This window comes from Strix aluco, chromosome W (genome assembly GCF_031877795.1).
Source record: "Strix aluco isolate bStrAlu1 chromosome W, bStrAlu1.hap1, whole genome shotgun sequence".
NCBI classification, from domain to species: domain Eukaryota; kingdom Metazoa; phylum Chordata; class Aves; order Strigiformes; family Strigidae; genus Strix; species Strix aluco.
Window position 1 is genome coordinate 17410026 of NC_133970.1, and position 286013 is coordinate 17696038.

The following is a 286013-nucleotide window of genomic DNA, read 5'->3' on the forward strand; positions in this document are numbered from 1 at the left end:
CCTGACTCTGACTGGGATTTAGCAAATCTCTCATGTGGGGAGCAAACAGCGTTAGTCGTCCAAGATAACAAGGACCACCGACAGGTCATATAGGAATATCAGGCCATGCTCTATCCCCACAAATCAGAAACACTCCAGGTGGAAGTTTAAAGCCCCCTGTGGTTTCTACGGAGAATCCTCCTGTTTTCAAATTATTCCAAGAAGAATGCCCTGTCACATTTTGATAACCTACAAACAAATCTTGGCGACCATTCTGAGCTAACCAAATATGCCATGGGTCTCCGAACCAAACCACTCCTGTGCCATTCACTGGCTGCAGCTGAGGAATCACATTATGGCAGTTCGGCATCCCAGTAACATCAACATACTTAATAGGTGTAACACTGGCCAACAAATCCAATTCTTGCAAGGGTAAAGAAGTTAACTGATTTAGATTCTCAATGACTGTCTTTTGCCAAGCTGCGTTACGCATGGAAGGCCAATTTAAAATGAAACAACTATCATCGTCTGGTCTGCCCATCAGGTTCACTCTCTGTTGTTTCCAATATCCTTCAAAATCAGTTTCATTTTCCCGCAACGGAATGCCAATTAAACAGGTTCTAAAAGGATCATCTGCTTGTTGCAGACTCAAACAGAAATCCTTTATCCCAGATGCATTTGCCCAGGTTACCCAAATGTTTGCTCTGGGTTCGATGTCAAAAATCCCTTCACTGCCTAATATGAGCCAAGTCAAAACAAACGTGATCCACGTTTGACGTGTAGCCATCATTTCACCTCCCTTTCTCAGGTGTCCTGGTACACCTGCCAGTTTCGAGAACAGTTCTTTCCCAACACCACAACTCTTATCTACTATCTTATTGTTCTAATTAACACACTGCAAAGCCAAGCGTCTACAAAGCTTCAAAACCAATTTCTGCTAAAATCCTTTATCCAAGGTTTTCAATTAAGCCTATAACTTTAACAAACTACTGCTGTTTTCTAAAAAACTAAGCCTGCCTTTCTGTATTAAAAGCAGATTGCTGATATGTTGGCTTGTTTGCAAAGTCAGACAACCAACTTGCTTCAGTATAAACTTCTGAACTGTGATAAGCGGCTGTATTCGAACAGCCGTGCAAAACGACTGCAAGCCCAGGAAAAGACAAAAGGCTTCTCTGTTTGCTGGATGTAGTGCTGTCAGCAACGAGGTCAGAACCAGGTGCAGTCAATGTTCATGTCTCTGAAGTGCCTCAAAACACAGGGTCCTCCGTCCAGTTTGCAGAGGCCTACGTAGATGAATTATTACCTGTAAAAACACAAGCATAAACCCCTGCCTAGGACCTGTGAGTGAGCCTAGTGCTCTGCGTCGTTCTTCCTGACTTCCCCTTTCCAGGGCCGCACCCATCGACTCGGTACCCATCTGACGCCGGTATCTGTAACAACACAAGCATATCCCCGACCGGTCATTCTTAGTTCTGCAGGTCCTCTCCATTCTCCTGTAACGACATCCCTGTATTGAACAAAAACATTACTGTCACATTGGTTTGTACCAGATTTCAAACCCAAACTATGTATTATTACTGGTGGTTCATTTCTACCACCTGTGAACCGCAAAAAATTTAACACATACACCGCTTTTGCAAGTCGCTCTGCAGCAGCCAAGACTTCTCCCCCTTTTTGTTTTTGCAAAAGCGCTTTCAAGGTTTGATGCGCTCTCTCCACGATGGCTTGTCCCGTGGGGGAATGCGGTATTCCTGTGATGTGACGTATACCCCAGAGTTGGCAAAAATGAGTAAATTTCCGGGAAGTGTAGGCCGGACCATTGTCAGTTTTGATCTGTGCAGGCACACCCAGTGCCATAATTGCAGCATGCATATGTTTGATGACATGCCGTGCTGTTTCTCCTGTTTGTGCTGTTGCCCAGAGTGCTAGAGAAAAGGTATCAATAGAGACATGTACATATTTAAGCCTGCCAAATTCTGGGATATGGGTCACATCCATTTGCCAGAGTTGTAAAGGTTGGAGTCCTCGGGGGTTTACTCCCAAACCGAGGCCTACTCCCACCTTCTGGCAGTCGGGACAGGATTGCACAATTCCTCTAGCATCAGCCACAGGAATGTGAAATTGTCTGGCTAACATTTTTGCCGACTGGTGAAAAAACTGGTGTGACAGCCTGGCCTGTTCAAAGGTGTTAACGGCAGGGCCCGTCCAGGCTGGAGCAACAAGCTGATCGGCTCGAGCGTTTCCCAACGCAAGGCCTCCACATTGTTGATGACTGCGAATGTGCATAATGAAATATTCATCCTGACGTTGGTTCAAAAGTGTTAGCAATTGTAACAACAAAGTATGTAATACAGGATTTCGCACCGGTTTCACCATGCTGTTTTCCAGACGTTGCACTGTACCTACAACATACAGTGAGTCTGAGACTATATTGAGAGGTTCTTGAGACCAGCGTTGAAATGTCCAGATAACAGCTCGAAGTTCTAAAGTCTGTAAAGAGTCACCAGGTACTCCAGGGAGTATTTGATGTTCCCAGGTGTCCCCTTCCTTCCAGGTGACTGCAGCCCTTCGAGATTTCCGTCCAGCATCAGTGAAGACAGTTATCCCTTCTACTGGAACCTCTGATCGCAGGGGTAAATGTACAAACCGCTGACGGCATAATAGTGACAAAAGCTTATCCGATGGATAACTATTGGTGATAGTACCTAAGAAATCAGCAATTGCTATTTGAAAGACAGTTGAAGCAGATAATAACCAATCTAAATAGAACTGAGATACAGGTATGTAGATGACTTCTGGTTCAATGCCTGAGATGTCTAAAATTCGCTGCCTCCCTTTTATGACAAGCTGTGAAAATAATTCAGGACATGTAACAACTGTGTTTCTGGGCTGAAAAGGGAGAAAAATCCATTCCAAAATTCGTAAATTTGGTTTTGTTTCACTCAACTGAATAATAAGCCCCAATGGGTGTTCACGTTTACCCCCAGAGTTAACTAACATAAAAGAAAGAGCTTTATCATCCAGTCGCCTGTGAGTATGAGTTGTCATGATTTTGTTGCTAATTACTTGTAAGGCTTGCTGTTGATCCTCATCCAGCTGACAGCGCTCCTGAGCTTGTACAGACGTGCCCAGGAGTGGCATCAAAGGTTTCAGATCATCGTTCGTAATTCCACAGATATTACGAACCCACTGGATATCCCCAATTAATCTCTGCACATCAGACAATGTTTCTATTTTTGTGTTGATTTTAACCTTTTGAGGACGAATCATTGCATTGGTAATAATCCAGCCCAGATACAGCCATGGTCCCTGTTTCTGAATTTTCTCTGGTGCTATCTCTAATCCCCTCTCCCTGAGACTGCATGTTAGCTGGCCCAATATTGTCTCCCAGTCCAGTTGTTTTCCTGCCACTAAGATCTCATCCATGTAATGATAAATGAGTAAATGAGGATACTGTTTCCGAATGGGTTCCAGAGCCCACGCGACGAAAGACTGACAAATCGTGGGTGAATTTTTCATCCCTTGTGGTAGCACCACCCAGTGATACCTCTTTGCTGGTTCGGCCTTATTAATCGATGGCACTGTAAAGGCAAACCTTTCAGCATCCTCTGGATGTAAGGGGATTGTAAAGAAGCAGTCTTTTAGATCGATAACCACCAGATCCCAGCCTTCAGGTAACATTACTGGGGAAGGCAAACCAGGTTGTAAGGTGCCCATGTCACAGATAACCGCATTAATCGCTCTCAAATCATGTAACAGACGCCATTTCCCAGACCTTTTCTGAATTGTAAAAATCGGAGTGTTCCATGGGCTAGTTGAAGGCAGGATATGTCCGGCATCTAGCTGTTCCTGTACCAAATCATTAATAATTTGCAGCCGGTCCAGTTTCAGCAGCCACTGGTTGATCCGTATGGGATCATCAGTTTTTCAGGTTAATTTTAGGATTGGCTGCTCTACCGTGGCCGCGCCTAAAAAGGCGAAGTAATCAATCGAGCTCCCATTTGACTGAGCAGATCTTTCCCCACCAGTGCCACAGGTGAGTGCATCACATAGGGACGTGTGGTTACTAGCTTACCATCCGGAAACATAAATGCTATTGTATCTCTGCTGATGGATGTGACTTGAGATCCTCTGATCCCTAGAACTTCTGTATTCGCTGGCACTAAAGGCCACTATCTAGGCCACAGATAAAGTGGTACAATTGTGACATCTGCTCCAGTGTCAATGAGCATTCGTAATTTACTCGTCTGTCCATTAGGGTGTCTCATCTCCATCTACTCCTCTGGCTTCCCCCAACTAATGTCCAGGGCTAACAAAACATCTGGTTGTCCGGTGGACCCAAAGCCTTTTTCACCTCTCTTCTTTTGTTCTGCATTAGGCACTTTTGATTCAAATGGAATTAGCTGAGCAATTTTCGATCCCTCCATGATAGTCAAGGGAGGAGTAAGTGTATATACCATGATTTTAATTGTTCCCTCAAAGTCAGCATCAATAAGGCCTGGGATGACAAAAATACCTTTTGTAGATGCTGAGGAACGTCCAATTAATAAGGCACTTAAACCATGTCCCAGAGGTCCCACCAGATTAGAATCAACCAGATGTATTGTAGTGTCTGTAAGTGTAATAGCTACTGCTGTTGCCAAGTCCACTCCTGCGCTTCCGGAGGTGGCAGCGGAGCAGCGGTCCAAGCACCCTGGACTTGTGTCGTCGCGCGAGGGCGGGGCGCGCTCTGCCTCCCGTTTCCCCTCTTACGAGACACGTGAGCACGACATTCTGATTTAAAATGACCCAGTTGCCCACAGTTAAAGCACTTCTTATCTCGCTTGCCTTTGATGTGTTTGCCTCTGACAAGTGGTGTTACTGCAGCTCCTACCGCAGCAGCCATAAAGGCAGCTTTCTCCTGATCAAGCATTCGCTCTGCTGCCTCCAGCAGCTGACCTGCAGTAGACTGTCGTGGGAGAAGGCTTAAAGCTTTCTTAGTTTTGTCGTTAGCATTGTCATAAGCAAGCATATCAAGGAATTTAACTTTCATTTCATCACTTAGATCAGGATTGCTGTTAATAGCGGCATGTAATCTGTCGATGAATTTTGGGTAGGGCTCCGTGGGCCCCTGTCTCACTCCTGTAAACGCTGGCGCCGCTTTTTCATCATGTACGGCTAGAATGATTTTGAGAGCCAATTCCTGGGTTAACCGTAACACTTCTGGTTGAAATCCCACTTGCCAGTCTGGGCTAGCAAAAGGACCTGCCCCCATCAGCATCTGAGCTTGCACCCCATATAGAGGGTCTCCTTGCTGACGGGGTGTGGCTGCCGCAGCCTCGCAGGCCACTTGCCAAGGTTGGAGAAATTGCAATTGTTGGGAAGCTGTTAGTAAGGTTTGTACAATCATGCGCACATCATATGGAGTCAATAAATGTGCTGTAAAGATATGCTGAATTACCGAATTTGTATATGGTGATTTCAACCCATATTGTGTTACGGCTAATTTTGCCTCCTTAATCACTTTCCAATCTAAGGCTTCCCACTCATTGCCCTGTGGGGTCACTATTACCGGGAACGTCATTGGCCCAAGTTCGTTAAACTGCCCCTCAATTATCGCATCCCGAATAACTCCCCGCCATCGATATGCTGGATTACCATTACCCCTCACGCGTCCCAGTGCCCCCCCTCCCCTTTGAGCCAGTGCCCCCCCTCCCATTTGAACCGACGATGGCAGCGCGTTTCCCTCCGACCCCCCACCCCCCCCCCCGTGTCGCGGAAGAAGGGGTTAAAAGGAAGAGGGGGAGGCGGCGGTGCCGTAGGGGTGGGCTGAGCCGCTTGCTGCATTCGGATTTCAAGTTGCTCTAATTTTCTCGTTAGTTCTTGCAAGTGCTGATCTTGTAAACCATAACGAGATTGTTCCTGCACCGACCGGGGTGTCGGGGGCGAGGACGGGGGCAGGGCTGGGTCGGCGCCTTCCTCTGGCGAGGCGGCGGGAGCGGGGCGGTGCCGTGCGCTCCGGTGATTGATCTTTTGGGCTTGAGCGGGGGGAGTCGAGCTGTAGTAAACCTGTTGATTTTTGCTCTTGACTTTCCTGCCGCACGGGTGCTGCGCGTGCAGCGTCCCCGTCCCTCCTTTTAGGAGCCGCCTTGGGGAACAGGGATCCCGCGAACGTCCCAGCAGTGGCGGAATCCTGAGCGCCAGCGCGTTCGGCCTCTGCTGACCAGGCAGCGAAAGCGGAGGCGGGGGTCTGCCGTTCCGCTTTCAGTTCTGTCAGAGTGTCTAGGACCAATCTCCACACAGTGGAGAGTTTCCTACTGTCTTTAGAACCTGAACTAATGTCGTCCCACAGTGCCGCGCCGATCAAGTAGCTGCTTCAAAGGCTGCGCTCACTGAGGGGATTAGTCCGTGCTGCCGAGCCCACAACAGCACCCTCCTCAGGTTCCCCTCATCATAAGAAACTCCTCTCTTAGAGAGTATGTGTTGGAGAAGCTTAACCACTGCCGCTTCTTCTTTACCCAGCGCGGACCCCATCTCCTCCCCAGCCGCTCACCTGATCAGGGCGAGATTCCCGACGATTGCGCGTGCATCTTCCCAGGCGCCGGGGCAGCGCCTGCTACGGCTGATACTGCCCCCTCTGGGCCGTCTTCTCTTGCTCGGGAGGGCACCGACGGGAGGGTCCCGATTCCCCAGGGCTTGAGTCCCGCGTATCTTCGATGAGGCTCCCTCGGGTCCCTGGTCGGGCGCCAGTTGCCGACGCGGAAGTCTCGGACCCAATTTAGACGACCAACGTGATCAAGTTGATGCCACTTTATTAAAGGCTACACAGCAATTTATACTCTATCACAAGCTTCACGCGCCACTATCTTATTGCTAATAGGCTAAAGCTACTTGTTCACGCGCCCTTCTGCCCTCTATGATTGGTCCCGGTGTGGTGTCCACACGCTGCTCTCCCCCCAGGTAGACCCCCTGTTTTCGACATTCCAACATCTTTATCTCTTGGGCAGGAATGTAGTTTCTCAGGCCGTCTCGGCCTTGTTTATGTCCTTGAACACAGCTGCAGCTTGCTGTTACAGTGAGGCCCCTCGGTTTGGATTGCTCATAATATGTCCGTTATTTTCCAGCCATTCCAGAGTCTGTACCCTAAATGGCTTGAGTGGTGCATGACAGTGAGAGTCTGAACCCGAAGAATGAGAGTTTGGTGCATAAATAAGAGGCTTTCCAGCCTGGACTCAGTGCTCTGGACTCTACAAATGAAGCCGTGGGACCTAAAATTAATGCTTTGGGCCCTACACCATGTGCTTGGAGCATGAAAATGAGGGTTTGACCCTACAAATGAGCATGTACAGCATGAAAATGGTAATTCGAGCATGAAAATGAGAGTTTGAACCATAAAAATGAGCCTTTGGGTACTCTCAATAAAGTTTTAGGCGTTCAAAATCAGACTTTGGGCATTCAAGATCCTGCCCTGTGCCTTTCAGATGATTCTTTGGAGCTTTAAAGCAAGGCTTGGCGTTTACAAATGAGCAGTAGCACCCAAAAACTGAGGCTTTGGACCCAAACAAGGAGGCATCCAACCCTAGGATGAAAGCCTTGGACTGTATAAATGAAGCTTTGGGCCCTGTCAATGATGGTTTGTGCCCTAAAATTGTAGCCTTAGAGCACAAAAAGGAGGCTTTCCACCCTAGAATCAAAGCTTTGGACTCTAAAACTGAAGATTTGGGCCTCAAATGAGGATATGTACGTCAAGAATGAGCTTTTGAAGCATAAATTTTGTATTTAGACACGAAAAATGAGTGTCTAGGGCATGAAAAGGAATCTTTCAACCCAAGAAGCAAAACTTTGGATGCTTAAAAAGAGAGTATGGAGACTCATAATGAGGGTTTGTTTGCTAAAACTGCAAGTCTGTAACCTACATCTGAGGTTTTGAACCCTAAAAGTGAGGCTTTGGGTCCTGTCAATAAAGCTTTACACGTTGAAAATCAGACTTTGGGCGTTCCAGATGCTGCCCTGTGCCTTTCAGATGAGTCTTTGAACCTTTGAAGCGAGCCTTGGAATTTACAAATGAGAATTTGTACCCTAAAACTGAGGCTTTGGCCCCAAGCAAGGAGGCATCCAACCCTAGGATGAAAGCTTTGAACTGTATAATGAAGCTTTGGGCCCTGTCAATGACTGTTTGTACCCTAAAACTGTGGCCTAGGAGCACAAAAAGGAGGCTTTCCACCCTAGAATCAAAGCTTTGGACTCTAAAAATGAAGGTTTGGGCCTCAAATGAGGATATGTACCCCAAGAATGAGCTTTTGGAGTATGAAAGTGAGCGTTTGAACTCTAAAAATGACTGTCTGGAGCATGAAAAGGAAGCTTTCAACCCAAGAATCAAAGCTTTGGATGCTTAAAATAAGGGTATGGAGACTCACAATGAGGGTTTGTTTGCTAAAACTGCAAGTCTGTACCCTACATCTCAGGTTTTGAGCCCTAAAAATGAGCCTTTGGGTACTCTCAATAAGGCTTTAGGCGTTCAAAATCAAACTTTGGGTGTTCCAGATGCTGCCCTGTGCCTTTCAGATGATTCTTTGGACCTTTAAAGCAAGCCTTGGAATTTACAGTTGGGCATGTGTACTCTAAAACTGAGGCTTTGGACCCAAACAAGGAGGCATCCAACCCTAGGATGAAAGCATTGGACTGTATAAATGAAGCTTTGGGTCCTGTCAATGACAGTTTGCACCCTAAAACTGTGGCCTTGGAGCACAAAAAGGAGGCTTTCCACCCTAGAATCAAAGCTTTGGACTCTAAAAATGAAGGTTTGGGCCTCAAATGAGGATATGTACGCCAAGAATGAGCTTTTGGAGCATAAGTTGAGCGTTTGGACTCAAAAAATGAGTGTCTGGAGCATGAAAAGGAAATTTCAACCCAAGAATCAAAGCTTTGGATGCTTAAAGAGAGTATGGAGACTCACAATGAGGGTTTGTTTGCTAAAACTGCAAGTCTGTACCCTACATCTCAGGTTTTGAGCCCTAAAAAATGAGCCTTTGGGTACTCTCAATAAGGCTTTAGGCATTCAAAATCAGACTTTGGGCGTTCCAGATGCTGCCCTGTGCCTTTCAGATGACTCTTTGGACCTTTGAAGCGAGCCTTGGAATTTACAAATGAGAATTTGTACCCTAAAACTGAGGCTTTGGCCCCAAGCAAGGAGGCATCCAACCCTAGGATGAAAGCTTTGAACTGTATAATGAAGCTTTGGGCCCTGTCAATGACTGTTTGTACCCTAAAACTGTGGCCTAGGAGCACAAAAAGGAGGCTTTCCACCCTAGAATCAAAGATTTGTACTCTAAAAATGAAGGTTTGGGCCTCAAATGAGGATATGTACCCCAAAATGAGCTTTTGGAGCATAAAAGTGAGCGTTTGAACTCTAAAAATGACTGTCTGGAGCATGAAAAGGAAGCTTTCAACCGAAGAATCAAAGTTTTGGATGCTTAAAATGAGGATATGGAGACTCACAATGAGGGTTTGTTTGCTAAAACTGCAAATCTGTACCCTACATCTGAGGTTTTGAACCCTAAAAATGAGCCTTTGGGTCCTCTCAATAAGGCTTTACAGAATCACAGAATCACAGAATCGTCTAGGTTGGAAAAGACCTTGAAGATCATCCAGTCCAACCATTAACCTAACATTGACATTTCCCAACTACACCATATCCCTCAGCACTATGTCAACCCTACTCTTAAACACCTCCAGGGATGGGGACTCCACCACCTCCCTGGGCAGCCCATTCCTACGCCTAACAGCCCGTTCTGTAAAGAAATACTTCCTAATATCTAGTCTGAACCTTCCCTGGCGCAATTTGAGGCTATTACCTCTTGTCCTATCGCTTACTACTTGCTTAAAGAGACTCATCCCCCCTCTCTGCACCCTCCTTTCAGGGAGTTGTAGAGGGCGATGAGGTCTCCCCTCAGCCTCCTCTTCTCCAGACTAAACAACCCCAGTTCCCTCAGCCGCTCCTCGTACGACATGTGCTCCAGACCCTTCACCAGCTTCGTTGCCCTTCTCTGGACACGCTCGAGTAATTCAATGTCCTTTTTGTAGTGAGGGGCCCAAAACTGAACACAGTAAACGAGGGGCGGCCTCACCAGTGCCAAGTTCAGGGGTAAGATCCCTTCCCTGTCCCTGCTGGCCACGCTATTGCTGATATAAGCCAGGATACCACTGGCCTTCTTGGCCACTTGGGCACACTGCTAGCTCATGTTTAGCTGGCTGTCAATCAACACCCCCAGGTCCCTCTCTGACTGGCAGCTCTCCAGCCACTCCTCCCCAAGCCTGTAGCGCTGCTGGGGGTTGTTGTGGCCGAAGTGCAGCACCCGGCATTTGGCCTTATTGAAACTCCTCCAGTTGGCCTTAGCCCATCGCTCCAGCCTGTCCAGGTCTCTCTGCAGAGCCTCCCTACCCTCGAGCAGATCAACACTCCCACCCAACTTGGTGTCATCTGCAAACTTACTGAGGGTGCACTCGATCCCCTCGTCTAGATCATCAATAAAGATGTTAAACAGGAGTGGCCCCAAAACCGAGCCCTGGGGGACACCACTCGTGACCGGCTGCCAACTGGATTTAACTCCATTCACCACCACTCTCTGGGCCCGGCCATCCAGCCAGTTTTTTACCCAGCAAAGTGTGCGATCATCCAAGCCTCGAGCAGCCAGTTTCGCCAGGAGAATGCTGTGGGAAACGGTGTCAAAGGCCTTACTGAAGACAAGGTAGACAACATCCACAGCCTTTCCCTCATCCAATAAGCAGGTCACCCTGTCATAGAAGGAGATCAGGTTTGTCAAGCAGGACCTGCCTTTCATAAACCCATGCTGACTGGGCCTGATCATCTGGTTGTCCCGCATGTGCTGTGTGATGGTACTCTGGATGAGCTGCTCCATGACCTTCCCGGGCACTGACGTCAAGCTGACAGGCCTGTAATTTCCTGGATCATCCTTCCGACCCTTGTTATAGATGGGCATCACATTGGCCAGTTTCCAATCTGTCGGGACCTCCCCGGTCAGCCAGGACTGCTGGTAAATCATGGAAAGCGGCTTGGCGAGCACATCTGCCAACTCTCGGGTGTATCCCGTCTGGTCCCATAGACTTGTGTGTGTCTATGAGATGCAGTAGGTCACTGACTGTCTCCTGGATTGCAGGGGGGTCGTTCTCCCAGTCTCTGTCTTCTGGCTGAGGAGGCTGGATTCCCTCAATACAACTAGTCTTGTTATTAAAGACTGAGGCAAAGAAGGCATTAAGGACCTCAGCCTTCTCCTCATCACTTGTTACCATGTTTCCTCCTGCATCTAGCAGGGGATGGATACTCTCCCTGGTCCTTCTTTTGCTACTGACATACTTATAGAAACATTTCTTGTTGTCCTTGATTGCTGAAGCCAGGGTAATTTCCAGCTGGGCTTTAGACCTCCTGATTTCCACCCTGCATAGCCTCACAGCCTCTTTGTAATCACTGTGAGTGGCTAGCCCCTTCTTCCAAAGGCTGTAACCTTTCCTTTTCTCCCTGAGTTCCAGCCAAAGCTCCCTGTTCAGCCAGGGTGGTCTTCTCTGTCACCGGCTTCTCTTACAACACCTGGGGACCGCCTGTTCCTGAGCCATTAACACTTCCTTCTTAAAGAGCACCCAGCCTTCCTGGACCCCTATACCCTTCAGGATCGTCTCCCAAGGGATCCTTTCAAGCAGGTGCCTAAACAAGACAAAGTCAGCCCTTTTGAAGTCCAGGATGGCAGTCCTGCTTAGCCCTCTCCTGGCCTCTCTAAGAATAGAGAACTCTATTATTTCATGATCGCTGTGCCCTAGTCGTCCTCCAACCACCACATCATCCACCAGTCCTTCTCTGTTCACAAAGAGGAGATCCACCAGGGCACCTTCTCTGGTCGGTTCTCTCACCAGTTGCATCAGGAAGTTGTCTCCCACACATTCCAGGAATCTCCGGGACTGGTCCCGCTCTGCTGTGTTGTATTTCCAGCAGATGTCTGGGAAGTTGAAGTCTCACACAAGAACAAGGGCAAGCGATCGTGAGATTTCTCCTAAATGCCTATAGAATATTTCATCCACCTCTCTGTCCTGGGTGGGTGGCCTATAGTGGACTCCTACTACAACATCTGCCCTGTTGGCCTTCCCCCTGATTCTAACGCAAAGACACTCTACCCTGTCTTCACTGCACTTGTACTCAAAGCAATCATAACAGTCCCTAACATACAGCGCCACCCGCCCACCTCTCCTTCCTTGTCTGTCCCTCCTAAAGAGCTTGTAGCCATCAATTGGCGCACTCCAGTCATGGGAGACATCCCACCATGTTTCTGTGATAGCCACAACATCATAATTTTCCTGTTTCATCATGGCTTCAAGCTCCTCCTGTTTGTTACCCATGCTGTGTGTGTATACATGCACTTCAGATGGGCTGGTGTTTTGCCCCCTTCCCCCTTCAGATCTAGTTTAAAGCTCTGTCAATGAGCCCAGCTAACTCCTGCCCCAAGATCCTCTTCCCCCTCTGGGACAGGTGCATTCCATCTGATGCCAAAAGGTCTGGTGCCCTGTATACCAACCCATGAGTGAAAAATCCAAAGCCCTGACGGTAACACCAGTCTTGGATCCACAAGTTCATCTGTTGAGTTCTCCTGTATTCTTCTTCATCCATCCCCCCAACTGAAGGGATGGAGGAGAACACAATTCGTGCCCCTGACCCCTTAATCGCTTTCCCCAAGGACCTGAAATCTCTCTTCATTGTTTTAGGACTTCTCCTAGTAATGTCGTCACTACCTACCTGAAAAACCAGGAGAGGGTAGTAGTCCTTGGGTCTCACTAGAGCGGGGAGTTTTGCCTTGAGGTCCTTGACGCGGGCCCCAAGGAGGCAGCAGACTTCCCTTTGAAGCGGGTCTGGTCTGTATATTGGGCCTTCGGTACCCCTCAGAATGGAGTCACCCACTACAATGACTCTTCTGGGGTTCTTTTTAGAACTGGTTTTAATACCTGGTCTAGAGCGACCCAGCCTTGGTGGACCTTGGTCTTCCTCCTTGTTTGTCTCATTTCCTTCCTCCTTCTCTTCTTCACTCAAAAGTTCCAGGGCCCCGAATCTATTGTGAAGGGACACCATGGAGGGTGAGGGAGGTCGGGAGAGGATTTTCCTGCCTTCCTGAGTGGGGACCTGTTTCCAGCCTCCCACATCTCTTAGGTCCCCTCCTTTTGCCTGGTAGCAAGAGGATGAGGGATTACCTACCTCGTTTGGAGCCTCCATTTGCTCCTGTTGCTTCATGGGTGCCAAGGTGTTACTCCACCAATCAATTTCCCTTTCACACTCCCTAATACTTATTAATCTTTCAATCTCTTCTTTGAGTTCCGCCACGGGGCTGAGCAGGTCATCCAGTTGATTGCAGCGCACACAGGTGTTATCACTGGTGCCTTCTGACAGGACTGACAGGCTCAGGCACTCCCTGCAGCCTGGGACCTGGGCCGCTGCATGTTTGCGTGGCAGCTCCATCTGGGTCGCCACGTTCTTTCTGGTGGTGGTTTTGACGCGAGTGGAGACCATAGTTCAGTCTACTCGTGGAGGACGATAAGATGAAACTAGTTCAGATAAGATCTAGACCCCGGAGATGGACTGCGCCCTGTCCACTTGCCCTGCCTGCACGAACTGCCGTGCAAACTGACACGCCTCACCCTTCTGACGTGCCACGCCCTGTTTGCCCGCCCTATTCGTCACGCTCCTGGTGGCTCGTGCTCCCTGGGGGCTGCTCTTGTACCGGAGGGTTGTGGGGTGTTGTCACTCCCGTCTCCACCCACTCTGAGTCACCGCCGTCCTCGTTAGCGGCAGCTCACTCTTCCCGCTAAGGGGGGAGGCGACTTGAGGCTCTCCCTCTTTCCTGGGGTTCTGCCTTCACGGCTTGCGGTTTTGCCGTGGGTGTTAAGCGGCAGAGGCTCAGCCCTGCTGTACAAGCTGCCTCAGTGCGTTGAAAATCAGACCTTTAAAGCGAGGCTTGGAATTTACATATGAGCAGTTGCACTGTAAAACTGAGGCTTTGGACCCAAACAAGGAGGCATCCAACCCTAGGATGAAAGCTTTGGACTGTATAAATGAAGCTTTGGGCCCTGTCAATGACAGTTTGTGCCCTAAAACTGTGGCCTTGGAGCACAAAAAGGAGGCTTTCCACCCTAGAATCAAAGCTTTGGACTCTAAAAATGAAGGTTTGGGCCTCAAATGAGGATATGTACCCCAAGAATGAGCTTTTGGAGTATGAAAGTGAGCGTTTGAACTCTAAAAATGACTGTCTGGAGCATGAAAAGGAAGCTTTCAACCCAAGAATCAAAGCTTTGGATGCTTAAAATAAGGGTATGGAGACTCACAATGAGGGTTTGTTTGCTAAAACTGCAAGTTTGTACCCTGCATTATGAAGTAAGATCTTTAACCAGAACATAAGTATGTACTATTGTAAGACTAAACACCCCTGCCCTGCAGAAAGAAAAAAGAACACTCTCACTACTTATTTTGGCCACTACATGGACATTAGGAAAAAAATTTTCCCAGAAAGAGTGGTCAGACAGTGGAATAGGCTGCCCAGGGAGGGGGTGGAGTCACCACCCCTGGATGTGTTTAAGGGTCGTTTGGATGAGATGCTGGGGGATGTGGTGTAGGGGAGAACTTTGTAGAGTAGGGCTGATGGTTGGACTCGATGATCCCAAGGGTCTTTTCCAACCTGAATGATTCTATGATATTCTATGATAATTACCCCATTGTGGGAATATGACAGAAGATTGGTGAGGAGGATTGTAAACATGCTCAAGTGACTTGCAGCTGGGGTGTCAAAAACTGCATATATTTCACTAATTGTAGTTTAGCTTTATGTGCTTGACAGGTAGAATGTCTGCGTTTAGATAACACAGGCCTGTGATAGATTCAGAGGCACCTTATTGAATAACCTTGAGGTTCCTGCTCTGCTGTGAGAAAGATCGAAGCACAATGGAAAACTACGCCTGCAAAAATCCCTGATACATACAGGTGAAAGCAGCAGGTTTGAGATCTTTTCTTTCTTCTCCTCTTTCTGGCTAGCAAGGGCCGAGCTCCGTGGTGCCTGCGTCCCTGCTTGTGTGCCTCTGCCTGGGTGCTGCTGCAGAGCTCCCCCGGGTTGTGCGGTAATGAGAATAAATTTACTCTTTGCATTTCATCCATGGTTTTGTGGTTGTTCCTGCATCCTGCCTGTGTCGGCTCACACACCCATCCATAGTGGCATCCCCTGCCAGGGCTCTTAACTAATGCCCTTTGCCCCCTGTTAGTTTCACCGCTCTGGCTTTGCTGTCTCAGCACCACTATGATGATGGGATCACTCCTTCATATTTGCCACCTGTGGTCCCCTGCCCAGATTGCACAATTCTGTCAGGGTGTAGGGATAAGTGGTATTATGTTGCTGGGGCTACCTGAGCTCTGCAGCAGCAGCCAGATTGCCTTGTCCCACCCTGCCCAGCTGCAAACCTTGTTCAACCACTGGTGTGGACCCATCTGACCCCTCTTTCTTTTGTTCTTCCTTAATAACTGCAATGAAGAAGCTCGTGGGTTGAGATAAGGACAGGGAAATTACTTACCAATTACCATCACAGACAAAACAGACTCAACTTGGGGAAATTAATTTTACCAATTAATAAGAGTAGGATAGTGAGAAGAACAAATCTAAAAACACCTTCCCCCCACCCCTCCCTTCTTCCCAGGTTCAGCTTCACTCCCAACTCTTCTACATCCTTCCCCCAAGCGGCACAGGGGGATGGGGAATGGGGGTTGCATTCGGGTCCTAATGCTTCATCTCTGCCACTACTTCCTCCTCACACTCTTCCCCTGCTCCAGCGTGGTGTCCCTCCCATGGGATACAGTCCTCCATGAACTTCTTCAACATGGGTCCTTCCCACAGGCCGCTCTTCACAAACTGCTCCAGCATGGGTCCTTTCTTCAGGAACAGATTGCTTCAGCATGGGTCCCCCACGGGGTCACAGGTCCTACCAGGAGCCTTCTCCAGTGTGGGCTCTCCACAAGCTGCAGCTTTCTTCAGGCACATCCACCTGTTCCAGCATGGGGTCCTCCATGGGCTGCAGGGTGGATATTTGCTCCACTGTGGTCTTCCATGGACTGCAAGGGGACAACCTGTGTCACCAATGTGTTCACCACAGGCTGCAGGGCAATCTCTGCTCTGGCGCCTGGAGCACCTCCTCCCCCTCCTTCACTCACCTTGGTGTCTGCATGGTTGCTTCTCTCACATTTTCTCACTCCTCTTTTCCAGCTGCTGCGCAGTGTTTTTTACCCTTTCTTAAATATGTTATCGCAGCTCCCAACATTGCTGATTGGCTGAGCTTTGGCCAGAGGTGGGTCTGTCTTGGAGCTGGCTGGAACTGGATCTGTTGGAAATGGGTGCGGCTTCTGGTGTCTTCTCACTGAAGCCACCCCTGCAGCTCACCTTGCTACCAAAACCTTGCACATAAACCCAATACAGAGATACACAGAAATATATATTCATATTTCATATTTATACACACTAAATACTGAGACTACAGATTAATAACCACTTGGGGGGAAAGGGGGGGTCAAAGCAAGTGTAATCGTCTGAATTTTATTAAATAGAGAGCTTGCTGCAGAGGACTGCACATTTTCACATAACAGTAACTCCTTAGATCATAGCCCAGTCATTTAAGACCTTTTAAATCAGTCAGGTAGAAACATTAATCTGGGGATTTTAAACATATATCTTACTTGTGCATAAGAGAGCCTTATCAATTTGATGTCTTTTAAGGGCAATCTGTTTATATGGAGTGTAATAAATCCATTTTATCAGGAGTATTAGCTAGTACAGACCCCCTCATTGCAGTTAGGCTGAGAGCATACTTTTGAGAAACCTAATTTCCATCACTTACACAGAAAAAATCCCACCAATATTTGCATTTCAGTTATGCTTAGAGCAATAAGCAGCCATTTGGATAAATAGGAGCTATGTCATACATTTTATCTGCCTGTTCTATACGTTTTATATCCTTCAGCTGGAAAAATGGGCAAAGCTTTGAAGGAAGAACACACACCCACGAACACCAGCTTTGGGGATGATACAGACACTCCAGCCTCCCCTCAGCAGCTGGCACTAGACACATGGACTTATGACAGGCGTTGCACAGGAAAGAACAGGACTCTGGATGGCCTAGCCCATCAAGAAGGAACTACCTTTGGGGTGCTCTCAAAGGGGTATAAGAAAGGAATAAAGAAAAAAAGCTACATATGCTCTGTGTGGACTCGGACTTACTGTCAGCTGGCCTGCGGACTGACAACCCATCAGCAGGGACGCCCCTGATGCCAACTGCCAGGGAAGATGCAATTCAGCCTGGCACAGATCCCATTCTGGGGGATACTAATATCAGAGGGGTGGCTCATAGGACATGAGCAAGAGTGATAATTCATGTACCCATGTTACTTGAAATAAGGCCTTAAAGTAGTGATCAGTTGTAAATATATATCTAGCTGCAATAGAGAAGAACTAAATAAACTATTTGCTTTTTTTTACTTTTTCACTTGGCATATGTTTCTTCTGAGTGATTGCTTGGTTAGTCCTGGAATCGGAAAGAAATCCTGGACGCTCCTCTGTTGGGGCACCACAGCTTGTGACCCACGGCCCCACTCCAGCTGCTGGTGCCAAGACCCTCACTTGCTTCACTCACCTTGGCCCCCCAAGAGCTGTGCCTTGGACACACTGGTCTTATTCCAGTGGCTGGAGTCAAGACTCTCACCTGCTCTAGTTGTCAGCACCATCACTCCCAGTCTGAATTCAATTGCTGGCACTGAATGCACTCACACCAGTCCCCCCCGCTCCAGCAGCTGGCATCCCAGACACACATCTAAGACCAATGGCCCCTCAAATTACTGATGCTGAGATCCTCATCTGCTCCAGTTGCTGGCCCCAAGACTCATGCTCACTTCAGATGCTGACACCACAGGCCATGGGGTGCCTACACCTCCACTCTGACTCCAGTTGCTGGCACCAAATCCACTCACACCTATCTCACCAGTAGCTGGCACTTAGTCCTTGCAGCACATGGGGTAGAGAGAGAGATAGCTAAGAAAGGACTTAATAAGAAAATAGTACAGACTCTGGTGATCAGGCACAGGGCTCATCAGAAAAGTGCACTGACCAGCCATAGTTTACATGGGACTGGCCCTTTTATATCCCCTCCTCTATATTTCCCCCTACCCCCTTCCCCTAAAAATTCCTTAATAAGTTTTGCATAGTCCCACAGGACCCCCCCCAAATATCCCATCAATCAGTAATTGAAGACTTCTTTTGGTCTTTGGCATTGTCTCTGTTATCCCTTGTCTGTCAGGTTTGTGTCTCTGTGTGATCTTTATCGCTTCCCCCTTTACTTATTATCTGCCTTTGCATTGAAAAGGTCCTTGTCTGGATAACCTTAATAAAACAGATGCTCTCATGTTCCACATACCTTTATACCCTCCACCCCATTTGAAAAAGTAAACATGATCTAATGATGGATAAGCAGGATCTTACTAAGAGAAAGTTAATGTCCTTTCTCAGATGAGGAAAAAAAAAAAATCTCCTTTTAAAGGCTACTCCTTCCACATGTCAAACTATATTGCGTACTAGTAAGTGATTTTTTTTTGGGTGCAGTATCCTCACAAAATCACATTATTGAAGTTGGAGATTACTGGAAATTAGGTTACAGCACAGATTCCCTCCTAACCCTATGAGCAAGCTGTCAGAGACCCACTAAATCAGTTCCTACTTATGCATTCAGACTGTAGGACTACAGCAAGGGAGAGATATAAGGCAAGTTAACTCAACCTGTGGAGGACTTCCATCAGAGGACTTCTAGTCCTCTTAAGGGACTTTTTAATCAACAAAAATTGCCATTGCAAACTCTATAAAAGAAAAAGTAACCATCACATCATCTTTTCTAAGGCATGTGCTCCAATATCAGTTAAATATCACTAGTGACCTCCTAAGGTCTCTTATGCAGAATATATACATGCAATAAGTTTCTCAGCTGAAATGTGCATACAGACACAAGCAGCGTACCTTTTGCACTTGTCAACACAGGGGTGCCCAGGGCATCCTGGCACAGAATCATTCAGGTTGGAAAAGACCCTTGGGATCATCGAGTCCAACCATCAGCCCTACTCTACAAAGTTCTCCCCTACACCACATCCCCCAACATCTCATCCAAACGACCCTTAAACACATCCAGGGGTGGTGACTCCACTCCCTCCCTGGGCAGCCTATTCCACTGTCTGACCACTCTTGCTGTCAAAATTTTTTTCCTAATGTCCAGTCTAAACCTGTTGGAGTTTGAAGCCACTCCCTCTCATTCTGTCACTAATCACCTGTGAGAAGAGACCAGCACCAACCTCTCTACAACGTCCTTTCAGGGAGCTGTAGAGAGTGATGAGGTCTCCCCTCAGCCTTCTCCTCCTCAAACTAAACAGTCCCAGCTCCTTCAATGGCTCCTCACAGGATTTATTCTCCAGGCCTTTCACCAGCTTCGTTGCCCTCCTCTGCACTCGCTCCAGCACCTCGATATGTCTCTCGTATTGAGGTGCCCAAAACTGGACACAGTATGGTGAGTGCTCTGTGAGATTCACCTTTAGAGGCCTCCCTGAAGAGCCTAGACCCCTTTCATTTCCCCGCAGAGCTGAAGTCCACCAGCGCTCAGAGACTGCCTGGGGACAGGATGTTGGTGCTCCGGGACACCAATCCTATAAGGGCCCCCTCAGAGGATGCGAGTGTCCCCACAGTAGCAGGGCTTGCCCGGAACGGCAGATGAACCTACCCCCGAAACCGGAAAAAAAAAGAAACGGCGCATGCCCAAGGAAAAGGCTTCCCAGTAAACGGAGAAAAAGACAGATTCACCCTCCAAACGAACGAGCGGACAATACCACATCCCGAGCCACCAACTCCCCTTTCCCTAAGTACCAAAAGGAGAGCGATAAGTAACACTGTCTCTGTAGTACTGCAGTAACTGAATTGCTAGTTTTAGCCCCGCCTCGTTAGCGTGACGTGGTAGCAGTGACGGAGGCGGAACTAGTGGGCAGATTTTGGTAGGTCGTAGTGACGTATCTGCACTGCAGCCTGGCTTGAGACGGGGTGAAAAGGCGACGAGTACCACTGGCTACTGCTCCTGCCTATAATAGTTACCTTGGTGGTTGCAGGATCACTGTGCTCCACTATGTTCAACGTGGAAAGCCTACAACGGGCCGAGCTTGGGGAGAGCCTTCTTACATGGGTGAGTGTCTGGGCCCAGTAGGCCGCCTCGCCTGGAGCAAGGTAGCCTGGCTGGAGGCATCCGTTGCGGTGCGCATCTGTCTGCCCTCTCCGGTCTTCCTCTCTGCGGCTCTACGGGTGGCTCCGGGGTCTGTTCGTCACTGCAGTCCCTGCGTCCCAGGACACGCCCTCGCTCTCGGATGGGTTTGAGTCCTTCTGGGGTCGGCGGAGCCCCGGTGGACCTGCCTCGCCTGACTAAAGTCCTGGGGCGGGATGGGGAGTTGTAACCTCCGTAGGTAGGGGTCTCCGTAGCCTTAACTCTGCTTTTGCCGGGAAAAACAAAGGAGCTCGTTCCCCGTGTGTTCCTGCACAGGAGTAAGCAGTTTTCAGTGTGTTGGAGAGTCTGGTGTGTATTTTCTTCCTGTTGCTTGCCTGGACTTGGGCAAGTTGTTATCCATTGCTTTGATTGTGTCCTTGGCCTCTCATGTCTTGTGCCTGTCCTGTTTGTTCGTGGCTGCGAAGTTCTTGTACTGTGTTTCCTAACCGTTGTATGCACCAGTAGCTTTTACTCACAGAACAACCAGAATTTATCGGACATTGAACCTGTGTTTGCAGCTACTCTGCATTTTGAGATATGGAACATGCCTGTGTAACTAACATAATTGTGAAACTGCCATTTCATTAGCAGTTGACTTGCTGGTTTAGCTGTCTAGAATCATTGGCTTCCCAAACACACATTAAGAAAATTGCCAAGTAAATATCTACTATATGAAATTGTGGCACACTTCTGTTTATTCTCAACAATAACTCATTTGGTGTCTAGAAACTTAGCCTGTAAAAGGTGGGAGCTGGAGTGAAAATTATTTGGTGTATGAAAATGATGATTTAGGTTTCTCTGTGAAAATCAAAGTGAATAAGGAAGGGACATCCAATACCTGTTAAAAGGGAGTTGGGTATCTTGGAACATACACAAGACTGAATTTTATGGGAAGAGATGTTTGTATTATGCCCTAGCTGCACCAGGGTCTCTCTCTTTCCTTTGCATTCGTGCTAATTCTTGTGTCTTAACCAAGGTTGTTATTTGTCCTCCTTTTTGCTCTCTGATTTCCCCCCCCCCCCCCCCCCCCCGCAGATGTCAGAGAAGACATGAGAGTACTGCTGAGCTTCATAAGCAAGCATATGTATGTATGAACCCTGGGAAAGAAAAGCCAAGTGAGAGGCTTGTTTTAAGACTGGTACAAGGAAGGAAGGAAGGTTTATATGGGGGTGATAGAAAGAGACCTGTTGCTATGTGTTGCTAGCATCCATGTGCTCCTGCTTTAGTTGTTTTAAGTATGCTTCCTGCTTCCCCTGCCCGCCCCCCCCCCAAATTGCTTCTTGGCTCTTTAACTTTTCAAATAACCTATAAATTAACTCTTGCTGTGCTTCCCATCATCTGCATGCAAACTGTATCCTTGTGAGCTACTGTAATTATTTTTCTCTTGTATCGTAGTGGTCTGTTAAGAGTGATCTGATCTGTTGATCCTACTTCTTATCCAATTTTAGGTTTGATTAAAGCTGCTATATGAAAGTATGTGTCAATAATTCTTAAAGAGATTTTAGGACTAGAAATAGTCTGACAGTTATTTAAAATATGCTGTTCAAATTTGGTTTTAAACTAATATAAAATTTCAGAAATGGTAAAAAATATTTCATAACATTAAAGTATTTGCTAACTAGCTAGAGGACTAACAAAATGCATAGTTAGAGGCAAAGGCTTCTTTGGGGGAGGGGAGGCTTCTCTGTACAGCTAAATATTATATGAAACAATGCTCTATATATGTATTCTAAAGGACTGTCGTATTGCTCAACTTCTGTGTGTGCTCAGGTCCAGTAGAAGTTGGGATAGTGCTGATAAAAAATGAAGTAAAATAAAATAACAGTTCTTGTTTGTGGAGGGGATGAGGACCAATATATCTAGATGAAATCTGCTTGTGAACTGTTAGGGAAAACATTTATTTTTTTTTTTTTTTCCCCTTGCATGTCACTGAAAAGTATTGGAACCTGCCATGTTTCAGATTTGAAGATGAGGCAATCAGTGTGTTCAGTGGTAAACTTTATTGTATTGTTACTTTTGAACTTTTTTTACAAATCTGAACCATTAAAAAAAATCACCTTGTGACAAGGAACAGGAAAGAACGGGAAAGTTTGAAATGTTAATTCTGCTCTATGGCATTGTCCATCTGTAGGTATTATGTACTTGGACATGTGATCATTCTTAAGCAATAGTAAGTATTTACGCTCCTTGATCATGAAATTTCATCTGTGCAGATGGATCCTTGTCCACCTCTGTAGGAGTGGTCCACAGAGATGGACCAAGCAGTATCCCTGAAGTCTAGCATCCCATAGACCATTTATTTAAATATTTCAACTAGTCTATGCCCTTTACATTTTTCCCCCATTCTTTGCATGCTACCCTAGCTTCTTCTGCTTTTGGTTAGCAGAAATATTAGTAAGTAATTCTTAAATGGCATTAGAATTAGTCAAGAGAGCTGTGGTTTTTAGGTGAACGTGTGTGGGTTTTTTTGCCATTTTAGCTATTTCAATATTTTTTTGTGTGAATGTGGCTTTGAAAATGGCTCAGTTAAATTTAAAAATAAATTTTAGAAAAAGGTGATTCAGAACTAGCTTTTGTTCTGGCCCTACCTGGGTTTAAAAACTGTTTTGGCTGAGCTGGTTTTTGCACTTGATCGGCTGGGATGCATCTCCCCTTAAATTGCAAGACACGAAACTTGCAAAAGAGGCCTTGAGGTTTTTTTAGTCTCAAGTGAAATGGATAATATAAATAAATAAAACTTTTCTTTGTCTGGCTCTTACCTCAAGTCCCATAATGATTCTTGGGAAACTGCTCATTTAGGTTACAACAAGAGCTGTTACAATTTAGAAAAGACTGGTCATCTGAGATCTGTTGTGCTGGAAAACTTGTTTGTTCTTAAGAACTGGTTTAACCTTCTGGATTGCTTGTAAAAGCAATTCACATCCATAGTGAAGTACTTCAAGCGGTTTGTCTGTTTGTCGGTGTTTTGAGGAGATATAGCTTTGCAAAGAAGTCTGAGAAACTGTTCAACCTAAACTGTTGATGGCGTTGATGTAGGCCACCTGAAACTGCTTCTCTGACAACCTGTGCTTTTGCTGGATGAGAATATCCCTTAAGTCTCATATATTTCATGCCTGAGATTACTATATTTGATATCTTTAAACCAGAGCAAGCCACTTTACCTATAAGTGTTTTGGTTTTATTTTTTAATACTCCCCTCACCATTTTGGGTTATGTTAAAATTTATTATTTAGGTTCTCTTATAGTCTCAACCATTCTATGATTCTATTAACATCTTCATTAATGAGCTGGATGATGGGCCACAGTGCACCCTCAGCAAGTTTGCTGGTGATGCAAAACTGGGAGGAGTGGCTGATACGCCAGAGGGTCGTGCTGCCATCCAGAGGGACCTGGACAGGCTGGAGAAATGGGCTGACAGGAACCTCATACAGTTCAACAAGGGGAAGGGCAAAGTCCTGCACATGGGGAAGAAAAACCCCAGGCACCAGTACAGGTGCTGGGGGCCACCCAGCTGGAAAGCAGCTTGGCAGAAAAGGGCCTGGGGGTCCTGGTAGATACCAAGTTGAACATGAGCCAGCAATGTGCCCTTGCTGCAAAGAGGGCAAACGGTATCCTGGGCTGCATTAGGAGGAGTGTTGCCGGCAGGTTGAGGGAGGTGATCCTTCCCCTCCTCTCAGCACTGGGGAGGCCACACCTGGAGTCCTATGTCCAGTGGGCTGTCCAGTACTGTTGTCCCTCAAACAGGGTTCGTTACCTGGTGTGCAAAAGCCAATCTCACATGCAGAGCTGAGATATCAGTTTATTCTATAGTTGTGCAAAGATGGGTGCTAGGTGGTAATTTCACAAAGCTGGCACGCTACATGAAGGAACTGCAGCCTATTCATCCTATTACATGATTAGTAAAAACCTATCTAAGTTTACACTCTTTGGTCCATAATTACCATTCCATCTGCTATTGGTTAGTTAGATTTAAATTAGCCTCACTTGCTGTGTAAATTAGCACACATGCTCCTTGCAGGTGTGGGAGGGCAAGTTTTTTCAGTCTTGAATTGAGTCACAATCTCCCCCTGCTGCCTTTACTTCTCCCCCAGTTTCCATAGATTTTTTTTTTTTTTTTTTCTGACTTCATGCTTCTTGAGTGATCATCCAGCTTCTGATGCCTTCTGGGGCAGGATGCTCACCTCTTAGCAATCTTTTATCTCCTTTTCAATGGTGAAGTCATTAGCAAGGCCTGGATTATATCAGGTTTACACAGTAGAGCCACAAAGGATCCAGTTTACACAGTGGAGCCAGTGATTAGCAAGGCTTGGATTGTATCAAATTTACACAATGGAGCCAATGATTAGTGGTCCTTGTGCTTGATGAGAAACATTTGTATGGGCTACAAGGCTACAGTATGAGAGAGACATGGACATGCTGGAGAGAGTCCAATGAAGGGCCAGGAAGATGATTAAGGGACTGGAGCATCTCTCTGTGAGGAAAGGCTGAGATTGCTGGGACTGTTTATTCTAGAGAAGAGAAGGCTTGGGGGGTGTTATAAGTAGATTTCTCAAATTGATGTGAGTCAGAGCCAATCAAAATTTCAATTGTTTACTTAGCAAGCGGCAACAAGCAAAACAGCGCTGGGCGGCCGGGGAGTCCTTGCTCCACCAACGGCGCGCACTCACTTCCCGAGGGTCCGTCTTTTTTATATCCTCCGCCTTTCGGTATCGGGTCTCTCTGAGGGGCGTACTCTGCGTCTGCGCACTTTGCAGTTAGGGGGTCGCTCCATCCGGGTCTTCCTCGCGTCACCAGCTCCTCGTATTTCCTGCTTTCCTGAGAGTGGCTCACAAAGCTTTTGTTTATATCTTACAGAATATAGACACTACCCCCTTTTTTTTCTTTTTCTTCTCCCCTTTGTCTTTCTCCCCTTTGTCCTTCTTCCCTTTCTCCCTCTTTTCAGTCTTTTGCCTAGTAGGAGTCCTTGCTTCAGCATTTCAACTTAGATAAGCACTTGCAGTCAGTTAGTCGTTACACAGTGTAATAGTTAAGATTAAGCTTAGGCTTACATAGTTTATGGAATAACATGTCACGAGCTCCCAGTATCTTTAATGGAATTTGATGAACAAACAGTTTACTGTCTATCACAGGGGGGATCTTATTGATGTATATAAATACCTGAAGGGAGGGTGCAAAAAGGACAGAGCCAGGCTCTTCTTAGTGGTGCCTGGTGACAAGACAAGAGGCAATGGGCACAAGCTGGAACACAGGAGGTTCTGAGAATCAAGAAACACTTTTTCACTGTGAGGGTGACTGAGCACTGGCACAGGTTGCCCAAAGAGATTGTGGAGTCTCCATCCTTGGAGATATTCAAAAGCTGTCTGGAGATGGTCTTGGGCAACTGGCTCTAGGTGGCCCTGCTTGAGCGGGGGGGTTGGACAAGCTGACCTCCAGAGGTCCCTTCAAACTTCGACCATTCTATGATTCTGTTATGGCATTACTCAATTTAATTTATCTCTTGGATTTAGAGCATTGTTGTATATGTTCCTGAATATTTTTTTTCAGGGTTTTAAACACCTGAGAGAGCTTTTGTTTCCTGCTTTTTCAGCAGATTGCCATGATGGTTCTTGAGGCAGCCAGGGTAGCAGCAACTGGAGTGAAACTGAGCAAGGGACTGGAGCCCAACTACTAACATATCAGAATTGATTGTTCTAAGCCTTAGCAGTGTTTGCAGCCCACTGTCATTGTAGAATTAGTATCCTACCAAACAAAATTTCCCAAAAACCCCTCTGAGACTACTCAGTATAGGTACCAAAACAGCATTGCAACCAAAGCAGTCTAAAACAGTGTGACTGTGGAGTAAACCTGCTGTGTTTTTAAAATTCTTTCAGCATATCTAATAGAGGTACACAGCATCTTTTCTGTTTCTGTTTAAAACTTATGACTGATCAAGGTACAGACACTGAAGTTCTTTGCTGTGGGTGTTGCATCAGGGGTGTTTTGAACTCAATTATATCTTCTGGCCATGTCTGAAGATCTCGGAGAGTTTTCATACGTGCGTGTGTCAGTTGCACTGTAATATGTCCATATCTGAAATAAGGATGACTGCAGGCTTTTCAGTGTGTTGTTTTTAGCATGTGTTGTTTTTTAGTATTTTTATGAAACATAGAGCTAAGGTCTAATACTGGGGAAGGTTGCTCAGTGCTTGCTATTTAAACAGCAGGATTCCTCAGAGGTCAGTGATGGCTGGTCTTCTGTAGCAGATTGCAATGGAGATATCAGCAACTGTCCCTTCCCTGTCATGGTAACTGTTGTATGTCATTCTGTTGTATGTTGCCTCCACTGAGTTGTACCTTACCTACTTTCCTTTTCTTCTTGTCTTGAAGGCCAAATAAAAATATTTTCTGCAGGTAGAGGAATTTAGATGCTCGTTTCCTTGGTAGAGTTGTTAAAACTCTGAAGTGGGCATTTTGTAAATACTGTTCAAAGGCCTCTCTTGGCTACTTCAATTTTCAAAGTATTTCTAGCACTTCATGTGGTATCAATCCTTACTATTCTATTTGACTTTTCCCCTTTTGTCTGAAAGACTTCCTCAGTGTGGTATTTGTGTCTTCTGTGCAATTCCCATTCCAAACTGGAAGGACCTGCCTGCATTCATATGAGTTCTAGAGGCTATCTGAGCAACTCCTGACAGAGACTTTGATCCTTCAAGAAGGGTACTTGTGAATATTTTTTTTGTAAGGCCCCTTTGTGAAGTAAGTCAAAGTTACTGGAATTCACTAGTTAAGCTATGTCTTTCCTTTCCTCTTCAGCTACTTCCTTACTTTGTATGTGTTATAAGTAGATTTCTCAAACTGATGTGAGTCAGAGCCAATCAAAATTTCAATTGTTTACTTAGCAAGCGGCAACAAGCAAAACAGCGCTGGGCGGCCGGGGAGTCCCTGCTCCACCAAGGGCGCGCACTCACTTCCCGAGGGTCCGTCTTTTTTATATCCTCCGCCTTCCGGTATCGGGTCTCTCTGAGAGGTGTACCCTGCGTCTGCGCACTTTGCATCTAGGGGGTCGCTCCATCCGGGTCTTCCTCACGTCACCAACTCCTCGTATTTCCTGCTTTCCTGAGAGTGGCTCACAAAGCTTTTGTTTATATCTTACAGAGTACAGACACTTCCCCTTTGTCCTTCTTCCCTTTGTCTTTCTCCCCTTTGTCCTTCTTCCCTTCTCCCTCTTTTCAGTCTTTTGCCTAGTAGGAGTCCTTGCTTCAGCATTTCAACTTAGATAAGCACTTGCAGTCAGTTAGTCGTTACACAATGTAATAGTTAAGGTTAAGTTTAGGCTTACATAGTTTATGGAATAACATGTCACAAGCTCCCAGTATCTTTAATGGAATTTGATGAACAAACAGTTTACTGTCTATCACAGTATGCTATAGTACTTTTGGTCTTTGTGTGTCTCCTGTGTAGCCTATACTTTAAGTGCTTGTTTTGGTTTCTTGTGAATAACAAGATTGCAGGAGACTAGCTGAGCCTCTTTTAGTCATTGATCACCAACCGAAGTTGTAGGCTTTAATTTTTTCTTCTGAGGGTGATATCATATCTTCACCAAGGAGCTCATGGGTATTATTTGTGCCATCTAACTAAGCTTCTGACTAGTATTGTATATTCTTTGTGGAGGTCTCATTGACTGTTGGGAGCTAAGACTGTCTGGGAACTGAATTTAGATATCTAAGTTGGACAGCAAGTGTGTTTCACACTGTTTATGTTTCTGGTGTATTAGAAGATCTGGGAAATGAAAGTCTGTATTTTGCATATTTCAGAGTTGCAGAGCATTTAATGGGGCATAGCCTTTCCTCGGTTCTAGGGTTACATAAAATAAAGCTTTGAGGGAGATAGTTTGCCACAGGCAAGAAGGTATTCTTAGCTTTATGAGGAAAAGTGTGAAAGGGAAGGAGCAGCAGAGAGAAACTGTTATGTGCTCTGCTGCTTGGGGAGGGAGGAGGAGTCTAGAGTGAAGAAGTAAAGCTGGGCATGAGAAAGGGAGGAGGAAAGGTGTTTTAATGTTTGTCTTTGTTTCTTATGACCTGAATCTATTTTAATTGGCAATAAATTAAATTAATTTTCCCCAATTTGAGTCTGTTTTGCCTGTGACTGTAATTGGTAAGCAATCTCCCTGTCTTTAGCTCAACCCATGAGCTTTCTCATCCTAGTTTCTTCCTGTGTCCTCCTGAGGAGGGGGAGGGAGTGAGTGGCTGTGTGAGCATTTGGCCCTTAGCCTAGGTTAACCCCCCACAATACCTTTGGGGGAAGAGTTATTTATTCTATCTGACAATAAAGATGGTGCTTTTCATCTAAGCTATACCTGCAAGAAGGTGGGGTTCTGGGCTTCAAATGACTTCTTTATTCTGCAGGGGCACAACTGTTATCTGTGTTCATCTATGCTTTTTAACATAATGTTTGAAATGTGTTTAAATCTGAACTACTAGTCTTTTAAACTTTCTTCTTCAAACCTTATCCAGGAAGTTAAAGGACTTTATTTTGCCTTATGCTGTCAAATAAAAACTATACACCTTTGCATGTCAAACATTGTTTAAATAGGGATTAAATGGGGTGTGCTTTTCTGGTGCTGTTCAGTTTTCCAGTAATCTGGCAGTCTTCATCTGTGATAACAACGGTTTTCTTCATGGGTTTGAATGCTATTCTGCCACATAAACCAATATCTGCTTTTGGAAAATAGTCGCATTATTTTTGATAGATTAAACTTTGTGGATTGTTGCAGGGAAAAACTTTTCAACTCACGATTTAAATGAAATTAGGATCGAAGTGTTTTATTATTTTATTAACAATACATGATTAAACAGCAATGATTGAACTATACAGTCAGAATTCATATCAATAATACAATAGATAAACCACAATACTAAACACCTACAAAATGTTAATAAACACACCTACATATTTCTAAATATGCTTCTGTTGCTACTTCTAAACTAATCACACATATGCACACAGAGTTAAAACCCCACACCCCAAGAGAGTGTAGGGTAACAAGCACACCTCCCCTTCTGGTAGTGTGGGTTACCCTACTTGTACACCCCTCATGTGGAACATGTAGGTGCTGCAGCTTTAGGTGTGCCCATGCTGCTCCCTACAATCTGCTAATGCACATGCCAGTGAGAAAACCTCCCGAGAGGTCACCTTTGCACCCTCGAGGGGTGGACCCCTACTTGGTGCACCCTGTACTCCCAGCCCAGTAGCTGGATGCAGGCTACTCATAAGGGAGGAGGCTGCTTTGCTAGGCCTAGGTGGAGGTTGCAATGCCAGCAGGGCCACTTCTGTCAGTATCAAACCCAGTTTTACCGTTTCTCTATTGCCATTTCTTTTTCCACATTTGCAAAATTTTACTGCTTCTTTGCTATGTATTTTTTTAAGCTGACTTCCCCCATTCCCCTCCCCCCCCGCCCTGCTTCCTGACAAGTCTATTTTTTAATTCCCTGGTTACTGTTTAATCCAGATCGTGGTCATCATGCTCTTAATTGTTATCAGTTTGGGGCAAATGCCCTCTCAGACAGTTATGGGTGTCCCATTCACACCCACTGTTACACTCACATCCCTATCTTATCAGTGGTTGTTATCCAGGCCTTGTTGCCAGGAAGAGGCCTTACACACTGCCCCACAGTGGTATCATTCTTTGGGTTATGTTGTTATCTAGATTTCCTCAAGAGCCTGTAGAAGACTAACACTGGTTGTGGGGTTTTTTTTGAGAATATGTTTATACGATTATATTATTTGACGTATGTATAATATTAATACTGGGCAAGCAGAGATATAGGGTTTTAGAAATTGATGCTCCAAAGGGTAAACTAGTAGTTCACCTCTTGTAAACTATGTTCTCAATATTTTGTTCTATGATATGTTTCTAGTTTTAAATAACAGTTTTTTTCTGTGGTGTTTCTGAAATTCATCACTGCTTGGTGAGGCGTGTATGTATGTGTCCTAAAAAACATGAATGTGCATAAACAAAGTTGTAGTATATTTGCAATTGACAATATTGCCAGTGATCTTTTTTAAAGAGAATAAGAAAAGGAATTTGGACAAATTATTTCAAAGTATGATTAAGTAGATGAAAGCTCCAAAGGAAGTGTTGATTTAGGCTCAGGCTATTCACAAATTACCTACTGTATACTGATCACAATTGCTCTATTGTTTGTTTGTTATATAAATACCCTGAAGCCATGCTGACTACTCTTGATGATTTTTATGTCTTTAATGTGCCTAGAAATGGTTTCCAGGATTAGCTGTTCCATCACCTTCCCAGAGATGGAGGTGTGGCTGACCAGTCTATAGTTTCCTGGGTCCTCCTTCCTGCCTTTCTTGAAGATAGGAGGGACATTTGCTTTTCTCCAGTCCTCAGGCACCTCTCCCAATCACCGTGATCAATCAAAGATTTTTGAGAGTGGCCTTGCAATGATATCTGCCAGCTCCCTTAGCACTTGTGAGTGCATCCCATCAGGCCCCAGGTCATCATATATTTATATATATGATCCTTGACATTCTCTTTCCATGCTTCTGAATTAGCAGTGCTTGCATCTTGTATCTTAACCTCCATCTACAGACCAGAAACTCTTCTGTATACAGCTGTTAATGTCTGTTACTGTAATAACAGTGCTTCAAAATACTTGGAAAACTAGCAGTGTAAAGACCTGCCTAGCACTCAAAGAATTATGCTCTTTTCCATCTCATATTATAGAGGAGTTAGGTTTAGAGTACGTCTCTCTGGAATGTGTAGGAGCTCTGAGTGATCAGTGTTGTGTTGTTTTGTTTTTAACCAGTTCTCTTATGTACATTATGTTGAGAAAGTGGGATTTCCAGAACGCTTAAATGGGAGAACTCAAGTCTCATTGACTTCCAACTTTTTTCAGTGTGTTAAAAAATGCCTTCAGAAATCCTTTTGTTAGAAATATGCTATAGTTGACTGTAGTTGAGTTTGCAATGGTTTTGGTTGCAAAACTGAAGCTATTAAGCAATGTCTCCAGTTTGTTTACTGATTGCCATTCAATCTAAAACTTTCTACCTCTCTACTCACAGAATAAATGTGTACTTTTTTTATTCTAAGTAACAACAGCAAATAAAATAAGCACCAAAAGGTTTTCAAAAGTAGAAGAAAAAAACAACTTCTTTTTTTCCTCTTCAGATCCAGACATTTAACATAGAAACACCATGCCAGACTGTGGAAGACCTAACGAATGGGGTTGTGATGGCTCACGTGCTCCAAAAGATGTAAGAACAAATTTGTGTTGTAATTTTTGGTGCACAAGTTTATCACTTGTACGTTTGTCTGAATTTGTGTATAGTTTCTTATTTCAAATTTGGCCAGTATTCAGTAAGTACTTAACTAAACTATGTTTAGCCAATGCTTTTAATCTGGAATATGGGTACTACTTTTTTCAGATAGTTATTTTAACAGCAGTTAATATAAGCCTAAAAAATAGTACTTGGACAAGGTGTTTATCTAGTGCTAATTTTATTGAAAAGTAAAATTTTATTGAAAAGTAAATTGGGCTAAAACTGAGTTTGTATGTTCACAAAACTTACATTTCATTTTAAACATTTGAAGCCAGTGCAAGGTAAGTTATTAGCTTGGGGCAGTGTTTGAAGTTATAGTACACTGTATCATGTTAGAATTGCAGTAGATCAGAAAGATGAAGCTTTTAAAATTGTCTGTGTTACTGCTCACACTTTTTCTATCATTTTTGAGTGTTAGAGGGGAGTGCAAATACTGAACAGGCATCAAAAATAACTCTAAAACTGGAGTTAGTCTTTCCAGGTCATGTCTTAGTTGTATTAGCAGGGCAGCAAGGGGAATCTGAATCAAACAATAAAACTTCTGTGAGAAGGGAGCAAGGGAAAAAAGCAGGATCACAGCCCTGGACTTCGGGAGAGCAGATTCTGACCTCCTCAGGGATCTGCTTGGAAGAATTCCATGGAATAAGACCCTGGAGAGAAGAGGGGTCTAGGAGAGCTTGTTGATTTTTTTTTTTTTTTTTTTTTTTTTTCCTTTCAAGAATCACCTCCTCCATGGTCCATCCCAATGAGCAGGAAATCAAGGAAAGGTGGCAGGAGGCCTGCATGGATGAACAAGGAGCTCCTGACTGAACTCAAACATAAGAAGTAGTAGTAGGGAAAAGAGATCCAGGAGGGATACAGAGTCACTGTTTGAGTGTTCAGGGATGGGGTTAGGAAAGCTAAAGCCCACCTGGAGTTGAATCTGTCAAGGCACATGAAGGCTAACAGGAAAGGATTCTACAAGTACATGAACAGCAAAAGGGAGTATAGGGAAAACATGGTCCCACTGCTGAATGGCGTAGGGGACTTGATGACGAAAGGCATGGAAAAGGCTGAGGTACTCAATGCCGCCTTCACCTCATTCTTTACTGGCAAGACCAGCCTTCAGGAATCACAGCTACTGAAACCGGAGGGAAAGTCTGGAACAAAGAATACTTGTTCTCGGTGGAGGCCAATTAGGTTAGAGAACATTTAAACAAGGTGAACACACATAAGTCCATGGGACCTGATGGGATGCACCCATGAGTGCCGAGGGAGCTGGCCAATGTCGTTGCGAGGCCACTCTCGATTGGTCTTTGAAAGGTTGTGGTGACTGGGAGAAGTTCCTGAGGATTGGAGGAAAGCAAATGTCACCCCTGCCTTCAAGAAGGGAGACCCAGGGAACTACAGGCCAGACAGCCTCATCTTGATCCCTGGGAAGGTGCTGGAGCAGCTAATCCTGGAAACCATTTCTGGACACAGAAAATAAGGAGTGAAGAAGAGGGAGACAGACTCTTCTCGGTGATGCCCACTGACAGGAGAGGAGGCAATGGGCACAGATTGAAATACAGAAATTGGAATACAGGAAATTCCATTTAAAGATTAGAAAATACCTTTTTACTGTGAGGGTGAATTGAACATTGGAACTGGTTGCCTAGAGAGCATCCCTTGCTGTAGCTGCCCCTGCTTTGAGCATGATATTGAGGGGCCTCTTCCAATCTTAACTATTCTATGATTCTGTAAGCTGAATGGCTTTGTTTTGATGATGTAATTTTGGTGGTATGCAAGGACATTACATTCTTAGATTAAAGGAAAGGGAAAATCACTATTATGCTGGATAATAATACATTTTGATTAAAAACAGCATGCCAGTATATAGTCTAGGATGTTTCTGTATACTATCTGAATTTGAGAATGAAATGTTTTGAAATGCTTATGTTCAAGTGTATTAACTGTCTAACCTTGACACCGTACACAGTGTTTTGGCTTCTGGGGGACTATAGATAAGCATAGTAGTTAATATATATCTAGAACTGCCTGTTTTCAGAGAGAAGTTTTTTAACCTTTCATTAGAAGAAGTTTCAGGTAAGAGAGAAACATATCTGTTGTGGGAAACCCAAATAAGTCCAATAGCTTAGTAATGGAAAAAAGATAGATTTTATTTTTTTAAATGGAAGTTCTGAAGAAACAGTTACTGAAAGAACAAATACAGTTGTCTGGAGATTTCTCACATAACTTCTCCTGTGAAGAAAGTGAAGCATCAATTATTTATAAAAATAATAAATGCTGTCCTCCATATACTTTGCTTTAAGGGAATCTTTGCAATTGCAAATAATGTCAACAGTCCTGGCTGCTTTAGAATAAGTGAAAAAACTTTAAGTATTTTGTGTTGACATAAAAGAAGACAAAAGATAGAAATGGTAGTTATAATCCAACATTTAAAATAGCATATTCTTAAGTTTTCTGAAATATGACTATCAGTGTTATGAGTCTAATAAGAAATTGGATGCTGTTCCTTTCTTCAAGATTGTAAAATTCTTCCTCTCTTACCTGGTAAAGTAGAAGAGAAGTATATCACATAGATGGTAAGCGAGCTTAGTAAATTCCGTAAGAAGTCAAGATTTTTATCAAAATTATCTGTAAATTCTTTGTTGGAACACTTGGTAGAGAAAAACATGATTGTGACATATTGAGTTTGGATGTTCATCAGTCATCAACTTGTGCAGTTTTCCTCACAGAGTGCAATTCCCATTTACTTCATGACATGTCAGGAATTGATAAGTGTCATTGTTCTTTTGTTAGCTTTTTTTAAACCGACTAGTTTGAGGACTGGTCAGAATTGGGATCTAAAAAAAAATACTATGCCTTGATTGTATACCAAAATAAAGCTTGAATAACAGACCTGTACTGATAGTATTTTTAACCTTTTAACCTATTACTGGTGACTTGGGATGCTGTGCGCGACACACACACACACACACACACCCCCCCCAAGTAAGCAAGGAAATCTACTCTGAGATACTGTTTTCAACTGATTTATTAAAAAGAAAAGTATGTACCATGTGAATATTGTGCTTCTGTAGCAGCACTTGAATTTTATTTTTTCCCTTAGCAATTGTCGCATTGATACTGAATGTTAGCTTGACTTTGTCAGTGTATCCAGAGAAGTTTAAGTAAAGATCAGCTAAGCAATTGCAAGTCTTCTGCTGTCTCATGCAATAATTTGAGTGTAACAAAATTACTCTTTGGCAATCTTAGCTCATGTCAACTCTAATTCAGATTTACCACTTTGCATGCTTGTGTAATGAAGATATTGATTCTCATACATGGATTTAACGATTTAACAATAACCTGGACTGTATTTCTATTGAGAAAAGCTTTGGAGCAAAGGAATTGCAGCAACGAGTTGATCTTAGAATTCTAAACCAATTATAAGGTATGCATGATTTCTAAGGAAAAATATGATTGCTTCTCTTTTTGTAGTAGTAGTGAATACCTCCAGTGGATCCTTGATGTAGCTATTAAGGGTAGCAAACACAATAGACAGCTGTGTCTCTGAATGTGAAAGGTGGGCATATAGATGTGGTCAATATGTTTGGTCTAAATAGTTAGTTTAAAAAACTGGTAGGGAGCCAATAGACAAAGCCATTGTAGAGAATACAAATACAGCATTCATTGCTGTTAACAATTTGAAAAACAAATTTGAAACTAGTCAAGTTCTTAATTTTGCTACTTCAATTCAAACGGGTACTACAGAAAGGATACTTATTTAAGTAAGGTGGGAGTGTTCAGACAAATAAAAGGAGTTAAATAGAACAGAGGGGTCAGTCTTTTCTTTTGTATCAGCAGCACTGGTTCCCTTCCTGTCCCAAGAAGGGGCACTAAGTAGAAGAAAGTTGACACACAAGTAGAGATGCATAACAGCAAGGCAGGTGGGTGCTAGACATTATTCAGAAGTCATGCATTCAAGTTTAATAGTGAAGAATAAATTAGGACTAAAAGCAATAGATTACTGTAAGTAAGGGAATGGAGCCTGGACCATAGGCATCTAGTCTGTGACTTAAAGGTGTCATCCTCAATGAAGAACTCATTTTTTTCACCTTTTTTTCAGCAAGTATGTCTTAAAGACAAATATAGAATGGACGCTGGAGTCAAAATCCACTTAAAAATGTTTCTCTTATACCACTGAGAAAGGCAGACTGCTGCTTCTGTAAATGATGTTTCCTGAAGAATTTTTTTTTTAGGGGGTGGGGTGTCACTCAGTACAGCTGCCTCCAATTTAAGGTCCTCCACCAATGTGTGTTCATTGAGGCTGATAACATTAATTGCATTGGGGAGAGGAAGAGATTTCTGATGACTCTTCAGTGCATCAGGAATTTAATCATAATTGTACTGGGTCTGGCTTGGATCGAGTTAACTTTCTTCATAGCAGCCCATATGGTGCTGTGCTTTGGATTTGTGACTAAAACACTGTTGATAACATACCAATGTTTTGGATATTGCTGAACAGTGTTTGCACAGTGTCAAGGCTTTCCCTTTTGCTAACTCTGCCCCAGGCCAGGGAGTAGGCTGGGGGTGAGCAAGAGGTGGGGAGGGGACACAGCTGGGACAGCTGACCTGAATTGACCAAAGAGATATTCCATGCCATACAACGTTATGCTCAGCAAGAAAAAATGGGGGTTTGGTCTTTCCAAAGTAGCTGTTGCTCAGAGACTGGCTGGGCATCGAGTAGGAGGTGTGGTCCGAACAGTAATGAAATCTTACAACACGTTATAAAACAAAGCTTTATTGAGGCAGTGAGAAAGAGGAGCAGTGACATGCCCATATGGCAACTCACCCAATCACTGATGGCGAACACAGGATCATAAGTGATCCCATGGCTCCAGTGGACTGCCAGGGACACTTGCTGTCCGGGTCATCTGGCAGCAACAGCCAATTGTGCAAATGCCTTTTGAATGTGATTAAGAGTCATTCCACCCCTTGGCTCCACCAATGGCAGCGTGATTTCAGAGAATCATACCTTACATGGAATGTGGGCGGCATCCTGCCTACACTGATTATGTTGGTCAAGGGGCAGGGAGTCAGGAGGTGTCAGGTGACTCCTTTTGCATTGTTATTTCATTTTTTTTTTTATCCCCTCTTTCCATCTCCTATTATACTGTGATTATCTTGACCCATGAGATTTCTCATTTTTGTTCTTCCTTTACTCTTCTCTGTCCTGCTGGAAGAGGGAGGAGTGAGCAACTGGCTGTGTGGGTGCTTGGCTGACTGGAGTCAGCCTACTACAATAATAAATCCATTTTTATAAAAGTCAGAAAAGCAGATTAATCTCTCCAGTGAGAATTCCAAAAAAGGGATGAGATTAGTTATTAACGAACGTGAATCAGGCAAAGCATTGGATAGAAGTCTGAGGGTGTTGGGCTTGTTAACTTCTTACACTGATCCAGTGATCTGGGCATATTTCTGTAGAACACCGCTAGTATTACCAGAAAATTGTCAGCTGAGAAGTCCAAACTTCCTATTCTTTCCATTTCTTTACTTCCACCGTTATGGAAAGGGTCTACTAGGTGCTTATCAAGGCAGGTTACTGTAGAAACAAAGACAAAGCTAGGACAGTAGTTTATGGTGAGGGGCAGTTTCAGAGAGATTCTTAGTTCAGAGAAAGAACCATAAGATTTATTGGCAATGAAAGAACAAGTGGAAGAAAATCACTTGCTCATCAGATGATAGAACAGCCATCCCTTGTGTTAACTGGCTAGGAAGGATCAGGATCTCCTTTGATCTTGAAAGTATGTTGGTTTTGCCTTTTTGTTTTTCTTTCTAGGATAAGATGTTATCCCAAGTGTATGAGGACTATCTGCATGAAACCATGTAGCAGAACTTCTCTGTAATAAAGCTACTGAAAGAGACTGTGGAAAAGGGTACTTAGAGGGAATTACTGACACCTTCAGAAGCTTTTCACCAATGTAGAACATGATAAAATATGGTATAAACATGATGCAATCAAGAAAGAGCATTTTTACCTACAGATACAGGTGTCACTAAAAAATCCTGAAGGACACTTTTTTCTTTTTATCTTAAAATCATCATCTTTGAAATTCAGGTTAAAGTACTAATGAATTGGATTCTCCAGTGTGTCACGTCTTGCTCAAATGAGGGAGATGAGTGACTTAGATTCGTAAATCCCCAACGGACTGGACAACGGTGGGACAAGTCTCAAAGTCCAGACACTTATTAATTTCCCACAATGTACTAATTGGATACACGATAATTGACTTAAGTATATAACAAATTATGGCAAGTGATATAGTATGCTTTGCATTACCTAATGATAATAGGGAAAAAAGAAAAGAAGAGAGAGAGGTAGAAATAGAGATCACTGGTCCAGGTTCCTGTGTTGGTCCCACCAATGAGGGTTCAAGGATGCATCCGTCCTCTTTCACTTTGCTCCTTTTTACTCTTCACTCCTCACCCCCCCTCAATTTATACACACTTTCCTTGGGTCCCTCCCCCAGGTCGACCTACCTATCTACGTATCCTGTGTATGAGGAGGGGTAAGGTGCTTCATGGGATGATGTAATTAGCATGATCTTCTTAATCTTCATTAGCATATGCAGGGGTGTCAACTTTAATATGCATTTTGTGGATAATCAAGCAAAGATCATTCACCAGATGGATGGCCCTTGAAACTTTACAAGATGCCCCAGAGTGGAACCGTCCTGTTTCCATGGGGCTCCCTCCTCCAGCTGCATCCTGTACTATCCAGGCAGCCTTGTCAGCTCCAAACTCCACATCATCTACCCCGTGACTATCGTTTCGTTACTTGCGAGTGTTTGAGACATTCCTCGGCTCAGAGGGCCTCTGCTCTCCCCCATCCCTTATCTTTACTAAGTCTCTTGCTCTTGTTTTTCTCAGACTGTTTTTCTCAGTCCTTGTTTCAGGGAGCTACAAGTTGGCTCTCACGCAGTGCTAAGTTTGTTTTTTTTTTTTATCTGAAAATATCAGCCTTCATTTTGGAGCTTGTCCTGGTTTGGGCCAGTATAGAGTTAACTTTCCTTGGGCTGAGAGGGAGCACAGCTGGAGGGCCAGACCCGGATTGGCCATTGGAGTATTCCATATCATGTGACATTATGCTCAGTATATAAATGAGGTGTGTGCTCTCGCATTTCTGCTTCAGATTGGTGTGGCGGGATCTTTGGTGCAGTTGGGATCGCTGTTGGGGGTGGGCTGCGTACCGGTCGCTGGGTGGTGAGCAATTGTGTATTACCCATTTGGACTTCCTATTGTTACTGTTGTTTTGTTACTATCACTAAACTGTTTGTTTTATTCAACCTACAAATTCTCCCTTTTTTTGTCCTTCCCCTATTTCACCCGGGGGGGGGGGGGGGGAGTAAGCAACCGGCTGCATGGTGATTAGCTACCAGCCAAGTTCAAACCACGACAGAGTTGAAATATTTTTTTATTCCTGATGATGTAGACTTCACTTGAACCTTCAAATGTGAAGGCTACCATTCCCTCTGATTAAAACATGGCAGAAATGCAGTAAAATTAATATGCCTGTATACCATCAAAACTGTTGATTCTTCTAGGGAATGCAATACTTTAAAAGTAAAGAGTAAAAATTGGAGACAAAGCAAAACGCTTATGGATTGGATACAAGTGGGCTGTCTGACTAAAAACATGCAGCTTGTGATGTTTCTAGCAGATAGAAGTGCCATAGATTATTACCTGGATAAATTATCTTTTTCTTCATGGTGTGGTGGTTGTTTTTTTTTCTTTGCTGTAGTGTTATTCATCAGTGTCAGTATTTCTTACCCATCTATTGGTATCAGTGAAAAAGAATAATTCTCTGTTATAGAGTACTAACTTTTCTTTTATATCTCTGGTGACTGTTTAGTATCTAGATATTTTTGGGTACTTTCTTTCTTTATCAACTTCACTGGACTTGGTAGATATACAAGATGGCATATATTTTCTTTTGTGTCATCTACTTATCATGACACACTCAATTAATGACTGTTATCCGGTGTAGCATAGCTTATGTGTGTTAATATGTGCAGAATATAAAAGCAGGACTCTTATATCCTCAGTGAAGGGATATATTTGGGGGGTTTGGGGGGGATTGGTTGGGTAACTTCACTTTTTTTTGCCACACATTATACTCAGTCCCTCCCAATCCCTTCTGTGAGCAACAGGCAGCACAGGAAGTTGAGGTCAGTGCATACTGGTTTGTTTTTGCTGCTCACTTCTTACTTACTCATTTCCTCTGCTCCAGCGTGAGTATTCTACAGGCCACAGTCCCTTTTGGGGTGTCCCTGCTCTGGGGTGACTTATCCATGGGCTTCAATCCTCTCAGAGGTACCTCCTTTGGCATGGAACACCTCCTTCTGAGTGCATCTCCAGCTATATCCTCAACAATGTCCCCTTCCATGTGTCTCCTGTTTCATTTCTCCAAATGTGTCTCTTCATGTTTCTCCTCAGGTGTCCCCTTATGTGCATCCTCCTTTTAGTATGTCCTCACGTCTACATCTTTCCTTTTGTGTCTCCTTTAGTGCATCCTCACGTGCCATCTCCTGCCTCTAATAGCTGCTGCTTTCTTAAATATGTTTGAGCAGAGATACCATGTGCTCCTCTGACTGGTTGAAGTTTTGGCACAAGGTAGGTTGTTCACATCCGTTTCAGAACTGGCTGGAACTAGCTGTGATTAGCACAAGGCAGTTCGTGGCTTCTTCTCACACAGAGCACCCCTGCAGTCCCCTGCTACCCAAACCCTACCAATTATGCACAATTCACCATTTTTTAATGCTTCTATGCTAAGTTTTTGATTGTTGATTTGGTCCCTTGGTGTGATTATAAAGAAAAAGTATTGTTATTGATGTTAATTCTCATGATTTTTTTCCACAGGGCTCCCTCCTCCAGCTGCATCCTGTACTATCCAGGCAGCCTTATCAGCTCCAAACTCCACACCATCCACCCCGTGACTATAGTTTCATTACTTGCGAGTGTTTGAGACATTCCTCAGCTCAGAGGGCCTCCGCTCTCCCCCCATCCCTTATCTCTCTCAGGCTGTTTTTTCTTGCAGGCCTGTTTCTCTCAGGCCCTGTTTCAGGGAGTTACAAGTCGTCTCTCATAGTGAACTATAAATTGTTGACCCTTATGTTGCCAGTCCAGATCTACTTGGGCCACGTTAATCTTAGCACCTTGATCCACCTGTTGGCTGTTCTGATGTTCTTCAGTGGCCTGACTCAGATACATGAGCATCTATGTGACGTACTTTCACAACCAGATTCTCTACTCGAGCAGCAATATCTTGCCATAATTCAGCAGTCCAGATGGGTTTGCCTCTGCACTGCCAGTTGCTCCGTTTCCACTGCTGTAACCACCCCCACAGCGCATTTGCCACCATCCATGATTTGCTGTAGAGGTAGAGCACTGGCCACCTTTCTCGCTCAGTGATATCCAAGGCCAGCTGGATGGCTTTCACCTCTGCGAACTGACTCATTTCACCTTCTCCTTCAGCAGCTTCAGCAACTCATCATGTGGGACTCCACACAGCAGCCTTCTACCTTCAATGTTTTTCTATAATATGACAGGGCCCATCGGTAAACAGGGCATATCGCTTCTAATTATCTGATAGTTTATTATACGGTGGGGCCTCTTCAGCACATGTCACTTCTTCCTCTGGAGACATCCCCAAATCTTTGTCTTCTGGACAATTTGTGATCACTTCCAGTATTCCCGGGCAACTGGGGTTTCCTATTTGAGCCCATTGTGTGATCAGTGCAACCCATTTACTTCACGTGACATCGGTTGCATGGTGTGTAGAGGGGACACTCCCTTTGAACATCCAGCCCAGCACTGGCAGTTGGGGTGCCAGGAGGAGCTGTGCTTCAGTACCAACCACTTCCAAAGCACCTCGAACTCCTTCATATGCTGCCAATATCTCTTTTTCAGTTGGAGTATAGCGGGCCCCAGATCCTCTGTCTCCCTGTGTGAACCGACACAGGCAGGATGCAGGAACAACCACAAAATCACAGATGAAATGCAAAGAGTAAATTTATTCTTATTACCTCATGACCCAGGGGATCTCTGCAGCATCGCCTGGGCAGAGGCATGCAATCTTGGTCCTTGCTAGCCAGAAAGAGAAGAAGAAAGAAATGATCTTGAACCTGCTGCTTTCGCCTGTAGATATCAGGGATTTTTGCAGGCGTAGTTTTCCACTGTACTTTGATCTTTCCCACAGCAGGGCAGGAACCTCAAAGTTGTTTGATAAGATGCCTCTGAGTCTCTCACAGGCCTATGTTATCTAAACACAGTCAAGCACACAAAGGTAAACAACAATTAGTGAGATATATGTGTTTTTCACCACCCCAGCTGCAAGTCACTTGAGCGTGTTTACAATCCTCCTCACCAATCTTCCGTTGTATTCCCACAATCCCCTACACCAAAACCCCAGGGGTCGACCTTGGGTCCCCCCTGGTGCTTTTTGCCAAAGACTCCAGGTAGGGCCGTTCTCCCCATCTGCCATGTAGAGCACATTTCTAACATCTTGTTCTGCCTGGACTGGACCGAGGGCTACTGCCTGAACAATTTCCTATTTAATTTGCTCAAATGCTTGTTGTTGCTCAGGGCCCCATTTAAAATCATTTTTCTTCTGGGTCACTTGATAGAGAGGGCTTACAGTCAAACTATAATTTGGGATATGCATCCTCCAGAAACCCACAACTCCTAAGAAAGCTTTTGTTTCCTTTTTACTAGTTGGTGGAGACATAGCTGCTGTTTTGTTGATCACATCCATTGGAATCTGACCACATCCACCTTGCCATTTTATTCCTAAAAACTGGATCTCCTGTACAGGTCCCTTGACCTTACTTTGTTTTATGGCAAAATCAGCTCTCAGAAGGATTTGGATTATTCTCTTCCCTTTCTCAAAAACTACTTCTGCTGTGTTGCCCCATATGATGATGTCATCAATGTATTGCAGGAGCTTCCCCCTGTTCCAGTGCAGTCTGGATCAGTCCATGGCAAATGGTGGGGCTGTGTTTCCACCCCTGGGGCAGTGGATTCCAGGTGTACTAGACGCCCCTCCAAGTAAAAGCAAACTGTGGCCTGCATTCGGCTGCCAAAGGGATTGAGAAAAATGCATTAGTGATATCAGTCGTGGCGTACCACTTGGCTGCCTTCGACTCCAATTTATATTGAAGCTCTAGCATGTCCAGTATGGCAGCGCTCAGCAGCAGTGTGACTTCATTCAGGCCATGATAGTCTAATGTTTGTCTCTACTCTTCATTAGACTTTTGCACTGATTCTGTGATTCTGTCATTCTGGATCTGTGGGTAAATGCACATCATCTGGGTCATAATAAACCATCTCATGGTCTGAACTTTAGAACTTTTGAGAAGAGAACAGAAACTTTGACAGTTGCATTAGGAACAATACTGAGGTGACTTCCCAACAGTGGAAGAAAGTATGATTGTTTTAGACTTGCTTGGTGATTACCCTCTTACAGCTCTCTTTCATAGATTTGGTGGCATTGTACGTTCTCTAGACATTTCTAGCTATTATTTAATCTGGCATCCAGGTGCTGTAAAGAAAACTGTTGGTACTTTTCTGACAATTGTTATGTGTGAATTACTTTGAATGGATGGTTTATCAGTTGTTAGTCCCTCTATCCTTCATGAAGACCAGATGGGACACTCACATTTAACTTAATTGCATTTCAAAGAGCCTTCCAAAAATGAATGTCCAGAGAGCTAAATAAAAGTGTAGGCAATCCATGACTTCTGTCAAGAAGAAAGTGAAGGTAGACTGATGATCTCTGTATCAGTCATTGTTGCTGTAGCTAAGAAAAGCTTTTTAATCACTGTTGAAATACAGGACTCCCAAGGGTGAACTGAATTGGTGCTGACCCCTAAATTTTGCATTTTTTCCTCAGTTGATGCCTTCCTTGTTGAATATTGCATATGCAGTGTTAGCCATCCAGTTCCTCCAAGTAAATGTCTCCTTGTGGGCATTTTCATGTTGTTTGCCATCTTGCTTTTCAGACTAGTTTGTTTTACACTGAAAATATAAGGCCAAGAATTGACATAATCATAGCATTGGAGCCTTGAAGCAGCTGAAAATGTTTATGACCTACCATGACCTTTAAGGATGATGGGGCTGCTAAGAAAGTCCTCTTGATCTTCTTTGCTAGTGAAACACAGACAATTACATCCACTTGGTGGATGGAGAATACAGCAGTAAATTTAATAGTGTTTGGCAGCAACAGGTGATAATTTAAATCCAGAAATTAGGATTAATTTTTGTGAAACTGAAGTCTGGACATTGACTCTCAAGAGCCTTACCCTTTCAAAAAATGCCATTCTTTTTTGGATTGTAGTGACTATTTTTTATCTGAAATATGAGTCTTTCCTTATGTTGGGATATTGCTTTAATACCACTTATTTTTAATGCCTTATCTCTCTTTATTTCTGATCATAACACTGTCCTAAATCTCTGTTGTAGAATGGAAAATTACTTCAGTGAGCGTTAGGAAATGTTACCCATTTAAGTAATCTTGTCTCTGAATTAGGGGGTAAGAGGGAGGGAGTGTTATGAATAAGTAGCTCAGAAGAGGTGCAAGAGAGGAAGGAGGTTTATAGAAATAGCAGCATGCTATACAAGCAATAGGTGTTCTCTTTTTCTGTGTTTATCTTGATTGCTTCATCAGAGTGCAGAAGATAGAAAATCCTTTAAAGAAAGGTAATGGCAAATCTTTTTGTGAAGAATTGCCATGAAGAAATATTTGGAAAAACTGTGATGTTTGATGGAAAGTATAACAGATAAGTATGTTCTCAGTAGCAAATACTTAATTCCAGTGCTGCTTTTAACATTTTTGAGTGTATGAAGGTAGAATATTTTGTTCACTCTCAAGCTTTCCTGTTTGAGTGTTGCAGCCAGCATCTAGCAATGGTAATTCTTGATGTGTGGAAAAAAACCCTTAATTTTACTAATGTTTTCAAGTGTTGCAAACCTGGTAGTTTCCCCTGAGAGTTTAAGCCCCAGCATTAAGCCCCCTGTAACATTAAGAAAAGAACACTTTCAATTTGGAGACATGGAAGAAATTTACAAGATGCTTTGAAGGGTTGCTGTTTCCTCAAAAGTATTAACTACCCATAGCATACAGATAAAGCTGGGATATGAGCAGGGTATAAATATTTAGATAAATGAATAATAGCAGGATTCTGAACTTCTGTATACTGACCATATCTGTATAGCTGGTCACTTAAATTTGCCTAAAATAGATGTTGAGTCACTAAGGTATCAGTACTTGAAATTTGTGTTCTTAACAAATGTTCTAACTTTTTATGTATTTTCAGAGATCCAACTTACTTTGATGAAAACTGGTTAAACAGAATCAAAACAGAAGTAGGAGATAATTGGAGGCTAAAGGTATTTGGGTTGTTTTGCTTACCTGCAAATCTCTTTTATCAGTTCTTAGTACAATATTGTTTGTGCTTAAATAGTAATGTATTTTTAAATTACCACTTTGCTTCATAATAGAGTATGTTGAACGTAAGATGTTTTTAGTTTTGTTACATTATTATTATTATTATCCTGTACTTTAATGAAGAAAAAACAAAAAGTTGAGTTTGTAAATAAGTTTCAATAACTTAAGATGACAAATCTTAAGATAAATTGTATCTTTAACATTTGAGCAACTGAGAAGTGCGAATAGAGATTTACTCTTTTTATTGCAAAGTGTGAAAATAATTACTCTTTCATAAAAAGTTTGTGCTCTGAGAAATGACTGCATAAAAATAGCAAAGTAATAAGTAATTTATTTGCATAAAAAAGCAAAATTATGTTTCTTTTTACTTTGACAGCTCTGCAAAATTATTGAGCTGTAGAGGAGAAAGTGGTGCTCTTCTGTTTTGTGTGTAATCAGCATGTATATTAACAACATTGTATTTGCTAGATCATTTCTGCCACCTGGTATGCTAGGTTTTTTTTTTTTGATTCTCTCTTATGTAAACCTTCAAAGCAACAGAAGTTTTGCTGATGTAATTCAAGAGCATTTGGGCTTAGAACCTGAAATAACAGAGTCAGCCATTTATATGTCAGTGTAGCTTTAGGTAAAAAGTAAATTCAAATGTACACTGACCACATTTGATGGGGAAAATCAGGATATATGTGACTTCCTATAATGCCATTTCCAACCTAGTTTCTTGGGGAAACAATACTGACATGGTTTGTCTGTCAGTTCATGTGTCCTGTAAATTGTTCTGTCATGCAAAAGTCTTTCTGAACCAGTTTCATTTGTGTTTGGCAAAGGGCTTAGAATTCTGTGATGGCTTAGTTCTTACAGGCTTATGAACATCAGTGGTTTAATAGAGAAGATGCACAAATAAGTGCCTTATGATGAAAAGGTAGGGAGGACTGCTGTTGTACATGTTCTGGTTTGGCCAACAGACTTGTCAGTACTGTGTGTGCTGCCTGGTCAGTCACATGTAACTCTGGCCTTAGGCATGTACTGTTTCTTGACTAATGGGGTTGCCAGCAGAAGTTTGGGAAACTGATGAGGCAGTATGGGTGGGCTGGGGGACAAGGGACATTCATCCCAAAACCAGCTCTGTTGGTTCTGCTGCTTGTAGAGCAGTTTATTTCAAGTAACTGATAGCTTGTTGAGGCATATTCTTGTTGCTAGACAGAGTCACTCTCTGTATCCAACACCATATGGTCTAATAGTCAACCACTTGTATGAGCTGTCAGTATTACAAACCAAATAAAGGATCCAGCAATCCAGCCTAGAATGGAAAATGGATGACAAGACAGAATGTGCAGGGGTGGTTGTCCCACTTCTCTGATACCTTCCCTTTGACCAGTAATCTTGGCACCATTGACACAACTATTTAGAAAAATACCCAATTGTAAACTTTGGTTGAATGTTCTTGCGTATGGGGAATTATGGAAGAATACATGGATACATGGCTTACTCCTCCTCTACCCACCTCACATTGTAAGTTATCTTTCTATTCAGTTAGTTACTTGTTTTACTTGCTGATAACTTCAAGGACACTGTCTTATTAAAAGTATTGTTCAGTTACTGTACTGTATTGGCTTTACATGGCAAGGTTTTGGTAGCAAGGGGGGCTGTAGGGGTGGCTTCTGTGCGAAGACACCAGAAGCAGCACCCATGTCAGACAGAGCCAGTGCCAGCTGGCTCCGAGATGGACCCACCACTGGCCAAAGCTGAACCAATCAGCAATGGTGGTAGCACCTCTGTGATAACATATTTAAGAAAGGGTAAAAAACACTGCACAACAGCAGCTGGAAGAGAGGAATGAGAATATGTGAGATAAACAACCCTGCAGATACCAAGGTCAGTGAAGAGGGAGGGGGAGAAAGTGTTCCAGGCACCAGAGCAGAGGTTTCCCCTGCAGCCCATGGAGGACCACGCCAGAGCAGGTAGATGTGCCCTGAAGGAAAATACAGCCTGTGGAGAGCCCTTGCAGGAGCAGGCTTCTGGCAGGACCTGTGGCCAGTGGAGAGGAGCCCACGCAGGAACAGGTTTTCTGGCAGGACCTGTGACCCCATGGGGGACCCACACTGGAGCAGTCTGTTCCTGAAGGACTGCACCCTGTGGAACGGATCCACAGTGGAGCAGTTTGTGAAGAACTGCAGCCTGTGGGAAGGACTCATGTCGGAGAAGTTTGTGAAGGACTGTATCCCTTCGATGGGACCCCATGCTGGAGCAGAGGAGGAGTGTGAGGAGGAAGTAGTGACAGAGATGAAGTGTTATGACCTGACTGCATCCCCCTATTCCCCATCCCCCTGCACTGTTTGGGCAGAGGAGGAGGTAGAGAAGTCATGAGTGAAGTTTGAGCTTGGGAAGAAGGGAGGAGTGGGGGGAAGGTGTGTTTAGATTTATTCTTATTTCTTTCTCATTATCCTACTCTGTTACAATTAATTGGCAATAAATTAAATTAATTTTTCCCAAGTCGAGTCTGTTTTGCCCATCATGGTAATTGCTGAGTGATCTCCCTGTCCTTATCTTGACCCATGAGCTTTTCCATTGTATTTTCTCCCCCTGTCCTGTCGAGGAGAGGGAGTGATAGAGCAGATTGGTGGGTACCTGGTGGCCAGCTAGTTTCAAATAAATCTGTACAGTCACAGGTCATTATAATCTTGGTTTCGGAGTAGACTTTGGCTTCAGAGATTTGAGTAATGGATAGGATAGAATAAGGGAAATGTTAGAACTCTAGGGACTGGCAGAGTAGAAAGCATCCAGCCAGTTAGTATACTATATATTAAAACCGACCCATTCTATTTAAATATTGTGTTGTAATACAGATACAGTTTGCTTCCTGGAAGATAGAATTTCAGGGGCAAAACTTACATAATCACTAAGCTTAGCAGTTTTTGGGTTTTTTTCCCCATTTGGGAATGAAAACCCTACTTTTCATTACTGGCTTAAATATAATTTTATGCTGTGGCTAACAAAAAGAAATCTATGAACATGGAGAGAACTCCTTCCTGATTAAGAACTAAATACTTCCTATAATCACTTTTTAACTGTATGCAAACCAATATTTTTTACTGACACATTTTGAAATCAAAACAAAACAGCCTTCACTGAAACTAGGAAATAGCACCAAAAGTAACTTAATTTTCTTGCTAAAATTTCACAAGAATGAATTTCCTTAAACAAAAATAGTTCAGTGGTCAAGGGATGCTCATATGTTAGAACAGAAATTTTAAACAATTAATGACTTGTGATAGGCACAAATGTCAATCTGCTTAATTTTATCATGCTATGTTAGAGAGCAGCAGAAGCGGGTGCTCTGCTGGTGAGCAGGTGAGCTTGGAGCCAAGGATGACAGCAAGGCAGGTAGGAGCAGTGCCCTCACTGACAGGGCACAGTCTCACAGCAAGGAGAGCAGGGCAGGTCTGGTGACAGCAGCCAGGTTCAGCCAATAGTTCAGTGATGGTCAGTCAAGTCCATAGTGACAAGGCAGGTCTGAGGTCAAGCCAGAGGGTCAAATCTGGATTAGCGAGGGAGATGGCTGGCCACAGCATATCTACAGTGTAGCTCAGGCTCAAGGGCGAGGCATCTGCTGCACCTGAGCAAAGAGGGGAGGCCTCTGATGAGTCTTCTCCCAGCTCTTTCTCACCTGACTGTTTCCCAGCAGTCTGATCCCAGGTTGCATAATTACACCATATCAGAGCTGGCCTTGAACACAGGAAGCCAAACCCCTAGAAAAGGAAGGGAAGGGAGAAGAGGTTGCAGAGACTGTTTGTGTGCTGCTCCAGCATGGGTCCTCCATGGACTGCAGTAAATATCTGCTCTGGCACCATGGAGCACCTCCTTCTCCATTTCTGACTTTTAGGTTCCCTCTGTTGCTTATCACTCTTTGTATCCTTCTCCCTCTGCCTAGAGTTTTCTGCCCTTTCTTAAATATGTTTTCACAAATGTGCCACCATCTTTGTTGACTGACTCAGCTTTGGCCTGCAGTGGGTCTGTTGTGGAGCCAGCTGTGTCCAGCACAGGGCATCCCCTGATGTCCTTTCACAGAGGCCACCCCTGCAGCTTCCCCTGCTACCAAAGCCTTGCCACATGCACCCAGTATAGACACTCTGTCTGGGCCCCTCTCAGGGCTGTCCCAGGATAATATCAGCCCTGTGCTCCAAGCATGGAATCCATCAAGATAAGTCAATGCTGGAGCACCTTTTGGACTGAGGGGAAGTTGCTGCCTAGGGGTATAGCGCACATTATGGGATGCAGGGGAAGACCATTTTGGAATTGCACAGGACTTATTATGGGATGTTTAGGGGAGGAACCAAAGGCAGGAAAAGGGAGGGGTTTAAGTGATTTGGGGAGGAACAAGTGTGGGGAAAAAAGAGGGGTAAGGGGATAAAAAGGGCCAGTTGCATGTAAATGAGTGCCTGGTCAGTAAACTTGTCTGGCCATGCCCTGTACCTGATCAGTGCAGTCTGTCCTATCTTCTTATTCGATTCCTTTCTAACTCTCCCTGGGTGAGGGGATCTCTGGTCTGTGCGCATGTGTGTGTGTAAGGGTGTCTGAGTGTCAGCAACTGGAGTCACTCCACAGGCTTGTGTGCCTTGGTACCAGCGACTGGAGAAAGCTGAGTGAGGAAAAATCAAGTGCCAGCCACTGGAGTGGGACATGGGGCCAGAGCACCTATATGTCTGTAGTGCCAGCAACTGGACTGAATGCTGCCAGGGTATGAGTGAGTGTATGATTACTAGTGAATATCAAGACAGACTAGCCAGTGACTAGTTGAAGTGACCTGGGAGTTGGGGGTGTGTGTGTGTCTGTGAGGGTGAGCCTATGGTAGGAGCTGGCTATCAGAGGGACCAGGGGAGTTCCAGCCAGCTCCCGGAGAGACCATAGAGTCCAGGGGTCTCTAAGGGTGAAACCCACTTGTGTATGTGTGTGTCTGTAAGGATGAGACTATGGGGGGTTGGCTACTAGGTAACCAAGAGAGTTCCAGACAGCTCTGTGCATGTGTGTATGCATGTGTGTGTGAGACAGTCTCTACCAGTAACTCAAGTGGGGCTGCAGCCTCAGGGACTCATATGTCCAGGTGTCAGCAACTGGGGAGACTGGCATCCAGGGGCAGCTACTGGGAAGACTGAATATCTGAGCCCTTCTGCTGGAGGGATCCACATTATACATATGTACATACATTCCCACTAATGGACCTCCATCCTGCTCAGTTAGAGAGGCCATTGGTGCTCTTCGTCTTTGTGTGAGCGCTGAGTGTGTCTATCTGTGTATATATGTATATATGTAGCATATATGTGTGCTTTGTGTGTCGTGCCTACTGAGAACACATCTTCAGCCTCGCTACTGATTGGACCTGGGGACATGGAGCTGGGGCAGCCTCATGTCTCTTGGGCTGTTGAATCTGGCTTGATATTCACCTAACATCAAGAAGATAATTAGTAACTAACATAGTTAATTCTGTTTCTGTGTCTTTAACTTCTACAGCACTCTATGTCCCAACATAAGTATAATCTGGAAATGTGTTCAGAGCTACCTCCTTTAAAAATATATCTTGGTTTCCAATTAAACTCAAGTGCCCGTACCTGCCTATGCCAAGCAAAGATACAGGCATGTTTTTAGGACTTCTTTTCATGGAAGACAGTTGTGTGTGTGATCAGAGTGGGCTGGGCCCCAAAACTAATAGGTTGGAGTCTTTCTTGGGCCCCTATATTTTAAGTGGAGAGACAAAGATTCCTGCAGTTCAGAGCAAAAACCCTAATGTAGGCCATTCGAATTGTGGAGACAGGTGTTTTGGAACAGTCAGGAGCCAGTTGGGAGCTTATGAGTCAGGATTAGAGGGCAGAACAACATGGGTGATGTTGTGATGAGTGTCTGCTACAGACTACCTAATCATGAAGAAGAAATAGATGAAGCTTTCTTCAGACAACTGGAAGAAGCCTCATGTTCACAAGTCCTGGTCCTCATGGGGGACTTTAACCACCCTGGTATCTGTTGTAAGGGCAACTCAGCAGGGCACAAGAAATCTAGGACATGTCTAGAGTGCATTGGTGACAACTTCATGACACAGGTGATTGAGGAGCCAACAAAGAGAAGTGCTCTGCTGGACTTCATACTTACAGGCAAAGTAGAATAGTTGGGGTTGTAAAAGTTGGAAGTAGCCTTGATTGCAGTGACCATGAGATGTTGGAATGAACTCCTAAGAGGGGAGGGAGCAGAGTAAAAAGCGGGACCACAAACCTGGACTTTAGGACAGCAGACTGGCTTCTTCAGGTATTTACTTGGAAGAATACCATGGGATATGAGTTGTACACGAGTGCTGAGGGAGCTGATTAATATCAATGCGAGGACGCTCTCAATTGTCTTTTAAAGGTTGTGGTGACTGGGAGACGTTCCTGAGGACTGGAAGAGAGCGAATATCACCCCTATATTCAAGAAGAGCAAGAAAGAGGACCCAGGGAATGACAGGCTGGTCAGCCTTGCATTGATCCCTGGGAAGGTGATGGAGCAGTTAATCCTGGACACCATTTACAGGCACATGAAGGGCAAGAAGGTGATTGGGAGTAGTCAGCATGGATTTATGAAGGAGAAATCATGCCTGACCAACCTGACAGCCTTCTACAGTGAGGTGACTAGCTTGGTGAATGAGGGGAGAGCAGTAAATGATGTTTTCCTTTACTTTACTAAAGCTTTTGACATCCTCATAGAGAAGTTGACAAAGTACAGGTTAGATAAATGGACAATGAGGTGGACTGAGAATTGACTGAATGACCAGGTCCAGAGGGTTGTGATCAGTGGCATAAAGTGCAGTTGGAGTGGACGTATACCCCAGGGGTCAATACTGGGGCAAATAGTGTTTAACCTCCTCATTAATGATCTGGATGATGGGCCACGGTGCACCCTCAGCAACTTTGCTGATGACACAAAACTGGGAGGAGTGGCTGATACACCAGAGGGTCGTGCTGCCATCCAGAGGGACCTGGACAGGCTGGAGAAATGGGCTGACAGGAACCTCATACAGTTCAACAAGGGGAAGGGCAAAGTCCTGCACATGGGAGGAACAACCCCACACACCAGTACATGCTGGGGGCCACCCAGCTGGAAAGCAGCTTGGCAGAAAAGGGCCTGGGGGTCCTGGTGGACACCAGGTTGAACATGAGCTAGCAATGTGCCCTTACAGCATCCTGGGCTTCATTAGGAGGAGTGTTGCTAGCAGGTTGAGGGAGGTGAACCTTCCTCTCTACTCAGCACTGGTGGGTCTGCATCTGGATTATTGTGTCTAGTTTGGGGTTCCCCAGTACAAGAAGGATATGGAGCTACTGGAGTGAGTCCAGCACAGGGCCACAAAGATTATCAAGGGACTGGAGCATCTCTCCTATGAGGAGAGGCTGAGAGAGCTGGGACTGTTCAGCCTGGAGAAGAGAAGGCTCAAGGGCAGGAACATGACTTATAAATGTATATAAATACCTGATGGGAAGGAGTGAAGAAGAGGGAGCCAGACTCTTCTTGTGATGCCCACTGACAGGACACGAGGCAATGGGCACAAATTAAAACACAGAGATATAGAGAGGGAGAGAAAGGAAGTGAAAACTCCCCCCAGCGACCAGCCAGGAAGAGAAGTGGCACAGGTCCACATGTGAGCATCCTTTAGAGTGCAGCAAGGGGGTCACAGTTTCATTGCAGAGGACGGGGGATGGGACAACCACCCCCAACCATTTCTCCCCAGTACAATTATATATTTCATCGATGCCCGTTCAAGTTTTCCATTGGTGGTCTTTGTTTGATACTATTGGCATTGATTGGAATATGCTTAATTAGGTGCAGATTTTACACACTAATTGGGTACTAAGCCTTGTACACATCTGTTACTGGGTAATATTTATCAGATATTAAAATTACTGTTATTTGATTATCATCTATCATGTTTGTTCTAATATGGAGTTAACAGTCTAGAAGCTACCAGGTGGATGTGGGGGAGGGAATGGCAAACCAAACAGAGCAGGAAACTAAAACTGCAAAGCAGTGCAGTGAGAAGATAGAGGAGAAACATGGCCCATTGTTTTCTGTGGTGCTTTCTGCAGCAGCCTGAAGCAAATTACAAATTGGAAGGTTTTTAATGAATCAAGTTTGAAACTGATATTCCAATCAGTACAGTATTCTTTGCAATGATATGAAAATCAATTGATATAATTCTTAAATTTGCTGTAGACTTTGACTATGACAGTGCATGATTACTGAGAGAGGTCACGGGGCCTGAATTATTTGGCAATCATCTAGGAATTTTTTGAAGTTCTCAGACCAAAAATGGGGGGTTTGATGGCAGGAGAGGGGTGTTAAACCTGGAGATAATCTAATGATATGTGTACATCCAACTAAGAGAGATGCAGGAACAGCTGTTGTGTGCAGATTGTCATGTAGCATCTCTATTTCTTACCTTACATTGCCAGAGTGTTTGGTGTGTCTTTTAGATGTTTAGGTGAATGTTTCAGTATAACTTTAGGTTCAATGATTATGAAGACAATGATGAACATTTCCCAGGAGTGTTTTATATATGCTTGTAGTTGGTCAGGTTTTGACTCCTGCTTCTGTAAGGGGTGGGTTTAGTAGGACTGAAATGGTCAGACCATCACCATTAAGTTCAGGGCTCTCCTTTATCTTTTGGGATGAATACCCTGTTGCATTCTTGAACTTTTCTTTGGAGAGAAACTGAGTTTAGCTTTCAGCAGCTCTCATTTTGGCTATGCTAGAGTTCACAATTTGTCCTTGAATATCAGTATAGTGCTTCCTAATTTATTTTCTGCTGTGCGTTCTCATATCTTTTTGGAAGATAGATAACTTAAAGAGGCTGTCCAATATCAAAAGTCTATTATATATATTAATAACTTTTGTTTTAAAGAAAGTAAAAATGTGGGCGTTCTGTTTCATTTCCCCTTCCTCCTCCCTCTGTTATAGTTTTGCATTTCATGTCACAACTTGTATGATGTCAGTAGTACGCATCTTGTGAAGTATAATCACCTGTGGTGTAAAACTTTGTCATAGGACAGTATGCTATTTAGGTCTGAGATAAGATGAATTGAACTGGGACATGATTACTCAGGAAAATTCAACTTTCTAGCCATTCTCTCCATCCCTCTTCAGAAAGTCTTTACAGAAGTTATTTATTTAACCTTCCTATCAAATGAGATAACACATTGCTTCCATTGTTTAAATTCTTTGTAAATACTTTATGACACTAATAGGCTGAGAATCTGTAGAAGTTATTTTCAACCAGAAGATTTGTTTATTCTAAATATGACCTATGAGATCCATACAGTATCTTCACAATTTTTAATACATGCTCTATTTGATACTTGTTCTAAATGAATTTTCAGCAGAAAGTGAGCTGAAACCCTTCAGTACTAGAGAAATCTGGCATAAATACAAGCTTCCTGCTTATATGGATTTTAACTTCGGCATTGATTGTGCAAGTGTTACAGTAGTTATCTTTGCATGGGATTGAAGATGCTGCTAAGAAATGTGGAATTTTGTCTTGATTATTGTAAGGAAGGCATTTAATTGTAAAGAAGTCATAGATTGGCAATGAAAAAATGTAGGAACTGGGAGAAATAATTAATGAGAACATGAAAAAATAAATTTCTGTAGGTTATAGAGGAAGGAGTATGATTGAGCAGTGAAATATGTGCTTATTAGGGGTTTTGGCTTGGAGGTGTATGTTTCTAGAGAGTAAGAAAATTCACCAGGATATTTGAAGAAAAACAGAGAGGAAAAGAAAATTTTATTTTTTAGGTATAAAAACATCTGAAGATAAACAAGTACTCTAGAGAAGACTTCTTTTATAAAATCATAGTGTCTAATCTAAAACCCATCCAAGACAATGTGGTGTGTAATTTTCAGGGGTGGTGGTGATCTTTTCATAGACTTAATTGGATCCCGTTGTTTCATGTGGACTTGTGATAACATCTAGAAATTTGATCACAAGGGACCACTGCATAACTTTATGCTAATTTAAACTGTTTATACAGAAATTCTCATGGGAACTTAAATAGATATATATTGCGTGATTCTTGATGGTGGGGTGTAGGAGGGGGTTTTTTTTTGTGTGATTGTCTACTCTCCGACCATATAGTATTTGTGTAACTTATCGTCTATTTAGGCATTCCCTGCATTTTAAACATATTTCCTTCCTCTTCCTGTCATAGGTAAGCAACTTGAAGAAAATTTTAAAAGGGATACTGGATTATAACCATGAGGTAAGAGCAGTCTTAAGTAATCTACATTCACTTTTCTTTTGTCATTCTCTTCAATGTACAATATAGTCTGATTTATTAGATCTGAACATTTTCAGTGTTGGGCACTCAAGGAATCTTGTAGCCTGTTCTCATGTATTAGCCCTCACAAAATTGATTGTCCACATTACCATACAGTCATGTATGTTGGAAGGTACCTCCAGAGGTCATGTAATCCAACCTTCTGCTCGAAGCAGGGCCAACAAGAGCTGGTTGTGCAGGGCCTTGTCCAGTTGAGGTTTGAATACCTCCAAGGATGGAGATTCCACAGCCTCTCTGGGCTGGAGTTCCAGCATTTAACCACCCTCATGGGAAAAAAGGTTTTTCTTTATATCAAATCAGAATTTCCTCTGTTGCAACTTGTGTCTGTTGCCTCTCATCCTATCACTGTGCATCCTTGAGAAGAGGCTGGCTTCATCTTCTCTACACCCTCCCATTAGGTAGTTTTAGACAGCAATAAAAATCTCACCTGAGCCTTCTCTTCTCAAGGCTGAAAAAACTCAGATCTCTCAACTTTTCCTTGTACATCACATACTCCAGCCCCCCTGATCATCTTGGTGGCCCCCACTGGACTTATTACAGTATGTCCATATCTGTCTTTTACTGAGGAGCCCAAAACTAGACACAGGACTTCAGGTGTGGTCTCACAAATGCTGATTAGAGGGAAAGAATCACTTCCCATGATGTGTTGGCTACGCTTTTGCTAATAGTTGGCCGCCTTGGCTGCAAGGGCACACTGCTGCTTCCTGTTCAACTTGTTGTACACCAGGACCCCCAGGTTATTTTCTGCAACGTTGCTTTCTAGCCAGTTGGCCCCAGCCTGTACTGGTGCAGTGTTATTCCTCCCCAGGTGCAGGACTTGGCATTTGTCTTTATATTTCATGAAGTTCCTGCTAGCCCATTTCTCCAGCCTGTCAAGGTCCCTCTGAATGGAAGCCCTGCTTTACAGCATATTGATCATTTCCCCCAATTTGGTATTGTCTGTGAACTTACTGAGAGTATACTCCATCCCATCGTCCAGGTTGTTAGTAAAGATATTAAACAGTACTGGCCCCAGTATCCATCCCTTAGGGATGCTGCTAGTAACCATGTCAGTTGGTCTTTGTACCACTGATCACAGCCCTCTTAGCCCAACAGTCCAGCCAATTTTCCATCCACCCTGTTGTCCACTTATCCAGTCCATATCTCACCAGTCTGGTGATACCACAAGAGACTGTGTCAAAGGCCTTGTTACAATCAAGGTAAATGACATCCACTGCTTTCCCCTTAGTCACAAGTTCCCTGTTCATCCATAGTGGCCTTCCATGCTTGCTCAACTTCTTGCATGTTGGAACGGACATTTGCTGTGCTTTGAGAAGGTTGTCCTTGAAGACCAACCAGCTGTCCTGGGCCCCTTTGCCTTCTAGGGCAATCTCCCTGGAAGCAGATACCTGAACAAGCTGAAATCTGATCCCCTGAAGTCCAGGGCTGTGATTCTTCTATTTCTCTTTTTCATTTCTGGTCAGGATTTTTAGCTCCACCATTTTTTGGTCACTGAAGCCAAGTCTGTCCTTGACTTTCACATCCCTTAACAGTTTTTCCTTGTTTGTAAGTAACAGGTCCAGGAGAACATCTCCCCCAGTTAGTTCATCAGTCATCTGCATTAAGAAAATTGTTTTCACTACACTCTAAAAATCTCCTGAATTGCTTGCATATAGACATGTTGCCCTTTCAGCAGATATATGTGTGTTTTAAGTCTCACAGTACCAGGGCCTGTGATTATGAGGCTGCTTTTTGCTTTCTAAAGAGGCTTCATATACTTCCTCTTCTCAATCAGGCTGTCTGTAGCAGACACCTACCACAGTGTCACCTGTGTTGGTCTGTCTGCTCATCTTGACCAACAGGTGCCTGACTGGTTCATCATTCATTCCATTGCAAAGTTCCGTGCGTTCAAGCTGCTCCTTTGCATAGAGCATCCATGGCAGCACTTCAGTCGTATGAGCTAGTCCCCCACTTCTCTGTGCCTTTCCTGTCATACTGTGCCCCACGCCGTGACTTCAGGTTATGGTAATCCTTCCCTGACATACCTAGCTTAAAGTCCTCTTCACTATCTTAGTGAACCTATTGGCAGACTCTTTTGCCCTGCTTTGTCAGATGGATCCTGTACCTGCTCAGCAGTCATCATTCCTCAAAGTGGGTCTCTTGGTCATAAAAATGAAAGCCCTGCCTGCAACACCAGGTTTTGACCTTCCGTGTGCATCCATACTCATACCTGAGTCTTCTTCCCTCACTGGAGTGATTGAGGAGAACACCTCTGTTCCCCTCAGAGACCTGAGTCTCTGGCAAGCAGCAAACCTGCCAAGACATCAAGTCAGGTCTGCAGATGGACACCTCCATCCCCTGCAGAAGAGAGCCTACGGTAACTATCACCCTTCTTATCTTCTTTGTGTGGACAGCTGGTTGAGGCTCAGCTGGTTCTGATGCCTTCCCTGAAGGGAGGTCATCTTCCTCACTTGTTCCTGGTACAAATATTCTGTCAGAGCTTTCACATTAGTCTGATATTTAAATTTTGGAATACAAACAGGGGACATTTTTGATGCTGACTCTGTTTTGGTGATGGCTTTAAACAGTGCCTCTGATTCTTCTCCTCTGTTCCAACCAAAGACTGCTTCTTTCTCCCCCCCTTTCCTGGGAAGAGGAGGAGGAAAGAGCACTTTTACCATCTCCCCATTGTAATTTTTAATTAAAATGTTTTAATTCTTGAGTGTTAGAGACTGCCCACTCTGTTATATAGGAGGGTGTTATACAAATTTAAAGATGAATTACTCCAAACAACAAAGTATTTTTCATTGGTGATTCTTCAGCTCTAAAATTTGCATCTAGTTTGAGTGATGTTTTGTAGTAAATTGTTTAGCACAGTATGATGCATAGTCTGTTCATTCATGTTCACTGCATGGGGATATTACTTGTCCCAAGAAACAATATTCACTTCTTATAAATACTATGAAGAAGATGACTGCAAGTACAGAGAAGTACTTTAGAACAGATTTTTCTAAAAAACTGAGTACCTGAGGTTAGATTCATAAGTCCATATTCAGTAAATGGTCACCACTCCAAGTGCTGAATATCCATGCTGAAGCTACCATTTTGAGAATCGATGTTTGAGCAAATGTTTTATGTCCTGACTTATCTGATCTTAGCTGACCTTATTAGAAGGCCATAAGTACATTTTAGAATTAGATTTTTGTGTTTTTTTGACATAAATTTTTCAGTATGTGTCCTTATACTTGCACCAGTGCCCGAAGTCTGTAACTACTTTGACTTTTCATTTAAATTTTAAAAGGATCTTCATTATAGTCTTTTGGCAGATATTTTTTCTTTGAAGAATACTAAAGAAAAGTTTCTTTATAGTTTCTGAATTAATGAGTACTGACACATTATAATAAAATCATTCTGTCATAGAATGTTAGTATGGCTATGACAAAATGATAGCAGCTCCTTTTCAGCTAGTTGGTATATATGATTGTTGGGAGTCTGATATGATAACTTTATTACCTTACTAAGTCACCAAGCGACAGGCAATAATGATTGATGTACTAAATTGTACAAATATAAGTTACATCTATAAATGTGCTAGGTGTGACACATGCACACGCGCCCCCTGCTGTAGTGATGATTTTAGCAACAGCAGAGGTGTACTTGATTCTGCTACTAGACCTATTTATACTTTTGTTACCAGGGTCTTCCCCCCTGCCTCTGGCAAAGCCCTTTTACACAGTGTAGGTAAGAAAAATGCTTGGATTTTACCCGGTGCAGCTAAAAATCTTTGAAAAGTTTTTTATGACAATTTATTTCATTTTAGAGGAACATCATAATTTGTTGCTTTCAAGAGAACAGTCTCTCAGTAGCTGTCCTACACTAGTTGTCTTGTCTGTTATAATATGGAAGAACAACAAGCTAAAGGAGGCCCCTGGAATCTTTCTGCTTTGGAATCCAAACTTTCATTCTTTTTGTAAAATGTTCTACTATTTATTTTCCTCAAATAAATGAAAGGTGTCTGCTTTCATCACAAGACATTTATTCTGGAGCCTGACCTTCCTTTTGTTGTATAACTCATTGAGTTTTGTTGCAGTATTAAAATTGTCTGTTACATTTATTTCATAATCCTAAATTTTCTTCTTCACTTTCCCCACTTCTTTATGGTACAAACTAATATAACTCTTCAGCTTCTCCCAACAACTTTTACAAAGCAACTGTATTATCATTAATAGAAAAACCAACATTGAATTAAAAATACAGGCAATACAAGTTGAAATGTAAATGTTAATCAAACTTACACCATTCAAAAAATGCTGTTTGATTTCATTGTTTCATTTTATATAATAGTAACATTTTCTGTTATACTTAATGCTTCCATAGAATTCTTATTTCCTTTTCAGTGACCAAACAGGAGTAATTTTAATAGAAAAGTGGACCTGAAATCTTTAATATAGTCAGATTTTTAGTAGTGTCTGTGTTCATTCTTTGAGCAAGTCCTTAAAAAACAAATGAATCCAAACAAACAAGCAAAAAAACCCCCAACCACCTCATGATTCCTCCAAAGCCCAGTCCTGGAAATTTTTCAACAACTTGATTTCTACATCTGTTCAACAATTTTCATATTAATACCTTGACCTGCTCTGCATATTAAGCAAAAACAACATTCAGAAAATAAATGAGTGATTCCTTATGTAGTCATTGTTTCTCTATTAAACCTTCTTTAGAATTGGCAGTTTCTTTTTGTCTACAATTAAAGTTTCAGAATTGTGTTTAATTGCACATTATGTATTCATATTTTCAGCTCCCTGAAAGCTTGCAGAACAGTCTAGCAGAAATGTTTAATTACTTCTACACATAATCATTAATGTCAATTCTTCCTAATTGCAAAGCATTTTCCAATAATTCTCATATGTTTTTCTTTTTCTTAGAGACAACTTATATTCTTGTTTGCTTTCTTGTTCATGAGCTTTCTTGCACTTGTTTGCACTAATGTTATCTGGCTCACACTTTTGATCATTTTCTCTTGCACTCTCATGTGCTCTCTCTTGCTCATGCACATCCTTCCACCCCCGCTTTCACTATCTCTCCCTCCCTTCCCTCCACCTCTTGCTTCCCCTCCTCTTCACTCATTTCCCCTCCTATAGCTTCACCTCCTCTCTCACTTCCCACACCTCATTTCCCCCTCTTGCCTCTCCCGTTGCACTCTCTCCTGTGTTCCATGCCCCTGCTCACATCCCCCCTCCTTTTCCCCTCTCCCCCTCTCCCTCTCTCTTCGCCCCCTCCCTTCCCCATCTCTCTCCTCCCCTTTTTCTCTTTCCCCCCTCTCTTGCTTCCCCTTCTCTTGCCGTACATTTCTCTTGCTCACCCTCTACATCTCTCATCTTCTCTCTTCCTCTCTCACCATCTCACACCTTCTTGACTGCTCACCTCCTGTCTCTCACCTTCTGACTCACTCACCTTCTCAATTGCTTTCATTCTGCCACTCGAACACTTGCTCACTCCCTCTCTCTCACCTTCTCTCTCCCACCTATCCACCCCCTCTGTCGCTCACCCTCTCTCTCACTTCCACATGCCCCCCCCTTTTCCTCTCACTCCCCTGTGCTCTCTAGTCCACCTTCTTTCTTGCCCACCTTCTCTTCTGAGCTCTCCCTCCCCATCTCTCTTCCTCACTCCCTTTCTCTCTCTTGCCTTCTCTCTTGTCTTCCCTCTCTCACTCCTTCTTGCCTTCTCTTAGTCTCCTTCTCACCCTCTCCCTCACCTTTTTGCCCTCTCTCTTGCCTTCTCGCCCGCACCACCTCTCTCACTCTCACAGTCCCCCCCCCTTGCACAGGCACCTTCTTTCTCACCCTCTCATGTTTTCTTTCTCTTCATTCTTTTTGTATTTACATTTGCTCTCTTTAAATGCATGTTGTACCACTAGGTCAGGTCCTTTTCTCATAGATGAGAAATTAGTTGTTTTGGCTATGGACATACTAAGTATCCTTATATTAGACCTACAAAACTTTTAGACCAAGTGTTTTACAAACTGAGTTTTGTTATCCATTCATGCTAGATGTTTTGCTATTGAAGTAAAACATTTAATTTCTGACTTTACAATTGTATGATTTAGAATTTCAGACTTACTTCATTCCAGATGGAAAGCTTTTAGGCATTATATTTTTGAAATGAAAAAAATTAATAAAAGTAATTAATTGATCGATTGCCATTGATCAGCTTTTTTAGGCCTACCTATGTTGCCTTTCCTTACCTGGAAGAACAAATCTTGTTCTTGATAAGTTTGAAATGAGTACTTTGTTATTAATTGAGACAGCTTTCCAAAATGTCAGTTGTGTAAAGTGATATGGATGGTTTTATATTTTGAAATATTTATATGTTCTGGTTCAATTTTTTTAGTTTGTTTTAAAGATGGATTTGAAAACTATGCCAAATTAGAGTGTTTCCTATTGTCTCTGAATCATCTTTGTATTTTGTAATGTATGTGTATGTATATATGGTGATGTACATATGTATGCAGATTCTAGGGCAACAGATTAACGACTTCACTCTTCCTGATGTTAACCTGATTGGAGAGCACTCTGATGCTGCAGAGCTTGGGAGAATGCTTCAGCTTATTTTGGGATGTGCTGTGAATTGTGAACAGAAGCAAGGTATTACATTTTGAAAGTGTGTTTTGCTTCTAGGGCAGTTAATGAAAATCTAACTTGCTTTTTAAATCACTAAGAGAAAATGATAGGTTGCTATGAGAGACAAATTTACTTTTTCTAAATCATAACACTTTTACAGACAATAAGTGCTGTTATATTATGAGCTTTACTAAGTTTGCAGGCTGGAAATGTGAAATTGGTTTTGCTTTCACAGAATCATCAAGGCCGGAAAAGACCTTGATCATCTAGTCCAACCATTAACCTCACACTGACAGTTCCCAACTACACCCTATCCCTCAGCGCTGGGTCAACCCCCATTTCAACATGTTTCAACGTGCATATTTTTAGTTTGGGTTCCCTGAGCTGAAAAGAGACTTCACAAATGAAAAGTCTTGTCCCCAACCTTTAACTATTCATGTGTGAGGTAGCTCTGCGAAGTGAAGAATCAATAAATGTGATTTACACGCCCTTCACTGTGACCCTTGGGTTCCAAAATGTATTCCAATATCTTACTGCATGTCAGAAAGCCTTTGTTGTCTCCAGGTGCCATCTACTGACAACTGAGACACTAGGATTTCTGAGACTTCTGCACAGGGTTAGAACTGGAGTATGGGAGACTGTGCCCTTCTGCACCAGTAGCTGGAGGCCAGGCAGGGTATCCCAAGGACATCTCAAGTGTCACTAGAGGCCTATATTTAAGCTACTGAATCCAACCTCAGCAGTTATTGGAAAACATTTCTATCTCCTCTGTGGTGCCAGTTCTTTATCTGACCTACACAAGTAAAATGGGGACCCATTCTGTTTCTCTCCATCTATGCCAGAGGATTTTCTGGATGGTTAAAGCATTTCTTAAAGGTGTTCCAGGGCCCTTGTTGCATACTTGAGTGTGTGATGCCTTATTGTTATCCAGTTCCCTTAAATTATGTTTAACTCAAGTTAGATTAAGGAAAAATGCAAACAGATATTCATAACACTTAAAACCACAGAATCACATAATGGTTGAGGTTAGAAGGGACTTCTGGAGGTCATCTGGTCCAATCCCCCTGCTCAAGTAGGGCCACCTAGAGCCAGTTGCCCAGGATCATGTCCATATGGCTTTTTAACATCTCCAAGTATGGAGATTACACAACCTCTCCGGGCAACCTATTCCAGTGCTCAGTCAACCGCACAGTAAAAAAGTGTTTCCTGATGTTCAGATGGAACCTCCTGTGTTTCATTTTGTGCCCATTGCCTCTGGTCCCGTCACTGGACACCACTGAAAAGAGCCTGGCTCCATCTTGGTTTCACCTTCCCTTTAGGTATTTGTACACATTGATGAGATCACCCCCGAGCCTTCTCTTCTCTAGAATAAACAGCCCCAGCGCTCTCAGCCTCTCCTCATAGGAGAGATGCTCCAGCCCCTTAATCATCTTTTTGGCCCTTTGTTAGACTATCCAGTAGCTCCATATCTCTCATATACTGAGGAGCCTGAAACTGGACACAGGACTCCAGGTGTGGCCTCGCCAGTGCTGAATAAAGAGGAAGGATCACCTCCCTCGACCTGCTGGCAACACTCCTCTTAATGCAGCTCAGGATACCATTTACCCTTTTTGCTGCTGCCAGGTGCCCACCAAGCCACTCTATCGCTCCCCTCCTCAGCGAGACAGGGGGGAGAAAATAAGATTAAAAACTCATGGGTTAAGATAAAGGCAGTTAAATAAGAAAATCAAAGGCTGCATACGGAACCAAAGGAAACAAACAAAAAATTATTCTCTACTTCGCATAAGCAGGCAATGTCCAGCCGCTTCCTGGGAAGTAGGGCCTCAGTACGCATAGTGGTTGTTTCAGAAGGCAAACGCCTCAATAATGACTACCCCCTCCTCCTCCTTTCCCTTAGCTTTTATTCCTAAACACAACATCATATGGTGTGGAGGTTTGAACTCAGCCGGCAGCCAGATGCCACGTGGCTGGCTGTTCACCTCCCTCTCCACCCTCTGGTGAAATAGGGGAGGGACAAAAAGAAGAGAATTTGTAGGTTGAATAAAAAGAAAGAGTTTACTAAATATAACAAGAGAACAACAGTAACAATAGTGAGTCCAAAAAGAAAACGGGTAAAATGCAGCAGTGGCTTACCGAGTGCAGCAACCGCCCCCCCCAGTAACAACAAGACCCAACAAGCACATGGCGCGCGTACCAGCCCTCAAGTGAAAAGCTGCGAGAGCGAGAGAGCCCGCCCACCTAAATCCCTGGGCATGACATCACATGGTATGAAATACTCCAATGAAAATTAACTCCATCCTGGTCGAAACCAGGACAGTCTCCACCCCTTATTCCATACCATTGACGTTATGCTCAGGTTTCCAAATACATCTTAAGGAATCACCACCCCCTTTTTTTTCGAGGTCTCACAGATATCATTCCCTTAGTCTATGGGCCATCCTTCCACAATGTCTACTGAGTTCATTTAGTTCATACCTTTGGGTTCCATCTGTCATGACAGTCTTTAAGGCTGGAGGAATGAGGTGGAGTCGGCTCAGTCAGTGGAGCAGGAGGCTTTGGATGTGGCAGGAGGATGCTGTGAGGCACCAATTGCAATAACAGGGTTATTTGACAGTCCGGTTCATTGGCTATTCTCACCTAAAATCAAATCTCCCTGAGGCACACATCGGATCTCTCCATCCTTCTGCATTACCCACCAAGTGCACCCAGGTCCTTGGGCAAAAGTAATCCCATGCATGGGTTTACCTTTACCCAATGCAGGAGTAACCCAGACGGCCTTCCCCGAAATATTCCTAATGGGCACTACGGGGGCTTTATCCCATCTACAGTATGTAGGAGGTTTGACTGAGCAGGGCCAGCCTGGTTGGCAGATCCTCTGGTATTGACTAACCAGGTGGCTTTTGCTAAATGCATGTCCCAGTGTTTGAAAGTTCCACCTCCCATTGCTCTCAGTGTAGTTTTTAGCAACCCATTGTATTGCTCAATTTTCCCAGAGGCTGGTGCATGGTAGGGAATGTGATATATCCACTCAATGCCATGTTCTTTGGCCCAGGCGTCTATGAGGTTATGTCAGAAATGTGTCCCATTATCTGACTCAATCCTTTCTGGCGTGCACGGGTTTCAGCCTCATCTTGATCACTCACTTCTTGTGAATACAAGTCAGAAGTTCTTCTCATAGGATCATGAGCAAAGTCGACTTTTCGGATCCATTTGGTCACTTGATTACTGGAAACCGGAGCAGCATTTCTCCTGAAAGGACCACGTTCTGTACTTGTTCTTCCTTCCAGCTCACATACCCGCTTTTCTAGGAGGTAGGTAGGTTTTCCATCCCATTTCTTCATGTTTTCTCCATGGTCACGCAGGTGATGCCACAGCTTCCCCCGTGGTGTGTACCGGTTCTCTCGAGTAGAGAAACGACTGCTCCTAATAGCCGAGATTCTAGTCTGTGCAGGTGGGGAGTAGGACATGTCCTCTTTAAATTGATGGAAATCTTGAGATAAGTTGTTCACAGCCACGATGATGGGGGAAGAGACATTTTCTTCATATTGTCGCAGTCGGCGAGCCACTTCATTCATTATTGGTCCCTCTTCGTCTCTCCAGTCCATTACTGCTAATGCACTGGCATATGATGAGGGTGTGCTCCGTACAAACTTCCGCCACATGGGCCGGGTGCATCGGACTTCATCTGGATCTGTGGGTAGCTGTGCATTATCTGGGTCATAGTAAACTGCCTCCCGCACAGCCAGCTCCCTCAAGTACTGAATGCCTCTCTCCATAGTGGTCCACTTACTTGGTCGACATATAAAGTCGTCCTTGAAGGGATCCCTCTCCCTCACACTTGACAGAAGTCGCTTCCAGAGACTGAGATTTTGTGTCTCCTTTCCAATGGCTTTGCCAATGCCCCCTTCCCTAGACAGGGATCCCAGCTGCCTCGCCTCCCTGCCCTCTAGTTCCATGCCACTGGCCCCACTATCCCAGCGCTGCAGCAGCCAGGTAAAGAGTTGCTCATCTGGATGGCAGCTGAAATCTTTTCTTATGTCTCACAACTCACTCAGGGATAAGGATTGGGTGACTATCACTGGCTCTGCCTCCTCCTCCTGTTCTCGTGATGGGCCTGGTTCATCATCACCCTGTACACTGTGAGGGGATTTTCTTGTGTATTTCTTCTTCTGTATGGGAGCAACTGACACCGTCATGGGTTGGTTCTCTGGTTCAGCTGCAGCACCTGTCCTTGGGGTTGTAGTGGCTGCAGTTTCTGTTACTTGGTTACCAGGTGCAGAGACCTTCTCTTCCTCTTGAGGGTGCTGAACAGTGTTTAATAGCACTCGGTAGGTGTGGGCTATGCCCCAGCATGTTGCAGTGAGCTCTGCCTCTCTGGAATTACCCGGGTGACAACATACTTTTTCCAAATATTCCACTAGTTCTTCAGGATTCTGCACCTGTGCAGCAGTGAAGTTCCAATACACTGGAGGTGCCCACTGTTCTAGGTACTTGCCCATGCTACTCCACACCCCCAGCCACTCATAATTCTCCAAACCTTGGGGTGGGTTTCCAAGTGATATTCTTAAATAGTTGCTTAACCATGAACAAAACCAGAACCACATGCAGGAACACACTAGCTCCTAACAGCTCCTAACTCCATACTGGTCGAATCCAGGACATATGGTATGGAATACCTCTTTGCTCAGACTGGGTCAGCTGTCCTGTCTATGTCCCCTCCCAACCTCTTGCCCACCCCCAGCCTACTGGCCTTTGTGGGGAGAGTTTTGAGAGACAGCCTTGATGCTGTGGGAGCACTGCTCAGCAGTAGCCAAAACATTGGTGTGTTATCAACACTGTTCTAGCTACAAATACAAAGCACAGCACTATCAGGCCTGCTATGGAGAAAGTTAACTCTATCCCAGACAGACCCAATACAGGCACATTGCTGGCTCATATTCAACCTGGTGTCCACCAGGATCCCCAGGCCCTTTTCTGCCAAGCTGCTTTCCAGCTGGGTGGCCCCCAGCATGTACTGGTGTGTGGGGTTGTTTCTCCCAGGTGCAGGACTTTGCCCTTCCCCTTGTTGAACTGTATGAGGTTCCTGTCAGCCCATTTCTCCAGCCTGTCCAGGTCCCTCTGGATGGCAGCACGACCCTCTGGTGTATCAGCCACTCCTCCCAGTTTTGTGTCATCACCAGCAAAGTTGCTGAGGGTGCACTGTGGCCCATCATCCAGATCATTAATGAAGAGGTTAAACGCTATTTGCCCCAGTATTGACCCCTGGGGTACAGTGCTAGTCACTGGTGTCCAACTAGACTTCGTGCCACTTATCACAACCCTCTGGGCCCAGCCATTCAACCAGTTTTCAATCTACTTCACTGTCTGCTCATCCAGCCTGTACAGCTTATCTAAGAGGATCTTATGGGAGACAGTGTCAAAGGCCTTACTCAGGTCAAGGTAGTCAATATCCACTCATCCATGAGGCCAGTCAGTTCATCACAGCTTATCAAGTTGGTCAAGCATGAGTTCCCCTTGGTGAAGCCATGCTGACTAATCCTGATGATTTTTTTGTCCTTCATGTGCCTGGAAATGGTTTCCAGGATTAGCTTCTCCATCACCTTCACAGCCTGTAGTTCCCTGGGCCTTTCTTGAAGATAGGAAGGGCATTTGCTTTCCTCCAGTCCTCAGTCACTTCTCCCAGTTGCCATGATTGATCAAAGATTATCAAGAGTGGTCTTGTAATGATATCAGCCAGGTCCCTCAGGCCTCGTGGGTAGATCCCATCGGTGCCCATGGACTTATGTATGTCCAGTTTGCGTAAGTAGTCCCTGACCTGATCCTTTTCCACCAAGCGTACGTCTTCCTTGCTCCAGATTTTCCCCCTGGTCTCTGGAAAATGGGATTCCTGAAATCTGATCTTGCTGTTAAAGACTGAGGGAAAGAAGGCATTCAGTATCTCCACCTTTCCCATGTCCTTTGTCACTAGGTCCCCTGCCTCATTCAGCAGTGAGCCCACATTTTCCCTAGTCTTCCTTTTGCCACTGAAGTTCTTCGAGAAGCTCTTCTTGTTGCTTTTGACATCCCTTGCCAGATTCAACTCCATTTGGACTTTGGCTTTCCTAACCTCATCCCTGGATGCTCAGACAATGTCTCTGTATTCCTCCGAAGGTACCTGTCTCTGCTTCCACCTTCTGTATATTTTGCTTTTGTGTTTGAGTTTTGTCAGGAGCTACTTGTTCATCCATACAGGCCTCCTGGAATTTTTGCCTGACTTCATATTCATTGGGATGGAGCTCTTTTGAGCTTGTAGGAAGCAATCCTTCAGTATCAACCAGCTTTCTTGGCCCCTGTTTCCCTTCAGATCCCGGGATAATGCCATGGGACTCTACCAAGCAGATCCCTGAAGAGGCCAAAGTCTGCTCTCCTGATGTCCAGTTTGTGATCTTGTTTTTTACCTTCCTCTCAGTGTCCTGAACTCCACCATCTCATGGTCACTGCAGCTAAGGCTGCCTCTGACCTTCACATCCCCCATGAGTCCCTCCTTGGTTTTGAGTATGAGGTATGAGCACCTCTCCTTGTTGTTTCCTCTATCATTGGAGTCAGGAAGTTGTCATTGATGCACTCCAGGAACCTCCTGGATTGCTTATGCCCTGTTGTGTTGTCCCTCCAGCAGATATCAGGGTAAGTTGCAAGAGTTTTCATAAAAGATGTAGGTGGGTAAGTGAAAGAAAAAGCTATGCTTACTGTATTTACGCTAAGGTTCTATCAAAGGCTGTCTCTCCCTAATACACCTCACTTCTGTTTCCTTTCTGGAAAAATGGCAGCTTGGTTTTCAAGACTGTTGTCTTTCTTGTATACTGTGTATCTTAGCTTTTAAGCTAATTTCCCTTTTCCAGTTTCTTCAGGGTTCTAAATTGCTTTAATCTCTCATCCTGAAAGTACTTTTATTCTTCCCTTAAGCAGGAGAAAGTCTGGCCATCCTCTTATTTAGAATACAAGTGTTTTCCCTTCCGTAAGTACATAAATAACAATTAATTTAAGCCACCTCTCTTCCACTTGACTGTTTAGTTAGCATCTCTGAAGTTGTCAAACTCTCTGACCAAGTTCTTTTAGATATTCCACACAAGGAGGGTTTAATGTTTAATATAAAATTTACTTATTTGAAGATATTTGATGTTACATGGGATTTTGATTTAGTAGAGTGATACAGCAACATACTGAAATCACAATACAAGCATAATATAGCAATTGCAACATACAGTTGAATCACAATACAAATGTGATTCTCATTACCGATCTCTCTATGCTCACCATCACAACACTGGGTGTCCCCAGCTGCCTGGAAGGAATATGTGTGTTGAATTTATCTCAAGCCCATTGCTCTCCTCAAAGTTCATTTTATTAGTTGTCTAGTTTTTCTACTTTATGTTGGGCTGAGGCACATATATACTTTCCCCCATGCTAGTCTGGCTAGCTCAGGAAGCTCTCTACTAATTATCTCAGGGAAGGCTGTTTATACAACCTGATGACCCACTGGTACAGCCCCATAGCTAAAACAAAGGCTACCCTCCAGTTCCCCTCATGTTGAGATAAGTTCAGCTTTCTTTACAGTAATTGATGATCATTTCTTGCATTCTTCCCTGAGCTCAGCATTGTTGCAGTGTTAGATTTACAGTTGGACTCAATGATCTTAAAGGTCTTTTCCAACCTAAATGTTTCTATGATTCTATGATTCCTCTGATCCTTCTTCCACTGTGGGGGTGTGTTGGTCAGTTACAGAAGTGTAAATTTCTCCTTCTTTATTTTGATAGCTGCTTGGCATTTATTAGTGAGGAATGTATCTTTCCCTGAACTTTACATATTCTGTCAGTCTAAACATTAAAAACATATGAGATACAGACATCTAAAGAGTCTAGTTATATGTAGTTTGGTTATTTACTCTTGTGCCTCTTCTAAATTACTTTGAGGTGGCTGATTCCCAACATCTTCCTCTTAGACAAATCATAACAATGATATGCATGGCATTTGGGAAAAAAAAAAAAAGTCATGATACTTGACTGGGATGCATATGATATTGGACAAGTCACAAACTGTGACTCAGTCTAAATATCAGAATTTGACATTCTAACCACTCAATCCTCTTACAGCATGCTTCCAATACAGGTCACATCTATATATAGAAAAGTATCCTGGTTTCATCTGGGATGGAGTTAATTTTTCTTCTTAGTAGCTAGAATAGTGCTGTGTTTTGGATTCAATATGGGATTTGGTATGAGAAGAATGTTAATAATACACTGATGTGTTCAGTTGTCAATAAGAAATCAAGAACTTTCCAACTCCCCACGTCCTGCTAGCACACAAGTACACAAGAAGCTGGGAGGGAGCACTGCCAGAGCATGGGACCCAAATTAGCCAATGGAATATTCCAGATCATGTAACGTCATGCTCAGGATATAGAGGAGAGGTGGCCAGGAAGTGGGGGCTCTCTCACTTCCAGGATTGCAGTTTCGGGATCTTGGCTTCTCTGGGATCGCTAGCCAGGAATGGGCTGGGTATCGGTTGGCAGGTGGTGAGCAATCGCACTGTGCATTACCCATTTGTATTTATTTATTTATTATTATTAATGTTAGTATTATATTATATTTCAGTTATTAAGCTGGTTTTATCTCAACCTATGAGTCTCCTTACTTTAACCCCCAATTTTCTCCCCCAACCCCTGGGCGGGGGAGGGTGAGTGAGCAGCTGCGTGGTGCTTGGCTGCTGGCTGGGTATAAACCACGACAAAAAAAGAAGAGAAAATGTGGAGAGCATTTATTGTATTCTTAGTTCTGTGCTTTTTCAAGACCTCATATGGAAATCCTGTGAAATTAGGGTGCTCTATAAAGTCAGGACAAGGAGTCAAAGTCATGGAAAAAGACAACCCATCCTTAGATCCTGTTCTTCCATTCCCTGAATAATTCAGGAACAAAGGGAGAAAAGCACTTGGAGTGTAGACAGTACTTTTAGGAGGTAATGGGGAAGAAAAAGATGACCATCATAGGCAAAAAACCCCAAACATGTTGCAGTGTTCCAGTGAGTCTTGATTTATGTCTGAATAGACTTTTTTTTTCTATATGTTCTTGAGTCTGCTGGCCTGAAACTTGAAAGGTAATTACAAATTTCAGTTTCATCTGTAGCGCCTGCTCAGCTTGTAGGAAAGATACGACTACTGATCTCATGTTCTGTATGACTTTCTCAAGCTTAAATAGTAACACACCTGAATGCTCTTATTTTCAGAGTACATACAGACCATAATGATGATGGAAGAATCAGTTCAACATGTTGTCATGGCAGCCATTCAAGAGGTATGTTAGTGTCCATAGTGTGTAGAAATTAAGCCTTTCAATATTGCAAAAAGCCAGAATTTTTTCCGCTGTGATGAAAGGGGCACAGTTTGCAACTTTAGAAGAAACATTTTCCTCTTTTGAGTTAGTAAAACAAATCAAGCAAGCCTTCTTCATGTCAAAGAATTTTGTTTGCATGCTCCACTTCTCTAGAAGTTTAAATCTTCTCAACTGTGGTGGGTTGACCTTGGCTAGCCTCCAGATGCCCACCAAGCCGCTCTATCACTCCCCCTCCTCAATAGGACAGGTGGAGAAAATACAATGGAAAAGCTCATGGGTCAAGGTAAGGACAGGGAGATCACTCAGCAATTACTGTCATGGGCAAAACAGACTCGACTTGGGAAAAATTAATTTAATTTATTGCCAATTAAAAAGAGAGTAGGGTAATGAGAAATAAGAACAAATATAAACACACCTTCCCCCCACCCTTCCCTTCTTCCTAGGCTCAACTTCACTCCTGACTTCTCTAACTCCTCCCCCCTGAGCAGCACAGGGGGATGGCCAATAGGGGGATGGCCAATAGGGGGATGCAGTCAGGTCATAACACTTGATCTCTGACACTCCTTCCTCCTCACACTCTTCCCCTGCTCTAGCATTGGATCCTATCCATAGGATGCAGTTCTTTAAGAACTGCTCCACTGTGGGTCCATTCCACAGGGTGCAGTCCTTCAGGAACAGACTGCTCCAGTGTGGGTCCCCCGCTGGGTCATGGGTCCTGCCTGGAAACCTGCTCCAGCGTGGGCTCCTCTCCACAGGCCACAGGTTCTGCCAGGAGCCTGCTTCAGTTTGGGCTCTCCACAGGGTCACAGCTTCATTCAGGGGACATCTACCTGCTCCAGCGTGCGATCCTTCACAGGCTGCAGGGTGGATACCTGCTCCACTGTGGACCTCCATGGACTGCAGGGGGATAACCTGCATCACCATGGTCTTCACCACAGGCTGCAGGAGAACCCCTGCTCTGGTGCCATGAGCGCTTCCTTCCCCTCCTTCTTCACTGACCTTGGTGACTGCATAGTTGTTTCTCTCACATATTCTCACTCTTCTCCCTCAGCTGCTGTTATGTATCATTTTTTACCCTTTCTTAAATGTGTTATGGTGGGTCTGTCTTGGAGCTGGCTGGAACTGGCTCTGTCTGACAGGGGGACAGCTTTCTATGGTTTTTCATAAAATCATAGAATATCTTGACCTGGAAGGAACCCATAAGGATCATTGAGTCCAACTCTCTGCTCCTTGCAGGACTACCTAAAACTAAACCATATGACTAAGAGTGTCGTCCAGACGGCTTGGTGCCGTGACAACTTCCCTGGGGAGCCTGTTCCAGTGACTGACCACCCTCTCAGTGAAGAACCTTTTCATAATGTCCAGTCTGAACTTCCCCTGATGCAGCTTCATGCCATTCCCTCATGTTCTATCACTGGTCACCAGAGAGAGATCAGCACCCCCCCTTCCGCTGCCCCCCTTGAGGAAGTTGTAGACTGCCATGAGGTCACCCCTCAGCCTTCTCTTCTCCAAGCTGAACAAACCAAGTGACCTCAGCTGCTCCTCATAAGTCTTGCCCTCGAGGCCTTTCACCATCTTGGTCGCCCTCCTCTGGACACACTCTAATAGCTTGATGTCCTTCTTATATTGAGGCATCCAAAACTGCACACAGTACTTGAGGTGGGGCTGCAGCAATGCTGAGTATAGTAGGACAATCCCCTCCCTCGATCGGCTAGCTATGCTGTGCTTAATACACCCCAGAATACAGTTGGCCCTTACGGCCACCAAGGCACACTGTTGACTCATATTGAGCTTGCCATCAACCCAAACCCCCAGATCCCTTTCTGCAGGGCTGCACCCCAGCCTCTTGTTCTCCAATCTATACGTACAGCCAGGATTACACCGTCCCAGGTGTAGAATCTGGCATTTGTCTTTGTTAAATTTCATATGGTTGGTGATTGCCCAGCGCTCTAGTCTATCCAGATCTCTCTGTAAGGCCTTTCTACCCTCGAGGCAATCAATGGCTCCTCCTAATTTAGTATCATGGGCAAACTTATGTAATGTACATTCAACTCCTGCAACCAGAACATTTATAAAACCATTAAAGAGCACTGGCCCTAAAATTGAGCCCTGGGGAACCCCACTAGTGACTGGTCACTAGCCTGATGTAACCCCATTTACTATAACTCTTTGAGCCCAACCTGTCAGCCAGTTGTTCACCCACTGTGTTGTGTATATGTCTAGCTGTATGCTGGACATTTTGTCCAGAAGGGTACTGTGAGGGACAGTATCAAAAGCTTTTAAAAATTTCCATCTAATAATTGGAAAAAAAAATATCTGAAGAACTAAATGTTGTAACTGGACAAATGAAAAGAAATAGAGAAACATGCAGCAAAATATTCTTTTGTCAGTTATTAGCAAGATTAATAGACTATTTAAGGTATTCCTGATAATACTTTGTAGCATATTAATAAATGTGCTGCAATGCATTTTGTAAAAATGTTCTTTTAAGGATAGTAATAGGAAACCTTATTTACTTTTAAGACTGTGGTGATGGGAAAGACCATTCTGCTGTGCTTAGCAGTCATTTGCCTGAAGAGTTACTGTATTCAGTAAAGGTTTTCTTGGTCTTTTAAACTGATGAATTACACTAACAATGCAGATGGAAGCATAAAAGAAGAAAACTACAGAATAATTTTAGTGACCACTCTGTTGCCATGAGTAACTTCTCATGTGCTCAGTCAGGCTTCATGATGGAGATTTACTCCAGGGGAATATTTAAAAGGAATAGTTTCCTGTACTTTCTGACAAGAAAGTGTGGCAAGTGTCCAGAAGAAAATAAGTTTTTAACCCTTTGTCAATATGCCTTCACTGGTAATCAAATTGCTTCTGAATGTGAGCAAGAAATTATGAATTCCATGTTGAACACTAGAGCAATTTCACTATTCCTCTTACATCTCTAAAAGATGTCACTAAAGAAATGTCACTTGAGTCTGAGGGCTTTGCTACCTGTTATCTCTTTGACTTATGCTGCATAGCTCAGCCTCATTGAGCTATTGCTTGCTAGAACCTTCAGATCTTATGTCTTTGTCTCTTGTTTTGAGCCTGCCCTGGCAATTTGTTTGCTGGGGGTGGAGTGTTCTTCAGTCTTAAAATATTTGTAATATTTAAATTTATTTCTAGCCATTTATCTGTTGTAGTTGATCAGTGGGTGAGTTTCCTAAAAGAAAACTTTTTTTCCCCCAATAAGCATGTCAGTCAGTCTGAGGCTTTCTAAGAAAGTAATGACAATTGTTTTTTCCTTACTAAAACCATTATAAACCATTCTTCTAGTCAGATAGATTAGTCAGATTACAAAGAATTGTAATGCTTTCCTAAAGGTTAAGATGAATCTAATTTTTCATTGAAACTTACCTTTAATATGCAAATAGATCTTATGTTTTTTCTAATCTAATGTAATCTAATTGCAGTTGATGAGTAAAGAGTCTCCAGTCTCTTTTGGAAATGATGCTTACATTGACCTTGAACGTCAGGTATCTAAGATGAGATGTTTCTTTTCCTTTAATCACAAGATACCAGTGCCTAATCATTATAGTTTATTGCTAAGCAGTCTACCTTTTCTATTGTGGGAGAGTTTTGTGGAAAATTTGAATAATAGATACAAAATAAAACTTGACTGTTTTTTACAGTTATCTGTGTAGAAGTACATAAATTCTGGTAGATAGAATTAATTTTTATGTCAGCTGTACCTTGTAAATTTAAAAAATGAAAGATTATGATTCTGTCTGTGAAAAGTAGAAGGCCCATCTAAACTTTATTAAGTGTAATAAAATATATACGTATGTATTAACTATGTGCATATTTTATCAGACCAATTTTCTTGTAGGTATTTCTTTATTTCTCTGACTACATGAAAAACTGAAATGTTTCCACACTGCTTGTAAGATTCAGTGTCTTTTTTCAGATGGGTAGGTTTCTCTATCACAATGTTGATTGTTTCCGCTGTTGTACAGTAAGAGTAGTTCCCAGTGACTAGACAGGTTTTACCTTAACTGTTTATTCCTTGTATTCTACCTCCCAATCTTCTGTGTATTTGAAAAGTGGATTAAAAACTGAAATTATGTATTCTTTTCATCCATAAAGAAAAGTGGTATTGATGCTTTTTTTTTTTCTGTGTACAGAGGCAATAGATACATCAGAATTAAGCTGTTTGGTTTGGGGGGGGAGCTCAGTTACAGAATAAATGTGATAACCTCAATGTTTTGTTTCAAGACCAAATATCACCTTCAGCAATATTTACCTTTGTTAGACAAATTAAACAATGATTACAGTTGCTGCTTTGTTTCATTGTAGAAGCAGAATTGCTTTTCTTTTTTCCCCAAACTTCAATATTACATAAATGCAAAAAAAGACTTTGCAATCATATAATTCATAATTTTGCTATATCATTTATAGAGATGTATGATTATGAAACTAAAAATGATTGTTGTTTATCATAGTTGAAGAAAACTACAGAAGAATTAAATGAAGCCCTAGCAACAAAAGAAGAAATTGCCCAGAGATGTCATGAGTTAGATATGCAGGTGGGTCATCTTCAAATCGAGAAAAAAGTATATTAATTCTTGGACATCTGAAGGAAAGGATTATTGTGGAAATCTACCTTTTATATTTAAAAAAAAAAATGAATTCCTCAATTGCTCTATTTCTTTATCCATGTTAGCAGAGCAAAAAGTGCATGCCCACTTGTATTGATTCAGTTATGTCAGCATTAAGGTGATTGGTACTGACAAAGCTTTTTTTCATTCAAGCAAGAAATGAGCTGCATTGCTCAACTCATGAGTTACAGAAATCCTAGGAGGAGTTTTGCTGGTATAATGATTTCATTAAAAAGTTACAACCAAATCAAAGTTACTCTAGACTATCACCTATGCATAAACTGAGTTTTAATGTAAACTGAGCATATCTGATCTGAAAGGCATCTAAACCTCAAACCCAGAAGATCCATTTCAAGCAATTCCTATTTTGATGTATAATTTGGCTTTTAGCCAAGTAGTAATGCCTGGACTTAATGAAGCCTTGTGCCTTATTAATTTGTGTTTCACAGTTGCTTGATTTTGTTGTGTCGGATGCAAGTTCTGATCAAAACTTTCCTTTCTCTTGGGATATTTATATTCTTTCTTTTCCCCTCCTACCTGCATTTTAATTGTACAGTGTCCTGGTTTCAGCCAGGATAGAGTTAACTTTCCTTGAGCTGAGAGGAAGCACAGCTAGAGGGCTGGGCCTGGATTGGTCATTGGAGTATTCCATATCATGTGACGTCAAGCTCAGCATATAGGCGAACACATGCTCTCTCACGGCCCATTTCGGTTTCGATTTCTGGGTTGGCGTGATGGGATTCCTGCTGTGGTCGGGATCGCTGCTGGGGGTGGGCTGCATACCGGTCACCGGTCGGTGAGCCACTGCTGTATTTTACCCATTTGGACTTAGTATTGTTACTGTTGTTTTGTTACTATTACTAATTTTTTTTTTTTATTCAACCTACGAATTTCTTTTTTTTTTGTCCCTCCCCTATTTCACCGGGGGGGGGGGGGGGGTAGTAAACAACTAGCCACGTGGCAATTTCCAACCACTGAGTTCAAACCACAACAGTCTTTTGGCACCCAACGTGGGGCCTGAGGTTTGAGATAATGGCAGAATGGGTAATAATGTGATTGGTTGGCTCCTTAAGATTTTATCACCTCATTTGCAATATGTATTTCCCATGCTGCTGCTCACAGTCCCTGAGAGTTGGGTTAAGATCTTGTTTTTTCTGTACTATGTACTATGCTGATCTATGACAGGGTGCTGTCATCAGCCCTGGGGCTATTTACAATTGTGTTTGTGAAATTCAGGAATTTCAAATATCCTTGGAATGTTGACATTAACATGGTCATCTAACTGCTGGGAGCCAGTGTGTTCCTGAATGTGGTTCAGGTTTGTTCATGGTTAAGCAACTATTTAAGAGTATCACTTGGAAACCTACCCCAAGGTTTGGAGAATTATGAGTGGCTGGGGGTGTGGAGTAGCATGGGCAAGTACCTAGAATGGTGGGCACCTCCAGTGTATTGGAACTTCACTGCTGCACAGGTGCAGAATCCTGAAGAACTAGTGGAATATTTGGAAAAAGTATGTTGTCACCCGGGTAATTCCAGAGAGGCACAGCTCACTGCAAAATGCTGGGGCCTGGCCCACGCTTACCAGGTGCTATTAAACACTGTTCAGCACCCTCAAGAGGAAGAGAAGGGCTCTGCACCTGGTAACCAAGTAACAGACAGTACAACCACTCCAAAGTCCACAACAGAAACTGCAGCCAGTACAAGCCCGAGGACAGGCGCTGCAGTTGAACCAGAGAACCAACCCATGACGGTGTCAGTTGCTCCCATACAGAAGAAGAAATACACAAGAAAATCCCCTCACAGTGTACAGGGTGATAATGAACCAGGCCCATCACGAGAACAGGAGGAGGAGGCAGAGCCAGTGATAGTCACCCAATCCTTTGACATGCGGAAACAAACTCTACAACTCGGAGAGAGTTATAAAGCAGGTATGTTTATTCCAGCCAGGGTGCAAGGGGATTTCTCCACAAAGCTTGCACACCGTCTCTGGCAAGTAGCCAAATATTTATTACAACAAAGCATACATATTCATTAGGAAAGGCCGGGTTATTACAATTAGTTCGGGGAATAGGCGTGATTATTATAATTATTTCTCGGAACTCACTTGCATAGTCTGAGCATGCTTAGTAGAAATAGGGTGAGGGTCTTTGGTGGTCAAGGGGAGAAGTACGTGGGCATGCGCTGTGAAGCAAAGTCCAGGTGTCTTCTTCCTAAATCGGCAAGATCATCCTCCCTAGATAACATCTCTGAGTCCTTTTGTTCAAGTTTAAGTTTGCCTAAGTGCCCATTTGAGTCTGCTATCAGTGAGTTATCTTTTTAATTCATACCCCAGGGCTACCTGCTACTTTCTTATCATAGCCAATCCCCAAACTATCTGGTAAGCTACACTGAATCCACAAAACAGTCTGGGCAAGACGGATTCTTAGGCAACGTTCAGAAATCATCATATGTTGTTATAAGTAAATAATTTGCAAGGAAAGTGGTCATTTCTCTGTATCACCTTATCCCTGAGTGAGTTGCAAGACATGAGAATAGATTTCAGCTACCATCCAGGTGAGCAACTCATTACCTGGCTGCTCAGATGCTGGGATAGCGGGGCCAGTAGCATGGAATTAGAGGGTAGGGAGGCGAGGCAGCTGGGATCCCTGTCTAGTGAAGGGGGCATTGACAAAGCCATTGTGTCCTGGTTTCGACCAGGATGGAGTTAAATTTCAATGGAGTATTTCATACCATGTGATGTCATGCCCAGGGATACAGGTGGGCAGGCTCTCTTGGGCGCGCGCCATTTTCAGGTTCCGGTCCGGTTGCGTGTTGCTGGGGGGGGGCGGTTGCTGCGCTCGGTAAGTCACTGCTGCATTTTACCCGTTTTCTTTTTGGACTCACTACTGTTACTGTTGTTCTCTTGTTATATATAGTAAATTATTTCTTTTTATTCAACCTACGAATTCTCTTCTTTTTTTTTGTCCCCTATTTCACCGGGGAGGGGGGAGGTGAACGGCCAGCCACGTGGCGTCTGGCTGCCATCTGAGTTCAAACCTCCACAGTTTTTGGCGCCCAATGTGGGGCCCCGAGGTTTTTCTTTTTGTTTGAGATAACAACAAAAGGGGTAAAATGTGGATTGCTTGGCTCCTTAAGATCTTATCACCTCATTTGCAATACGTGTTTCCCATGCTGTTGCTCACCTTCCGTGAGAGTTGGGTTAAGATTTTGTTTCTGTTGTACTATGTGATGCTCATCTATGATAGCGTGCAGTCATCGGTCCTGGGGCTATTTACAATTGTGTTTGAGATATTTGGGGAGTTCAAATATCTTTGGAATGTTGACATAAACATGGTTGCCATGCTGTTAGGAGCTAGTGTGTTCCTGCATGTGGTTCTGGTTTTGTTCATGGTTAAGCAACTATTTAAGAATATCACTTGGAAACCTACCCCAAGGTTGGAGAATTATGAGTGGCTGGGGGTGTGGAGTAGCATGGGCAAGTACCTAGAACAGTGGGCACCTCCAGTGTATTGGAACTTCACTGCTGCACAGGTGCAGAATCCTGAAGAACTAGTGGAATATTTGGAAAAAGTATGTTGTCACCCGGGTAATTCCAGAGAGGCAGAGCTCACTGCAACATGCTGGGGCATAGCCCACACCTACCGAGTGCTATTAAACACTGTTCAGCACCCTCAAGAGGAAGAGAAGGTCTCTGCACCTGGTAACCAAGTAACAGAAACTGCAGCCACTACAACCCCAAGGACAGGTGCTGCAGCTGAACCAGAGAACCAACCCATGACGGTGTCAGTTGCTCCCATACAGAAGAAGAAATACACAAGAAAATCCCCTCACAGTGTACAGGGTGATGATGAACCAGGCCCATCACGAGAACAGGAGGAGGAGGCAGAGCCAGTGATAGTCACCCAATCCTTATCCCTGAGTGAGTTGTGAGACATAAGAAAAGATTTCAGCTGCCATCCAGATGAGCAACTCTTTACCTGGCTGCTGCAGCGCTGGGATAGTGGGGCCAGTGGCATGGAACTAGAGGGCAGGGAGGCGAGGCAGCTGGGATCCCTGTCTAGGGAAGGGGGCATTGGCAAAGCCATTGGAAAGGAGACACAAAATCTCAGTCTCTGGAAGCGACTTCTGTCAAGTGTGAGGGAGAGGGATCCCTTCAAGGACGACTTTATATGTCGACCAAGTAAGTGGACCACTATGGAGAGAGGCATTCAGTACTTGAGGGAGCTGGCTGTGCGGGAGGCAGTTTACTATGACCCAGATAATGCACAGCTACCCACAGATCCAGATGAAGTCCGATGCACCCGGCCCATGTGGCGGAAGTTTGTACGGAGCACACCCTCATCATATGCCAGTGCATTAGCAGTAATGGACTGGAGAGACGAAGAGGGACCAATAATGAATGAAGTGGCTCGCCGACTGCGACAATATGAAGAAAATGTCTCTTCCCCCATCATCGTGGCTGTGAACAACTTATCTCAAGATTTCCATCAATTTAAAGAGGACATGTCCTACTCCCCACCTGCACAGACTAGAATCTCGGCTATTAGGAGCAGTCGTTTCTCTACTCGAGAGAACCGGTACACACCACGGGGGAAGCTGTGGCATCACCTGCGTGACCATGGAGAAAACATGAAGAAATGGGATGGAAAACCTACCTACCTCCTAGAAAAGCGGGTATGTGAGCTGGAAGGAAGAACAAGTACAGAACGTGGTCCTTTCAGGAGAAATGCTGCTCCGGTTTCCAGTAATCAAGTGACCAAATGGATCCGAAAAGTCGACTTTGCTCATGATCCTATGAGAAGAACTTCTGACTTGTATTCACAAGAAGTGAGTGATCAAGATGAGGCTGAAACCCGTGCACGCCACACTAACCCATTTGCTGTTAGCAGGTATCATGACCAACATTAGAGGGGCCCTGCCTCCAGCCAGGCAGAGGACAGGGACAGTGGAGTTTATTGGCCCGTGTGGAGTCCATGGCCTGGCACGTCTGACCCCCAGCAGTATAAGGCTTTAGTGGACACTGGTGCTCAATGCACCCTAATGCCATCAAATTTTAAAGGAGCAGAATCCATTTGTATTTCAGGAGTGACAGGGGGGTCTCAACAGTTGTGGTGGTTTGACCTTGGCTAAATGCCAGGTACCCACCAAGTCGCTCTATCACTTCCCCCCCTTTCCCCTTTTTTTCTCAACAGGGCAAAGAGGGGAAAGAAAATAAGATAGGAAAACAAAACAACCCTTGTGGGTAAAACAGCAGCAGTTTTAATATAACAAAGCGAAGCAAAGGTCCGCGCGTGGAAGCAAAAAAAAAGAAAACAGATTTATTCTCTACTTCCCATGAACAGGCGATGTCGGGCCTTCTCAGGAAGCAGGGCTCCAATACGCGTAGTGGTTGCCTCGGAGGACCAAGGGTGACCCCACCCCCTTACTCCTTTCTCCCAGCTTTATACTGAGCAGACGTCATATGGTCTGGAATATCCCTTTGGTCAGTTCGGGTCAGCTGTCCTGGTTGTGTCCCCTCCCAAGATCTTGCCCACCCCGTCCCACTGTGGGGGGGGAAATGTCAGAAAGAGCCTTGGTGCTGTGTAAGCACTACTCAGCAGTAGCCACAACACCAGTGTGCTATCAACACCCTGCCAGCTCCCAACATAAAACACAGCACCATGAGGGCTGCTACAGGGGAAAACCAATTCTGGCTCAGCCAGACCCGGTACAGTCTCCACCCCTTATTCCATACCATTTACGTCATGCCCAGGTCCACATAACACTCATTTATTCATTCCGTAAGCTTTCTTCACTCCTCCAGATGTTACAGTGACTTGGCTGCCATCTGTCAAGATGGATGTTCAGGACAGGAGCAGTATGTTTGACTGTTGGACTCCAGCACCGGCTAGGTTTGGGTCATCATCACACGTATCTGGTTCACTCCTCGTCGTTCCTACTTCCTCCATCACTTCCTGCAACATACAACTCAGCCCACAGATTATTTTCCCCCCAAGGTTAAATCTCCTTGAGGCACACACTGAGTAGCCCCATCCTCCCGCATTACCCACCAAGTACATCCAGGTCCCTGAGCAAAAACAATCCCACGAGTGGGCTTGCCTTTTCCCAAGGGACGAGCAATCCACACTGCCTTCCCCAGCCATTTCCCTGTGTGTACTACAGGGACCTTATCTCCTCCCCCAGTATGAAGGGGTTTTGTTTGGGCAGGACCAGGACGGTTAACAGATCCTCTGGTGTTAATTAGCCAAGTGGCTTCTGCTAAATTTATATCCCAGTGCTTCCATCCCCCATTGTCCAATGCTCTCAACATAGTCTTCAACAGTCCATTGTATCTTTCAATCTTTCCAGACGCTTGTGGGTAATAAGGGATGTGATACACCCACTCAATGCCGTGTTTCTTTGCCCAGGAGTTTATGAGATTATTTCGAAAATGGGTCCCATTGTCTGATTCGATTCTTTCAGGAGTACCATGTCGCCATAAAATTTGCCTTTCAAGACCTAAGATGGTATTTCGGGCAGTGGCATGATTTACAGGGTACGTCTCAAGCCAACCAGTAGTTGCTTCCACCATGGTGAGTATGTAGCGTTTGCCTTGGTGTGTTCGTGGCAATGGTCCAATATAGTCAATTTGCCAGGCCTCACCATATCGAAAACTCAGCCATCGCCCTCTGTTCCAGGGAGACTTTACTCGTGTGGCTCGCTTGATTGCAGCACATGTTTCGCATTCATGAGTGACCTGTGAGATGGCCTCCATGGTCAGGTCCACCCCTCGATCACGAGCCCATCTGTACGTTGCATCTCTCCCGAGATGCCTGGATGTTTCATGGGCCCATCGAGCTACAAATAGCTCACCCTTGCGCTCCCAGTCCAGGTCTAGCTGAGCTACTTCAATTTTAGCAGCCTTGTCTACTTGCTCATTGTTTTGATGTTCCTCGGTGGCACGGCTTTTGGGCACGTGGGCATCTACATGATGTACTTTTAGAGCCATGTTTTCCACTCGGGCAGCGATGTCCTGCCACAGTGCAGCAGCCCAGATGGGTTTACCTCTGCGCTGCCAATTGGTCTTCTTCCACTCCTGTAGCCACCCCCACAGGGCGTTAGCCACCATCCAGGAGTCAATGTAGAGATACAGTACTGGCCACTTTTCTCATTCAGCAATCTTTAGGGCTAGTTGGATCGCTTTTACTTCTGCAAACTGACTTGACTCGCCCTCTCCTTCAGTGGCCTCAATGACTTGTCTTGTGGGGCTCCACACAGCAGCTTTCCACTTCCGATGATTTCCTACCACACGACAGGATCCATCAGTAAACAGAGCATACCGCCTTTCATCTTCTGGTAACTCGTTATATGGTGGTGCTTCTTGGGCATGAGCCACCTCCTCAGGCAGTGCTCCAAAATCTCTACCTTCTGGCCAGTCCATGATCTCTTCCAGGATTCCTGGACGGTTGGGTTTTCCCAGTCGAGCTCGTTGCGTGAGTAACGCTACCCATTTACTCCAGGTAGCACTGGTTGCATGGTGTGTAGAAGGGATGTTTCCTTTGAACATCCAATGTAGTACAGGCAATCGCGGTGCCAAGAGGAGCTGTGCTTCTGTACCAACAACTTCTGAAGCGGCTCAAATCCCCTCATATGCTGCCAGTATCTCCTTTTCAGTTGGAGTGTAGTGGGCTTCTGATCCTCGATATCCCCGGCTCCAAAATCCTAATGGTCGACCCCGAGTTTCACCTGGTATCTTCTGCCAGAGGCTCCATGTGAGGCCATGCTCCCCAGTTGATGTGTAAAGTACATTTTGCACATCTGGTCCTGTTCGAACAGGCCCAAGAGCTACCGCCCGAACTATCTCCTCTTTGATGTGCTCAAAGGCTTGTTGTTGCTCAAGACCCCACTCAAAATGGTTCTTCTTTCGGGTTACTTGATAGAGAGGGCTCACCAGCTGACTGTAACCTGGAATGTGCATCCTCCAAAATCCCACAAGTCCTAAGAAAGCTTGTGCTTCCTTCTTGTTGGTCGGTGGAGACATAGCTGCTATCTTGTTGACAACCTCCATAGGCACATGGCGGCGTCCATCTTGCCATTTTATTCCCAAGAACTGAATCTCCTGTGCTGGTCCCTTGACCTTGCTTTTCTTTATGGCAAACCCAGCTCTCAGAAGAATCTCAATTACTTTTTGTCCTTTCTTGAACACTTCTTCTGCCTTGTTGCCCCACACAATGATGTCATCGATGTACTGTAGATGTTCAGGGGCATCACCCTTTTCCAGTGCAGTTTGAATTAGTCCATGACAAATAGTGGGGCTGTGCTTCCACCCCTGGGGCAGTCGATTCCAGGTATACTGGACACCCCTCCACGTGAAAGCAAACTGTGGCCTGCACTCTTCTGCCAAAGGAATTGAAAAGAATGCATTGGCGATGTCGATTGTGGCGTACCACTTGGCTGCCTTTGACTCCAGTTCATATTGGAGCTCTAACATATCCGGTACAGCAGCACTCAGTGGTGGCGTCACTTCGTTCAGGCCACGATAGTCTACTGTCAACCTCCACCCTCCGTCAGACTTTCGCACTGGCCATATTGGGCTATTAAAAGGCAAATGTGTCTTACTGATGACACCTTGGGTCTCCAGTTGACAGATCAGTTCTTGGATGGGAGCCAGAGAGTCTCGGTTCGTGCGATACTGCCGTCGGTGCACGGTCCTCATAGCAATTGGCACCTGTTGTTCTTCAACTCTCAACAGTCCTACAACAAAAGGATCTTCTGAGAGGCCAGGCAGATTAGACAACTGTTTGACCTTCTCTGTGTTCACACTGGCCACACCAAAAGCCCATCGGTATCCTTTTGGGTCTTTGAAATACCCCCTCTTGAGGTAGTCAATGCCCAAGATACAAGGGGCTTCTGGGCCAGTTACAATGGGATGTTTTTCCCCCTTGTCCCCGGTCAAGCTAACCTCGGCCTCCAGTACTGACAGTTCTTGACATCCTCCTGTCACTCCTGAGATCCAGATAGGTTCTGCCCCTCTATAACTTGATGGCATTAATGTACACTGTGCCCCGGTGTCGATTAAAGCCTGGTACTTCTGTGGATTTGATGTGCCAGGCCATCGAATCCACACTGTCCAATACACCCGATCATCCCTTTCCTCCTCCTGGCTGGAGGCAGGGGCCCTCTATTCCTGTTCTTGGTCAGAGTATTCACTGTCTGACCCTTGCTGTGCCAGGCCGGAGACTCCTTCATCAGGGCCAAGGGAGGTGATCTCATTCTTCCTGTATCTGGGAGATTGCTGATTACTTTCTTGCGGTTTCACACCAGCTACATTAACAACCTTCTTGGATGTCTTCTTCTTGGCAGGGGTCTTTCCTCGCAATTCATGTACACGAGCTTCCAACTTGAAGGTGGGTTGACCATCCCACTTCCTCATGTCCTCCCCCTGGTCACGCAGGAAGAACCAAAGTTCGCCACGTCGTGCGCCTGGGTTTCCCTTTCCCTCTGACTGGGATGGAAGAGAACTGATTTCTTGGGGTGCTTCTGACATCTAAGGCACTCGCCCGTAGAGATGAGGAGTTACCAAGACTCTCTTCAAAGTTCTGAAGCCAGGAAGAGACTGCCTCCACAGTTGGTGTACATCTTAGTCCTTCTCCCACATCCATTTCTGGATAGTACATCGCAGCCAAGCCGGCAGAATACGAGGATGGCGCACCTTTAATCACCTTCCTCCACATGGCCCGTGTGCACAGGACATCCTCTGGATTTTTAGGGGCTTCATCATTATCTGGATCACCATAGATGACTTCCAGCACTGCTAATTCTCTCAGGTACTGGACACCTTCATCCGCAGTAGCCCACTTCCCTGGGGAGTTGTCCGTAAGATCTTCCTTGAAAGGATATCTTGCTTTAACACTTGAAAGGAGCCGTCTCCACAGACTGCAAATTCCTGTTTCTTTTCCAATTCCCCTTTCAATTCCTCGATCTCTAGCAAGGGAACCCAGCTGTTGGGCTTCCTTACCTTCCAGCTGCTGAGCATCAGCCCTATTATCCCAGCATCGAAGCAGCCAGGCAGCAATCCGCTCACCTGGCTGGCGGCTATAGTCTTTCCGCAGGTCTCGCAGTTCTGATGACGTCAGGGACCGGGTAGTTTCTGCCTCCTGTTTGAGTTCTGTTATTCCCTCTTCTGACCCCTTTGCTGAAGGACTCGCTTCTTCCTCCTCTTTTTCGTCCCTTATTAATCGAGGGTATGGACCTGTTGTTCTCCTTGTCCACTGTTTCTTTTTTACTACTGGGGCAATCTCTGCTGTTGTTGTTATTGTTTGAGTTCCCATCTCCACCACAGTCCTTTGAGAGCACTGAACTGCAGCTCGATAAGCACAGGCCAGGCCCCAGTACAGCGCTGGGAGTTGCTGATTTTCACTGGGATAGGCAAGGCACCCTTCTATCAGGTGTTGTGTCAGTTTTGCGGGGTTGCTTGCCTGTTCAGGGGTAAGATCCCAGGCTACAGGAGGTGATAACCGTCCTAGGAATCTGCCCAAATCCTTCCACTCCCCCTGCCACCCAGGGACAGGCCGCCTCAGGGCACATTTTGGTATTCTCTCACCCAAAATTTGCTTTCTCTTACACCAAAAACCTAACGAGCTCCACACAACCCACAATAGGCGAACAGCATTAATGAACAGTATCAAAGAGCTAACATAAGGATTAATAAGTACTTCGGGAGCCTGCAGAATAAAACTACTCATGATGTTCCCAATTTCTTCCAGCATGTTCCCAAGCTTAGCAAAATAAAGATAAGCAGAGCAATAAACAAACCCGTGACCAGCACAAGAGCTTGTCACTTACTAACTGCTATAGCTATAGCACAATTAATATAAAATTGCTGTTGTCCCGCCCCACGTTGGGCGCCAAAAAAAGACTGTGGTGGTTTGACTTTGGCTAAATGCCAGGTACCCACCAAGTCACCCTATCACTTCCCCCCCTTTCCCCTTTTTTTCTCAACAGGGCAAAGAGGGGAAAGAAAATAAGATAGGAAAACAAAACAACCCTTGTGGGTAAAACAAAAGCAGTTTTAATATAAGCAAAGCGAAGCAAAGGTCCGCGTGCAGAAGCAAAAAAAAAAGAAAACAGATTTATTCTCTACTTCCCATGAACAGGCGATGTCGGGCCTTCTCAGGAAGCAGGGCTCCAATACGCGTAGTGGTTGCCTCGGAGGACCAAGGGTGACCCCACCCCCTTCCTCCTTTCTCCCAGCTTTATACTGAGCAGACGTCATATGGTCTGGAATATCCCTTTGGTCAGTTCGGGTCAGCTGTCCTGGTTGTGTCCCCTCCCAAGATCTTGCCCACCCCGTCCCACTGTGGGGGGGAAAATGTCAGAAAGAGCCTTGGTGCTGTGTAAGCACTACTCAGCAGTAGCCACAACACCAGTGTGCTATCAACACCCTGCCAGCTCCCAGCATAAAACACAGCACCATGAGGGCTGCTACAGGGGAAAACCAATTCTGGCTCAGCCAGACCCGGTACAACAGTTGACTGTATTGGAGGCCGAGTGGAGTCTAAGTGGAATAGAGTGGGAAAAACACCCCATTGTGACTGGCCCAGACGCTCCATGTATTCTTGGCATAGATTATATCAGGAGAGGGTATTTTAAGGACCCAAAAGTTTATCAGTGGGCTTTTGGTATAGGTGCCTTGGAAACAGAAGGTTTTAAACAGCTGTCTGTGTTACCTGGTCTCTCAGAGGATCCTTCTGTTGTGGGATTGCTGAGGGTTGAAGAACAATGGGTGCCAACTGCCACTACAGCTGTGCACCGACGGCAATACTGCACCAACCGAGACTCTGTAATCCCTGTCCATGAACTGATTCATCAACTACAGAGCCAAGGAGTCATTAGCAAGACACGCTCCCCCTTTAACAGCCCCATATATCCAGTGGAAAGTCTAATGGAGAGTGGAGATTGCCAGGAGATTATCGTGGCCTGAATGAAGTCACGCCACCGCTGAGTGCTGCCGTGCCAGACATGCTAGAACTTCAGTAAGAGCTAGAGTCGAAGGCAGCCAAGTGGTATGCCACGATTGATATTGCTAATGCATTTTTCTGCATCCCTCTGGCAGCCAAGTGCAGGGCACAGTTTGCTTTTACCTGGAGGGGTGTCCAATACACCTGGAATCAACTGCCCCAGGGGTGGAAACTCAGCCCCGCCATCTGCCATGGACTGATCCAGACTGCCCTGGAACAGGGGGAAGCCCCCGAACATTTACAGTACATTGATGACATCGTTACATGGGGTAATACAGCGGAAGAAGTTTTTGAGAAAGGGGGAAAAAATAATCCAAATCCTTCTGAGAGCCAGATTTGCCATAAAGCACGGTAAGGTCAAGGGACCTGCACAAGAGATCCAGTTTTTAGGAGTAAAATGGCAAGATGGACGTCGTCACATTCCAGTGGAGGTGATTAATAAAATAACAGCTATGTCCCCACCGACTAACAGAAAGGAAACACAAGCTTTCTTGGGTGTTGTGGGTTTCTGGAGACTGCACATTCCAAATTACAGCCAGATTGTCAGCCCTCTCTATCAAGTGACCCAGAAAAAGAATGATTTTATATGGGGCCTGGAACAGCAACAAGCTTTTGAACAAATTAAACGTAAGATAGTCCATGCAGTAGCCCTTGGGCCAGTTCGGACAGGACAAGATGTTAAAAATGTGCTCTACACTGCAGCTGGGAAGAATGGCTCTACCTGGAGTTCTGGCAGAGAGCACAAGGGGAGACTCGGGGTCGACCCCTGGGGTTTTGGAGTCGGGGATACAGAGGATCCGAGGACTGCTATACTCCAATCGAAAAGGAGATACTGGCAGCATATGAAGGGGTCTGAGCTGCCTCAGAGGTGATTGGGACTGAAGCACAGCTCCTCCTGGCACCCCGACTGCCAGTGCTGGGCTGGATGTTCAAAGGGAGTGTCCCCTCTACACACCATGCAACCGATGCCATGTGGAGTAAGTGGGTTGCATTAATCACACAACAGGCTCAAATAGGGAGCCCCAGCCATCTGGGAATATTGGAAGTGATCACAAATTGGCCAGAAGGCAAAGATTTTGGAATGGTGCCAGAGGAAGAGGTAGCACGTGCTGAAGAGGCCCCACCATATAATAAACTACTGGATAACGAGAAGCGATATGCCCTGTTTGCTGACAGGTCCTGTCGCATTGTGAGGAAACATCGAAGGTGGAAGGCAGCTGTGTGGAGCCCCACACAAGTGGTCGCTGAAGCTGCTGAAGGAGAAGGTGAATTGAGTCAGTTTGCAGAGGTGAAAGCCATCCAGCTGGCCTTGGATATCGCTGAGTGAGAAAGGTGGCCAGTGCTCCACCTCTATACTGACTCATGGATGGTGGCAAATGCGCTGTGGGGGTGGTTACAGCAGTGGAAACGGAGCAACTGGCAGCACAGAGGCAAACCCATCTGGGCTGCTGAATTATGGCAAGATATTGCTGCTCGGGTAGAGAATCTGGTTGTGAAAGTACACCATGTAGACGCTCATGTACCCAAGAGCCAGGCCACTGAAGAACATCAGAACAACCAACAGGCGGATCAGGCTGCCAAGATTAAGGTGTCTCAAGTAGATCTGGACTGGCAACATAAGGGTGAACAATTTATGGCTCGCTAGGCCCATGACTCCTCAGGCCATCAGGGAAGAGATGGAACATATAGATGGGCTCGTGACCGAGGGGTGGACTTAACCATGGATGCTATTGCACAGGTAATCCATGAATGTGAGACATGTGCTACAATCAAGCAAGCAAACGGTTAAAGCCCATTTGGTATGGAGGACGATGGTCAAAGTATAAATATGGGGAGGTCTGGCAGATTGGTTATATCACGCTCCCACAAACTCGGCATGGCATACACTATATGCTTACAACGGTGGAAGCAGCCACTGGATGGTTGGAAACTTAGGCCGTGCCCATGCCACTGCCCAGAACACCATTTTAGGCCTTGAGGAGAAAGTCTTATGGCGGCATGGCACGCCAGAAAGAACTGAATCAGATGATGGGACACATTTCCAACACAACCTCATAGACGCCTGGGCCAAAGAACATGGCATTGAGTGGATATATCACATTCCCTACCATGCACCAGCCTCTGGGAAAATTGAGCGATACAATGGGTTGCTAAAAACTACACTGAGAGCAATGGGAGGTGGAACTTTCAAACACTGGGACGTGCATTTAGCAAAAGCCACCTGGTTAGTCAATACCAGAGGATCTGCCAACCAGGGTGGCCCTGCTCAGTCAAACCTCCTACATACTGTAGATGGGGATAAAGCCCCCGTAGTGCCCATTAAAAATATGCTGGGGAAGACAGTCTGGGTCCTGCAGCGGGTAAAGGTAAACCCATGTGTGGGATTGCTTTTGCCCAAGGACCTGGGTGCACTTGGTGGGTAATGCAGGAGGATGGAGAGATCCGATGTGTGCCTCAGGGAGATTTGATTTTAGGTGAGAATATCCAATGAATCGAACTGTCAAATAACCCTGTTATTGCAATTGGTGCCTCACAGCATCCTCCTGCCACATCCAAAGCCTCCTGCTCCACCGACTGAGTCGACTCCACCTCATTCCTCCAGCCTTAAAGACTGTCATGACAGATGGAACCCAAAGTTATGGACTAAATCAACTCAGTAGACATTTTGGAAGGATGGCCCATAGACTAAGGGAATGATATCTGTGAGACCCAGGAAAAGGGGTGGTGATTCCTTAGGATGTATTTGGAACCTGAGCATGACGTCAGTGGTATGGAATAAGGGGTGGAGACTGTCCTGGTTTTGGCCAGGACAGAGTTAACTTTCCTTGGGCTGAGAGGGAGCACAGCTGAAGGGCTGGGTCCACATCGGTCATTGGAGCATTTTATACCATGTGACATCACACTCAGTATATGGACGCTGCTCTCTCACAGCCTGTTTCAGTTTCGGTTTCCCAGTCAGTCGGTGGCAGGATTTCTAGTGCGGTCGGGATCGCTGCTGGGGGTGGGCTGCATACCGGTTGCCGGTTGGTGAGCCACTGCTGTATTTTACTCGTTTGGACTTACTATTGTTACTATTGTTACTGTTGTTTTGTTACTATTACTAATTTTTTTTTTTTAATTCAATCTACAAATTTCTTTTTTTTGTCCCTCCCCTATTTCACCGGGGTGGGGTGGGGGGGTAAAGTAAACAACTGGCCATGTGGTGATTGGCTACAGGCTGAGTTCAATCCACGACATTCAGTGTCTAACAATATGAGCTTATGCTTCAGACGTTCTTTGAGTCACAGCACTTTGGCTTCTCTGCCCCACTGCCTGTTTTCACAAAGCATCTCTTCCTGTTTCGAGTCCATTTTCAATTGGCCATTGGATTAAAGAAATTCTTGGAGAGGCATGGCCATGAGAGACTTGAATATTCTGTGTGATTGTATAAACATTGTTTCCTTTGGAGAACATGTTAGAAAACCTTACTATGGGGTGTTAGGGTGTGCGCGTGGGGTGGTGGTGCTTGAAAAGTAGGCAGACTTTAATACAGTGACATAATCTTCTTTGATAACTAAGATATTTTTCTTTAGATATTTCTGAGAAATAAAGGTAAGAATGCTGTTTTCTTTATGGTATATCCTGTCCCTAATGCTGTAGTACATTGGTTACATCCACATATCAAATGAAAAAGTATTAAAATTACAATGTGTTCCTGTGAAATACAGTTTTATGAACTTTGATGTTTCCAGTTATGAGTTGTGTTAATGTTTTGCTGCGTGCACCAAAAAGTTGCTCTTTATAGCTGACAGCTCCATTATTCCAGTCTGTTCTGTTCTTACAACAGGTTGCAGCACTTCAAGAGGAGAAGAGCATTTTACTTGCTGAGAACCAGATTCTGATAGAACGTTTGAACCAATCTGATTCTATAGAAGATCCCAACAGCCCTGCAGGTCGTAGGCACTTGCAGCTACAGACTCAATTAGAGCACCTCCAAGAAGAAACATTCAGGTAAAAAAAGTCATAAGTGGATAAACTGTAGTTGACAGCCAGTATGACTTGTATGCTTTTGGTTCTACTGGCATTTATGCTAAATTATTATAATGGATCACACAATAACCATAGTAGTGAAGTTTCTGTTATGATCTACCTGTTTATAAGCTCAGACTTTGAAAAATGTGCATTTTTTAAAGAAAATACTGAAATGCTGCATCCACTCCCCTTCCCTTCCCCTGGAAGTTGTAGCAGTTCCTAGCTGAAAGTTTGATATGGAGTGTACTACAGACGGTATTTTTAATAGCAAAGTATTTCCATTTATAAATTTGAAAAGAAATTATTTGCTATCCGAAAGTTGAAAACAGTCCTTAATGTAAAGGTACGTGGAAGAAGAGTGTCTGCTCCTTTAAGGTTATCTGGTCAAGGACCTTTTCACTGCAAAAAAGGGATAATAAGAAAAGGAGGAAACCATAAACAAGAACATACAGGGACACAAACCTAACCAAGAAATGATAAGAGAGGCAGTGAAACCAAACATACAGTGACACGGACCTTGCAAAACAAACATGGAGACAACAAGAAGCAAAGCATGCCAGTCATACTAATTGATGGGCTATCAAGAAACTACAGGTGCCACTTCCAGGAAGACCAACCAGGACTTTGCAATTGATAAGACTGTAAACCAGGGGAGATCCTGGACACTGGACTGGGAGGGGTGAAGGAATCGATAGAACTATACAGATTGATGAAGGAATGTGCAGGGGGAAGGAACAAAGAGGGGTTTAGGTAGAAAGGGGTATAAAATGGGGCTGGTCAGTATGCCCTGTGCCTGATCACTGCAGTCTGTTCTATCTTAGTTAATATTTTCTTAACTATCTCCTGGTGTAATCCCACTCTTTATCCCGTGTGTATGTGTGCTGCGAGGACTAACTGCCAGCTATTGGTGAGACTGGTGTGAGTGGGTTTAGGGCCAGCAGACCAGGGCTGTAGGCACCCCACAACCTGTGGTGTCAGCTACTGGAGCGAGTGAGGGTCCTAGAGTCAGTAGTTGGAGGGGCCATAGCTCTCTGGATTTAGGGAGGGTTCTACAGACTCTGTGCTTGGAGTGTGAACTACTGGGGGAACCAGCATGAGTGGATTTGGTGCCAGCTACTCGAGTCAGACTGAGGGTGTAGGCATCCCCAGTCAATGGTGTCAGCAACTGGATTGAGTGGGAGTCTCAGTGCCACCTACTGTAGCAGGTGAGGGTCTCACCCATCAGCCACTGGGGTGGGAACAATGTGTGTCCCAAAAGACAGCTACTGGAAGGGACCAGTGCAATTGTGGGTATGTGTGTGCATGTGTGTGAGGACTGCAAGGACTAGGTGTCAGCTACTGGGGAGACAAGCATGGGTGGATTTGTGGTCAGCTACTGGAGTCAGACTGGGGGTGTAGGTGCCCTGGGCCTGTGGTGTCAGCTACTGGAGCAAGTGGAAGTCTCAGTGCCAGCTACTGGAGCAGGTGGGGGTCTCTGCCACCAGCTACTGGGGCTGGAATGATGTGTGTCCCAAAAAACAGGTACTGGGAGGGACTGGCATGAGTGAGGTGAGGTGTTTGGTGATGGTGGCTGGAATGGGACTGTGGGTCATAGACCATGTGCCTGGTGCCAGCTGCTGGGGGGGGGGGGCTGAGTGCTTGTATCTTCCCCAAATTTGGTGTGTGGGAGTGTGCGTGTGTATTCACTAGCAAACTTCAAGGTGGCCTAGCTAGTGAATAGGAGACCCTGGGTCTTGGCAAGGATATCAGGCAGGTGGAGGGTCCATGAATGTGCATGTGCTTGTGAATCTAGAGAGTGGTGTGTGTGTGTCTTCACTAGTGACCTTCTATCTCCACCAGCCAAAGAGGAAGAAGGGGACTTGGCTGCCTGTAGTTATGTTTTATGAGAGTCCTATATGTAGGTGCTGTTGAAGGTAATGCCTTGTCTGTGGCAGTCTGTATATCTGGCTGTGTCAGTGTTCTGTGTGTTGGTGTGTGTCGGTGTGTGTCTCTGGGATATGTGCTCAGCTTCACTACTGGTTAAACCTGCAAATGGGAAAGTGGCAGCTGCATCCCTCAGCCTGAACAGAGGCCCCAGGTCCCCCAGTGCACCTGACTGGGCTACAGTGTCCAGGCAGGAAGAAATCCTGGGCTGGAGCTGCTGGAGGTGGTGGCCGCTCTTTACATCACTTAATACTCAAGTGACCTCTACTCCCCCTCTGTATTTCCTCTAACACATGGAAATATTTTTCCATGTTTAACTCTAAGCACTCCCTATTCACTATCACTTTCAGTCTGCAAAAGTCATAGCTGATGCTGAGAGAAGTGGGTCACTTTCACTCTCACATTCTCATTCTTGTTCCTCTATTTTCCCTCTGATTTCCCTTTTGATTGAAACTAGAGTGTCTCCTGTGGTAGGTTAACCTTAGTTGGCTGCCAGATGCCCACCCAGCTGCTTTCTCACTCCCTCTCTTCAACAGGACAGGTGGAGAACTTAAGATGAAAAAGCTCGTGGATCGAGATAAAGACAGGGAGATCACTTATCACTTACCATCATGAGCAAAATAGATTTGAGTTGGGGAAAATTAATTTAATGTTGCCAATTAAAATAGATTTGGATGGTGAGAAACAAAACAAAAACTTAAAATACCTTCCCCCCACACCCACTTTTTCCCAGGCTCAACTTCACTCCTTCATTCCCTACTCCTTTTATCTCCCCCCACACCCTGAGTGGTGCAAGGGGGACGGGGAATGGGGGGTTGCAGTCAGTCCATAACAGTTCCTATATGTTGCTCCTTCCTCCTCACACTCTTCCCCTGCTCCAGCGTGGGTCCTTCCTATGGGCTGCAGTCCTTCATGAACTGCTCCAGCAGGGGTTCTCCACAGGCCACAGTTCTTGTCAGGAGAAACTACTCCAGTATGGACTCTCCACAGGCTGCAGTTCCTTCAGGAAATACCCACCTGCTTCCAGCATGGGGTCCTCCACAGGCTGCAGTGTGGATATCTGCTCCACCATGGTCTCTCCCACAGGCTACAGGGGAATATCTGCTCCAGTGCTTGGAGCATCTTCTCCCTCTCCTTCTTCTCTTACCTTAGTGTTCACACTGTTGTTTCTCACACTTTCCTCCTCACTCCTCTCTGCCTCTGTGGCGTTTTGCCCTTTCTTAAATATGTTTTCACAAAGGCATCACCAGCTTCTCTAATTGGCTCAGCTTTGGCCTGTGGTGGGTCTGTTTATGGAGCGATCTGGAACCGGCTTTGTCTGGCACAGGGCAGCCCCTTACCTCTTCTCACAAAGGCCACCCCTGATCCTCCCCCAATGCTACCAAAACCTCACCATGTACACCCAATACATCTGTCTACACTTTTGTTTTTTCTTCTTTCTGCCCTCTTTTCCTACACCCTTCCATAATTCTGTTGTCAGCTTTCCTGTAACCTTTTATGACCTTCTGTGCATGTGTTTTCCCATCCTTCTACTTTCTCTTGCCAAGCTTCCTTCCTCTCTCAGTTCTTCTCACTTTGTGTTCACATATGATTCCCTCCCTTTAGTTTCTTGAAAATCAGTCTGTGCTTCTCCGTCTTTCACTCCAACTAATGCATGTTTTCCTTGTCTCTATATAGCTACACTGTAAAGAAATAGTATATTCATGTTTCTCTAAATTGCCCTTATAATTCATCTTAGGATACTTTTCTTAATTATCTGTAACCATTCCTACCACAATCTGATTGTCACTTCCTGTTTATACTGAACAGGTTTTCTCTCTCTTCTCTCCCCCACGCCCCTGCTTTAATTTCTACACTGCCTGTAACGGTGGTTATTCCACCTTCTTCTATGCTCTTTACATCAAGATTCTGGAGACATTTTGAAACCTTTCTCATCTGTCCACTGGATCTCTGTCTTTCAGTGCTCCTTCATCTCCTTTCTTTGCATTCTCCCTGCGTGATTTCTAATGACAACATGTCTTTTTATTCTTACAGCTCTAGTAGACCAAACAGGTCTACTAGGTACAGCTTTGTTGATATGCAGTGTGGTGCAGCAGCTGTTTTCTCAACTTTCTGTGTCCTTTGACTGTTCTAGTCTATCATTGAAACCTTTGTAATTTTTGGCTTAGGACTCCCATTGACCATCTCATCTCCATTCTCCTTGAATTAACTGCTGCTATACCTCTTTATTGACCACATCCCCTTTTATGGGTATCTTTATTAATTTTTTATTTTAATTTTGGGTCAAATTCACAATGGCACTTCGCACTCTGTGCTACAAAGTTGTCTTCTCCATTCATTCACCATGTTTTGTCAAAGTTTCTCTTGATTATTCCTTTTACTCACTGCCAACTTGATGCAATTTTTCCTACATAAATTGATGAGAGTTTGTCATATTAGAGACCGTGTTCTGTGCTCTTCACATGCTAGCCAAAATACTTGGTTCTTCAGAGGCACTGAACAGGCATAACATCTAAAAATAAAAATTGATAGCTACAGCATTCAGTACATCTGAAGATCAGGTCTGGCTGCCAACATTATTGACAGTATAAGGAAGTTGGACAGCTGGACAAAATACTGGGATAAGCCCTAGGATAAAGTTTTCATGTTCAGACTTTCTGTGCCCCAAAAGGTGTGGGGGGGAAGTGAATACTTCTGCAAGAACTTCCAATGTTATCATAGAGAAATCTCAGATTTTTTTTCTTTTCAGCACAATTGACACGCACATTTCCTTGTGATATTTCAATGTAGAAACATTGTAATTGAATTAGAAGCATCATAAAAGTGATCTGCTTCTATGTTTTTGAATAAGCGAGGCTTTTGATAGTAAAATTCCATACTGTGTGGTGTTGTGCATTGGACTGTTGTTTCCTTTTCACTGTGCATCAGAAGGCTTTGTTTTTGGTGTTTCTAGAGAGGATGATGATCATGAAGAAAGGTAATAATGGCTCAAGCTGAGAATCATAGAATATCCTGAGTTAGAAGGGACCCATGAGGATCATTGAGTCCAACTCCTGACTCCACCCAAGGCAATCTAAACGTTAAACCATATATCTAACAGTGATGTCCAAACACTTCTTGAACACCAGCAGGCTTGGGGCCGTGACCACTTTCCTGGGGAGCTTGTTTCAGTGCTTGACCACCATCTCAGTGAAGAACTTTTTCTTAATATCTAATCTGAAATTCCCCTCATGCAGCTTTAAGCCATTCCCTCATGTCCTATCACTGGACACAAGAGAGAAGAGATCAGCACCTCCCTCTCCACTCCCCCTCACAAGGAAGTTGTAGACAGCAATGAGATCACACCTCAGTCTCTTCTTCTCTAAGTGGAGCAAACCCGAAATCCTCAGCTACTCCTCAAAAGTCATGCCCTCTATTCCTTTCACCATCTTGGTCGCCCTCCTTTGGACACACTCTAATAGCTTGATGTCCTTCTTATATTGAGGCATCCAAAACTGCACACAGTACTTGAGGTGGGGCTGCAGCAATGCTGAGTATAGTAGGACAATCCCCTCCCTCGATCGGCTAGCTATGCTGTGCTTAATACACCCCAGAATACAGTTGGCCCTTACGGCCACCAAGGCACACTGTTGACTCATATTGAGCTTGCCATCAACCCAAACCCCCAGATCCCTTTCTGCAGGGCTGCACCCCAGCCTCTTGTTCTCCAATCTATACGTACAGCCAGGATTACACCGTCCCAGGTGTAGAATCTGGCATTTGTCTTTGTTAAATTTCATATGGTTGGTGATTGCCCAGCGCTCTAGTCTATCCAGATCTCTCTGTAAGGCCTTTCTACCCTCGAGGCAATCAACGGCTCCTCCTAATTTAGTATCATGGGCAAACTTATGTAATGTACATTCAACTCCTGCAACCAGAACATTTATAAAACCATTAAAGAGCACTGGCCCTAAAATTGAGCCCTGGGGAACCCCACTAGTGACTGGTCACTAGCCTGATGTAACCCCATTTACTATAACTCTTTGAGCCCAACCTGTCAGCCAGTTGTTCACCCACTGTGTTGTGTATATGTCTAGCTGTATGCTGGACATTTTGTCCAGAAGGGTACTGTGAGGGACAGTATCAAAGGCTTTACTAAAATAAGTAAAAAGAACCCCACATCCACTGCCTTTCCTTCGTCCACTAGGCAGGTAACCTTGTCATAAAAGGATATTAAGTTAGTAAGGCATGACTTTCCCTTCATGAACCCATGTTGGCTTTGACCAATGACTGCACTGTCTTTTCAAGTGTTTTTCAGTAACTCGCAGAATAATCTTCTCCATAATTTTACCAGGCACGGAAGTGAAACTGACAGGCCTGTAATTACCAGGGTCTTCTTTCTTGCCCTTCTTGAAAATTGGAATAACATTTGTTAGCTTCCAGTTGACTGGAACCTCTCCAGATTCCCAAGACCATTGGTAAATAACTGAGAGAGGTCTCACAATAACATTGGCCAACTCTTTCAGTACCCTGGGATGAATCCCATCAGGCTTATGTGCATTCAGTTGCACCTGCAAATCCCATACAAGTTCAAAGTCAACTGGAGCTTCACTCCCCAAGTTGCGGTCCTCCAACCCAGGGGTCTGGTGTCCCAGGACCCATCATCGGTGTTAAAGACAGAGGTGAAGAAGGCATTAAATGTCTCTGCTTTGTCTACGTCCCTATTTGTGAGGTGACCAACTTCATCAAGTAACGGACCAATATTTTCTTCAGTTTTGCTGTTAGCATACTTTAAAAAGCCTTTTTTGTTATCTGCCACAGTACTGGCCAGCTTCAACTCCAATTGAGCTTTGGTTGTATGAATTTTCTCCCCACAGTGGCAACTCTGTAGTCCTTCTGTGCAGCCTGACCTTGCTTCCGAAGTCCATACACTTTGTTTTTCCCCCTAAGTTCCAGAAGGAGATCCCTCCTCATCCAAGCCGGCCTTCTGCCTCACTTGCTTGACTTCCAACACTTTGGAATTGTCTGCTCCTACGCTCTTAAGAGATGGCTCTTAAAAAGTGACCAGCATTTACTGACCCCAGTACCCTCAAAAGCAGACTCCCAGGGGACCTTACTAACTAGTTCCTTTAGCAGCCCAAAGTCTGCTCTCCCAAAATCCAGGGTAGTAGCTCTGCTGACAGTTTTTCTCATATCACCAAAGATTTTAAACTCAACCATTTCATGATCACTGTGGCCAAGACGGCCACCAATCATCGCATCACCCATGAGACCATCTCTATTTACAAACAACAGGTCTAGGAGGGCACCTTTCCTAGTCGGCTCTCTTAGTATCTGTATCAAAAAGTTATCTTCAACATGCTTCAGGAATTTCCTGGACCTGTTTGTGTCTGCTGTTTGATAGTCCCAGTTAAGTTGAAGTCACCCATAAGAACAAGGGCAACTGATCTAGAGATTTCCCTTAATTCCTTATAGAATAATACATCAGCGTCATCAGCCTGGCTGGGTGATCTATAGTAGACTCCCACAACAACATCTGCTTTATCAGCTTTTTCCCCTAATCCTGTTGCAGAGGCTCTCAACCATGTTGTCCTGTTTTACTTCAATTGTACAGGTTAGAAGCTGCCAAAGATGACTATCGCATACGTTCTGAAGAACTAGAAAAGGAAATTGCAGAACTGAGACAACAGACTGAAGAGCTTAGTACATTAGCAGAAGAGGCTCAGTCTTTGAAGGATGAAATAGATGTACTCAGGTAAAGTATGTTCCATTAGCTTTGGGTTGTTTTTTCTTTTTTAGAATATATAAATATTTTTAATTCACAGTAAAATTCATATAATTAAATTTAGTCTTCATTAGATTTTGGTGTAATAGTTTTAAGGATGGATATGTATTAAAACACTTCTTAAGCAATTAAGTAAAAGCCATTCTGTGGCCATCAAAATGATGGTTCTAACTTGTGTGTCAAGCAGTCTGACATCAGATTACTAAGTACCAAAAAGTTCAGTTCAGCTGAATTCATTCTAGTTTCATACTGTTGAGTATGGCTGTGGGGATTAATTTGTTATTGTTAGCTTACAGGTTTTGGGTGTTTGAAATGTTTGTGAAAATTTTCAAATTAGAGGATATTTTCCTAATTTTTGTTTTCAATCAAGCTGTGAATTATTTAGGAGTTGGTTACAATTTAAAGTAATGATCCAATATTGAGAAAACTCTGTTTGAATGTATTATAAACTGAGCCCTATCTTGCATTTTTAAAAAGGATTCAGACTCCAAAGCTATTATGGCAATCCTGTATGACTGCTTGGGAAATGGATATAATAGCTGTTAGCATAAATTTGCCATTTCCTTTTTCAGAACATGTTTATCCCTGGTTGTCTTAAAAAAAAGTAAAGGGCAGTAAATATTATCTTTACTTTGGTAAAGCAGTGGCTTCTGAGGATAAATTTAGAGTTGGAAGGAAATAGGTTGGAATTGTAGGAGTGTTAACAATTTATTTTTTAATTAATATTGGAAGCAGATAAGGAAATTATAGGAAGAATTATGCCATTTGAAAGCACTTCTGATAACAGCACTTTGTGTCAACTAATGGGGGGGGAGCAGACAACTTGAAAACCAAGACATTTAGTAGTGTGTGAGGATGTTCTTGTGCTCCCTTGATGTTTGGGAATGTCTTTCAAGTACAGATTTGATACTAATGTTCTATCTCTTGTCTTCCCAGGCATTCTTCTGATAAAGTGGCTAAGTTAGAAAGCCAGGTAGAGTCATACAAAAAGAAACTGGAAGACCTGGGTGATTTGCGGCGGCAAGTGAAACTATTAGAAGAGAAGAATACGGTGTACATGCAAAACACTGTGAGCCTGGAGGAAGAACTAAGGAAAGCCAATGTAGCACGTAGCCAGCTGGAGACATACAAGAGACAGGTGAGAACATCATCAATGCAATAATTCTATGCATTTCTCAACATTTTTTCTTTGCAACATAGCTTATACCTCAAAGTAAAAAACAAACAAAAGCAGCTCCTTGTGTTTGCTTCTTTTGTAAATACTTATTTCTTCTTCCCTCCCTACATTGCTTATTGGTCATTATGTCAAGTTTGTGTTACTTTTGTCAATGAACAGTCTTACCTCTCAAAAAGTCATAGGTTTATCAAATTATTGCTAATTCAGGTTCAGTAGTGGGGCTAGAATTAGAGCTTCTTTCTCAGAAAAAGCATTCACTCTTTACTTGAAAATTTCCAGCAGTGGGGAATCCACCATAGTCTTGGTAAGTTATTCTAGTGGTTAAGTAAGATTTTTTTCTTTAAGTTTCTAACCTGAATTTGTCCATCTGTGGCTAGAAAGTATACATCCTTCTTCCTCTATATCATCCTTGTTGCATATATGCATCAAGAAAAGTACCTTGTGTATCACCAGAGCCCTCGGGAGTGGAGAACATCTGTTTATTTTCCTGTTCCACTGAGAGGGATGTGATTATTTCTATAAAGGTGGAGGACATGTGCATATCTCCTTTTCACATCTGCAGTACATTGACCTGCCATCATTCTGAGATCCTTTTTGCAGAGCCAGCTTGAGCTTGATTTATGTGAACAGTGCCTTGTCTTTATTCTTCCCTTAACCTTGAATAGTCACACTACAGGTGTCCCTACATGTCAATCCACAGCAGAATTAAGAAAGATACAAAAATAGGCACCAAGAGCATTTCAAGCCCTGGAGCGATGTGCATCCCTCAAACTTGAAAGCTATTTCCCTGCATTTGGCCATCTTGATAAGTAGGGCAATCAGCTTGCACCTCCCTGAGCTGATTGTTATTATAGTTAAATTGATTCCACCAGAAAAAAACCAGAACTTGGATAAGAAAAAGGCTGAAGTAACATACAATCAAAGGGAAAAGGAAATATGGAAGGAGGCACTCTTTCACACACCATTAATATCTCATTTGCTCATAAAAGGAATAATTCCTCTGAATAACAGAGCACCCATTACAGTTGTGTTATCCCTGATATTTGCATCTGATCATGCTTATTTCAATGATGATACAGATTTTGAAAGGGGAAACTTTGTTCTTTATGTCTAAGCTGTGCATCTGCAAAAATATCTCTTCTTCTCCCTCATTCCCAACATTTTATGGATGAGATTTTACAACTGAGGAGCTGATGTGTTGTATGGAACTACTGCTGGCTGAGATGGAATAAAGCCCAGGCCTCTAATCTGGCAGACCTGAGTTTCTTTCACTTTAACCACACTGTCTCAGAACAAACACACAGTCTGTTCTCCTTCAATGTCTGTAAAGTTGGGCTCTTCTTGAATACACCTTTGAGACCAAAACATGAATGAAGAAAGTATAAATATGAAATGTCACAAACAAATTAGTTTCCAGGAGCCCTAACTCTGTGTCCTGCTATAAGAATTAATTATATATCTTCAGCTGAGTCTTCATTCAGCTTATGTGTTTGCCAGTCAGTCTTTACTCTGTTTACTGCTTTCACACTCTGTGTGATGTTATTAACATTCTGGGATTGAGTCTACACTAGTAAAGGCTGAGAACTTCGCTGAGTTGTCTTGTGCTCACTGATCTCTTCTGCTAAGCTTTTATACTTCTCTTTTTTTAGTTTTAAAAGCTCTTTGCTAACTTACAGCTTGAAAAATATCTACGAGATTTTGTTAGGAACATATTGCCCCTTGAAATAAAGAAAACTGATAATGAGCCTGCAGCTGGATTTTCATGTTTGTGTATTAATAAACAATAACAAATGTCTAAGCACAAGAAAATGTACCTAACTGCATGAAATGGTGCCTGACTTCTGAGTGAGGTTTGTAGAAAAAGAGATGACAAAAGGTTTATTGAGAGTTTTTTCTTTTCCTTGGCTTCTCTGAAAGTAGGAGGATTATTCTACTATTCCTATATTCTTATATTTGTGCTAAGGCCTAGTATTTGAATTCTTTTGGTTATACTGAAACATATATCAATTGATGAAAAAGAATTTTACACTGTCCTGTAGGTAAATATTTATTTGCCTCATGGCACATGGTCATTAATTACTTTCTTTCATATGTTTCCTTTTAATGTTAATAATTGCAGACTGCTTCTTGCTCTCACAGGCAGTGGAATTGCAAAACAGATTATCTGAAGAATCCAAGAAAGCTGATAAACTAGATTATGAATGCAAACGGTTGAAAGAAAAAGTAGACAGCCTCCAAAAAGAAAAAGATGTAAGTTTCATTATATTATTTTTCTAGTAGTAGTGAAAGCAACCATTTTTCCTTTATTACACAGAGCTATGGTTATCAAAAAAAGCTTTTACGGTGAGCTTTTTGAATTCATAAGTTTTATTTTCCACTTAAAATTTTCTAATGTTTGTGTACAAACACATTTTTAAACTTAATGTTTATATTGCATGGGATAAAGTGACTGTATTAAAATATATGCAACAGATTTTCAAGAGGAAAAGCCCTCACATATAGTGTCTGAAGTTGTTTCGTGACCATTCACCATGGAAAGGATAATAAATACCAAAGATAATTGTAATGTATTCTGAGAAACTAAAGTAGGTTTTTTGCAGTATCTCCCTAGAACTAAACTCATAAGTGGGTTTTTTTCCAAAGTAATGTTCCTTGAGGTAGCATTTGCATGTTTCTCTCTGTGAAATCAAGACCTCTGTAGCAAGAGGTTTAGGAATCTTGTAGAAGGATGTGTCCTCTATTGTGATTTCCCCTTTCTCTTGTGATCACTAATCACTGATTTACTTTCTGGTGTCATTATGGATATGCAGTATAGATGCCAGTTTATTATCTTCCTCTCAAAGCCACCAATAGACTGAGGTTGATTGCTCTTGCCCTCTCTTGCCAAGAATGATTCTCCATGTTTCTTTGGCATACTCTAGTTTGTTTGCCAGTTGGTTTCTGTTTGGTTTCTGTTTGTGGACATTTTTGGGGGAGTCTATATATGGGAACTTTAAAGTACCACATGAAACATGGCCAACACTTTCAGTTAGCAATTACACAGGCTTATTTGAAGTGTAAGTCTGTTTTTTCCTTCAAGTAGAATCTTTATAGACACTTTCCTGAAGATATCCTATTTCATGTCTAATCTTTTAATAAATTTCCAGGTCTTGCACTTGAGCTGAAAACTCCCAGTTATATTCTGCTCATAGGTCTTAGATTTCTGTACATTCCCAAATTTGCTAAATACTATGGATACCTGTCCTTGTCATCACTTTCTTCTGCTCCTCATTCTCAAATTGGAATGGTTCACAGTAGTCTTGTTCATTTCTTGCTTTGATTTTCTTTCCTGTTTTTTACCAGGTCATGTTGTGTTTTCTCCCCTCCCACCCCCATCACAGATTTCAGGGGAAGTTTGTATTTTTGGCTTACCTGTTGTTTGGTGGAAACCCTTTCATCTCGTATGAAAGACCTGCATTTCAAGTCATTGCAGATATGGTTTTCTGTTTTGCCACCTGGCAAGAAGCGTTGCTTTTTAATACATTCCTTTGAGTGAATAGGTGCCTGTAAAAACTATATCATAGCTAAAGTAGTCTCTCAGTGTTTTGGTTAGTGATTCTTAACCTATTATTCTTTCTCAGTCCCATTATTCTTTCTGTTTCTTCATTGTCGCATCTTAATGTGGCATCAATGACATAGACAGTGGGACTGAGTGCACCCTCAGCAAGTTTGCAGACAACACCAAGCTGAGTGGTGCAGTTGATTCCCTAGAGGGAAGGGATGTGCCATCCAGAGGGACCTTGACAGGCTTGAGGAGTGGGTTCATGTGAACCTCATGAAGTTCAACAAGGCCAAGTGCAAGGTCCTGCACCTGGATTGAGGCAATCCCCAATATCAGTACAGACTGGGGATGAATGGATTGAGAGCAGCCCTGCAGAGAAGGACTTGGGGATACTGGTGGATGAACAATTGGACATGAGCCATCAATGTGCACTTGCAGCCCAGAAAGCCAATAGTATCCTGGGCTGCATGAAAAGAAGCATGGCCAGCAGGTCGAGGGAGGTGAATCTCCCCCTCTACTCTGCTCTCATGAGACCCCACCTGGAGTACTGCATCCAGCTCTGGGGTCCCCAGCACAAAAAAGACATGGACCTGTTGGAGCAGGTCCAGAGGAGGGCCACAAAAATGATCAACACCTCTCCTATGAGAAAGGCTGAGGCTTCAGGGAGAACTTATTTTGGCCTTTCAATATATAAAGGGGGCTTATAAGAAAGACGGAGAGAGACTTTTTACCAGGGCCTGTAGTGACAGGACCAGGGGCAATGGTTTTAAACTGAAAGAGGGTAGGTTTAGAATGGATATAAGGAAGAAATTTTTTTATGATGAGTGTGGTGAGACACTGGAACAGGTTGCCCAGACAAGTTGCAGTTGCTCCATCATTGGAAGTGTTCAAGGTCAGGTTGGAGGACTCTTTGAGCAACCTGATCTAGTGAGAGGTGTCCCTGCCCACGGCAGGAGAGTTGAACCCTTTCAACCCAAACCATTCTATGCTTCTATGACTAAAATTGCCCATCACAGATAACAAGTTACATTGGGATATCTTGTCAATTATACTTTAGTTAGCTATTGAACTCATTTTTGTCCTTGTGTCTGTTCTGTCAGAATATGTGCATTGGGTTTGTGTGTGGCAGGGTTTTGGTAGCGGGGGAGGGGGCTACAGAGGTGGCTCCTGTGAGAAGCTTCTAGAAGCTCCCCCAGCTCCAAGTCAGACCCGCCAAGGCTGAGCCAATCAGCAATGTTGGCTCCACCTCTGTGATAACATTTAAGAAGGGGAACCTGGAGAGGGGGAGGAGTAGTGAGGGAAATACCTATGTAAACACCAGGTCAGTTGAAGAAAGAAAGGAGGAGGAGGGGGAGGTGCGCTGGAGCAGAGACTCCTCTGCAGCCCATGGTGAGAGGGCAGGCTGTCCCCGTGAAGCCCATGGAGGTCCATGGTGGAGCAGGTGCCCACCTGCAGCCTGTGGAGGACCCCACACCAGAGCAGGTGGCTGCACCCGAAGAAGGCCGGGACTCTGACGGAAGCCCGCACTGGAGCAGTCTGTTGTTGGGAGGACTGCAGCCTGCGGCAGGGACCCACGCTGGAGCAGTTAGTGAAGAGCTGCAGCCTGTGGGAAGGACTCACGTTGGAGAAAGTTCGTGGAGGACTGTCTGCTGTGAGAGGGACCCCACGCAGGAGCAGGGGAAGAGTGTGAAGAATCGTCCCCCTGAGGAGGAAGGAGCGGCAGAGACAACGGGTGATGGATTGACCACAACCCCCATCCCCTGCCCCCCTGCGCCGCTTGGAGGGAGGAGGTAGAGAAATTGGGAACAAAGCTGAGCCCGGGAAGAAGGGCGGAGTGGGGGGAAAGTGTTTTTAAGATGTGGTTGTATTTCTCACTGTCCTACTCTGATTTGATTGGTAAATTAGTGGTGGTGTTCAAATTAAATTGATGTGGGTTTTTTTCTTCCCCTAACGAGTCTGTCTTTTGCCCATAACCATAATTGGTGAGTCACCCCTCCCTGTTCTTGTCTCGATTCCCCAGCCTTTTGTTGTATTTTCTCCTTCCCATCCCTGACGGGGAAGGAATGAGCGAGTGGCTGCGTGGTGCTCAGTTGCACTCTGGGCTTAAACCATGACAGTGTAGGGGAGAACTTTGTAGAATAGGGCTGATGGTTGGACTCGATGATCCCAAGGGTCTTTTCCAACCTGAATGATTCTATGATTCTATGATAGTATGTGATTGACATCTTTAATAATAATCTGTCTTGGAATTTTCTATATATGTTGCGTTGTCTGATAGATACCCATGCAATTTGATGAGTTAACTTTTTCTTCATTATCTGCCACAAGCACTTCTACCACTGATTGCAGCCCTAGTGCTTTTTCTGTTCCTCAAAGTAGTTTTCTGTACCTGTAACTCTTCTCTTTCTGCTACCTGACATTTCAGGTTCTCAGCTGCCTGTTTCTCTTGTGATCTTTCAGGTTTAAAATATTCTTGCTTTTCAGTAATCAACTTCAAGGTATTTTCTGGCTGCCAGTATCAAACTCTGCAGTGTTCCCTGCTGAGTGGCTCTTTTTACTGCAATGGTAAAACCAATCCAAGCTTTATAATCTTAAGGGTTTTGTGAAATGTCTGTTCATACAGTCAGCATGCCCACTATATTCAGGTTGAACCAACAGTTAAACCAGAGTTAGCCATGCAATGTTCAGACAACACAAGCCCCTGATGCATCTCACCAAAGTGCTGTTTGCTAAATGGATCACAAGTCCTGAATCCATTTGGGTTAACTTGTGTCTGGTTTGAGCAGCTACCAGCCAACACAACTCTGTACCTACACAGAGCTAAGGGCTGTCCTAGAACTCTTAGTGACATGGGACACATCGTAGTTCTAGAGCAGACTACTGCCTTGATTTTTACATAAATTGTCACCTTCTGCTCTTATGTTGGAGTCTTAAGATTCTTTTGGGCTACTAACCTGGTGCTACGTGTAGCTTCCTTTCCTTTCCCTTACTGGCAATGGGAGCATACAGGCCTGAGTCAACGTATCTACACTCTAGGATGGTCCACTACAGTTCTTCAGTTGTCTTTGGATTGAGCCTGAAACAACTAGTTTCCTTCCATGTCTGAAATGCTCAGATGATGGCAAAGCCAGTGAAGCAGATCAGGAGGAGGAAGGGGAATGGCTGTCTAACCACTGTTAGAAAAGTGACAGTATTGTCACCAAAACGGGATAAAAGAACTTAGCAACACCAATGTGATGTCCAACCCTGCAATAGCTTTCGCTTATGTCTTATGGGCAGACGCCTCGGCTCCCAATCCAAATGGGTACCCTTTGTCCAACCCTGTGCAGCTTTTGCTGCGTCTGACAGGCAGACTTCCCAAACCAAACCAAATAGAAGAAGTGTCTTACCAATTCCAGGGGACGTCGCAAAGAGCCTTATGGATCAGGGATCGATGGGTATCCCCGAGAATTCTTTGGTGCCAGCTGGAACCGATCAGGTCCCCGACTCCTCCGGTCTCTTTCAGCGAGGTCCCATCTGGGTCGCCAGAAACTTTCACCAAAATGGGATAAAATAACTTGTCGACACCAATGGGATGTAGATAAGCAGACACTCCTTTATTAACGGCTGGGTGCGCAGGGGGAGTCGTCTCACCAACAACACACACCTAACTCGTGTAACATGCTGATTATATAGGATACAGTCATACATATCAATCAAGTTCTCATATATAAACATGCTTATTCCCATAAGTCATTTTCTTATTCCCACCTCTTTCTGGTCATGCGCACTTGAGTCCTGAAATGAGTCGGGGGGCTGCTTGTGTGACCACCACGGACCACTGACTCAAAAGAAAGACCCTCCAATGTCCTTGACTCAAGGACTTTGGCTCACATTGCAATTTTAACATACTTTGAGACCCTTTCACAATACAGCTTTTAGAACATCCTGGTCTATAGGGCAATAAATCATCCTTACCAAACAGTCTAACAATGGTACCTCATCCAGCAGCGTAACTGGTTGTATGGTTACTTTAAACTAAACACAACATCTCTATGACTACTTAAAACATTACACCACTATCTTCTATAAAAAACCCTGATATTTCGGTGAGATTCCATTTAATTGATTAGTCCTAATCATTCCTTATCAAAATCACCAAAAATCATCAACTCAAATTAATAACAAATCAGTAACAATCAGTAACAGTATCAAGTTAGTGTAGATCATCTGTTGTGTTGACTCTGTATATCCCCCAGCTACCTTACATTTCCCTCCTCTTGTCTAATGAATCTTGCTTTCCTTGGTAAGGGAAAAGTAGCCTATGGTATTTTAGCTCACTTGCTTTTCCCTTGGAGCCAACTATGTGTGAGGGGAAAAGGAAGACAGGTAAGTGGTCCCAATGGATGTACTGAGGCCCTACTTCCCAGGAAGTGGCTGGACATTGCCTGCTTATGCGAAGTAGAGAATAATTTTTTGTTTGTTTCCTTTGGTTCCGTATGCAGCCTTTGATTTTTCTTATTCAACTGCCTTTATCTTAACCCATGAGTTTTTAATCTTATTTTCTCCCCCCTGTCTCGCTGAGGAGGGGAGCGATAGAGTGGCTTGGTGGGCACCTGGCAGCAGCAAAAAGGGTAAATGGTATCCTGAGCTGCATTAAGAGGAGTGTTACCAGCAGGTCGAGGGAGGTGATCCTTCCTCTTTATTCAGCACTGGTGAGGCCACACCTGGAGTCCAGTTTCAGGCTCCTCAGTATATGAGAGATATGGAGCTACTGGAGGGTGCAAAGAGGATGGAACCAGGCTCTTTTCAGTGGTGCCCAGTGACAAGAAAAGAGGCAACAGGCACAAACGGAAACAAATGAGGTTCTGTCTGAACATCATAAACACTTTTTTTCTGTGAGAGTGACTGAGCACTGGAACAGGTTGCCCAGAGAGGTTGTGTAATCTCCATACTTGGAGATATTTAAAAGCTGTCTGGAGATGGTCTGGACATGAGTAACCGTCTCTAGGTGGCCCTGCTTGATCAGGGGCATTGGACCAGATGACCTCCAGAGGTCCCTTCCAACCACAACCATTCTGTGATTCTGTGATTTTGCAAGCTTACATTCTGATATCTTTAGCCCAACAAGTATAATATGCAGCAGCAAACCTTCTTAAAGATTTGCTGTTTTCCAGGAAGTAGTTGGTCTTTATTCTATACTGAAATAAGTTGAAATGCCTTGACATGAAAATCATCTCTTGAGTTACATATAAATTCTTTTTTAAGTGTTGATGCTATGCCATGTGGCAATCTGCTTAGTGTTAAGGATGCATCTGTAGTGCCAAGACTAATATTATTGTTCCTATTATTCAGAGATTAAGAGCAGAAAGAGATTCTTTAAAAGAAACTATTGAAGAGCTCCGATGTGTACAAGCACAGGAGGGTCAACTCACCACTACAGGTAAGACAAAAAAAGGAGATTAAATATATATTTTCTAAAGTGCACAGAGGTCTTCCAGAGAGTATTGGATATGTCTGTCTTTAGCAGATAATAAACCTAAAATTCAGCTAATCTCAAAAACCACTTTTGGTATTACTTTGTTTTCAAATGCTTATGAACTCACTAAACTTTCAGTTGGACTGAAATTTTTCATGTTTAGTCTCTTCCCAAATATGGTGGTTTTAGGAAATGTTTCTCCCTGTCCTGGTTTAGCCAGGATAGGGTTAAGTTTCCCCAGCAGTGGGGGGAAGCTCTAGCCGGGTTATTCATATACCATGCTGACATCACATCCGGGCGCGAGCGCGGGAAGAATCGGTGATCGCGTGGGTTGGCACAGCCGGTTCTCTCACTGCTGTATCGGTATATACTTTGCTCTGTTCATTGTTATCACTGTTATTCTTATTGTTATTGTTTGTTGTGTTGCTGTTGCTCTGTTGTATTAAACCTCTCCTTATCTCAGTCTCGGGGCTTTGTATTTCACTCCCTTTGTGGGGGAGGGGCAGCGGCCGCATGGTCTCAGACCCCGGCAGGGGCTAAACCACCACAACTTTGGATCCCAACGTAGGGCTGGAGAAGACTGAGATAAGGACAAAAGGAGAAGGTGTGTTAGAGCAATCTGTTAGGTGTAATTTTTCTGTTTTTATTTGCATTTGTTTGATAAGAAACGTTTGCAATGCTGACCAACTTGCTTGTGTGGTGGGGCTGGATTAATCCTCATATCCATTGTGCATTCCCAGTGCTGGTGTTTGTTCTTGGTGGAAAATGTGTCAAGGGTCTTGTTTTGCTGTATTGGCTGCAAACTGCTTATAATGGGCTCGTATCGCTGTTTGTGGGGGTGAACCGGTACCTGTTTGCTGCCTGGGCTTTTGTTAAGGGTCTCAAACCCTCTATGGGTGAGCCAGGGGAAGAGATTCTCTCGGTTTTTGAGAGTTTCAGCTATCCCTGGAGCCTCCTGGCCACTGTGTTCACAGTACAATGCTTTCTTAATGTCTGCCAGATCTTGTTTTGGGCCATGGGGTATTTCTCCAATAATGGCACCACCCGGAAACCTGCCCCGAGGGCAGATAGTTATAAATGACAAGGTGTGTGGGAAAAGATGGGCAAGTGCCTGAGTCAGTGGTCACCCCCAATGCTTTGGGATTTCACTCCCAAACAAGTGCAGAGTCCTGATAAACTGGTGGAGTGTTTGGAAAAGGTGTGCCGCCAATCTGACAAATCCCGGGAGACACAAATCCTTGCGATGTGCTGGGGGCTTGCCCATGCTTACCGTGTCATTTTTAACACTGTTCACTGCCCTCAAGGGGGACAAGGGGCTGCAGGGTCTGAAAGTGAACATGCTGGTACAGCAGCTGGGCCAGAGGGACAAGCAGTACCAATATCAGTCGCCCTGATACGGAAAACCAAATATACCAAAAAATCCCCTCGCAATGTACAGGGTGATAATGAACCAGGCCCATCACGAGAGCAGGAGGAAGAGCCGGAGGTAACCATCCGATCTCTATCCCTGAGTGAGTTGCGAGATATGCGGAAGGATTTCAGCCGCATTGCAGGCGAGCAAATTTGCACCTGGCTACTCCGATGCTGGGATAGTGGAGCTGCTGGTTTGGAATTGGAGGGGAGAGAGGCCAAGCAGGTGGGACCTTTAGCCAAGCAGGCTGGTATTGACAAGGCAATAGGGAAACAGGCTCAAACCCTCAGCCTTTGGAAGCGACTCCTGCTCGCTGTGAGGGAGAGGTACCCCTACAAGGATGATGCTCTATGTCGGTTAGGCAAGTGGACCGACATGGAGAAAGGCATTCAAAACCTCAGGGAATTGGCTGTGTTTGACATGGTCTATGGTGATCTGAATGATGAGCAGTCACCAATGGATCCAGATCAGGCCCCTTGCACACAGCTGATGTGGCGGAAGTTCCTGCAAAGTGGACCAGAGGGACATTCCAAAGCATTAGCAGTAGCGTCCTGATGGCGAGACACCCAGACTCAGACAGTGGACGAAGTGATTATCCAGCTCCGGCACTACGAGGGAAGTCTCCCTTCCTTCCAACATGCTTTGGTTTCAGCTGTAGAGGAACTGTCTCAGAGGCTCCAGAAAGTGGAACAGGACATGTCCTACGTTCCACCTGCACGGGCTGATGTCTCAGCTATTAGAAGCAGGAGCTTCCCCACCCAAGAGAAGGGCAGTGGAAGACACACACCACGGGGCACCCTGTGGTTCTTCCTCCGCGACCATGGGGAAAACATGAGGAGGTGGCATGGACAGCCCACTCCCGCCCTAGCTGCACGAGTACAGCAACTGAAAGGGAAGACCACCATGAAAGGGGAGTCTTCCGAGAGAGATGCAGCTCCAGTGTCTAGTCGGAAATCCCCCAGACAGAATAGAATGGCCAACAGTATGCTTGACCCTCTTGAGGGGACTAGGAAGTCATTCTTGCAAGAGTCACTCTTAGATCAAGTGAGTGATGGTGAGCAGGATTAGAGGGGCCCTGCCTCCAGCCAGGTGGAGGAAAGGGATAATCGGATTTACTGGAAGGTGTGGATCCGATGGCCTGGCTCATCAGACCCACAAGAATATAAGGCCTTGGTAGACACTGGCGCACAGTGCACCCTGATGCCATTAAGCCACAGTGGGGTCGAATCCATCTGCATCTCCGGAGTGACAGGGGGGTCCCAACAGCTGACCCTATTAGAGGCTGAAGTAAGCTTAACTGGGAAGGACTGACATAAGCACCCCATTGTGACTGGCCCAGATGCCCCGTGCATCCTAGGTATAGACTACCTCAGGAGAGGGTACTTTAAAGACCCAAAAGGGTACTGGTGGGCCTTTGGTATAGCTGCCCTGGAGGGGGTTGAGCAATTGTCCACCTTACCCGGCCTCTCAGAGGACCCCTCTGTGGTGGGGTTGCTTAAGGTTGAAGAGCAGCGAGTGCCAATTGCCACCAAGACGGTGCACCGCCGGCAGTACCGCACTAACCGAGATTCCCTGGTCCCCATCCACCAGCTGATCCGTTGACTAGAAAGCCAGAAGGTGATCAGCAAGACTCATTCACCTTTCAACAGCCCTATGTGGCCAGTGAGAAAACCTAATGGCGAATGGAGACTGACCGTGGACTACCGTGGCCTGAATGAAGTTACGCCAGCGATGAGTGCTGCAGTGCCGGACATGCTAGAGCTCCAGTATGAGCTGGAGTCGAAGGCAGCCAAGTGGTACGCCACGATTGACATCGCTAACGCGTTTTTCTCCATTCCAATAGCACCAGAGTGCAGGCCACAGTTTGCATTCACTTGGAGGGGTATCCAGTACACCTGGAATTGATTGCCCCAGGGGTGGAAACAGCTCCACCATTTGCCATAGACTGGTCCATACTGCACTGGAGAAAGGTGGGGCTCCAGAACACCTGCAGTTCATTGATGATATCATTGTATGGGGGGACACAGCTGAGGAAGTCTTTGAGAAAGGAAAGAAGGTAATTGAAATCCTCCTGAAGGCTGGTTTTGCCATCAAGCAACAGAAAGTTAAGGGGCCTGGAAGGGAGATTCAGTTCCTAGGAATAAAATGGCAAGATGGGCATCACCACATCCCAATGGAGGTGATAAACAAGATAACAGCCATGGCCCCACCAACCACTAAAAAGGAGACTCAGTCTTTCCTGGGCGCTGTGGGGTTCTGGAGGATGCACATCCCAAACTACAGCCTGATTGTGAGCCCTCTCTACCACGTAACCCGCAAGAAGAACGATTTTAAATGGGGCCCAGAGCAACAACAAGCCTTTGAACAAATTAAGCAGGAGATTACCCAGGCAGTGGCCCTCGGGCCAGTCCGGACAGGGCAGGAGATTAAGAACGTGCTCTACACCGCAGCCGGGGAGAATGGCCCTTCCTGGAGCCTTTGGCAGAGAGCACCTGGGGAATCCCGAGGCCGACCTCTAGGCTTTTGGAGCCGGGGATACAAAGGCTCTGAAGCTAACTATACCCTGACTGAGAAGGAGATACTGGCAGCGTACGAAGGAATTCGAGCTGCCTCAGAAGTGGTCGGCACTGAGACACAGCTCCTCCTGGCACCCCGACTGCCGGTGCTGGGATGGATGTTCAAAGGAAAGGCTCCCTCCACACATCATGCAACAGATGCCACGTGGAGTAAATGGGTTGCGTTGATAACACAACGGGCTCGAATAGGGAACCTCGACCCCCCAGGATTAGTAGAAATGATCATAAACTGGCCAGAGAGCAAAGATGCTGGGATGTCACCAGAACAAGAGGTGAAATGTGCTGAGGAGGCCCCACCATATAACGAGCTGCCAGAGGAGGAGAAACGATATGCCCTGTTCACTGATGGGTCTTGCCGTATTGTGGGAAAACATCAACGATGGAAGGCCGCGGTGTGGCATCCCACACGAGAAACCACTGAAGCTGTTGAGGGACAAGGTGAATCAAGCCAGTTCGCAGAGGTGAAAGCCATCCAATTGGCTTTGGAGATTGCTGAGCGAGAAAAGTGGCCGAGGCTCTATATCTACACTGACTCGTGGGTGATGGCAAGTGCCCTGTGGATGTGGTTGCAGCAATGGAAACAGAGCAACTGGCAACGCAAGGGCAGACCCATCTGGGCCGCTGAAGTATGGCAGGACATTGCAGCCCGGGTGGAGAACCTCGTTGTGAAGGTGCGCCATGTGGACGCCCATATACCCAAGAGTCGAGCCACTGATGAACATCAACACAACCAGCAGGCGGACCAGGCTGCTAAGATCGAAGTGGCTCAGGTGGACTTGGACTGGCAGCGTAAAGGTGACCTGTTCATAGCCCAGTGGGCCCGTGAGACCTCGGGCCACCAAGGCAGAGATGCAACATATAGGTGGGCTCGAGATCGAGGGGTGGACCTCACCATTGACACCATTGCAGAGATCATCCATGGATGTGAGATGTGTGCTGCAATCAAACAAGCCAAACGGGTGAAGCCCCAGTGGAATGAAGATCGATGGATGAAATATAAATATGGAGAGGCCTGGCAGATCGACTACATCACACTGCCACAGACCCGCCGAGGCAAGCGTCACGTGCTCACAATGATGGAAGCAACCACTGGGTGGCTCGAAACTTATCCAGTGTCCCACGCCACTGCTCAGAACACCATCCTGGGCCTTGAAGAGCGAGTCCTGTGGCAACACGGCACCCCAGAGAGGATTGAGTCGGACAATGGGACTCACTTCCGAAATAACCTCATAGATGCCTGGGCAGAAGAACACGGCATCGAGTGCGTCTACCACATCCCCTACCACGCACCAGCCTCTGGGAAGATCGAGCGCTACAATGGACTGTTAAAAACTCCATTGAGAGCAATGGGGGGTGGAACCTTCAAACACTGGGACACACATCTGACAAAGGCCACTTGGTTAGTCAACACAAGAGGATCTGCCAATCGAGCTGGCCCGGCTCAGTCAAAACTTCCACGTGTTGTAGATGGGGATAAAGTCCCTGTGGTGCGCATGAGGGACCTGCTGGGAAAAATGGTCTGGGTTAGTCCTGCGCCGGGCAAAGGCAAACCCATCCACGGGATTGTTTTTGCTCGAGGACCTGGGTGCACCTGGTGGGTGATGCAGAAGGATGGAGAGGTCCGATGCGTGCCACAAGGGGACTTGATTGTGGGTGAAAACACACCGTGAATTATACTGTGCTTTTGTTAATTTTTCTTTGTCAATGCTAATTGCTAAGTGGCAGCTGGACGTGACGCAGATGGTATAGAATAAAGGGGTGGATTATGTCCTGGTTTAGCCAGGATAGGGTTAAGTTTCCCCAGCAGAGGGGGGGAAGCTCTAGCCGGGTTATTCATAAGCCATGCTGATGTCACATCCTGGCGCGAGCGCGGGAAGAATCGGTGATCGCGTGGGTTGGTGCAGCCGGTTCTCTCACTGCTGTATCAGTATATACTTTGCTCTGTTCATTGTTATTACTGTTATTGTTATTGTTGTTGTTTGTTGTGTCGCTGTTGCTCTGTTGTATTAAACCTCTCCTTATCTCAGCCCCGGGGCTTTGTATTTCACTCCCTTTGTGGGGGAGGGGTAGCAGCCGTGTGGTCTCAGACCCCGGCAGGGGCTAAACCACCACACTCCCTACCCCAGGAATTTGATTTCTGAATAGTCATGCTCAACACCTCTCTCATCTCCAAAGAATACTATGTAACAATTTCCTGATGCCTACATAATTGTTCATATGCTGCAATTTATTTCCATGTGTTATGTTGCACAGATTTTTAATTCTTATATAAACCCATCAGTAAACCATTCACCATAAAATCACTTCTCCAGAATGGGTGAACATAGGAACAGTGATTATTCTCCAAATTGTTTTGTGTTATGTTGTGTTGTGTTGTGTTGTGTTACTAGAGGCCTGAAATTTGTATTACTCAAGAGCATTACTCTAAATCTATCAACTTGTAGAACAAAGTTTATTCCTGATCTTTTAAAAGAAATTTACTGTTCTTTCTGGTAAACTTTATATCTCTTTCTTTTCCTGACACAGCACTGATGCCCCTGGGAAGCCATGAACCTTCAGACAGTCTAGCAGTGGAAATTGTTACTCCTGAAATCAAGTAAGTTAACTCATATTTTTATTCTGTCTAAGCCTTAGAATGTGCACATAAATGACCATTCCCATCTGGTTTTCAGTGTCTGAAAAATTCTAAGATTCATGTTTGTTCTTCTCCTTCCCTTTGGATTTCCATAGAACAGCACCCTTTATGCTTATAGACAATATTCACTTGACATCTCTCAAGTTTTTCTTGTTTCAAAAGGAGAAACTTCTTATGTGCATTAATGGACAAAAATATTTGTAACAATGGCATATATTGTTATTATATGGGGAAAAACATTAAAATTGCCAAAATTAAGAATAGATTTTAAAATGCATTTGCGTTATGGCATTAGGACAGCCATGCACTATTAGAAAGAAAGAGAAGAGACAGGACTGAAAATCACTGTGGTTTAAGATAATGCAGTCTGTGTTTAGCCTTGCCAGGGTGCCTGGTATCACTGTAACTTGAAGTCATTAAGGGCCACTCACATCTCAGAAGTCTGCAAGCTCTTTAGGAGCTCATTTTTTCCTCTGCAAATGTTGGTACAACTATTTCAACATTTGGAAAGCTGCATATGGGTTCCAGAAACTTTTTAGAGTAGTTAAAGGATATTTTGCTAGTTAAGTAATAACAGAAAAAAGTTGTTTCTCTTCCAGCTGCATTGCTGTGCATTGCTACAAGAGTAGTTCCTTTCAGTTTTGTTCTCTAGCAGCAGAGGAGAGTAATGCTTTGAGGCAGTATTACAAAAGTAGGGGGTTATTGCATGAACATTCAAATGATTTGCATAGGAGAGAGCAGGATCCTAAATGCTGTAAATACCCAGGCACAGCCATGTAGAGTTCACTGCCTCTTTACCTTCAGCAGCTCCAGAATCTGGGTTTCAGATTAACATACATCTATTCTGGCCTCCTTGCTTACTTCAGAAAGATGGACAGTAGCAGTGGCTGAGCTGGGAAGACTGCTTCTTCCTGATCTACAGAGCTGGGCTGCTGCCACTGCTTCTAATGAAGTGTGAAGGTTGAAGGAGGCCTCTGTTGCTGGTGGGAGGGTTTCCCACCCATAGGAACAGCTACTGCTGCTTTCCTATCTTCTCCATGACAACAGAGTTTGGGTCTTTCCACTGTAAGCTAGCAAAAAGAGTATCTGGCCATTCAGACAAGATTTTCTGTTCAACCATCTTTTCTCATCCCATAGAGAAAAATTGTAGACTAGGTGAAAGTGTTTCTTTCACAAGGTGAATTTAGTCTATGAGCTGTTGGTTGGACTTGTTCTAAATAATAAACAAGTGAAGTGACTGTTGTGGGTTGACCCTGGGCAGCAGCTAAGCACCCATACAGCTACTTGCTCACTCTCCCCTGCCCTACCCCAAAGGGACAGGGGAGAGTACAGGAAGAACAAAAGCAAGAAAACTCATGGGTCAAGATAAAGGCAGTTTAATAGGTGAAGGAAAGAGGGAAAAAAAGCCCCAAGTGGTGCAAAGGCAATTACTCATCACCTCCCACAAGCAGACCAATGCCCAGTGTCATGGTTTGAACCCGGCCAGCAGCCAAACACCACGCAGTCACTCTCTCACCCTGCTTCTGCCCAGGGGATGGGTGAGAACAATTGGAGAGGGAAAGGGAGACTTATAGGTTGAGATTAAAACAGTTTAATAATTGTAATAAAATAAAATAATAACAATAAACGAAAGTACAAAGGGGTAATGCACACTGCGATTGCTCACCACCTGCCGACTGACACCCATCTCCTTCCCGGCCAGCAATCCCAAAAAGCCAAGATCCTTCAATCACAGTCCCAGAAGTGAGAGAGAACCCCCTCCTTCCTGGCTGACCCTCCTTTATATCCTGAGCATGACATTACATGATATGGAATATTTCATTGGCTAATTTTGGTCTGGTGCTCTGGCCGTGCTCCCTCCCAGCTTCTTGTACACCTGCACACGGGCAGGACATAGGGAGTTGGAGAGTCCTTGATCTCTTAGCAACAGCTGAACACATCAGTGTATTATCAGCATTCTTCTCATACCAAATCCCATGCTGAATCCAAAACACAGCACTACTAGCTACTAAGAAGGAAAATTAACTCTGTCCCAGCCGAAACCAGGACACCGAGCCAGTCTCCAAACAAAATACAACAACCCACCCCCTTCTTCCTCTACCCTAGTTTTTATTGCTGATCATGACGTTATATGGTATGGAATATCCCTTTGTACAATTCAGGTCAACTGTCTATCTGTGTCCTCTCCCAACCTCTTGCCCACCCCCAGCTTACTGGCTGGGCTGGAGCTGAGTGGGAAAAAAAGAAAACCTTGACTCTGTGCAAGCACCGTCCTGCAATAGCCGAAATATTAGCATGTTATCAACACTGTTTTAGCCACAAATCCAAAACACAGCACCATATGGGCTTGTATGAAGAAAGTTAATTCCATCCCTGCCAGACTCAATACAGTGACATTCGTGGGGGCTGCAGGGGGGAAGACCAAGAGGAGGGAAGTGACTTGCCCAGGTTCATGCAGTAGTTTATTGATAGCTAAGTTTACAACCTGTATCCTTTGATACCCAGATACCCAACTCTGCTTACTACCCATCAGTCTGTTGGACCTTGTTCTCAGATCTAATCTGGGCCCTCAGGCAATGTTCCTCTTCTATGTTTTGTACAATTGCAGCTTCTTTAATCAAGTTTGAATTTAGAGATTAAGAGTCAGTTGTAGTTTCATCTATTTCTAAAACTGGTAAAGATCTTTATGTTATCTTAACACATCCTGTGGTAAACTGTTTTATTCTTTATAGAGAATGGCAAGCTTCTTCTAGTAGATTTTATTTGTTTAGGGAGAAACTCATTCGCCTTCAGCATGAGAACAAGATGTTAAAGCTGAACCAAGAAGGTTCTGACAATGAAAAGATCACCTTGTTGCAGAGCTTGCTTGATGGTACAAATTTACGGAAGAATGAATTGGAGACAGAGAACAGGTAAGGAAGTATTGTTCTCTGTTCCAGTGACTTTCCTAACAATGCCATGCGCTTCTGTTTTAGCAGACTGTTGTCAGGGCCAAGTTCCTTTTGTAAAAAAGTGTCGTTAGCCCTATCAAAAAGTATCTCAACCAGCCTGCGAGTCTACTCAGTCATTCAATTTTGTTTCAGTATCTAGAGCCTGCAGTGTGGGATGAAGAATTCTGTAATAGATTGCAATTGGAATGATGCAAAGGCTCACAGAAGGAACCATATATTACTTCAGCTTCTCCTTCTGTAAAGCAAGTGTAACAAAAAGAATCCCTTATCTTCCCTACTACCCATTCCCTGTACATTTTCCATTTTCCCTTCTGTTTCCTATTTTGTTCTTTAAAAGTATGTTCACAGGTGTTAGAGCTGCTGTCAAGATGATCTAGATTTTGTAATACTGAATATTTTATGGAAGTTTAGGGTGATAAAAAATTTTCCATGATTTTATGTACTGAATTTTCTCTTACTGTAGTATGCAATAGGTTTTAGCTGTCTTGCTTCATCCACAGAATACTGTGATCAACGAGTGTCCTGGTTTAACCAGGATAGGGTTAAGTTTCCCCAGCAGTGGGGGGGAGCTCTAGCCGGGTTATTCAGATACCATGGGACTCACATCCTGGCAGGTCACATTTTTCCTGGCGCAGGAGCGCGGTGCACTCGTGGTTTTGTACATCGTGCTTCAAACTGCTGTATTTGGTAGCTATTTTGCTCTGTTCATTGCTATCACTATTACTGTTATTGTTATTGTTGTTGTTTGTTGTGTTGCTATTGCACTGTTGTATTAAACCTTTCCTTATTTCAGTCTTGGGGCTTTGTATTTCACTCCCTTTGTGGGGGAGGGGCAGCGGCCGCGTGGTCTCAGACCCCGGCAGGGGCTAAACCATCACAACGAGGACAAAGTCACCAGAAAGAATCTTAGACCAGTCACAGCCAGTTCCAGCTGGCTCTGCATCAGGCCAAAGCTGAGCCAATCGGTAAAGTTGGTGATACCTCTGTGAAAACATATTTAAGAAAGGGCAAAAATGCTGGACATGCAGAGGAAGAGAGAAAAAAAGAGAGTGAGAAACAGCAGCATGAACACTAAGGTCAGAGAAGGAGGAGGTGTTCCAGGCATCGGAGTAGAGATTTTCCTGCAGGCCATGGAGGACCTCATGCTGGAGAAGTTGGATATTTCCTGAAGGAATTGCAGCCCATGGAGAACCCACGCTGGAGCAGATTTTTCCTGAAAGACTGCAGCCTGTGGAAGGACTCATGCTGGAGCAGGGAAAAAGCATCAGGAAGAAGGAGTGGCAGAGAGGAACCTTTATGGACTGACTGCAACCCTTCATTCCCCATGTCTCCTGTGCCCCAGGTCCTTCGGGGAATATCCACCTGTTCTGGCATGTGGTCCTCCATGGGCTGCAGTGTGGATATCTGCTCTGGCATGGTCCTCTCCACAGGCTGCAGGGAATACCTGGTCCACTGTGGTCCTTTCCACAAGCTGCAGGGGAATATCTGCTCCGACACCTGGAGCACCTCCTCTCCCTCCTTCTTCTCTGACCTTGGTGTCTGCAGGATTTTTTCTCATGCTTTTTTCCTCATTCCTCATTCCCAGGCAGTGTTTTGCTCTTTCTTAAATATGTTTTCTCAGAAGTGCCACCAGCTTCTCTGATTGGCTCAGCTTTGACCAGTGGTAGGTCTGTTGCAGAGCCAGCTGGAACCAGCTGTGTCCAGCATAGGACAGCCCCTGGCTTCTTCTCACAGATGCTACCCCTGCAGCCCCCCTCCCCCCACTACCAAAACCTTGTCACATAAACCCAATGCAATTTTGAATAAAGAAATAGTGTTGTATCTCTTGCATAGATGTCCTGATAATGCTGGACACTAAACATCTTGGATTTCATCATGTTGTAATTAGTTGTTTCTGAAAAGTAAAGTTTTATCTATTTCCTAGGCTGGTAAATCAGAGACTGCTAGAAGTACAGTCCCAGGTTGAAGAACTACAGAAGTCTTTGCAGGAGCAAGGTTCAAAAGCTGAAGATGTAAGTAGAAACGTATGTAAAACTTATGTTCAAGTAATTGCTATTATCCTACCTTTCAGCTTTACATAATATCTCCTGCTTGTTACATGATGAAGAAATAATGCAGATGGAGATTTCTGGTAGCTTTCCATATGTGCTGTTATGGCCTTACATTTAAACTGTATTTTTCTCAATGAGAAATGTAAAATGAAATGTTTGTCTAGAATAAATAAAAACTTTCTTTGTTGAAAAGGAATTAAGTAAATTTTTTTCCCATCAATGTGTCCATTCCAGTAGTAAACTCAGTATCATTTTAAAATCTGTAATTAGAACAGAGACATTTATAAGAAATTAAGGATACATTGATTTTCCATTTCTTAGTAAAATATCCCAAGGTATATTTGTTTAACTGTTCTTCATTGTAGTAAATACCTTTCTTGCCAGTGGAAACCCAGTAATTGCTGATATAAATGTGTATTTCTAATGCAAGATGTCATGCAAGCCAAAACAAAAAAAGTCAGATGAGCAGTCCTTTAACACAGTGCAATATTTTCTATTTCTTTATACCTAGATACTGTACATTTTAATATTTAAAATAAAGACATTGACACAGAGTTAGTGTGGGAATACAAATTCTAATCTTCCACTGAAAATTTTATTTGCCACCTCCCTTATTTGAGAGTAGAAGCTATAGAACTATCCTGAAAGCAGTGATTTCCTATTTAGAAAAATGCTCTTAAGAAACAACTTATAATTTGTTTTAAAATGGGTCTATACTATTATGTCATTCCATGATATTCTTTGCTGTCTTGGTTACATGTTTTGTGGTAAACAGACTCAACAGAACCTTTGGTCTTTAGCATCCTTAACAGGAGCACCATTTTATAGTGTCCAGTTGAGTGGAACCCTTATTACTAACACTATCACTATCATTTTGATGTAGGAAGTCTCAAAAAGCCCAACCCAATTGATATTGATTCTGTTATGCGTGTACGAAAGGCTGAGAAATCTTAGGGCTTCCTCAGCAGTGCAACAGCCTAAGTAATGCAGCCAGCTAAGTCTCCACCTTTCTCATGCTCTCATAAACATTCCTGCCTTGTTAGCTCAGTGAGATCAGAGCACTGATATTTTGGTATTGGCATGAAGACTAATACAGCTTTACTGACATGCTGTTAGTCTCTCGGAAAAAGGATCTTTGTTGCTCTCAGCTCCACTCTGGCAAGAAAAGTTGTGGGAGCTGAAGGCAAATCATGGTCCTACTGAAAATCAAGAGGAAAACCTCTGTTTACTTCAGTAGAGTCAAGATTTCACCCGGTCTTGTCAAGGAATGCATTTAAATATTCTTGAAATTCAGGATTAGTGAATACAGACAGAGGAGTTTTTAGCAGTTCCATTTGACAAGTTTGATTGTAATATTGCTAAATTTAACATTCTCCTGAAAACTTCTAATGATATTTCTTAAAACGCACCTAGCCTATTATATGTATGTACCAGAAAATGAAACTTCACTTTTATGGTTTAGGAACACAGAGAAAGCATTTATTGATAAGACAGGTCTTTTTTTTTTTCTCATGAGTTTTGTTATTTTCAGCAGTTGACATATAAAGCTTTGGTTTGTGATTTACTTTTTGAGCAATGTGTTTATGAAAGCTATTCTCAGATGTGGAGAGTATTGTAAATAATCTCAGTCTAATCTAATATACCTTTATTTATTGTAATTTTAAATCTGGCCCTGTTTGAGGCCTTGATTTAGACAGTGATTTAAGATATGTCTACAGTGCACTTAAAGGATTGACTACAGCCCATGTAGGTATATTCTGAACTGGTTTGGGTTCAGCTAGTAGCAAAACCATGCTAGCACAGGTTTTCATATGGAACTGTACAGCCTGATGCAGGTACCAGGCAGAGTTGAAGCTCATGATGCACCAGCTGCATTCCTAGCTTCAGTATAAATTTGACCACACCAGTGGTGATATATAGGCACTACCCCCATGGACCTATCTTGTTGGGTTCTGAATATTTGCCTACACGTACTCTTAAACGAGCAGAAAAGGAAATGTAGAATCACAAAATACTTTAAGTTGGAAGGTACCTTTAGGGGTCTGGATGTCTGGTCCACCTTCCTACTCAAAGCAGGGGCCAACCTGTTAAATCTGTTAGGGGAAATCAGGCCAGATCCATCAGCCCGAGAGAGATGAGGCTGCCACAGCTCCATGTCTCTGGGTCCAACCAATAGCGAGGCTGAAGATATATTCCCAGTAAACATATGCATACAGAGCACATATACCACATATATACATGGCTGGCCACACAGATCACAGACAGACACACAGAGCACTCACATAAACACAGACAGCACCAATCGCCTCATCCTGCTCCTCTCTCTGGCTGAGCAGGATAGAGGTCCACTAGTGCAAATATATGTATATATGTATAATGTGGATGCCTTCAGCAGCAGGGCTCAGACACTCTGCTCAGTAGCTGGCCCCTGAATCCCAGTCTCCCCAGTTTCTGGCACCTAGATATAAGAGCCTTTGAGGCTGCAGGCCCACTCCAGTTGCTGGTGCAGTGGCTAGGACACCTCTGGTCCCCCAATAGCCAGTCTCGCCCTTAGAGACACACACACATTCCTGGCTCCTGGGTCACTTCACCTACATGCTGGCTAGTCCAGCTTGATATTTGGTAGCAATCACACACTCACTCACACAACCACCATACTCGCTCCAGTTGCTTGACACTATGGGCACCCAGATGCTCTGGCCCCTGGTCCCACTCCAGTGGCTGGCACTTGATTTCACTCACTGTGGTCTCTCTAGTTGCTGGCACACAGGCACATGAACCCCTGTGACCCGTGGTCTGACTCCAGTCACTGGCACTCAGGTCCCCATACACACACATGCACACAGAATAGAGTTCCTCACACAGGGAAAGAATTAGAAATGGAATTTGATAAGATAACACAGACTGCACTGATCAGGTACAGGGCATGGCCAGACAAGTTTACTGACCAGGCACTCATTTACGTGCGACTGGCCCTTTATTATCCCCTTACCCCTCTTTTTTCCCCACACTTGTTCCTCCCCAAATTACCTAAACCCCTTCCTTTTCCTGCCTTTGGTTCCTCCCCTAAACATCCCATAATAAGTCCTGCACAATCCCAAAATGTTTTTCCCCATAATGTGTCCCATACCCCTAGGCAGCAACCCTCCTCAGTCCAAAAGGTGCTCCAGCATTGACTCATCTTGATTGATTCTATGCCTGGACCTTGGGGCTGATGCTCTCTTGGGACAGCCCTGGGAAAGGCCAACAGGGTGTCCCTTCCTTTGAGTGTGTAATTTGTTATTATATTTCTTAGAAAAACTGGAAAAGGAAAAAAGCAAACGGCCAAAACCCACAGGTCCATAGCTACTGTAAAGTTCTCTAGCTCTGTTTGAACTCAATGGAGTCACTGAGTTATGTTACCTTCTTGGTCACTTGGTGTTAAAGGATTTCACCAGACTGCGGGTATCTCTAGGCTGGCTTTATTAACAACTCAGAGTTGGGCCATCACCTCAGTGAGTGGCCACAGCTAACAAAAAGCACCCTCTATATATATGATATAACATACAGTACAAAGAGTCTTTGGGGATTTTCCAGGAACTTTCAGCTCTCAATTCATCATCAGTTTCAGCAGTCCATTGTATTCCACAGTTTTGACTAGTTCTTATCATTCCGTTCCAATTCCTCTTCGGACACCACTGTTCACTGATGCAGTCTTCGGTCGTCATAGTTACTTATCTTCTGAACAATCTTCATCATAATTCACTTTTAGACTTCTGAGAAAAGACTCAAAATGTTCTATTTGACATATACTTAATCTATGTCTAGCTTTTCATTACCTAGCCTTTCTAAGTTGCTTAAACTGTCAGTATTGTTCCTAGAGCACCTGTGTCCTATTAATTAAACCTATAAAACAATATCTATTTATTAATTATTCCTGCTATTAATAATATCCTAAGAGAAAAGAGTTTTCTAAAGCTTGTTCCTTTTACACTTGGGTTATTTTACCTCCTATTCTCTTTATTCATAGTGTAAAAGACAATCCAGCTTTGAACTAACCAAACAGCACAACACAGGAATGTGATTAAAAATGATATTTTGAAGTGTTTAAACTCCAGCTAAAAATTTTTCTTGGATTACATACAAATTATCTGTATTGGCTTTGTGTTTAAACTTTTCTTGAAAGAACATAGAAAGGAAGAGCAATGAAGTAATTTTATTGATGATTTTATTTTATACTGTAATAGCATTTTATTTTATATTGTGATAGTATCAGTCACAGACTAGGACTCCACTATAACAGGTACTGGACAAATGCAAACAAGAAAGGCAGTCTTTGAGTTAAATATCCAATATTTAATGTCTTGTATTTAAACCATGTGAAAATAACACCAATTCAGAATCTCTTCACCAAAATACATGTATCTCTACATGTTGATTGCAGCCCAACAGACTACATATTGTCTGCTGCTTTGCTACTGCTGTGGTTTAACCCAGGTTGGCAGCTAAGCACCACACAGTTGCTCGCTCACTCCCCCCACAGTGGGATGGGAGAGAAAATTGGAAGGGTAAAAGTGAAAAAAACTCATGGGTTGAGATAAAGTTTGATAGGTAAAGCAAAACCGTGCATGCAAGCAAAGCAAAACAAGGAGTTCATTCTCTACTTCCCATCAGCAGGCAGGTGTTCAGTCATCTCCAGGAAAGCAGGGCTCCATCACACATAACAGTTCCTTGAAAAGACAGATGCCATCACTCCGAATGTCCCCCCTTTCCTTCTTCTTCCAGCTGTGTTCCTTCCCAACTTTTGTGCACCCCCAGCCTACTTCCTGGCAGGGCAGTGTGAGGAGCAGAAAAGGCCTTGACACTGTTTTCAGCACAATTCAGCACTGTTTTCAGCGTAATTTTCTATGAAGAAAATTATCTCTATCCCAGCCAAAACCAGTACAGCTACTACTGTGACCTCAATGTTAAAATTACTTTTCATAACAGTAGCTGCTTTCCTTTGAAATTTTGGTTTGAGTATGATGTTTGCATATGTGTGAAAGTAGAAAAGCATTCACATACTTGAACACAGTATGGATAATTTTTACTAGTTTTCCTAAACTCTCCAGAAAATGTTACAGGATGAAACTGTTAATGAGAAAGTAAGAAAAATGTGCATGTCTGGAAAAAATGCATAGTTTTAAGCTTTTCTGTTCATGAGTTACTAAATAGTTTCTTCTGTTGGTTGCTGTTTTTGCTTTATGCTAATATGTCATCTCTGTTTCCTGGCATGGGTTTCTGCTCAAGGCTATTGTGAGTATGGCTTTCTGTTTACTTAACACTACTTTTACTTTATAGGCATTTATGGTTTTGATCTTAAAAGATTCTCACTTGTATATAAAGTGAGTTTATGATTAAACTAAAATTTGCTTTGAAGCTCACCACCACCACCCCTGCCAAGAGCTTATTCAAATGTGACTTAGCCACAAATCAGAACACCATAAGGTGCATTATATTTACATATTTTTAGGCAAAGAAAGATGTGAAAACGGAGGAAAGCAGATCAATTGAGGATAAAATTTCTGCTGTGCTCTGGTCAGTGGCATTCTACTCCATCTAATTTTTGTGGGGACAGAATTTTACCTCAAGTCTTTATGTGAAATTGCTTTGATGCATTGGACAGCTCTTCAAGCAAATTTTTCACTATCTAATTTTAAATAAATTTGTTGAGTCTAATCTACAAAAGTACTGAATCACCAGTCAATGAAAACAACTGAAATACAATTTTGTCATTAATGGATGTCTCCTATACTGATCCAATTCCAAGAAAATATTTGTGAAGTTATAAGGCATTCTGATTTTGGGAAAGTCCAGAGATATCAAGGAAAGGACAACTACTACAGAAAACTGCTATGCAATTATGACCTAAAAATTGGTGAAATTAAATGGCTGTGTTCTGTTTATAATTGTGAATTTATATATTTTAATGTAACTGAAATGATACTAAGCACCATAATGTATTAAAATAACTGACACATTTAACTTTCTATTTAGTCACTGCTTCTGCAAAAGAAACTTGAAGAGCATCTGTAAGTAATAAAGCTTTCCGTATTTTGCTTGTCGTATGAAATGATCTGCTTTCTATATGCTTAGCAGGTGCTTAGCCATTAACAGCAGTGGGAAGGCAGTAGTGCATTTGAAAGATATATAAAGAAGAAAAATGCAGATAGCTCAGGAATATGTAGAGAATCTGTTATTGAGGCATTATTTTCATTTCTTATGGAAAGCCTTTGACAAATTAAAAGGAGTTATGAAAGAGCCACCATTTTCTGGTGGTTAGAAAACTTTATTTAAAATTGTATAAAGCTTAAGTTAAGAGGAATAATTAATTTCACCCTGAGGAAAATATTTTAATATAAACAATATTTACATTTTTACATTTTAGTATACATTATGGACTGAAAGATAACATTTTAGTGAGTTGGATCTTTCTGTTATACTATTTCTGCACTGTTCTTAATTTTAGACTTTTTTTAAACAGCAAATTTTACTTAAAGAATTGTTCACTTGTTAACCTGCTTACTAGAAAGTATAGTCTCTCTATAACTTTGGGGAGGGGTGAGCCATTCTTCCCAAATCTTATCACAGCTATTGATGTTATACACTTCAAACATGCTTTGTACAATTTATTGTAAATTCTAAAGTAAGTATAGAATTCTGGACTGAGAATGGAGCTGTCTGGTTTTATAATGCTGAATATATGGTAATGCTTTTTAGTATATTTTATAAACATTCCCATAGACATTGACCCACTTGTCATTTGTCCTCATGCCTCACAGCCAAGTCAACTATACTCCCAGAAATATACCATACTCTGAGGGTTTGGGGTTTTTTTTATCACTTAATGTTCATTCAAGAGGATAAGAGTATTGGAAAAATAATATGTGCTTTTATGGTTTGTAACAGTGAGAAGCTCCATGAAGCCAACAATGAGCTACAGAAGAAACGAGCTATTATTGAGGATTTGGAACCAAGATGTAATAACAGTTGTGAGTTTTCTGATATGCACTTCATTTCTTTTAACTGTAAAATGTTTTGCATGCAGGGAATGATCTTTAATATTTCATTTAATATCTATAAAAGCTGTAAGAAAAACAAAACATGTTTCAAGTGGTAGTGGTATGTGTGGTGTTAATTACTCTGAAAGCTATAATGACAAAAAACACGCTACTAATTCTTGAGATGTAGCAGATCACATTTTAGAGCCCACTGTGGCAAAGAATGATAGAATCATAGAATCATTTAGGTTGGAAAAGACCTTTAAGATCATCAAGTCCAACCATTAACCTAACACTGCCAAGTCCACCACTAAACCATGTCCCTAAGTGCCACATCTACACCTCTTTTAAATACCTCCAGGGATGGTGACTCAACAACCTCCCTGGGCAGCCTGTTCCAATGCTTGACAACCCTGTCGGTGAAGAAATTTTTCCTAATATCCAATCTAAACCTCCCCTGGTGCAACTTGAGGCCGTTTCCTCTTGTCCTATCTCTTGTTACATGGGAAAAGAGACCAACACCCACCTTACTACAACCTACTTTGAAGTAGTGGTAGAGATCAATAAGATCTCCCCTGAGCCTCCTTTTCTCCAGACTAAACAACCCCAGTTCCCTCAGCTGCTCCTCACAAGACTTGTGCTCCAGACCCTTCAACAGCTTCGTTGCTCTTCTTTGGATGCGCTCCAGCACCTCAATGTCTTTCTTGTAGTAAGGGGCCCAAAGCTGAACACAGTATTCAAGGTGTAGCCTCACCAGTACCAAGTACAGGGAGACAATCACTTCCCTAGTCCTGCTGGCCACACTATTTCTGACACAAGCCAGGATGCTGTTGGCCTTCTTGGCCACCTGGGCACACTGCTGGCTCATATTCAGATGACTGTTGACCAACATCCCAGGTCCTTTTCTGCTGGGCAGCTTTCCAGCTATCTAATGATTATGTAATCATTAAGTAAATTTTAGGTCCAAGAAATTTTCATTAGTTTCCAGTTAAAACCACAGAACAATATTACATGTTACAAAATTCCACATTTAGAAAATGATAAGACAACTGCAGATGAAGTTCAGGGGCTGAGTAGTTGATGAGTATGTAGTCCTTCCATACTTAACATGCCTCAGTTGTGGGGGGCAAGGCAGAAAGGGGCCTGGTTTTCTGAGTCCCTAACCTCTAAAATTGAGAGCATATTCAGACTTCTCTGATTGGCTTGCTTGAATTGCAAGTTGTTTGTGAAAAACCTTGGACTGAGCTTCTATCTTGGTATCACAAAGACAGTTAAAGTAATTATACTTCTTCCTTTCTTCACATGAATAGGATAAATTGTGTGTGGGTTGTTTCTTTGGATTCTTTTAACTAGACTGAATTATGTCCAAGAAGTTTGTGCCAGAATTATACAAAATTTCAAAAAACAGATTCTATAGTCTTGATGAATACCTACAATTGGTTCTGTAACAGATCAGTGGAAGAAATCTTACCCAGTCATCATTTTAGTGTTTTCATTATGCTTACAGAGAAAATTGTAAATAAGACAAACATAAATGAAAATTGAAAAATAAGGTTACAAAACAGATTAAGAGTCATCAAATATTTATCATTGTCTGAGAACCAGGCACCAATGTTATATACTATTTGATAGATGGTGACAAATTTGATCTTTCTCTGAGATGCAAGTAGGATGTATAGCTTGCACAAGTAGTAATGGCTTGGCACATTCTTAAATCAACACAGGAAATTGGCTGTATGGTGAAACTGTCCTATTGGTCTGCATCACTTCTTGAGAATGATGTGAAGAAAACAATTGGAGTGTTTTCATGACACAATTTTATATAATTTTGTTCATTGCTACCTTTGGGCAGATATGAGCAAGAATCTTGCTTGTCACTTAGGACTGTTAAACTTCTGTTCATTTGACCTACAATATACCATTTTTCATATGTATTTCTGAAGTCCTAGCCGTGGGTTTAATGTCTGTTTAAATGCATGTAAATAAATTTAATGTCATTATTTTATCCTCTAATCCTGACATAAAGCACTCAAAATTGAAGAATTACAAGAAGCTTTACGGAAAAAAGATGAAGAAATGAAGCAAATGGAAGAACGATACAAAAAGTATTTGGAAAAGGCCAAAAGTGTAAGTGTCCGGGTTCCAAGTTAACAATCCTTCCCTAACAGGCTGTGCCACATTTTCACTCTGTAGGAATAAAACTAAATTAAGTATCTATACTTGTGACTACTATCTAACCAAAACCCTTTGTACTACTTCTGTACACATATGTACCCCACTGATACAGATTTATATTAGAGTTACCCTGAAAAATCTCCTTAAGAGTCACAAGTGCCAGTGGATAACACAGAGATGGTGTTAACCCCTTCCTGATGTTATGATAACCTGTTTCTTGGTGGAAGTTCTCCCAGGCTCATTGTTGAGTGATGCAGTTTGGCTGAAGTCTTGTCCATGCTAGGGCTCACATGTTTTTAAAAAGTTTTTCATCTATTTTCTAGAACAAACTTAAAAACCTCGGCCTTTACTGGAATCATTCTTGAGTATTTGTTAGCACTCAAATGCTGCCTCTGATGGGTGCCACATAAGAATGTAGTTAGTTGTTCCCCTCATCTTATTTAGTGGCAGAAACTTCATCACACATGCACTGCTATGGATTCTTCTTGGCTGTAGCAGAACTTTATAAAATTTACATTACTGGTACTGCAGATCCCTGAATCACAGCCTCTTTCCAGATAGAAGTAGTCTTTGAGTTCACAGTGAGGAGTGAGTTGAGGGGTAACAGATAGGTAATCCTTAGCTATAAAGAGAAAAAGGCTTCAAGGAAAGGTTTCACATGCTCTGGCCACATGGCAGTACAGAATGGGGGTAGGAACTGCTTCCTTGTGTCCAAGATATTGAACCTCCAAGGTCTTGCTTCCTCCTATCAACAGATTTGCTTGACAGTCCTGTTAGAGCACGTTTCAGATGATGTGTGATATTTCATGATTGTTGTTTAGAGATAGTCTCCATCATCCTGGTTGACAAGTTAGAGCCTCTGTCTTATTAGGGGAGAGATGTATTTGTACTGTATGTCTGCATTTTAAAATTCTTTTGACATTTTTAAATGTCATTTTACTTTATTATATTGACATGTTTTAAGTCACTTCTATGTCTCTTAATCTGCCTTATGTGGTTATAATGCCTTGATGCCTTTTCCAACATGGAATTAAAAACAAACTGTGGTTTTCCTCTCACAGGTTATCCGCACCTTAGATCCTAAACAAAACCAAGGTGCAGCTCCTGAGATTCAGGCACTGAAAAATCAGTTGCAGGAACATGACAGAATGTTCCATTCATTAGAGGTAACAATCTCCATGTTTCACAGTAGATCTTTTAAGTTTCCTCATTTTTGGGTATAGACTGTGCTTCTCTAATATTTACTGTTCTCTGCAGTTAAACAATTTTAAAAACATATGGGGTTTGTTTTGTTTTAGAAAGAATATGAAAAAACAAAGAGTCAAAGAGAAATGGAAGAGAAGTTTATTGTTAGTGCCTGGTATAATATGGTAAGACTTTCTAAACTTAAAAATTATTAAAAGGTTAATCTTAGTTGTTTCTGTGGTGCTTATCAGGGTCTTTATTTATAATATTTTTGTGTGTAAAGTATTTTCAAATATATATGAGGAAGAAAGCATTCTCTTTTAGTTATCATTATATAACAGTTAATCCCTAGTGGAAAACAATAAACTTGTAAAAGGCTTGACAGAGTTCTTACTGAAAAACTGCAAAGTAAGTCTCAGTTCAGAATATAGAAACCAAGGTGGTTGTTATTTTCAAGTTTCAAAAACTGAAGCATCACTTTGTGGGGAGAAAGGAAGCCTCAGTTTTCTTTTTGTAATTTCAGACCTTTAGTTATACTGTCTTCTAATACTCAAATTCTCTTCTTTGCCCCTTCCCCAGTCTTCTGGTTGTTTCTATTTCATTAGAGTGACAATGCAGGTAGTTTTGTGCACACCTGATACTCTTGTGGCTTTTACCAAGCTATACATATTTGGTTCTTTCATTCTGTTTACTACATATGAAAATGGGTGAAGCACAGGGTCAAGCCTCACTTACAATATTCAAGGCATAAGGGAATTGTATATCAATCAGTGTTGGACCTTTTTGCAGGGAATTCATCTTCAACAAATGTGTTCAACTATTACCTTTGATAGGGTGTGACTGCTTTTAAAACTGCTCTCCTGATAGGTCCCTGAGCCCCCTGTAACATGCATCTCTTTCATCATAGAGGTTAAATCATTTCATTCTGGATTCCGTTGGAAGAGTTTCCTTCTTGCTATTTTATGTTTCTTTCTATGTTCATGAGTAGGAGAGTAAAATGGTGTTTAAACAGAGCATTTGAATCTTTTCAGTATTGTGGTGGTTTAGTCCCTGATGGGGTCTGAGACCACGTGGCCGCTGCCCCTCCCCCACAAAGGGAGTGAAATACAAAGCCCCGAGACTGAGATAAGGAGAGGTTTAATACAACAGTGCAACAGCGACATAACAAACAACAACAATAACAATAATGATAATAGTGATAGCAATGAACAGAGCAAGGTATATACCGATACAGCAGTGAGAGAACCGGCTGCACCAACCCACGCGATCACCGATTCTTCCCACGCTCTGGCACCTGGACGTGACGTCCGCATGGTATTGAATAACCTGGCTAGAGCTTCTCCCCACTGCTGGGGAAACTTAACCCTATCCTGGCTAAACCAGGACATAATCCACCCCTTTATTCTATACCATCTGCGTCACGTCCAGCTGCCACTTAGCAATTAGCATTGACAAAGAAAAATTAACAAAAGCACAGTATAATTCACAGTGTGTTTTCACCCACAATCAAGTCCCCTTGTGGCACGCATCGGACCTCTCCATCCTTCTGCATCACCCACCAGGTGCACCCAGGTCCTCGAGCAAAAGCAATCCCGTGGATGGGTTTGCCTTTGCCCGGCGCAGGACTAACCCAGACCATTTTTCCCAGCAGGTCCCTCATGCGCACCACAGGGACTTTATCCCCGTCTACAACACGTGGAAGTTTTGACTGAGCCGGGCCAGCTCGATTGGCAGATCCTCTTGTGTTGACTAACCAAATGGCCTTTGTCAGATGTGTGTCCCATTGTTTGAAGGTTCCACCCCCCATTGCTCTCAATGGAGTTTTTAACAGTCCATTGTAGCGCTCGATCTTCCCAGAGGCTGGTGCGTGGTAGGGGATGTGGTAGACGCACTCGATGCCGTGTTCTTCTGCCCAGGCATCTATGAGGTTATTTCGGAAGTGAGTCCCATTGTCCGACTCAATCCTCTCTGGGGTGCCGTGTCGCCACAGGACTCGCTCTTCAAGGCCCAGGATGGTGTTCTGAGCAGTGGCGTGGGACACTGGATAAGTTTCGAGCCACCCAGTGGTTGCTTCCATCATTGTGAGCACGTGACGCTTGCCTCGGCGGGTCTGTGGCAGTGTGATGTAGTCGATCTGCCAGGCCTCTCCATATTTATATTTCATCCATTGATCTTCATTCCGCTGGGGCTTCACCCGTTTGGCTTGTTTGATTGCAGCACACATCTCACATCCATGGATGATCTCTGCGATGGTGTCAATGGTGAGGTCCACCCCTCGATCTCGAGCCCACCTGTATGTTGCATCTCTGCCTTGGTGGCCCGAGGTCTCACGGGTCCACTGGGCTATGAACAGTTCACCTTTACGCTGCCAGTCCAAGTCCACCTGAGCCACTTCAATCTTAGCAGCCTGGTCCGCCTACTGGTTGTGTTGATGTTCATCAGTGGCTCGACTCTTGGGTATATGGGCGTCCACATGGCACACCTTCACAACGAGGTTCTCCAGCCGGGCTGCAATGTCCTGCCATACTTCAGCGGCCCAGACGGGTCTGCCCTTGCGTTGCCAGTTGTTCTGTTTCCATTGCTGCAACCACATCCACAGGGCACTTGCCATCACCCACGAGTCAGTGTAGATATAGAGCCTCGGCCACTTTTCTCGCTCAGCAATCTCCAAAGCCAATTGGATGGCTTTCACCTCTGCGAACTGGCTTGATTCACCTTGTCCCTCAACAGCTTCAGTGGTTTCTCGTGTGGGATGCCACACCGCGGCCTTCCATCGTTGATGTTTTCCCACAATACGGCAAGACCCATCAGTGAACAGGGCATATCGTTTCTCCTCCTCTGGCAGCTCGTTATATGGTGGGGCCTCCTCAGCACATTTCACCTCTTGTTCTGGTGACATCCCAGCATCTTTGCTCTCTGGCCAGTTTATGATCATTTCTACTAATCCTGGGGGGTCGAGGTTCCCTATTCGAGCCCGTTGTGTTATCAACGCAACCCATTTACTCCACGTGGCATCTGTTGCATGATGTGTGGAGGGAGCCTTTCCTTTGAACATCCATCCCAGCACCGGCAGTCGGGGTGCCAGGAGGAGCTGTGTCTCAGTGCCGACCACTTCTGAGGCAGCTCGAATTCCTTCGTACGCTGCCAGTATCTCCTTCTCAGTCAGGGTATAGTTAGCTTCAGAGCCTTTGTATCCCCGGCTCCAAAAGCCTAGAGGTCGGCCTCGGGATTCCCCAGGTGCTCTCTGCCAAAGGCTCCAGGAAGGGCCATTCTCCCCGGCTGCGGTGTAGAGCACGTTCTTAATCTCCTGCCCTGTCCGGACTGGCCCGAGGGCCACTGCCTGGGTAATCTCCTGCTTAATTTGTTCAAAGGCTTGTTGTTGCTCTGGGCCCCATTTAAAATCGTTCTTCTTGCGGGTTACGTGGTAGAGAGGGCTCACAATCAGGCTGTAGTTTGGGATGTGCATCCTCCAGAACCCCACAGCGCCCAGGAAAGACTGAGTCTCCTTTTTAGTGGTTGGTGGGGCCATGGCTGTTATCTTGTTTATCACCTCCATTGGGATGTGGTGATGCCCATCTTGCCATTTTATTCCTAGGAACTGAATCTCCCTTCCAGGCCCCTTAACTTTCTGTTGCTTGATGGCAAAACCAGCCTTCAGGAGGATTTCAATTACCTTCTTTCCTTTCTCAAAGACTTCCTCAGCTGTGTCCCCCCATACAATGATATCATCAATGAACTGCAGGTGTTCTGGAGCCCCACCTTTCTCCAGTGCAGTATGGACCAGTCTATGGCAAATGGTGGAGCTGTTTCCACCCCTGGGGCAATTGATTCCAGGTGTACTGGATACCCCTCCAAGTGAACGCAAACTGTGGCCTGCACTCTGGTGCTATTGGAATGGAGAAAAACGCGTTAGCGATGTCAATCGTGGCGTACCACTTGGCTGCCTTTGACTCCAGCTCATACTGGAGCTCTAGCATGTCCGGCACTGCAGCACTCATTGCTGGCGTAACTTCATTCAGGCCACGGTAGTCCACGGTCAGTCTCCACTCGCCATTAGGTTTTCTCACTGGCCACATAGGGCTGTTGAAAGGTGAATGAGTCTTGCTGATCACCTTCTGGCTTTCTAGTCAACGGATCAGCTGGTGGATGGGGACCAGGGAATCTCGGTTAGTGCGGTACTGCCGGCGGTGCACCGTCTTGGTGGCAATTGGCACTCGCTGCTCTTCAACCTTAAGCAACCCCACCACAGAGGGGTCCTCTGAGAGGCCGGGTAAGGTGGACAATTGCTCAACCCCCTCCAGGGCAGCTATACCAAAGGCCCACCAGTACCCTTTTGGGTCTTTAAAGTACCCTCTCCTGAGGTAGTCTATACCTAGGATGCACGGGGCATCTGGGCCAGTCACAATGGGGTGCTTATGCCAGTCCTTCCCAGTTAAGCTTACTTCAGCCTCTAATAGGGTCAGCTGTTGGGATCCCCCTGTCACTCCGGAGATGCAGATGGATTCGACCCCACTGTGGCTTGATGGCATCAGGGTGCACTGTGCGCCAGTGTCTACCAAGGCCTTATATTCTTGTGGGTCTGATGAGCCAGGCCATCGGATCCACACCTTCCAGTAAATCCGATTATCCCTTTCCTCCACCTGGCTGGAGGCAGGGCCCCTCTAATCCTGCTCACCATCACTCACTTGATCTAAGAGTGACTCCTGCAAGAATGACTTCCTAGTCCCCTCAAGAGGGTCAAGCATACTGTTGGCCATTCTATTCTGTCTGGGGGATTTCCGACTAGACACTGGAGCTGCATCTCTCTCGGAAGACTCCCCTTTCATGGTGGTCTTCCCTTTCAGTTGCTGTACTCGTGCAGCTAGGGCGGGAGTGGGCTGTCCATGCCACCTCCTCATGTTTTCCCCATGGTCGCGGAGGAAGAACCACAGGGTGCCCCGTGGTGTGTGTCTTCCACTGCCCTTCTCTTGGGTGGGGAAGCTCCTGCTTCTAATAGCTGAGACATCAGCCCGTGCAGGTGGAACGTAGGACATGTCCTGTTCCACTTTCTGGAGCCTCTGAGACAGTTCCTCTACAGCTGAAACCAAAGCATGTTGGAAGGAAGGGAGACTTCCCTCGTAGTGCCGGAGCTGGATAATCACTTCGTCCACTGTCTGAGTCTGGGTGTCTCGCCATCAGGACGCTACTGCTAATGCTTTGGAATGTCCCTCTGGTCCACTTTGCAGGAACTTCCGCCACATCAGCTGTGTGCAAGGGGCCTGATCTGGATCCATTGGTGACTGCTCATCATTCAGATCACCATAGACCATGTCAAACACAGCCAATTCCCTGAGGTTTTGAATGCCTTTCTCCATGTCGGTCCACTTGCCTAACCGACATAGAGCATCATCCTTGTAGGGGTACCTCTCCCTCACAGCGAGCAGGAGTCGCTTCCAAAGGCTGAGGGTTTGAGCCTGTTTCCCTATTGCCTTGTCAATACCAGCCTGCTTGGCTAAAGGTCCCACCTGCTTGGCCTCTCTCCCCTCCAATTCCAAACCAGCAGCTCCACTATCCCAGCATCGGAGTAGCCAGGTGCAAATTTGCTCGCCTGCAATGCGGCTGAAATCCTTCCGCATATCTCGCAACTCACTCAGGGATAGAGATCGGATGGTTACCTCCGGCTCTTCCTCCTGCTCTCGTGATGGGCCTGGTTCATTATCACCCTGTACATTGCGAGGGGATTTTTTGGTATATTTGGTTTTCCGTATCAGGGCGACTGATATTGGTACTGCTTGTCCCTCTGGCTCAGCTGCTGTGCTGGTGGAGGCGACTGGTACTGGCCCTGCCTGTCCCCCTGGCCCAGCTGCTGCACCAGTAGCTTCACTTTCAGACCCTGCAGCCCTTTCTCCCCCTTTAGGGCAGTGATCAGTGTTAAGGGCGATGCGGTAAGCATAGGCAAGCCCCCAGCACATCGCAAGGATTTGTCAGATTGGCAGCACACCTTTTCCAAACACTCCACCAGTTTATCAGGACTCTGCACTTGTTCGGGAGTGAGATCCCAAAGCATTGGGGGTGACCACTGACTCAGGCACTTGCCCATCTTTTCCCACACACCTTGCCATTTATAACTATCTGCCCCCGGGGCAGGTTTCCGGGTGGTGCTATTGTTGGAGAAGTACCCCATGGCCCAAAACAAGATCTGGCAGACATTTAGAAAGCACAGTGCCACAAGCACACTGGCCAGGAGGCTCCAGGGATAGCTGAAACTCTCAAAAACCGAGAGAATCTCTTCCCCTGGCTCACCCATAGAGGGGGTGAGACCCCAAACATAAGCCCAGGCAGCAAACAGGTACCGGTTCACCCCCACAAGCAGCGAAACGAGCCCATTATAAGCAGACAGTAACCAGTAGAGCAGAACAAGACCCTTGATACATTTTCCACCGAGAACAAACACCAGCACTGGGAATGCACAATGGATATAAGGGTTAATCCAGCCCCACCACACAAGCAAGTTGGTCAGCATTGCAAACATTTCTTATCAAACAAATGCAAATAAAAACAGAAAAAATTACACCTAACAGATTGCTCTAACACACCTTCTCCTTTTGTCCTTATCTCAGCCCTCTCGTGCCCCACGTTGGGCGCCAAAGTTGTGGTGGTTTAGCCCCTGCCGGGGTCTGAGACCACGCGGCCGCTGCCCCTCCCCCACAAAGGGAGTGAAATACAAAGCCCCAAGACTGAAATAAGGAAAGGTTTAATACAACAGTGCAACAGCAACACAACAAACAACAACAATAACAATAACGATAACAGTAATAACAATGAACAGAGCAAGGTATATACCGATACAGCAGTGAGAGAACCGGCTGCACCAACCCACGCGATCACCGATTCTTCCCGCGCTCTGGCACCCAGACGTGACATCAGCACGGTATATGAATAACCCGGCTAGAGCTTCCCCCCCACTGCTGGGGAAACTTAACCCTAGCCTGGCTAAACCAGGACAAGTATTGAAGGCACTTTCAGGTGACCTGGTGCCCTTGTCCCACTACATAATGTTGGTCCCACTGGTAAGCAGAAGACAAGGCTGTGCTGAGAGATATAGTTCAGTAGCCTGACTCTCATGTGGGTGAAGATGATTAGTGATAGCTTTACCTGCTTCCTCCTTTTAGTTAGTCTCAGATTTTATCCACAGCCCAACATAGCTTCTATCATCTCATACTGTTCAGGGTCTTCCAGTCAGCCTGCGATTTCCTTCTTTTCCCTGCCATTCAACAGTGGAAATATTTCATAGCTCCTAACTTCTGCTAAAGACATGTATTCTCGCAAAAACAGAGAATCGCAGAATAGCTAAGGTTGGAAAAGCCTTTGGAGATGATCTTGTCCAACCCCCCTGCTCAAGCAGGGCCACCTAGGGTTGCCCAGGACCATCTCCAGACAGGTTTTGAGTAGCTCCAAGGAGGAAGATTCCACAACCTCTCTGGGCAACCTGTTCCAGTCTTCAGCCACCCTCACAGTCAGGAAGAGTTTTCTTATGTTCAGAGGGAATCTCCTGTGTTTCTGTTTGTGCTCGTTGCCTCTTGTCCTCTCACTGGGCACCACTGAAAAGAGCCTGGCTCTGTTTTCTTTGCACTCTCTCTTCAAATATTTGTACACATTGATGAGATCCCCCTGAGCCTTCTCTTCTCTAGGCTAAACAGTCCCAGCTCTCTCAGCCTTTCCTCATAGGTGAGATGCTCTAGTCCCTTAATCATCTTTGTGGCCCTTTGTTGGACTCTCTACAGTAGCAACATGTCTCTCTTGTACTGAGAAGCCTGCAACTGGACACAGGACTCCAGGTGTAGCCTCACTAGTGCTGAGTAGAGGGGAAGGATCACCTCCCTCAACCTGCTGGCAACACTTCTCCTAATGCAGCCCAGGATGCTGTTGGCGTTCTTTAGCACAAGGATGCATTGCTGCCTCATGTTCAACTTGGTGTCCACCAGCACAAAAATATGCTCCCACCACTTCTATTAAGTTTGTATTTTCACAGAGGGTGAATATAATTGAGAAGTACTCTTCTAGCTCAATTTTGGGGAGGGAGGTGGTGGCAGCTTTCCAAAAGGTTTGTTATAGCATCATGTGTTCATGTGCGGAAATACATGTTCAAGACCTAGCACATTGAGAGTCTTTTTTCTCAAGAATTACTTCAAACTTGCATGATGATAAAAAGTGAACTCATTGAAAAGGCTCAGGAAGAATGTCTTAACCCCATTCTTGAAAATATAATGCTTGAAATTCAAACCAGGTTAGCTTGTATTTGTGAAGAAGAAATAATAAATTGTAAATGAGTTGTTCATTGTTATTTATTGGTATTCACTAATAAGTTTTTTTTTTATAGGGAATGACTCTGCATAAAAAAGCAGCAGAAGACAGACTGGCTAGTACAGGCTCAGGACAGTCTTTCCTAGCTAGACAAAGGCAAGCCACAAGCACAAGGAGATCTTACCCTGGTTATGTCCAGCCAGCAACAGCAAGGTAAAGAAGTCTTGCCTTTAGAAAGAAAATTTCCCTGTGATCCAGGCCACTTCCGTTGCACATGACATTTCTGGAAACTCCACCAGTATCCTATCTCTTTGTCTCTTGCAACCACTGTTATTTCTCAGTTCAAAAAGGGGTTTTATCATGGTTTCTCATTGTTCTAATGTATTTTGTTCATGTTTTTTCGAGTCTCTGTCACTTATTCTCCCTTTTTGATTGTGCAAAAGTTTTCAAAAAAATCTAGAAAAATGTTGTATAATAATGGAGTCTTTAAAATTTCTATGAAGCCTTATCTCATATGAAAAGTGTGACATAGGCTGTATAGCAGACAAATTTCTCACAGTCGATATATTTGTGTCTATGTATTATTATCCTATAATATTATTGTGAAATGTATTTGCAGCCAAAAAACTTAACCCTAACCCCCCAGCTGTCTTCTCCTACATAGGAGAATAGGTTGCTTCTATTCTTGATGCTTGGCATTTAGTAGGGAAGTGGAATTTTTGCAGGCTTTCTTTTATTCTTCCCTAAAAGTGGTTCCTATCTGCTTTTGTTTATCAGCTGCTGTTATGTTTGCTGATAGGTGAATGTTTTCAAATGGTTTGTTCCACTCATGTTGAAGTTTGTGTGTGTGTGTATGCACATATAAATAAATAAATATAAAAGAAAGCTTTAAAATATTCAAAATGCTTTAATATGCTACAGCATCATTCATTTAAAAGAAGGCATTTATTTTAAACTTTTGTAATTATGGACTAACAGTACATAATGGATCAATCCATCAAGGTCCAAATGTGTAGTGTGGAGGTTAATATAGTCAAATTGTTATCCCCTACTAAAAGATCTATTTTTAACATATTAATTCAGAGGATGATTATATCAGCTGCCTTACTAATGGTACTAGCTTCTTGAGGCAAGTTTCTTTGTTGCTAACTGTTGAAAATTGACTGTTGTTCATTGTACTAACTTTTAAACATGTAACTGTCTATTAATGTCTCACCTTTGTAGCCCTGGTCCTACAAAGTTCTAAACATCCCCTGAGTAATTCTTAACCCTCCCTATCATTTATTTCAAGTAATTGATGGTGCTGGACACAAAGCACATCTGATCATTGGTTGAAATACATTTGCTCAGGGGAGAGTTTCATACACGTGCATTTTGTGGCAATTTCATCTTAAAGAACTTTTTATTTAATCTGTTTTGCTCCTAATATGCATAGTGTAGTTTATAAATTTATCTTTTTTGCATTATTTTAATACCTTCTCCAGTGAAAGCTTTTACTTTTGATATATCCCTTCAGATAAAACACACAATAGATTTTACTTTAACCATCCCAAGATATATTTTAATCTACACATACCATGGAAAAGGCAAAGGATCATTTAAAACCAGCATACTTGAATTAAAGGATAAGTATAGATGAGTGGCATTTATAGAAACTGTTTTAAAGCATCAGCTGTTCATATCAAATCCAGGCTAAAAACCTGCATTCAATATGTGTTTGAAGAACTTTTACCCTTTTTCATTTGCATTTTTTTTCCAGCAATGCAAACAATGTCTTCTGAAGTCTTGTCACTGATTTATACATTTGACTACAATTGCTCTTTGTGCAAAGGAGCAAATATAATAGTTTTTCTGAATTAATTTAACATTCTTGATTGACAACACAGGATTTATATATCATACAAAGGGATAAAAAAAAAACCAAGAATATTTAAAATTATATTTTTACTTTTAGCTGTCTGGCTCTTCTTGTCTGTTACCAAACTGCCAAAATCGATTTGTGAAAGAAAGGGATGCCAAGACTTTAATAGGAGGTTTTATCTCCTTGATTTGTTCACTAATTCAGTTTACTATTGCCATTAATTTGATGTGTATCTAAAAGAAACTCAAATACAGTCTCCACACTAGAATAAAACCACTTGCTCTTATTTTATCATTTGTGTTACCATTTTGCTAAGGCTTCAGTCACAAAGGCTCTTACAGGTTATACACTGAACAAACATTCATTAGAAACCTTCCTTCTGGCTTTTACTTTTCCATCTCTTGGGTCTCTATTCTTTTGTCTTGTTCTGAGGAGTTTTCCCCTCCTCCTTTTCCCACGAGATTAGATACTATAATGTTTTCCTGTGTTCTCTTCAAGAAAAAAAATCCTATTCAGCTTTGTGATACTGTATATGTAGGAGCAAAAAAGAGTATTACTGAATCTATGCTTCACTGCTGCTCATAAAAGTTGTCAGGTAAGACCAAATAAATATTTTATTCTCTGAGAACTTCCAAATTTGTGGAAATGCTGTATTCCCCAGAACTTGTGTTACATTTAAACCTCTAAAATATGCTAGCATCTTTTAGAAAATTCTCTACAGTCTGGTTAGTTCCAGGAGGTCATTTTTCCTATGTTTTGATGGTAACCTATAGGATTTCATTCTTTGTTCTTAGGCATTCACTCTTAACATTTGTTGCACACATCAGTTACTGTGTGTGGATGGTTCTCTTCAGTGCAGGTGGTGAGCATCAGTGAACCTTCCCTGTAACATTTCTTTATTGGAAGGATTCAACTTCATTACTTTTATGTTAAGGAATCTTGCTAGTTGTAGCTTTGGAAATAATTTTAGTATTAGAGTTCAGAGTGTGACTTCAAGGAGTAAGCAGATGTATGGATGAACTACCAGTGAGTACTCTCTCCTTTTCCTATCTTCAGTAATAAAAGAATATAAGCAAAAAAGCTGAAAAACAGATTTTCCCAATACAATAGCTACTTATAAATTTTCAGGAGGGTTTCTTATGGGGCACCAAAGACTAATTACATCAAAACTGTAATGATTAGTTATTAACTCAACATTATGTGCTGTCCTGATAAACTTAGAAAAAGAAGAGAGAAGAAAGAAAGAAAGAAAGAAAGAAAGAAAGAAAGAAAGAAAGAAAGAAAGAAAGAAAGAAAGAGGGAGGGAGGGAGGGAGGGAGGAAAAAAATCCTGCAGGGAGATGTTAGAGAGAAATGGTGAATAGTTCATAAGAGCACATACTGCCATTTCTAAGAACTGTTCCTGGGATCTAGCTGGCTGAATTTTTCCCAGAGATTTTAATTAAATACCAATTAAGGCTAACATTTAAACACGCAAATATGTTTACTGTCCAGCAGCTGGAGCTTAGTTTCTGATCTTCAAGAATGCATGCAGTCCAGTTTGTATACTTCCATGAGGAGTTGAGGTACTACTGTATATATAATTAGGCATCATAAAAAAGAATATTCATGATCCTCATTTTCCTGATAGCAACACTTACCACCTGTATCATGCCATATATTTTCCAAGTGCTCTATAAACTATAATAGTATGTAATATGTATCCCACTTACAGTGCAAAGGAAAATATCAGAGCACACAGCTATAAATATTTTAAAATTAAATAAGTACATATCAGCTGTCAGGTACTTTTATCTCCTTGGAGCGAAGCAATTGGGAATCCTTTGCAATTCTGTTGTCACCTGGAGATGGTAATAATACTTGTTCTGAAAGTTGTCTGGAGCTTTCTATTCAAGTAAGGAACACTAGCAATTTTATATTCATTAGAGTATGAAAGAATTAATGTTGACTTTTTCTGTTGCTGTTTTATGAATATCTTAGCTTGCACATACCACATCATTGTCAAGAATATTCAAGAGGTTTTTGACAATTGTAATGGTCCCTGTATTTTGATGTGTGCCAATAGCTTTTGTATTTTCTCAGTCCTCTTGTATATGATACTGTCCACTTAGCAACTTCCTGGAAGATTTTTTACGAGTTTGATTAACTCGATGTTTTCTTTGTAGATATGGTAATTTTATTTTTCCACTTGATTTTCCTTTAGTTAGTCATTCTGAAGAAGAATATCCTGAATGTGTCTTTCAAATTTTTTCGTACAAAGCAAACAATACCTTAATTTCACTCCTCTTATGGAGATTTTTTCCCCAAACTTAACTCTCCTCTCCTCTCCTCTCCTCTCCTCTCCTCTCCTCTCCTCTCCTCTCCTCTCCTCTCCTCTCCTCTCCTCTCCTCTCCTCTCCTCTCCTCTCCTCTCCTCTCCTCTCCTCTCCTCCCTTTCCCTTTCCCTTTCCCACGGATTGAGGGGGAGGGTTTTTTGCGCTCAGTCAGCTATTTAACTCTGACTTCTAGGGATTGTGCACATGTGTCTTAGGTAGCATGCAGACCCTGTATTTAGCAATAATTTTGTATTGACACATTTTGACACCTCCAAACCAAGCTTAGGTAATTCTGCAAGCTATTCCCTCACCTGTACTGTGTAATAAAGAGTAGAAAGAGGTTCCTCCATCACAACATACTTGTATAACCATGTATTTTTCTGCAAGTCTTAGGCATTCATACTGCAGGAATGTCACCTGCAGAGAAGTTTTGAGAGAAGAATTCTGACTGAAGTGTGATCTCAGGAAATCAAGTGCTTAAGAACTTTTTCAGAAACGGTTCCTTAGAATGATTGTATTAGCTGAAGCTGGAAATGTGACACACAGGTATTTTTTTCTGTTAAAAAGTTAATCCCTTCTGGACTAAAAATGATATTGCTTTCCAACTTTGAGGCTTTTGTGAGAAAGCAGAAGTGAAATTTTGCTTGTTCTTGTAAGGTGGAGTTAGGAGCCCTTCTTATAGCGAGGGACAAATCTCCCTTGCACTCAGAACATCTCCATAAGCTACATTCATGTCATCTGGGGAGGTAGGGTGAAGAGAGAGGTGTCAGATTATACATAGGATCCAGCAATATCTGGTTGCCGCTCTCAAGGAATTTAAGAGCTTTCCAGCACAGTTGATTGTGTTGCCTTGCACCTATGACATGTCTTCCCTCTCTGGAAGTCCATAAAAGCAACAGGAGCTTGTGAGTGACCTCTGCATGCAGTAAGTAAAAATAAGTGATGATTTCCTCAGTTTGGAGGGAAAGGAGGCAGAAGATGAAAGAACCTGTTCCAGGAAGTAGTATGTCGACATGCATGCTGCTTTTTCGCTGTAGTTTGAAAAAGAATCATGAGCTATTCGAATGAATCTCTTTTTTTTTCTTTTTTTTAAATTAACTTTGAGTTGCAGTTGACTATTTGGCATTTCACCCTATATGAATAAGACGGAAGTTGTTTTATCAGCCATGTCAGCCTCAGACTTCCTGCACCTGGTACAGTGAATTCCTGGAGATCTTGTCTTTGCTGCCAGCTTCACTGCAGTGTTTGGACAATTTGTGGACTTCTTTGGTTTTGCCCGGTTTTTTTTCTTGTTTTTTTTCCCCCCCTTTACTTTCATGTGTTTACTGAAAAATGAGACATGAAGGTCCTCTTAAAAATGTATCAACTGATACAGAATTAGAAGACTGTTGACCCTCAGCAAGTCTGTAGATGACACAAAACTGGGAGGAGTGGCTGATACGCCAGAGGGTCGTGCTGCCATCCAGAGGGACCTGGACAGGCTGGAGAAATGGGCTGACAGGAACCTCATGAAGTTCAGCAAGGGGAAGTACAAGGTCCTGCACACGGGGAAGAACAACCCCAGGCACCAGTACATGCGGGGTACTGTCCAGATGAAAAGCAGCTTGGCAGAAAAGAGCCTGGGGGTCCTGGTGGACACCAAGTTGAACATGAGGCAGCAATGCATCCTTGTGCTAAAGAACACCAACAGCATCCTGGGCTGCATTAGGAGAAGTGTTGCCAGCAGGTTGAGGGAGGTGATCCTTCCCCTCTACTCAGCACTAGTGAGGCTACACCTGGAGTCCTGTGTCCAGTTGCAGGCTTCTCAGTACAAGAGAGACATGTTGCTACTGTAGAGAGTCCAACAAAGGGCCACAAAGATGATTAAGGGACTAGAGCATCTCACCTATGAGGAAAGGCTGAGAGAGCTGGGACTGTTTAGCCTAGAGAAGAGAAGGCTCAGGGGGATCTCATCAATGTGTACAAATATTTGAAGAGAGAGTGCAAAGAAAACAGAGCCAGGCTCTTTTCAGTGGTCCCCAGTGAGAGGACAAGAGGCAATGAGCACAAACAGAAACACAGGAGATTCCCTCTGAACATAAGAAAACTCTTCCTGACTGTGAGGGTGGCTGAAGACTGGAACAGGTTGCCCAGAGAGGTTGTGGAATCTTCCTCCTTGGAGCTACTCAAAACCTGTCTGGAGATGGTCCTGGGCAACCCTAGGTGGCCCTGCTTGAGCAGGGGGGTTGGACAAGATGAACCCCAGAGATCACTTCCAACCTCAACCGTTCTATGATTCTGTGCAGCCCTAGAAAACTTGCCAAAGCACACAGTCCCACAGGACATCAAAGGAACACATGGCAGTAGAATCAAGGCAGCTTCCCAAACAAATTGTTTTGGTATGAAACCACAGCTGATAACTTGGCAGGAACTCTTCATAAATTCTGCAGTGAAACACTTATCTGTGGAGGCCAATGGATGCTTTTCTTCTTAGGGCCCAGATTTCACACTCTATTTGTAGGGCCTTGTTAATGCAATGGGATTCACAGAATCATAGAATAGCCCAGGTTGGAAGTGACCTCAAAAGATCATCTCATCCAACCTTTCATGGGAAAGGGAGCCTAGATGAGGTTACCTAGCTCCCTGTCCAGGCGCGTCTTGAAAACCTCCAGTGATGGGGACTCTACCATGTCCCTGGGGAGGTTGTTCCAGTGATTGATTGTTCTCACTGTAAAAAATTTCTTTCTTATATTGAAATGAAACCTCTCCCATTACAACTAGTACTCATTGTCCCTTGTCTTCTCCATGTGACTCTTTGTGAAGAGAGAGCCTTCGTCCTCTTTCTAGCTACCCTTTAAGTACTGGAATATTGTGATGAGGTCCTCCCCAAGCCTCATCTTTGTGGTCCTCCTTTGGACCCTCTCCAGTCTGTCCACATCTTTCTTGAATTGTGGGGACCAGAACTGGACACAGTACTCCAGGTGCGGCCTGACAAGTGCTAAGTAGAGTGGAATGATCACATCTCTATCTCTGATAGTAATGCCCCTGTGGATGCAGCCCAGGATCTGATTTGCCTTTGTTGCTGCAGCAGCACACTGCTGATTCATGTTCAGCTTGTTGTCCACCAGGACCCCCAGGTCCCTTTCAGCAAGGCTGGTCCCCAGCCACACAGATCCTTGCCTGTTATTTGTTTTATTTTGGTTATTCCGACCCAGGTGCAAGACTTTGTACTTGTCTTTGTTAAACTTCATACTGTTTTTGCTAACCCACTCTTCCAGCCTGTCCAGGTCTCTGTAAGATGGCTCTCTCTTCTGGAGTGTCCACCTCACCACCCAGTTTAGTGTCATCAGCAAACTTGGTGAGGGTACTTTCGATCCCATCATCCAGGTCATTTATGAAGATGTTGAACAACATGGGGTCCAGTATCGACCCCTGGGGAACCCCACTTGTGACAGGCTGACAGCCTAAGTAAAAACCATTGATCACCACCCTCTGAGTGTGGCCCATTAGCCAATTTCCTACCCATCTTGCAGACCACCCATCCAATCTGTATCTTGCCAGTTTGTCCAGGAGAAGGCTGTGGGAAAGTGTCAAACACATTGCTGAAGTCCAGGTAAACAACATCCACTGCTCTCCCCATGTCAACAGAAAATCTTATTTTGCTGTAGTAGGTGATCAGGCTAGTCAGGAATGATTTGCCCTTGGTAAATCTGTGCTGGCTTTTCCCAATCACCTGCTTCATTTGGCTTGTGATAGTTTCTAGGAGGACTTGTTCCATTACTTTCCCAGGGATTTAAGTAAGACTAATGGGCCTGTAGTTTCCTGGGTCCTCTTTTGGGCCTTTTTTGTAGATGGGTATGACATTTGCCCTCTTCCAGTCATCAGGGATATCCCTTGATCTCCCCAACTTCTCAAAGATTATAGACAGTGGCCTTGCAACAATGTCAGCCACTTCTCTTAACACCCTAGGATGGATTTCATCCTGGCCCATAGATTTGTACAAGTTGAGCCCTTGCAAGAGGCTGCAGACCAGCCCTTCCTCCACTACTGGTGGGTCAACACATGTGTTTCTGTAGCTACTTGATCCTGTGATCTGGGGTCCAGCTACGCTGGTAAAGACAGAGGCAAAGGCTGCACTGAGAACCTCTGCCCTGTCAGCAGTAGTAGTGACTAGCTTCCCTGCCCTGTTTAGTGATGGGCCTATGTCTTCCCTGTGCTTCTGCTTACAGCTCACGTACCTGAAGAACCCTTTCTCATTGTACTTGACATCTCTGGCCAATTTCAGTTCTAGCTGAGCTTTAGCCTTCTTGACTGCATCTCTGCATGCCCTAGCAAGGTTCTTGTAGTCCTCAATGGCTATTTGGCTGCCTTTCCATAGCCGGTATGCTGTTTTTTCGCTTTTAAGCACACCCAAAAGCTCTTTTAATCCAGGGTGGTATCTTATTATACCTTCTTCCTTTCCCTTTGTAGGGGATGGACTGTTCTTGTGCTTTCAGGTGGCTGTTCTTGAATAACTCTCAGCACTCACAAGCTCCTTTGCCCTCCATGGATGCTGCCCATGGAATCCCTCACAGCTTGACTCTGAGCATCTTGAAGGTGTGTCGTGGTTTAACCTCAGCCAGCAACTAAGGACCACACAGCTGCTTGCTCACTCCCCCCCCCGGTGGGATGGGGAAGTGAATCAGAAGAGTAAAAGTGAGAAAACTTGTGGGTTGAGATAAAGACAGTTTAATAGGCAAAGCAAAAGATGTGCATGCAAGCAAAGCAAAACAAGGAATTCATTCACTACTTCCCATTGGCAGGCAGGTGCTCAGCCATCTCCAGGAAAGCAGGACTCCATCACACGTAACGGTTACTTGGAAAGACAAACACTATCACTCCGAATGTCCCCCTGCTTCCTTCTTCTTCTTCCCCCAGCTTTATCTGCTGAGCATGATGCCATATGGTATGGAATATCCCTTTGGTCAGTTGGGGTCAGCTGTTCCCAGCTGTGTCCCCTCCCAACTTCTTGTGCACCCCCAGCCTACTCATTGGTGGGGTGGTGTGAGAAGCAGAAAAGGCCTTGACTCTGTGTAAGCACCGCTCAGCAGTAACTAAAACATCCCTGTGTTATCAGCGCTGTTTCCAGCACAAATCCAAAACATAGCCCCATACTAGCTACTGTGAAGAAAATTAACTCTATCCCAGCCAAAACCAGCACAAGGTTGCTCTTCTAAAATCCAGGGTCTTTGTCCTACTACTGGCCTTCAGCATGCTCGGCAGGATCTTAAACTCCACAGCGTTGTGGTCGCTATATCCAAGGCTACCATTGGTAGTTATGTTGTCAAGTAAATCTTGGTTTGTGAGCAGTAAATCTAGCAATACGCCATTCCTAGTCAGCATATCTAGCATCTATAGCAGGAAGCAGTCCTCAATGCATTCCAGGAACCTGATGGATTACTTGTGTTGTTTTCCCAACAAATGTCTGGATAATTTAAGTCACCCATGAGGACCAGGATCTGTTGGCCTGAGACTTCCTTGAGCAGCCTGAGTAAGGTTTCATCAGCCTCATGATCCTCATTGGGAGATCGGTAACAGATACCTAACATAAGATCCCCCTTGGTGATGATCCCTCTAATCTTGATCCAGAGGCATTCATGAACTCCACAGTTCACCTCCATGCACTCAATTTTTTCTTTTATATAAAGGGCAACTCCACCTCCTCTTCTTCCCTTCCTATCTTTCTGAAAGAGTTTGTAGCCATCCATTGTGGTCTTCCAGTCATGTGAGTTTTCCCACCAAGTTTCTGTGATTCCTGTGACATCATAACTCTCAGACTGGGCATTGAGCTCCAGTTCCTCCTCTTTGTTGCCCAGACTACGTGCATTGGTATACATGCACTTGAAGTGGTTGGACTTAGGGTTCTCGCCTTTGGAGAGGGTCAGGGAGCATTCCTCACTACTCTGGTAGTAGTGGCTCATCCACCCTGTTGCTTATGAATATGCAGGTGTCACAGCTGTGGACCCTACCCCCCCAAGTTTGTTAGTTTAAAGCATGATTCACTGTCAGTCAATCTGCTATCAAAGATTCTCCTGCCTCTTCGAGATAGGTGGATTCCATCTCCTCCCAATAGGCTGTATTCATCAAAAAATGTCCTGTGACCATAGAAACCAAAGCCCTGATGGTGACACAAGCCATGAAGCCAGGTGTTGATCTGCATGATGCGTCAACTTCTGCCTGCACCCCTATCCCTGACTGGCAAGACAGAGGAGAAGATCACTTGGGTACCTGTCCCTTTTACTTGGGCCCCCAGTGCTCTGAAGTTGTGCTTGATATTGCCCAGGTTTTGCTTTACCGTGTCATTGGTGCCCACATGAAAGAGAAATAGTGGATAGTACTCTGTACTTTTTACCAGTTGTGGCAGTCTCTCTGTGACATCCCGGATCTTGGCTCCTGGCAAGCAGCAAACTTCCCTTGACTGTATATCAGTGTGGTCGTTTAGGCCCTGCTGGGACTCAAGACCACGCTGCTGCTGCCCCTCCCCCCACCCTCAGACCGGCCGGGGCAGGGAGTGAAATACAAACCCCGGGGTTGAGATAAGGAAAAATTTAATACAACAGTGTAACAACAACAAACCGAACAACAACAATAACAATAACAGTAATAACAATGAACAGAACAAGAGATATACCGTACAGATACAGCAGTGATGGTACCGACCCAGACCAAAACCGTCCCTGCTCTTCCTTGCTTGGGCGCCCGGACGTGACGTCAGCATGGTATTGAATAACCCGGCTAGAGCTCCCTCCCCACTGCTGGGGAAACTTAACCCCATCCTAGCTGAACCAGGACAATCAGGCCGACAGATGGGTGCCTCAGTGCCTCTCAGCAGAGTCACCCACTACTAGCACTTGCCACTTCCTTTTGCAGCTTTGAGTATGTGCTGCTGGTGCAGTTTGTCCCTGTGAATCTTGTTCATTAGTTTTGTCCACTGCCAAGGCTTCATATCTGTTGCTGGTTGGCACATATGAGGAAGAGGAGTGAAGTGATATCCTGTTCCCATGGATCACTAAAGACCATGGCACCTCCTTCTCCAACGTGCTGTCTGTTCACTGTGGACACTCTTTGTCTGGTAATCCTTGGAGAATAGTGTCACGGAGACCTAGTATTTCTTCTTGCAATGCCTCAAATAATACTCTGTTTCTTGTTCCCTCCCCCTAATATAGCATAACCTGCTGACTTCCTCCTGCAGTTCCTCTACCTGCTGCTTGAGTGACTCCACCATAGCACACCTTGCACAGGTGGAGTTTCCACCCTCCTCCACCTAGGAGTGTGGAGTGCAGTCTTTGCAGCCCTCCATCTGGACGGCAGCTTCCCTGATAGGAAACTCTGTCTGGATGGCTGCCTCCACTCATCCCAGGCTAGCCTGGCTAGTTAGCAGATCCCTGTCTGCTGTAGAGTGCAGCCCTTGCCTGGTCTCTACCACCATGCTTCTGACAACCTCAAAGCACTGCCTAATAAGCCCTTCTAATTCCCTGGAGAGCTCAAGCTGCTGGGTGGGCTTGTACAGCCACCAGTTAGTTGGGGTGACCATTGGGACTGCAGCCTAAGCCTGTGAGTGAGCAGAGCAGGCAGCAGTCTGACAGCTGGTAGTGCATTACCTTTCTCATGCAAATTCCAAACTACCACACTGCTCCCTGTTTGCATGCTGGTTATATGCGGCTTCCAGTGGTTTGAACTAGCTGCAGGGACAGCTGGCATTGCTCAGCTCTCGCCTGCCCTTCTTGCAAGACCTGTCACCTGCCAGACGGTCCCTTCCCTACACAGCCCAAGGGTGCCAGGGTCCAAGAACCCCCCTCACAGTCTTCTCACAACCCTACCTCACAAGCGTCTCAGTCTTCTCAGCATGCAGGAACAACTGCTGCCACCACTGCTGGCATTGGCTTCCCATGGCTTGAACATTGTTTCTCTGAAATAGTCAGCCACAATAGCAAATCAAGAAATTCCTCTGCTGGCATTTACTGTGTATATACAAAATTATTTGGGAAACTGATAGCATAGCCTTCAGTCTCCTTAGCACTATTGTGTTGGTCCCAGACTGAAAGTGGATTCTATCTGACAGTCATAGAAAAACCTCTTGGTGCTGTTCTGTTGCCTCTGATCTCAGAGCATGATCCAGACAAAGTGAAAAGTGTGGCTAATAGAGGGGAAATGTGGGGCAGTCAGGAAACCTTTCCTGTTTGGTGGCAGCATTATTAATTGTTTGGCCTTGGAGGGGTTCTTGACTGTCAGATAAAGGTAGACTATTACATTTCAGAGAGCACAACATGGTTACTTTAATCTTTACAGAAGTGGAATTTCCAACTTCTGGTTCCAGCTGTGAGCTCTCCCGTTGTGTCCAGGTCTGGTTTTGTTGTGTCATTTCTATGTTTGTTCTTGAAAACTTTCTTATACATTGCATCTGTTTCAAAATTTATAACACAACTTTTCTAGGTGAGAAAATGTGCTGCCCCCAGTTCAGAAACAACATTGGCTACCTGTTACTCAAACACTGTGCACACTCAGCACATCATGCTAATTTATTGTCACTGTGAAGAGCTGTTAACTATTGTAGCATGGAACAAATTTGAACTATTGCAACAGCAGATATTTCCACAGCTATGATATTTCCACATTAATGTATGAGATAGACAAACTAGAAATAGCTTTCCTGTTACAAAAAGAAAGAGCTTTACTGGTAGTGGTTATTCTGCAAGTAGAAATTGAATCCTTAATAATGAAGTCAACTTTTTAAAGAGAAAATTAACATGAAGACTGATTGTTAGTATGGTCATTAAATGTGCAGAATTTTCATTATCAATGCCATTCAAAATATTGAAATGGTAATGAACATGTCATAGGAAAGTCAATTCTTTTTCATTTATAATTTGTGCTCTCAGATTGAAGGAGCTATAAAAATGCAAGGTGGTGTTAATACAGCTATAGAGGATATTATGTTGCTAGGTTCTTTTTAAAAATCAAAATAAATTACCATGGTAGATGGAGGGGACGGAGGACTTAACAGTAGAAGCCAGGAAGTAATGAAGTTAGGAAATCTGCAAGCAAATAAATCTGAAGACAGTTAATTCAGAGCGGAGACTTGGTAGAAATACTTGGGAAATGAATGCATATAGTGCTGGACTTAAAAGTAAACAGACTACATTGCTCTGATTGCTTTAGTGATTGTGTGTCAGTGGCACTTAGGGACAGTAAATGATTGGCTACACAAATCCTGGTCCATCTTAGGACCAAAGCTACATTAAATTGACAGAGGTTAAAAACCCAAGCAAACAGGAAGTTCAGTGTTCTTTGCATTTGATTTGGTTTGAAAGACTACTATAAACATGTTTTATAGTGCACATGTGGATAGGTACCTCCAGATCTGGTGAGGGTGGTGAAAAGGAGAAGTTGCCATCTTTTCTGCAGCTGAGACAGCCTGGAGATGTCTATATCACTTCTGTGCATTCAAAAACCACAAGATCAGAGAGAAGTTGAGTTTTTTAAAGGAATGACGGCCACATGTGATGAAGTAAAGCTAATGAGGTTTGACACTGACTATCAAAGGGAGATTCCTTACTAAGGAATAATCACCCCAGCTAGCAACGATAGCAGCATTACGTCAGTTATTTACAGTCAGAATATTCTGTGCTGGCAAGGGAAGCAAATAAGAGAAAAATCTCTCTTTTCTATAGACAGAGTCTCTGCTGAAGAATTGTCATATTCTGATGAAACCACAGAAGTAATGACATGCTATGCCAGCTGTGGATCTACCCTCACATCTTGCATTTCTCTTCTCTGAAATATTGCTGCTGCAACAGGTTCCTTTTGAAGTTAATGATTGATTTCAGGTGTTTCCTGAAAGGAAAAAAATGAAACTGTTCTCATTTCTAAATGAAAGAAAATTTCTTGTCAGAAAAGAAGTACTATCTTCTTGGATGAATCAGGGTATTTTGTAATATCCTTCAAAGAGAATATACTGTCCAGTGTTTACAAGATATTAACTTTTATTTTCTCAGAAGAGCTAACATCTGAAAGACAAAATTTTAATATCAGCTCTGTTAATGTGCAACAGGGCTAATGAAATTCTACCACACAGCACAACTGAACTGGGTTGTATCCAAGTGAGACTAGAGGACAGGTTGTGATTATTTATATGTAGTAGAATAGATGCACTCATATAAAATCATAGAATATCTTGAGCTGGAAGGGACCCATAAGGATCATTGAGTGCAATCCCCTGCTCCTCGCAGGATTACCTAAAACTAAATCACATTACTAAGAGCATCGTCCAGATGCTCCTTGAACTCTGACAGGCCTGGGGCTGTGACAACTTCCCTGGGAAGCCTGTTCCAGTGACTGACCACCCTCTTCAGTGAAGAACCTTTTTCTAATGTCCATCCTGAACTTCCCCTGATGCAGCTTCATTCCATTTCCATGTGTCCTATCACTGGTCACCAGAGAGAGGAGATCAGCATCTCCCCCTTCATTGGCCCTCTTGAGGAGGTTGTAGACTGCCATGAGGTCACCCCTCAGCCTTCTCTTCTCCAAGCTGAACAAATCAAGTGACCTCAGCCACTCCTTGTAAGTCTTGCCCTCAAGACCTTTCACCATCTTGATCACTCTCCTCTGGACACACTCTAATAGCTTGATGTCCTTCTTATATTGAGGCATCCAAAACTGCACACAGTACTTGAGGTGGGGCCACACCAGTTCAGTGTAGAGTGGGACAATCATCTCCCTCAACTGGCTAGTGATGCTGTGATATAGCTTGAACATTTAATTTTTAATGGACTTTACAATAAAATTTGTCCTGAACACTGTGACTTTATGCTTACTTAGCAGTGTTTATGTGCATAACAACACACTTCGAATAGACATTATGCAAAATATACTCTCAAGTTCTGCTTTGAATGTGTTCATTTTATGCATTCTTTATTTTTATTTTATTTTATCTGTTATGCCTAGGCTTCCTGTGTGCTTTCTGACTACTGTTAGCCTTCTAGGTTGGAGGACAAGGAGGAAAAGGGAGGGATACACAAGCTTAGAATAGTTTCCTGATCAGTGCAATAGTTAGGGGGGACAATAACCATAATTCACAGAATAAGAGTTCAGTCCAATTAAACCATTTTATTCTTTGCAGCACAGTGGGACAAGAGAAAATCAGGATTAGCAGATAATGCTGTGCTGTGTAGAGAGATTTGTATTTGTGGGGGGAGCTGAAAGCACCATAGCTGTGGTAGTAAAGCATTTAATCTGGCCAATTTCATGTGCTGAGAAAGAGGGTATAATAGCCAAGATGAAGTAGTATGCTAACATCTTCTATGCTGTTCTTTACCCAGACTGGCTTAAATATTGCTATATAGCGCCATGATGTGATGTGCAGACTATTCAGTGGCTCCTATCCTGCATATTTTATTAGGAATACCTATAAATTGCATGTGCTGAAAGAAAATAAATTTGTATGAAACTAATAGAGCTTGCCAGTGTAATATGACACTGCATTTTTAACATCAAACATGGGGTTGGCTTTGGTCAAAGATGATAAGCACTTAAAGATTAAGAGCTTTCTCTTGTGCTCAGAGCTTGAAGTCTCATATAGGGGAGTTACAATCCCTATTGTCTTTCTGTAGATAGCTATACATTGTATTAGAGCTTTCGCTTCATAGTGTGTCTTGGTTTTGATTTTTGTTTTTTAACTGATTGCACTCAGCAAGAAAGCATGAGGTGTTTTCATAGCTGTGTGGACTAATTTCATAACTGTGTTAGTTGAGAGTGATGCCCTTTAGGCTCTTAGCAGAAAAATATTAAAATTTATCTCAGTTTAGCCATTGTTAAAGGCTCACTTTTGTTGCTTCCATTTTTGGCATATAACCTTCCTGTGAATCGGAAGAATTACCCTAACAAAGAAGTTTTCCCTGTGAATTTGCACAACTCTAACTAGCAACAGCATTACTAAACAGCTTTGAAAATATCTGTTCTGACAGTAATATGTTTGTTGATTTTTTACTTTCTTGATTTTTTATTATATTAAGTGCAGTGATGTGGTTGCATGACCTGCAGCATTATTATAACAGGGACTGTTCAGTGCATGGCTTGCTTTTCTGTCCAGACTGCATAACCAAAACATAACCAGTTCTACAATTAAGACTCATGGGCATATGATTTCAAAGAGGTCAACTTGCAGAGAAGCTTACCATCTTGGGGAGTTGCTTTCCCATTTCCTTCTTCCAGTTTTTTGCCATCACAAAAAGTATCCTATGAGGCTAGAGAGGAAACCCACTATTCAGAAGTTCAGAGAAGGCATTCTGCAAACTGACAGCACTGTCAGATCTCCATTTCATTTCCTTCTGTCAATTGCTAATTAACAGCATTAACACAGAGATTTCCTGCAAGATTTTACAAAAAAATAGTCTTAATGGGTTCATAAAAAAGCACCTTTGGTTACTGTTACAATTTTTGAAGCAGCTGCACCCTTAAAGGATTCACTTGGCGTCTTTAAATAATTAAAAGTAAAGCCAGGAAGGTGTGTTCTTCCAGGAGAAATGAGTTGGGTTCATCTAATAAGCTCTGAGCCAGGCAAAATATCATGCCTTATTTTGTTTACAGTCATTGCCTGCTTCCTTATTATGTATATACCCTGTAGTTTGTGGCTGTTGTGAGTTTCTTTCCTATGGGAATTAAGAACTGGTGGTTAACAAAAATGTAAACTGACCTTGAGGTTAGAAGAATGATTGTAGATAAATGAGGCAACATTACGGAACACCGTGTTGCTAGTGTGAGAAGCAGCAGGTTGGAACACCATCTGCAGAGAGCGTGTGATGAGTGTGTGAGCAGTAAACAGACAAAATCTGAAGGTCAGTGTCGCTGTAGAGACAGACAAAGCAACACACACACACACATTCACATGGGTGAATAAGCGGATAGGTTTTTTTTATTACTAAAAGCATGTATTTTTATATATTTCAGGTGCCAGAGTGTCACAATATAATTGGTCAAAAAGTTGTTTTTAACATTCTCATTGGATAACCTTTATCAGTTTTCTCCCTGCTTACTTCATCCTGCTGTGTAGTCAGCAGCTCCTTGAAAGTTATTTGCTTTAAGCATAGCTTCCTTATCTCAGGGGTACACCGGAATCTTGTCAAGGTCAAACTCTTCTTCAATCAGGTTGTCGGCAGACCAGCTGCCTTCCCCAACAAGTCAGTAGGATGTAGAAGTGGAAATGAAACTATGTAAACATTTGGTAATAAATTGGGAGCTTGCACACAGTGCAGCAGCATTTGCTCTTGGCAATGCCCCCCCTTCAACAAACTTGAGTGAGTTTGTCATGATTCAGTGCGTTGCCCCAATCCCGGCTGGTCCGAGACCGGCACTTTCCAACACTTTTTTAAAAAATCTGTGTACAATTGTTAAACAGTCTGCGGAAAGAACATGAATAGTGATAATGAGAATGAAAGCAGTCTACTTTTTGTATTATGCAGTGTCCTTGCTAGTTTATAATTTGGCTTATCTTTTACCTGTACTATTTTTCTCTCTTCTCCCCTTATTTTAGCTATTTAATTTCCAATTGCACTAACATGGCTGTTTCTTAGTATTATGAATTTTTGCTATAAGATTTTGCTGTATTTAAGGGGTATAACTCAAAGTTTTGTGTTGCCTGTAATAATTAAAAAAACCCCAAGCCTACTTATTTAATATTCTTAAATATCTGCACATTTGTACTACTATATATTCATTTTGTACTACTATATATTCATTTTGTACTTGGTCAACCTGTTTAACTGATTTGATATCCTTCTACAGTAAGGTCACCCACCTAATGGATGAAGGGAAGGTGGTGGATGTATTTTTTCTGGATTTCAGTAAGGCTTTTGGTACTGTCCCTCACAGCATCCTTCTGGACAAGTCGTCCAAACTGTGGGATGAGCAGGTTCACAGTGTGCTGGGAGAAGAACTGGCTGAATGGCAGGGCTCAAAGGGTTGTAGTGAATGGGGCTACATCTGGCTGGCAGCTAGTCACCAGCAGTGTTCCTCAGGGCTCAATCCTAGGGCCAGTCCTGTTCAATGTTTTTATCAGTGATCTGGATGCAGGAGTTGAATGCACCATTAGCAAGTTTGCTGATGATACTAAACTGGGAGGTGCTGTTGACTTGCTCAAGAGACAAGAGGCCTTGCAGAAGGTTCTAGATAAATTGGAGCATTGGGCAATCATCAATGGCATGAAATTTAACAAGAACAAATGCTGGATTCTGCACCTGGGACGGAATAACGCCAGACACAAGTATAGATTGGGAGAGGAGTGGCTGGAGAGCAGCCCTGCAGGAAGGGATCTGGGGGTGCTGGTCGACAGCAGGCTCAATACGAGTCAGCAGTGTGCCCTGGCAGCCAAGAGGGCAAACCGCAGCCTGGGGTACATCAAACACAGCATAACCAGCCGGTCAAAAGGGGTGATTATCCTGCTGTATTCAGCGTTGGTGCGGCCTCACCCTGAGTACTGTGTGCAGTTCTGGGCCCCACAATTTAAGAAGGCTGTTAAGGTACTCGAATGCGTCCAGGGGAGGGCAACAAAGCTGGTGAAAGAGCTGGAAGACATGTCCTATGAGGAGCGGCTGGGGACTCTGGGTCTGTCTAGTTTAGAGAAAAGGAGGCTGAGGGGTGATCTCATTGCTCTCTACAGCTTCCTGAGGAGGGGAAGTGGAGGGGGAGGTGCTGAGCTCTTCTCCCTGGTATCCAGTGACAGGACCATGAGAATGGCTCAAAGCTGCATCAGGGAAGGTTCAGACTTGACATCAGGAAGCATTTCTTTACCAAGAGGGTGATCAAACACTGGAACAGACTTCCTAGAGAGGTGGTCGATGCCCCATGCCTGTCAGTGTTTAAGAAGATGTCCTGGTTTTGCCTGGGATAGAGTTATTTTTTTTCCTTCTTAGTATCTAGAATAGTGCTGTGTTTTGGATTCAGTATGGGATTTGATATGAGAAGAATGTTGATAATACACTGATGTTTTCAGTTGTTGCTAGGAGATCAAGGACTTTTCAACTTCCCATGTCCTGCTAGTGCACAGGTACACAAGAAGCTGGGGGTAGCATAGCCAAAACAATGGACCCAAATTGGCCAATGGAATATTCCATATCATATAATGTCGTGCTCAGTATATAGAGGAGGGTTGATCAGGAAGCTCACTCTCCCTTCCGGGATTGTGGTTTCAGGATTCTCTCTTCTCTGGGATCACTAGCTGGGAACAGGCTGGGCATCAGTCAGCGGGTGGTGAGCAATCACATTGTGTGTTACTTGTTTGTATTTTCTATTATTATTATTATTATTATTATTTTTATTTTATTTTATTTTAATTATTAAATTGTTTTTATCTCAGTCTACAAGTCTCCTTACCCTTACTCCTCCAATTATGTCCTCCATTCCCTGGGGGGGGAAGGGGGCAAGCAAGCAGCTGCCTGGTGTTTGGCTGCCAGATGGGTTTAAATCACGACAGAGACATTTGGACAATACCCTTAATAATATGCTTTAACTTTTGGTCAGGCCTGAAGTGGTCAAGCAGTTGGACTAGATGATCGTTTGTAGGTCACTGCCAACTGAAAATATTCTAGTCTAGTCTAGTCTAGTCTATTCAGTATTGATAAGTGTCCACTAGTCACTGCAGTCACTTCCAATCACAACACACAGCATGAGCCTAGTCCCTGGCCCATCAAATGAGGCTCCAGGCAACCTCATGCTGAGATACCTGCATTTGTTTAGTCCTCAGGGACCTTAAGATCTGTGTAGGTAGTGATATGCAGAGTGATTTGGAGGTACAGCTTGTTGTTACCTCCTTTTGCACAGGAAGGTCTGCCATACTATGAGGGGAAGTACAAGTAAGGACTGAGCTCCAGGCAGACTGTTGGAGAAGAGAAGGCTCAGGATAAGTTACGAGACCATTCCCTCTCTCTACCCCCGTCTTGGAAGAAAGAGAAGTATACAGTCTGGGCCTGTATTCTCTCTTCTGATTTTGGGAGATTTGAGAGTTCCATGGATGCCAGATGCTCTCTGGCTGACAGCAGTCTGGGATGGCTCCTCATTGTTTAGGAGACAGAGACACATCCTTCCTGATCCCCCAGCATCCAGGGGCAGTGCAGTATGACTTGGCCTCCAAAGAGTAATTGAGTTCTGGACAGTAACATGTAATTTATTCACCCAGCAGAGATAGGGGATGTTCTGATCAGCCTGAATCCTGAGGCGAGTGGGTCTCTAAAACTGTATGCTAAGCCTGGGATTTGGTTCAAGTCCTAGATCTCTAGTTAAGTATCAGAGCAAGCTGTATGAAAATATCTTCTCTTCCTTCTTGAGAATTTATTGTGTGATGCATTTCCCGTTTGTAAACACTGCTGCCATTAGAACCTCACCCCTTCCCAAGCCACATTGGATGTGGGAATCCCATTGCTTATAGTTCTGTGTTGGGTGGCAGGGGTTGGCTGTGCTTTGTTTGTAGCCATCTTGATGGGTGTTCCAAGACACAGTAGAGCTGTACTTCATTTTTCCAAGTGGTCTTTGGCATTAGTGACTAATGTTTTTGAGCCTGAAGGCATTTATATGGAAGTGAGTTTAGCTTGACAAAAGCTGTTTGAGTACACTTAATGCAGCAGATAAACATCGTGTGGCACTAGTAACTTCCAGCAACTGTGCTGGTAATTTAATTAGATTAGCATTTCTGTCATTAAGTGACTGCAAATTTCAGTCACAGCTCAGCAGTGATCTCCACCATGTCTATGATATGCTAACTTCATTTGTGCTGCATAGAAAACTGTTTTAATTTCTTAATAACAAATTGTTTGATAGTCCTGAATTAGGTTTTGACCAGTTACCAAAATACCTGTTTATGAAATTGCCAGTGATATATTTTCTGTAAGAGACTGAATTCTTACAGTGTCAAATAATTAATTTTCCATTTCAGTTCACCTATGACTTCTGTAACTACTAAGTTGTCATGGTAGTGGTAGCAATATCCAAATTTGTATATAGGCAAAAAATACTTGGTAATGGTCATTAGAATTAAAACATTTAATATTTTTCCCAAATAAACTAATGATTCCAAGGCAACAGAAAAGTGTACAGTTGTTGTTATAGACTATCCTGCCAAAATGATGCAAGTTAGGACAAATTAAATTTCAATTATTTATTTTAGCAAGCGGCAATAAGCAAAACAGCGCTGGGCGGCCGGGGAGTCCCTGCTCCACCAAGGGCGCGCACTCACTTCCCGAGGGTCCGTCTTTTTTATATCCTCCGCCTTCCGGTATCGGGTCTCTCTGAGAGGTGTACCCTGCGTCTGCGCACTTTGCAGCTAGGGGGTCGCTCCATCCGGGTCTTCCTCACGTCACCAGCTTCTCGTATTTCCTACTTTCCTGAGAGTGGCTCACAAAGTCTTTGTTTATATCTTACAGAATATAGACACTACCCCCTTTTTTTTTTTTCTTCTTCTTCTCCCCTTTGTCTTTCTCCCCTTTGTCCTTCTTCCCTTTCTCCCTCTTTTCAGTCTTTTGCCTAGTAGGAGTCCTTGCTTCAGCATTTCAACTTAGATAAGCACTTACAGTCAGTTAGTCGTTACACAGTGTAATAGTTAAGATTAAGCTTAGGTCTACATAGTTTATGGAATAACATGTCACGAGCTCCCAGTATCTTTAATGGAATTTGATGAACAAACAGTTTACTGTCTATCACAATCCCCCCTTTTTCTTTTTATCATTTTGTTCATCAAATCGTTGCAATTCTTGTTGACTTAACAGGAGAGTTTTTTTCAATTTAAAGTCATCATCTAATTGATTGTTTTTTGGCTTTAATGAGTATTGGACGGGTGACAGATATCAGATATGTTACCCGTTGCATCATTCTCCAAGTTATGACATATAATATTATTGACAAAGTCAAACTGATTAAGATTAATATCAAGAGAACCACAATGGGGTGACATAACTTGTTCAAGATGCCTGTAGCAGTAGGTGACCATCCAAAAAGGGTGTCCCACCAATTATGTTCTGCATTCTTTTTTGTTCTTTCCAAGACTCGGTGTATTTCTTCCACATTGTGATGAACAGTTATTAGAGTTTTCTGTCCGTTTTCTCTAACTTTCTCTAAAATTCTAACTAAGTCTTTGTGTTGAAGTAACTGCTTAACCAAAGTGAGATTCATTTCAATGGGTGTAGGTTGTAGATTATGTATTAATGTATAATTGGATTGCAGGAGTTGGTAAGACGTGACCGGGGCTAAATAGGAAAAGTCACATCCGATTACCTTTGTGAAATTGCAAACACAGAGATTTGAATAATTTTTTGTCTCTATTATGATCTTGTCTACGGTTAAGAATTCACAAACCGTCCTCAAACATACACAACCTTCGCCAATATATATAAGTACTGTTTTAGGATTTTCATTGGGATGGACCTCAAAGTGACAAATATTTTGTTCGGTATCTAAACAAATATCTTGTGCCTCAATTGCATTGCCTTCACAAATGAATCCTTGTTGTTCCCGTACAATGCAGGACTCTAGATTGACAGTTTGCCATTTTTCGTTTACCTTTCGGGCCCATACTCTATGCTCAGAAGGATAGAGTATGGTCCCGTTGTGATTCAGCCCTAATGAAATGATAGGATAAATTTGGTATATGGTGGCATTGTAAATAGTGAGTATAAAGGTAGTAGCTGTGTTTGTGATGGGGTCATAGGTAAAGTTTACCAGGTTCCACCAGGATTGGAGTTTCTTTTCAAAATTAGTAGCACTGTCCCAAATTATTCTCCGAATTTCAGTAGGAAGAATACCTTCTTCACCTTCTCTTATAATTGAGGCAGCTATCGACTGCATCCATATTTGAGCCTGGATGCAGCTGAGAGCTAAAGAGAGGTTATTTTGGAGCACACTGAGTGCATCTGTAATCAATTCATGATCCTTTATATTTACCTTTTCCCCTTTTGGTAATATATTCGACAACAGCCACTGGTTAGCCCCCAAAGCCAATAAGGAAGATCGCAAAGGCCTTTGTATATTAGTTAAATCACTAATTGAGGTAGCCAACTTGTTCATTATCACCTCCGAATCAATACTATTTAAAACTCCCAATCCTGTTCCCAAAGCACCGGTTAAGTCTCTCTGCGTTCTTTTTGTGTGAGGAGTTTGTTTTTGCAGCCAGGTTGTCCATCCCTCGTAAGAAGTCTTTAGGAAAGGTGAACATGCTGGCTGAATATTTGAAACATTATTTTGCATTAACAATTCAACTTGTTTGAGAGACCACGCCGGGTTAAACAGCATTTGTTGTAGTTTCCTCCTGTATATTCAATGGAAATCGGAAAGATATAGCTTGATCTCCTGACCTGGTCCCTCCCAAACAAACTATGGACACCGGTTGGGTTGCAGTAAATGCATACCAACAGGCTTCCGACTCACAACGGGTTTGAGCTATTTTAGATTCCGTTTTGTCTCTGATAACGATTTGAGTAAAAGGGGGCTGACGGACGGTTTGAATTAAAGGGTGCCGACTTATTATCACATTTACATTGAATACTCTGCAGCCTATCTGTATCTCATTTCCTTTTTTAGCTGTCCAGGTATGGGATGAATTCTCCCATTTATATGTTTGGAGTGTTAGGTTATTGCTTAGTATGGCAGTTGCTAACTCTGTCCCATACAAATCTGCATCCATACTTCCTGTATGTCCATAATAAGCATCTGTCCAAGGCCATATAATTTGATTAGTTAGGGTATGTTCAAAAGGTTGGTGGGATTGGTTAGTCGTTCTAGCCCATCCTGGTAGTGTATTCATTGTAGCTAATACACCTAGCCAGACTATCCAATAGCTCCAATAGAAGGCTGACGGGATTCTATAGATTTGCATATTTTTTCTTAGTCTCTTTTGTATCGGGGTGTCTGACACTCTCGTCTGGCCCTTCTTCCTCAGAGGTCCTTTTTTCTTCAGAGTAGGGCAGTAAAGTTTTCCCCACTTTGATACGTCTCTGCCTCCTCTGCCTACTCTGTTGCTTAGAGCAGCAGGGTGTTCCATCTTCTCGGCAGCAGCCGTATTCTTCAGGGGTACGTTTGCCTCTACTCCGGGACACATAGGTCTCCCAGTTTTTATCTTTGACCTCGGGTTCACGACAGGGGACCCAGGGGATCTGCTTTCTACAGATCACCCTTAGGATCTGAGAGTGTTATTGAGTAGGTCAATTAGAGTGAGTGCACTCTCTTTCAGGATTTATCCCTTTAGTAAATATTTTCTACCAAGTTTTAGAATCTTCAATTATTTTCCTGTTTTTACTCCAGTTTTAGGGCCTGATTAGTTAATCTCCGTTCTCGTTAATAACACTGATTACAGCTAGACCGAAGATTTATTCCATGTGCATTATGAAACCCCCAGCCTTCTTTACATACATTACACTTTACACTTTATGCATATAAAAGGAAAACAAATATAAGTTTCAATTGGACAAAAATATCAGGGTCTCACTCATCGAGTCCTTTGTAGGTTCTTATCTCACAATGTGTAGAGAGTTCTTTCAGGTTTTCCGAAGGGTGACTCGTAGATCCCCAGGAGGGCTGGTCACTTTCCAGGCTGGATCCTGTATAGGTCCCTTTACTCGGCTTGCGTGTGTCCACCCCTTCTCAGCAGTCCGAACAGCAGTTTCTGTAGTGATAAGAGCAACATAGGGTCCTTCCCAACGGGGGGTCAAAGAAGATTCTTTCCATGATTTGATTAGTACTTTATCTCCTGGTTGGATTTGATGCATGGCCACATCCAATGGAGGCCTTTGTACTACCATCCCCCGAGCCTGTAGTTGTTTTCTCCTTGTCATTAGCTGTATCAGGTAGGACTTTATCTTTAATTCTTCAAGTTGGGGGTGATCCGGTGGCATTTCTAAATCATAGGGCATCCCATATAGCATTTCAAAGGGAGAAATGCCTACATCAGTTCGGGGCTGAGTTCTGATATTTAACAAAGCTAAAGGGAGACACTTTACCCATGACATTTTAGTTTCTAGCATTAGTTTGGTAAGTTGTTTTTTTATTTCTCCGTTCATACGTTCAACTTTCCCTGAGCTCTGCGGGTGCCACGGAGTGTGGTATTGCCACTGTGTACCCAGGGCAGCCAAAGTCTCTTTGGCTACTCTGGATACAAAGTGTGGACCCCTATCTGAGTCTATTGCTTCTATTGCTCCATACCGAGGTATAATTTCTTCAAGTAATATCCTTGTTACCGTGTGAGCTGTGGCTCGAGCTGTGGGAAAGGCTTCTACGAATTGAGTTAAATGATCTATAATTACTAATAGGTATTTATACCTCCCCACCTTTGGTAATTCAGTAAAGTCTATTTGTATTCTTGCAAAAGGTCTATGAGCCAATTCTCGCCCCCCATATACTCGTTTTCTTATTTGATGTTTATTTACTTTTTGACAAACGAGACATTCTCCTATCACTCGTTTGGCTATATCATATATCCCAATGCACATGTATTTAGTTGCAAATTGATCCACTAATGCCTGAGTTCCCCAATGAGTGTTTTTATGGAATTGCTGCATTATCTTGGTAGCTATGGGTTTTGGGAGAACTTCTCGGCCATCCGGGAGTTCCCATTTTCCATTAGCTTTCTGTTTAATCCCCATTTGATTTAATTTTGCTTGTTCTTGAACAGTAAAACTTAAAAGTTCATAGGATTTTCCATGAAAAAAGCACCACTTAAACCCTGGTCTTTCACATACACATTCTATGCCGTCTACTCCGAAATCTTTCCAGCAAGCATAACAGGGGAGGTAATTATCTCCACAATTAACACACCGCTTTCTGTCCTCTATCGGATCATCCAAGTGCAGTGCTAATAGCGCTGCTCTCTTTGCCTCTTGATCAGCAAGGTTATTCCCCCGTACTAAAGGATTTAGCCCCCTCTGGTGTCCCTTTAAGTGTACTACCGCAATTTCGCTGGGCCCCCGTATAGCTTGTAAAATTTGTGATATTAACTCCTGATGTACTAGGCTCTTCCCCCGAGAATTGATTAAACCTCTTTCTTCCCATATTTTCCCAAAGGTATGTACTACTCCGAAGGCATATCTGGAATCGGTGTATATAGTTCCCACTTTTCCTTTTAGTAATTGCAAAGCCTTTAATACTGCATATAATTCGCATGCCTGTGCTGACCAGCTGGGACTCAAGGGTCCTGATTCTATCACCTTAAAAGTTTTTCCATCAATTATGGCATACCCTGATTTTCTTTTCCCTTCTACCACCCGAGAGGATCCATCTACAAATAATTTTTCTCCTTTCCCTAATTCCTCTTCTTCCAAATCTGGTCTTATCTTAGTCTGCTCCTCGATGTTACGGAGGCAATCATGAAAAAGATCTTGACTAGGTTCTCCATACAAAAATTGGGCTGGATTTTGTAACGATGTTGTTTCAAGGGTCAGGTGGGGGGACGTAATGAGGATTGCCTCATATTTTACTAGTCTAGCATCGGTTATCCATTTTTCTGCTTTTTGCTGTAACACACCTCTAATATTATGGGGTGATAGTACCCTTAATTCACTACCAAAAGTTATTTTATGCGCTTCCTCAATTAACAAAGCGGCTGCCACCACAACTTGTAGGCACGTAGGCCATCCCCGACTTACGGGGTCCAGTAATTTTGAAATATATGCTACTGGTTTCTTCTTTCCTGCCCATTCCTGGGCTAATACTCCAAATGCAGTTCCTTCCTCTGTGTTGACAAATAAGAAAAATGGTCTTTTTAGGTCAGGCAAGCTCAGAACGGGAGCATTTACTAATTCAGTTTTTAGTTCTTTTAACCGTTGATCATCTTCCTGAGTCCATTTTAATAATCCTTTTTTAGTTATTTTGGTGTATAAAAACTTTACCTTTCCACTATACCCTTCGATCCACTGCCTACAATATCCAAATAGCCCTAATAGCTGCCGGACTTGTTTTTTAGTGTTTGGACTTGGTAGGGAAAGTATCCCTTTCACCCTTTCTGGATCCAATTTCTTAGTTCCTTGACTTAATCGATGCCCTAGGTATTTAACTTCCTTTTCAACAAATTGCAATTTGGATTTTGACACCTTCAGTCCCTTTAAGCTCAGGAAATTTAACAACTTGATGCTTTCTTCCCGAACCCTTTCCTCATCCTCCCCTGCTATTAAAAGATCATCTACATACTGGACTAGGGTAAGGGTATCTCCTATCTGGTAATCCTGCAAAATTTGTTCTAAAGCTTGCCCGAACAGATTTGGGGATTCAGTGAAACCTTGGGGTAGGACTGTCCACCGGAGTTGAGTTTTCCTGTGGGTGTCTGGGTCCTCCCACTCAAAAGCAAAATAGTTTCTACACTCCTCTTTTAAGGGACATGTCTAGAAAGCGTCCTTCAAGTCTATTACACTGTACCACCGGTCGTTCGGGCCTAACTGACTTAAGAGAGTGTGTGGGTTAGCTACTACAGGGAATCTAGTTACAGTCCTTTTGTTAATTTCCCTTAGGTCATGGACTAATCTGTACCCCCCATCCGCCTTCTTGACAGGTAAAATGGGAGTATTGAAAGGGGACATGCAGGGTTCCAATAATCCCTGCTTTATTAATCTCTGAATTTCTGGTTTTAATCCTTGCCTTCCCTCCAGAGGTATGGGATATTGCTTAATCCTCACCGGTACCTCAGGATCCCGGACGGTTACCATAAAAGGTTCAACATTCAATTTTCCCACCGTATCCGGAGTGTACCATACTTCAGGGTTGATTTTAGTCTCATCTTCAACCCGTAGGGGGCATAGTTTGATTTCAAGTTTGTGTTCTGTTACTTCCAAACTAATTCCTAATTCAATCATTAGATCTCTCCCCAGTAGGTTATAATCTGCCTCAGGTACTAACAATAAGGATCCCACCCCCACTTTAGAATCTGTTTCAAGGAGTACATCTTTAATTACCGGTACTCCGAATGGTTCTCCTTTCGCCCCAACTACTTGTACTTTTTCTGATGAAATCTTACATCCTTGGGGCAATGATTGAACAGTAGATCTCTCCGCTCCTGAATCTACTAAAAATTCTACCTCCTGTTGCTGAGGACCTACTTTTAACTTTATCAAGGGCTCAGTTCGTTCTTGGGTCCCCAGCAAATAGAGCCCCTGACACCCCTAATCTTCTTTAAACATTCTCTCATCCATCATTCTCCTTCTGCAGCTCTTCTTTGTGTGACCTTTTCTTCCGCAATAAAAGCAGACAATACTCCCTTTTTCTCTCTCTCTCTCCGGTTCCTTTGATCTATAGCCTGTTCTTTGACCTTCCTGTTTTCTCCCAGCACTGTTCACTCTCTGTCCTTCCCTTATCGCAGCTACCATCATTCTGGTATGTTTCTTTTGAGTCTCATCCTCCCTTCGGACATAGACTTTCTGTGCTTCCCTCAGTAATTCATCCAATCCCCGATCCTGCCAATCTTCTATTTTTTCTAGCTTCTTTCTAATATCTATCCATGCTTTTGCCACAAATTGTGTCTTTAACAATGCCTGTCCCACTGGGGTATTAGGGTCTAGTCCTGAGTAAAGCTGAAGATTTTTCCTCAGTCTCTCTAACCACTCAGTAGGGGTTTCATCCTTTTTCTGATGTTCACTAAAGGCTTTGTTTATATTTTGTCCTCTAGGGACTGATTCTCTTATACCCTGGATTACAATCGTCCTCAGGTCTTGCATATGACCTCTATCGATTTCATTTTGATTATTCCAATTAGGTCGATTTAGAGGCCATTTTACATCTGCTGCCGGACCTTGCTGATGCTGTTGATCCCAAATTCTCATTCCTGCTCTCCTGATCATATCCCTTTCTTCAACAGTGAATAGTATAGCCATTATGGCTTGTATTTCATCCCAGGTATAGATGTTTGGTCCTAAAAACTGATCCACCCGCTCCGCCACACCTAAGGGATCCTCCAATAGATTCCCCATCTCTTTTTTAAATTCTCTGACGTCCCCTGAATTAAGAGGGACAGTCACATATCCCATGCCAGGCTGGGGTCCTCCCATCGCAACCTCCCTTAGGGGGTACAAGCCACTATCACCCCACCCCATTCTAGTTTGACTACGGGTTATTCGTCTCGGTTCTTTCGGGGATTCAGGTGGGGAGTCTGAATTCTCTGGGTCCTCCGGCGCAGTCGGAGGAGGTGAAGGCGCCGGAGGTGGGGGTGGAGGTATGTAAGGAGGAGGAGAGGTGGGAGGTTCATCCTCATCACGTACCTTCTTTTTCTTAACTTTTTCTTTTAGAGGATATAGATTTATTCGGGTATCTGATGCTATCCATACCTGTGCATATTCACTCTCCTCTAAATTAAAGGGTTCCCTTGAGTTGACATAAATGTTTAGGGCTTGGCAGACCCATTCTTCAAAGGACCCAAAAACAGGCCAATAGAGATGATCGCCTCTGATTTGTTTCCCTCCCCAAACTTCCATACAATAATAAATCATTTTTGCTTTGTCCTTACCCCGCCTAGAGGGGTAATCTTCCCAATGGTTTAACATCAAGCCTAAAGGGCTATCTGGTGGTATTTGGGGGTACCTCACCTCGGGTCCCAAATCACCCATGGGATCAGAAGGCTTGCTTTTCTTCTGTCCCATCTTCCGGAGCGCCTTCACACACTCACACAATTCGCTTCCCCCTTTTCGTGACCCAGTCCCTCGCGGGATATGGGAAATGCACTACCGAGGGGTCCGCACTCGCTTCGCCCTGCTGGGCGTCTCACACACCACGCTCCGGGAAACCCAACCCCAACCGAACGGTAACCGGCCTATACTCACGCAACCCTGCGTCTTCGTCCGGGGCTTCGTGCACAAAGATTACGGGGTTACCGGTATTTTTTTTTTGCTTGTTGCCGAGTTTTGGAGTTCGTCGGTAGAGGGTGTGATGTGATAGCACTCAGCCGGGGCCGCTGAACTCAGCGGGGCGCCTCCCCGTATGGGGCTTCCCACCAGATTGCCTCTATCCGAGTCATGGCACCAATTTTGTTATAGACTATCCTGCCAAAATGATGCAAGTTAGGACAAATTAAATTTCAATTATTTATTTTAGCAAGCGGCAATAAGTAAAACAGCGCTGGGCGGCCGGGGAGTCCCTGCTCCACCAAGGGCGCGCACTCACTTCCCGAGGGTCCGTCTTTTTTATATCCTCCGCCTTCCGGTATCGGGTCTCTCTGAGAGGTGTACCCTGCGTCTGTGCACTTTGCAGCTAGGGGGTCGCTCCATCCGGGTCTTCCTCACGTCACCAGCTTCTCGTATTTCCTACTTTCCTGAGAGTGGCTCACAAAGTCTTTGTTTATATCTTACAGAATATAGACACTACCCCCTTTTTTTTTTTTCTTCTTCTTCTCCCCTTTGTCTTTCTCCCCTTTGTCCTTCTTCCCTTTCTCCCTCTTTTCAGTCTTTTGCCTAGTAGGAGTCCTTGCTTCAGCATTTCAACTTAGATAAGCACTTGCAGTCAGTTAGTCGTTACACAATGTAATAGTTAAGATTAAGCTTAGGCCAACATAGTTTATAGAATAACATGTCACGAGCTCCCAGTATCTTCAATGGAATTTGATGAACAAACAGTTTACTGTCTATCACAGTTGTTAAACAAGTTGTAAATAAAGGCTTCTATAAAAATTTTAATGCTTGTTTTCTCTCTGTTTCTCACTCTGTTATAAGGAGCAGTTAAAACGCAGTTCATGTTAAAAATATAGTTTTGAATGTGAAGTGCTCTTTGCTGTATAAGATGTTAGTAGGTGATACCTTCTGCATCCAGCAGGTGATTATCCAGGATCACACAGATAATGCAAAGCAGATGTAAACTATGTAATAAGAAATTTGGTCAATCTGCAATGGGAAAGAGAACAATCATTGATGCTGTTGCCTATAGTGCATGGAGATCTGTAGGTTACCACTGACTTGAGCCATAAGGACAGGTGACTGTGCTGTTTCCAGACTTGAAAAGAGTCAGCTCAGGGGTCTCTGCACTGACATCTGGGGATATTAATCATGCCATGAGCTTATTCTGCTGTGCTTTTAAGTTTAGGATTGATGTTGCATGCAGTCCAATTAAATCTTAAAAGCAAGTATGCTTGCTTGCTGCATTTCAGATGGACCAAGGGAGGAAGCAGGACAAGGTCTATTGAGAGAGCGGGGGCGGGGGGGGGGGGAGTCAGAGACAGACATAGAGAGGCAGACAGAATAAGAGGGAGAGAGACAGAGGGAGAGGGGAATGGACAGAGGGAAAGGCCCAGAGAACAAATCAGAGAGGCAAAGAGTGTGAATGAGAGAGCTGAAGAGACAGAGAGGGAGAATGTCAGGAAAGGGGAGCAAGAAAGACAAAGACAGAGATAGAAAACAAGGAAAAGAATGAGGGGAGCAGGGAGAGAGAGACAGGGAGGGACAGGGAGAGGGAGAACAAGAGAGAGATGGTGAGATAAATAAAAGGAGGCACAGCTAGAATGAGACACAGAGAGAGACTGTAAGACTCCTCGATGTACAGTGGTCTTCTGGTCAGGATTACTACAGAGACCAAGAGAGAGACACAGAGCAAGAGAGAGACAAAGACAGAAAGAGACCAGGGGAGAGACCAAGAGAGAGCATGCCACAGGGAGGAGGGGGGGGTAGATACACTGAAAGGGAGTGAGCCCAAAGTAGGGAGAGGGGCACACTGAGGTAGAGTGTGGGACCAAAAGAGAGACTTACAGGGAGAGAAAGGCAGGGGAGGGGGCCTGATACTGAGAGAAAAAGAAAGGGGCACACACCAAGAGATTCGGGGGGGGGGGGGGGGGGGCATGCTGAGAGTGAGAGAGGGCCTGCATGACTGAGAAGGGGAGGCTGAGGCTGAGAGAGAGACAGAGATCAAGGTAGAGAGACAGACCAAAAGAGAGGCCAAGGCTGAGGGAGATCGGGAGAGGCTGAAACCAAGATAGGTGGAGGAGAGGCCAAAACCAAGTAGAGGGTCGGGGTTGTGGTGGTGCAGTTCTTACCCCTCCCTGCCCCTCCTTTTGGGCTGCTTGGTGCTAAGTGTGATTCCACCCACATCCCCCAAGCTATACACCAATCTGTGGAGATAAGGACTGATAATGTTAAGGAGCCTGGCTCCTGCCCCTCCTGCTTGCTCGGAAATGGTTAAAATGGCCCATCAACTCCTAAGGGCCTGGCACACCTGTGCCTGGGATGTGGTCAAATGGGAACAATAACAGAGTTGCACATTAATCAAATTCTTTTGTAACTGCTGGAAGGCACCAGATGGTATCTGACAAAAGTCAATTATCTTGGACCCTATAAATGGCGACCACCAGGGAGACCCTTTGAGCTCTCCTGGATCGCAGCGGGCCTGTGACCAGCACCTCCCCTGAGCTGGGACGCCTCTCAGGTACCAAACCCTTAAGGTGTTGTCTGCTCCAGACAGAAGGCCAGGGCGAAGTCCCCCGCTCGAGTCTCAATTATCGCCCGTTGAGGAATGCCAAGGCATTGGGAGTATTTGCTCTAAACTCGAGAGGGACATTTTCTTTGAGCTAGCTTCTCTTTACTCTGTGTGTGTGTGTGTGTGTGTGGGTACGTACCCTTGTTTCTGTGTGTGTATGTCCGTTCCGTGTTCATTCTACTGAATCGAAACACCTTTGTTTCTGTATTTTTGTCCGTTTTGTTATGTGCATGCACGTGTATATATATAGGTACCGTTAAGTAAGTTAGTGTGAATCGCAATCTGCAAGAACTTAGGGTTAAAGGATTAGTAGCACAAAGTACCCCTCTTGAATTCTCAATACATAAAATACAACCAGGCGACTGGGTATTAATTAAAAGTTGGAAAGAAGATAGCTTATCCCCTCGATAGGAGGGACCATTTCTTGTTCTTCTAACTACAGAGACTGCGGTACGGACAGCTGAAAAGGGTTGGACTCACACCACTCGAGTTAAAGGACCAGTGAAGCAGCCTTCAACGGAATGGACTGTGGTATCTAAACCGGGAAGTCTCCAAATGACTATAAGGAAAGACCAGAAGATGACTGAATGACCCACTCTAGAAGGGAAGTAAGAAATAGTCTATACCAGTGGCTCCAGATAGCCCCTGGGGATACTTTACAAAAAGTATATTTTGCACCTTGGAGGAGAGAAAGGATACCTTACCAAACTGGGGGAGCGGGGTTATATAAGTTAATGGGAACTCCACAGGTCCATCCTTTCTGTTGCGAAACAGAAACTGATGTACCTGAACTGTCCGCAACAGAAAATATATTGGAAATTCCATGCATAAAACATCCTACTTCTGGACACTCATGTTGGGTTACTTGTCAATGTTCAAATTGTAATAGAAAATGGTCTTGTATTTCATTTAAAAGGCAACTTTATTGTATGCAATGCCGAGATAATATAATAGTTAGTAGAGAACAATTTGCTCAAGTAGAGATCTGTACTTTGTTTTGTGGATGGGAGTTGTTGATACCTACAACTTGGGAAGTATATGAAGCAGATTGGCACAAAGTCTTAAGACAGTGTGCCACAAGATTTGCTTGGAAGCGGGCACAACAACAAAACAGGTGGAAATATCAACAAATTTAGATTCTGAAATTTGATTGGTAATTATGAACCTAGAATAAAACTCAAAATAGGCTGTGTGTCTTCAGGTAATTAGGTTTATGGCTGAAAAGAATAGCTCCTGAAGAATACCACTGCTGTCAAGAAGAATTTCATACCTCGTTGCTCCAAGCAAAGGAGTAGACGAAGGAGACAGAGGGGTATAATGGTGGAGATAAAAGCTGGATAAAATACATCCACTAGTAGCCTACAACTGAAGACAATGCACAAAAATATGAGTGGTATTCTAGTGTTGTTATACCTAATCTATATTAAAAGTGTAACAAATGATTGGATACACCAACCTTTCGAATGGCTTTTAGCCCGCTTTGAGGATTCATCAATAATTCGAAAAGTGATTACCTCCAGAGCTTCCACATTCAATGTCACTAATTGTGACGTATTGAGCCCTACTTTGGGGTCTCATTGTAACTTGGAACATCAATGGAGCTGGGGGGCGACTAACCTAAAGGCCACTTATTGGTGTCCCAGTTCGAATCCCGGAAGAAGTTATTTCAACTCACCAGGTTATTTTTATTGTGCCTATTGGGGTTGTGAAACTATAGCTACTGCCTGGGATGTATCAGAGAAGGACAAATATCTAAAAGTCGGGTGGAGTCCTGAACATTGTGAAACTCCAACCTACGACTATTCTGGGGGTGTACTCAATGCTGGAAACTGTAAAAATTTGACCCTGACAATACAGAAACCTGAAGAACCAGGGTGGGTTGTAGGAAGAACTTGGGGCGTAATGCTGAGGGAACCTGGAACTGATAGGGGAGGATTAATCCTGATCCAGAAAAGACCTGTTCTACTGACACCTAAACCTAAACCCGTAGGCCCGAATAAGGTAATAACAAATGAAATTGGCCAGAATAAGACAGTAGCAGATAAAATTGGAACTAACATCACGAATACCCAGGAAAATATTACTGCTTTGAGACGCACAAGAAATATCCAAGAAAATATTACTGCTTTGAGACGCATAGAATCTAACCCCTTATGGCGATTGGTACAAACTGCGTACCAAGCCCTTAACAGAACCAATCCCAACACTACTCTTGGATGTTGGTTGTGTTATGATGTAAGACCACCTTTATACGAAGGGATAGGACTTAATGTTACATACAGCCTAAGCAATGAAGCTAGCCCAGAACAATGTAAATGGAATAAAAAGAAAATCGGGCTTACTATGCAACAAGTTAGAGGGCAAGGGACATGCATAGGAAAAGTGCCTAGAAACCAAAAGAATTTGTGTGGAAATAAGATACAACGATTAAACAAAGCTGGAAATAAATGGGCTATACCAAGAGAAGGGGGATGGTGGATTTGCTCAAAGACAGGACTAACTCCCTGTTTGTCCCTAACTATGTTTAATGAGAACAAAGAATTTTGTATACAAATAACAGTCATGCCTTGGATTTTATATCATCCAAAAGAGACTGTCTTTAAATATTGGAATAATAATAACCTCAGGATAAGGAAAAGACAACCACTCACTGCCCTGACAATTGCAACCCTCATAGGTCTAGGAACTGCAGGGGCAGCGACTGGAATTACTTCTCTAGTTCAACAACATAAAGGGTTATCATCCCTAAGGGCTGCAGTTGATGAAGATTTAGAAAGAATTGAAAAATCAATATCATTATTAGAAAAGTCCCCTACTTCCCTTTCGGAGGTCGTTTTGCAGAATAGAAGGGGGTTGGACTTATTATTTTTACAGCAAGGAGGGCTCTCTGTAGCTCTAGGAGAAGAGTGCTGCTTTTATGCAGACCACTCTGGGGTGGTTCGGGAATCCATGACCAAGCTGCGTGAGGGCATTATACAAAGAAAGAAGGAAAGGGAAGCTCAGCAAAACTGGTTTGAATCATGGTTTAATCAATCCCCTTGGATGACCACTCTAATAGGAACCTTAATGGGACCCCTGATTATTTTGTTATTAATTCTCACTTTTGGACCTTGTATCTTAAACAAATTAATTAACCTTGTTAAGAACAGGATTGAAACTGTCCAACTCATGATATTAAGGCAACAATATACTGACTTAACCCAACAAGAAGAACACCGATTAGAGACTGAACTAGAAGATGACACCTTTTTATGGGCTGCTAAAGAAGCTATTTTTAAGCTTAACCAGCAAATTGAGGTATAAAAAGAAAAAGGGGGGACTGTAATAAACCATTGTAACTAATTTGCTAAGTTAAGCAAGGCGGGTTTGTTACGCTTGAATGATTTGTAAATGTCAAACCATAATATCTTGCTGTCTGAAATATTATAAAAGTAGAATATGGTACCCTGTATGGATCTGAAATGATTTGTGATCACTATAACCTATATTATAATTATGATGAATGTTTGAATATATACGGATAAAATATAAAGTGTGCTATTCGCTTGGAACAATGTAATCATTTCTCAGAAACCCCACCTAGAGCTGATATGTAACCGCTTCTTAGAAACCCCACCTAGAGCTGATATAACTGCTGCTTGAAAAAGCCCGCTGAAAGATGGAATCATGAGGCTTTCAAAAGATCCAATAGGAGAAAAGTGCACCAAGAGACCAAGGCTTCGAGACTTTCAAAAGACTCAATAGGAGGAGGACACGTACCCCAGCAACTCAAATGACCCAATGGAAGAAGAGCAGGACAACTATCTGACGAAAAGGGATTGGTTAAGACGGTGGTACAAGAGTATAAAAGACGCCGCTTTTTAGAACTCGGTGTGCGTATTGGCGGAGCGGAGACTCCCTACGCACCCAGCGCTGCTTTGCTTATTGCCTTTTATAATAAATTAACTATTTTTGTGGATCGGAATCTTGGTCGTTTATAACAGGCTTATAATAATTTGCACAACTGGGAAGAGGTAGAAAAACGGTTAAGTAATGCTAGAGGTACAACTAAATTTGGAAAAAATAAAGGTATGATTTGTAAAATGTTGGGAGTGTGCCTGGAAGCTGCCTGTCATGAACGAGAGAAGGTTAATCGTAAAATACAAAATTTACAAGATGAAATTGCTGGGCACAAATCCACCAATCTGCTGTTATCGATTAAATTAGAGCAGCTGCAAGAACAACTTAAGGAATCCCAACTAAAACAACAAAAACTGGGGGAACGCATTGAAATGATGCTAATGCAGTCTCGGAACCCCCTGATATAGTTGAAACCAGAAAATTAATTGTGTCCTCTGAAGACTGGGATGGTAACATTTGGAGCGATACACACAATAATGACTCAGACGAAAAAAAAATTATTTTCAACCACCTGAGTCTCCCCCACTTGCAAACAGACCAATTATTAAAACAGAAGAAACAACAGAACCTCGGGGTGGTGTGAGAAGTCGCATCAGCAAAACAACCCCTTTTGATCCAATTCAAATAGCCAATTTACAAGATCGTTACGGCCGTAAGCCTGGAGAAACTGAAACTGAATACCTATGGAGAGTGTCTCTAAACGGGGGAGATAGAATTTTACTAGATGGTGATGAAGCCAGTGGTTATTGGGGTCCTGGTGTCTTTTTGGATGCTGGTCCCAACCCCCCGAATGACCCCCACTCACTAACAAGCAGAGTGGCATATTGGGCTGGTGGCATTGATGCCTTAGAGAGAGGAGAACCTCTGTTAATACCTATCAAATCTCTAAATGACCTCTCCGTAAGCCTACTGATGTTCCTCTTTCGGCAACTGTAGCTCCTGCTATACTTAAAGTACTGATAAAAGGAGCCCCTGCCATGCTCAAACCTTTTCTCATTGCAAAATGGGATGAGATCCAGAGAGACTTAAATTATAATGAATTGGTAAATCTAACACAAACTGTTGGAAATAGTGGGGAAGAAGAACTAGAACCAAGAGTATTACCCACTTGGGCAACTTTAGTGCATGAAACTGTAAATCATGCCCGAGAAATGGGATGGGATGAAATTCCCAATGAAACAAAAAAAATATAGGTTGCACTGTTAGGCAAATTAAACAATTGCATCAAAATAATTCTCAGGAACAAAAACCCTCTGACCGACAATCTAGGGGTCAGGAGTGGAGAAATGAACTGTGGGACCAAGCATTGTCACTGGAAATTCCTAGAGCCACAATTCAGAGACAGCCTACCGGTGTTATTCTGAGTTTGATTCAGGTATTTTAAAAATATAACGCTTCAAATGTGCCAACTCCCAGAGAAAGAGATGACTCTTTCCTCCCTCACGGGGATCAGTTGCAAAACACAAGATCAAAAAAAAAAAAAAAAAACCCAAACTGGTAAAGCCTGGACGGCAATTGGGCCTGCCAGTACGGCAAGTAAAAGCTTATCAGTGGTTAAATGAGAACGGCCCTTACATTTTAATTTCATTTGGTCCTTGTTATAAATTGGGGAAAATAACTTTCAGAAGCCAAATCAAGTGACTTATAAAATTTATTAATTCAGCAAGCGGTTGAGCAAGTAAAGCAGCGCTGGGCGGCCGGGGAGTCACTGCTCCGCCAACGGCGCGCGCCCCTCCTCTTTGGCAGTCTCTTTTTATAATCTTCAGGTTCTGGGCTGACGTGGCCTTTTTGGTTTCATCTGCGGCTGCGCCTTTTGTTGCTAGGGGGGTCGTAGTCTTCCTCTGCGTTATCTTCTGCTGACCCTCTCGGGTTTTTCCCTTACATGGCATAGCTCATCTCTGTGCCTACTTTACAGGATATCGCTAATTGCAGACTTGGCGTAAATCACATCAGACAGACATGCCCACACTCAGGCCTTCACCCTTTGTAAACTATCTGACCACCAAATGCCATTTGCCTCTTATCGCAATTGTAAATCCCATCAAACAGACATGCACATACCCAGGCTCCCACCCTTTATCTGATTGACAAATACCATATGTCTCTTATCACCTCACCCTTTATCTGATCAACAAATACCATATGTCTCTTATCACAATCCCCCCTTTTTCTTTCTATCATTTTGTTGATCAAATTTTCTTACAGCTTCTCTTGCTGACTTTAATACGGGGGCGTTCTCTTGATTCTCGACTGGTTGATATTGTTGCCTGACTAACAGTAGGTGCGCTGCCTCTAACTTCCCTTTTACAATAGCAATTACCTTGTTCATGATACAAGGACCAAAGGTTAAACCAATTATAAGTAATATCAGGGGTCCTGCAATTGTGGATAACAGAATATTTAGCCATGGGGAATGAGTAAACCAGGATTCATACCAGCTTTGTTGTTGTTCCCTTTCTCTTCGGCGTTTTTCTAATCCTTCTCGAAGTTTTGTCATGGTGTCTCTCACTACTCCTGTATGATCAGCATATACACAACATTCTTCTCCTAAAGCCACACATAACCCACCTTGTTGGAAAAACAGTAAGTCCATTCCCCTTCGGTTTTGCAGGACTACTTCTGATAATGATGTGAGGGATTTTTCTAAAGCTGATATTGATTTTTCAATTCTCTCTAGGTCTTCATCTACTGCTACCCTTAGACTGTGTAGTCCTTGTTGTTGTTGTACTAATGATGCAATTCCTGTTCCAGCTCCCGCTGCTCCTATCCCCAAAAGAGTGGCAATCGTTATGGCTGATAAAGGTTCTCTTTTGACAATTCTATGGCCTATTTTTTCGACTTGTTCAAACACATCATTTTCCCGATGATATAATACCCTGGAAAGCACTATCACTTGCACACAGTATTCAGAGGAGCTATCAAACACGTCTAGGGTTATACAAGGGGTTAGACCAGTCTTAGAGCAAATCCATCTCACCCCTGGAGAAGGTATTAGCCATTTTCCCTGAATCGAGTTGGGGGCTACAAGGGTATTTTTACATAGTTTCCGTTTTCTTTTAGGTACCGTCCCAATGCAAGTCCCAGTCCCTTTTACATGTTGCATAGTGATTCCCTTTTTCCTATCCCCCCAATTACATTGTGGTGGGCTGGCTTCATTGCTTCGATTAAATGGGGTTCGAGTTCCTATTGCCTCATAGTATGGAGGTTGCACATCGTAACATAACCAACAATGAGTGGTTAACTCTGGGTGGGTAAGATTTAAGGAGGTATAGCTGGCCTGCACTATTTTCCACAAAGGGTCTAGTAAGGGGTTGGTTTCTGGTGTTAAGATAGGTTCTACCTGAATTAGGGAGGGAAGGGTGGTAGTCCCGCTTTTTGAGCCTTTTTTTGTTTTTTCTTTATTCCTATTTGTTTCTTTCATCACCTTATTTGGTCCAATAGCCTGTGGTGTTACTGGAGGTACCGGCTCCTTTTTAACTGAAAATAACCCTCCCTGATCAGTACCTCGTTCCCAAGATCGGATGCCCCAAGTTCTCCCAACGATCCAGCTAGGGTCCTGAGGCTTGGATACATTAAGGTATATATAAGAACACCAGCCTTCTATGTTGCACGAGGACCACGGTACACCATCCTCGTCACCACATCCATAGTGGTGAGGTTGTGGCTTTTTACACCCAGGAGGTCCCCACCCTACAACTAAATATGCTTCGCCCGATCTTGTCCAATCAGAAGCCCATGTTTCACATCCCCAATATGCACAGTAATAATGCCCTGGATAATTACAGTATCCTTTCCCGGGGTTGGAGGCGGGACATATATAAAAGGCCTTATATTGTGCTTGCCACTTCCAGGTATCTCCTTCTCCTGCTCGAATCAAGGAGCTCAAGCGTACCTTAAAGGAAGGGCTTCCTGCGATGATTGTGGAGTTTACGAGTTGCGAGGCTTCCATCTGAATTAATGACCACTTGTGAGGTTGATGCACATTACTGGCAGCGGTGTGCACAGGATAACAAAACCAAAATACAATTACATATCTTAGGAGAGTTGGAGGGCTCAAAGTTATTCCTTGATGGTGGGTTTTTAAAAGGGTGTGATGCTTTTCATTGGTCACATTCCGAGTGGGTGTCGGAATTACTCGCAACCCGGGGTTATGGGGCCTTTTACCGGAGGGCTTGGGGTTTCTAATTCCCCACCGTCTCCTCGCGCCTCTGCCTCCTTTGCCTACTCCTTCGCTTGGAGCAGCAAGGTTTTTCATCTTCTCGGCAGCAGTCGCAGTCTTCAGGGGTTCCCCGTTCCCTTTCCCGGACCTTATAGGCTCCCCAACTATGGTTCTTTACCTCCGGGGCTAAGCAACTCAAGTATGATACCTGCTTTCGACAAACCACTGTTATGATTTCTGGATTATTTTCTTTGGTTTCGTTGGCGTGCACACACCCTTTCTCAGGATTAATTCCTTTAGCAAATATAAACAATTTGTCCTATGTTCACAGCACAATTAAGATATAGCTGAGTTAATTTTCATTTTGCCCAATAACATTCACTGCAAATATCTTTAGAAGGGTAACCGGATTTACAATGAGCCCACCAGCTGTCCTTACACCCTTTATACTTGAAACACACAAAAAGATAGCATATACAACCGGGATTCGAGCAAAATACAGTCTCACTCATGGGGCTTGTAAGATTTCCTCCTTATCCAGAGTCGCAGTCCTTCTGGGAGGGGAGTAGATTCCCAGGTGTCCGCAGCAAGCGGTCCTTTAACTCGGCTGGCGTGAGTCCATCCCCGTTCAGCAGTTCTTATAGCAGAGTCTGTGGTAAGTAAAATGAGAAACGGACCTTCCCATTTAGGAGTTAGTGAAGTCTCTTTCCATGTTTTTACAAGTACCGAGTCCCCAGGTTTAATGTTATGTATTGCCATGTGCAACGGAGGTCGTTGGGTGATTAATCCTCTTTCTCAGAGCTCCATTCGCCTTCTCATTAGCTGACTAACATACTCAGAAAGGTATTGATTTTCTACTACTGGGTGATTGGTGGGAATTTCCAAATCATAGGGCATCCCAAACAGCATCTCAAAGGGCGAAATTCCCGGGTCGCTCCGAGGCTGAGTTCGAATATTTAACAGAGCCAGTGGGAAACATTTCACCCAGGATAGATTAGTCTCCAACATCAGTTTAGTTAATTGTTTCTTTATTTCCCCATTCATTCTTTCCACCTTACCCGAACTCTGAGGGTGATAGGGAGTATGATATTCCCATTTTGTTCCCATGGGTGCTAATGCTTCTTTAACAGCTCTTGATATAAAGTGTGGACCCCTATCAGAATCGATTATTTCTATGACCCCATACCTAGGAACAATATGCTCTAGTATTGCCTTTATCACCACTTGCGCTGTAGCTCTGGCAGTTGGAATTGCCTCCACATAATGAGTAAGGTGATCTACCAACACTAGTAAATAGCGATACCTCCCTACTCTGGGCAATTCTGTAAAGTCAGCTTGAATTTTGGCAAAAGGTCTGATCGCCAGTTCTCGTCCCCCAGGTATCTTTTCTCGTAATTGCTGTTTGTTTACTTTCTGACAAATTAAACAGGCATCTACCAGTCGCTTAGCAAGGTTATAAGCCCCTATGCACATATATTTATTAGAAAAATGATCTACTAATGCTTTTACCAACCAGTGAGAGTGCGTCTTGGTGTGCAGATCCTGTAAGATTTTCCAGGCTAGAGTTTTAGGGAGAACCTCTCGCCCATCTGGTAGGATCCATCTATTTCCTTCCTTGATAACCCCTTCTTGTTTTAATCTTTCTTCCTCCTGCTGTGTGAAAGAGGGAGCTATCCCTGCCTCTGGATCTTTTATATCCTGGGGATTCTTTTGGCATAAAGGTAAAAGCGCGGCCCTTTTAGCCTCCTCATCTGCTAAATTATTTCCTCTTATCTGTTCGGAGGTTCCCCACTGATGTCCTTTGACATGTACTACAGCAATTTGGAGGGGTTCTCTCAGAGCTTCAAGGGTTTGTTTTATTAGGGATTCATGTACTAACCCTTTTCCTTGTGAATTGACTAACCCTCTTTCCTCCCATATCTTTCCAAAGGTGTGGACCACCCCAAAAGCATATTTTGAGTCAGTGTAGATTGTTCCTTGTTTTCCTTTTAATAGCTTCAGTGCTCTGAGTACAGCATATAATTCACACGCTTGTGCCGACCAGGACCGGCTAAGGGGGCCAGATTCAATTACCTTCAAAGTTTTTCCATTAATTAGTGCATACCCCGACCTCCGGCTTCCATTAAGTACCCTGGAGGATCCATCCACATAAATCTTTTCTCCCTCTTCAAGTTCCTGGTCTTCTAAATCTTCCCTAATTTTAGTTTGTTGCTCTATACATCGTATACAGTCATGGGTTAAGTTCTCTTCGGGCTCTCCATGTAGAAACTGAGCTGGGTTCTGAAGGGAGGTTGTTTCAATCTCCAACTTAGGAGAGTGGATCAGGATGCTCTCATATTTTAAGTCGGGCATCAGTGATCCATTTTTCTGCTTTTTGTTGCAGTATTCCCCTGATATTATGAGGGGTTAATACTTTCAATTCCCCCCCAAAGGTTATTTTATTTGCTTCTTCCACTAACAGAGCTACTGCCACTATAGATTGTAAGCAAGAGGGCCATCCTCTACTTACTGGGTCTAGGAGTTTGGAAATATATCCTACAGGTTTCTTTTTTCCTGCCCACTCTTGGGTCAGTACCCCATAAGCCGTTCCCTCATGGCTATTGACAAAGAGGTAAAAGGGTTTTCTTACATCTGGCAAACTTAATACAGGGGCATTAATCAGGTCTTTCTTAAGTTCTTCCAGTTTTTGTTCATCTTCCTGACTCCATTTTACTAATCCATCAATAACCAATTTTTGGTATAAAAATTTTACCTTATTACTAAAATCCTCAATCCACTGCCGACAATATCCTAACAACCCTAAAATCTGCCTAACTTGTCTCTTGCTTTTTGGTGCTCCCAAAGACAAAATACCTTTCACTCTTTCAGGATCTAACTTCTTGCATCCTTTAGTAATCCAGTGTCCCAAGTACCTTACTTCTTCTTCTGTAAACTGCAGTTTTGATTTTGATACTTTGAGTCCTTGCATGCTAAGGAAATTCAGCAGCTTAATACTTTCATTTCTGACATCATCTTGGTTCTGCCCAGCCAGTAACAAGTCATCCACATACTGTATCAAGGTCACTCCTTTCCCTAACTGATAGTTCCTTAAAATTTGTTCCAGTGCTTGCCCAAATAAATTGGGGGATTCTCTAAATCCCTGGGGGAGTACTGTCCATCTTAGTTGTTGTTTTCTATGGGTATCTGGATCCTCCCATTCAAAGGCAAAGTAATCTCTACATTGCTCCTTAAGGAGACAAGCCCAAAAGGCATCCTTGAGGTCTATCACCGAGTACCACTGACATTCAGGGTTTAGTTGACTTAATAACGTATGGGGGTTTGCCACTACCGGAAATCTGGTAACAGTTCTTTTGTTTATCTCCCGGAGGTCATGTACCAATCGATAACTCCCATCAGGTTTCTTAACAGGGAGTATAGGGGTATTAAATGGAGACATGCAGGGTTCCATCAATCCTTTTCTTAGAAGCCTCTCAATTTCAGGTTTTAACCCTGCTCTCCCTTCTTGGGAAAGAGGATATTGTTTGATCCTTATGGGTACTTTGGGATTTTGAATTGTTACTTCAAATGGTTCAATTTCTAGTTTACCCACCGTATCAGGGGTATACCAAACCTCTGGGTTAATCTTCTCTTCATCCTGTACCCTCAAGGGGCATAACTTAACTACCAAATCTTTGTTTTTAATTTCCAAATTAATTCCTAATTCAATCATCAGATCCCTCCCCAATAAGTTATATTCAGCTTCTGGTACTACCAAGAGGGATCCAACCCCAAATTTACATTTAGATTCCAATTCTACACTTTCTATTACCGGGGCCGAGAAGGGTTCCCCCTTCGCTCCAACCACCTGCACAAATTTTGAGGAGGGTTTACACCCTTTAGGTATCCGTTGAACAGTGGATCGTTCGGCGCCCAAGTCCACAAGGAACTTGACCACCTCATGCTGGGGACCCACTTTTAACTTTATCAAGGGCTCTGAATTCCTTGGGATCCCCAGCACAAAGAGCCCCTGACCCCTCTAATCTTCACTAAACATTTTTTCGTCCTGAATCCGTTTTCTACACTCTTTCTTCATGTGCTCTCTCTTCTTACAATAGAAACATTCCAATCCACTGACGTCCCTTTTGTCCACCATCGAGGGTGGCCTTCTAGGTCCCTTAGAATCCCGTCCAGGGGGTCCAGGTCATCCGGATCCCCTCTGCCCTTCTCTCACAGCAGCAACTAGCAATCTCGTCTGTTTCTTCTGGGCTTCCTCTTCCCTTCTAACAAACACTTTCTGAGCCTCTCTAAGTAATTCATCCAGTTGTCTCTCCTGCCAATCCTCCAATTTCTCCAATTTCTTCCTAATATCCACCCAGGACTTGGCCACAAATTGGGTTTTAAGGAGGGCCTGCCCAACGGGGGTAGTGGGGACTACCCCCAAATACAACTGTAGACACCTACGCAGTCTCTCGAGCCACTCAGTGGGAGTCTCATCCTTTTTCTGTTCTTCCTTAAAGGCTTTATTAATGTTTTGACCCCTAGGCACACACTCCCTGATTCCTTGGATTACTATGGCTCGTAAGTCAGACATATCATTTCGGCCCCTTTCCTCCTGATTATTCCAATTCAGTCACTGAAGGGGCCACTTGGTGTCAGCGGCCGGTCCAGCCTGATGTTGTTGGTCCCATAGCCTCATTCCTGCTCTCTTGATCATATCTCTCTCTTCTACAGTAAAAAGTATACCTAGGATGGCTTGTAATTCATCCCAGGTGTAAATGCTGGGTCCCGGAAACTGGTCCAGCCTCTCAGCAACTCCCAGGGGGTCTTCCAGTAAGTTCCCCATTTCTTTTTTAAAATCTCAAACGTCCCCTGTGTTAAGGGGGACCGAGACGTACCTAATCGCCGGGCCCTGCCCACCAGCTACGGGAACTTCCCTAAGGGGGTATAAATTTCCCGGAGTTTCCTTTGTTTGACTCCGGGTTACCCGCCGAGAGGGCTCGGGTTGAGGGTCGGCTTCCCCTACAGGGGGTGCTTGTACTTGTGCCTCCTCGGGTTCCTCGGGGGCACCAGGGGCATAGGGAGGAGGTAAGATTAATTCCTCTTCCCTAGGTTTCGGTGTCTTCTTCCTTTCATTCAGGGGATATAGTAATGATCGGGGTTTGGGGAGCCACAATCTAGCGTATTCCCTTTCTTCAGGGTTCACAGGTTCCTTACTATCAACCCAAATATTGAGGGCTTGCCGTACCCAATTTTCAAATGATCCAAATTGGGGCCAGATCACTGCCGGACCCTTAATTGCCTGCCCTCCCCAAACCTCAATACAATAATGATCCATTTTTACTTTACTTTTTCCTTTTCTTCGGGGGATATCATTCCAATACTTTAACATAAGTCCCAGCGGACTGCCCGGAGGAATATCGGGAAATTTCTTCCCTTCTCCTCCCATGGGATCAGAAGGCTTGCTTTTCCTCTGTCCCATCTTCCGGAGCCCCTTGTTTCACACACGCACTCGTTCCCCTTATTCGTGGCCTATGCCCTCGCGGACAATGGGAACCGCACTACTAAAGGGTCCGCACTCACTTGGCCTCAACGAGACCTCACACACTCGAGCTCCAGGATTCCCAACCCCAACCAAACGGATTCCCTTTTTCACTTATACTTACTCCATCCGGAGTCTTCGCTTGGTCTTCGTGCACAAATATTATGGGGTTCCGCGGTTTTCCTTTACTTGCTCACCAAATTTGGAGGGGGTTCGGATTTCCAGGTCCGGGTGCAGCAATCGTCCACACCAGGGCTATCCGGAGATAGGGCGCCTCCCCAGTATAGGGATTCTGAACCACAGTTACCTGGATCCGATTCACGGCACCATGATTGTTATAAATTGGGGAAAATAACTTTCAGAAGCCAAATCAAGTGACTTATAAAATTTATTAATTCAGCAAGCGGTTGAGCAAGTAAAGCAGCGCTGGGCGGCCGGGGAGTCACTGCTCCGCCAACGGCGCGCGCCCCTCCTCTTTGGCAGTCTCTTTTTATAATCTTCAGGTTCTGGGCTGACGTGGCCTTTTTGGTTTCATCTGCGGCTGCGCCTTTTGTTGCTAGGGGGGTCGTAGTCTTCCTCTGCGTTATCTTCTGCTGACCCTCTCGGGTTTTTCCCTTACATGGCATAGCTCATCTCTGTGCCTACTTTACAGGATATCGCTAATTGCAGACTTGGCGTAAATCACATCAGACAGACATGCCCACACTCAGGCCTTCACCCTTTGTAAACTATCTGACCACCAAATGCCATTTGCCTCTTATCGCAATTGTAAATCCCATCAAACAGACATGCACATACCCAGGCTCCCACCCTTTATCTGATTGACAAATACCATATGTCTCTTATCACCTCACCCTTTATCTGATCAACAAATACCATATGTCTCTTATCACAGTCCTCAACAACAATTAACAAAATTTATGATTGATACTGGTGCACAAATTTCAGTAATTACACAGCAAGGTGCCGCTAAGCTAGGCATATGACCTGGACGGCAAAAGGTTAAAATTACCAGAGTTACAGGAACCAGCGCTGTGTGCCAGACAGCAAAAGTTAATTTAAGGCTCCCTGAAAAAAAACCCGAATAACATCGCTTTGCGATCAAGGAGCACTGTGAAAATATCCTGGGTGTTGATGGCATTGAATGGCTGGACCTGGAATTTGCCAGACAGCAGTCTGTGGACTTTTGGTTCAATTGGCAACACTAACCCTAATAAAAATCAACAAACTGCGACAGTGCGTGTACTCCGTGCAGCTCCAGCACTTACGGAATCAAAAATTACTAACGTCCCACAGAATCCAGTTTCTGCTACAGCATGAATTGGAATTTCTGAAGTAATTGCAGATTTAGAAAAATGACAGATTATTTCCAGAACTCACCCCCCATACAATTTTCCTGTTTGGCCAGTCCAAACCAGACGGGGAGGTGGTATTTAACAGGCGATTATCGGCATTTAAATGCTAATACAGCCCCATTGACAGCGGCAGTCCCCAACAATGCAACTTTAAGGGCTACACTGCAAGTCCCTGCACATCCTTGGCTGGCAGTGCTACATGTGAAAGACATGTTCTTCCCTTATGGGAAGATGATAAAGAAAAATTTGCTTTTACATGGGAGGGCATCCAATATACCATTAACAGACTCCCAGAGGGGTATAAACACTCACCCACAATTGCTCATGCTGCACTTGTTGAACTTTTACCGACAGTTTCACTCCCTGCAGAGGTAAAACTATATCAGTATATAGATGATATTCTAATTGGAGGACCCTCTCCTAACAAGGTGGGAGAAGTGGCAGCAACAGTTTGGCAAACATTGCATGAAGCAAAAATTGAAATTCCACCTGAAAATGTCAGAGACCAAGTAAAGAAGTGAAATTTCTGGGCACTTAGTGGATTGCTGGAAGTGCAGCAATTCCACCAGATACTCTAAATAAAATAGAACAATCAGAAATGCCCCTGTGGCACGGAATCAAACTCTACAACTCAGTAAGAGTTATAAAGTAGTATGTTTATTACGACGTTGGGTACACGGGGGATCGCTCCACCACAAACGTGCGCGCCCGGAGCCAAAAAACCAGCTCCTTTTATTGTTTGAAATGTTACATATGCATTAGGTTTCTTAAGATAAGGAGAGAATATTACAATTAGTTCCGAGAAATTCCCCTCTTGCCCCCCCCCCCCCAAGTCCTTCTTCTTTGCACCTGTGCAGTGCCTCCTGGTGAGGGTGGGCCGGGGTCTTCAAGGGTCTTCAGGATGAAGTAAGACTCCTTCCTTTTCATGAATTTTTTGACTTTGCTTCCTGCTCATGCTCTCTGGACCTTTGGCTCCTCTTCAGGTTGTAGAGTTAGTTTTACCTGTTTGTTTTGTTAATTGGAACTTTTGTGTCTATCAAGATGTTCCAGGAAGTAAATCCTTAGTGTTATCAGGAATTGGTCATCCTTTAGCTGGTACGGCTCCTCCTTTATCTCAAAGACAGGGATTAGTTTACTATCTATCCTGTTTTCTGTAAGAATGTTATCTAGCTAACATTGCCTAAGGGCTAGCATTGTTTAAGGGGCCTCACAACTTTGTCCATATTTCTTTGCTTCCTTTTTTTCCTTTTTTGCTTTCCTCAGATCACCCCAATCTAGAAAAAAAATTACAACACCTAATGGGTACTTTAGGATATTGGAGAAAACAGGTACCTGGATTCTCCATTGCCTGTCCACTGTATTCGCTTTTATAAAAAGGAAAACTGTGGAGTTGGGTTTCAGAACATGAAGAAGCGATAAAAACTCTGATACTAGAATTAAAAACATATCAATCCCTAGGACCTGTCCATCCTCGTGACCCTATTATAGCAAAACTGGGTTTTGCAGAACATGGCACTTATTGTAGTTTATTTCAAAATGGTTCTGAGGGACCAAGAAGACCTTTACTGTTTAGCTCAACTGCATTTAAAAAGACAGAACAGAAATATTCATAGTGGGAAAAGGAGCTTTTGTCTTTAGTCTGTGCAATTACACAAGTTAAGAAAACACATCAAGAACAAGCTGTCCAGACTAGAGGTGCCTTTAAAGGGGACTGCTCCCTGAAGTGCTAAAGCTTGGACAACAGGCCCATACCAGAGTTGACCTATAGATGGATCCTGTATATTTTATAACTAATAACCATTGTGCTAGTAGCTATTATACTAAGTTATAACAAACCACCTATTCTGATGTAAAAAGTGGAAGTATTGAAGCCTGAACAACAGGCCCTGAACTGAAGCTGCTAACTCAGTAAGTAATCATTAGTGAAATATGTACAGAAGATGTAGCTGTTTTAAATGTATCTTTATCTTTCTTTGTGTGTGGATAAAATAACAGGGCCACAGAGACAGTTGTCTGGCACTGTGACCTGATGTGTGATCCTGCTCATAATCCAACTAGATAAGCAGGGAAACTCCCTTAGCTTCTCTCTTGAGCCCTGGCCAGGCTCTGGGGGAATCTAATGTGAGATGGAAACCAGATATTTCCACTTAAAACAAAGGTGCCAGCTATTCTGGCTTACTGATTTTTGGGTATAAAAGGCTGGACCCGCTCACAGCGACTTTGGAAGCCTCACCTACGGGTGGACGCACCGCGTAGGATTTCCCACTTGCCGGGAAAGGCTCAACAAATCCTCGCTGTAACCAGGGCTGCTCAGCGACTGCGGGTCTGGATGATGGTAAAATATGAAAGTGGTGATGTAACTTTTTTTTTTTTAAGCACTTTTTTTTCTCTCATGTAGTAATGATTTGATGCATTACCCTGTATTTTCCTATATGTTTGCTTTAAGTGCAATATTCTGTCTTATTGTATGTTTTCTGTATTATTCTGTTACATTATTTAGTTATCCCCAGTGAAATACACCTACTCTTTTTACTCTGGTGTCCGAATGTAATTGGTACCCTTAATCAGAAACACACCACCCCCCCCCCGAGGGAATTGTACAAAACCCTACAATTATCCTGCATCCTAAGGGGTAATCTGTTCAGCCTCCCCCCCCCCCCCAAGACCATTCTCTTTTCTTTCCTTTTCAGAAATAACCAACTCCATCAACAACATCGTGGAAACAAACACCACATCCAGCAAGCCCACCAGTAGCACTGTGAAAACAATCCTCGTCTTTAATATGAGAGTCTCTGCAGAACTGTGCCTACCCTTTAAAACCTGGACAAAAGACTCTTATCATGGTCCAACATGATATAAAAGAAATACATCAAGTGCTAACGAGAGTCAAAGGGCTGAAGAACATCGATGGTGGGAAAGCTTATTTGGATGGTCACCAACCGCAACAGGACTGTTTAATTCCATGTTCCATCCGGTCGTGATTTTCTTAATTCTAATTTTAATATGTTTACTGCTCATAATCGTATTGTATATTAAGGTTTGGAGGATGGTTAAACAGATTACTCAGTTACAGAAGTATCCCCGTGTGTATATTCTATCCCAAAATAGGTTTGGGTTTTTTTCTGAACCTAATCAAACACAAAATTTCCTTCAACTGTAATTGGATTATGGCATCCTCTGTTTATAGGCATAGAGGCAAGAGGCAACCACACTGCCACCCTATGGACAAGATAAATTGACTTTAGTCACGGGGTGGATTGTGGTGGTGCAATTCTTACCCCTCCCTGCCCCTCCTTTTGGGCTGCTTGGTGCTAAGTGTGATTCCACCCACATCCCCGAGCTATACACCAATCTGTGGAGATAAGGACTGATAACGTTAAGGAGCCTGGCTCCTGCCCCTGCCGATTGCTCGGAAATGGTTAAAATGGCCCATCAACTCCTAAGGGCCTGGCACACCTGTGCCTGGGATGTGGTCAAATGGGAACAATAACAGAGTTGCACATTCATGAAGTTCTTGTGCAACTGCTGGAAGGCACCAGATGGTATCTGACAAAAGTCAATTATCTTGGACCCTATAAATGGCGACCACCAGGGAGACCCTTTGAGCTCTCCTGGATCGCAGCGGGCCTGTGACCAGCATCTCCCCTGAGCTGAGACGCCTCTCAGGTACCAAACCCTTAAGGTGTTGTCTGCTCCAGACAGAAGGCCAGGGCGAAGTCCCCCGCTCGAGTCTCAATTATCGCCCGTTGAGGAATGCCAAGGCATTGGGAGTATTTGCTCTAAACTCGAGAGGGAAATTTTCTTTGAGCTAGCTTCTCTTCACTGGTGTGTGTGTGGGTACGTACCCTTGTTTCTGTGTGTGTATGTCCGTTCCGTGTTCATTCTACTGAATCGAAACACCTTTGTTTCTGTATTTTTGTCCGTTTTGTTATGTGCATGCATGTGTATATATATAGGTACCGTTAAGTAAGTTAGTGTGAATCTTGTCACTTTAGAATCTGAATAAGTCGCTTTTCTTTCTTTTAGTATTTCTGAATTATTTTATAATAATAAATTGCTGTTAGTTATTAATAAACCTTGATTTCTTACTAAGTATTACCGTGTCAATACTTTCATCCGTGACAGGGGTGGGGTGATAGAGTTTGCTACATGCAAAGATATAGGGTGAGACAGAGGGTGAGACAGGCAGAGGGATAGGCAGAAGGACAGAGAGGGGTGGAGATCAAGCAAGATAGACTTCCAAGGCTGAGTGGAAGAGGGAGAGAACATGGCTGGAGCAGGGGCAGAAAGGGGGGGGAGCATATATGTATATATATCTATGAGACCTTTGGGAGGTGAGAGAGGGCAAGAGATAGTGGATGATGTGATAGACAGTAAACTGTTTGTTCATCAAATTCCATTAAAGATACTGGGAGCTTGTGACATGTTTTTCCATAAACTATGTAAGCCTAAGCTTAATCTTAACTATTACATTGTGTAACGACTAACTGACTGCAAGTGCTTATCTAAGTTGAAATGCTGAAGCAAGGACTCCTATTGTACAAAAGATTGAAAAGAGGGAGAAGGGAAGAAGGACAAAGGGGAGAAAGACAAAGGGAAGAAGGACAAAGGGGAAGTGTCTGTACTCTGTAAGATATAAACAAAAGCTTTGTGAGCCACTCTCAGGAAAGCAGGAAATACGAGGAGTTGGTGACGTGAGGAAGACCCGGATGGAGCGACCCCCTAGATGCAAAGTGCGCAGATGCAGGGTACACCTCTCAGAGAGACCCGATACCGGAAGGCGGAGGATATAAAAAAGACGGACCCTCGGGAAGTGAGTGCGCGCCGTTGGTGGAGCAGGGACTCCCCGGCCGCCCAGCGCTGTTTTGCTTGTTGCCGCTTGCTAAGTAAACAATTGAAATTTTGATTGGCTCTGACTCACATCAGTTTGAGAAATCTACTTATAACAAAATTGGTGCCGTGACTCGGATAGAGGCAATCTGGTGGGAAGCCCCATACAGGGAGGCGCCCCGCTGAGTTCAGCGGCCCCGGCTGAGTGCTATCCTATCACGCCTCTACCGACGAACTCCAAAACTCGGCAACAAGCAAAAGAACACCGGTAACCCCGTAATCTTTGTGCACGAAGCCCCGGACGAAGACGCAAGGTTGTGTGAGTATAGGCCGGTTATCCGTTCGGTTGGGGTTGGGTTTCCCGGAGCGTGGTGTGTGAGACGCCCAGCAGGGCGAAGCGAGTGTGGACCCCTCGGTAGTGCAGTTCCCATATCCCGCGAGGGACTGGGTCATGAAAAGGGGGAAAAACGAATTGTGTGAGTGTGTGAAGGCGCTCCGGAAGATGGGACAGAAGAAGAGCAAGCCTTCTGATCCCATGGGTGGTGTGGGACCCAAGGTGAGGTACCCCCAAATACCACCAGATAGCCCTTTAGGCTTAATGTTAAACCATTGGGAAAATTACCCCTCTAGGCGGGGTAAGGACAAAGTAAAAATGATTTATTATTGTATGGAGGTTTGGGGAGGGAAACAAATCAGGGGGGACCATCTCTATTGGCCTGTTTTTTTTGGGTCCTTTGAAGAGTGGGTCTGTCAAGCCTTAAACATTTATGTCAATTCAAAGGAACCCTTTAGTTTGGAGGAAAGTGAATATGCACAGGCATGCAAATTATATGCAGTAGTAAAGGCTTTACAATTACTAAAAGAAAAAGTGGGAACTATATATACCGATTCTAGATATGCCTTCGGAGTAGTACATACCTTTGGGAAAATATGGGAAGAGAGAGGCCTAATCAATTCTCGGGGGAAGGGCCTAGTACATCAGGAGTTAATATCACAAATTTTACAAGCTATACGGGGGCCCAGCGAAATTGCGGTAGTACACTTAAAGGGACACCAGAGGGGGCTAAATCCTTTAGTACGGGGGAATAACCTTGCTGATCAAGAGGCAAAGAGAGCAGCGCTATTAGCACTGCACTTGGATGATCAGATAGAGGACAGAAAGCGGTGTGTTAATTGTGGAGATAATTACCTCCCCTGTTATGCTTGCTGGGACGATTTCGGGGTAGACGGCATAGAATGTGTATGTGAAAGACCAGGGTTTAAGTAGTGCTTTTTCCATGGAAAATCCTATGAAATTTTAAGCTTTACTGTTCAAGAACAAGCAAAATTAAATCAAATGGGGATTAAACAGAAAGCTAATGGAAAATGGGAACTCCTGGATGGCCGAGAAGTTCTCCCAAAACCCATAGCTACTAAGGTAATACAGCAATTCCACAAGAACACTCATTGGGGAACTCAGGCATTAGTGGATCAATTTGCAACTAAATACATGTGCATTGGGATATATGATATAGCCAAACGAGTGATAGGAGAATGTCTCGTTTGTCAAAAAGGGGGGCGAGAATTGGCTCATAGACCTTTTGCAAGAATACAAATAGACTTCACCGAATTACCAAAGGTGGGGAGGTATAAATACTTATTGGTAATTATAGATCATTTAACCCAATTCGTAGAAGCCTTTCCCACAGCTCGAGCCACAGCTCACACAGTAACAAGTATACTACTTGAAGAAATTATACCTCGGTATGGAACAATAGAAACAATAGACTCAGATAGGGGTCCACATTTTGTATCTAGAGTAGCTAAAGAGACTTTGGCTGCCCTAGGTACACAGTGGCAATACCATACCCCGTGGCACTAGCAGAGCTCAGGAAAAGTTGAACGTATGAATGGAGAAAATAAATAAATAAAATAAATAAAAAAAAACAAAACCAAAAAAACCCCTTACCAAATTGATGTTAGAAACCAAAATGTCATGGGTAAAGCGTCTCCCTTTAGCATTGTTAAATATCAAAACTCAACCCCGAACCGATGTAAGTATTTCTCCCTTCGAAATGTTATATGGGATGCCCTATAATTTAGAAATACCACCAGATCACCCCCAACTTGAAGAATTAAAGATAAAATCCTATCTGATACAGCTAATGGCAAGGGGAAAACAACTGCAGGCTCGGGGGATGGTAGTACAAAGGCCTCCATTGGATGTGGCCATGCATCAAATCCAACCAGGAGATAAAGTACTAATCAAATCATGGAAAGAATCTTCTTTGACCCCCCCGTTGGGAAGGACCCTATGTTGCTCTTATCACTACAGAAACTGCTGTTCGGACTGCTGAGAAGGGGTGGACACACGCAAGTCGCATAAAGGGACTTATACAGGATCCGACCTGGAAAGTGACCAGCCCCCCTGGGGATCTACGAGTCACCCTTCAGAAAACTTGAAAGAACCTACGAAGGACTCGATGAGTGAGACCCTGATATTTTATCCAATTGAAACTTGTATTTGTTTTCCCTTTATCTGCATAAAGTGTAATGTATGTAAAGAAGACTGGTGGGTTCATAATGCACATGGAATAAATCTTCGGTCTAGTTGCGAACAGTGTTATCAACGAGAACGGAGATTAACTAATCAGGCCCTAAAAATTGGAGTAAAAACGGGAAAAATAATTGAGGATTCGAAAACTTGGTGGGAAATATTTACCAAAGGGATAAATCCCGAAATAGAGTGCACTCACCCTAATTGGCCTACTGAATATCACCCTCAGATCCTAAGGGTGATCTGTAGAAAGCAGATCCCCTGGGTCCCCTGCCGTGGACCCAAAGTCAAAATTAAAAACTAGGAGGCCTACGTGTCCCGGAGCAGAGGTAAGCGTACCCCTGAAGAATACGGCTGCTGCCGAGAAGATGGAACACCCTGCTGCTCTAAGCAACAGAGTAGGCAGAGGAGGCAGAGACGTACTGAAGTGGGGAAAACTTTGCTACCCTACTCTGAGGAGAAAAAGACCTCTGAGAGGGGAGGGCCAGATAGGAGTGCCAAACAACCTGATTAAAAAAAAAAATATATATATATATAAGAGAAACTACATAAATCTATAGAATCCCACCAGCCTTTTGAACATACCCTAACTAACCTAATACCATGACCCTGGTCAGACACTTATTATGGACATACGGGAAGTATGGGTACAAATTTGTATGGGATGAGGTTGACAACCACCATATTAAATAATAACCGAACACTCCAAACATATAAATAGGAAAATTCATCCCATACCTGGACAACTAAAAAAGGAGATGAGATACAAGTAGACTGCAGAACATTCAATGTAAGTGTGATAACTCATCAGCCCCCTTTGACTCAAATCGTTATAAGAGACAAGACGGGATCTAAAATAACTCAAACCCGTTGTGAGACTGAGATCTGTTGGTATGCGTTTACTGCAACCCAACCGGTGTCCATAGTTTGTTTGGGGGGAACCAGGTCAGGAGACCAGGTTGTATCTTTCCGATTCCCACTGAACATACAGGAGGAAACTATAACTACTCCTACTCATACTGTTCCAACACAACCAACTGCCGTGTTTAACCCAAGAATCTTTAGAATCGGCCCATATGCAATTAGAAATACAGGTCAACAACAAATGTTATTTAACCTGGCGTGGTCTCTCAAATAAGTTGAATTGCTGATACAAAATAATGTTTCAAATATTCAACCAACCTGTTCACCTTTCCTAAAAACCTCTTATAAAGGTTGGACAACCTGGCTACAAAAACGAACTCCTCCTATGAAAAGAATACAGAGAAACTTAACCGGCGTTTTGGAAACAGGATTAGGAGTTTTAAATAATATCGACTCGGAGGTAATAATGAACAAATTGACAACCTCAGTTAATAATTTAAATGATTTACAACAACCTTTGTAATCTTCCTTATTGGCTTTGGGGACAAATCAGTAGCTGTTGTCAAATATATTACCAAAAGGGGAAAAGGTAAATATAAAAGATCACGAATTGATTACAGGTACACTCGGTATGCTCCAAAATAACCTATCTTTGGCTCTCAGCTGCATCCAGGCCCAAATATGGATGCAGTTGGTAGCTACTTCAATTATAAAAGAAGATGAAGAAGGAACCCTCCCTACTGAAATTCGGAGAATAATTTGGGACAGTACCACTGATTTTGAAAGGAAACTCCAATCCTGGTGGAATCTGGTAAACTTTACCTATGACCCCATCACAAATACAGCTACTGCCTTTGTACTCACTGTTCATAATACCACCATATACCAAATTTACCCTGTCATTTCATTAAAACTAAATCACAACGGGACCATACTCTATCCTTCTGAGCATAGAGTATGGGCCCGAAAAGTAAACGAAAAATGACAAACCGTCAATTTAGAACCTTGCATTGTACGAGGACAACAAGGAATTATTTGTGAAGGCAATGCAATTGAGGCACAAGATATTTGTTTAGATATCGAACAAAATATTTACCACTTTGAGGTCCATCCCAATGAAAGTCCTAAAACAGTACTCATATATATCGGCAAAGGTTGTGTATGTTTGAGGACGGTTTGTGAATTCTTAACCGTAGACAAGGTCATAGTAGAGACTAAAAATTATTCAAATCTCTTGTGGTGGTTTGACCTTGGCTAAATGCCAGGTACCCACCAAGTCGCTCTATCACTTCCCCCCCTTTCCCCTTTTTTTCTCAATAGGGCAAAGAAGGGAAAGAAAATAAGATAGGAAAACAAAACAACCCTTGTGGGTAAAACAACAGCAGTTTTAATATAAGCAAAGCGAAGCAAAGGTCCGCGCGTGGAAGCAAAAAAAAGAAAACAGATTTATTCTGTACTTCCCATGAACGGGCGATGTCGAGCCTTCTCAGGAAGCAGGGCTCCGATACGCGTAGTGGTTGCCTCGGAGGACCAAGGGTGACCCCACCCCCTTCCTCCTTTCTCCCAGCTTTATACTGAGCAGACGTCATATGGTCTGGAATATCCCTTTGGTCAGTTCGGGTCAGCTGTCCTGGTTGTGTCCCCTCCCAAGATATTGCCCACCCCGTCCCACTGTGGGGGGGGAAAATGTTGGAAAGAGTCTTGGTGCTGTGTAAGCACTGCTCAGCAGTAGCCACAACACCAGTGTGCTATCAACACCCTGCCAGCTCCCAACATAAAACACAGCACCATGAGGGCTGCTACAGGGGAAAACCAATTCTGGCTCAGCCAGACCCGATACATCTCTGTATTTACAATTTCACAAAGATAATCGAATGTGACTTTTCCTATTTAGCCCCGGTCATGTCTCACCAACTCCTGCAATCCAATTATACGTTAATACATAATCTACAACCCACACCCATTGGAATGAATCTCACTTTGGTTAAGCAGTTACTTCAACACAAAGACTTAGTTAAAATTTTAGAGAAAGTTTGAGAAAATGGACAAAAAAAACCCCAAAAACTAATAACTGTTCATCACAATGTGGAGGAAATACACCGAGTCTTGGAAAGAGCAAAAAGAATGCAGAACATAAATGGTGGGACACCCTTTTTGGATGGTCACCTACTGCTACAGACATCTTGAATAATTTGTGTCACCCCATTGTGGTTCTCTTGATATTAATTTTGATCAGTTTAACTTTGTCAATAATATTATATGTTGTAACTTGGAAAATGATGCAGCGGGTAACATATCTGATGTCTGTCACCCGTCCAATACTCATTAAAACCAAAAACGACCAATTAGATGACGACTTTAAAACAAACAAACAAACAAACAAAAACCAACAAAAAAACAACTCTCCTGTTAACTCAACAAAAATTGCAACAATTTGATGAACAAAATGATAAAAAGAAAAAGGGGGGATTGTGATAGACAGTAAACTGTTTGTTCATCAAATTCCATTAAAGATACTGGGAGCTTGTGACATGTTTTTCCATAAACTATGTAAGCCTAAACTTAACCTTAACTATTACACTGTGTAATGACTAACTGACTGCAAGTGCTTATCTAAGTTGAAATGCTGAAGCAAGGACTCCTATTGTACAAAAGATTGAAAAGAGGGAGAAGGGAAGAAGGACAAAGGGGAGAAAGACAAAGGGAAGAAGGACAAAGGGGAAGTGTCTGTACTCTGTAAGATATAAACAAAAGCTTTGTGAGCCACTCTCAGGAAAGCAGGAAATACGAGGAGTTGGTGACGTGAGGAAGACCCGGATGGAGCGACCCCCTAGCTGCAAAGTGCGCAGACGCAGGGTACACCTCTCAGAGAGACCCGATACCAGAAGGCGGAGGATATAAAAAAGACGGACCCTCGGGAAGTGAGTGCGCGCCGTTGGTGGAGCAGGGACTCCCCGGCCGCCCAGCGCTGTTTTGCTTGTTGCCGCTTGCTAAGTAAACAATTGAAATTTTGATTGGCTCTGACTCACATCAGTTTGAGAAATCTACTTATAACAGATGAGACTAAGGGGAGGAAGTAGGGGAGGAATAGAGGGGGGCAGGAATCTAGATGCTGAGAAAGAGAGGATGAGAGAGCATGGGGTGGGGGATCAAAATGCAGGTGTGCAAGAGCGAGACTGAGAAACAGAGAGGCTGAAGCGGGGGGGGGGGGGAGGGGCAGAGACAGGGTGAGGGCAAAAGAGACCTTGAGAGAGGCAGAGACTGAGAGAGAGACTCAGATCAAGAGAAAGAGAGAAGTCCAACGACAGTGAGACAGAGACTGGGAAGGGGGGGGGAGGGGAAGGACGAACAGGGGACAAGAGAGTGAGACAGAGAGGGGGGTACAGGGAGGAAGAGATCCAGATAACGTGAGACTGTGAGAGAGGCCAAGACCAAAAGAGAGTAGTAAAGAGGCAGAGAGTGGGAGAGGTGCACAGCAAGACAGAGACACAGAGAGGCTGAGACCTGCCGAGACAGTCTGAGAGAGAGAAAGTAAGAGGGGATGAGAGTGGGTGGGTGAGGCGGGAGGGGGGGGGGGGGGCAGAGGTGAGATGGGGAGGTAGAGAGAGGGAAAGAGAGGGGACAAGGCAGAGAGTGGGAAGGAAAGAGATCGATCCAATGACAGAGAAGGGGTTGAGACTGAGACAAGAGAGTGAGACAGAGACTGTGAGAAACTGTGGACTAAGGTATTGTTTATTAAGATTTATGTTAAGCTCAATGTAAAATTAGACGACAGAAACCACTCATGCAAACAACCACTGGACGCCGCCTGTGTGAGATAAGATAACTGTAATCACTCACACAAACTTAACCAGATACTGCTCATGCAAGATAACTACCAGATTTCCAGGAAGCGACAAGAAACAGGACAAGACGGCCCATATAAGGATATATGAGTAAAAGATCAACTATGAGACAAAGAGGGAAGACTTCTTACTTCAGCCTCAACAAATACCAGGAGGCAGGAAACGACCCCCCTAACAACAACTGAAGCATGCGCGGAGTACCTCCACTACCTCATGAGCAGGGAAGTAAAGATGTATAAAAAGGGGACTATTTGAACTACTCAGCACGGCAGTTGGCGGAGCGCAGACTCCCCTGCCGTCCAGCGCTGTCTTTGCTCATATTCTACTTGCTATAATTAATAAAGATTGAATTATAGTCCATTGTGGTCTCAATTTATAACAATTCCTGGTGCCGTGACTCGGATAAGGAACGGTGGGCTTCTGTCCTCCGGGGAGGCGCCCCGCGGCAATCCGCGGCCCCGCGACTGACAGCCTACCTCAACCTTACCGACGAACCTAAATTCTAGAATAGTGAGCAAAGGAGAAAACCGGTAAGATCCCATAAAAATTCTGTGCACGGGAGTCCGGACGAAGACGCAGGACGCGTAAGTATATTGCGAATTTGCTCGCAGGTTTGCCGTTCGGGCGGGACTGGGTTTCCTGGAATATAACGAATGAGAGGTTCGATATACTGAACCAAGCGAGTGTGGACTCTTAAGTACTGCGTTTCCCATCTCCCGCGAGGGATTGGGCCAGGAACAAGGGGAGTGAGTGAGTGTATGTTTGTGGATATTCCAGAAGATGGGGGCGAAGGGCAGCAAGCCTTCGACTCCCATGGGAAGGGTACACACTGTACCTAAGAATACCCCTTTGGCATATGTCTTAGACAATTGGAGGTATTTCCCTGGAACCCTAGGGAAAGATAAGCAGAAAATGATAGAATACTGTACTAAGATATGGGGAGGGAAGAAGATTTCTAAAAATACCTTTTGGCCAGTCTATGGGTCAGAAGAAGATTGGGTAAGACAGCAATTAAACCTCTGGGTCAATAATAAAAAAAAAAAAAACCCTTAACCCAGAGGAGAGTCAGTATGCGGAAGTATGGATAAAAAGACCGGGAGCTAAACTTTACCCACTGAATGAAGTAAAAACTAAACAAAAGAAAAAGCAGGAAGAGTTAGACGAAACCCTTCTAACCCCCCCCTCCTTACATTCCTCCTCCTGCTCCCGTAGCCCCTCCCGAGGTCCCCAGAGCTCCCACTCCCCCACCGGAGTCGGAACAAGGGTCTTCCCCTCCTCCTAGACGCATGACTAGAAGTCAAAAAGGGGCAGCTCAGATGTATCCTCTAAGGGAAATGCCCATGGGGGGACCTCAGCCTATGATTGGATATATTTCTGTACCCCTAAACTCGGCTGACCTACGAGATTTTAAAAGAACCGAGATGGGAAAACTTGATTGAGGACCCACTTGGAGTGGCAGAAAGATTAGATCAATTTTTGGGACCAAACCTTTATACTTGGGATGAGATGCAATCTATCCTTGGTCAATTATTTACTACCGAGGAAAGAGATATGATTAGACGAGCAGGAATGAGACTGTGGGATGTTCAGAATGCCCAGGGACCCCAAGCAGATATCAAATGGCCACTCCAAAGACCTAACTGGGATAATCAGGATCCAGTGCATAGAACTCATATGCAAGATCTGAGAACTATAGTAATTCAGGGGATTAGAGAAGCAGTACCCCGTGGCCAGAATATCAATAAAGCATTTAATGAAATGCAAAAGAAAGATGAGAGCCCTACTGAGTGGCTGGAACGACTGAGGAAAGTCCTTCAACTGTACTCTGGGGTAAATCCAGACGACCCTTTAGGGCAAGCGCTCCTAAAAACTCAGTTTGTAGCAAAATCATGGGAAGTTATCAGGAAAAAAAAAAAAAAAAAAAAAAAAAAAAAAAAAAAAAGATTGAAAAGCTAGAAGACTGGCAAAATAGAGGGTTGGATGAATTATTGAGGGAAGCTCAGAAAGTCTACGTAAGGCGGGAAGAAGAGAGCAGCAAGCGACAAGTAAAAATGATGGTAGCAGCTGTCAGAGAGGATCGCAACGGGCGGACTGGTGAACACAGATCTGCTGGAATAAAACAAGAGAACGCAGTAGTAAAGAAGGAACAGAGATGTTGTTTTTACTGTGGAAAGAAGGGACACATAAAGAAGAATTGCAGAGAAAGGATCAGAGATGAGGAAATATTGAAAGCAGAATAGGAGAGTCAGGGGCTCTATATTTTAGGGGACCGGAGTCAACATGAGCCCTTGATAAAGTTAAAAATAGGTCCCCATAAACAAGAGTTCACCTTTTTAGTAGACACAGGGGCTGAGAAATCGACTATTAGGCAAATACCTGAGGGATGTAAAACTTCCTCTGAAAAAGTACAAGTAATAGGGGCAAAAGGAGAACCCTTTAAAGTAAGCAAAATCAAAAATGTGATATTCGAAACTGAAAATAAATTTGGAATGGGTGAACTCTTGCTCGTCCCTGAAGCAGAATTTAATCTGTTGGGACGGGATTTAATTGTTGAACTACAATGTGGAGAAGTATTATTTATAGATGGGTCATCACGAATAGTGGAAGGTAAACGATTGTCCGGATATGCCATCGTTAAGTTGGAAAAAGGAGAATTTAAGACAATAGAATCAGGCCCCCTGAGTGCCAGCTGGTCAGCTCAAGCCTGTGAGCTGTATGCATTGTGGAAAGCATTAGTGTCACTGAAGGGAAAGGATGGAACTATATATACAGACTCACGCTATGCGTTTGGAGTGGTACATACCTTTGGAAAAATATGGGAGGAAAGCGGATTTATTAACTCACAAGGAAAAGAATTGATACACCCGGAATTAATTCGGCAAGTTCTGGGGGCATTGAAAGTGCCGAATAAAATAGCAGTTGTACATATAAAGGGACACCAGCGAGGTACAAATTATCAAGTCAGGGGAAATAACGCAGCTGATATAGAAGCAAAACGAGTGGCAGGCAATTATAATACGATTTTGACTATACAACCAGTACCTGTTAGTAAAAATTTGAGTTTTGAGTCTGAAGAAAAGGAAAAACTAGAACAAATGGGAGCTAAGGAACGGGATAGTAAGTACATATTACCAGATGGGAGAGAAGTCTTGCCGAAGGGCATAGCACTCGAAATATTTTCAAAAATACACAGTAAAACCCACTGGGGAACCCAGGCATTAGTTGATCATTTCAATCAACAGTTTGCCTGTATAGGCGTATATAATATAGCAAAGACAGTCACAGCAGCCTGCGAGACCTGTCAAAAGGTTAATCGAAACAACACGAGACAAAAACCTCTTGGAGGACGTTCCCCAGCATACAGACCTTTCTCACACATACAAGTGGATTTTACTGAACTACCCAGAGTAGGGCGTTACAAACATTTATTAGTAATGGTGGATCATTTAACACATTATGTTGAGGCTTTTCCTACCTCCAAGGCAACTGCTAACCAGGTTACTAAGGTATTACTTGAACACATTATACCTAGATATGGAGTACCTGATGTAATCGACTCAGACAGAGGAACACATTTTGTGTCAAAAATTGTTAGAGATCTAGCAGAAAACTTGGGAATTAAGTGGGAATACCATACGCCATGGCATCCACAAAGTTCGGGAAAAGTTGAAAGGATGAATGGAGAAATCAAAACTATTTTGACTAAATTAATGATAGAAACCAAACTATCATGGATCAAGTGCCTACCCATGGCACTATTAATACTCAGAACCAGACCCCGAGCAGATATAGGAATATCAGCGTTTGAGATGGTATATGGAATGTCCTATAGAATTGAAAGTCCACAAACAAATGTTTTAATTCGAGATCGTGTAATTAATGAATATGTTTCACAATTAGCAGAGCATCGTAACAAACTTTGGGAACATGGGCTGATTGTGCAACGACCTCCATTGGACTTAAAAATTCACACTTTCAAACCGGGGGACTGGATATTAGTTAAAACATGGAAAGAAGAAACCCTAAAACCCAATTGGGAGGGACCTTATCTTGTTTTGCTTACAACAGAAACAGCTGTCCGGACTGCTGAGCGTGGATGGACTCATGCCAGTCGCGTTAAAGGCCCAGTGACAAGACCCCACTGGAAAGTAATCAGTACTCCAGGTGACACCAAGATAACCCTGAAAAGATAAAGTAATGATAAAAACTTTGCTTGATCATTTTGTCGCATTACCTTTTGGTATAAAGTGTGTATTGTTGTTTATATTCGCAATAATTATTTCTCTCTTCGTATATTATATATGGAAGCATACAAAATGTACTAAAGGAAATTGTTAAACTCATGCAACCACACAATATTGAATATAGAAAATATGTTGATATAAACACTCTAGATATACGAATTAAGTGTAATAATTTGAACCGCAATTGTTATCTGTTTGCTTGTTCCAAGTGTATGGTATGCCAGGACAAATGGTGGACTCACTGTGAATGTGGATACCCTTCAATAGGGGTTTGCACACAGTGTTGGAAAATCCAAAGAACTCTCACTGAGTGAAAATCAAAGCAATTAGAGTCTAAACAAGAAATTATTTAAGAATCCCATGAGTGGTGGGAAATTTTTACCAAAGGAATAAACCCTCAATATTATTGTTACTATTCCAATGAACCAATCCCCTTTGTAACTGAAATCTTGGCTATAAAGTGTAAGAAGGGAAGTACCAACTGTGCCTTGCCTCATCCCATTAGTTAAAGCTGTAAAGTGGGAAGCCTATATATAAACAGGCAGAAAGCCCAAAACAGCTGTTCTCCTGAAGAATTCCCTTGCTGCCGAGAAGATGGTACACCCCGTGGCTCGAAGCAACCGAGTCGACGGGCGAGGCAGAGGAGGAACAAACTGTGGAGAAAAGAATCAGAACAATGGGACACAAAAGCAACAATGGCCAAACTTCCCCAGGGATGATAAAAATATACTTAAATTGGCAAAATTGACAGACACCTTTTTTTTTCTGGTGTACCGCTAGTTTTGTTATTGATAATAACCCAAGCAAATGGAAACCCCCATGAACCAATGCTCTGGAAACTATATAACTTACAGGAATCTAGACTAATACAAAACCAGACCTCTCCGGGAAATTGGAATTTTACTGTCCAATTAGTCTCAATGATTCCGGTCGATATCCAAGAGAGGCTGGGAGGCGACGGAAGCCAACTCCAAAGCCTTCTATGTGTGTCCAGCTTCCAATCCTGGAAAGAGTTATTGCAACTATCCAGGCCATTTTTATTGCGGTTATTGGGGTTGCGAGACAATAGCCTCAGACTGGCCAACAAAAGGAGACAAATATATAAGTATCACTTGGGGACCTCCAGGTTGCATTCCACCACAACATGGATCTGACGGCTCCGGGGTCTGGGGATCCGTAAGGGGGGTGAAATCATCTCCATCAGAATGCGACAGAATAGAAATTGAAGTTAAACAACCAGAAGATGACACATGGTTAATTGGCCGTACCTGGGGAATTAGATATTGGGAACCTGGAGCAGATAGAGGAAGCTTTTTCAAAATAATAAAAGAAAGGATACCCCACGATCCTTTACCAGTAGGACCAAATCCGGTCCTGAATCCACCCACTTTCTCTAAAAAAAAAAAACAAAAAAAAAAAAAAAAGGTTGTCCCCGTGAACATCGCAACCCCTTCCCCAGACTCCTTTTTGAAAACAGCTAATGGTACCATGACTGAATTCTCCTTATCTAGGGATTTAAAGTTGTTAGAATCCAAAGACCCTTTATGGAATCTAATGCAAGCCTCTCTAGTACAAGGTCAGGAATTACAAGGTTTGCAAATGGCTGTAGATGAGGATTTAGCGAAAATAGAACAATCTATCCAAAATTTAGCCACTTCAGTAAAGTTTTTATCAGAAGTAGTACTACAAAATAGAAGAGGATTAGACCTATTATTTTTGAAGGAAGGAGGGTTATGTGTAGCTCTCAGTGAAGAATGTGGTTCTTTTGCTGACCATACGGGAGTCGTCCAAGACTCCATGTCCGAACTTCGGAAAAGGTTAGACCAACGTAGAAAGGATCGTGAAGCGGGCAGGTCATGGTATGAAAACTGGTTTAATGTTTCACCTTGGCTAACCACTTTGTTGTCGGCTTTAGCAGGACCGCTTATTATGTTGATCCTGGGACTTATATTTGGGCCTTGTATATTACGCTATATTTTTCATTTTATTAAAGAACGGTTTGACACAGCTAAATTGCTTATTTTAACCTCGAGAGTAGAATATGAAAGTGTATCTAATAATGAAGATGAAAATTATTGTGAATGTATTATGCCACGCAAAAATCATTATTGTGAGTGCTATAATAAATGTCGAAATTGTGAAAAAGAAATTGTTTACAAGAATGAAGATGAAAGTAGCACCTAATAAACAATAGGATAAAAAGAAAAAGGGGGGATTGTGAGAAACTGTGGACTAAGGTATTGTTTATTAAGATTTATGTTAAGCTCAATGTAAAATTAGACGACAGAAACCACTCATGCAAACAACCACTGGATGCCGCCTGTGTGAGATAAGATAACTGTAATCACTCACACAAACTTAACCAGATACTGCTCATGCAAGATAACTACCAGATTTCCAGGAAGCGACAAGAAACAGGACAAGACGGCCCATATAAGGATATATGAGTAAAAGATCAACTATGAGACAAAGAGGGAAGACTTCTTACTTCAGCCTCAACAAATACCAGGAGGCAGGAAACGACCCCCCTAACAACAACTGAAGCATGCGCGGAGTACCTCCACTACCTCATGAGCAGGGAAGTAAAGATGTATAAAAAGGGGACTATTTGAACTACTCAGCACGGCAGTTGGCGGAGCGCAGACTCCCCTGCCGTCCAGCGCTGTCTTTGCTCATATTCTACTTGCTATAATTAATAAAGATTGAATTATAGTCCATTGTGGTCTCAATTTATAACAGAGACCAAGTCTGAAAGGCAGGGAGGTGCTGAGACCAAGAGAGGGTGAGACTGAGGAAAAGAGAATGACATCCAGAGGGTGGTGGGGGAAGGGGGGGTAGGTGGAGGCAAGACAGAGATTGGAGGGGAGAGAGTGACGTGCGGAAACAAACTCTACAACTCGGAGAGAGTTATAAAGCAGGTATGTTTATTCCGGCTGGGGTGCAAGGGGATTTCTCCACAAAGCTTGCACACCGTCTCTGGCAAGTAGCCAAATATTTATTACACCAAAGCATACATATTCATTAGGAAAGGCCGGGTTATTACAATTAGTTCGGGGGATAGGCGTGATTATTATAATTATTTCTTTGATGGTCAAGGGGAGAAGTACGTGGTCCTCCTCACGGTGTCCGGTGTCCGCTCTTTCCAGGGCATGCGTTGTGAAGCAAAGTCCAGGTGTCTTCTTCCTAAATCGGTGAGATCATCCTCCCTAGATAACATCTCTGAGTCCTTTTGTTCAAGTTTAAGTTTGCCTAAGTGCCCATTGAGGGCTTTGAGTCTGCTATCAGTGAGTTATCTTTTTAATTCATACCCTGGTGCTACCTGCTACTTTTTATCATAGCCAATCCCCAAACTATCTGGTAAGCTACACTGAATCCACAAAACAGTCTGGGCAAGCGGGATTCTTAGGCAACGTTCAGAAATCATCATACGTTGTTATAAGTAAATAATTTGCAAGGAAAGTGGACATTTCTCTGTATCAATTCCCCCCTTTTCTTTCACCAATGCAAATTCTTTAGCTATATCATGCCATTCCCTTTAAGGGTTTTGGCAAAGTATGCACCACTCTCCACCTTTTGACATAGCTGATGTCTTTTCCAATCCCCATAATGGTTGCTAGTATACTTGCATATCCACATAAAACACCGTAGCATGCAACATATCAATATTCCTAGAATAATTGTTAAGACACAGGCTATAAAGAGCTGTTTTAACCATGTTAGGTCTGGTAGCCAAGATGTGAGTTTCTCCCATAGGTTTGTAAATCCTAACGATGTATTGTCCTGAGTTATTTGGTGTAGTATTTTTGACTGCTGCCATATTTGGGTCATATCTGTTTCAATTCTTTTACCTTGGCTGATGTATGAGCAGCAACTTTGATTTATTATCAAACATACTCCTCCCTCTTTAGCTGTTATTAAATATAAAACCATACGATTTTGTAAGACTACTTTACTAAGTGAGGAAATTTCTACTTGTAGTCCCTGGATGGCATCTACAGTGGAATTTACTATTTTTTTCCATTGTGGCCGAAATATTTACTATGGCCTTTTCTAATTCACTGACTCCTAATTGAGGAAAGACCCATCTTACAAAACTATGATAAGCTGTCGGTCTTTTTATAAGAGGGTTTTCTAGAGCCCTACGCACCTTCCGCCAAGGGGTCCGTATAAATCCAGGTGGGGGATGTGAGTGGTTATATATCTTGTCCTGGGGAATCACATAACCCAGGGTGCAATCCCCATCCCAATATTTAGGCAGAGATTTCCTTGCCCTTCCATCCCCACACAACCACCAGTGACCATCAGGGATACAGTCATAAGAATAGTTGAACCATAGTCCTTTCAGTATAGCTGGTGGTCAAGTGCTGTTAAGGGTGGCATGGAGGGTTTCTCTTATTTCACATTTGGTTATATTTTCTAAAGGAAATCTTCCAAACTTCAGGGCAGTCTTATTATTTCATCTGATGATGATTGGCTTTTCTAATATTTGCAAATAGCCATTTTTGCTCCCACAAGAATGATTGGGGACTAATTCCTTAGGAGGCAGTGGGCTCTGGGAACCCCAACATATGGTTTCCCCTGAGGGTAATTGGCTCTCCTGTTGGCCAGGGCCACAACTAGTACCCATGTTCCAGATTATGTTATCCCCTGTGGGCAAAGTGGAGTTATTTAAGCTATTGTGGGGCCAACTCCATTTGTTATAAGACACTGGAATTCCAAGGAGTGAAATCTCTAAATTTCCTCTGGGGAGAGCAGTGCATACCCAACAATCAGAGAGGTTAAAACTTTCTGCGATTGTTTGAGTCCCATGCACCTACGGTCCCTACCCATAGTCCAATCATGTTGATAATCAGTGTCCATCCTTTCATTGGATTTGGAGTCTTAGGGGTCCAGTCGATTTTGATTCCCATTGCTGTTTTGGGGCTCCTTTGACTTGAGTGTGATCTATCCACGATGATCGTTCTTTAATCTTGATTGCTGTATGGGACGTTAACAACACCTGAAATGGACCCTCCCACTTTGGTTCCAGAGGTGAATCTGAAAAAGATCTGATATATATATAATCACCAGGTTTAATGTTGTGTACAGGCCTGTCCAGACCTCGAGCTCTGGTCCCCAGGACCAATTTCTCTATTTCCCGCAGCTGCTTTTGTAGGCTTATAACATAATCAGTTAATATTTCATTCCCAACCTGGGTTGATGTCCCCGCCTGTATCATATATGGTCTCCCATATACTATTTCAAAAGGACTTAATCCCTCCTTAGTTCTGGGTTTGGTTCTGATTCTCAAAAGTGCTGAAGACGATGATTGGGGCCAAGGCAATCCGGCCTCCTGACCTAGTTTTACTATTTGTAATTTAATTAAATGATTCATCTTCTCTACTTGACCACTTGCTTGTGGACTATATGTGGTATGTAATTGCCAGTCTATTCCTAGAAGTTTACTAACCTGCTGGACAATTTTTGCCACAAAATGTGATCCCCGATCTGAGGATATTGTTGCTGGAACCCCAAACCTTGGTATTATTTCTTGTAACAATACTTTAGTTACTTCCCTAGCTTTATTGGTTCGGCAAGGGAATGCTTCTGGCCACCCAGAAAAGGTATCTGTTAGGACCAAAAGGTACCGAAACCCCCCTTTTCTTGGGAGTTCTGAAAAATCAATCTGCCATTGTTGTCCTGGGTAATTTCCTTTCCCTATCCGCCCGGGTTGAGTCTTCAGTCCTGTTTTAGGATTATTTTGTAAACAGATTTCGCATTGCTGTGTCACCTGCTTGATGGTAGTATACAGATTTTGGGCTACTATATGTTGATTTAGATACTTATATAAGGCCTCTACACCCCAATGGGATTTTCTGTGTTCAGCCATAACTATGGCCCATAATAATGCAAATGGTACTATTATTTTACCTTGAGGAGTCTTTGCCCACCTGCCCTTTTCTCTCATCCCGCCTAAATCTTCAATAAGTTTTTGATCCTCCCTAGAATATTGAGGCTCACCATCAATTTGTATTTTACCGTCTGGGACCAAAGACTGCACTTCTACCTCACCTTCTTCAGCCACTCTTTTAGCCTCACGATCTGCCATAGCGTTGCTGAGTTCATGGGTGGAGTTTTCTTTTTGGTGAGCCTTACAATGCATTACGGCCACCTTTTCAGGTAGTTGTAACACTTCCAGGAGTTTGAGGATTTCTTCAGCATGCTTTATATGTTTTCCCTGTGCAGACAAGAGTCCTCTCTCTTTCCATACTACCCCATGGGCATGGACCACTCCGAAAGCATATTTAGAGTCCGTCCATATATTGATTTTCATGCCCTTGGCCATTTCCAGTGCCCGAGTTAGAGTTATTATTTCTGCCTTTTGAGCTGAGGTATTTGGAGGAAGGGCTTTAGATTCTATTACCTGATCTTCGGTGGTTATCGCATATCCTGCCTTGCGGATACCTTGTCAGACCAAACTGCTCCCATCTGTATACCAGGATTCATCAGCTTCCTCTAATGGCTCCTCTTTGAGGTCTGGCCGGCTGGAATAAACTGCTTCAATCGTTTCCAGGCAGTCGTGTGTCACAGGTTCTCCTGTGGTCCCACTGAGGAAAGAAGCTGGGTTGACAATATTAGTAACCTCTATTTCTATATCATCCTGTTCCACTAGGAGGGCTTGGTATTTCAGGTACCTTTGGGGTGAAAGCCAGTGTCCTCCTTTCATGTCTAGTACTGCAGACACCGTGTGGGATACTAGTACTGTGATTTTCTGGCCTAGTGTGAATTTCCCTGCTTCCTGGATATTTAAAACTACTGCTTCTACTGCTCTTAGGCAACTAGGCCATCCTTTGCTTACTTCATCAAGTTGTTTAGAGAAGTATGCTACTGGTCTTCTACCTGGTCCCAAATTTTGGGCTAGGATCCCTAGGGCTATTCCCTGTTTCTCGTGGGAGAATAACCAGAAAGGCTTCATGATGTCTGGTAAACCCAGAGCAGGGGCATCCATCAGCTTCCTTTTCAGCTGATGGAATGCTCTGTCTGCCTCTCCATTCCAAGTGAGGGTTTTTGGATTTGATTTTAATAGTTCATAAAGGGGTTTTACCATGAGTCCATAGTTATATACTCACAGGCGACACCATCCGGTCATTCTTAGGAGTGGAGCTCTTTAGCTGTCTGTGGGCGAGGGGTCTGACAGATGGCCTCCTTCCTTCCAGTTCTAGGGTCTGTTGACCAGCCATGACCTCGTATCCAAGGTAAGTTACTTGCTACTGAGAGACCTGGGCTTTCTGTGGAGAGACTCGATAGCCATTAAGTCCTAAAAAATTCAGCAAACTAATCGTCCATATTATGCACATTTCTTTAGTCTCTGTGGCTATTAATAAGTCATCCACATACTGCAGGACTTCTCCCTTTCCATATGGTCGTTCCCACTGTTCCAGGTCTTTGGCCAGCTGGTTTCCAAAGAGAGTAGGGCTGTTTTTAAATCCCTGGGGTAATACAGTCCATGTTAATTGTGTCTTTCTTCCGGATTCTGGGTTTTCCCATTCAAATGCAAACAATAATTGACTTTCTGAGCTCAGAGGCAAGGAAAAGAAGGTGTCTTTTAGGTCCAGCATGGTAAACCAGGCCAATTCAGGTACTAGCTTGGTCAATAGTGTATATGGGTTTGCTACAACAGGATGCAGATCCTCAACAACTTTGTTGATAGCCCTGAGATCTTGTACTATTCGATAATTACCGTCTGACTTTTTGACTGGTACAATAGGAGTGTTATATTCTGATTCACACTCCTTCAGTAATCCAAATTTAATAAGCCGGTCAATTATCGGTTGAATTCCCTTTCTGTCCTCTATTTTAAGAGTATATTGCTTAATTCTCATGGGCTTTGTTCACTGTCTTGGTTTGATTACTATAGGGGAGGCGGTTTTTGCCTTTCCCGGTATCTCTGAGGCCCATACCATCAGATATACTTGGTCCTGTACTTCCTCAGGGATCTCCTTTTTAATTGGAGTGTTTATGAGGGCTAAGCTCAGAATTTTAACTAACTGTTTATCCCCAACTCTAATTTCCATTTTTCCTTTTTTGAATTTGATTTCTGCCTTTAATTGCTCTAATAAGTCTTGCCCCAATAAAGGTTTCGGCGAATTTGGTATGTATAAAAATTTGTGTACTCCTAATTGTTTTCCTAATTCAAATTTTAGAGGTTTCAGAAGATATGCCTTTTCACTTTGGCCAGTAGCTCCCCTTACTGTTACAAAGTCATCATCTAAAGGTGTTAAGGCTTCATTTAAAACTGAAAATGTTGCTCCAGTATCAACTAAAAGCTCTATATTGTGCTTTGGTTTCCCTAGCTTTATTACAACCAGTGGATCCGCTAGGGTAGACTCCCCAGGTTCCCGTCAATCATCCTCGACATGGGCTTGTACCCTCCCTTTTCCTTTCCGCTTCTCACGACACTCATTTTGCCAATATCCCCTCTGCTTACACCATGCACACTGGTCCCTTCCTAAAGGCCGCTTGGGTCCCACATTCTTAAATCCTCTATTTTCCTGTAGTGCTGCTACTAAAGCCCGCTTTTCTTTCCTTTGGTCCTCCTCCTCCCTATTGCTATATACTCTCCATGCTTCGTCTAACAAAGTCTCCAAATTCCTATTCTCTGGCGCTCTCAGCTTCTGCAGCTTCTTTCGAATGTCACGTGCTGATTGCCCTATAAATAATGACACTAACTGTTGTATTCCCACTTCCGATCCTGGATCTAAGGGTGTGTGCCGCCTCACGGTATCCCGCAGTTTATCCAGGAATTCTGATGGAGTATCTTTGGGTCCCTGCCGAACAGCATATAGAGTCGACCAAATAATTGCTTTCGGTATAGCCCACTCCATGCCCCTTACAATCCAATCCCTATATGCTTTTAGCAATTCAATGTGGGCTCCCTTGTTAGGGTCCCAGCGTGGGTCCTGTAAGGGGAAGTGATCTTTTATATCTCCTCCTGTACTTTTGAGGTGATCAGTAGCCAGATCCTGGGCTGTTTTTAATATTAATTGTTTTTCAGTTTCTGTCATGTGATCCAATAATAATTGTATGTCACTCCAATCAGGATCATGTTGTTTTATTAGAAACTGAAAATGCTTGGTCACCCCGACAGGGTCGTTTCGATACCCCTTCACTACACTTTTCCAAGCTTCAAGATCGAAGGAAGTGAATGGGACTTTTATTCTGACAGGGCCCCCATCTGGCCCCACAGCCTCTCTCAAAGGAGCCTGCAAGACCATTCATTTCTCCTGTCTCGAGTGTGAGAGGTGTGAGAGGATACGGGGCTGTGAGGTGGGGAGCCTGGCTCTGGCTCCTCCGAACTTTCACTCTCCTCCTGCCGGCCTCTTACTGGTGGTTTACAGTACTCTGGTAAATCCTTTATTTCAAACCCTTTCTCTTTCCCCAGTTTTGTGAATCTCTGTCCTATACTGCATGATGAACAACATCTTTTCAACTTCCCTTTCCCTTCCTTCTTATTTTCCTTCTCCAGTGCCAGCACTAGTGGATCTCATGGGGGTGCCAGGCCACAGTCTATCTGATATTCAGGATGGTTTTGGAGGGTGAAAAACATGTCTGCATAGGAGACTTCATCCCACTTCCCTTCCCTCCTTAAAAACGGCATCACTTGTAGCAGGGTGTTGCAATTCAAAGTCCCCTTTAGGGGCCATTTGTCCCCTTCATCCAATTTATATAGGGGCCACCACTGGTTGCAATATTTTATCAGGGTCTTTTTGTTCACGCTTCCACTTGGAGGTCCCCCTATCTTTTTCCATTGTGTTAAAATACAGCCTAGGGGACTCTTTCTAACTATTCCCCCACTCTGGCCACTTCCCATCTCGTCTATCTTACCAAAGAAACACTTAAAATAATATCTCGCTCAGGCAAATGGTACAAAGGTACACTCTTACCACAGCGTATGCACCCTAACTCCAAACAACAATGAACAGAGAATTACTGCCTCCTCGTTAAAGGAGATACCGAGCAAACAAACAAGCAAGCAGCACCGATGACACAGCGGGTGGGCACTAGGACGTGCTCTGTACTAAGGAATGTTAACTTGTCCTGTCCATACAGTCTCAGACCTCCATTAAAGAATTCTTTTACTGATTCTTTACACTATCTAAATTTTCACAAATTACTTGTATGAGCTCTCCCAAGCGCTCTATTCTGTCCCAATCTGACCACTTCTTACAATTTTCACAATAAAAAATCGTTCCCAAACCCAACCCAAATGTAATTGTCACAAGTAAAACACTCAATAACAAAGACTGGGTTACATGAAAAATCCCGACACCCGTGTATAGGACAACAGTAGTTGACAATAGGTTCAGTTAACACCATTACAGAGTCTGCCATGCGCTTTGTTCATCTCCAACCGCTTCCCTTGTGGGATAACGGAACTGCGGATCAGAACTCCACACTCGCTTCGCAGCTGGGGTGTGTCTCACACATGCAAAACAATCACACAATCACACGAAGAGGCCTCTTACACATATTACTCACACAACATAAAATAACGAATACTACAAGCATCAAAACACTAATTATAACAATTGCCAAGGTTGCGTTTCCCAGCATAAATCATAAACTGTGAGCCGTTTTGCCATTTATCATTCACCACAGATCCACACCTAATCAATATCGACTAAATTATTATAAACGGTACCAGATTTTACATTTGATGGTAACACGGCAATGCCACACCACTCCCGTAACCCCATACTAGGAGTACCCAAGTCGACCCAGGATCCCAATGTGGTCAGAGTGTCGAATCCACCCTGCCACCCACGGGCCCACCACCACTTGGGGACTCGAACCCCAACCCCAGGGGCGAGCACCAAGGCTCTTTACCTCGCGTAGGACGTCTCCTCACGACTTACAGGTCCCCCTTTTTCAACATATCTGGTCCGCTGACGGATGGTCCTTGTCTGCCCCTGCCAAGATCGGGAGAGCGAGGGAGGTTCTCCAAGAAAGGAACCTCAGGGCGCCCCTAGAACATCCCCCTCTCAACCAGTCCTGCAGCCAGACAGAGAAGGGTCCCATCTGGGTCACCAAAATTGACGCGTGGAAACAAACTCTACAACTCGGAGAAAGTTATAAAGCAGGTATGTTTATTCCGGCCGGGGTGCAAGGGGATTTCTCCACAAAGCTTGCACACCGTCTCTGGCAAGTAGCCAAATATTTATTACACCAAAGCATACATATTCATTAGGAAAGGCCGGGTTATTACAATTAGTTCGGGTAATAGGTGTGATTATTATAATTATTTCTTTGGTGGTCAAGGGGAGAAGTACGTGGTCCTCCTCACGGTGTCTGCTCTTTCCAGGGCATGCGTTGTGAAGCAAAGTCCAGGTGTCTTCTTCCTAAATCGGTGAGATCATCCTCCCTAGATAACATCTCTGAGTCCTTTTGTTCAAGTTTAAGTTTGCCTAAGTGCCCATTGAGGGCTTTGAGTCTGCTATCAGTGAGTTATCTTTTTAATTCATACCCTGGTGCTACCTGCTACTTTTTATCATAGCCAATCCCCAAACTATCTGGTAAGCTACACTGAATCCACAAAACAGTCTGGGCAAGCGGGATTCTTAGGCAACGTTCAGAAATCATCATATGATGCTGTAAGTAAATAATTTGCAAGGAAAGTGGACATTTCTCTGTATCAAGAGGAAGAGATCCAAAGGCTGAGAGAGAGAAGGTGTGGCCAGGATAGGGGTAAGAGGCAAGGGCAAGAGAGAACACAATAGACTAGGGGGTGGAGTAGGGGAGAGGGAGAGATGTTGAGACAAAAAGAGATTCAGTGGCCGAGGGGGGCGAAGCTGAGAGAGGGACAGAGAGAGGCAGAGATGGAGGGGAACTATGCTATGACACAGAGAGAGGGAGAAAGAGGTTGAGGTCAGAGGAAGGGGGAGAGAATAAGACAGGGAAAGGGAGAGGGAGGGGGAGAGAGATTGCTTGGGGTGTTGAGATACAGCAGGCAAAGCGGGGGGGGGGCAGGGGCGGGGACAGAGAGAGGTTGGGGTGTGCATGAGCAAGAGAGGCCAGAGGCCGCAGCTGAGAGAAGAAGGGGGGGGGGGGGTATGAGAGAGAGGGAGGCCGAGAGAGGGGAGAGAGGCCAAGAATGAGAGCATGCATGAGCACAAAACCGAGAGAGCCTGAGAATGATACATGCCAAACGACACTTAATGAGAGAGGGGCTGAAAGAGAGAGCATGGGTGTGCCAGGGGGTTGAGGGAAGGAGAGATGCTGGGCAAGACTTAATGATACATGCCACGAGAGACTTAGAGAAAATATGAGAGAGAGCAAGAGGCAGAGGGTAGGAAAGAGGGGGGGATCCAAGAGCCCAGACAGATGCACGGGGCGGGGGGGGTGCAGAGAGGCGGAGAGGGAGAGGGCATGAAAAAAGATGAGAAAGAGACTGACACATGCCAAGAGGGACAGGGGGAGGGGAGAGGAAGGGGGCAAGTCAAATTGAGGGAGAAGCTAAGGCTAGAGGGGAGAGGCATAGAGAAAGAGAGGAAAAGGGAGGGTATCCAAATGAGGAGAGGAGACAGAGATCCAAAGGGGGGGGTGTGTGTGAGACTGCAGGAGAGGGGCAGAGAGACTGAGACATGGCAAGGGAGACTTAAAGAGAGAGGGGCAGAGACCCAGAGAGGGGGTTAATGCAGGGAGAGTGTGTGTTGCGGGGGAGGGGTGTGTGTGTTGAGAGACCACACACACAGAGGCCAGGCATGGGGGGCGAGAGCAGGGGTAAAACAGATTGATACATGTGATGCCTGCTAGCTGATGCCTGCAAGCAGTTGATGCTAATTGCTGTAAGGGGCCTCAGGCAAGATTGCACCCAAGGACATAATTTTTCAAACTGTGATGGGTACATCCTGGGGAGGGCAGAGAAACCAACAGACACCTGTGGGAGCCACAGATAAGAAAGCTGAGAAACTTTACAGACAGAGCAATAAGCCAAGACGAGGCCTTATAATGACGTGCGGAGTCACGACTTTACAACCAGTAAGGTTATACAGAAGGTATGTTTATTCAGCGCTGGGTGCACGGGGGATTGCTCCTCCACAAACGTGCACATTTTGGAGCGAAAAGCAGCTCCTTTCTATAGCGTAAGTGTTTACATATTCATGATAATCCTGAGAATAGGGAGAGATATTACAATTAGTTTTGAGAAATCATTATCATAAATCCCGCCCCAAGTCCCTCCCCGTTGCGCCTGCGCAATGTCTCCTGATGGTCTTGGGCAGGGGTCTTCAGGATGAAGACTGAAGATTCCTCTTCTTCCTCTCGTGACTTTTCACCCAATTAGGTCTCTTCAGCATGTCAATTTAGCATTCTTTGAATTCCCCTTCCTTATCTTGGGACTCAGTAGTTGCAGCTCCTCCCTTATCTCAAGAGCCCATCCTGCTGAGAGCCCACCCTGCTGAGAGGCCTGCATCTATTTTGTTAAGATTTCTCACTTCAATTCCCCCCTTTCTTTTCCTAGTAGTAAATTCTTTTACTTCTTTCTGTAAGGGAAAGAATGTTGTTTTCGCATAATAAGCCTGATGGGAAGGGCAGGAGCGATTCACCAAAGCAATCAACAAGAGCAATTCACAACCATTGAAATCCCTGGCCTAGGGCTAGAAGACAAGTGGTCTTTTTGTCAACTGTGATGACCCAGTACTTGGAACTGGCTTTAGATGGATGCAGATACCGAAAGACTTGGGGCGATCTTTTCCAGTACGCTTGCGTGATGAGCTCATGCATATTAACTTCTCCGCCCTGGAGAAAGCCAAGGTTCATTTCCATGAACATGCGACGTATGAACACATACATGAAGGGGCGTATCGGTAGGAGGTTTGGGAAGTCTGTACACCCTGTAGTACTCAGCCAATGAGGAATCAAGGGAGGGAACTGGCGGTTGGGAGAAAGGGATATAAACCGTTGCACGATGGCTGGTAGGCGCGTCCACTTGATGGGGGCGCCCGGTCTTGCAAGAACGTAATAAAGAGTGCTTCACACCGCATCCTGTCTGAGCTATGGATAATTGGCAACTGAGCGTTTCTCACATTTCGTTAGCTAAAATTCACTCATAATCCTTATACTAACTAATAGTTTTACTTATTGAAATTTATTCCTAACTCTAATACTTATCTTATAGTTTAAATCTAGTTTTCAAGGTCTTATTGGTTTTTTTTGGTATCGGAGTACAGTGAAGAGCCTCGTATATAGCCTGTATGCGTCTGGTAAGTCTCCAATTCCAGACATATATGGCTATAGTGAGAATTAATAGGATTGCTACTGCTATTAGCAATGCTATAATTGGGTGGAGAGCTATAGTAAGTATTCCAGTAGCTGTAGGTGACCACCCAAGGAGAGTATCCCACCAGTGGTGATCAGTGGTTTTCTGTACTTGTGTTAGAATCTCATGAATTTGTTCTGTATCGTGTTTTACTACAACTAACATTTCTTTTCCTTTCCTTTTTACATCTTCTAGGATGGAGATTAAGTCTTTATGTTGCAACATTTCTTTAATCCTATTCAAATTCATTCCTATAGAGACAGGATCTATTTTTCTAATCAAGGTATAATCTGATTTTATTACCTGAGAGGTTAGTACTGGGATAGTATAGGTAAAATCACACCCTTCAATTTTTGTGAAATTACATACACAATGATTGGAATAGTTTCCTATCTTTACCTTAAAATAGCCATCTATGAGCACACTTGTGCAAAGGGTACGAAGACATATGCACCCTTCTCCTATATATATCATGGCTGTATCATTGTTTATGGATGACTGTATTTCAAAATGACACTCTTTCTGATGTGTGTCTAAGCACATGTCTTCGGCCTGTATGCCGTTCCCTTCACAAACGTATCCCTGCTGGCTCATATTAATGCATAGTTCTGTGTTGACGGTTTGCCATTTATCCCCTTGCTTCCATGCCCATCTCCCATGCTCTACTGGACTGATTATCATTCCCCCATGGTTTAGTCCTATAGAGGTAACAGGGTATATGCTATGCTGGGCAGCTTCTACAACTGTTAATACAAAGGCAATTATTTTGTCATCCTGTCTTTCATATGTAAAATTCACCAGTTTCCACCAGGACTGCAACTCCCTCTCTTGAGGTTTTGCCTTATCCCAAATTATCTTTCTAATCTCTGTTGGGAGGATTCCTTCTTCGCCTTCTCTTAAGATATCGGAAATGACAATTTGCATCCACATTTGTGCCTGGATGCAACTAAGGGCCCAGGATATGTCTTTTGGTATCATTTCCAATCCTTCTACTATCATCAAATGGTCCTTAATATTGTTTTTTTCCCAATCAGGGAGTAGTTTAGACGTCAGCCATTCGTGATTTCCTAAGGCTAACAAGGATGATATCAAAGGTTGTTTTAGTTTGACCAGCTCTCCGGTTGCGGATGCTAGCTTGTTCATTATTACTTCTGAGTCTATGCTGTTTAGTACTCCTAGTCCTGTTCCTAGGACCCCTGTCACATCCCTTTTTGACCTCATAGTGTGAGATTTTAACCACTCTCTCCATCCCTCCTGGGTTGCTTTTATAAATGGGAGGCATTTTTGGTGGACACCTGACATATCTAGTTGCAAATGTAATTCTATTTGCTTCAATGACCATTTAGGATTGTACAATACAATCTGCTGTCCTGTTTTCCAAATTATGTGTGGGCCTGTTTCATAAATATGGTATCCAGGGTATGGGGGAGCTATTGGCTTTACCATTGTTGTTATTGTTGGTTTAACCGTCGTCGTTGTTGGCTTTATTGGTCTTGTTCCATTTTTAATTCTAAAAATTATGTTTTCATCCGGACATTTCCATATACAGCTGACTTCTACTGTCTCAGTTAATGAAAAACTCAGCCAAGTTGGTTCAGCTTGGACTTGGATCCGAAATTTAAATTTTAACCCATTTCCCTGTCGTTTCCATAGGCATTTCACTATAATATTTTGTTCTAAAATGTGGTCGTGCTAACACTCAAGCTTACTACTACCACAGTCTGTAACAATTTTACCCTGTGAGGTTGAAATTGAGATCTGGGTGGACCCACTATATTTGGTTCCATCCACCATTCGACATCCTATGCTAATTTCTTCTCCGGATATCCCCCATATCTGAGGGATTCCTTCACCTTCATTCCATATTCCCTCTTTATATACATAACCTCCACAACTCTCTTTGTACATGACCACAGTAGCTAAAGTTAGCCCTCGTATTTCTGATTTTTTCCTATTGTCTCTGTGTACGCCAAATGAGCTTGTGACCATGGCCACTTGTCATTGTTAACACCTGGGGTGCTACAGCATCCCAGTTCACAGCATTTCCATAGATCGAACAATCGTTTAGAAAACCTTGAGATTTGTTTCCGACTAGGGGGCGGAGTTACAACACTTATAATACTTGCCGGTTCAAAACCGTTCCTTGCACACCCTACTAACATTCCTCCTTTTTTTGCCATGATCTCATACTTTCCTGTTTCCTCATCCCAGACCCATGAGTCATTCAGAAATGGAGTCGCTTGTATTGTTACTACTGCTAGATGTGGTTTTTGCTTATTTGGTCGAAACATATGCAGTGGTGACAAAAAAGAACTGCTTCCCACTGTCATATCTTGACTCAATATTATGACCGAGATAAGAATAATTTCCCTGGCTGGACTTGCGTGATTTTCCATTGGGACTTAGGTGCCTTCTTCACTCGTGAGTGATGAATCCAGGCGTTCTGTTCCTTGATTTTGATAGTCGTGTAAGAGGTCAGCAGTACTTGAAACGGTCCTTCCCACTGTGGTTCCAGGGTCTTATCTGCAAAAGACTTTACATATACAAAATCGCCAGGTGATATCTTATGTACGGGTCCATCAAGCCCCCTGCCTCTTCTACTGTATACATGTTTCTCAATCTTTCTGAGTTGTTTGCTCAACTCTATGAGGTACCCATTCATTATTTCCTCCCCTACTTGTGATGATATCCCCATCTTTACAGAATACGGTCTTCCATATAGAATTTCAAAAGAACTTATCCCTTCCTTGGCTCTGGGCCTTGTCCTGATTCGTAAGAGTGCCAGAAGCAAAGATTGTGGCCAAGCCAAATTTGCTTCTTGTCCCAATTTCACAATCTGTTGTTTAATCAAGTGATTCATTTTCTCTACCTGGCCACTCGATTGTGGTCGATAAGGTGTATGCAGCTGCCAATCAATTCCTAACAGCAAACTCACTTGTTGAACTATTTTTGATATAAAGTGTGATCCTCTATCTGAGGACATTGCTGATGGTACACCAAACCTTGGAATGATTTCTTGTAGCAAGACTTTGGTGACCTCTCGGGCTTTTGCCGTTCTACAGGGAAATGCTTCTGGCCATCCTGAAAAAGTATCTGTTAATACCAACAAATACCGGTACTCCCCTTTCCTTGGGAGTTCCGAAAAATCGATTTGCCACTGTTGCCCAGGCAGGTTACCTCTGCCTATCTGTCCTACTTCGAATTTTGGGCCTCCTTTGGGGTTAGTCTGAAGGCAAAGATCACACTGTTGAGTTACTTGCCTCACTGTCGTATACAGATTTCTTGCAACAATCTTCCCAATTAAGTATTTATATAATGCTTCCGTCCCCCAATGACCCCTTCTATGTTCTTCCCGAACTACGGCCCATATCATGTGTGAGGGGACTATGATTTTCTTCTGTGAGGTAATAGCCCATCTATCCTGATTATATTTTCCATCTAAATCCTCTATAAGTTTAAGGTCTTCCTTATTGTAGTGGGGTTTTTCCCCTAGTGTGACCTTACCATCTGGGATTAGTGCTCCCTTGGTTACCTGTTCCATCCGTGCCACTAGTGTTGCCTCTCTGTCCGCGAGCTCATTGCCTCTTTCTATGTCCGATTGTACTTTCTGGTGCGCCTTTATATGCATAATAGCCACCCTTTCTGGTAATTGAACGGCTTCTAAGAGTTTCAGAATCTCTGTGGCATGTTTGATGATTTTTCCTTGAGAGTTCAAAAGTCCTCTTTCCTTCCAGATGGCCCCATGAGCATGCACCACTCCAAATGCATATTTCGAATCAGTCCATATGTTGATTTTTAGCCCTTTAGCTCTCTCAAGGGCCTTTGTTAAGGTAATTATTTCGGCTTTCTGGGCTGAAGTCAAAGCAGGTAGTGGCCCAGAATCCAGGACTTTGCTGGTTGTTGTGACTGCATACCCCGAGTGTCGGGTACCGCTTACCATATAACTGCTTCCATCGGTAAACCAATCATCGGCTCCCTCCAATGGAGTGTCTTTCAGATCTGGTCGGCTGGAGTACACGGCTTCAATAGTTTCTAGGTAGTCATGTTCTAAAAGTTCCCCGTTCCTGTCATCTAGGAAAGAAGCTGGGTTGACAATGTTAGTCACCACTATTTCTACATCATCTAGTTCTACCATGATAGCCTGGCACCTCAGGTATCTCTGTGGTGACAGCCAGTGACCACCTTTAGCTTCTAAGACTGCTGATACAGTGTGGGAGACAAACACAGTCATATTCTGACCCAGGGTAAATTTACGAGCTTCCTGGATATTCAAGATTATGGCTGCCACTGCTCTGAGACATCCTGGCCATCCTTTCGCAGCCTTGTCTAATTGCTTGTAGAAATAGGCCACAGCCCTTCGATAGGGCCCAAGATCTTGGGTTAGGATTCCCAAAGCTATTCCCTGTTTTTCGTGCGAGAATAGAGAGAAAGGTTTACTCACATCTGGGAATCCAAGTGCAGGTGCTGACATCAGGGCCTTTTTCAAGTTCTTATAGGCCCTGTCTGCATCTGGGGTCCATTCTAACCTGTTTCCGCTTGTGCCTGCCTTAATAAGGTCATACAGAGGTTTGACCAGGAGCCCATAGTTGTATATCCAAAGCCTACACCACCCAGTCATGCCTAAAAAGGTGCGCAGTTCTTTCACAGTTCTGGGTTGTGGTGTTTGGCAAATTGCCTCTTTTTGGGATTGCCCCAGGGTACGGACTCCCGCGCTTATTTCATAGCCCATATAGACAACCTGTTGTTGTACCACTTGTGCCTTCTTCTGGGAGACTATATCCCTGTAGACCCAAAAAGTTTAGGAGGTTCACCGTCCAGGCGATACATCCTTCTCTGGTTTCCGTAGCGACAAGCAGGTCATCCACGTATTGGAGAATCTTGCCTTTGTCAGGTGGCTGGTCCCAGCTTTCAAGATCTTTAGCTAATTGATTGCCAAATATCGTGGGGCTGTTCTTAAATCCTTGAGGCAGCACCGTCCAAGTTAGTTGAGTTTTGCGGCCTGTTTTGTGATTTTCCCATTCAAAAGCAAATAATTTCTGGCTAGACTCGTGGAGAGGGAGGCAAAAGAAGGCATCTTTTAAATCTAGAACGGTAAACCAGGCTAGTTCCTGGGTTAAGGTGGTGAGCAAGATATAAGGGTTAGCCACTACAGGATATAAATCTTCGGTTATTTTATTAATTGCTCTTAGATCCTGCACCACCCGGTAGGACCCATCTGGTTTCTTTACTGGAAGGATAGGGGTATTGAAATCGGATTCGCATTCCCTCAGCAATCCCTGATCTAAAAATCTCTCAATGATGGGCTGAATGCCTTCCCAATCCTCCCTTTTTAGAGGATATTGTTTTATCCTTACTGGTTTTTGCCCTTCTTTTAATTTTATTATAACTGGCATAGCATTTTTAGCCTGTCCTGGTATATCTGTTGCCCATACTCTGGGGTATACCTGGTCCATAATTTCTTTACTAATTACTTCTTCCTTTATTGGAAGATCTGTTAAAAGTAAGCTCATCATTTGTATATATTGTTGATTATTTACCTTCAGAGTAACTTCCCCTTTTTTGAATGTAATTATAGCTTTCAATTGTTCCAAAAGATCTCTTCCCAGAAGAGCTTTAGGTGAATTTGGTAGATACAAGAATTTATGTATACCCATTTGCTTTCCCAATTTATATTTTAATGGCTTACAAAAATAAGCTTTTTCAGTTTGTCCAGTAGCTCCTTTTACCATCACATATTCTCCTAGGGGCATCAGAGCTTGATTAAGTACTGAATAAGTTGCTCCGGTATCTACTAAAAATTCTATTTCTTTTTGTTCTTTCCCTAGCTTTATTGTAACCAGTGGATCCGCTAGGGTGGACTCCTCCGGTCCCTGTCAATCTGTATCTATTGATGCAAGTACTTTCCCTTTCCGCTTTTGTTTCGGACAGGCAGCCTTCCAGTGTCCTCTTTCTTTACAAAATGCACACTGGTCTTTATCCAGAAACCCCTTCTTAAATTTTCTCCCCTTTAGTTCATCTATTACTGCCACCACTCTTCGTTGCCCCTTCCTATATTCGTCTTCCCTATTGCTAAACACCTTCCATGCTTCATCCAGTAATACTTCTAGGTTCCTGCTTTCCGTGGTGCGTAGTTTCTGTAACTTACGCCTGATATCCCCTGTGGATTGCCCCAAAAATAATGATACCAGCTGTTGTATTCCTGCTTCGGATCCTGGGACTAGTGGCGTATTTCGGCGCATGACTTCCCTTAGCCGATCCAGGAATTCAGAAGGTGATTCCGAAGGACCCTGCTTAATTGCATATAATGCTGACCAATTTATATTTTTGGGCATGGCCCTTTCCAATCCCTTTAAGATTAAATCCTGGTATCCTTTTAACCTGTCCATTTGAGCAGAACTGTTTGGATTCCACCTTTGGTCCTGAAGGGGAAAGAAATCCTTAACCTCGTTCCCCATGGTTCTGCAATAGTCTGAGGCCAAATCACCTGCTGCTTTCAGAACCAATTGTTTCTCGGTCTCTGTTAGGTAATCCAGTAGTAGCTGTATATCATTCCAATCAGGATTATGTTGTTTCAGTATAAACTGAAATTGTCTGGTCACGCTTATTGGGTCACTTCGGAACTCCTTTACAGCTCTTTTCCAATTTTCTAAATCTGTGGTGGAAAAGGGTATTTTTATTAGCATGGCTCCCCCATCAGGACGGACTGCCTCCCTGAGGGGTGCCTGAAGAATTGTTTGAGCAGATTTTCCCCGTGTGCGGGAAGATACCGGGCTACCTGGGGGAGAGGGGGTAGGAGTAGGGTCTGAATCTGAGTCTTGTTCTTGTTTTTGTTGCGGTGGAGGAGATTGCTTTCGTGGGGGAGGCTTAAATAAGTCTGTCAGGTCGGGGTCTGATCCTTGGTGCATGTCCTGGTTTAACCAGGATAGGGTTAAGTTTCCCCAGCAGTGGGGGGGGAGCTCTAGCCGGGTTATTCAGATACCATGCGGATGTCACATCCTGGCAGGTCACATTTTTCCTGGCAGGTCACATTTTTCCTGGCGCGGGAGCGTGGTACACTCGTGGTTTTGTACATCATGCTTCAAACTGCTGTATTTGGTAGCTATTTTGCTCTGTTCATTGCTATCACTATTACTGTTATTGTTATTGTTGTTGTTTGTTGTGTTGCTATTGCACTGTTGTATTAAACCTTTCCTTATTTCAGTCTTGGGGCTTTGTATTTCACTCCCTTTGTGGGGGAGGGGCAGTGGCCGCGTGGTCTCAGACCCCGGCAGGGGCTAAACCACCACAACTTTGGCGCTCCAACGTGAGGCTGGAGAAGACTGAAATAAGGACAAAAGGAGAAGTGTGTTAGAGCAATCTGTTAGGTGTAATTTTTTCTGGTTTTACTTGTATTGTTTGATAAGCGTTTACAATGCTGGCCAATTTGCTTGCGTGGTGGGGCTGGATTAATCCTTATATCCCCTGTGTGTTCCCAGTGCTGGTGTTTGTTCTCGGTGGAAAATGTATCAAGGGACTTGTTTTGCTCTACTGGTTACTGTCTGCTTATAATGGGCTCGTTTCGCTGCTTGTGGGGGTGAACCGATACCTGTTTGCTGCCTGGTCTTTTGTTTGGGGTCTCACCCCCTCTATGGGTGAGCCAGGGGAAGAGATTCTCTCGGTTTTTGAGAGTTTTAGCTATCCCTGGAGCCTCCTGGCCAGTGTGTTTGCGGCACTGTGCTTTCTAAATGCCTGCCAGATCTTGTTTTGGGCCATGCGGTACTTCTCCAACAATAGCACCACCCGGAAACCTGCCCCGGGGGCAGATAGTTATAAATGGCTAGGTATGTTGGAGAAGATGGGCAAGTGCCTGAGTGAGTGGTCACCCCCAACGTTCTGGGATTTTACTCCCGAACAAGTGCAGAGTCCTGATAAACTGGTGGAGTGTTTGGAAAAGGTGTGCTGCCAATCTGACAAACCCCGGGAGACACAAATCCTTGCGATGTGCTGGGGGCTTGCCCATGCTTACCGCATCGCCCTTAACACTGATCACTGCCCTCAAGGGGGCAAAAGAGCTGCAGGGTCTGAAAGTGAGCCTGCTGGTACAGCAGCTGGGCCAGGGGGACAGGCAGCGCCAGTACCGGTCGCCTCCACCAGCACAGCAGCTGAGCCAGAGGGACAGGCAGTACCAATATCAGTCGCCCCGATACGGAAAACCAAATATACCAAAAAATCCCCTCGCAGTGTACAGGGTGATAATGAACCAGGCCCATCACGAGAGCAGGAGGAAGAGCCGGAGGTAACCATCCGATCTCTATCCCTCAGTGAGTTGCGAGATATGCGGAAGGATTACAGCCGCATTGCAGGCGAAGAAATTTGCACCTGGTTGCTCCGGTGCTGGGATACTGGAGCTGCTGGTTTGGAATTGGAAGGGAGAGAGGCCAAGCAGGTGGGACCTTTAGCCAAGCAGGCTGGTATTGACAAGGCAATAGGGAAACAGGCTCAAACCCTCAGCCTTTGGAAGCGACTCCTGCTCGGTGTGAGGGAGAGGTACCCCTACAAGGATGATGCTCTATGTCGGTTAGACAAGTGGACCGACATGGAGAAAGGCATCCAAAACCTCAGGGAAATGGCTGTGTTTGATATGATCTATGGTGATCTGAATGATGAGCAGTCACCATTGGATCCAGATCTGGTCCCTTGCACACAGCTGATGTGGCGGAAGTTCCTGCAAAGTGGACCAGAGGGACATTCCAAAGCATTAGCAGCAGCATCCTGGTGGTGAGACAATCAGACAGTGGATGAAGTGACTATGCAGCTCCGGCACTATGAGGGAAGTCTCCCTTCCTCCCAACATGCCTGGGTTTCGGCCGTAGAGGAACTGTCTCAGAGGCTCCAAAAAATGGAACAGGACATGTCCTATGTTTCACCTGCACGGGCCGATGTCTCAGCTATTAGAAGCAGGCGTTTCCCCACCCAAGAGAAGGGCAGTAGAAGGTACACACCACGGGGCACCCTGTGGTTCTTCCTCCGCGACCATGGGGAGAACATGAGAAGGTGGCATGGGCAGCCCACTTCCGCCCTAGCTGCACGAGTACAGCAACTGAAAGGGAAGACCACCATGAAAGGGGAGTCTTCCAAGAGAGATGCAGCTCCAGTGTCTAGTCAGAAATCCCCCAGACAGAATAGAATGGCCAGCAGTATGCTTGACCCTCTTGAGGGGACCAGGAAGTCATTCCTGCAGGAGTCACTCTTAGATCAAGTGAGTGATGGTGAGCAGGATTAGAGGGGCCCTGCCTCCAGCCAGGTGGAGGAAAGGGATAATCGGATTTCCTGGAAGGTGTGGATCCGATGGCCTGGCACATCAGAACCACAAGAATATAAGGCCTTGGTAGACACTGGCGCACAGTGCACCCTGATGCCATCAAGCCACAGTGGAGTTGAATCCATCTGCATCTCCGGAGTGACAGGGGGGTCCCAACAGCTGACCCTATTAGAAGCTGAAGTAAGCTTAACTGGGAAGGACTGGCATAAGCACCCCATTTTGACTGGCCCAGATGCCCCGTGCATCCTAGGTATAGATTACCTCAGGAGAGGGTACTTTAAAGACCCAAAAGGGTACCGGTGGGCCTTTGGTATAGCTGCCCTGGAGGAGGTTGAGCAATTGTCCACTTTACCCGGCCTCTCAGAGGACCCCTTGGTGGTGGGGTCGCTTAAGGTCGAAGAGCAGCGAGTGCCAATTGCTACCAAGACGGTGCACCGGCGGCAGTACCGTACTAACCGAGATTCTCTAGTCCCTTTCCATCAGCTGATCCGTCGACTAGAAAGCCAGGAGGTGATCAGCAAGACTCACTCACCTTTCAACAGCCCTATATGGCCAGTGAGAAAACCTAATGGCGAATGGAGACTGACCGTGGACTACCGTGGCCTGAATGAAGTTACGCCAGCAATGAGTGCTGCAGTGCCGGATATGCCAGAGCTCCAGTATGAGCTGGAGTCGAAGGCAGCCAAGTGGTACGCCACGATTGACATCGCTAACGCGTTCTTCTCCATTCCAATAGCACCAGAGTGCAGGCCACAGTTTGCGTTCACTTGGAGGGGTATCCAGTACACCTGGAATTGATTGCCCCAGGGGTGGAAACACAGCTCCACCATTTGCCATAGACTGGTCCATACTGCACTGGAGAAAGGTGGGGCTCCAGAACACCTGCAGTTCATTGATGATATCATTGTATGGGGGGACACAGCTGAGGAAGTCTTTGAGAAAGGAAAGAAGATAATTGAAATCCTCCTGAAGGCTGGTTTTGCCATCAAGCAACAGAAAGTTAAGGGGCCTGGAAGGGAGATTCAGTTCCTAGGAATAAAATGGCAAGATGGGCATCGCCACATCCCTATGGAGGTGATAAACAAGATAACAGCCATGGCCCCACCAACCACCAAAAAGGAGACTCAGTCTTTCCTGGGCGCTGTGGGGTTCTGGAGGATGCACATCCCAAACTACAGCCTGATTGTGAGCCCTCTCTACCACGTAACCCGCAAGAAGAACGATTTTAAATGGGGCCCAGAGCAACAACAAGCCTTTGAACAAATTAAGCAGGAGATTACCCAGGCAGTGTCTCTCGGGCCAGTCCGGACAGGGCAGGAGATTAAGAATGTGCTCTACACCGCAGCCGGGGAGAATGGCCCTTCCTGGAGCCTTTGGCAGAGAGCAGATGGGGAATCCCGAGGCCGACCTCTAGGCTTTTGGAGCCGGGGATACAAAGGCTCTGAAGCTAACTATACCCTGACTGAGAAGGAGATACTGGCAGCGTACGAAGGAATTCGAGCTGCCTCAGAAGTGGTCGGCACTGAGACACAGCTCCTCCTGGCACCCCGACTGCCGGTGCTGGGATGGATGTTCAAAGGAAAGGCTCCCTCCACACATCATGCAACAGATGCCACGTGGAGTAAATGGGTTGCGTTGATAACACAACGGGCTCGAATAGGGAACCGCGACCCCCCAGGATTAGTGGAAATGATCATAAACTGGCCAGAGAGCAAAGATGCTGGGATGTCACCAGAACAAGAGGTGAAATGTGCTGAGGAGGCCCCACCATATAACGAGCTGCCAGAGTAAGAGAATCTATATGCCCTGTTCACTGATGGGTCTTGTCGCATTGTGGGAAAACATCGACGATGGAAGGCTGCAGTGTGGCATCCCACACGAGAAACCACTGAAGCTGTTGAGGGACAAGGTGAATCGAGCCAGTTCGCAGAGGTGAAAGCCATCCAATTGGCTTTGGAGATTGCTGAGCGAGAAAAGTGGCCGAGGCTCTATATCTACACTGACTCGTGGGTGATGGCAAGTGCCCTGTGGATGTGGTTGCAGCAATGGAAACAGAACAACTGGCAACGCAAGGGCAAACCCATCTGGGCCGCTGAAGTATGGCAGGACATTGCAGCCCGGGTGGAGAACCTTGTGAAGGTGCGCCATGTGGACGCCCATATACCCAAGAGTCGGGCCACTGATGAACATCAACACAACCAGCAGGCGGACCAGGCTGCTAAGATCGAGGTGGCTCAGGTGGACTTGGACTGGCAGCGTAAAGGTGAACTGTTCATAGCCCGGTGGGCCCATGAGACCTCGGGCCACCAAGGCAGAGATGCAACATATAGGTGGGCTCGAGATCGAGGGGTGGACCTCACCATTGACACCATCGCAGAGATCATCCACGGATGTGAGACGTGTGCTGCAATCAAACAAGCCAAACGGGTGAAGCCCCAGCGGAATGAAGATCGATGGATGAAATATAAATATGGAGAGGCCTGGCAGATCGACTACATCACACTGCCACAGACCCGCCGAGGCAAGCGCCACGTGCTCACAATGGTGGAAGCAACCACTGGATGGCTCGAAACTTATCCAGTGTCCCACGCCACCGCCCGAAACACCATCCTGGGCCTTGAAGAGCGAGTCCTGTGGCGACACGGCACCCCAGAGAGGATTGAGTCGGACAACGGGACTCACTTCCGAAATAACCTCATAGATGCCTGGGCAGAAGAACACGGCATCGAGTGGGTCTACCACATCCCCTACCACGCACCAGCCTCTGGGAAGATCGAGCGCTACAATGGACTGTTAAAAACTCCATTGAGAGCAATGGGGGGTGGAACCTTCAAACACTGGGACACACATCTGACAAAGGCCACTTGGTTAGTGAACACAAGAGGATCTGCCAATCGAGCTGGCCCAGCTCAGTCAAAACTTCCACGTGTTGTGGACGGGGATAAAGTCCCTGTGGTGCGCATGAGGGACCTGCTGGGAAAAATGGTCTGGGTTAGTCCTGCACCGGGCAAAGGCAAACCCATCCACGGGATTGTTTTTGCTCAAGGACCTGGGTGCACCTGGTGGGTGATGCAGAAGGATGGAGAGGTCCGATGCGTGCCACAAGGGGATTTGATTGTGGGTGAAAACACACCGTGAGTTATACTGTGCTTTTGTCAATTTTTTTTTCCTTTGTCAGTGCTAATTGCTAAGTGGCAGCTGGATGTGACGCACATGGTATAGAATAAAGGGGTGGATTATGTCCTGGTTTAACCAGGATAGGGTTAAGTTTCCCCAGCAGTGGGGGGGAGCTCTAGCCGGGTTATTCAGATACCATGCGGACGTCACATCCTGGCAGGTCACATTTTTCCTGGCGCGGGAGCGCGGTGCACTCGTGGTTTTGTACATCGTGCTTCAAACTGCTGTATTTGGTAGCTATTTTGCTCTGTTCATTGCTATCACTATTACTCTTATTGTTGTTGTTGTTGTTTGTTGTGTTGCTATTGCACTGTTGTATTAAACCTTTCCTTATTTCAGTCTTGGGGCTTTGTATTTCACTCCCTTTGTGGGGGAGGGGCAGCGGCCGCGTGGTCTCAGACCCCGGCAGGGGCTAAACCACCACAGTGCACCTTTCCAATTTTTGTACATCTCTGGCCAAAACTACATGCTGAGCAACATTGTCTCAGTTTTCCTTTTAATCCTTTATTGTTTTCTCGTTCCAAAGCGAGTACCAAGGGATCTTGTGGTATGATTAGACCACAATCTTTTTGCCAATCTGGATGATTACGGATAGTGAAAAACATGTCTGCATATGATACTTCATCCCACTTCCCCTCCCTTCTTAAGAACAACATTAATTGTAGGAGGGTATTATAGTCCAAAGTTCCATTTAGTGGCCATTGTGACTCATTTTCCAGTTTATAAAGTGGCCACCACTGATTGCAATATTTTATGAGAGTCTTTTTATTTTCTGTACCCCCAGACTTAATGATATCTTTCCAATGCATTAGTATACATCCTAAGGGGCTTCTTTTTAGGACTTTTTTACTGTGGGTATTTTCATCCTGCTCCCACCTCTATCCTAAAGAGTTTGTTTCAGATTAAAGTGGGAACAAATGGGGAACACTCTTATACTTTCTATTTACGCTTGAAATTTCCCAATTTTATCCCAAAGTACAACCTATCTCAGCTGCGACAACCGTAATATTGGTACAGGCAATTACTACAATTAAAACAAGCCGAACCCAGCGGCTTTTACACCATACACAGAGTCAGTGTGTTACCACAGAATATGGCAACAAACAAGAAAGGATTACAACGATTATTATTCCTGCTATTAACCCACCAACTGTCGTCAGGGACATACAACTCATCATACCAGCCTCATACACTCTTAATATGTTAAGTTGGATATCCCCCTACAACCACTTTGCTCGCCTGGCAGCTGAATTCGCTTCGTTCGTCTCCGGCCGCTCTCCTCGCGGAGAATACGGAAACTCGGATCAGAACTCCACACTCGCTTCGCAGCTGTGCTGCGTCTCACTCACACTCTGCAAGCACTCAGTCACACAGTTACTTAAAGGGCCCGTCTTGCTTTTTACTCACACTCATGCTACAAAATGTACCAATTAAGATAAGAGCCAAATTCGTATATCACATAAATCGTAAACCATTAATTGTTTATCACAGGTATAAAGCCAGTTAACTTAAATGTAACACATATAATTTCAATATTTCAATTTCCCATGGGTTACAACAGATGATTTGAACGATAGCTATCCCGTTTAACACCCTAAACAGAGCTCTTTCCGAGGCGCCTTAACCAGACTGGGTACCCCTCTAGGCTGTGCGCCAGACGTCTCTGCGCGCCTTACCAGCCTCCCGTTACCCTGTAAACATACCTTTGTCCGTAGTTTAGATGGCTCTTGTCTGCCCCCGCAGTGAACGGCTGAGAGCGGAGTTCCTCCGAGAATTCCCGGGCCGCGGCTAGGACGTCCGTTCCTCAGTCGTTCCGGCAGCCGAGCAGAGAGAGTCCCATCTGGGTCGCCAAAATGACGTGCGGAGTCACGACTTTACAACCAGTAAGGTTATAAAGAAGGTATGTTTATTCAGTGCTGGGTGCACGGGGGATCGCTCCTCCACAAACGTGCACATTTTGGAGCGAAAAGCAGCTCCTTTCTATAGCGTAAGTGTTTACATATTCATGATAATCCCGAGAATAGGGAGAGATATTACAATTAGTTTTGAGAAATCATTATCATAAATCCCGCCCCAAGTCCCTCCCCGTTGCGCCTGCGCAATGTCTCCTGATGGTCTTGGGCAGGGGTCTTCAGGATGAAGACTGAAGATTCCTCTTCTTCCTCTCGTGACTTTTCACCCAATTAGGTCTCTTCAGCATGTCAATTTAGCATTCTTTGAATTCCCCTTCCTTATCTTGGGACTCAGTAGTTGCAGCTCCTCCCTTATCTCAAGAGCCCACCCTGCTGAGAGCCCACCCTGCTGAGAGGCCTGCATCTATTTTGTTAAGGTTTCTCACTTCAATATGAAAAAAACTGCAGAGTTCATGGAAAGGACACCAAGAGACACCTCTTCAGCAACCACTAGGGACCACCACAGACCACTGAAAACCCCCATGGAAGCCCCTCAGAGACCCTTCCCCAAATTTTAGTACGCTTGCACAATGTATTAACATATGCATTAGATCCTCTGGAAATAGGTGTGTACTTCTCAGAAATGACATGAATATTCATTTCTTTTATTGTATATAATAAGTGTGCCCTTGTCTTTCGTCATGCACGTTGGGTGGACTGATCCCCTGTGCATCCAGTGCTGCAATAAAGAATGCCTGCCTCTAAAACTTCAAACTAAGTCTTCGAGGGTTCTTTTGAGACCGAATTTACAGTAACATTTTGGCGACCCATGTGGGACCCTGTGAGAGATGAGAAACCAGGCCTGAGAAAACTAAGAAAAACATCCTGAGAAAGCAAAAGGTGAGGCTGATCGAAGAAAGGCCTCAAACACTCGCAAGACAAAACTATGAGTCACGGGGTGGATAGTGTGGAGGTCGAAGCTGATAAGGCTGCCCCAATAACACAGGATGCAGCTGGAGGAGGGAGCCCTGTGGAGACAGGACAGCTCTGCTCTGGTGCACCTGGCCAAAACTTCAAGGGCCATCTGTCCGGTGAATGACCTTTGCTTCATTATCCACAAAATGCATATTAAAGTTAACACCCCTCAATATGCTAACGAAGGCTAACACGATCATGCTAATTACATCATCCCATGAAACACCTTACCCCTCCCCGTACATGGGATACGTAGGTATGTGGGTCGACCTAGGGGATGGACCCAAGGAAAGTGGGTATAAATCAAGGGGGGGAAGGAGGGGGGGGGCGCCCTGGAGAGTGCAGTGAAGCGAAGAAGATGGATGCCAGCGAAAAAGACGGCTGTCTCCTGTGCCTCCTGGAACCCTCGCCAGCGGGATCGACGCAGAAACCCAGACCGGTGATCTGTATTTTCCCATTCCCTCTATCTCCCTCTTTTCCCTTTCCCATTAAGCAATGCAAGGCATATTGTATTGCTTGCCACAACTTGCTATGTACTTAGCCAACTATCGTGTGTTCAATTAGTACATTGTGAGTAGTTAATAAATGTTTGGACTTGGAGACTTGTTGTCCGCTCCATTGGGGATTTGCGAATCTGAGTCACTTGTCTCCCTCGTCTGAGCGGGACGTGACAGACCCTGCTTCTGAATCTCGATGGATCCGTGGGATCGCAGGACCTCCAGCCGGCACCGAGGGATTCTCGGGGAGAACCTCTAATCCCCAGACCAAAGAGCTTGGAGCAAATCCCCTAGTAAGATTAAAGGCATTCTTTTGGGATTTCCGGTTACCTGACTGTCAGACATGGTGAAAGCCTCACAAGGTTGGGCCAGAAGGGTACCTGAGGGGTTCGAGTCCGCTCCTGGATAAGTTCTACCAGACGAAAGTTTGGAGGACTCCTGGTCTGAAATATTGTGGGTTTGAGTCCCACCCCGTCTGAAACTAGTTTAAGTCCCCTTTAGGAGAATTGTGGGTTCGAGTCCCACACGTTGGTCTTGGTAATTTTCAATTATGTGCTTTGTTTACTGGATTACAATTTTTGGATTGCATGCTTTGTTTACTGGATCACGGTTTCTGACTTTGTGCATTGGATTATGGTTTTTGGCTTTGTATATTAATAAGGTTTAACTAAGATGGGCACAAAACAATCTAAAAATAATCTTTTGAAAAAGTCTCCATTAGGATGCATTTTAAGGAGCTGGAAACAAATAGTGGAGTCCCCTTTGGGTTAATACACTAAGCTGTATATTGTAGTTCTGTGTTAGGTTATTGTTTTGTGTTGTTATTGCACTATTTTGTTTTGTGTGTTGTTATTATACTATTTTGTTTCATGTGTTATTTTTGTAATGGGTTCTGTCCAGTCACAGAATGGAGGAATTCTAAAGGCTGGTCCTTTAGGCTGCTTATTGAAACACTGGAAAGATCTGCAGGGGAACCATTGACCCAAAAGAAACTGATTGAATATTGTAATCATTGACGGCCCTTATATACTTTAGATGATCAGGAGAAATGGCCTAAGAGCGGAAGTATAAACTATAATACTGTGTTGCAACTGATATTGTTTTTTTAGACATGAAGGAAAATGGAATGAGATGCCATATGTGAATTTGTTCTTTGCATTATGGGATCATTATTGTGAGAAACGCTCAGTTGCCAATTATCAACGGCTCAGACAGGATGCGGTGTGAAGCACTCTTTATTACGTTCTTGCAAGACCTGGCGCCCCCATCAAGTGGACGCGCCTACCAGCCATCGTGCAATGGTTTATATCCCTTTCTCCCAACCGCCAGTTCCCTCCCTTGATTCCTCATTGGCTGAGTACTACAGGGTGTACAGACTTCCCGAACCGCCTACCGATACGCCCCTTCATGTATGTGTTCATACGTCGCATGTTCATGGAAATGAACCTTGGCTTTCTCCAGGGCGGAGAAGTTAATATGCATGAGCTCATCATGCAGCGTACTAAGATGGAAAAGTTCGAAATTCAAGTTCCCCAAGTCTTTCGGTATCTGCATCCATCTAAAGCCAGTTCCAAGTACTGGGTCATCACAGTTGACAAAAAGACCACTTGTCTTCTAGCCCTAGGCCAGGGATTTCAATGGTTGTGAATTGCTCTTGTTGATTGCTTTGGTGAATCGCTCCTGCCCTTCCCATCAGGTTTATTATGCAAAAACAACATTCTTTCCCTTACAATTATGATGTATGTAAGGAATGTGGTTTGATTGTAAGTGAAAGTGATGTATTAGAGAAGTGAAAGGGAGGTGAACGGAAGGCAAAGGGAACAAAAGGATAGTAGGAGGAAGGTTTCAGTCCGGTGGTGGGTAGGACTAGGCGGGGAAATGCTCAGAACATACAAGCCCCTCTCAGGCAAGCAGTCGGAACAGATAGATTGGTTGAATAAAGGTGCCATTTTCTGTATCAGATTTAATGAATTGGAAGAAGTCTGCTGGGTCCTGCCTGAGGAAAAGAGAGTGGTGCTGGAAAAAGCTCAGGAGGAGGAAGAGAGGCTAAATACAAGGGATGGTCCAGATTGTTTTATGCCAGCACAAAAGCCAAACTCGAATACAGGAGCAGGCAGATTGATGAATAAATAGTATCAACAGTTGACTGCTTTGTTCGTAGGTCAGTCAGCACCAGATATAAGAAGAAAGTTACAAAAGTAGAGGGCTTGTCTGGAATGTCAACATCTCAGTTAACAGAAAATGCTGCAATTTTAGCAACTGCATTTGCTTAAGCACAAACCTCCTCTGGGGGAAGAGGTTTCCCAAGAGGACAAAGAACAAGAGGAAATATGAGAAATAGAATCCCTCTGGGAAGGGATCAGTGTGTGATCTGCAAGGGAAAGGGACATTGGAAAAATGAATGCCCAAAGAGACAATCAGTTAAATTCCTAGTTGATACAGGGGCAACATATTCTGTACTAAATAGTTGTAAAAGAACCATGAGCAAATTCTTTGTCAGTGATTTGTGCCACAGGGTAGAAAGAAAAACAACTGTTTTTCCAGCCTTTGAAGTTTGGAATTGGGAACAGGGTGTTAACCCATCAATTTCTCTATATACCAGATTGCCCTATGCTGCTATTAGGACAGGATATATTAAGTAAACTGAATGCATAAATCACTTTTGAAAAAGGGAAAAATCCCAATCCATATTCCTGAAAATAAAGCTTTGGATGCCCAAGTCTTTATGCTACAGAGGGAAGCCGAGTTACAGGAGGTACCTTCAGAATTAGAAGACGCTGTGATTCCTATCGTATGGGCCGGAGGAATCCTGGGAAAATCCAAAAGAGCAGAACCAGTAAGAATTGACCTTAAATCAAGATCATCCCCAGTAAGAATTAAACAGTATCCTCTAAAGCTGGAAGCTAGAAATGGATTGGTGCTGACTTGCAGAAACAGACTCTACAACTCGGAGAGAGTTATAAAGCAGGTATGTTCACTCCGGCGCTGGGGTGCAAGGGGATTTCTCCACAAAGCTTGCACACCCACAGCACATTTTACCAAAAACTTATCGAGTGTGGATATACATATTCATTGGATTACATAACACAAACATACATATGCATGAGTGAGGCTGGGTTAGTTCTAGAGGCTGGTGTCAGCAGTTTATGTTCTCTTTGCACCTGCGCATTGCCTCCTGGGGGGCGTCTTCGGGGGGCTTTGGGAGGAAGGCTCGTAGTCTTTCTCACCTTGTACTTTTCCCCAGAGCATGCGCAGATTCTCTTGGCCAATTTCTTGAATAACAAGAGTGTTTTCAGCCGGTTTACTCATCCTATCTTATTTAAGGGAACCAATGAAACTTCTACCATCCGTATATGGCTACCTTTACTCATTACTGAGGCCCAACTAGTTAGAGCACACCTGTTCCTCAAGGACAAAACCACAATATTTTGCTGAACACTGCAGTTCTTGGTAGTTTTTCACAGTAAACTGCTTTGTTTTGATGGACACAGTAGTCCTTGGTAAAATTCTACAGAACAGTCTGGGCAAGCAGGATTCTTAGCAATATTAAAAAATACTATAAGTAATACTATAACTAGCTAGAAGTAAGTAAATAAGTTGCTAAGCAGTTTTCTATAAGTAAATAAGTAAATAAGTCTTAAAACAAGTAATCATTTCTCTGTATCAGCGTTGAAACGATGCTAATGCAGTCTCCGAACCCCCTGATATAGTTGAAACCAGAAAATTAATTGTGTCCTCTGAAGACTGGGATGGTAACATTTGGAGCGATACACATAATGACGACTCAGATGAAAATAATTCTTTTCAGCTGCCTGAGTCGCCCCTGTAATAAAACATATATGGTATTTGTTATTCAAATCTCAAGGGGAAAAAGAAGTTGTAGTCAGGATGTTGTGGCCGAACAGTTTTGTAATTCTCTTATGTAAATAAGAAATAAGATATATGTCTATAGTTTCTATTGTTAAAATCAGTTGTTAGAAGGGAGCTAAAATGGCCCCCATCTTCAAGCCACTACAAAAACACTTGTGCTGAGTCATCCCCCCTTCTATGATGGAAACCTGAGAAAAGCCCGCGAAAACCGGAGAAAAGCCCGCGAAACTTGTTTACACCTTTGCAGACCCCTCAGGGTACGCCCATCATGAATATGGATGAAGCCTACACTATAAAGGGACTCGGTTCTGCCGGGTCAGGTGTGTGTCCTGGTAGAGCAGAGACTCCCGGCACACCCAGCGCTGTTTTGCTCACTCGCCGCTTGCTAATAAAATTTTATTGATCACTAAAAATTGAGAAGTGGTTATTTCCCACTAAATTACGATTAATCAATAACAAATTTGGTGCCGTGACTCGGATCCAGATCTTTTGGTGCGAAACCCCAGATAGGGGAGGCGCCCTATCTTCGGATAGCCCCAGTCTGAGGATCTCGTGGCCAAAACGCTGGATATCCGAACCCCTTTTAATTCGGACTCGGGAGTGAGCAAAAGAATCTGCAGAACCTCTTAAATTTTGTGCACGAAGACCGATCGAAGACTCCGGGGAGGAGTAAGTGTGATAGATAGTAAACTATTTATTCATCAAATTCAGTTAAAACAATGGAAAAGTAAATCACCACATGAGCTATGTAAAGCTAATATTGCTACATTGTATAAAACTAACCGACTAACAGCAAGCGCTTAGCTGAACTAACATAATAAATCAAGGCTGTGTAGGGGGTAGGTAGAAGATATAGTGGTGTGTCCTTATCAGAGCTTTAACAGAGACATGTAGAGACAAGAGGCATGCAGAGACATGTCAGAGAACTACAGAGGCTGCGCAGAACCTTGGGGTGAAAAGTTCAACGGCGAGGAAGAGGAGATACTTCATCTCTACGACCACTACTCAGGACTCTGCGACCACCGCCCAGAACTGTTGAAGTTTACTGCGCAGACGCAAGTAGGAGGAAACCTCATTAAAATATGAAGCGGGGGTAGACGGGGATAGATTATGAATATATATGAGAGTTTCATTAATATACATCACTTTGTAACACATAAGCAAGACGAAAAAACTTCGAAGGTGCGCGCCGTTGGTGGAGTTGAACTCCCCGGCCGCCCAGCGCTGTTTTGCTTGTTGTCGCTTGCTAAATAAACAATTGGAATTTTTATTGGTCCTGTCTCACATCAGTTTGAGAATTTGCTTATAACAGTAAGTATTTGCGTTTGTGCGGTTATCCGTTCGGTTGGGGTTGGTAATCCCAGAGTGCGAGTGAGTGAGAGGTCTCGAAGAGATCACGTGAGTGATGTAGTGCAGTTCTCGTAGCCTGCGAGGGAGCGAGTCACGAATAAGGGGAGCGTGTATGTGTGTGTGAAAGAAGTGGTGGTATTGTTCTCATTATCAGTTTGGATACCCAGATAATGATCTATTTAAATGTTGTTTCACTTCTTCATAACTCGTTTATTATTCAGTATACCTTTGCCTGCTTGACTTGGTGATCAGAAGGTGACAGCTTAGAACTTTCTGTCCTCTTGGTATTTTAAGGACTGTAGACAAGGATCAAAAGATCACTGTGATAGATACAAGCCCTTGGCTAGCTTCAGCAGCTTTTTTTTTTTTCTTAACAGTGATGAATCAATTTAAATAAGAAAATCGGAGTAAAACATTATCAGAGTGAAAGCAATAGTCCAAGAGGGAAAAAAGTGAGCAGATCTGCAGCTTAATCTGGCTGCCTGTTCTTCAAGCAGGCAGCTCTCTTACATCATTGGCAGGAGTTGGAAAAAAAAAAAAAAGAGAATCAGGGTTCTAGCATACAGGCAGGTATATGGGCTGGGGAGCCAAGTTCAAGCTAATTTGCCCCCAGACCACATTCTTTTGGAGCTGCTAATCTGGTTTGTACTTCTTAGCCAAAAGACGGGGAGCTGACATAATTGTAGCACACTGACTAGACAGCTCATAAATGTTGTGTCTTTTCCAAAGGAGGAGGATGCTGCTGTGCCCTTTGCAGACTTTCTCCTCAACAGGCCGTGGCCTAGAGCTTACCAGTTTTGTAATTTGTGATGTGCTATGTAAACACCGCGCAGCGCGTGTGTGGTATAGCTGCCCAGATGCTTTATTTGATTGCATCTGGAAGTACATGGGCAACAGTCTCGGTAGATTTAAACTACCCTTGCTCTAAATGTCTAGACCCAGGAGTAGGAGTTTCAGGTTGAGAGGAGGCAATGCAGAGTGTGTAACAACTCAAACATGCAGCAAACTGCATTATTTTAGCCTGAAAACTGTTCCCCAGTACCTGCATGTAATAAAGCTGTGCAGAACATGGATGTTTTATGTGATGATTACCTGGAGACTATGGTTTCTTTGGGATCAGAGATTTTCATTCATTGAATGGTTCTGCCTGCTTTAATATGAAGGAAGTGGAATGTTTTTATTGCAAAAGGAAGGGGCATGTGAAGAAGGTTTGCTGGAGGAGAATCCAAGATGAGAAAATGTTTTCTGAAGATTAGTGGGGTCAGGAACTCTATGTGCTGGGGACCCAAAGAACAAAGAGCCCTTGATAAAACTTAAAGTGGGTCCTCAGCGACAAGAGGTAGAGTTCCTTGTGGACTCAGGAGCCGAAAGATCTACCATTCAGGCTCTGCCTCCAGGCTGTAAAGTATCATCAGAAAAAATCAGTGTAATAGGGGCTAAAGGTGAACCATTTGAGGCCCCGGTTCTTCATGATGTGATTGTTGAATCAAAATGCAAATATGTGATTAGAACATTTTTATTATTACCAGAAGCAGATTATAATTTACTTGGATGGGATCTGATTATAGAATTGAGAATTAATCTGAAAGTAGAAGAAAAAGAACTCAAAGTCAGATTATGCCCCCTCACAGTGGCGGATGAAGAAAAGATTAACCCAGAAGTATGGTATACCCCAGAGACAGTGGGTAGATTGGATATCACCCCCTTTGAAGTCACCATTAGAAACCCAGAGATCCCGACTAGAATCAAACAGTATCCCTTGCCACAAGAAGGCAGGAGAGGCTTAAAGCCTGAAATAGAGAGACTCCTTAATCAGGGGCTATTAGAACCTTGTATGTCACCTTTTAATACTCCAATATCGCCCGTTAAGAAGGCAGATGGGAGTTATAGATTAGTGCATGACTTAAGAGAAATCAACAAAAGAACTGTAACCAGATTTCCTGTAGTAGCAAACCCCCATAACTTTACTTAATCAATTGAATCCTGAAAATCAGTGGTATAGCGTAATAGACTTGAAAGATAATTTTTGGACGTGTCCTCTAAAAGAGGAGTGTAGAAATTATTTTGCTTTTGAATGGGAAGACCCAGATACCTTTAGGAAACAACAGCTGAGGTGGACAGTTTTGCCTCAGGGTTTTACTGAGTCCCTTAACCTCTTTGGACAAGCCCTCGAACACATCTTAAAAGATTATAACTTGGGGGAAGGTGTTACTTTAGTATGGTACGAAAGGAAAACATTAAGTTGTTAAATTTCTTAAGCCTCCGAGGATTAAAAGTATCCAAATCTAAATTGCAATTTGTAGAAGAAGAGGTGAAGTATTTAGGTCACTGGATCAGTAAAGAAAGCAAGAAATTAGACCCAGAGAGGGTAAATGGAATTCTTTCTCTCCAGGCTCCCAAAAACAAACAACAGGTTAGGCAGCTCCTTGAACTACCTGATGGGAGGAAGGTTCTCCTGAAGACAGTGGCTTGGAGAGTTATGAAAGATTTCCATACTAAAACTCACTGGGGAGTACAGACGTTAGTAGATCAGTTTGCTATTAAATACATGTGCATAGAGATTTATAATGTTGCTAAGGAAATAATAAAAAGCTGTTTAACGTGCCAGAAAATTAATAAGCACCAATTAAGAGAAAAGATTCAAGGGGGACGGGATATGGCATACAGACCATTTGGAAGAATTCAAATCGATTTTACAGAACTACCAAAAGTAGGACGGTACAAATACCTCCTAGTACTGGTAGATCATCTCATTCATTATGTGGAGGCCTTTCCCACCGCTCGAGCTACAGCAAATACTGTGATAAAAATACTCTTAGAAAACATCATCCCTAGGTATGGAAATATAGAAGTAATCGATTTGGACAGGGGTCCCCACTTTGTGTCTAAAATAATCAGAGAGACATTGACTTCCCTGGGGACCAAGTGGGAATTCCACACTCCCTGGCATCCAAAAAAAAAACCTCAGAAAAAGTAGAAAGAATGAATGGGGAAATCAAGAAACAACTTACCAAATTCATGTTAGAAACAAAGATGTCTTGAGTTAAGTGCTTACCCCTAGCACTTCTGAATATCCGGACCCAACCCCGAACTGATACTGGAATATCCCCGTTTGAAATGCTATATGGTATGCCCTATGATATGGAATTTCCCACTGATCACCCAGTATTGGAAAAAGACAATTTGCAACCATACTTAATAAATCTCATGAATAGGAGAAAAGAACTACGCAAAAAAGGGATGGTAGTACAGAGACCTCCATTAGAAATTTGTATGCACTCCATAAGACCTGGAGACAAGGTGTTAATAAAAACTTGGAAAGAATCCTCTCTTACCCCTCGTTGGGAGGGACCGTTTCTTGTTATACTCACAACAGAGACTGCTGTCCGGACTGCTGAAAAGGGATGGACTCATGCTACCAGAGTGAAAGGACCCTTAACGCCTGATCACTGGGAAGTAGCTGAAACATCAGGAGATCTGAAGCTAGTGTTGCGAAGGAAGAAGGACTAAATGAATTTTGTAAAACCCCTAACTGTGTTTGTTATCCTTTTGTGTGTTTTAAATGCACTACTTGTGAGGAAAGTTGGTGGGCGCACTGCGTCCACGGCTATTCCCCAAAGGAATACTGTGACCAGTGCTATATAAGAGAAAGAAAATTAACCAGTCAAACCTTACGAGTGGGAGTATCAACAGGAAAAATTGTAAAGGAGTCCCATGAATGGTGGACTATATTTATAAAAGGGATAAATCCTAAAAAGGGTGTGTGCGTACCAATGAACCTAAGCCCCATAACGTGAATATAGTACAAACTCTTTGCAAATTCCAAATACTCCAAGTGCCCTGTACAATCCCACAAGTAAAAGCCCAGAACTGGGAGGCGTTTAGGTGTCGACAACGAGACCCTAACCCCAAAGAATACGACTGCTGCCGAGAAGATGGAAAGCCCCGCTGCTCTAAGGAATGGAGTAGGCGGAGGAGGCAGAGACGTATGGAGAGGGGAAAATAAGAAAGGCCTCGAAGCAACCAGTTCAGGTGATTGTTGTGGCAAGGAGAACGGGAAAGTATGGGGAAGGAAAAGATCTGAGCATGCAAATCCTGTCGCAAGACAGAAAGGGGACACGTTTGTACAATTGGCTAGTAATTGGAAGATGAACCCACCAACTCTCCTCACTATAGTGGTCATTTGGGCTGTGGGAGGAATCGCAATTTTGATGTTAAACCTCCATTTTATGAAACCCCTAGTGTTATTATTAATTGGGTTAACTTTCGGACCATGTATATTTAACAAGTCTGTGATGTGTTAAGGAGATTTGAAAAACAAAATTAGTTAAAAGAAAAGGGGGGAATTGTAATAAAACATATATGGTATTTGTTATTCAAATCTCAAGGGGAAAAAGAAGTTGTAGTCAGGATGTTGTGGCCGAACAGTTTTGTAATTCTCTTATGTAAATAAGAAATAAGATATATGTCTATAGTTTCTATTGTTAAAATCAGTTGTTAGAAGGGAGCTAAAATGGCCCCCATCTTCAAGCCACTACAAAAACACCTGTGCTGAGTCATCCCCCCTTCTATGATGGAAACCTGAGAAAAGCCCGCGAAAACCGGAGAAAAGCCCGCGAAACTTGTTTACCCCTTTGCAGACCCCTCAGGGTACGCCCGTCATGAATATGGATGAAGCCTACACTATAAAGGGACTCAGTTCTGCCGGGTCAGGTGTGTGTCTTGGTAGAGCAGAGACTCCCGGCACACCCAGCGCTGTTTTGCTCACTCGCCGCTTGCTAATAAAATTTTATTGATCACTAAAAATTGAGAAGTGGTTATTTCCCACTAAATTACGATTAATCAATAACACCTACTCTTTTTACTCTGGTGTCCGAATTTAATTGGTATCCTTAATCAGCAAAACACCCCCCCCCCCAGAGGGAATTGCAGAAAACCCTACATTAGGAAATGGTATACCTATCTAGTGGGCGTGGCAGATGAAACGTGATTGGCTGAAGGATACACAAAAGTTTCGAAATTGCAAATACCTATTAATACTGACCCACCAGCATTACAACAACCATTTAAACCTTCACCAATTTTAGATGCATCCCCCCTATTTCTAACATGGGATGCTATTGACAATAATGGAGTAAAACAAAATCAGTACTAGATGGACTTATCCTGCATCCTAAGGGGTAACCTGTTCAGCCTCCCCCCCCCCCCCCCGAGACCATTCTCTTTTCTTTCCTTTTCAGAAATAACCAACTCCATCAACAACATCGTGGAAACAAACACCACATCCAGCAAGCCCACCAGTAGCACTGTGAAAACAATCCTCGTCTTTAATATGAGAGTCTCTGCAGAACTGTGCCTACCCTTTAAAACCTGGACAAAAGACTCTTATCATGGTCCAACATGATATAAAAGAAATACATCAAGTGCTAACGAGAGTCAAAGGGCTGAAGAACATCGATGGTGGGAAAGCTTATTTGGATGGTCACCAACCGCAACAGGACTGTTTAATTCCATGTTCCATCCGGTCGTGATTTTCTTAATTCTAATTTTAATATGTTTGCTGCTCATAATTGTATTGTATATTAAGGTTTGGAGGATGGTTAAACAGATTACTCAGTTGCAAAAGTATCCCTGTGTGTACACCATCCCAAAATAATTTTTTTTTTTTGAAGCTAATCAAACACAAAATTTCCTTCAATTGTAATTGGATTATGGCATCCTCTGTTTATAGGCATAGAGGCAAGAGGCAACCACACTGCCACTCTATGGACAAGATAAATTGATTTTAGTCACGGGGTGGATTGTGGTGGTGCAATTCTTACACACACACACACCCACACACACACACACCCGCCCCTCTTTGTTGGGCTGCTTGGTGCTAAGTGTGATTCCACCCACATCCCCCGAGCTATACACCAATCTGTGGAGATAAGGACTGATAGCATTAAGGAGCCTGGCTCCTGCCCCTCCCGATTGCTCGGAAATGGTTAAAATGGCCCATCATCTCCTAAGGGCCTGGCACACCTGTGCCTGGGATGTGGTCAAATGGGAACAATAACAGAGTTGCACATTCATGAAGTTCTTGTGCAACTGCTGGAAGGCACCAGATGGTATCTGACAAAAGTCAGTTATCTTGGACCCTATAAATGGTGACCACCAGGGAGACCCTTCGAGCTCTCCTGGATCGCAGCGGGCCTGTGACCAGCACCTCCCCTGAGCTGGGACGCCTCTCGCGTACCAAAACCCTTAAGGTGTCGTCTGCTCCAGACGGAAGGCCAGGGCGAAGTCCACCCGCTCGAGTCTCAATTATCGCCCATTGAGGAATGCCAAGGCATTGGGAGCATTTACTCTAAACTCGAGAGGGAAATTTTCTTTGAGCTAGCTTCTCTTTCACCCATTCTTTCTCTGTTTTTTGGGGGGTGTGTGTGGGTACGTACCCTTGTTTCTGTGTGTATGTTTGGACGTTTTGTGTATGCGCATGTATATATGTATATATTAAGGTACCGTTAAGTAAGTTAGTGTGAATCTTGTCATTTTAGAATCTGTGAATAAATCGCTTTCCTTTCTTTCAGCATTTCTGAATTATTTTGTAATGATAAATTGCTGTTAGTTATTAATAAATCTAGATTTCTTACTAAATCATTACCGTGTCAATACTTTCATCCGCGACAGAAATAACCCAAACACTAGCAATAAACTAGTATTTGGGGTTACCAAAAGAAGACATTCTTCTGGAGATTACTAGCAAATAGATTTTACTGAACTACTTAGAAAGAGGGGGTATAGATATATTTTGGTTTTAATTGATACCTTTACTGGGTGGTCCAAGGCTTTCACCTGTCGCACCAACAAAGCAAAAGAGATAATTAAAGCTATGCTAAAAGAAATTATCCCACGATTTGGTACACCTTTGGGGATGTCATCAGATAATAGGCCTCACTTTATTGCTGGAATTGTGAAACAGATAAGCACATCTTTGTCTATAACTTGGGATTACCACACTCCTTATAGACCACAATCCAGCAGTAAAGTAGAGCAACTGAATTATACTCTCAAACAGCAGCTTGGAAAATTTGTCAGGAAACATCTATGACTTGGGTACAAGTCCTACCCTTAGTGTTGCTGAGAGTTAGAATCCAGCCCCATGGAAAGGGTAATTTGAGTCCATATGAGCTATTATATGGACGCCTGTACTAGGCTCCACATGTGCCATGTGCTACTCATATCATGGGAGAACTAAATCTTAAAACTTATTTAATATCTTTAGGGAATACCTTACAGAAGCTCCAGAAATATGTCGTGACTAATAGACCTTTGGAACTTGACACACCAGCACATCCTTTCCAGCCTGGAGATTGGGTGTACGTCAAGTCATGGAACACTGAACCTCTGACAGAAAAGTGGAAAGGACCTTTTCGAGTTTTGTTAACTACCTATACGGCAGTCAAGGTTTGGGGCAAAGGCCTTTGGATTCATTATTCAAGAATCAAGAAAGCTCCCACCCCATGGGTAGTGGAGCAGCAGTCTCCTCTTAAATTGAAATTAAGGAGGTCATGATTGAGTTTTATGTTTGGTCTGTGACAATTACAATAGCCATGAGTCAAGTCTGGCCAGAACCAAAATGGAATCAGAATCTCCATTTAATTTGAACACAACAAATTACTTGGATACTACATAGAAGTGATTGTTGGGTCTGTACACATTTACCAGAACACTCTCTAGGATCACCAAAGTACATAGGAATTCCAGTGCCTGATGATACCCCCTTACACGATAATATTACCATTACTCGAGGCCAGAGCTACAGACAGATTACAGTGAGCGCAGACTTTGAGTGGGGCAGTGCTAAGATGACTACTCAACAAGAAATCAAAATAGAAGAACCACAAGTATCCTATAACTATACTTGCATACAGCAATGTCATCTAAATGATGCAATGCCATACTGTAAAAACAATACTATAGATGTAGGACTAACCAAGGAGTGTAACAGTTATATGAAATATGTAGATGGCCAATTTGATCTAGCCCTCTTAGAAAGATTTAAACCCTCAATTAGGTGGCCTGTACGCCAAACAGAAGGAATAGGATGGTATTGGCTATGTAATAACAGAGCTCAGAAAATATTACCCCTGGGATGGAAAGGAGTGTGCACCTTAGGAGCCCTAGTCCCAAATATGACAATAGTTAATAAGCTACATGAACAGAGCGGATGGGTGAGGACCTTCCTTAAATGAACCAGAAGGACTCACAATGCTATAGCAGACCATCATTATGCATTCCACAGTTTCATTAAATGGTTTCTCCCTTGGCTCGGAATAAGTGAATTGTAAAAGACAATTGTAAATATATCCGCCGTAATTAAGAACATAGAAAACAAAACTATGGATGCCATACAAGCATTACAAATTGAAGTGTCCAGTTTATCTCAGGTAGTATTACAAAATCGAATGACCCTTGACTTACTATTGGCTTCACAAGGAGGTGTCTGCACTGTGATTAACACAAGCTGTTGTGTAGATGTAGATCAGAATGGTAGCATTTCCATGGATTTGGCAGAAATTTGGGAACAGACAGAAGTCCTGCATCAGGCCACCAAGGACGATACGTCCTGGGGCTTTGAAGAATTGTGGCACAAACTTACCTCATGGCTACCGAATTGGGTATGGTTAAGAAATCTGTTTGCAATGATAAGAGTAATAGTCTGCATCTGTATCTTAGCTTGCATTATGATTCAGTGTTGTAGTTGTTGTAGCAAAATCTGCATGAAAATAAGGTATGGGTATTGAGTATCAAGACCTTGGATTTGTGAGTCCAAAGTCTCAAGAAAAGGGGGGAGCTGATGCCTGCTAGCTGATGCCTGCAAGCAGTTGGTGCTAATTGCTGTAAGGGGCCTCAGACAAGAATGCACCCAAGGACATAATTTTTGCAACTGTAATGGGTACATCTTGGGGAGGGCAGAGAAACCAATAGACACCTGTGGAAACCAAAGATAAGGAAGCTGAGAATGAAAGAAAGACTCAGAGTTCATGGAAAGGACACCAAGAGACACCTCTTCAGCAACCACTAGGGACCACCACAGACCACTGAAAACCCCCATGGAAGCCCCTCAGAGACCCTTCCCCAAATTTTAGTACGCTTGCACAATGTATTAACATATGCATTAGATCCTCTGGAAATAGGTGTGTACTTCTCAGAAATGACATGAATATTCATTTCTTTTATTGTATATAATAAGTGTGCCCTTGTCTTTCGGCATGCACGTTGGGTGGACTGATCCCCTGTGCATCCAGTGCTGCAATAAAGAGAATGCCTGCCTTCTAAAACTTGAAACTAAGTCTTAGGGGGTTCTTTTGAGACTGAATTTATGGTAACACATGCCAAGCAAGACTTGAGTGACAGCGCAAGCTGGGGGGGGCCGCCAAGGCCAAGAGAGAGGGAGAGGCTGAGATCAAGAGAGATTAAGAGAGACATCGAGAGAGACATGAGGAGAGTGGAGACAGGAGAGGTCCAAAGGCCAGGGGGGAGATCGAGGCTGAGAAAGCAAGCAAGAGGCTGAGACACAGAGAGAGAGAGGCAGAATCACACAGGTAGAGAGAAATCCAAAGGCGGGGGGGGGGGGGGGGGGAAGGGCAAGAGAGAGGCAGAGAGGAAGGGGGAGAGAGGGAGAGGCACTAAGACACACAGAGAGATATTTATATTGAGGGGTGAGAGAGATTGTGGCATTTGGGGGGACAGAGAGGGAGTCAGACAAAGAGAGGGAAAGGCTGATACCAGGAGACAGAGAGGTTGAGACTGAGGCCAAAAGAGGGGGAGAGGGGTTGAGAAACACATGTATATAGAGAGTGAGACAGAGGGACAGAGAGGGGCTGGAGGGGGTAGAGAGCAAGATATTTCCAAAGATGGGGAGGGGGCAGACCTAAAAAAAAAAGGGGGACAGAACAGGAGAGGGATGATGAGACTGAGGCTGGGGGTGAGACTGGGAGAAGGAGGGGGGGGGGGATCGACAGAAAGATGAGGTGGCAAGACCACCTGCATGAGAGAGGCTGAGGGAGAAAGACTAAGACTGAGAGATGGAGACATGCTGAGAGAAATCTACAGAGGGAGAGGGAGGGAAGGGGAGGAGAGAGGGTAGGGTGCTAAGACCAGATGAGAAAGAGAGCTTGAGACGTACCAAGGGCAAGAGAGGGCCGGAAAGAGCTAGAGGGAGACAGAGACAACCAGTGAAGGAGTGCAGGAGAGAGGCCAAAACTGACAGAGAGAGGGAAAGGGGGGCAGGGGAGGGGGGTGGGGGAGAGAGAGTGTAAGCCTGGAAATATGAGAGAGATTGAGACATGGGGGTGTGTGTGCAAGAGACAGAGGCTGAGGCCAAGGGTGGGGGACAAAGGGAGGGCAGGAATCCAAATTCTGAGTGGGGGGAGAGGCTGAGAGAGATTGAGACATGCTGAGAGAGACAGTGTAATCATCGATGACAGAGAAGTAGGAGGGGGAGGAGGTGCTTCAGGCACCAGAGCAGATATTTCCCTGCGGCCTGTGGAAGAGAACATGCTGGAGCAGATATCTACATGGCAGCCTGTGAAACCTAGTTGACCTTGTGAGTCGTGTGTATAGGGTGGTCTATGGCCAGGGCATTGCTGTCATAATGGACATGCTAGAACTCCAGAGTGAAGAGACAGTGACCTGCGATTAAGTCCATGCTGGAGCAGGTATGCCCCTGAAGGGACTATGGCCCATGGATATGCCCCCACTGGAGCAGGTAGCCTCCAAAGGGACTGTAGTGTATGGATACACCCACATTGGACCAGGTACACCCTGAAGGGAGTGTGGCCCATGTATAAGTCCAGGCTGGAACAGGTACACCACCAAAGGGTCCATGGATAAACTGACACCAGAGCAGGAGCAAGGGGTGGAGTTCATTGCAGTGTTAGACCACATAGCCCGGTCCAAAGGGAAAAGGGGTGGTGATTGGAATGGATATACCTTTAAATTCTGGTAACCCATGACTTGAGTTATATGTTATAGGAAGGACTATAGCAGGAAAAACATGAACCACCGAAGGATGAACCTTGCATGAAGCTGGGAAGTCCTGCAGTGACTCAAACTGAGCTGTCTTTGGCACCAAATAACTCCATGCAACACACTGCCTCTCCTGTCCTGAGTGACCACCTGTGAGAGACAAAAAAACAGGCCTGCGAGGAACTAAGAAAAACAGCCTGAGAGCGATAAAAGCTGAGGCTGATCTAAGTAATGCCTCAAACACTCGCAAGACAAAACTATTAGTCACGGGGTGGATAGTGTGGAGGTCGAAGCTGATAAGGCTGCCCCAATAACACAGGATGCAGCTGGAGGAGGGAGCCCTGTGGAGACAGGACGGCTCTGCTCTGGTGCACCTGGCCAAATTTCAAGGGCCATCTGTCCGGTGAATGACCTTTGCTTCATTATCCACGAAATGCATATTAAAGTTAACACCCCTCAATATGCTAACGAGGGCTAACACGATCATGCTAATTACATCATCCCATGAAACACCTTACCCCTCCCCGTACATGGGATACGTAGGTATGTGGGTCGACCTAGGGGACGGACCCAAGGAAAGTGGGTATAAATCAAGGGGGGGAAGGAGGGGGGGAGCCTGGAGAGTGCAGTGAAGTGAAGAAGACGAATGCCTCCTGGAACCCTCGCCAGTGGGATCGACGCAGAAACCCAGACCGGTGATCTGTATTTCCCCATTCCCTCTATCTCCCTCTTTTCCCTTTCCCATTAAGCAATGCAAGGCATATTGTATTGCTTGCCACAACTTGCTATATACTTAGCCAATTATCGTGTGTTCAATTAGTACATTGTGGGTAGTTAATAAATGTTTGGACTTGGAGACTTGTCTCACTGTTGTCCGCTCCGTTGGGGATTTGCGAATCCGAGTCAGTTGTCTCCCTTGTCTGAGTGGGACGTGACACTACCACCATAAGAGATAGTGCCCAAAGTCATGGACTAAATGAACTCAATGGACATTTTATGGACATTGTATGGACATTTACAGGGGTGGCCCATAGACTGAGGTTATGATATTTGTGTATATATCAGAGGATGGGAAGGGGGGTGGTGATTAATGTGGAGGTATTGGATAGTGTAGGACTTGAGGAAGATGTAAATGGTATGGAATAAGGGGTGGAGATTGTATTGGGACTGGCTGGGATGGAGTTAATTTTCTTCAGCCCATACGTTGCTATGTTTTGGAGTTGTGACTAAAACAGTGTTGATAACACAACAGTGTATTAGCTATTGCTGAACAGTGTTCACACAGTGTGCTGGGTTTGTGTATGTGGCGGGGTTTTGGTAGCAGGGGAGGGGGCTACAGCAATGGCCCCCTGGGAGAAGCTTCTCAAAGCTCCTCCGGCTCCAAGTCAGACCCACCTCTGGCCAAGGCTGAGCCAATTAACAATGGTGGCTGCGCCTCTGTGATAATGTATTTAAGAAGGGAAACCAGAGAGGAGGAGGAGTTGTGAGGGAGATACCTATGCAAACACCAAGGTCAGTGAAAGAGGAGGAGTGAGGGGAGGTGCACCAGAGCAGAGACTCTCCTGCAGCCCATAGTGAGAGGGCAGGCTGTCCCCCTTCAGCCCATTGAGGTCCACGGTGGAGCAGATGCCCACCTGCAGTCCATGGAGGAGTCCACACCGGAGCAGGTGGCTGTGCCTGAAGAAGGCCTTGACTTGGAGGGAAGCCTGCGCTGGAGCAATTAGTCCCTGGGAGGATTGCAACGTGCAGGAGGGACCCACACTAGAGCAGGAGAAGAGTGTGAAGAGTCCTCCCCCTGAGGAGGAAGGAGTGGCAGAGACAATGGGTGATGAACTGACTGCAACCCCCATCCCCTGCTCCCCTGCGCCGCTGGAAGGGAGGAGGGAGAGAAATCGGGAGCAAAGCTGAGCCTGGGAAGAAGGGCGGGGTGGGGGGAAGGTGTTTTTAAGATGTGGTTGTATTTCTTACTGTCCTACTCTGATTGATTGGTAAATTAAGTGTTGGAGGTGTTTAAATTAAACTGATGTTCTTTTTCTTCCCCTAACAAGTCTGTCTTTTGCCCATGACCATAATGGGTGAATCATGCCTCCCTGTCTTTGTCTTGATTCCCGAGCCTTTTGTTTTAGTTTTCTCTTTCCTATCCCTGAGGGGAAAGGAGTGAGCGGCTGCATGGTGCTCAGTTGCCCTCTGGGCTCAAACCATGACACACAGCATCAAGGCCTTTTCTTTTTCCCACTCTGCCCCCACAGTGAGTAGGCTGGGGATATATAGGAAGCTGGGAGCAGACACAGCCAGGACAGCTGACCCAAACTTACCAAAGGGATATTCCACACCATGTGATGTCATGCTCAGCAATAAAAGCTCAGGGAAAGGAGAAGGAAAGGGGGATACATTCATGGTTATGGCATTTGTCTTCCCAAGTAACTGTTACACATGATGGAGCCCTGCTTTCCTGGAAATGGCTAAACATCTGCCTGCTGATGGGAAGTAGTGAATGAATTCCTTATTTTGTTTTGCTTGTGCACACAGGTTTGTTCATTTATTAAACTGCCTTTATCTCAACCCATGAGTTTTCGCACTTTTACCCTTCTGCTTCTGCCCCGGTTTCGGTTGGGATAGAGTTAATTTTTCTTCTTAGTAGCTAGCATAGTGCTGTGTTGTGGATTCAGTATGGGATTTGGTATGAGAAGAATGTTGATAATAATACACTGATGTTTTTAGTTTTTGCTAAGAAATTAAGGACTTTCTAACTCCCCATGTCCTGCCCGTGTGCAGGTGTACAAAAAGCTGGGAGGGAGCACGGCCAGAGCACCTGAACCAAATTGGCCAATGAAATATTCCCTATCATGTAACGTCATGCTCAGGATATAGAGGAGGGTCAGCCAGGAAGCGGGGGCTCTCGCTTCCATAATTGTGGTTTCAGGATCTTCTCTTCTCTGGGATCGCTAGCTGGGAACGGGCTGGGCATCAGTCGGTGGGTGGTGAGCAAGCGCATGGTGCATTACCTGTTTGTATTTTCTATTATTATTATTATTATTTTTTAATTTCAATTATTAAACTGTTTTTATGTCAACCTACGAGTCTCCTTACCTTAACCCCTCCAGTTCTCTCCCCCATCCCCCAGGTGGGGGAGTATGAGTGAGCAGCTGTGTGGTATTTGGATGCCAGCTGGGTTTAAACCACAACATATTCTCTCCCCATCCTACTGGAGGGGAGTGAATGAGTGACTGGGTGAGGGCTTTCCTGCCAGCCAGGGTCAGCACACCACAGCCTGTCATCCCTTCTTTACAGATGAGCTGGTTAAGTATTCAGGCCCACTCCATGTTTGCAGCCAGCCTCAAGCACAGTTTGGTTTTGTAGCATCTTTTCTTTAACATGCCTATCCCTTTTTCTGAACCTTTATCAAGAGCACTGTATTTCCCCTTCCCTTTGACTAGAAGAATTTAACTGTTTAAGTGATGGTTCAGATTTTTCACATATGATATCCACTCAGATAGTGGAAATTAAGGAGACATATATTCTAACTATGAAGTTTTCAATGAGAATGACCTGATAAAAGATATCATAAATATACAAACAGGCAGTAAAGGGTGGGGGGGAGAGGAAACTGTGAAGATATCTTGAATAAAAGGAGTCAGGCGATTGGACAGACAGATGATCCCAGAAACAGACCTAATTGCCTGCCTGGGGAGCAGCTCTGCTAGAAATGTCCCTGTGGGACAGCAAGCTGAGCCTGAGTTAACAGTGCGCCCTGGTAGCAAAGGAAGCCAGCAGAGTCCTGGGTTGCATCAGCCAGAGGATAAACAGAAGCATGAGGGATGTGAGCATTCCTCTCAGAACTTGTCGAGCCACACCTAGAATATTGCACTCTGTTTTGGTCCCCCCAGTTTAAGAGAGACATTTAAGAACTGGAAAGGTTTCAGTGGAGGGCCACCAAGGTGATTAGAGGGTTGAAGGGCTTGATATATGAAAGAAGGTTGACAGAATTGGGTTTGTTCAGCCTAGAGAAGAGAGGGTTAAGTGGGGCTCTAATTACAGTCTTCTAATACCATAACAGTAGTTATAGAGAAGACAAAGGTACTCTCTGCACAAGGATGCATGGTGACAGGAGACAAGGCAACTGGCACAAGTTGTTTCAGCGGAAACTCCATCTGAATTTAAAAAAATACTTCAGTCTGAGGACAACTAAACAGTGGAAGAGGTGGAATCTCCCTTGCTGGAAATATTGAAGACTCAAGCTTGACAAAGCCCTGGATAACCTAAGATGCCCCCTTTGAACAGAAGGTTGGACCAGATGATCTCCAGGGTTCCCTTTCAACATAGATTTTTCTATGATTCTATGAATTTATATCCTACTGGAAATTCAATTTTTTTTGCATTTTCTTGCAGCCAGATTGGACCAAAAGACAAAATATTAATAAAAATAATTATTACTTTGAAGCAGAAATTAAAAAAAAAAAGCACCCACAACTGATTAGGAGCTGTTCAAATGTATTATTCCAGATCAGTTTCGCACAGAATCATGCCCATCCAGCTGCCACTCTGCCTCACTATAGTCAAGAGACCTTGTGTCTCCTTTTTCTTCTGGCCAGATACCCAGCCAGATGGAAGACTGCTGCCATCACAGAAATTGTGACCAAAGTCTGTCTGGAAGAGAAAGATAAGAATATAAATTATGACCAAAAAGATATTTCTGCATTCTAAAAACTTAGATAGTGACTTCAATATGTTGCAAACCCATTCTAAGTGCTACCAAAAGTGCAGAAAATAGTGTCTGCCTATTCAGATTTTTAAAGCTGTAAAGACTACACCCTTTAACAAAAACACATATTTATTTTGTGAAAAAAAAAATCATACTCATTGCTACATAGGGTTATAAGTATCTTGGGAGTCTTGCTGAGAAAAGAGTAAGCATATTCATCACTTTCTCATTTTTAAATAGATGATGCTGAGGTGGGACTATGAGCCTATAACTTTCTTTAGAATATAATTTAATTATCTTTGGGTAAAAACAATGATAGACAAAATTCCTTACATTTTTAAAAATTATTACAGCCTCTACTTTTTTAACTTTTATCAAGGCAAAACATTTATTTCATTCATCTCAAGGCTTTTTATATTTGGAAGGACACTTTTCTGGTACAAAGTTACTCAATTTCCAGTACCTCTATTACCTTTTCATTAGTTATTTCTGAGGTACTTGCTTCACCTTTTTGATTCTGAACTCAGTGTTTCACTCTTTCACAGGTAGTTACATTCTTTCCTGTGATGACTGATACTACTCATGTTATTCCTTGTAGGATGCCAAATTCCAGTCTCAATAATATTCATAAGAAATTGCAGTTCTTACACAGTTAAGCATAAGGAGCTTGATAATAGTAATGGCACAACCCAGTCAGCTTGTTTTCTCTATTGTGTCTGCTATCACAGAATCACAGAATGACAGGATCCCAGAATGGCTGAGGTCGGAAGGGACCTCTGGAGGTCATCTTGTCCAACCCTCTGCACATGCAGAGCTATCTAGAGCTCATCTTGAATTCTGTTTTTTGATTTACAATTCTTTAAATGATTAAAAAGCGTTAGACTGGGAAATCTATAGTGTTGATCCCTGGCGGTCAGTAACTAGCTAGCTACTGGCCTCCAACTAGACTTTGTGCCACTGATCAGCATGAAATGCAAAAATGCATTGGCAGTATCAATTGCAGCATACCACTTGGCTGCCTTTGAGTCCAGTTCATACTGGAGTTCTAGCATGTCCGGTACAACAGCACTTAACAGCGGTGTGACTTTGTTCAGGACATGATCGTCTACTGTTAGCCTCCACCCTCTGTCAGCCTTTCCCACTACCCATATGGGACTATTAAAGGGTGAGTCTTGCTGATTGTTCCTTGGCTCTCCAATTGATGAGTCAGTTCATGGTCAGATCAGGGAGTCATGGTTGGTGCAATATCGCCACTGGTGAACCATCATGGTAGCAATCAGCACCTGCTGTTCTCTGACCCTCAGCAACCCCACAACAGAGGGATTCTCTGAGAAGCCAGGTAAGATAGACAACTGTTTAATCTTTTCTGTATCCACAGCAGCTACACCAAAATCCCACTGCTCAGATAAGACCATGATCCAAGGGACTGTAGGAATTCCTTTCTAAGGAGTTGAGACCCTATCTAGAGCATGCCTCTAATGGGTCATGGGTGTCCAGCAATCACAGCCCTTGCACCCTGCACAGGTAATTCCCAATGGAGTCAGGCTCCTGCCTGATGTTTGCAGCCCACAGAAGGGGTGCCACAGGAGGCCCATTCAGGCTCTATGGGAGAGAGAAGAGGTGGTGCAGCTTCTTCTGATACTACTGTTTTGCTGATCAGGGATATCAATTAAACTCAGACACCAGAGTGAAAAGAGCAGGCGTATTTTACTAGAAATAACTAAATAATATAACAGAATAATACAGAAAACATACAGTAAGAAAAGACAGAACAGTGCACTTAAACAAATAGGAAAATACAGGGTAATGCATCAAATCATTACTACCTGAGAGAGAGAGAACGGTGATTAAGAAAGATCCATCACCACTTGCATACGTTACCATCATCCAGACCCGCAGTCGCTGGGCAGCCCCGGTTACAGAGAGGATTTGGAGAACCTTTCCCTGCAAGTGGGAAATCCTACGCGGTGCGTCCACCCGTAGGTGAGGCTTCCAAAGTCGCTGTGAGCGGGTCCAGCCTTATATACCTAAAAATCAGTAAGCCACAATATCTGGCACCTTTGTTTTAAGCGGAAACATCTGGTTTTCATCTCACGTTAGGTTCCCCCCAGAGCCTGGCCAGGGCTTAAGGGAGAAGCTAAGGGAGTTTCCCTGCTTATCTAGTTAATTTATGAGCAAGGTCACAAGGCCAGACAACTGTTTCTGTGGCCTTGTTATCTTGCTCACACATAAAGAAATATAAGGATACATTCAAGATAGACATGTTTTATGATGTTTAAGCTATATCTTCTATGCATATTTCACTAATGACTACATACAGAGTTAGCAGTTTCAGTTCAGGGACTGTTGCTCAGGCTTCAGTACTCCCACCTTTTACATCAGAATAGTTGGTTTGCTATAACTTAGTATAATACCTATTAGCACAATGGTTATCAGTTATAAAATGTACAGGATTCATCTGTAGGCCAACTCTGGCTTGGGCTTATTGTCCAAGCCTTAGCACTTCAACTACCTGTGAGAGACGAGAAACCAGGCCTGCGAGAAACTAAGAAAAACAGCCTGAGAAAGCAAAAGTTGAGGCTGATCAAAGAAATGCCTCAAACACTCGCAAGACAAAACTATGAGTCACAGGGTGGATGGTGTGGAGGTGGAAGCTGATAAGGCTGCCTGAATAACACAAGATGGGACTGGAGGAGGGAGCCCTGTGGAGACAGGACGGCTCTGCTCTGGTGCACCTGGCCAAAACTTCAAGGGCCATCTGTCCGGTGAATGACCTTTGCTTCATTATCCACAAAATGCATATTAAAGTTAACACCCCTCAATATGCTAACGAGGGCTAACATGATCATGCTAATTACATCATCCCATGAAACACCTTACCCCTCCCCGTACATGGGATACGTAGGTATGTGGGTCGACCTAGGGGATGGACCCAAGGAAAGTGGGTATAAATCAAGGGGGGGGAAGGAGGGGAGGGGGGCGGGGGCTGGGAGAGTGCAGTGAAGCGAAGAAGACAGATGCCAGCGAAAAAGATGGATGTCTCCTGTGCCTCCTGGAACCCTCATCGGCAGGATCAGCGCAGAAACCTAAGCCCTCGGTACACAGAGTGGAACAGCAGGAAAATCCATCTCCTTCCCCTCTGCAAGTTTTAAGAGCAAAGAGAAACCTCTTGTGGACTGAGGGAATTGGACAGGGGATTCCCCGAGAGTTAATGGACGGTATGCCTGCTACAGTTTTAGAAAAGCTCATTCGAGCCTGGAAAGACAAAAGGAAGCTGCCCCCCCCAACCGAGCGGACCTTTCGGGCAAAGGGAGGGACAGAACTGAAAACTAACGAGATGGTGGTAATTGCTTCTCAAACACCGACTGCCCCTGAAGAGGACTTGATTGATTTAGAGTCAGGAAACTGGATGCGCCATCCCCAGTAAGTGAGCCGGGGGATGGCGGGTGGGTCCACTTAAGGAGGCTCACAGAGAATACTAAAGGAGACTTGTTGATTACCTTTCCGCTCGGTCCCTTTAAAACTCCAGTTACATTTCTAGTAGATACGGGTGCTCAGATCTCAGCACTCCAAGCTGAGGTTGCCAAGCGCAATGGCATAATTGCTGACAAAAAGCAGATCTGGGTTACAGATGTTTTCGGGGACTCTAAGCCACAGCCGACTGCTCGGGTGAAATGCTGGTTACCTGGGAATGAAACTGCAACAGAGGCTATGATGATCCTGGGAAATTTCCCCACAAATATCCTGGGACTTGACCTATTGAAGGGACAAGCTTGGGTGGATTCAAAAGGAAGGGAATGGAAATTTGGGTCCCCAACTGCCTCTATAAGACTTCTACAGCAAGCGCCTGCGCTTCCTCCTTCTAAAACTGTTAATGTGAAACCTTACGCCTTACCGTTAGGTGCCAGGGAGGGGATCACTCCGGTAATAGCAGAGCTGCAGGAGCAAGGGATAATCGTTCCAACTCACTCACCCTATAATTCCCCAGTGTGGCCAGTCCGTAAACCTAACGGAAAGTGGCGTCTGACAATTGACTATCGGCGATTAAATGCCAATACAGGTCCTCTAACAGCTGCAGTGCCTAACATAGCTGAACTGATTGCAACCATACAGGAACAAGCCCACCAGATCTTAGCAACTATTGATGTGAAAGATATGTTCTTTATGGTCCCCATACAGGAGGCAGACAGAGATCGCTTTGCCTTTACATGGGAAGGCGTGCAATTTACTTTTACACGTCTCCCCCAGGGATACTGCCATTCGCCGACCATCGCTCATTATGCACTAGCACAGGAGCTTGCTCAAATCCCTCCAAGGGAAGGGGTCAGGATATATCAATATATTAATGATGTTCTGACTGGTAGCTCTGATGCTGCTGCAGTGGGACAGACCCAGTCAGGAAATCACCCTGCCCACCTACTAAACAACCAGGTGGATTATTTTGGCCCTTTCCGGCTCTCCAAGGGAAAACACTATGTATTGGTGGGGGTGGAAATAGTGTCGGGTCTAACCCAAACAAAAGCTGTATCTTGAGCAACTGCAGAAAATACGGTGAAGGGGTTAAAACGCTGGTTTCGCTGCTTGCCTAAGCCCAAATCGATCCAATCAGACAATGGTGGTCACTTTATTACCGGGGTGGTTCAGGAGTGGGTTCGAGATGTGTTGCGGGAGGATATCAGACCTGCACAACTCTATGAGAGTTATATCCAGCAAAGCCGTTTATTTTTCCAATAGTACATACTTATGCTCTCGCCAAAGCTCTTACTTCATAATTAGCAAATCAGCAATTAGACAGCTATCAACCTTTTCTCCTATCAGCATAAGACCACTCTAACACGCGCTGTGCAGACCAATCACCTTCTTGTTCACGCGGCGGTAACTTCACGCGGCGGTAACTTCTCACAGCTCAGTACTTTTCCACAGTTCAGTGTCGCAGCTGTCTATTGTTTTTCCCTGCCACCTTGGCACAACTCAGCAGTTTCTTATCTTTCTCCCAAGGCCTGTTTCTCATCAAAGCCTAGCTGTTGATTCAGAGGCTGTGCAAGGCTGACAGGCTGATGCCTCCCACAGAGATGAAGGAATTCAGTGGATTTTCCATACTCCATACTATCCCCAAGCAAATGGGATTGTGGAACGCACCAACGGACTGTTAAAGCAGGCCCTAAAACCCCTCGAACCAGGATGGCCACAACGGGTGTCAGACGCAGTAATGAAGATAAACAGCCGGTGGGGAATTAATGGGTGCCCACGACTTACCGCGTTCTGTCCTAAGCCTCCGTCCATACTCGCCAGGAAAAAAGAGACTAAAGACCCTGCAAACCCGCTCCATTATCCTGGGCAACCTGTTCTAGTAGACTTGCCCACCGTGGGGCAAGTACCCCTAACCCTAAAAACTCCCATCAATATTTGTTCATGGGTGGCTGCTGATGCCCATGGGAAAGAATACTGCATCAATACCAGGTGGATTGTCCCTTCTTTCTAACCATCATTGTTTTGTCATGTATATATGTGTTTTACAGAGCATTGATCCTGGACAACAGGAGACCTATGTTACTTTTAGCACTTTCAGTGGTTGTAGGCATTATTGGCTAGTTATTATTTGTAATCTGCTTACATTATTATATAATTTGTGGAATCATACCTGCTGAGTGTGGAATAAATCATTGCCAATCAATTACAATCAACAATCCAGGAAATTTTACAGGTACATTTAATGAGTTCACCTATTGGAAGGCTAACCTGGAGTTGTGCCTTAAGTTACCTTATTGGGAATCACCTCCAAAATAAAGGAAGCCTGTGAGTCACCTGTGACTGCACACTGGTGCTTGCAAATACCAAACAGATTACAGTGCTAGCTCATATAACTGGATGTGGTCCTTACAACACCACATCCACCAACAGCAAGATGAAGTAATCAAAAAGTAGCTGGAGGGGTCTGATCCCACAAATTAAGCATTAATGAATTGTACCTGAATATTAAATTGTATTCCCATTTAAATCCTTATAGACCTGCTAATGTGATTGTGTAACCTCAAATAGCTTTAGAAAATTTAACTTAGCAATTATATGTACTAACAAGGTATGCCTTTAAGGAATTAAAGGTGCAGACCCAACAAGCATCTAAGATGGCGTTGCAGAATCCGGCTAGCATTGCTGAAGGAACACGGACTGTGCGGTGTGCTGAACCTAACTGAGGGAGAATGCTGCATCACCATCCACAATGCCACCACCTCTATAGAGGAGACCGTACCATGATGAAGATATCACCAACGGGAAGTGAGAACCTTTTTATTGACTGATGGACTAGTTTGATGGATGGAACCCTGGGTCATGGGTCACATCACTGGGATCCTCAGGACTCACGGGGTGGGGAAGATGGCTTGTAAATATTAGTATTGTGATATTATGCAAATTTTTGCTTTTAATAGTATGCCTTGCAGCAATTAGCTATATGCTCTCTCACCTTCTGTCTTCCTTTTCCCTATACCTTCTGAGATCACAACGGTCAAAGAAGAACTTGGAGTGTTTGAGTCATGGGGTGGGATGTGAGAGACGAGAAACCAGGCCTGCGAGAAACTAAGAAAAACAGCCTGAGAAAGCAAAAGTTGAGGCTGATCGAAGAAATGCCTCAAACACTCGCAAGACAAAACTATGAGTCACAGGGTGCATTCTGTGGAGGTTGAAGCTGATAAGGCTGCCCGAATAACACAAGATGGGACTGGAGGAGGGAGCCCTGTGGAGACAGGACGGCTCTGCTCTGGTGCACCTGGCCAAAACTTCAAGGGCCATCTGTCCGGTGAATGACCTTTGCTTCATTATCCACAAAATGCATATTAAAGTTAACACCCCTCAATATGCTAACGAGGGCTAACATGATCATGCTAATTACATCATCCCATGAAACACCTTACCCCTCCCCGTACATGGGATACGTAGGTATGTGGGTCGACCTAGGGGATGGACCCAAGGAAAGTGGGTATAAATCAAGAAGGGGGGGGGCCCGGGGCCGGAGAGAGAGTGCAGTGAAGCGAAGAAGACGGATGCCAGCGAAAAAGACGGCTGCCTCCTGTGCCTCCTGGAACCCTCGTCAGCAGGATCAGCGCAGAAACCCAGACCGGTGATCTGTATTTCCCCATTCCCTCTATCTCCCTCTTTTCCCTTTCCCATTAAGCAATGCAAGGCATATTGTATTGCTTGCCACAACTTGCTATATACTTAGCCAACTATCGCGTGTTAAATTAGTACATTGTGGGTAGTTAATAAATGTTTGGACTTGGAGACTTGTTGTCCGCTCCGTTGGGGATTTGCGAATCTGAGTCACTTGTCCCCCTCGTCTGAGCGGGACGTGACACTACCTTTAAGTGGGAGAGTGTAAGGATATGTGGAAGGAAAGTGTCTGCTCCTTTAAGGGTATCTGGTCAAAGGAGCCATAAACAAGAACATACAGAGACACAAACCCGACGAAGAAATTGTAAGGGAGCTACTGGTAAGAACAAACCTGGTCAGTCGCACTAACTGATGGGTTATTGTGGCAGGTGCACCCACCCCAACGAGGATGGGGCTTCCTGGCTGCTGAGACATAGTGGCCATTGATTTCTTTTTTCACACCCTTATTCTCAGGTTTTTATGGTAATTGGGGCGTTCAGCCAATAAGGGCTGATATTGACCACAGAGCAGATTCGGCTTGGGTATAAATGGAGTCCCTTGGGGGAACCGTTTTGAGCTAGTCTCCCCTGGAGCAGCACGCTGCAGTTGAGGACTCTCCCCTGGGTTGGGATGCCGCCCAAGGAAACTCCTTGAGGTTGAGACCACTCACTTTTTAGGTGAGTGATTAAGCATTTTGGATTGTCATTAAATCCTAGGAGTTTATTAAATTTTTTGCAGTAATAGTTTTGTTTTCCTCTCACGGACATTTGGATCTGCTGTTTATGAATAATTGCTGGAGTGCCAATCTATTGTATCTAAAATAAATTTTATTTTAATTTTTTCCTGTTTATTTTGAGCGCCTCGGCAACAGTTATGAAGAAACTGCAGGCAAACCAGGACTTTGCAACTGATAAGGATGCAAATCTGAGGGTCCAGGATGTTGGAGGGGGATCAGTGAAACTGCCAACTGATGAGACAATGTGCAGGGGGAAGGGGGAGCAGGGAGGAACAAAGAGGGGGATAGACAGAAAGGGGTATAAAAGGGGCTGGTTGCATGTAAAACAGAGCTGGTCAGTATGCTTGTCTGGCTGAGCCCTGAGCCTGATCACTGCAGTCTGTCCTGTCTTCTTATATCTTCTATTAAATCTTTTCTTAACTGTCTCTCTGCATAATCTCACCCTCTATCCCATGTGTATATGTGCTGCAATGACTAAGTGCCAGCTACTGTTGAGGCTGGTGTCAGTGGACTTGGTGCCAGCTATTCGAAGCAAACCAGGGGTGTAGGCATCCCACGACCTGTGGTGTCAGCTACTAGATGGGGGTGGGTCTTTTACCTCCAGCCACTGGGGCAGGAATGGGGTGTGTCCTGAAAACCAGCTACTGGGGAGACTGGAGCCAGTGGCTGGAGCAGGACCACAGGTCACGCAGCCCATGTGCCTGGTGCCAGCTGTTGGCAGGGTGAGGTGCCAAGTGTCTGTATCTGTCCCCAAACCTGGTGTGTGTGAGTGTGTTGGTGTGTGTATTTGCTAGCAAACTTCAGGCTGGACTAGCCAGTGAGTAGGGGGGACCCTGGGTCTGGGTGTAGCCAGCAAGTAGGGGACCTGTGAAGCGGGTAAGAGGGCCCAGGATCCAAGCAGGAGTACAGAGAGGACAGAGGGGGCTGTGCCGGTACTCGGGGGATCCACAAATGTGCGCATGCTTGTGAATCTAGAGAGTGTTTTGTGTGTGCCTTCACTGAGTGACCGTCTATCTCTACCATCCAAAGAGGAAGAAGGGGACTTGGCTATCTATACTTATGTTTTATGTGAGTCCTATATGTCGGTGCTGTTGAAGGCAGCACCTTGTCCGTGGCAGGTAAAGCTGGTGACTACCACAAACTTCGGATATAATTAATTGCAGTAGTCTTATGTTGAGGTGATGGTCACATTAATGGATTGTTGTCATTATCTTTTCAAAGTAAAGAATTAAGAATTTTTGCCTACAGAACAGATATGAAAAAAAGCATCTCTTATTCTTCATAATAATTCAGAGCTTTGCAAGTCTCACCTTTGGTAACTGAGGGTAGATACCTTCAGCTCTATAATCTTCTCTGTATCCACAGTGGCTACACCAAAAGACCACCAGTACCCCTTTGGGTCCTTGAAGTACCCTCTCCTTAGGTAGTCTATGCCAAGGATACATGGAGACTGGACCAGTCACAGTAGGATGCTTTTGACACTTGTCCCCTGTTAGGCTCACCTCAGGCTCCAACACAGACAACATTTGGGATCCCCCTATCACTCCAGAAATCCAGATAGGTTCAAGTCCCCTTGTACCCTGATGGCATTAGGGTACACCGTGCACCAGTGTCCACCAGAGCTTTATACTTCTGTGGATTCGATGTGCCAGGCCATCAAATCCACACAGTCCAGTAGTAAACCCAGTCGTCCCTTTCCTCTACCTGGCCAGAGGCAGGGCTCCTCTATTCCTGGTCGGAGCATTCATTACTTGACTCCTGTAATTGCAAACCAGAAGTCCCTTCATCAGGATCAGAAATAGAATCAGGATTCTACTCTGCCTGGGGAATTGCTCAACAGCAACTGGAACAGTAATCTTCCTGGAGAGACCCTTTTTTTGGCTGCTGTTTTTCCTCGCAATTCACAGATGCAGGCTTCCAGGTAGGTGCATCATCCCACTTCCTCATGTCCTCCCTGTGGTTGCACAGATAGAACCACAGGGTGGCATGCAGTGTGTGCCCATGATTCCCTTTCCCTTGAACAGAGAAAGGCTTTTTCCCTATCGTGCTCTTGATAGCTGAGATGCCAGCCTGTAGGGGCGAGGACAAAGGCATATTTTCTTCAAGTCTCTGGACCTGTTGGAACAGTTTATCCACAGCTGAGACACAGGCCCATAGGGTCGGGGAGGAAGAGAGATTCTCTTCGAATTGCTGGAGCTGTCTGGTTAGTCTATCCACAGTTGGTGCCTCGATGTTCGTCTAGTCCATTATCGCTGGCATATGACATCAGTATGCTCCGTACAAAATTTCACCACATGGACCACATGTACTGGACTTCATCTGGATCTTTGGAGGCCTGGTTGTTGTCCAAGTTGCTGTAAATCACTTCCACCACTGCTAATTTCCTCAGATACTGGATACCTTCCTCAATGGTTGCCACTTGTACATGGCAAGGTTTTGGTAGTGGGGGGGGGCTGCAGAGGTGGCCTCTGTCAGACAGAGACAGTTCCAGCCAGCTCCAAAATGGACCCACCACTGGCAAAGCTGAGGCAATCAGCAAAGCTGGTGGCACCTCTGTGATAACATATTTGAGAAAGGGTAAAAAAATGCTGCACAGCAAACGTGAGAGAGAGGAGTGAGGAAAAAAAAGAAGAGTGAGAAACAATCCTGTGGACACCAAGGATGGAGAAGAAGAAGGGGGAGAAGGTGCTCCAGGTGCCAGAGCAGAGAGTCCCCTGCAGCCCATAGAGAGACCATGGTGAAGCAGGTTGTCCCCCTGCAGCATATGGAGGACCACCTCAGAGCAGATAGCCACACTGCAGCCCATGGAGGACCCCACACAGGAGCAGGTGGATATGCCCTGAAGGAAGCTGCAGCCAGTGGAGAGCCCACGCTGGAGCAAGCTCCTGTCAGGAACCGTGGCCTGTGGAGGACCTACACTGGAGCAGTCTTTTCCTGTAGGACTGTGGCCCGTAGAGAGGACCCACGCTGGAGCAGGGGAAAAGTGTGAGGGGGGAGTGGCAGAGAGGAACTGTTATGAACTGACCACAAGCCCCCATTCCCCATATCCCCTGTGCTGCTCAGGGGAAAGGGAGGAGGTTTAAGATTTGGGAATGAAGGAGTCTGGGAAGAAGAGGGGGTTGGGGGCAAGGTGTTTGAGTTTTTGTCTTTGTTTATCACTAAATTGGCAATAAATTAATTTTCCCCAAGTCGAGTCTGTTTTGCCCATGACAATAACTGGTAAGCAAGCTCCCTGCTTTTATCATGACCCATGATCTTTTCCATCTTATTTTCTCCCCCTGTCCTGTTGAGGAGCGGGAGCAAGCAAATGGCTGGGTGGGCATCTGGCTGTTGGCCAAGGTTAACCCACCACAGTACTTTACAAGATCTTCCTTGAGAGGATAGCTTGCCTTCATGTTTGACAGCAGCCACCTCCAGAGGCCCATCTTCTGATCCCTTTGTTGATTCCCTGGTCCCTAGCTAGGGATCCCAGCTGCTGGGCTTCCTTACCCTCTAATTCCTGACTGTGGGCCCCAGCAAACAGGTGATGCAAACATCTTGCCTGGCTGATGGCCATAATCTTTATGCATGTCTTGCAGCTCGCTCAAGGACAGGGACCGGGTTTATTCTGACTCGTTTATGATTTCTGTCTCTTCCCTCTCCTGTCCTTGTGGTTGCTCTGCTCTTCTGATTCTTCTTCCTGCTACCCCTCAAGGAGGAGCTTCTTCCTCCCTGACTAACCTAGTTGACCTCCTTTTCCATTGTTTCTTCTTGACTGCAGGACTGACTGTTATAGTCAAGGGTTGGGTCTCTGGCTTAGCCACAGTGTCCATTTATATATCCTCAGACCCTCTGGCCCCTTTGAGGGTGCCGGACAGAGGTTCAGTAGGCATAGGCCAAGCCCCAGCACAGTGTGAGAAATTGTGTCTCTTTGGCGTAGCCAGGGCATCCTTTCTTCAAGCGGCCTGCCAGTTCAACAGGATTCCATGCCTGTTCAGGTGTGAAGTCTTAGACCACTGGAAGTGAAAACTGCTCTAGGTACCTGCCTAAATTGTCCCCCACACCTTGCCACACATGACTTGACTGCCTCAGGGCACATCCCTGTATGGCATTCCCAACCAGTTGGTTAACCTCAGGAAAAGCCAAAATCAGATACATGGCACACACCAATACAAGCATTCTGGTTACACAGAGATGTTCAATAAACTGAAGGCCTATTGCAACAAGGCAGAAAACATCTACCGCAGAGGAAAAGAAGGGGGAGGTGCCATTCTTAATTTCCCCCATAAAGTGGCTCGGGGAGGAGGAGAAAGGTGTAATTGTTAATTGTCTCCACGGGATGGTTCTTGGAGTACTGGGATGGCAGTATTGCAGGGCCCAAACACCAGATTAGGTTTAAGGCCAGTGCTTTTATCATAGCTCTCCCAGGCAAAGAAAAACAGAATGATAAACAACATAGCAAACAGCAAATGCCAAAAGCAGCCATTAACGAGCCCTGGATTTTGATGTACAGCAGGAGAGGGATCATGCCATGGAGCAGGTGAGGGGAAAAAATAAACCAGTATCAAGATCAAACAAGTCAACATCACAGCAAGTGACACCAAGTAACAACCTACCAAGTAACAGCTAAACAGGTATAATGCCTATAAATTCAGTCTTGCACACTCTGACCAAATCCGTCTTTATTTCAAACTCCTCGAGCCCCACATTGGGTGCCAAAAAGGTGGGTTGCCCCTATCCAGCAACTAAGCACCCACCACCTGCACACTCACCACCCCTCCCCCAGCATCTCCCCCATGGGGAGAGAATCAGAAGAGTAAAAGTGAGAAAAAGCTCAGGAGTTGAGATAAAGACAGTTGAATAAGTGAAGGACAGAGAGGGAAAAAAACCCAAAACACAAGAGCATCAACAAGTGATGGAAAGGTAATCACTCACCACTTCCCACAGGCAACCGGATGCCGAGCCAGTCTTTGGAAAGACTACCTCCCAGTTTTACTGCTGAGGTGCATTTTCTATTCAGAAAATGGGTGGAATTACAACACTATAAAGCAGTGGTTAAGTTAGTAGATCTCATAGATCTTCCAGTTTTCAGAAGCGGGGAATCTGGCACTTCTCCGTTTCAGTAGGCCCTGCCAATGTCCTGTAGCTATTGCTCTAGAATAGTGAAGTATTGTGGGTTTTATGTAAGTGAGTGGCAGCAAGTTCAAGTTCTGTTTGATTTGCTTCATAAGAGATAATGCTTAAATAGTGTGGCAGCATAAGAACATTGTGGGACATTGTGGAAAATTTCACGACATTAGAAAATTGTGGGAAATAAATGAACACAGAAGTAGGAGACCAGTACTGAAAACGCAAAAGCAGCTACAACTTTATTATTGTTCAGCATTGCTTTTCTAAGAGAAAAAAAGCACTGGAAAAAACAATTGCTTTATGGGTTGGGTTATATGAAAAGAGCCTGATTATACATCCTCTTTTATTAACTAAAGAACTTTTTAGAAGGTTGGTGGGTTTTTTTTTTAAATCCTTTTAATCCTTTTAAATGTACAGCAACATTTTTGTGATAAAATGTTTGGGGGGTTTTCCCTATGGGAGAATGTTACTATGTAAAAATAGAAACTCCCTGTAAAACTGTGTTTTAATGAAATGTGGTTTTAAAGGGATAAAAAAGCATTTCTGTGAGGTCAAAGTGTTTTCCTTTAATATTATTTTGGGGTTTTTTTGTTTTGAAATTGTACTGGGTCTGGCTGAGCCGGAATTGGTTTTCCCCTGTAGCAGCCCTCATGGTGCTGTGTTTTATGTTGGGAGCTGGCAGGGTGTTGATAGCACACTGGTGTTGTGGCTACTGCTGAGTAGTGCTTACACAGCACTGTGATAGACAGTAAACTGTTTATTCATCAAATCCCGTCAAAGATACTGGAAGCTTGTGTTATGTTACTCTATAAACTATGTAAACCTAGCCTAGGATTAATCTTAACTATTACATTGTGTAACGACTAACAGACTATACTAACAGACTATAAGTGCTTATCTAAGTTAAAATGCTGAAGCAAGGACTTACATTGTACAAGAGACTGAAAGGAGGGAAAAGGAGGGGGGTTGAGAAAGGCAAAGGGGAAGTGTCTGTACTCTGTGTTACCTTATAAGGTATAAACAAAAGCTTTGTGAGACTACCCTCAGGAAAGCAAGAAATACGGAGCCTTCATCCCCATGACCACCGGGAGGCAGAAAACGACCCCCTAGCAACAAGGCGCGCAGACGCAGAGTACACCCTTTGACGAAACACAGACACCGGAAGACGGAGGATATAAAAAGAAAGACTTTTGGGAAGTGTGCGCGCGCCGTTGGCGGAGTTGAACTCCCCGGCCGCCCAGCGCTGTTTTGCTTGTTGCCGCTTGCTAAATAAACAATTGGAATTTTTATTGGCCCTGTCTCACATCAATTTGAGAATTTACTTATAACAAGCACCAAGGCTCTTTCCGACATTTCCCCCCACAGTGGGACGGGGTGGGCAAGATCTTGGGAGGGGACACAACCAGGACAGCTGACCCGAACTGACCAAAGGGATATTCCAGACCATATGACGTCTGCTCGAGTATAAAGGTGGGAAAAAGGAGGAGGGGGGGGGTGGGGTCACCCTTGGTCCTCCGAGGCAACCACTACGCGTATCGGAGCCCTGCTTCCTGAGAAGGCCCGACATCGCCTGTTCATGGGAAGTAGAGAATAAATCTGTTTTCTTTTTTGCTTCTGCACGCGGACCTTTGCTTCACTTTGCTTATGTTAAAACTGCTTTTGTTTTACCCACAAGGGTTGTTTTTATTTTTTTCCTATCTTATTTTCTTTCCCCTCTTTGCCCTGTTGAGAAAAAGGGGGAAAGGGGGGAAGTGATAGAGTGACTTGGTGGGTACCTGGCATTTAGCCAAGGTCAAACCACCACAGCATATTAGGGGAAACTTATAATTATTGTATGTTTAACAGTTGCTGATTGCGATACTGACTTACCTGTTCTCGACATTAGTTTATCTGATCTCTGCCATGCTCCCTTTTTCACTGTACATTTTGAAGACTTTGGCTTTTGCAGTTTGCCGTGCTCTGTGGCACTTAGTGATGTTTTGCCTGGGAGATTTATTGTAAAAGCACTGGCCTTGATCTTGATCTGGTATTTGGGCTCTGCATTGATGCCATCCTTGTACTTCAGGAACCATCTCATGGAGACAATCAACAATTAGACTTTTTCCCTTTTCTCCTCCGAGAGCCATTCCATGGAGGAAACACAGAATGGCACCTTCACCACCTTCTTCTCTGTGGCAGATTTTTTCACCCTCATTACAATAGCCCTTCAGTATCTTGAACATCCTTGAGTAACCTATTGGTACTTCTCAATGATACTGTTTCGGCTTTTTCTAAGGTTAACCATCTACTTAGCAATATCACCCAGGGATATGCCCCGAGACAGTATGGCTCTGGGTGGCAAGGCATGTGGGAGAATACGGGCAGGTACAGAAAAGGTTGTCACTTCCAACCATCTGGGACTTCACCCCCGAACAAGTGTGGGATCCTGATGAAGTGATAGAATGTTTGAAAAAAGGATGCCCTGGCCCTGGCTATGCCAAAGAGACACAACGTCTCGCACTGTGCTGGGGCCTGGGTTTGTGTGGCAAGGTCTTGGTAGTGGGGGGGCTATAGGGGTGGCTGCTGTGAGAAGCTCCTAGATAGAGCCAATGGCAGCCGGCTCCAAGATGGACCAGCCACTGGCCAAGGCTGAGCCAATCAGCGACGGTGGTAGCGCCTCTGGGATAACATATTTAAGAAGGGGAAAAAACACCTGCTGCATAACAGCAGCCGGAAGAGAGGAGTGAGAATATGTGAGAGAAACAACTCTGCAGACACCAAGGTCAGTGAAGAAGGAAGGGAAGGAGGTGCTCCAGGCACCGGAGCAGAGATTCCCCTGCAGCCCCTGGTGCAGCCCATGGTGAGGCAGCTGTGCCCCTGCAGCCCATGGAGGTCCACGGAGGAGCAGATCTCCACCCGCAGCCCGTGGAGGACCCCACACCAGAGCAGGTGGATGTGCCCGAAGGAGGCTGTGACCCCGTGGAGACCCCACGCTGGAGCAGGCTCCTGGCAGGACTTGTGACCCTGTGGGGGACCCACGGTGGAGCAGGGTCCATTCCTGAAGGACTGCAGCCAGTGGGAAGGATCCATGTTGGAGAAGCTTGTGGAGGACTGTCTCCCATGGGAGGGACCCCACCCTGGAGCAGGGGAAGAGTGTGAGGAGGAAGGAGCGGCAGAGACAACATGTGATGAACTGACCGTAACCCGCATTCCTCGTCCCCCTGCGCCACTTGGGGTGGGGGTGGGGGGGGAGGTAGAGAAATTGGGAGTGAAATTGAGCCCAGGAATAGGCTGCCTATTAGGTTTAACCCACAACAGCTGTGATGGTAACTGGTAGGTGATCTCCCTGTCTTTATCTTGGCCCACAAGATTTTTCATCCTATTTTCTCCCCCTGTCCTGTTGAGGAGGGGGAGTGAGTGAGCACCTGGGTGGACATCTGGCTGCAGTCCAAGGTCAACCCACCACATATACTCAGGCTGGTTACGTCTATGCACATGCATTTACTGCCACGGGGGATTAATTGCATATCCATTTTTTTCCTTCAGAAGCTGAGTAACAACAAAGTAGCCATCATAGCCTTTGGTGTTATGCCCTAGGAAGATGTAGCCCCAAAACTTTGTTGTCCATAAACAACTGAATAAAGTCTATGAGATATGTGTCCCTTTTAAACTCCCATTCTCATTCAGTTTTCCTTTCTGCCCCTTATTCTTCATCCCATGGGGTGTTCAGTGCTAACTCCATGGCAAAAATGTCGTTCAGGATATGTGTTCTGGTTTCCTGCATACATTTCATCTCATAGATAATATAGCCCTGCCCTCCTTCTGGATTTTTGAAACATTGGTGCTGGTGTACATTACAGATCTGTTTATAGCACATTCCACACTTCCAGCCTTTACATTCATGATAGATTGCTACATAGGCCTTGCGCTTGTCACAGAAAACCATAGACAAACAATCAATTTCTCTTTTAATAGCCAGGGCCTTGTGCCTATCAAAACATTTCCCCAGACCTGCTCAGCAGTCTGCAGCTGGGGCACCTTATCCCTGTCCCTAAGTTAACTGTATAGTCACGAGACAAGCAGAGCCAGCAATAACATTTACAGCTATGGCCATGGTTCTACAGTGGATCAGAAAGATCACAAACGTTTCTCACCCCAAACACCTTCCTGCCATCCTTAACACCATAATAATGTTCATCATGTAAAAGGAGGAAACAGGTCTTGGGATACTGTGGTAGGTTGACCTTGGCTGGATGCTCTATCACTCCCCCTCCTCAACTGGACAGGGGGAGAAAAAAATACGTGAAAGACTCATGGGTCGAGATAAGGACAGAGAGATTGCTCAGTGATTACCATCATGGACAAAACAGACTTGATTTGAGGAAATTAATTTAATTTATTACCAATCAATTACCCTCCCTTCTTCCCGGGCTCAACTTCATTCCCGATTTCTCTACCTCCTCCCCCAAGTGGTGCAGGGGGACAGGGAATGGGGGTTGCGGTCAGTTCATCACACGTTGTCTCTGCCGCTCCTTCCTCCTCACACTCTTCCCCTGCTCCAGGGTGGGGTCCCTCCTATGGGAGACAGTCCTCCACATACTTCTCTAACATGGGTCCTTCCCACAGGCTGCAGTTCTGCACAAACTGCTCCAGCGTGGGTCCCCCACGGGGTCACAAGTCCTGCCAGGACCCTGCTCCAGCGTGGACTCCTCTCTCCATGGGTCCACAGGGCCTGCCAGGAGCCTGCTCCAGCGTGGGGTCTCCACGGGGTCACAGCCTCCTTCGGGCGCATCCACCTGCTCTGGTGTGGGGTCCTCCACGGGCTGCGGGTGGAGATCTGCTCCTCCGTGGACCTCCATGGGCTGCAGGGGCACAGCTGCCTCACCATGGGCTGCACCAGGGGCTGCAGGGGAATCTCTGCTCCGGTGCCTGGAGCACCTCCTTCCCTTCCTTCTTCACTGACCTTGGTGCCTGCAGAGTTGTTTCTCTCACATATTCTCACTCCTCTCTTCCGGCTGCTGTTATGCAGCAGGTGTTTTTTCCCCTTCTTAAATATGTTATCCCAGAGGTGCTACCGCCGTCGATGATGGGCTCAGCCTTGGCCATTGGCGGGTCCGTCTTGGAGCCGGCTGCCATTGGCTCTATCAGACATGGGGGCAGCTTCTGGCAGCTTCTCACAGCAGCCACCCCTGTAGCCCCCCGCTACCAAACCCCAATGCAAACGCAAACCCAATACAGATATGTAAGAGTGTTGTTTGGCTTTAAAATCCCCCAATCCTTTTCCACCTCAGATAGGAGGAGGATGCGTATATTAACATGTCGCAGAGCCTTAAACAAGGGAATGTCACTCAGCATGACTTTCCTGTGCACAGACCACCTCAGTTTGTTATGTAGCTTGTTTGCTCCACTTATCAGTTCTGCATCTGTCAGGTCCCTCACGGCTGTAAGCACTGCAAGACTCCCAGCAAAACAGAGATTATTGTCACCGTTATTTAGATCAACTAAATAGCACCAGTTTTACTCTATAATTTTGGAATGGGGTGCATACCCCACCCCCAACAGCTTTTACAATATTGACAGCCAGGCAGAAAGTCTGATCAAAATGCAGCTCTCTCTTACTTTGCGGGAGAGTACTGACCCAGTCTAAAAATTTTGCAGCATTCATATTACCTAAATTAATACTGAGAGAATATAAAGACTCGTGTATGCTGACAGCTTCAAGATGGAGCTCAGCATAATCACCAGGTTCAAACAGTTGGCATAAATGGTCAGAAATTTGCTCTATACCCTGAACAAATGTTTCATAAGCTTTGTGTAGTGATATCTGATCTAAATTAACAAATCTGTATTCTTCTACATATTGCCTATCCCCGAACCTCTGGATTGGCCATTCCCAATGTCAAACATGCTCCATAGAAGCCACGGGGCAGTCTGTTGCCTCCTCCACCACTCCTGCTGCATTTGAGGGTGGGGGGGTAAAGCTGGGTTTTCAAGCGTCCGCTCAGGCCTTGGGAGTACAGCTGGTGGTCCTCCCTGGAAAATATCCTGTGTTCAACAGCCTTTCGCTCTGCAGGGGGCTGCAGTAACTGGGAAATCCCTTCCAGGGGATCATCTTCTACCCTTGTGGGAGACATGTTCAGCGGCCCATCAAGTTCAGAAAAGCAGTTTGCATATGGGGCCCTTGTGGTCCCCATAACCCCTTGCAAACAAGACGCTTGCAGCGACGCAAAATTCATTTAGCTTTCATAATTAGCAGTTTTGTTGTGAGTTTTTTCTGCTTTGCTAGAAACAGGAAAACAGTCCCACCAGCCCTTTTAACAGCCCCATCAGCTCTTTTATCTCCACCATCCTACCTGCTAGTCCTTTGCACCTGGAAATAAATATGGTCTTTCAGCTCTGCAGCACCCTCATTGCTCTTACTGATCCACTTGCTCTTTCTGCACTACCTGTCATCTCTAAGAGAATAGGGATTCAGTCTCTGTCCTAAAGCCTGGGTCTTGCTGCTTTCACAGTAATCACTAACAGGACAGTCTTGATTGCATACTCAGTCTTTTGCTGCTTCTTTGCAGCAGTGCCCTAAGGATAAGGAAACACATATAGGACCAGCCTGCACACCACAATGATCTCACAGGTAGATAGCCATAAGATTGCCCACAGCAATGGGCAAAGGGATCTCCCCTAACACGCACACTCTGTGAGACACCTCAAAATCCAGTTTGGGATTCATAGTCCCACTGACCAGATCTCCTGTTTTGCGTGTTCTTTTTGGGAACCCCTTAGGGTCTTTCCCTTATTAACCCCATGCACATGTTCACCAAATCACAGAATGGCTGAGGTTGGAAGGGACCTCTGGAGGTCACCTGGTCCAACCCCCCTGCTCAAGCAGGGCCACCTAGAGCCAGTTGCCCAAGACCATCTCCAGACAGCTTTTGAATATCTCCAAGGAGGGAGACTCCACAATCTCTTTGGGCAATCTGTGCCAGTGCTCAGTCACCCTCACAGTTCTCCTAGTGCAGCCCAGGATACCAATTGCTGGCTCATGTTCAACTTGGTGTCGGTATTGGCTTTACATGGCAAGATTGTGGTAGTGGGAGGGGCTGCCGGGGTGACTTCCATGAGAAGAGACCAGGAACTGCCATTTCAGACAGAGCCATTTCCAGCCAGCTACAAGATGGACCAACTGCTGGCCAAAGCTGAGCCAATTAGAGACGTTGGTAGTGCCTCTGTGATAAAACGTTTAAGAAAGGGTAAAAAATGCTCCGCAGCAGCTGTGAGAAAGGAGCAAGAGAAACAACCCTGCAGACACCAAGGTCAGCGAAGAAGGAGGGGGAGGAGGTGCTCCAGGCAGCAGAGCAGAGATTCCCCTGCAGCCTGTGGAGAAGACTGAGGTGAGGCAGACTGTGCCCCTGCAGCCCACAGAGCACCACGTCAGAGCAGATATCCATGCTGCAGCCCTTGGAGGACCCCACACGGAGCAGGTGGATGTGCCTTGAAGGAAGCTGCAGCCTGTGGAGGGGAGCCCACGCTAGAGCAGGTGAAGAGTGTGAAGCAGAAGGAGCAGCAGAGATGAAGTGCTATGACCTGACCGCAACCCCCATTCCCCATCCCCCTGTGCTGCTCAGGGAGGGAAAAGGAGATAGAAGAGTTGGGAGCAAAGTTGAGCCTGGGAAGAAGGGAGGGGTGGGAGGCAAGGTGTTTTTAGATTTGTTCTTATTTCTCATTGTCCTACTCTGTTTAACTGGCAATAAATTAAACTAATTTCCCCACGTCGAGTCTGTTTTGCCTGTGACAGTAATCGCTGAGTGATCTCCCCGTCCTTATCCCGACCCATGGGCTTTTCATTGTACTTTCTCCCCCTGTCCTGTTGAGGAGGGGGAGTGATAGAGCAGCTTGGTGGCCACCTGGCAACCAGTCAAGGTCAACTCACCACCCTATCGACTAGGACCCCCAGGTTCTTCTCTGCCAAGCTGCTTTCCATCTCGGTGTCCCCCAGTGCATGGATTTCTTCTTCCCCAGGTGCAGGACTTGGCACTTCCCCTTGATGAACTGCATGAGACTTAGAGAGAGGGCGAGACTGAGATACGGGGGGGGGGAGCACATGGCCAAGGGTGAGAGAGATAGGCTAAGAATGAGAGGGAGATATTCAGACATCCCAAGGGCAATTAGAGAGAGGGGGATAAGAGAAGTCAAGAGAGAGGACGATGCCAAGAGAGGGAAGAGAGAGAGAGAGATGAAGGGTGAGGGGTGTGAGGCAGAGAGAGGGACAGAGAGGAGGAGAGTGAGAAAGAGGCCGAGATGGGGGAGAGAGAAGTTGAGGGCAAAAGACAGAGAGGGAGTGTGGATGAGATGGGGGGGGGGGGGGGAACACAAAAGAGGGAGAGAGGCAGAGGCTGAGACCATGGGTGGGGAGAGGGGGGCAGAGAGAAGCACCTACTCACTGGTGGGATGGTGTGAGAAGCAGAAAAGGCCTTGACTCTGCATAAGCGCTGCTCAGCAGTAACTAAAATATCCCTGTGTTACCATCAACACCGTTTCCAGCACAAATCCAAAACATAGCCCCATACTAGCTACTATGAAGAAAAATAACTCTATCCCAGCCCAAACCAGCACAGAAGGAATAAGATTAACTCATCACAACAAGCTATTTCCTTTTGTTTTGGTAAACAAAGCACAGCCAGCAGTAAAGCTGAGGTTGCCAGAGAGGAGGAAAGGAAATGATGCAACTAGAAGAGAGTTAGCAAACACCAAAGGCATTCACTGTTTAGCACCCTCTGACAGGACTGAGGCTTCTCTGTGTAATAGCAAAGAATCACCTTTATTCCCTCCCAAAAGCACATCCAACAGAGGCAGCAGCTTGTACAGCAGTCTCTTGATTCTGCTTTGGGAGCTTCTGGATCTTCTGGGGACAAGTTTCAGCATCATCGAGGAATGCCTGGGAACCCTCTGAGAAATGTGAGGGTGCCTGCTGCTGCCAGGGAAGGATGTGGGTTTGAGGAAGCTCTAGCAGCTTCTCTTGACCCAAGGGTGTCTGGAGCCTTTGTTACAACTGCCCCCTGATTAGGGAGGGTCAAGCACCCTTTTAGCTGGTGCTAGGAAGACGCCTATATAAGAGACAGGCCCAGAGTACAGCTGACAGACAGAGAAGTTTGCACAAAAGGGCACAAAGAAGGGGGCCTCAGCTGAATTTGTACCAGCATAACAGTCTCAGGTATAGTAGTGACATGCCACAGGGCAGTTTCTCCATCAGGTGCTGGAGCAGCTGCCCCTGCCAGGGCAGAGGCTTTGTTGCAGACAGAGCTTGGGATGGTGGATGCAGCCCTCCAAGTCCCAGGCTGCAGGGAGTGCCTGGGGCCTCTCTCTGATTCCAGGAGAGATGGCCTTCTTTCCTGCAGAAGATGTGCTGTCTTGGAGGAGCTGTGTCACCAAGCGGAGGAGTTACGAAAGGAAGTGAGCAGGCTGCGTGGCATCAGTGAAGATGAAAGGGAGACGATAGACAATATGTTCTCTGAGATGCAATAGCTTGAAGAGGCCTGGACCCCAACTGCGGTAGAGACACAGGCAGTGTCCACCCCTAGTACTAAGGTAAGTGCAACCTCTGGAGAAGGCAAAAGATGGAAGCTGGTGACTTCTGGCACCGAGAGGAATGCTCCTGACCCACCTAAGGGGGTTTACAACTACAAACTAGGTTCACCACCCTCAAAGTTGAAGAGGAGCCAGATGTGCCCACAAGCAAAGAACCTGGTCCACCTGACCCTAAACCGTGCAAGACTACCAAGAAGAAGCAGCAAGTGATCGCAGTGGGTGACTCCCTGCTGCAGGGGTCAGAGGCACACATCTGCCTACCTGACCTATCATCTAGAGAGGCTTGCTGCCTGCTGGGGGACATAATCTGGGATGTTGTGGAGGGACTGCTGAAGCTCATCCAACCCTCTGACTACTACCCCCTGCTGTTCTTCCATGTGAGCACCAATGATACTGCTAGGGGAAACCTGGACAGTATCAAAAGTAACTACAGAGCTCTGGGGGCGGTAGTCAAGGGCATGGAGGCCCAGGTGGTGTTCTCCTCCCTCACGCCGGTGAGGGGAAAGGGTGTGAGGAGGAGGTCAATAATTGGCTGCTGGGGTTTTGGGTTCTACGACCATGGGTCCCTGTTTGCAGATCAGCATCTGCTTGGGAGAGATGGGACCCACCGCACTAAGCGGGGCAAAGGTATCTTTGCTGGCAGGATGGCTGATCTCATAAGAAGGGCTTTAAACCAAGAATGAGAGAGGAGGAAGGGTAACCAGCAGCCCTGTGAGGGAGTGACAGACAGGGCTGACATGCAAAGGACCTCATGGGGGACTTCAGCCACCCTGATATCTGCTTGAGAGACAACACAACAGGGCATAAGCAATCCAGGCAGCTCCTGGAGAGCATCGCCGACAACTTCCTCATCCAAGTGGTAGAGGAGCCAAGGGGGAGAGGGGGCTCTGCTGGACCTCATACTCAACCACAAGTAGGAGCTCGTTGGGGATGTGAAGGTTAAAGGCAGCCTTGGCGGCTGCAGTGACCATGAGATGGCGGAGTTCAGGATCCTGAGGGGAGGGAGCAGGGCAAAAAGAAGGATCACATCCCCAGACTTCAGGAGAGCAGGCTTTGGCCTCTTCAGCAATCTGCTTGAAAGAGTCTGATGGGATAAGGCCCTGGCAGCCGAGAAAGCTGGTTGATACTGAAGGATCACCTAATCCAAGCTCAAGAGCGGTCCATCCCAATGAGCAGGAAGTCAGGCAAAAATACCAGGAGGCCTGTGTGGATGAACAAGGAGCTGCTGTCCAAACTCAAACACAAAAAGGAAGCACACACAAGGTAGAGGCAAGGATGGTGTACTGGGTTTACGTGGCAAGGTAAATCGGGGGGGGGGGGGGGGGGGGAGGGCGGGCTGTAGGGGTGGCTTCCCCCATGCCTGACAGATGACTCCAAGATGGACCAACGGCTGGCCAAAGCTGAGCCAATCAGTGACATTGGTAACATGTTTAAGAAAGGGTAAAAAAATGCTGGAGCAGTCTGTTACTGAAGGACTGTACCCTGTGGAATGGACCAATGCTGGAGCAGTTTGTGAAGAACTGCAGCCCGTGGGAAGGACCTGTGCTGGAGCAGTTCATGAAGGACTGTATCCTGTGGGAGGGACCCCACACTGGAGCAGGGGAAAAGCATGCGGAGGAAGGAGCGGCAGAGGTAATGCGTTATGAACTGACTGCAACCCCCATTCCCCATCCCCCTGTGCCGCTCAAGGAGGAGAAAGGAGGTAGAAGAGTTGGGAGCGAAGTTGAGCCTGGGAGGAAGGGAGGGGTGGAGGGAAGGTGTGTTTAGATTTGTTCTTATTTCTCATTGTCCTACTCTGTTTAATTGTCAATAAATTAAACTAATTTCCCCAAGTCGAGTCTGGTTTTGCCCATGATGGTAATCAGCGAGCGATCTCCCTGTCCTTATCTCGATGTTGCGGATGGAATGACGCACTTCACTCGTAAGAGAGAAGTAGCAATATGTCTATTGATATAAAACAGCGATTTAACAAAGTTTGATAGTAAATGTGACAGCGGTTTAACAAGATTCGACGGCAAGGTACACTTGATTATTTACTGCATAGAGGACAGGGTCAGACGAAACTGTCAGGGAGACCCTCCTGTTGAGTCGTGAGGTTCAGAAAGGACCCCCTTGCTTTCTAAACTCCTTCTCAGAGAGGAGTCTAGGTGCCGTTGGATCCAATCCTAGTCCCAGACTTGGTCAATGGTTTATGTCTAAAGGATTATATATGTGCAATCAATCCTTTATATCACTTATTTAGTTAGGATTTCAAAGTTTAGCATGCTATTAATCACTTACCAAGAATCTGTTGCAGCAAGGACTCTCTCAACCTCGAGGAGTAACCTTGAGAGGTGTCCCTACTCAAGGGGAGATCCTGGTGTGCAGCCCACTTCTGTGCAGGAGAGCTCAATGGGCCCTGGGCTGTCCACTATTTATGAAGTGAGATAACTGACTTATAGTCATATTTACATACTGACTACAGGTGTTAGTTTCTTCCAAATTTGGCTTGAGTCAGACATTGACCAGCACTGAGGTTAGGTGGGCGCACTGCTCAAATTAGCCCTTGGCTACTGTGTTGTTATCTGTCTCCCCCGAATCCACTTTGAGTCAGATGCAGCCATCACGACCAGACGCAGCCATTACGACTGCCACTGGTAGTTATTGCTTGAGCAGGCAGGTCACACTCGACCCATGAGCTTTTTGATGTATTTTCTCCCCGTCCTGTGGATGGATGAGGAGTGATAGAGCGGCTTGGTGGGCACCTGGCAGCCAGCCCAGGTTGACCCACTACAGATGGGTAACCTGGGAGGAATACCGAGACATTGTCTGAGCATCCAGGGATGAGATTGGGAAAGCCAAAGCCCAAATGGAATTGAATCTGGCCAGGGATATCAAAGACAAATAGAAGGGCTTTTTTAAGTACACAGGTGACAAAAGGAAGACTAGGAAAAACGTGGGCCTGCAGCTGAATGAGGCAGGGGACCTGGTGACACAGGACATAGAAAAGGCTCAGGTACCGAATGTCGTCTTCACTTCAGTCTTTCCTGGTGTCGTGGTTTGAGCTCAGAGGGCAACTGAGTACCACGCAGCTGCTCACTCCCCCCTTCCCCCCCAGCGCTGAGAAGGGGAAAAGAAAAAAGGCCCAGAAAACTGAGATAAGGACAGAGAGGGATGATCTCATCCATTAAGGCACAGGCAAAAGACAAACTCATTAGGGGAAGAAAAAAAAGAACATAAATTTAATGCAGACACTAACACCACCACCACATAACAGACAGAGTAGGACCATGAGAAGCATTACCACATCTTGAAAACACCTTCCCCCATCCCTCCCTTCTTCCCAGGCTCAGCTTTGTTCCCAATATCTCTACCTCCTCCCCTCCAGCAGTGCAGGGGAGGCAGGGAATGGGGCGTGTGGTCAGTCCTGCCGCTTCTTCCACCTCGGGCAGGGGGGAACTTCTGGCATTCTTTCCCTGTTCCAGCGCGGTCCCCCTCTCACAGGACACAGTCCTCCACAAACTAACTCCGACATGAGTCACTCCCACGGGCGTGTGGGTCACCCCCGTGTGTTGCAATCCTCCCAGAGCCAAACTACAGCAGCGGGGCCTTCTTCCCACAGGGTCCCGGCCTTCTTTGGGCGCAGTCACCTGGGTGGGCCTGGGGCCCCCACAGGCCGTAAATCGGTATCTGCTCCACCGTAGACCTCCATAGGTGGCAGGGGGGTGGCCCTGCCATCTCACCACGGGATACAGGGGAGTCTCTGCTCCAGCACACCTCCCCCCCTTCCTCCTCCATCCTTCCACTGACCTCGGTGTTCGCACAGATGTTCTCCTCAACTTCGCCTCACAGCCCCACAACTCCCAGGTTCCCCTTCTTAAATAAGTTATTGCAGAGGCGCAGCTAATTGGCCCAGCCTTGGTGCAAAGGCAGGTCCAACTTGGAGCCGGGGGAGCTTCGAGAAGCTTCTCACAGGGGGCCACTGCTGTAGCCCCCTCCCCTGCTACCAAAAAACCCCCACCCCTCACTCAAACCAGGACACCTGGCAAGAGCAGCCTTCAGGAATCCCAGGTCCCAGAGACCAGGGGGAAAATCTGGATCAAGGAAGATGTACCCTTGGTGGAAGAGGATCAGGTCAGGGAATACTTAAGCAACCTGGACATACATAAGTCCATGGGCCACAAAACTGGGAGGAGTGGCTGATACGCCAGAGGGTCGTGCTGCCATCCAGAGGGACCTGGACAGGCTGGAGAAATGGGCTGACAGGAACCTCATGAAGTTCAGCAAGGGGAAGTACAAGGTCCTGCACACGGGGAAGAACAACCCCAGGCACCAGTACAGGTGCTGGGGGCCACCCAGCTGGAAAGCAGCTTGGCAGAAAAGGGCCTGGGGGTCCTGGTGGACACCAGGCTGAACATGAGCCAGCAATGTGCCCTTGCTGCAAAGAGGGCAAACGGTATCCTGGGCTGCATTAGGAGGAGTGTTGCCGGCAGGTTGAGGGAGGTGATCCTTCCCCTCCTCTCAGCACTGGGGAGGCCACACCTGGAGTATTGTGTCCAGTTGCAGGCTCCTCGATACAAGAGAGACATGGACATGCTGGAGAGAGTCCAGTGAAGGGCTGCAAAGATGATTAAGGGACTAGAGCATCTCTCCTATGAGGAAAGGCTCAGAGAGCTGGGGCTGTTTAGCCTAGAGAAGAGAAGGCTCAGGGGGGTTCTCATCAATGCATATAAATACCCAAAGGGTGGGTAAAACCAAGATGGAGCCAGGCTCTTTTTAGGGGTGCCCAGTGACAGGACCAGAGGCAATGGGCACAAGCTGAAACACAGGAGGTTCTGCCTGAGAATCAAGAAACACTTTTTCACTGTGAGGGTGACCGAGCACTTGCCCAGAGAGGTTGCAGAGTCTCCCTCCTTGGAGATATTCAAAAGCTGTCTGGAGATGGTCTTGGGCAACTGGCTCTAGGTGGCCCTGCTTGAGCGGGGGGGTTGGACCAGATGACCTCCAGAGGTCTCTTCTAACCTCAACCATTCCACAATTCTATGAACAGACAGGGGCCCCAAGACAGAAATGCATGCACATGTAGACACTTGGCTTTTGAGGCAAGCTACAGTGTCCTTCGGTAATCTGTAAGAGTCCACAGCCTTAAATAACACACCCAAGATAGGTTAAAAAAAGGCTCTCATTTCTTTCAAAGACAGAGGGAGATAGACAAGTTAGAGCTACTGCCAAAGCTCACAGTTCTGCTTCCAGCCTCACTGCATGTCAGATGAGCAATCATGCTGGTCCCTTCTGTGAAGAATCACTATGAAAACATTACCTTCGTATGCTGAGCCCAGACTGCTGAGCACATCCCATGTTTGCAATCCATCATGTTTCCATCCAAGACCCAAATCTCATCCAGATCAAATGTCATGTTTCTTCCCCCACTCATTTCCCAGACAAAGTATTTGCTAAGGGACAGACTGTCCTTTCCCTGCTACAGCAGTAATAACTTCTTCCCTCTCCATAAACAGGAACAATGACCCAATCAGAGCCAATACTCTTAACACCCACAAAACAGAAAAGCTTCCAGTAGGTGAAGTTGGCAAAGGCTAACAACAACATTATAGAAGTGAGAGAACCAAGAAGCTCCTATGGGAAGAACGAAGCCTCATTTCCAAAAGAAACTATCCAGTGGAAGTAGTGACAGCCATAAAGGCTTTCTACTGAGACGTTTAGTAGTTCTGACAGTCTCCAGAACCAATTATAACACTAGTAAGATGTAGTTAACTGCTTCACCTCCTGGTCATCTCATTTGACTGATTACCTCCAAGTCCCAAGAGATGTTTAAGTTAAAATGCAATTTCATTCTGGTCCATGTTCCACCCACCTCATGCAAATGTCTGGGTTTGGCACAGTACCAAACAGATGAAAAACCTGGTTAAATCAGATTAGAAGAGTTGCAAATAGTCTGAATTGCACCATACATACTAAACATAAGTACCCACAGGCACCTAAAGCAGGACTTGTTCCCCAACAGCTTCAAAAAAGTTCACATCTCTTCCCATTTCTATATATGAATATGCTCTCATCTCCCCAAAAGGGATCATTTTTGCAGCACTTGTAAACTCAGTATCAGCATCACACTAAGGACAGCTACAGTGCTTTCAGTCAGCATAGAATGCGGGTAAAAGACCAAGCTGACCTAACAGTCTCACTGGTCTCCAGAGCTAACATACACACACACACACAGAGGTCAACATCCTCACACAGGTAGAGTCTCATTTGCCATCTTGCAAGACTCAGCCCAAGGGTACATGGGCACCCTACCCTCCCCTGCAAAATTCAACACAACTTCCATACTCCATAAGGCAACATACAGATTCTTGGCTGATTAAACAGAGGAAGCAGAAGCAAGCCACATCTGAGCTCTGAGGTGCAAATTCATAGGAGAGCACACCAAATTCCAGATGTGCGCTCTATTCATAGATGTAGTCCCTCTGCAAAGATTGTCACAGGCTGTGCCACATTTTTGGGAAAACAAACTTCTCTCACAGAAATGCACAGCATTCAACAGAATTCTTGTGTATGTCAGGTATGCCGAATGCTAGGGCCCTCTTTTCTGAAGCAGTGGTCTTAAGGTAGGAAATTATGTGATATCCCCTCCAGGCTCCCCTTGAAAAGTTCTCAAAGGCTATTTTCACGATAGCCCACAGCATTATGAAAATAAACATCAGCGTTTTGAAAGTAACAAAAATATAGTTCTGGGAAACATTCTTTCAATGAAGAACGCTTCCCTGCAAATACTCATCAGCAGAGTGATAGTACAACACTCTCCCAGTTGCTGTTTGGCATTATTTCTAAGCTAACAAAATCTAACACACTTGTGATTCTTAGAGGAGTTAATGCAGTAACTAAATTTAATTTTAAATGTAAGCCAGCAGATACTCAGATTCTAATAATAAACATGGACAGTAAGAGTTCGCAGGCTTTCCAAGTGCTTTATGTAAAAGCAGAATGGAGTTTGCAAACCTTGCAATGTAAACATCCTCAATAGACCAGCTATATATAGATTTTAAATAAAAAGTAATATTCATTAAGATACTGTTTTTAAACAAGTCTTTTCTAGAAATTCAATGCACGTACCTATGAAGCTATAAGATTACATGCTTTAATCACTGGTACATGCACTGCACAGGACATGTACTTTTAAAAACGTGTTTATGCAAATCACCCAGGGTTTCACCATGAAATGCCTTTGCATATAGTTGCAAAGGACCATTTAATTCCAGAATTTCTTCTACAGCTATCTGGATAATACATCATCACAAAGAATCAACTGAACAACAGCCCTTAAAATGCTTGATTGAACTGAGTCTTTTTGCAATGTGCAGAAGATGTGTCCAAAAAGACTGCAGTTTGGTGTTTCATTTTTTGGGTTTTTTTCAACATCCTCAACAATCAATTAAAAATGAATCCTTATTGAGGGTAACTCCTGAGATAACCAGAAGACTAGTGCAAAAAGTTCCCTTAAAACATTTTCTGTTGCAGAGACTAAAAGAAAAACAACGCTAATACAGTACTAAATGGAAACAATCAGAATTTGAGAACCGAGAAAATGAGAATGGAACTCAAATGTCAACCTATCTTAGATTAACATACATATTGCAGTTCTCTTAAGAACACCATCAGGTTTTCAAGTCTAATTTTTCAGAAGTTGTGGGCATTTTTATCTTTATAAGCTAACTTTACATTCCGAATAACTAAAGCCTTGCTGTCCCTTGCTTTGGGGCTATTATAATAATCCATACAAAAAAACCTTATAGGATTAACAGTATAGGCAAATAGGTAGCATGACTCAGTTAAAAAATGCTTTATTATTTATGTCAGAAATATAACCCAAAACCCCAATAAATAAAGGCTGATAGGAATTAGCATTAAGGATTCAATTGTTACATATGGAGATATCTGGGAAGTCAAATCCTCAAGCTCTCCTGATACTAAGGAGTCTCCGCAAACTATGAAGCAAATACATAACTCAAGATGATAAGGACTGTGAAGGCTTAGAACTAAGACAACATAGACCAGGTTATCTTTCCCCCCACCACCCCGACAGTGAATATATGAATCATTTACACCTAAATAACGTATATTCAACACAAAAAGGAAAACGTTAAAGAAAGGTGCACAAAATTTGGTTTTAGGGCACACAGAAGCCCTTTGTGGTAGATTCCAGTAGTGGCCCTTGTTTTTTGTCTCCTACAGATGAATACAAAGTTCAATTCCACATGGATATGATGTCTAACAGGGCAACATAGTGGTCACAATATAGCAAAATGTCACACTCTGGAAGCAAAAATATAGC

The 286013-nt window shown here is 44.4% G+C and overlaps 2 protein-coding genes across 16 annotated transcripts; one reads left to right on the forward strand and one right to left on the reverse strand.

Moving 5' to 3' along the window:
* Positions 1-20051: 20051 nt before the first annotated feature.
* On the forward strand, positions 20052-190515 carry LOC141917857 (protein Hook homolog 3-like). Of its 15 annotated transcripts, XM_074811459.1 has the most exons (25): positions 31523-31574; positions 40172-40277; positions 40524-43422; positions 44978-45050; positions 51499-51754; positions 55326-55376; positions 61945-62077; positions 71312-71379; positions 74868-74930; positions 75897-75980; positions 91878-92041; positions 99579-99719; positions 100686-100887; positions 103066-103176; positions 109802-109889; positions 116439-116508; positions 119280-119459; positions 121423-121510; positions 127565-127599; positions 128477-128559; positions 130595-130695; positions 131805-131909; positions 132042-132113; positions 140288-140424; positions 190431-190515. In XM_074811459.1, the coding sequence occupies exons 5-25, from the start codon at positions 51629-51631 to the stop codon at positions 190492-190494; spliced, it is 2166 nt and encodes a 721-aa protein (XP_074667560.1). In that variant the 5' UTR covers positions 31523-31574; positions 40172-40277; positions 40524-43422; positions 44978-45050; positions 51499-51628; the 3' UTR covers positions 190495-190515. The 15 variants fall into 15 exon arrangements, with proteins under 15 accessions (XP_074667555.1, XP_074667554.1, XP_074667556.1 ...); XM_074811454.1 differs by lacking the exons at positions 40172-40277; positions 40524-43422; positions 51499-51754 and adding exons at positions 20052-20247; positions 22260-22314 and having other exon boundaries at positions 31489-31574; positions 190431-190513; XM_074811453.1 differs by lacking the exons at positions 40172-40277; positions 40524-43422; positions 51499-51754 and adding an exon at positions 20052-22314 and having other exon boundaries at positions 31489-31574; positions 190431-190513.
* A 17060-nt stretch (positions 190516-207575) lies between these two features.
* LOC141917835 (syncytin-2-like) lies at positions 207576-210201 on the reverse strand. Its single transcript, XM_074811422.1, is given in 4 exon segments — positions 207576-208073; positions 208075-208409; positions 208683-208706; positions 210111-210201. Coding segments are annotated over 4 exon segments (948 nt in total).
* Between the last annotated feature and the right edge of the window lie 75812 nt (positions 210202-286013).

Bases quoted from the DNA above. Each gene is read 5' to 3' on its own strand.
- LOC141917857 (XM_074811453.1), top strand. From the start codon at position 22,186: ATGAAATCTGCTTGTGAACTGTTAGGGAAAACATTTATTTTTTTTTTT. The intron at 74,931-75,896 runs GTATCTAAGATG...TGTTTATCATAG, and splicing joins ACATTGACCTTGAACGTCAG to TTGAAGAAAACTACAGAAGA. The intron at 121,511-127,564 runs GTAAGTAGAAAC...CTTTCTATTTAG, and splicing joins AAGGTTCAAAAGCTGAAGAT to TCACTGCTTCTGCAAAAGAA.